The 288,156-nt window shown below is 39.7% G+C and overlaps 8 protein-coding genes and 1 long non-coding RNA gene across 22 annotated transcripts; 3 read left to right on the forward strand and 6 right to left on the reverse strand.

Annotated features, from left to right (window-relative positions):
* Positions 1-7,593: 7,593 nt before the first annotated feature.
* Positions 7,594-167,636, reverse strand: LOC148854085 (phosphatidylinositol 4-kinase alpha 1-like). 4 transcript variants are annotated; one of them, XR_016095034.1, is made up of 27 exons: positions 166,490-167,636; positions 166,056-166,397; positions 165,784-165,945; positions 132,877-133,047; positions 132,571-132,729; positions 132,328-132,455; positions 131,818-132,124; positions 117,719-117,887; positions 117,287-117,504; positions 115,204-115,362; positions 114,927-115,109; positions 97,147-97,680; positions 96,659-97,018; positions 82,341-82,555; positions 54,047-54,236; positions 53,795-53,931; positions 53,498-53,651; positions 17,968-18,234; positions 17,757-17,834; positions 17,569-17,613; positions 15,543-15,715; positions 15,253-15,448; positions 11,457-11,597; positions 9,678-9,886; positions 8,979-9,157; positions 8,312-8,473; positions 7,594-8,118 (listed from the first exon to the last, which is right to left on the reverse strand). XR_016095034.1 is itself a non-coding variant. In XM_088941758.1 (26 exons), the coding sequence occupies exons 1-26, from the start codon at positions 167,414-167,416 to the stop codon at positions 7,860-7,862; spliced, it is 5,967 nt and encodes a 1,988-aa protein (XP_088797884.1). In that variant the 5' UTR covers positions 167,417-167,636; the 3' UTR covers positions 7,594-7,859. The 4 variants fall into 4 exon arrangements, 3 of the variants coding, with proteins under 3 accessions (XP_088797884.1, XP_088797883.1, XP_088797886.1); XM_088941758.1 differs by lacking the exon at positions 8,979-9,157 and having other exon boundaries at positions 7,594-8,040; XM_088941757.1 differs by lacking the exon at positions 8,979-9,157.
* A 22,703-nt stretch (positions 167,637-190,339) lies between these two features.
* Positions 190,340-194,596, forward strand: SHW1 (short hypocotyl in white light1). 2 transcript variants are annotated; one of them, XR_016113077.1, is made up of 5 exons: positions 190,417-190,742; positions 190,832-191,038; positions 192,701-192,766; positions 193,259-193,595; positions 194,251-194,596. XR_016113077.1 is itself a non-coding variant. In XM_088985315.1 (4 exons), the coding sequence occupies exons 1-4, from the start codon at positions 190,467-190,469 to the stop codon at positions 193,400-193,402; spliced, it is 693 nt and encodes a 230-aa protein (XP_088841441.1). In that variant the 5' UTR covers positions 190,340-190,466; the 3' UTR covers positions 193,403-193,786. The 2 variants fall into 2 exon arrangements, 1 of the variants encoding a protein (XP_088841441.1); XM_088985315.1 differs by lacking the exon at positions 194,251-194,596 and having other exon boundaries at positions 190,340-190,742; positions 193,259-193,786.
* Positions 194,597-199,012: 4,416 nt separating this feature from the next.
* LOC148854087 (transcription factor bHLH79-like) lies at positions 199,013-202,595 on the reverse strand. Of its 4 annotated transcripts, none has more exons than XM_088983194.1 (6): positions 201,209-202,595; positions 200,675-200,878; positions 200,358-200,423; positions 200,033-200,101; positions 199,855-199,926; positions 199,013-199,500 (listed from the first exon to the last, which is right to left on the reverse strand). In XM_088983194.1, the coding sequence occupies exons 1-6, from the start codon at positions 201,548-201,550 to the stop codon at positions 199,363-199,365; spliced, it is 891 nt and encodes a 296-aa protein (XP_088839320.1). In that variant the 5' UTR covers positions 201,551-202,595; the 3' UTR covers positions 199,013-199,362. The 4 variants fall into 4 exon arrangements, with proteins under 4 accessions (XP_088839320.1, XP_088839318.1, XP_088839322.1 ...); XM_088983192.1 differs by having other exon boundaries at positions 200,675-200,896; positions 201,209-202,290; XM_088983196.1 differs by having other exon boundaries at positions 199,013-199,488; positions 201,209-202,287.
* Positions 202,596-213,149: 10,554 nt separating this feature from the next.
* Positions 213,150-215,271, reverse strand: LOC148854088 (uncharacterized). The gene is made up of 2 exons (XM_088984815.1): positions 213,554-215,271; positions 213,150-213,446 (listed from the first exon to the last, which is right to left on the reverse strand). Exons 1-2 carry the CDS (start codon positions 214,394-214,396, stop codon positions 213,291-213,293), a joined length of 999 nt encoding a protein of 332 aa, XP_088840941.1. The 5' UTR covers positions 214,397-215,271; the 3' UTR covers positions 213,150-213,290.
* Positions 215,272-219,735: 4,464 nt separating this feature from the next.
* LOC148854089 (uncharacterized) lies at positions 219,736-227,070 on the forward strand. Of its 5 annotated transcripts, none has more exons than XR_016112966.1 (5): positions 219,771-220,047; positions 220,162-220,304; positions 222,078-222,134; positions 222,667-222,767; positions 226,934-227,070. It is a non-coding gene; the product is annotated as an uncharacterized LOC148854089 (long non-coding RNA). The 5 variants fall into 5 exon arrangements; XR_016112967.1 differs by lacking the exon at positions 226,934-227,070 and adding an exon at positions 223,177-223,323; XR_016112964.1 differs by lacking the exon at positions 226,934-227,070 and adding an exon at positions 222,378-222,462 and having other exon boundaries at positions 222,078-222,286; positions 222,667-222,871.
* LOC148854090 (tRNA (Ile)-lysidine synthase) lies at positions 223,704-238,245 on the reverse strand. 2 transcript variants are annotated; one of them, XM_088984816.1, is made up of 4 exons: positions 237,396-238,245; positions 235,810-235,923; positions 235,341-235,631; positions 223,704-224,310 (listed from the first exon to the last, which is right to left on the reverse strand). In XM_088984816.1, exons 1-4 carry the CDS (start codon positions 237,933-237,935, stop codon positions 224,065-224,067), a joined length of 1,191 nt encoding a protein of 396 aa, XP_088840942.1. In that variant the 5' UTR covers positions 237,936-238,245; the 3' UTR covers positions 223,704-224,064. The 2 variants fall into 2 exon arrangements, with proteins under 2 accessions (XP_088840942.1, XP_088840943.1); XM_088984817.1 differs by having other exon boundaries at positions 223,704-224,323; positions 237,396-238,141.
* Positions 238,246-245,762: 7,517 nt separating this feature from the next.
* On the forward strand, positions 245,763-253,385 carry LOC148854091 (uncharacterized). 2 transcript variants are annotated; one of them, XM_088941902.1, is made up of 10 exons: positions 245,890-245,975; positions 246,089-246,384; positions 248,690-248,782; positions 248,876-249,325; positions 250,507-250,642; positions 250,827-250,989; positions 251,348-251,476; positions 251,758-251,952; positions 252,582-252,704; positions 252,800-253,385. In XM_088941902.1, the coding sequence occupies exons 2-10, from the start codon at positions 246,210-246,212 to the stop codon at positions 252,905-252,907; spliced, it is 1,572 nt and encodes a 523-aa protein (XP_088798028.1). In that variant the 5' UTR covers positions 245,890-245,975; positions 246,089-246,209; the 3' UTR covers positions 252,908-253,385. The 2 variants fall into 2 exon arrangements, with proteins under 2 accessions (XP_088798027.1, XP_088798028.1); XM_088941901.1 differs by having other exon boundaries at positions 245,763-246,384.
* An 8,983-nt stretch (positions 253,386-262,368) lies between these two features.
* LOC148854092 (uncharacterized) lies at positions 262,369-264,574 on the reverse strand. The gene has a single exon (XM_088986785.1). The coding sequence runs from the start codon at positions 264,486-264,488 to the stop codon at positions 262,551-262,553; it is 1,938 nt and encodes a 645-aa protein (XP_088842911.1). The 5' UTR covers positions 264,489-264,574; the 3' UTR covers positions 262,369-262,550.
* A 1,975-nt stretch (positions 264,575-266,549) lies between these two features.
* On the reverse strand, positions 266,550-270,970 carry LOC148854093 (putative prolyl 4-hydroxylase 7). The gene is given in 9 exon segments (XM_088982392.1): positions 266,550-266,950; positions 267,609-267,669; positions 267,735-267,776; positions 267,778-267,920; positions 267,992-268,049; positions 270,098-270,202; positions 270,365-270,422; positions 270,536-270,622; positions 270,726-270,970. Coding segments are annotated over 9 exon segments (942 nt in total). The 5' UTR covers positions 270,821-270,970; the 3' UTR covers positions 266,550-266,657.
* Between the last annotated feature and the right edge of the window lie 17,186 nt (positions 270,971-288,156).

Raw genomic sequence — 288,156 nt, forward strand, 5'->3', positions numbered from 1 at the left:
GCCGAGACTTTGACTCTTAAGTTAGTACTAGGAGGGGTGTAAGGTGGACGAGGCCTGAGGTGAGAATACTCAAACGAGGCCACAAAGGAGAATAAGCACTCAAGTGTTTGTTCTTGAATTCAAGTTTCAATCCTTTACCTTGAGGGGGTCACCTCCTATTTATACTTGACACTGCCTAGAGGTAGGTGAGCTTGGACGGTTTGGATGTGGTCTGTACGCAGGGAGCGTGGCCATCCGAGGCCGCAAGGTGACTCAACGCCATTGGTTCTGGAAAGCCTGCCTAGCTCTGCCCTACGCATGCCCTGATAGGGTCCGCTCTGGGTGCTACCGCCTAACATGTGCCAATCCCCTATTGGACAGGGCCACATGCGCCTACATTAGATATATTATTGCGCTAATTAAAATGTAATTAAGAGTAAAGATTAATTATATTAAAATTGAGATCAAGGATATATTATTGCACTAAAAATTAATTAATCATAATAAAAATAATTTAGTAAGTCACTTAAATAAAATGAAAACAATTATTAATTATTGTTATTGATAAAATAATTTTATTAATATAATAAAAATAATTTAATTAATAAAAGGAATAAGATAAATTAAAAATTAATATAAAACTAATAGAAATTATCTAACAATTATTGGTTTTATAATTAAATTTTATTAATTTAAAACCAACTTAAGTTCCACTAAAAAAATAAAAATTTATATAGTTAATTAAATTTCATAAGGAATTTAAATTTAATAAAAAATTAATATAATTAAATAAATTCAATTGTTACTAATTTCAAAAATTAATAAAAATATTAGTTTTATACATAGTTTAATTATTTTAAAATCAATTTAAATCTCATTTAAAAATAAGGAAAATTATAAAAACCTTTTTGGGTTTTTTAACAATCATATGAAACTCCCTAGTGTTTTGACCTTAACAAAAACCTCCCCTGTTGTTCTGAAAAAGATGCAAATACCTTCCATTAGTCAACATTCCAAATAAAAAATATTGATGTAATGCATTAATTTTACTTCACTTCAACCTTCTTACATTTGTCCAAGAAGAGTAAGGAGAATTATTCTTTGAAAGTTGCCTAGCAAAATAGATTAGTGGAAAGTAGAGTAGAAACTTTAAATTATGTATGATAATGCATTAATAGTGGTAAGGGTATTTTGGTAACTTTAATGTCTTTGTTACCGAAGAGCTAAGGAAAAGGAGGTTTTTGCACTTTTTTTCTCAAAACTGTATGGAAGGCCTTTGTTAGGGTCAAAACACAAAGGTGGTTTACAAAATTGTTATAAGAAGATGTTTTTTTTTTATAATTTTACCTAAAAATAATAATAAACCAATAAAAATTAATAAAAATTAGCATTAAGACACAAAAATAATAATACAAATTTATCTAGAGAATAGGAAATTGGCCACTCTCACCAAAGCACAACTTAGATTGCAGTCGGATTAACTAGACATTCAATTGAACTTAGATGGACACCATTTAATTGGAAATGTCATAGAGCTCCATCTTTCAATTTTTCTGATAAATAAAGCCCATGTGTCACACGGGTCCTGACTAATAATTTTTTTACAGGTGATATAACATTACAATAACAAGTAATTTACAAACTATTCAATACAAGCAAAGGGCTGCCCACCCCCCAAATACAAACTATTCAATACAAGCAATCATATTACAATTCCTTAGAATATATTTATACACAACTAGTTGAAGTCATTACCAGGCCAAAATTCAGGGGATGTGAATTGAGAGAATCTAACAATCTCTGCATCACATAAGATTAGAATGTCCATTGATTATCCTTTGCAATAAGAATAGCTCTCCAAATTGCTCTAAATTCAGCCTCCACCAGATCCTTCAATGTACCTCCTATACCACCTAAAGCCATAATAAAATTCTTGTTACAATCAAAATATTATATATTGTTATTAATAAACTGTACTTAAAATGACTTTAATATTGATAACTCCATTGGCATCAATATATACATATACGGACTCAAGAAGTTGAGTACCCGATTTGGCTCCAAATCCAATTATCCCAGATTTGGATGTTAGAATTTGCATTGAATTGAAATTTGAGTTTAATAGGTGAAGGAACAATTTGACTCCAAATCCAACCAGCCAGTTGGCATCTTGCATAGAAACGATTGAGGGGTGAAGGAATCATTCCGATTACAGTATAAAAGTGATTGAGGGGTGGCGGATCTATATATGATCCAACTATGAACTGGTCAAATTCAGATCAACAAATCCCTTTTCCAGTCCTATTTCAATTTTGCATCTCTCTTGTGTCTAGTCCTTTTTTGCCAAAGAAAGGCTATTCATTCATTCAAAGATGCTTAGATTACATTCCCTTTGTAAGGAGGATTTGAGAAAATCAGATACTAAAGATTAAATGTAAACACAAAAAACTTGAAAGAGCTCTTTCTTGGCAATAAATGGGCAAGAAAGTTTGGTGGATGTCTCCACCAGGGAATTAAACACTAAGAGCCATTGTTTTAAAAGCCTACCCGGAAACAAAACTGCTTTGATCATGGGTTTTCAAGTCAAATAGTTTGACCATCCAGTCCGAACCCCGATTAAATGGTTTTGTGGTCTAAAACCGGATAGAGATCCCTGACATGTTCCATATATATATATAATTTTTAAATATGTTTACATTGCATTTTTTGTAATTCTTTTATAAACTGTTGTGCTACTTTTTTTTTCTCTTTTAACAATTTATTAAAATTTTTAGAAATTAATTTGAAACAGATCAAATCCTTGACATCCTTAACGAAACTGTTGTGCATACTTAATTTCTATTACAAGCTGAAAATTGATACATGGTTCCAATCTTGGGCTCTAGTAGGGGTGTTTTATGATCTGGTTTGATTTGGTTTTGATGTAACCATTTTCGGCCACATACCAATGTTTTGTGATGTAAAATTTTTTGGCTAAGTACCTCGTCATTTGACCCGATGGTGGTGTGCCTTAGTGATGAGCTACTTGGTGGTGAGCTGCCTACTGGCGAACTGCTTGGTGGAGAACTGCCTAGGGGCGAACTGCCTGGTGGCGAACTGCTTGGTGGCGAACTGCCTGGTGGCGAACTACCTGGTGGCGAGCTCCCTGGTGGCGAACTGCTTGGTGGCGAACTGCCTGGTGGCGAACTGCCTGGTGGCAAACTACCTGGTGGCGAACTGCCTGGTGGCGAGCTGCTCGGTGGCGAACTGCCTGGCGGAGAGCTACCTGGTGGCGAACTCCCTACTAGGCGACTGGTGACTTAGAGAATGGTGGAGCTCCCTGGTGCAGCACAATCCGACTGCCCTCAGCATGAGGTGGTATTCTTTCCTTTGTAGGCAGTGGGAGCTGAGGGACCTATGAGAACTCCATCTTTTCCTCCTCTTTATAGGTGGCGGGAGCTAAGGGACCTGCGAGAACTCCATCTTTTCCTCCTCTTTGTAGACGGCGGGAGCTGAGGGACCTGCGAGAATTGAATCAGAGATCCCTAGGGTATTTTCCCGGCAGGAGCTTTCCGACACTTAAGTTAGCACTCTGATTGTAGAGAGCTTTGAAGATAATATTGGAGAAACGAAAGAGCTAGAGAGCAAGGATTACTTCCCTTTTTTCATCCCCCTCCCCTTTGGGGGGTGAGGTCTTTATATACCAGAATCCTCGCGGGTTAGGTGGGTGAAAAGCTTCCAAACGGTAAGATTCGTCACATCCTATTAGAACCGGGGTACAGTGGTGAACTCCTTGAGGTCATCAGGCTGGCGCTTGTGCCAGGCGGCCAGGTCGGCGCCTAGGCCGGGTTTGTCAGGGCGGCGCCTGCGTTAGTCGGTGGTCGGTGTTTGGGCCAGGTTGTCAGGTCGGCGCCTGTGTCAGTCGGCGGGTCAGTGTCTAGACCAGGTCATCAGGTCAACGCCTGTATCAGTCGGTGGGTCAGTGTCTAGGTCAGGTCGTCAAGCAGGAGATCTTCCTGCGATACGCCAAACTACTATTGTACCGAACTTCTCTACAAGTGACGAGCTGCCTATAGCGAGCTGTCTGGTGGCGAACTTCCTGGGGGCGAACTCCCCGTGGCGAGCTGCCTATGGCGAGTTGCTTGTGGCGAGCTCTGCCGAGCTGCCTGGCTCTTTGGCGAGCTACCGAGCTCGTGAGGTTGCGTAGGCCGGATCATGTGCTAGGCTGATCCAGGTTGGCCAGGTTGCGTAGGCCGTGCCAGGTCGCGCAGGCCGCGTGCCAGGCCGCGTGTAGGTCGCGCCAGGTCACGCGCAGGTCGCGCTAGGCCCTTCGCAGGTCACGCCAAGCCGGCCAGACCGGTGCCCGGGTGGGTCACCAACTTCGTAAGTTTGTTGGCTGGGTGTTTGCCTAGTTGTCACGAGGTGCCACGTGTCACAATTCCACTAGAGGGCCAAATCTGCCCTCATTAATAGCCCCCTACTCCTGAGTTGATAGTAACTCAGCGGAGGGAGTAGATTTCTTTTGGCCCGTAAGTCGACGAACTAGTAAGTGCTGATCTAATTCCTAGTGTGGCCCGTAGGCTTTGGGAGCGACTCGTAGTCTACTCTTCTTTGACTTTTGCTCGTGCCAGAGAGGCGACTGGGTCTTAAGTAGCAATGTGGCCCGTAGGCCTTGGGAGTGACTCGTAGTCTACTCTTTTCTGACTTTGCCCATGCCAGAGAGGCGACCGGGTCTTAAGTAGTGATGTGGCCCGTAGGCTTGGCCTATGAGGTGTCGAGCTATGATGGTGCTGCATCAGCTTCGTAATGCCTGTCACCCACTCCTACAAGAAGCTACTAGGAGCTCGACCTTCGAGGGCAGCACTACTAACTTTAGGTTGCCAACTCACACGGGAGCCTTGGAAGGCTCGACCGGTAGGGGCGCCTATGTAGTCAATTGGCCGCCAACTCCCGCGGAAGCCACGAAGAGCTCATCTTTGTAGGGGGGACCTTGCGGAGAGGACTGATGTGGCATTATCTGAACCGAAAGTAAGGTTGGTAGAGCTACTTAGTCCGTTAGCTCCCTACATAGTCTTTGAGTTCATAAAAAATGTAAATTATAAAGCGATAGTTTCAATTTCTAAAAAGTGAGGACTTAGCTTTGGTAAGATGAGAACTTAGCTTTTGTAGGATGAGAACTTAGCTTTTTGTAGCGTGTTCCCACAGACGGCGCCAATTGATGTAACCGTTTTCGGCCACGTACCAATGTTTTGTGATGTAAATTTTTTTGGCTAAGTACCTCGTCATTTGACCCGATGGTGGCGTGCCTTAGTGATGAGCTACTTGGTGGTGAGCTGCCTACTAGCGAATTGCTTGGTGGAGAACTACCTAGGGGTGAACTGCCTGGTGGCGAACTACCCGGTGGCGAACTGCCTGGTGGCGAGCTGTCTGGTGGCGAACTGCCTGGTGGCGAACTGCTTGGTGAGGAGCTCCCTGGTGGCGAACTTCCTGGTGGTGAACTGCTTGGTGGCGAGCTGCTCGGTGGCGAACTGCCTGGCGGAGAGCTACCTGGTGGCGAACTCCCTACTAGGCGGCCGGTGACTTAGAGAATGGTGGAGCTCCCTGGTGCGGCGCAATCCGACTGCCCTTAGCATGAGGGGGTCTTCTTTCCTTTGTAGGCAGTGGGAGCTGAGGGACCTGCTAGAACTCCATCTTTTCCTCCTCTTTGTAGGTGGCGGGAGCTGAGGGACCTACGAGAACTCCATCTTTTCCTCCTCTTTGTAGGCAGTGGGAGCTGAGGGACCTTCGAGAACTAAATCAGAGGTCCCAGGGATATTTTCCCAGCGGGGGCTCTCCGTCGCTTAAGTTAGCACTCTGATTGTAGAGAGCTTTGAAGATAATATTGGAGAAACGAGATAGCTATAGAGCAAGGATTACTTCCCTTTTTTCATCCCCCTCCCCTTTGGGAGGTGAGGTCTTTATATACCGGAGTCCTTGCGAGTTAGGTGGGTGAAAAGCCTCCAAATGGTAAGACTCGTCACATTTTGTTAGAACCGGGGTACGGTGGTGAATTCCTCGAGGTCGTTAGGCTGGCGCTTGTGTCAGGCGGCCAGGTTGGCGCCTAGGCCGGGTTGTCAAGGCGGCGCCTGCGTCAGTCGGCGGGTCAGTGTCTGGGCCAGGTTGTCAGGTCGGCGCCTGTGTCAGTTGGTGGGTCAGTGTCTAGGCCAGGTCATCAGGTCGGTGCCTGTGTCAGTCGGTGGGTCAATGTCTAGGCCAGGTCGTCAGGTAGGAGATCTTCCTGCGATACGCCAAACTACTACTATACCGAACTTCTCTACAAGTGGTGAGCTGCCTATAGCGAGCTGTCTGGTGGCGAATTGCCTGGGGGAAAACTCCCCGTGGCGAGCTCTGTCAAACTGTTTGTGGCGAGCTCTACCGAGCTGCTTGGCTCTTTGGCGAGCTCCCTGGTGAGCTATCGAGCTCGTGGGGTATGTATCCGCCGAGTTTATCGGTGGGTGTCTTATGGGCGGCTTGGCCGGATCATGTGCTAGGCTGATCCAGGTCGACCGTGTTGTGCAGGCCGCGCCAGGTCGCGCAGGCCGCGTGCCAGGCAGCGCACAGGTCACGCGTAGGTCGCGCCAGGCCACGTGCAGATCACGCCAGGCCGGCCAAACCGGTGCCCGAGTGGGTCACCAACTTCGTAAGTTTGTTGACTGGGTGTTTGCCTAGTTGTCACGAGGTGCCACGTGTCATAATTCCACTGGAGGGCCAAATCTGCCCTCATCAGGTTTAAAGAAATCTCAAATCGAACGACTAAGTTACAATTTGAGAACTCAGACCAAACCAAAACCATTTCAGTATAGAAATCAAACCATTTTTATTACGGTTTGATTTAGTTTGTAATATGGTTTGAGCCATATTGAGGTGGAACTTAGAAAGTTTAATTTTCTTTTCTTTTTTTTTTTTTGTTGTGAAAGTTGTTTATATACGCACATAGTGGTTTGGTTTCTAAATTTCAAAAAAACCAAACCAAAAGCATAAACCAAATTTAAAACTATTCCAAACTGAACCAAACCATTTCTAAGTTCAAACCAGACCAAACCATCAATTTCAATTTGATTCAATTCAATTAGACAGTATGGACCGTATAATGAATACCCCTAGGCTCCAAATAGCCAAATTTCTCTATAGCAGGTAGGGATTGTATGCACCCAAAGAAAAAGTCCACTTGGTTCACTTTGGAATCGAAATTAAAATTAGAATTATAATTAGAATTGCCTATTCCCATGTCCTGTTTGGTTTAAACGGAAATCAGAATTGAAATTGGAACTAGATGGAATGACTTGGTCGATAGGATAAATATCAAAGTCAAGAGATAGTTCAGTTTAATCAATTTGCAGTTGGCTCTGAGGTAAACCAAAACCCAATCCAGTCTTTCACGTTAAATAATGACCATGTCGATCATTCAATCATATAAAAAACGTGAGCACGTTAAACAACTGCTATTTTAATCATTCAATCTGATAAATAAACTTGAAACGTCAACACGTTAAGACATCCAACGAGCCCGTCTCACGGTACATGCGCATTTTTTGTTTGTATATTTAGAGCAGCTTCTTTTGGAAATTGGAACCAATTAGGAAGTAGGAAGCAAGGTGCAGAACCAAACAAGATATATTTTCAGAGGCTGTTCTGTAGTTACACAAATTACATTGTCTTGGATTCTGTACAGCATCTCTCTCTCTCTCTCTCTCTCATAAGAAGCTTCCTTGAAGGATCCAAACTAGTTCCTTTCCATCAAAGGAATATGTGCCATGATTTTTTTTCCTGCTATATTGGAGCTACAAACTGTGCAATTTTACAGAAACCAGAGAGGGGGAGGGGGTGTTAGTGAGTAGAGTTACAAGGAAACATATGACCTTTTACTTTTCGATGCCCTGTTGCAAGTACTGTATCAAATCATAGCCGGCAGTTGTCCACTTGTTGTAGGCATCAACGCATGTGCGAATCATAAAATTGGCTGCCTCACGTTCGCTCATCTCAGGGTGAAATCTCTTTCGAAGATTACCAATTGGGTCGCCCCTGCTGAAGCAAGGTAGGCCACTGTCGACCATCAACAAAACTGTGTTAATGATACCATCCATATATCGTCGTGCGGCAAGATAACCCTTCACGCACAAGCTGCAAATAGTTGACCATAAGACAGACAATCAAGATAACTATTAAGTTATTTAGATGAAAAACTATCATATGTAGGACAGTGTATACATCATACATGTTGTGTATGCGCATGTGGGTGTGTATGTGTGTGTCAGTTTGTGTGCGCATACACGTGTGAGAGAGAAAGAGAGAGAGAGATGTAGTGCAGACTTGCCTTACAAACTCGGTCCAGGTTTCACTTTTCATCACTCCAGATGGGTCAAGCAATTGAGTCATCTCGTGACTTAGCTTAAAGTGGGCACTTTCAAAACGCATATTTCCACCAGGTGAAATTTCAAAGATAAAACCAAAATCAATATGAACAAGCCTTCCTTTACTGCATATAAATAAGTTGGGATTAATTGGAATTTGCATTACCCTATTATAAATGCCAAAAATAAAGATGCCATATAACATGGACCATTTAAAGATGCAGAAAGGGGAAAAATATAGTTGGAAGCATTAATTGCCCGTTTGTTTTTATTTGACAATTTAAAGATGCAGAAAGGCACTTATCATAATATTGTGTATAGAAAAACCTACATGTAAGTTGATATGGATTTCTTTAAAATAGTTAATCTACTATAAATATTACTTGTTATGTATGAATGCATGATAAGTACATTTTTGTCATTGTGTGTATGTATGAATTGATGGTGGATTTGAGCACAATCCCCAGACTAAAGAAAAAAAAGCACCATGACTATACTGATAAAAAAGTAATTTTTTTTTTACTCTTCATTGGGACTCTGTTTCATTGATGACATGATGTGCCCAAATAACTACCCTACATTATCAGAGTGCAAAAGTAATGCCCATCTACACAGTTTACAGAAGCTAACCTGGTAGAAGTAATAGTTTCTCGTGTATGGATAAAGGTGCAACTTGGGCAGGTTGTGAATTTGGTTAAAATTTGATGGGGCCAACCTGAGGACTCAGGCCCCGTGCAGTATCAATTCTTCAAATCAGATGCCAATTTGCACTCCTATGTATGGCCCCCCTAGTCAGACTTGAAGTAACCCTAAAATCTCGAGAAAAGCAACCATACAATAGTATATCTTAGATATAAATAAGGCAATATGAAGCCACATGGAATGAAATCATTTCAGTTTAGTTTTCATAATATTTTAATACATTATCCCTTCATCTAAATGGACCTCCCAAAAGCATTAGTTCATTACCTAAATGGAACCATCCACGGGATGTTAACAAAAAAAATTAGATGAGTTATATCTCTAGAAAACCAAAAATAACCTCATTTTTGTTCTTATTAAAGTTGCCATCATCAGTTTATCTTTCATGAATTTTGCACCTAAAATGATTTCATTGCATGTGAGATCTAAATGCCCATAAATTTTCCCAATCTTTCCAACTTTAATGTCCGGTAAACAAAATATTTGGGTAAGGATGAAAGCCTTAGTAAAGCCAACTCTGAATCCTTACTCATGGCTTTTGTGTTGATATTGATATGTATGCATATTTTGAGGATTCTGGCGTAGTTTATAGTTACTCCCTATCATGGAAAATATAATGGAGATTACTTGTCAAAAAGAAGATTGCCATTGTGCCGATCCTTTGGTTGAAGTAAAAGGCTTGCAACAGCATAACCAGCACTGCTAACCATGAAGTTGTCACGAGCAGTCTCAAAGCTGGGAGAACCAACAGGCCCAAAGTCCTGTTGAAAAATCTCATATAATCCACCATCAGTGGTTTCACCCATTTGACTTCTGCTCCTTGAATTAGGGACAACCTGTAGATTGAAACCATTATAATAACAGATACGTGTATGAGATGTGATAAACTCCTTTTAAATAATATTCACATATTATAAACTGAAGAAATTAAAAGGATCTGCTTCATTTTTTTCAGCTCTAAACATAAGGATGTGTTTGGTTTGAAAGAAAAGGTAGGGAAACCCATACAAGGTTGTATAGGTTTCCCTAGTTATCTTTCAAACCAAAAACAGGATCTACAACTAACTGGTCTCTGCATTGCTGGACTTCCATTTATATATCATGACTTAATCGTCATGAAAAAACAGCATTTAAGTCTTGGTGTAAAGATAGTTTAGAAGATTTGACGATAAGAATTGATTCTACCTTCATGACTTTCTCGTCAAAAATCAGCAAAAAAATATGGATTATAATCACAATAGGTTGAGGACAACATCGATTTATTGGTAGAACATATTGGGTACAGACCCAGATAGTCACTTCTTTGACACTATTATACAATCTAACCTTCAACATGATCTTGCCCTAAAATGCTATAGCCTATCTCTCAACTAGGATACATAATACATATCAGTTCATACCAACAACACTTTACATGCTAAGAGGAAGGTGACAAACATATATTGCACCCTTTAAGTTTAAGCATTAACTCATCCCCTTTACATACAGAGACGAGTTTTTGGAAATAAAATTGGTTACACCTTTATTGGTGATTGCTGTTTTGAAACATTTATTGAATTTATAAAGCAGAAAGATGAAAAAAATTACCTAAATTGCTAACTAATTGTTTCCTATTAGTTAAATGCACATTTCAACCAAAAAAATATAGAAATCCCAGGGGAAATAAGAGTATATATGTGGTACATAGTATATTGCATCCATGATGTATGCTTTCTGTGATCTTGCACAAATATATTATTTTTAATTTAAGTAAGCACATATCCTAATCAAGTTTTCTGCAAATATAATTCATACAATTCTGACTTCATTGCATTAGTACAACTTAAAATGATGATAATCTTGTGGAAGTTTAACTTCCAAACCTTAAAATGCAGTACAGCTTATTTTATAATTGAACTTGCACTATCTATTCTAGTTGTATGCTTAGGTTATCGCATGATTCTTCATTATGTCTTCATACCTGAATTACCATTCCCAAAACAGCATGCAAGTTTCTTATGCTTCACACAATGTTTCCATGGTTTATAAACCTCTATAAGATTGGTTTCAACTTTATGAAAAATATCCACTTCAGAAATGACCCAAATTTAGACCAACAATCAAGTTTAGAGTCTCAAGCCCAGGAGAAGGTATTCTTATTAACGTATCAAACTAAAGTTCAAAACATACTCCCCTTGAAACCTGTGTAGCACCACTTTAATAGGTCAATTGTTAGAAATGTCAATTTGAAAGCCTGTTGCATGTCAATGTCCAACATCTTAGGTTTCATTTAATTAAGGGCTTAAGTGTTATATCTAGAGATTTACATTCTGCTCAAGGATTTAGTTGAAGCATCAAAAAGCAAAAAGAAAAATGGATGGGTAAGTGGAATATGTATAATAAGAACATAAGAGAAATTAGTTTCACCTCAATTATCCCTCTCTCAGGACCAGTTGGGAGAACACCATATGGAAACAAGTAGAGATTAAGTCCAACTGCTCCAAAAACATCCCTAAGAAGTGATATCACTTGGAGAGCAAGCACATCTTGTCGACAATCATCTCCTACCTATAAAATAAAGAAATATAGTTTATGTTGATATTTCAACACTATAGACACAAATTAATCATCAAAACTAGCAAAATACAAATATACTCATTATAAAGGAAAAAAAGAAATTCTAAAGAAGTGAACACCTAATTCTGCTATATCCAAGCATCCACTAGTTCAAGGTCAACATTTATCAGGACAGGGTTTTTATGGTAAACTAAAAATTTTATGAAGAAAATAAAGAGAAGGATACAGCAAGAAGAATTAAGATGCTCAATCAAAAGGAGTCCCCAAACAAAATACAACACACTCAGCCCTCTCATCCCTAAAGCAAAAATCTACATTATATACAACATGTGAATTGGCTACACCATACCACCCAACTAGTGACCTTCACAGAAAAAGGTCAAACCTCACCAAAATCACCAATAACAGAAGATAACCATTATAAACTTTGAACCTCACGACCAGACCTAAACTTCCTGTCGTCTACCCCTACTTCCCTCCCTCTCCTCTTAACACTCTTGGGTAAATTTGTCCACCAACTTGGACAGCCCAATCACTTCCTTGGAGAGAAATGCATCTTTATTCTTCTTACCCCTCCCTCTAAAAATACCAGGTTCCTCCAACCTCTTGGTCCCTACCTCAGTATCTACCTCACTGTCCATTCCTATTGAGTCCTCTCCCATCTTATCCTTCACCTTAATGGATGAATTCCTTCCCTTCCTTTCCCCTTCCTCAGCCTTCTAAAAGTATTTTCAGCAACTGCTATTTTATCTAATGGGAAGAAACCACTTACCTTGTGCACTTCATCCAACAGAACGCCAGGCCCATCCTCTTCAGACTCCATCTCAGCATTTCCTCACTCCTCCCTCTCCTGGACCTTAGTCATGTCAGCCTCCTTTCCAAAGAAGCATCTACAGGAAGAGGACAAGTTCTATATTTCCGGAGCTTGGTTGGAGTGGAGACACCACCCCCATTGAAACATCCATCTCTTCATTCATTGCCATGGGGCTACACATGAATGTTTGAGCTAACCATATCCTGAACTGACTCACCAGGCACAACACCTTCAGCTGCCAACTCAGAAATTGAGAAGGCAACAAAAGCTTGTTGAGAAAGTCCATTTTTTCTATTTGGTAGTTTTTTGATTTACTTATCAGGGGCAAATATGAAATTTTCGCTTTCCCTATTATGCAGTATCTTAAGAAGTATTAATACGGTCTTCTCCTTTTCTCATTCCTTTTCCTTCAGTCAAAATTTTCTTTCTGATTTCTTGTGCACATCCAATAACTTGGTATTAGAGTAAGCCTTGGTTTCATCTGCAATTGGTTACAGCTCATCAAAGAGCCTATTGATTAGAGATGATCGTTTCTGCCTGGACCCACATTGCCTGACCTATTGATTAGAGATATCCAGGCCTGGGTAAAAGCTTTTTCTTCCAAGGCCCACCTCAAGCACCAATATAACGTGGGCTGGGCCCAGTACCTAAAATCTAAGGCATACTTTTGTTCATTAATTTTTTATTCTTTATTTTGCTGCTGATTGTATTGTATGACCAGGGATATTCTGGGTCACTTTACCCGGTTATATATATATATATATATATATATATATATATATATATATATATAGAGAGAGAGAGAGAGAGAGAGAGAGAGAGAGAGAGAGAGAGAGAGAGAGAGAGAGAGAGAGAGAGAAGTTAGAAATACAACCTTGTACCTTGTATATATATATATATATATTAATATATGCATAATAAGATTTTAGTGGATGACATACTCAGGAGGTTATTGGCTCCTTAATGGCTGAAGCTGAAGTTGGGTTGACTATTATACCTTGGAATATTTTATGACTTAACTATTTTATCTACCAGAAGACAAAGCAGTAAGCCATTCAGTTCAGACACTTCGTCCATTATCAAATGGTCCCTTACTCTTTTTTCCTTTTTCAATCATATCTTTATTTCTCGCTGATTTCTTGTGCACATTGAACAAAGCCATACCACCAATGTGCCACCAGCTTCCACATGACGCCTATAGAAGCATTAACATCCATCACCAACAGCCAAGCAGAAGATATCTTAGAAACCTCCAGCCTCAATGCCAGGAGTTTGAAGGAAACTCTCCTCTTCAATCTGGAGCTCCTTCTAATACACCTTCACCATTGCTCTTCATAGAATTCCTTTAAACTTCTTCAAATTATACTCACATATTTGTTGGGCCTTTAGATGTTGTGGGCCTGTAATACATGTTGAAATAATTTAGTTATTTGTGTTAGGGTCTGTTTGGCTAGTTAAAGCGTTTTTATTTCAATTTTTTTATTTCTGTTGTCTGTTATTGTACTCACTTACAGCAGGGGCACAAGGGTTTTTTCCCTTATTATTTCTGCCGCCCTATATAATATAATAAAGCTGGCGCCGCCAGTACTGTTCCATTGCCAATTTCTTCTCTTCTCTTTTCCTTTCTCTCTTCTTCTTCTCTTCTCTTCTCCTTCTGTTATTTCTGGCCGGCCTCACTGCCAAGATGGTATCAGAGCGGGAATACTGACTGAGAGAACAGATCGAACAAGCTTCCTTCCTTCTCCAACTTGCTGAATCTGGGCGGAACAGAGAGCTGAATCTGGGCTGAAGAAAACAGACCCTAACACAAATAACTAAATTATTTCAACAATACATCTTAGGAATTACCAGACCACTGCAACAGGAACTAATGCCCCTGACTCATTTCCCAACTTAACCATCAAACCGAGTTGACTCTGGCCCTTTTTGAGTCTGCTGCCTTGTTGGCTCAATTACTCAGTCTATCAAAACTCTGAAGCGCTACACCAAACACCATTTTGAAGCTGACTTAATTCAAAGTTCCATTGCTCTCACCGCTTCCCATTACCTTGAAAAAGAGCTATAGAAGTCAGGGGTAAAATGGCCTTGACTCCTACCACAACACCACTCAAAGAAGACATATCCTTCTACCATTCATTACAAGTTACTTTTTTCCTTTTTTCTTCATTGGGGTGATGAGACTCAGGCTACTCCATGAGCCCCATATTCATATTGGTTCCAGGAGACTTCTATGTTTCTTAATATTATTCTCATTAACATAACTTCTGGTTAGCAATCAAAATAAGGCCGCGTTTTGGTTTGGTACAAAATAAGAGAAAAACAGAAAGTTGAGGGAAAGTTCTTAAGGAATTCTGCCTAAATGTTGAAAATTAATGGAAAGTAATAATAAGTCAAAAAAATTTTCAGAGTGCACAAGCACATTAATGGTTGAGAGAAAAACTTCAAAAATATGATTCTTAGATCTGAAAACACTGGGTAAAATTGATTTCTCATTAGCTGTATAGCATTTTGTAGCAAATCCTTTTGAGAAAAGTCATGACCCATAGGAAAGGTCCATGCTTCAGAGTCCAGGATGAACATATCATTCCACTGGATGCTGAGATCACCAAATAGTTTAGCTGACACCTTGTGATAAGACATAAGAAGCCACTATATCATACTTGGTAAGAATTCTCTGTTATAATGTGGTTTTTCTGGCTTTTCATATGTTGCTGGGACTCATCCCAGACTGGATTTAGCCAGGATATCTTTTTGTACCTTGTTTTCCTCTCCTTAATAAAGGTTGCCCTGTTACCAATCCAGAGATAAGCAAGAAAAAAAGGAAAAGATTACCTTGAAGATGCAAGCTTGGGGTTTAATATCATTGAGATCCCCATCCCTATCTACTACATTAAATGTAATCATAATAGGAACTTTAGCTGCCGACTGTAGGGGAATTCCACTATCCACCTGAATGCCTCGAACTAGTTTACCAGGAGCAGTAGGTAGGTAAAGATCTTCCCCATCCACTTCAATTTTTTCCAGCTCCCTGTTATGGCAAGAAAACTATCACTAACCTCAGATGAAAAAGGAAGATTCTTTAAATAAGTCCAACATTAAAATACATCACAAGGAAATTTTACCTTCGGATACCAGCTCTGCGTTCTTCCTTTGGAAGTGGGTAGAGTACACCAGAAATAGATGTGACTTTATCAAAAAAGTTAAATTCTCTTTGAAAAATGTCACAGGCATTTGGAGTGAAACTATCAATAATCCGTTGCCTAACAACAGGTAGTAGTGCTAGAAATGCACTATTCTGCAATGACAAAAGGTATATATGAGAAAGCACTGGATGATATAGATCTCAGAAATTCAGTCATCCAAGTAGAAATCAATCATGCATCTATGAATTAATGGGAACCATTGTGTCAAGGATACCTTCAACAGTTCTAAGCCACCAGCTGTAACACTATGGATGCAACCACATCCTCTACATGATGACTACTGTTTTAGTCATACGTTAACTCTTTTACCAATATCTTTCCTTTTTTTAGATGTTTTAGAATAGGAAGAAAAATATGTTATGAGGAGCCACTGAAATAAATGATCAAATAAAAATAAAGAACATAAAGAAATAGAAAGTACAAAGACAAATTACATGCATCACCTTCTCCCCACAAAGCAGAAAAGAGAGTTAACCTGAATGCTGCTCTCTCCCAATATATTAACCCCCTCTAACAAGAGAATCTTCAGGAGCATTCGCTGGTTTTTGGACTCAACAGAACTAGGAGTTCATGCTAATGCCAAAGATCTTTCTCCCCGAATGTGACAACATAGCTGTGTTGTCTCAAACAGACACTGGATTTTTTCTCCAGATTTTTCTATCCACCAAATCAAGTATGTTGGATGTCTCTAACATTTCAAAGAAAAGAAGCATGTTCTCAGTCTCTATTCCCAAAAGTGCTCCATCAGAGAGGATGGAAACTGAACACAGGAGGCATAGTTGTCGAGGTGACACCTAGGTGATGCCTAGGTGATAAGGCGTTCTTGGAGGGTTGCCTCGCCCAAATGCCTACATATTTATACCTAAGACACCACACAATATTTATATTTTTATTCTATGTTATTAATAATAGTACAATAGATATTATTAGACTAAATTATTCATATTGTGGGTTTATAGTATTAATATTGTGATTCTTATACTAGTTTCTTTTTGTTATTTTCTTATTTGTTTGGGTTCAGTCGAGACACAAGTCAGTGGCATAGTCTTGAACCCTTTAGGACTTTAAAACCTGAATTGACAAGTAAAAAATAACTTGAAGATTTTATCCAATTGAGACAAGAAACCTGTATGTTTCTTTCCTTTCTTATTTTTCTACTCATAAATATGTTGACATTCTATCTATTGATATGGGGTTTGTACTTATTTTAGGAGAAGCATGGTGATTATCAGTTAAAGATCACTACTAATTACTATGAAACCTAGGGATCTAACCTAGGATTTATATATTTTTTATTTTAAAAAACTCATCGCTTAGGCGACAAGGCGCTCCCCTATCACCTAGCTTCGCCTAGGTGCCTTGAAAACTATGACTGGAGGTAGAATTACTTTTAAAAACTTATACTCAAGCAGTAAAGAACTCAAGTGGAGAAGAAGATGTCATCCCTTCTTGAATGGATGGAACATTTTCTCCTTTTAGTCCTGGATCTACATACAAAAATTTGTGAATCAAATTTTTATGGTTTTTCCTGGGTCACCAAAAGTAAATGATTTATTTACTATTTTTCCTCCCTTTTTTCTTTGGGGGGGATGTTTAATTGTTTTCAATTCCCTTCAGCATCTAGACATATAGAACTGTAGTTTGTATCAGAATTGTTTTGAACTAAAACGAATTGGAAGATTAGAAAACCTTCTTATCTAGTTATTCTTGTTTGGGGACAGGTCTTTTGGAGATTTGTGATCTTATGCATCCAGTGTACTAACTAGATGGTAGATTGGCAGTAACTTCTTGAGGAGGTGGGGGGGGGGAGCAATTTTTTTGTGGAGGTCCATTTTGCATTAATAGTTGAAGATGAGAATTGAACAACCAATTGCCCATCTCTGAAGATCAATCTTGCATAATCTCAAAGTGAATTAACAAAAGGAATACACAAACATGAACATACCTTCCCAGCACTTGCTTCTTTCCCTGTTTCTGGAAATGTTTCTCCCTGCCAAAAATATAACATCAAAGCTAATTCAAGCTCAAGCATTCAAATAGCATACACAACAAAGTATTCCAATATATCTTGTCAATAGTTATAACATCAAAGTAGATCCCTGTTAGTTTAAGGGCACACAATAAAAGAAACACCTGTAGATGCCAGATCAAAATGTGGGCAAATATATCACTTCTTTGTGCTGCTCCAAGTAAATATCCTTCTACCAATTTCTGCATGAAAAAATAGAATCTTAGATGAATTAAATCAAATATAAAAAATAAGGAATTCATAGCTGCAACAGTACAATGCCCATAGAAAATGGTCACAGTAATAACACCAATGTGCATCACATGGATAACTCACCCCTTCATCATATCGCAGAGCCTGTACCAATTGTGGCATGAAGAAGGTAACTCGTTCAGGAGGATAGGACTCCAAAACTCTAAGAACATATGCCATGACACGTGGATGACCCTTATATGCAGGAGTAAGAAACTCAAGGGCCTGTGTAATTGAACAAGCAGCCCAATGTGGCAATTGTTGCAAAAGCACTGAATTCTCTTCAACAGCCTTTGGAGTGACAAAAAATGGTAATGCTGCAGGTATGCAGCGAATATCAAATATATGCAACTGCACCAAAAAACAGACCGACATAACTTATAATCAAAAGAATTTGAGAAAAGGGAAAGAAAAGAATGGCCAACAGAAATAATAAATAGTTAAGAAACACCGCCATCTTCAATATGCTGACGAAAGACCTTGAAGCCCACCATGGAACATGGTTTGCAATACATCTCCTCATTACACTGGGGCGATATGAAATATTTCAAGTATATATTTTTCCTTCATATCACTCATATATCAAGGATATTTGGAATGTTATTGATAAATTAAACATCTGAAATTTAAAATTTTAGAATATTTAATTTTTTTATAATTTGTTAAAATCATTGAAAATTGTTGGGAATCTTTTCCTAAAAGAACACATGGACATTCTTTGATTGATAACAGGCTTTCCATTATGAATGTGGTTCACTAAAGAGCCATTTGATAATGGCTGAAATGGCTGAACTGAAAAGCTAATTGTTTTGTCTTTTAATGAATAAGTTTTTTAAGGAAGTTGTGGGCTCCTTAATGGCTGAAGCTGAAGCTGGGTAGAATACTGTAGACCTGAATATTTTATTATTTAATTATTTTATCCATTAAAAGATAAACTGATAAAGCAATAAGTCATTTAGTTCAGCAACTTCATCTGTTATCAAACGGCCCCTAAGTCACTATCATTCAAAAAATGGGGCACACAACTGGAAAAGCGATGAAGTCGGGCACTTGACTAAAAGGGATTTCCGAGAGATGAGTAAGGCTGATCTTGCCATAGCGAAAAAGGTTGGAGAGGTTGCTCTTGAAGGGATTTCTGAGAGGTGCAAATGTAATACACATCCTTAGGAGAAAGTGGAGGAGGATGAACAAGGGTGTTGTAGACAACTCCATATGTCTGAGAGAAACCCTTGGCCACCAACCTTGCCTTATATCTTTCCACTGAGCCATCAACATGATGCTCAACTGCAAACGTTCACTTGCATCCCATAGGTTTTTTACCCTTAGAAAGGTCCACCAAATTGCACGAGCAATTCTTATGAAGAGTATCAAGTTCCTCTAGAATTGCATTTTTCCACTTAGGGGAATTCAAGGCCTCTACAACAGACTTAGGAATAAAAACACTACAAATAGCAGATAAAAAAAAGAACGATAAGAAGGAGATAAGTTGTTATAAGTGGTAAAGTTGTTAATCTGAGAGAAGGAGAAAAGATAGGAAGAAAGCCAAGAGTTCAGATCTGTTAGGGTTGATCAGTATGATAGAACCAACCCAAAAAGAAAGAATTTATATTAAGAATGTGAATGGACCAGATTGTCCTTACAAAAGAAATAAAAGAAAAGAGCTATCAACTAATGTACACGCCTACTAGATTTCAACAAAGATAAAATTACATAACTACCTCCATCTTCTCTACGCTCCCCCTCAAATTGATGTTGGGGAACAAGCAGCAGTTTGTCAATAAGGAAATTATGTCAGGCTTTGCTGAAGAGATCTATCAGCTGTAGGCCTGAGGAAACATGTGGGAGAGAGATGTGACCCATGAGGAGAAGGTCACAAATGAAGTGACAATCCACCTCAATATGTTTAGTATGCTCATGAAATACCAGGTTGGATGCAATCTTGATTGCACTCACGTTGTTAGCAAACAGAGGGATGGTGGATTAGTGATCAATGTCCATATCATGAAGTAGAGCCTTGAGCCAAACTATTTCATCGCATGCTGAGGACATTGCTCTATATCCTGCTTCAGTAGATGACTTGAGAACTATTTGTTGTTTCTTGCATTTCCAAGAAATCAAAGAATCACCAAGAAATATACACCAGCCAGTAGTAAAATGATGAGTGTCAAGGCAACCTGCCCAATCAACATCTACATAAGCTCAGAGCTGAATAGAGGAAGAAGATGAGAAAAATAAGCCATGAGACAGTGTGCCCTTGACATAACGAATGATTTGGAGAACTGCAAAAAAGTGGGGCAGATACAAACTAGCTCACGAGCTGGACAGCATAAGAAATGTCCAGTCTAGTAATAGTCAGGTAGATAAGACTACCTACAAGTTGTAGCACTAGGAAGGAGCTCACCCTCATCCTTACTTAGCTTATAGTTAAGCTCCAAAGGTGTATCCACTTGTTTAGAATCAATCAAGCAAGCAAGTGCAACATCGCTGAATTTCAAGGCCAAGAAAATAGGTGACTGGCCCAAGATCTTTCATTTTGAAAGAGTTGCTGAGAAGGAGCTTCAAGTTGTTATTGTCGTCCACATCATCTCTGATGATAAGGATATCATAAACATATACCAAGAGAAGAGTCAACCCTTGTGCTCGATTAAGAGTAAAAAGAGAGTAATCTGAAGCACTTTGCTGAAAACCAGCCTCCAACACCACTGCACGGAAGTGGTCAAACCAAGCTCGTGGAGCTTGTTTAAGACCATCTAATGTTTTCTTCAGTTTATAGTTTACACACCAAAAGAAGAATATCACAACATCTAGGAGGTGGTTTCATATAAACTGTTTCTTGTAAATGCCCATGGAAAGGCATTCTTGACATTTATCTAGGGATGCAAACGGATTAGATCAAATTCGGATTAGGGTATATTCGAATCCGGTCCGACACTATTCATGTTAGATCCGATTGGATCTGATAGGATTCGATTTGAATTCGAATCCTATCGGTAAGTCAGATCTTCGGATCTGATCCGATCCGACTTGTTTTTCTTAAAAATTAATAAATTATTAAAAGAAAAATAAAATATACTAATTTAAATAAAGAAAAAACAAAAATACAAGTATTTTTAAATTATTTTCACCATATATACTTGTTTTCTATAAAAAAATAAATAACATAACAAACTTATAAAAATATAATATAAGAATATATTTATAAATAAATAAATAACATATATTTATATTTATAATACATATCGAATTAAATCTTCTTGAATCGGATAGGGGTAGGGGGGTTCTGAATCCGACCTGTTTTCTGATTGGGTCCTACTATCCAACCCGTTCTGAAGATCCGAACAAGGTGATCCAAATTTGACCAAATATGATCAAATCTTGGGTCAAACCAGATCATGATCCGATCCAGTTGCACCCCTACATCCATCTGATGAACTATCCATTGTCTAAGAGTAGTAATGGACAAAAGTAAATGGACAATTGTCATTTTAGCCATTGGAGCAAAAGTTTCACCATAGTCAATCTCATACTCTTGCTTCTAGCCTTGAGCAACTAAATAAGCCTTATACCTGTCAAGAGTACCATCTTATTTGAGTTTCACTAAGTAAACCCATAGGCTACCAATGATGGAGGCATTTGGGGGAGGGAGACAAGATCCTAGGTATCATTTTCCCATAAGGCTTGAACCTCTAAATCCATGGCATCTTTCCAATGCTTAACTGGTATAGCTTGGTTATAAGACTTAGGAATGTCCGTAGATGACAAAACAACAGAAAAGGAGCTATGACTGGAAAAGAAGCCATAGCGGTCAGGTAGGTGAGAAATACGAGATGATCAACGCAAAGGAACGTATGAGAGCAAATCAACAAGATGATAAGAACTTACAGTAGTGATGGATGGGGAGGGATGACTAGTCACTGGTGCTAGAGACAAGAAGTGGCTGAGATGTAGGAGAAGGATCACCTATAAAGCCAAAATGATGTAGAATAGAAAATGATGGTACAGACAATTTACTAACAAGTTCAAAGAAGGAAAGGTTCTCAAGCAAAATGACATTACGAGATATGCACAGTCTACGGACTCTGGGATCATAACAGAGAAAGCCCTTGTGTTCCATACTATATCCCATGAATGCACACATAGTTGATTGAGGTGTTAGCTTTGTGCGTTCATGGGGAGGAAGATGACCAAAGCAAACACAACCAAAGACGCGAAGCATGGACAGATTTGGTGGACAATGAAATAAGGATTGATAGGGAGAAGAATTTTCAAGAATGGAAGTGGGAAGAATGTTGATGAGATGAACAACAGTGTGGGTTGCCTCCACCCAGAAGGTAATGGGAACATGGGAATCTTTTAACAAGGATCTCACCATACTAGTAATTTGACAATTCTTGTGCTTAGATACCCCATTTTGTTGAGGTGTACCTGGACAAGATTTCTAGGGCTGAACGCCATGTTGTTTGAGATAGGTTTGAAACTTACCATTCTCACCATCAAAGTATTTTCCCCCTGAATCTGACCTCAAAATACTTATAGTGCTTTTAAACTGGTTCATAACCATACTCCATGTGTATCGAGTACAATCATCAATAAACAACACAAAATATCTATAACCCAAACGTGAAATAACTAGAGACGACCAAACATCACCATGAATAAGGTGAAAAGGTGTAGAAGCATGTTCAGTAGAAGATGGGCAAGGAAAAACATGACTTTTACTATAGCAGAAAGTTAAACAAAATTTATCAACATTCTTAAATGAAGCAACAGTCATAAGCAAATAACTAGAAGAAAATAAATAGTCCAAGTTTTTAGCATGAGTGTGGCCCAAACATCTATGCTATAAGTGCCACACATTATTACAAGATGTAGAAGAAAAACTAGAAGTAGTGGATAGCAAACAAGAGTCTAATGAAGCTCGCTTATTTTCAAATTCCAGGGCAAACAATATCATCAATAAAATGTGTATCATTGCTAGTGAGAACAATATCATCAACATACACGGCTAAAATGATTTTCTCAGATGACGAGTCTCTACTAAACACAGAGTGATCAACATTGCATTGTTTCAAGCCAAAATCTTGCACCACTCTACTAAAACGACCGAACCATGCCCGTGGTGATTGCTTCAGCCCATAGATAGCCTTCTTCAATCGACATACCTTTCTTGACTTCCCCTGAGAAACATACCCAGGGGGTTGCTCCATATATACCTCCTCGTGAAGATCACCATGGAGAAACACACTTTTGACATCAAACTACAATAGGGGCCAATCAAAGTGGGCAGTTAAAGAAATGAGCACTCGTATAAAACCCATTTTAGCCATAGGAGAGAAGGTTTCTGAATAGTCCACACCATAGGTCTGAGTATACCCCTTTGCAACAAGTCAAGCTTTGAACCGCTCAATACTGCCATCTTGATAGTGTTTAACTGTATATACCCATTGACAACCAATGGCCTACTTCCCGGGTGGTAAGGAAGTGAGATCCCAAGTATTATTGGACTGAAGAGAATGAAATTCTTCATCCCTCAGTCACTCGATATGCTCGTACTGATTCTTCTTCATAGTTCCCTTGGACGGCCGAACAGAGCAATCTGGAATAATATGACCATGCTGTTTACAATAGGTGCAAACATTCTTCTTCTTACAATGAAAGGCAACATATCCAAACCCTTTACATTCATAACAGTAGGTTTTAGAGAAGTCCTTGACATTAGATTTTTTACTCCTTTGCGCAATAAAGACTATATCAGCCCTAGAATCAATTGATTTCCCATCTATGTTTGCAGTAGTCATAAGTTTAGTTTCTTCCCTTAGTAAATCACGGAATCCAATTCTGTAAGGGTCCCTCTACTCAAAATATTAGACCTTATTATTTCATACTCAGGCCTAAGTTTCATAAGGAACTGATTCACTTTCCTCTTCTCAAAGTGTTTTTGAAGATACTTGACACACTCTAAGGAGTCTGCGATATCCACATGGACCAACTCATACTCTGCCCATAAGTTAATGAACCCTGAATAGTATTCTTGTATCTTTTTATTCCCCTAACAGTAAGCAAAAAATCTCAAATTCAATTTGATATTGTCTAGATAAATTGGACTGATAACAGTCCCATTGAGATACAATCGAAATCAAGATCCAAGAAACCAGTTTTCCATTGTCTAGTTTCCATTGTGAAAAGGCCTTGACTAACAGTCCCATTGAGATGACCCTCTAGACCTTTTCCTTCGACAAAGAAGTCAAAATGGAACTTCCACATGCTGTAGTTGGTTCCATCAAATTTCACTGGGATGATATCAACCTTTTCGGCCATTCCAAATAAAAAATACAGTCCAGACAAAGGAATAACAGAACTGAAATGGAGTTTTCAGGTGATTAATTACTCAACTTAAATAGGAAACTGTCCAAATACTAAATACAGCAGCACCTAAACAGGAGGGATTCCTCAAGAGAAAATCCTTGACAGTAAAGCCGAAACAATGATATATGGAGAAAACATCAGAGAAACCAGATTTATTGTGATAATAAACTCAATCTGTCTTCAGTTCAGGGAACCACAGAGATGTTCCGCCCTTGTGAAGAATCAAGCACCCTAGAAGAGTATCAAATCAAGCTCTAACAGCTGATACAAGGTGTTGAAAATCCAAAGATAGGTTTCAGGACCGTTGAACTGAGAAAAGGGATAAAAATCCTCTAGAGCTAATCCAAAATCCTTAACACGAGACTGATAAGCAAAAAGACCCTTGGGTGACTCAAGTCAAAAGAATCAGCTGATTCACAATAGGAGTAGATTTACCAACCTGTCATGCGATTTTCTCAGGAAAACTAGGGTATTCTGTACTGATCAAAACAGTCCTCAAATACCTTCCAACCAGGAGCTGAGAATGGGAGTCAAAAGCCTGAGGATTACTCTTCAAACTGGAGCAAGAAACTGAGATTAGAGGTTGCTCTTCACGACCTGCTCTGATACCATGTCACCAGCCCAGTTCGTACAAGAGAAAACAGCAAAATTCTGGGGTGTCCTAACTGAGTGAGTCGACCCACACCCCAAAGAGTCCAAATATATATATAATTACATAAAAGTCCTTAAAGGACTAAAGAAGAAGAAAAGACAAATTGTATACAACATACAATTGGGACTATGATAATCATGGTTTCAATGTCGCTAATGTCGCCCGACATATGTCGATATTGAGGCTCATTGACATGAAAATGGATGGTAATATAAAAATTACATTATTTCGGTCGACATTTCCTATATTTTAGAAATGTCGACCGAATCGGTCCAAATAACAAAAAAAAATGCAGTTTTTCCTATTATGTCAACAGGATGTCAACTAATTTCGACAAGATGTCGACTAATGTACATTAATAATATTTCCATTAATAATTTCTATTTAATATTTCAAACAAAATATTTATAAAAAAGAATTAGCAAAATATAAAACAAAAGAATAAATTAATTACTTTATAATATAAAACATAAATTTTTTTCAAGTAATAAAATATTAACTAGTTAGTATTTTTAAAATATTTATTAAAATCAGAAAATTTTTATTAAATTTTATAATAAATCATATTCTACATTTAATATAAAAAATCAGAATAAATTTAATAAATTTTATACTAAATCATAATTTATTATAAATTTAGTACTAAAAAAATAATAAATTCATTAAGTTTTATAAGAAATCAGAATTTATCATAATCTTAATACTACAAAAAGGAGAATCAGTTTATTAAATTTATAATAAAACATAATGTATTATAACTTTAATATTTAAAAAATCAGAATAAATGTATTTTTATTTACTAGTGTGAAATAAATATATTAGAATTTATAATAAATCAGAATTAAAAATAAGAAAAGAAAATTTCAGATAACCTTGTAAAAACATCAAAATGCATAATAAATCAGTAAATTGTCATTTACTAATTTGCTATTGATCTTAGTTTCTTAGCTTTATATAATGGTTGGGAATAAGATAATAGTCTAGAAATATGTATTCATGCTTCTTTTATCATTTTACAAAATATCTTTGCATATTTCCACCTATTTCATAATATTTCCACAATGTCTCTAATTTTTACAATATTTCCCCTCGACATTTCCGACATTTCCGACATATGTCCTATACTTTGGTAAGCGACATTTCCATCGACATCAGCATTTTAAACCTTGATGATAATACAGTTCAGCATTAGGACTCTTCACAAATAGTGCCTCTTCGCCTTTTGTTCTTTGTAACATGGTGAAAAAACTTGGTGTTTTCTCTCGTCATAGCCACATCCTATATTCCTCCTTTAGAGCTTATTTGTGTTGTTGACATTCTGCATCTGAATCTCTACTGTCCAATTCCAAGAGTTGCCGATCAATCTCTGCCAATTTTATCTCTGAATGAGTTCTTATTCCAAGCTTGAAGTCTCCTTAATCTTCTCAACTTAAGATCCATCCTATCCACTGCAGATCCCTAGCAATTGGATTGCCACATTTGCTGAATAATATCACTACATTCCTCCTTTTCAATCCACATGGGCATAAAATGAAAACGATTTTACTTGATTCCACTTCCATTACATGTATCTAGTAGTATAGGCCAATTGTTAGAGTGAGCCAAATAAGGGTAATTTAGTAATCTTATGTCAGTTAAGTACTTTGCTTATGTGGCTGTTTTATTAGAGTACTCTGCCCCACACTTAAGTGAGGGCAGTTTAGTCTTTGTAAGTGTAATTAGAACCTAATAAACACAAGGGGGTCGACTGAATGGGGGACTAATCAGTTCGACTAAACCCTCCTGTTCTCTCTTTCTCTTGTCTTCTTCCTCATCTTCTTCTTCCTTCTTCACTGGTTCGGACTACTGTAGCTGCTCCAAAACATGGTATCAGAGCAAGGTTTCTGACCTGCTTCCGCTTGCAAAGCATCTCAGCTGTGTTCGTGACACCCTCCTCTTCGTTTCTAGTTGGTTAATGGAGAGAGCTGGTTCGCCCTAGGTCTGAGACATCACAGTTCGTTGCTCTCTGCTGCGCACAGTTTTCTTCATCAAGGAAGGTGATTTCAGCAGTGAATGGTTGGCTGATACTCTCAAAGGAAGGTTGGTTATTTAGTCCTCTTGTGTTGCTGGTATTTCTGGGTAGGAACCCTTCAAGAATCAGTTAGTACTGATTAGAACCTAGAGAACTAGGTTCATTGTTGCCCTAAAAAGGGCTGTGTGTGCAGTAGCCGAATGGTGTAGGGCTGCTGTGAGTTGTTGAGTGGTGTTAGGGCTGCTGTAGGTGGCCGAGTGGTGTAAGGTGGAATGCAGTGACCTTGCCAAGCTCCTTGTGGTCGTGTAATGCCCTCTTAAGTGTGTTAAACAAATCTGAACTGGGTGTAGCAGTTTGACTGTGTTGTGGTGCTTGTGATGCGCAATTTTTTTATTGAGTGGTTGTAAGAGGGCCTACTGTTGTGTTGTGGTGCTTGTGATGCTTATGTGGGTCGTAGGTGTGTGAAGTCAGCAGTAGTGTAAAGAAGAACAAGTGTGTGCTCCCACTGTTGTGTTTAGGGGCTGCAATAGGTGCTGAAGTATCAAACTGTGAACAACATCAATTAGCTTGTAGCTGAGAAGTAAGGTTAGAGGCAACTGTGAAAGAGTACAATGGCAGCAATAGGAGATGGCTACAATGATCAGAAACCTAATGTGGTAATTTCCTCCGACTACCTAGGGGTACAAATGAATGGGGAGAACTATGTTCCATGGGCCAAATCAGTGGAAGTGTTTCTCAAGGCAAAGAAGAAAGTAAAGCATGTAAGAGATGAAAAGCCATCGGAGGACTCTCTAGGGTTTGATGATTGGGAGCAAGAAGATGCTCAAATCATGACTTGGCTATGGAATAGTATGGAACCTAAAATTAGTGCCAACTTCATGTTTCTTGATACGGCTAAGGATATATGGGAGCATGCTAAGAAGCTATATTCTGGACAAGATAACACAACAAGAGTGTATCAGCTTTATCAGGAGTATTTTGATTTACAACAAGGAACCAAAACACTAGAAGAGTACTATGCCAACATGAAGAATATAAGGAATGAACTCAATGTCTATCACCCCCTTACTCCAGATATTAAAGTTCAGCAACAGCAAAGGGAGCAACTAGATGTTACAAGATTTTTAGTGGGGCTGAAGTCGGAATATGAACCAGTTAGAGCCCAAATATTGGGGGGCTCTACTCTTCCTACACTTGAGGAAGTATTCTCAAGGCTTCGTAGAATCTCTTTGGGACAGACAGAGAACTCCACACAGTCTGATAGATCAGCACTTGTGACAGCTCGAGGGGTTGGATATAGTACAAGAGGGGGAGGTCATGCTCCCCGAGGAGGCCGTGGCAGTTCCATGATTAGTCGGGGTGGTCGTGACTCAGGGGGAGGTCGTGGCAGAGGGAAGAATAACTCTACAAGGAAATGCACTCATTGTGGTAGAGAGGGACACAGTGAATTTCTGTTATGATCTACATGGCCCTCCCTCTAAATGGGCTAATCATGCTGTAGCGGGTGAGGTTGATATCAGTGACAGTAAACCGGCAGACCGAACTCATCCCACATCTACATCTACCTTTGGGAGGGAAATGGTGAGCGTACCGCGTGATGAGTATGAACGGTTCCTTCAAACTACTTCACAGCATACCACTGCCACACTTGCCCAATTAGGTATTGCTTGCATGTCATCTAAAACCTCTCCCTGGATTATTGACTCTGGAGCCTCAGATCATATGACCGGGACTCCAGGTGTGTTCTCTTCTCTCTCTGAAACCTCCACATCACAAACTGTTACACTTGCCAATGGGTCCTCATCTCCCATATGTGGTGTTGGTAATATTGACATGGCTCCTGTGCCCTTATCATCTGTTTTATATGTCCCTAAGTTTCCATTCAATCTTATGTCTGTTAGTAAAATAACCAAAGCTCTTAACTGTTCCGTTACCTTCTTTCCTTCCACCTGTGTTTTTCAGGATCTCAAGACGGGGAAGAAGATTGGTGGGGGGCATGAAGCTGGTGGACTGTACTATCTTGACGGTGGTGGATCTTCAATTGCTCTTCAGACTTCGCTTACTCCTCTACAATGGCATTGCCGACTGGGACATCCATCTCTCAAGGCTCTCAAGATTTTGGTCCCGTCATTGAGTCATTTGTCAGTTTTGCAATGTGAGTCATGTCAGTTTGGGAAACATCGTCGTGTGTCCTTCAGTCCAAGAGTTGAGAGTCGTATGTTGAGTCCTTTTTCTTTGGTTCATTCAGATGTTTGGGGTCCAATCAAAATAGAGTCTTATAATGGGTACAAGTATTTTGTCTCCTTTATTGATGATTGTTCAAGAATGACATGGATTTACTTAATGAAAGAAAGAAGTGAATTGTTTTCTATTTTTCAAAAATTCCATGCTGAAATACGCACACAATTTGGTGTTCCAATCAAAATTCTCCGTTCAGATAATGGTCGTGAATACTTTCTTACTTCATTTCAACAGTATTTAGAACAGCATGGCATTATTCATCAGACATCATGTGCATACACCCTTCAACAAAATGGGGTAGCTGAACGGAAGAACCGTCAGCTTCTTGAAACTGCTCGGTCTATTCTTCACCACATGAATGTTCCTAAACGTTTTTGGAGTGATGCTGTACTCACTGCATGTTTTCTCATTAATCGGATGCCCTCCTTCATTCTTCATGGTCGGTCCCCCTTCTCTATCTTGTTTCCCACTTTATCTCCATTCCCATTAATTCCTCGTCTTTGGTTGTGTGTGCTTTGTCCACAATCTGAGCCCTGGAATAGACAAGCTAGATGCACGCTCAATTAAATGTGTCTTCCTTGGCTACTCACGGACTCAGAAAGGGTACAAGTGTTATAATCCCATTACCCGGAAGTGCTATGTCTGTCCTGATGTCACCTTTTTTGAGTCAGTCCCCTTCTTCTCAAGTCCTGAAGCACCCTCGTCTCCACCCGCACTTCCTCTTCCTCTCCCTGTCAGTGATCCAGTTCCAGATGTTGTTGGAGTAGACTCATCACCTCATCCCATGCAGATCACCACCGAACGTCCACCAATCCGGCAAGTGTATACACGTCGAACGGCACCGTCCCCTCCTCCAGCTTCTACCTCATCTGCGGATCCTCTCATGGCTCCTATTGTTGAACCCTCAAACCTTGATCTACCCATTGCCTTACGAAAAGGTAAACACAGTTCTACCCTCCATCCCATTTCCAATTTCGTTTCATTATCTCGTCTTTCTACATCACATCGCCAGTTTGTTTCCCTTTTATCCTCTATTTCCATACCTAACAATGTCCAAGAAGCTCTCAGTTCACCTGATTGGCGGCAGGCAATGGAGGAGGAACTTTCTGCTCTTCAACATACTCAAACGTGGGAACTTACTACTCTCCCACCTGGTAAGCATGCTGTGGGATGTAAATGGGTGTATACTGTGAAATACTTGCCAGATGGTAGTGTAGAGCGTCTGAAGGCCAGACTTGTTGCTAAAGGTTACTCCCAGTTGTATGGAGTAGACTACATGGAGACATTCTCTCCGGTGGCTAAGATTGGTTCTGTTCGTGTACTAATTTCCCTGGCAGTTATGTATGATTGGCCTCTGTTTCAGCTTGATATCAAGAATGCCTTTCTCCATGGTGATCTAGTGGAGGAGGTATATATGGAGCAACCACCTGGGTTTGTTGCTCAGGGGGAGGATGGTAAGGTATGCAGATTGAAAAAGGCAATTTATGGGTTGAAACAATCGCCGCGTGCTTGGTTTGGGAAGTTCAGTGAAGTGGTGAAGAGTTTTGGAATGAAGCAGTGCCAGGTAGATCACTCAGTGTTCAGCTATGACTCAGAAGCTGGGAAGATTCTATTAGTGGTCTATGTGGATGATATTGTCATTACTGGCAATGATAAATTGGGGATTGGCAAATTAAAGGTATTTTTGCAAAACCATTTCCAAACAAAAGATCTTGGAACATTGAAATATTTCTTGGGAATAGAGGTTGCCAGGTCAAAACAAGGTGTAAATCTGTGCCAAAGAAAATATGTTCTTGATCTATTGGAAGAAACAGGACTGTTAGGTGCAAAACCGGCTGAGACCCCTATGGAACCAAATGTTAAGTTGAGCAGTGATACAGGAGAAGTATTTGAAGATCCTGGAAGGTATAGACGACTAGTGGGGAAGCTGAACTATCTAACTATCACGAGGCCCGACATATCCTTTGCAGTCAGTGTGGTGAGCCAATTCATGCAGGACCCTCGTATACCTCACTGGGATGCAATTCTTAGAATTGTGAGGTATCTGAAAGGAGCTCCAGGCCGTGGACTATTGTATAAACCAGGAGGAAAACTTGAAGTAGTGGGGTATACAGATGCAGACTAGGCAGGCTCAGTGAATGATAGAAGATCTACTACGGGCTATTGCACATTTCTTGGAGGAAATCTTGTGACGTGGAAGAGTAAAAAGCAGACGGTTGTGGCCAGAAGTAGTGCTGAAGCTGAGTATAGGGCCATGGCACATACTACCTGTGAGTTAGTGTGGTTGAGGAATCTTCTACAAGAAATTGGGTTTCACATGAATAAACCTATGAGACTGTATTGTGACAACCAAGCTGCACTCCATATCTCATCCAATCCTGTATTTCATGAGAGAACAAAGCACATAGAGGTTGATTGCCACTTTGTGAGGGAGAAGGTCCTTGCTGGAGAGATAAACACAGAACATGTGGGCTCGAATGATCAATGGGCAGATTTGTTTACAAAAGCTCTAAACTCAGGGAAAGTGAATCATCTATGTAACAAGCTGGGATTATATGACATATATTCTCCAGCTTGAGGGGGAGTGTTAGAGTGAGCCGAATAAGGGTAATTTAGTAATCTTATGTCAGTTAAGTACTTTGCTTATGTGGCTGTTTTATTAGAGTACTCTGCCCCACACTAAAGTGAGGGCAGTTTAGTCTTTGTAAGTGTAATTAGAACCTAATAAACATAAGGGGGTCGACTGAATGGGAGACTAATCAGTTCGACTAAACCCTCCTGTTCTCTCTTTCTCTTGTCTTCTTCCTCATCTTCTTCTTCCTTCTTCACTGGTTCGGACTACTGTAGCTGCTCCAAAACACCAATGATCAGAAGTTACAACATTTAGATGAATCACTTGAATGTTAGGAAAGAGATTGTAAAGAAGATGGGCCGAATGGCCCATAGACTGTTTGTCTTATTTTATCTCTTTATGTTGTTTGCTGTAATGGGCCTCAACTTGGGCCTTCTTTATCTCTTTATGTTTTGTTTTTTAATTATCTGCCCAACTAAGGGCCTCTTTGTAAATTACTAAAACTTAAGTTAATGAAATAGGATTAGGGGTGTAAGAGGAGATTATGTTCGAAATCTCTCTCTGAATCCTTGTTGCTGTCACCTTCTTCTTCCTCTTCTCTCTTCTTGAAACCTGATTTCTGCTATTCTCAATCAATTCTCTGCAATATTTTGAATTATCCTTTCATTTCAAAAGGCTGTTTTTCTTCTTTTTATCAGAGCGGGCTCTTCTTCTTCTCCTTCTCTTTTTCTCCTCTTTTTCCCATACATAGTGTGTACCGAGAACTGAATCAGATGAATAGTTAAAGAAAATTTGTCGTCCTCCTGACAGTTTCAAGTGTGTTGCTTGAAACCCTAATTATCTGGAGAAACCTGAATGCAGCCCCCACAGGGAGTTTAACCTGGGCGCTCAGTGACTGAAAGACTTCTTGTTCTTCATCTTGAAGATTGATTCAAGTTGCTTGGTGTTCTGTGAAGTCTACAAGGTGTGGCTGAGTTTTCTCTGTTTCTTCCGGGTTCCGGGTGTGATGCAGTTAGCAAGTACGACTGCATAGAGGCTGATTCACAACACAATATTTCTTCTATCTTCATTGACTGTTATTTGAAGTTATTAGAAGTTATTTTTGAAGTATTTTAAGAAGATGGACCCTTCAGAAGTTGAAAACAAGTTTGTTGCTGAATCCGGACAGGTTCCGGGAGCCTCTGTTAACTCTTTACTGGCTATGACCATAGTCAAGTTAGATGGAACTAATTATCTGGCTTGGTCACAATCAGTAAAAATTCAAATCTGCAGTAGAGGGAAATGGGGTTTTATCTCCGGGAGCAAAAAGGCTCCCTCGGAATATGATCCATCCTATGAAAAATGGATGCAAGAAAACTATTCTGTAATCGGATGGTTAGTGAACTCAATGCAACCTCAAATTAGTCAACACTATTTATGGATGAATTCAACAAAGGAAATATGGGACAGTGTTACTGAGACCTATTCCCAGAAATTAGATGTAGCCAGAGCATACAAGCTGAGGAGTAATGTGAAAAATTTAAGATAGGGGGGCAAACCATTGGCTGTTTAATTCTCAATACTGAAATCTCTGTGGCAAGAGATTGATTTGATGAAAATTGTAGTCTGGGAAAGCACTAATGGTGCTGAGACCTATAGGAAATTTGTTGAGAGAAACAGGGTGTTTGAGTTTTTGACAGGGCTTAATCCAAAACATGACATCACAAAGCAGAATATCTTATCCAAGGATAGTGTTTCATTGTCTCAAGCCTATGCCTTGGTAAGTAGTGAAGAAAGTAGGAGACTAGTCTAGGTTCAAGGGGTAGGTCTAAATGATTACTTTGCTAATATGGGGGTGAAACTTAAGGTAATTATAGGAAATCCAGTTGGCTCAGGGAAGAAATAAATTATTTGTGAGTACTGTAAGAAACCAAAACACACAAAAGACAAGTGTTGGAAATTGCATCCGGAGCTTCTTCCCCTTCGTTTTCAAAAGAAGTCTAATAATATGAAGGCAAGGAGTGCCAATATCGCTGCTGGTCCAGATAGTGACAGATGTCTAACTGAAGAGAAGACTGCTAGTGAGCAGTTAGCAGCTAATAAGGCAGAGTATAAGAAGTTTGGAAGGATGATCAGTCACATAAAGGGTGTGGCCTCTTCTTCCAACCCTCCAGGAAATTCAACCTCTTCTGCATTTGTTCATTCAGGTATACGAGTTTCTGCCAATCATGCAACTATCTTAGGTAATCGTAGGATCCCTTGGATTATTGATTCTGGTGCTTCTAATCATATGACCAGCCTTTCCACCTTGTTTGTTTCTTATGATTTACTCCCTAACCGTGATAAAATCACCCTAGCCGATGGCTCTTTTGCTCCTATCTCAAGCAAGGGAACCATCAAGGCTACAAGCTCTTTGGTACTTCCTTCTGCTCTTCATGTACCCAAACTAAATACAAATTTGTTCTATGTAAGCAGCCTAACTAAGTCTTTGAATTGTTGTATAACCTTTTTTCCTTCCTACTGTGTTTTTCAGGATCTGGAGTCTCAGAAAGTGATTAGGAGTGCCCATGAGGCAAATGGAATATATCTGCTGGACACTCCTGGACAGGGCCATGGACAACCTAGAAAAGCTGCCTTTGGATTTACATCTTCAGAGTTTATCAGTTGTGTCATGTTATGTCATTTTCGTTTGGGTCATTTTCCTTCTACTTCATTGAGTCATTTATTCACATAACTATTTAAGGGAATTAGTTTGTCAAGTCTTCATTGTGAGTCTTGTGAGTTGTCAAAACATTGTAGAAACAGTTACCCTATGAGTAATAAAAGATCTTCTTTTCCATTCCATATTGTGCACTCTGATGTGTGGGGGCCTTACCACTTACCTTCTATGGGTGGCTACAAATATTTTATCTTATTCATTGACGATTTTTGAAGATATACTAGGATATTTTTTATGAAGTCCCGTGATAAAGTTCTTAGACTTGTGAGGCAATTAACCTAGTTTGATACTAGAGTTAAAATTTTCCGATCCGATAATGCAAAAGAATATTTTGAGAAAAACCTAACTTGTTATCTCACTTATTTGGGGGTTATTCACCAAAGCTCCTGTGTTAGGACCCCAGAATAGAATGGAGTTGCTGAAAGAAAAAACCTACATATTGTTGAAGTTGAAAGAAGTATCTTGTTTGCCTCACATGTCCTTACAAGATTTTGGGGTTGTTTTCCGAACTGAACCTGTTGAGAGAGCTGAGAAGAAGAAGAAGAGGAAGAAGAAGAGAGGAGAGTCTATGTGTTCGAATGGGCACTATTCATCAGCGGCACTGTTCACTAATATAAGAGCAATACATAACTTACATGAAAGGACCAGGATGCCCCTGATTAGTGATGGAACACCTAGTCTAATAAAACACAAGATACAATTAGGCCCAGTTATTAAGGCCCATTAACTAGAGACTCTAATACCTCGCCCAGACAAGAGAATAACAACATATCAACCGAACCAACACTCCCCCTCAAGCTAAGCATGGATGTCAATCATGTTTAGCTTGCCTAGTAAGTCCAAAAATTTCATTGTGGTTAGCCCTTTAGTTAAAACATCTGCAATTTGCATCTCTGAGGGAGTGTAAGGAATGTAGAGTTCTCCTATGACTATTCTTTCTCTAACAAAATGGTGGTCTATCTCAACATGTTTTGTTCTATCATGTTGCACTGGGTTATTTGCAATGTTGATAGCAGCCTTGTTGTTGCAGTACAACTTGAGAGGACACTTAGTCTTCACTCCCAGTTCGAGTTCTTTCTTCTGCCCATCCAAATAGCCTGTAAGATCCCGGGATGTGATAAAGAGCATGGCCGAACCCTAAAGTTGTATTCATCAAGTAACACACTTGTTATCTGTAGGCTGTGCAAATTAGGGTTCTCCAGATTAGGAGACCTCCCACTAGTCCTAATATCTCTAGAAGAAACTTCCCCAGATATGGAAGACATCTTCTCCGACTTGCAAGAGTACCAAAACTGTCACACAGGTTATGTGAAACCTCATCAGACTTTCGGACCTTGCAGCACTGTAATCTCAGACCTGAGGGTCTGTTTTAGGGCTGTAATACCCTTCCCACTCTGCTGTACTGCTCCACTCACTGCTGTCGCAAGCTGCCACTTACAGTTGAAGTGTCGAGCCAAAAAAAAAAAAAACTCTGCTGTGTTTGGCCACTGTTGCCACAACCCTGATCTAGCTGTTGTGGCTTCTACCACACAACAATCACTGCTATCGCAGGTTAACCTTCACCCACGAACTGCTCTAGGACTGCTGAAATCAGTCCTCTCTTCTAGATCTGTTTTACACAGATCTCACTTAGCCGAATGGCTACACCTTGCTCTATGTATCTCTTAGGGCATCAGCTACTGGGACTAACTCCCCTTGGGCCCTACAACCAAGGGAAACCCTAGGTATAGGTTCTGCTGTGTTCTACGACCAGACCTAGGGTTTCTTTGCAGTACCAAGATAGAGAGAGAAGTGAGAGACAGCTGCTGTAACCAGGCGAGAGAGGTGTTCTACGACCAGACCTAGAGCTCTGATACCATGTTTGCCGAACTGAACCTGTTGAGAGAGCTGAGAAGAAGAAGAGGAAGAAGAAGAGAGGAGAGTCTGATGTGTTCGAATGGGCACTATTCATCAGCCGGCACTGTTCACTAATATAAGAGCAATACATAATTTACATGAAAGGACCAGGATGCCCCTGATTAGTGATGGAACACCCAGTCTAATAAAACACAAGATACAATTAGTCCCAGTTACTAAGGTCCATTAACTAGAGACTCTAATACGCAGCCCAGACAAAAGAATAACAACATATCAGCCGAACCAACAGGGGTGATGTTGTTCTCACTGCAACCTACCTAATCAACTATATGCCATCCAGGTTGTTGGGGTTTAAGTCTCCTTTCAATCTTCTTCATCCGGGCAAGGACCTTTTTCCTATTCCACTCCGTGTCTTTGGCTGCACTTGTTATGTACATATTCCAAGTGTCCAGAGACAAATTTGAACCAAAAGCCCACAAGTGCATTTTCCTTGGTTATTCCCCCACACAAAAGGGTTATTGTTGTTTTGATCCAAAGACTGGAACTCAGGATGTCACAATGGATGTTACCTTTGATGAGCTTTCTTCTTTTTATGATTCTTCTCAGGAGAGGCATTGTCCGAAGGGGGAGAATTTGTCACAATTGTTTGCTCTCCCCCTTCTTGTCCCAGTTGAGTCTTCTTTTGATCCACTTCCTCCTTCAAATGAGTCAAGGGAGGATCAGTCATCTCATTCTCATTCCAGTGTTCCTATCCCTCCTCCATTACCTCCTCGTCCTCTTTTTAATCCCAGGTTGTAACAATGGCAGAGAACTAGAAGTGAGCAGATTCTTTCCCCTACACCACATGAGCCTCCTGCACTTCCAATCACAGAAGAGACATTAGGTACTGATACAGCCCCTTTGGAGCCATCCTTTCCAGACCTTGATATCCCTGTTGCTATTAGGAAAGGAAAAAGGAAGTGTACTACACATTGCATTTCCAAACAACTTTCTTATAGTTTGATCTCTCCTTCATAATTTTTCTTTCTTTCTTCTATTGCTTCTAACCCAATACCCAGGTCTGTGTTAGAAGCTCTTACTATTCTAGAATGGAGGGATGCTATGAGAATAGAAATTGATGCCCTACATAATAATGACACTTCGGATCTGCAATTAATAGAGGTTAGATTGGATTCGGATATACCCTGATTCAAATTCGACCCGATCCGTTTGCATCCCTGGTTTGAGCGTCACACAGTTACACTGGATCAGCTTGACATCAGACAGGATGCAGGAGTACATGCAGGTCACCAGAGTATAGGCTAGATGCTGGAATATAGGCTAGTTGCCGGAGTATAGGCTGGATGCTGGAAGTTCTAATAATATCAGGCTGGTCGCCAGAAAAGTGAAGAGACAGGTAAGACAAAGTCAAATATTTGGGAGATCCCATCAGTTCAAGGGTGCCAAGATTGTTTTCAATACTATTCCATTTTCACTTTGCTGGGGAACATGATTTAGGATGATTCTAGTGAGATTGTAATGAAAACAAGGGTTTTGAATAAAGACAATTTTTAGAAGCTGTTTTGCAATGGGAAAATCCAAACGCAGATACAAATGTAGTGATACATCTATTGGAAGCACAGAATTCTATTGGCAGCAATAAAATAGCATAGAAAAGACGAAATGAGAGATAGATATAGGGGGGAGAGGGAAAGTGTATGTGTGTAGTACTAAAATGATTAAAAGAGGGTTCCTCTAAAGACACAACAATAGGATAATAGATACAGGGGAGAGAAAGAGAAAGAAGGGAGGGATAAGTACCCATTAAAGCATTTAGCAAAAATATGTACCAATTAAAGCGTGACTACAAAATAACTACTCAACTTTACTTCCATTATCACATGTTGGCCTATACTTAAACTACAAAGGATGTGGTTGGGCAATCGCATTTTACTCCGCTTCCTACTATATATATATATATATATATATATATATATAAGAAGAAAAACAACCTTTTGAGAAGAAAGGACTGTTTAGAAAGTTGCAAAAATTCAAAAGAAAGTAGCAGAAATTGTTAGACAGTTTTGTGTGCCCTTAGCTTCAATCTGATTTGATGTAATTTTGACATTTAGTGTAAATAAATAAAGTGCATGTTTGATTCATGTTGTATGGTATGATTCTGTGTAAGACCCTAAAACTGGACACTTAATGAGACTCGTATTAGTTTTAAATGTTCACATCCATTGGATAAGTTTGGGGAGATTTGTCTTGCCAAGGCAGATACTGGTGTGGCCGCCAAGTGTTGGGATGGTCTGTCTCGGCCACCAGGGTAAGACCCAAGGCACATGCAATATGGGATTACTCGAATCATTAAACCAGACCAGATTTCCAGTATTGCCCTGGACCATAGAGACAGATGGGCAAAACTGGAAAGTTACACCTGATCCCTAGACTCGATTATGATACTTCAGTAGGTGTCGGATTGGGCTGTCTTTGATATGCCAATCAGTGAGATCCTTAGCGGGGGTCAAAACCTGGGTATGTTGGGACAGTCTGAGAATTCATTTGAGTGGGTGATCATAGTGACAGGATCAGCCCCTTTGTCGGACAAAGGTAATGATCGGGAATGCACTCTCTCTGATGGAAACCAAACTGCCGGCAGTTGATTTCAATCGTTAAAATTTTGTTTTGCAAAATTTATATATATGATATATAGGTATTTTCATTTTCAAGTTGTTTGCAAATGGTTTTAATTACAACACTGTTCCTTGCAGCCGAGGGAGAGGTCCTCTCTTGTCGGGCAGTGCTTGATCATTATGGGTTGAGAGATTAAGTGTAAGGCCATTTAGGATAATACCTGATGGGCTAATCTTGCACTTGCCCACAGTCCCTGGGTTTTTATAAGATGGCATGGCCTAGGGACCACTTAGTGTAAGTGTTGGGCCCATAGGGTCCATGTGATGGGCTCAGGGGTTCACTGGGCTTCTTAATGAATTCGGCTAGGCCTTGTAATAAAGGCTGGGCTGAACCCATTAGCTAGTGTGTAGATCAGTTCTTGGGTCCCACGCCATACAAAGAAGCCCAACTGGGCAGAGATTGGAAACCAATTGAGCACTGATTACTTAATGGGCCAAAAGTCCATTTCGAATTGGGCTGATATGATCACCCACTTATGGGGCGGATCTGAGATTAAGGTTAGCAAAAGGATTGGGCCTTTAAACTAATCCACTCCAGGAGACCAAATTCGAATAAGATTTGAATATGGTAATCTCCTGATAAGATCAGGAGTAAGCTAACCTAATCTGCAGATAGGATTAAGATCATCCCCTATCCAGATGCTGATTTGGATTGGGATAACTCCTAATAGGATTAGGAGATTTCTTAATCAAGAAGAAAGAGGAGAAATCCTAAGAGAATTAACAGAATTCGAACCTAAGGATTTGAACAAGAAAATCTTCCTGCAAATTGAGATAGGATCTCGTACACTCCAGAGAGAAGAGAAGCAACATTCGCCATCTTCATCTCAGGAGTTCTCCTCCAGTTGCCGCCATTCTTTGAAAAGATTCGATCTTTGAGAAAAGAAATCAAGAAATCAGTTCTTGACATCAGTTTTGCAGAAGGAATTGAAAAGATTTGGTGCTCAGTGTTTCCCGAGGATTCTTGTGAAGGATTCAGTGTGTAGGACGCACTCTGCTAGTACCGTTCTACAGATTGCTGTGTCATCTTCAGCAGGAGCGGTTCTTGGTGTCTTCTTTGGGCGTGAACACCAACTTTGGGAGATACTGCTTCTTTGGATTAGGTATAATTCCTCCCTTGTCTTTTGGTTCAGATCTGGTTCAGTTATGGTTCAAGTAGGATCTTTGAATATTGTATTCTAAATTTAGGGAATATGATTCCCAGTTGGAAGAAGGTAGGAATTTTTTTTTGAAATTCGCCCACCCATTCCGCAACCTTTTTGGCGTCCATACGATGGATCCTACCATTCTTTTAGTGGTATTAGAGTCAGGTTTGAATCTTGAACCAAGAAAATCAGATATGAACCTACGCAGATGGACAGAAATTGTTCTACCAAGATTTGTGCAGATTATTTTCTTTATTTCAAGTAATTGTTTCTTGTTGAGGGCGATTGAACTTAAATTAATTTTTATTAAATCTAAAATTTATTTCGAACTGTTCTTTATTTATTTTGATTTAATGGACTGTTCGAACCTGGAGATCGAAGTGCAGATTTGGCGCAGATGGTCTGTGCAATTCTTTTTTTTATTCATTTAATTCGGTCTGTAAATTTTTTTTTTATTTTTCTAGACTGAATGTATAGGGTTCATTCAAGGATGTAATTAATTAATAGAAATATGTTTTCTGTTTTTATTTTCTTGATTGAAGAAGAAGGTGGTGCTGGAGATTTGCAGATGAAAAGATCGTATTCTGCGTTTTGCAGTTTATGAAAATGCAACCCTAGTAATTAACCTCTGTTTTACAGGTGGTGCAAACAATCCATATTTGATTTATGATTGTCTAAAATAAAAAATATTAATTTCAGATCTTTCATTAATTAACTCTTGAATTGAAAATCAGTTTCAGACAATTTCGGACTAGATTGGACCAAAACCGTTTGGACCGAACCTAGGGTTCGAAGGGGAATGAAAAACCGTTTGGACCGAATCTAGGGTTCGAAGGGGACTGTTTTCAGACCAATTTTCTCACACTTGCAGTTCCAAATCTGATGTTCAATTGCAGGGATTAATTCAGCCCACTTGTAAAGCCTAGTTTTAAAGGGTTAAAATTGAAAAAGCCCACTCTTGTGAGAAAGGCTATATGGGCCATTCCAAATCTGATGTTCAATTGCAGGGATTAATTTGGCCCACCTGTAAAGCCCAGTTTTAAAGGGTTAAAATTGCAAAATCCCACTCTTGTGAGAAAGGCTATATGGGCCAAACTGCCAACTGCGGTTCAGCCCATATACCTAGACGACATTAATTGTTAATGTTATGGGTTTTAATTGGGCTGATTAATGGGCTTTACAGTAGTTATTTTGATTGGATCAATTCTTCCATTACATGTGATGTGTGGATGTATGATGTGCTGCGACCATGAGCCATAAGCACTTGGCTCATGATGAATCGTTAATGGCTCTTACGCACACCATGGTTGAATGCACATCATTGCCATGGTGTCCCCTAAGGTCATTGGATGACCCCTTCCTTGCATGGTGGGCCCCACAACCTTAAAAAGGGATTCGTGCAAAAACCCTAGCCGATTAAGGCCCACCAGAAACCTGACTTTATGAAAGTTAGTGGGAGCCACTCTGGTTTGACCTAAAATTAACTAGGGCGTAATTTTTGTTCTCTCCAGCAAATATGGTGCATGTGATGGACTCTCTAAAGGCCTTCCGTCATTAGCACAATGATGGGTCCTTTAGTAATGAGGAAACGCACCATAAAATTGGGTTATCCATTTGCTGTTGGATCTGTCAGAGTGTTTCATAAGATGATAGGGGCGTCATAGACCGATGTGGGAGGGGCTTCACTAGAAAATGGGAAATCTCTCACGGTACCTTGGAGTAACCTGAATATGATGGGTGAGCACTCACTGGACAGAAAGGTTTACCTGAAAACGGCTCTGAACCTTGTCTGACAGAGGCCAAAGGGAAACTCATACGATGAGTAGATATGATCCGTCACAGAAAGGTGGTGGGGTTTTGCAGCTGAAACAGTTGGCTTCACGCACCCTATGTGATTTCCCACATTTCCAGAGATATTTCGCCATCTCCGTCACTGAGATAGGAGGGAAATCTCAGAAATGAACAAATGGGAATGGAACATAGATTAAAAGCCATATCTATGTAGGTAACATGAATCAAACTAAGGTTGTGGACTAATGTTTTGCTGTTTTACCAGAAAATGGCAAACGGTCAATTTGCAAAGCTTCTAGACGATAACAAGCTTAAGGGCCCAAACTATGCCGACTGGTACAAAAACCTTATGTTGGTCTTAACTTCTGAAAAGTTAGATAAGGTAGTGAAAAATCCTGCCCCAGAGCGTCCGGGTGATAGGGCTTCTAAGGCCCGAAGGAGGGAGTACCAAGATTGGGAGGATTAGAACTCCCTAGCCCCCTGCTTTGTCATTGCTTCATTGGACAACTCAATACAGAGGCAGTTCGATCAGATCGAACTAGCCAAGGACATATTGGACAGTCTAAAGACAATGTATGAAGAGCAGAATCGTTCTACTCAACAGAAGGTCTTGAAACTGTTCATGACCGCGCAGATGTCCAAAGGGCAGAAAGTTCATGACCATTGTTTTCAGATGATGGGCTACATTAACGAACTCGAAGCCCTTGGATCCAGGCTAGATCTTGGCACACAAGTAGATGCCATCCTAAATTCTTTGCCCTCTTCCTTCAATGCGTTCATAATGAACTATAATATGAACAAGTTGAATGTCAGCGTCCAGGAACTCAACAATATGTTGCAGAGGGCCGAGGACTTACTAAAGAAGGATGAGCCTGTGGTTATGCTTGTTGAAGCTAACAAATCGGGCAAGAAAAAGAGAAAGGCAAAGAAGCCCCAAAAGAAAGCTGCCAAGCCCAAGAAGTAGAAGAAGAACAAGGCATTTGATCCCTGCCACTTCTGCAAGCAGACCGGTCACTGGAAGAGGAACTATCCTGCCTACCTGGAATCTAAGATAGGTAACTTCGAAACTTGTGCCATAGAAACTAATATGTTAGTGACTTCTGTGTCTTGGTGTGTTGACTCCGAGGCTTCAACTCATGCATGTAACTCACTGTAGGGATTCAAAGTTAGCAGAAGACTGAATGAAGGAGAAGTGACACTGTTCTTGGGAACGACTGCAAGTGTTGCAGCTGCGGCAATAGGAACTGTAGAATTAGTTTTTAGAGAAGGAGTACTTGTACTTAAAGATTGTCTTTATGTACAGAACTTGAGAAGAAATTTAATTTCTGTTTCTAAACTGTGTGTTGATGGATATACTGTTTATTTTAGTAATATGATTATTGTTAAATGGAATAATAAATTCATCGCATGAGGGGAACTGGAGAGCGGTCTCTATGTTTTACATCCTTCTCTGGAAACTAACTTAACCGAAACTACGTCGGTCAAAAATCCCAAGAAAAGAACTCATGATACAGTAAGTCCCACGTGCCTGTGGCATTACCGACTTGGCCATATCGGTGTTGACCAAATCACAAGGCTGGTAAAGGATGGTCTTTTGGATTTTCTAACCATAGAAAATCTTCCCACTTGTGAGCCTTGCCTCCAAGGTAAGATGACTAAGCGACCATTTAACGGTAAGCCTGAAAGATGTATAGGCACACTTGACCTAATACATACTGATGTTTGTGGCCCCCTGAGTGTTAGGACTCATAACCAACACGTGTATTTCATTACATTTACCGATGATTATTCTCCGTATGGTTACATGTACCTAATGAGACATAAGTCTGAATCCTTTGAAGGGTTCAAAGAGTTCAGGGACTACCTGAAGGTCAACGGGATAGTGTCACAATTAGCTCCTCCTGCTACACCTCAACTTAACGGTGTTTCAGAGAGGAGGAATAGGACCTTGTTGGATATGGTCTAGTCACTTCTCGTATGCTCGGAATTACCCACATCCTTTTGGGGATATGCATTAGAGATTACTATCAACGTGCTGAATCGGGTTCCAACCAAATCGGTTCCGAAAACTCCATATGAACTCTGGACCGGAAAGAAGCCAAGTGTTAGACACTTGAAGATTTGGGGTTGTCCTACGCACGTTAAAAGAATGAGTGCGGACAAGTTGGAATCCCAAACCAGTCATTGCCTATTTATAGGCTACCCAAAAGATTCGGTGCGTTATCTATTCTATGACCCAAATGAGCATAAAGTGTTCTGCAGTCGAAATGCCCAGTTCTTAGAGACTGATTACATCCTGGACACCCATCGTCAGGAAATAGTTCTTGATGAGGAAAGCTCAGGAGCAGTGGGAGATGTCCCACAAGTTTCAGGTAGTAACCAACCTAGAAGATCCACTCGGGTATCCAGGCCACCGGTCCGATATGGTTATGACCAGGATAATTACCTGGTGGAAGCATTGACTAGTGAGGAGGATCCCGTGACTTATGCGGAAGCTATGTTGGAACAACCGCTAGGCTTCATTGCTGCTGCTCAATGAATGGAGATCTTAGTGAAGATCTCTACATGCAACAACCACAAGGCTTCATTGCTGCCGGTGAGGAACACACGGTATGTAAACTTAATAGATCCATATATGGACTTAAGTAGGCTTCTAGGTGTTGGAACATCCGTTTTGACTCTGCCATCAAATCGTTTGACTTTGAGCAGAACCCGAATGAACCCTGTGTATATAGGAAGACCAGTGGGGATAAGGTCACCTTTTTGGTGTTGTACGTGGACGATATCCTACTTATTGGGAATGATGTAGGAATGTTGACTTCGGTCACAGTATGGCTTTCGCAGCAATTCTCCATGAAAGATCTTGGAGAAGATTCCTATATACTGGGTCTTCAACTCTATAGAGATAGATCGAAGCGGATAATTGGATTATTCCAGGCTGCTTACATCGACAAAATTGTCAAAAGATACAGCATGGAGAACTCCAAGAAAGGAAACGTTCATTTCAGGCACGGAGTCACTCTCTCCAAGAAGATGTCTCCCAAGACGTCCGAGGAGATTGAGGGCATGAAAGACGTTCCCTATGCCTCAGCCGTAGGGAGCATCATGTATGCCATGTTGTGCACTCGCCCTGACATTGCTCAGGCGGTGAGTGTGGTAAGCAGATTCCAGGCCAACCCAGGGTAGGAGCATTGGACTGCTGTGAAGAGCATACTCAAATACCTTCGAAGGACAAAAGAGTTTTGTCTGGTATTCAATGGTAGTTCACTACAAGTTCTAGGGTATACTGATGCCATTTCCAGCCAGATCCAGATGATAGAAAGTCTACATCTGGGTATGTTTTCACAATAGGATCATGTGTTGTTTGTTGGAAAAGCAGCAAACAGGGGTCCACTGCAGATTCCACAACCGAGGCCGAGTACATTGCCGCAAGTGAAGCTGCCAAGGAAGCCGTGTGGATGAAGAAATTCGTTCACAAATTGGGAGTGATTCCGTCCAACACATCGCCCACCCCATTGTTGTGTGACAACAATGGAGCGATCGCCCAGGCTAAAGAGCCTTAGGCACACTCGAAGTCAAAGTACATCGAGAGAAAGTACCACGTACTGTGGGAGATCGTTGGTAGAGGGGACGTCCTGATTCAGAAGGTAGCATCAGCGGATAATGTGGCTGACCCATTAACTAAGCCACTGACACAGAAGGTGTTTGAGAAACACGTGGAAAGTATGGGACTCCGGCTTGTACCAGATTGGACATAAGTGCAAGTAGGAGCTGTTAGACAGTTTTGTATGCCCTTAGCTTCAATCTGATTTGATGTACTTTTGACATTTAGTGTAAATAAATGAAGTGCATGTTTGATTCATGTTGTATGGTATGATTCTGTGTAAGACCCTAAAACTGGACACTTAATGAGACTCGTGTTAGTTTTAAATGTTCACAGCCATTGGATAAGTCTAGGGAGATTTATCCTGCCAAGGCTGATACTAGTGTGGCCGCCAAGTGTTGGGATGGCCTGTCTCGGCCACCAGGGTAAGACCCAAGGCACATGCAGTATGGGATTATTCGAATCCTTGAACCGGACTAGATTTCCAATATTGCCCTGGACCTTAGAGATAGATGGGCAAAACTGGAAAGTTACACCTGACCCCTAGACTAGATTATGATACTTCAGTAGGTGTCGGATTGGGCTGTCTTTGATATGCCAATTAGTGAGATCCTTAGCTGGGGTCAAAACCTGGGTATGTTGGGACAGTCTGAGAATTCATTTGAGTGGGTGATCATAGTGACAGGATTAGCCCCTTTGTCGAACAAAGGTAATGATCGGGAATGCACTCTCTTTGATGGAAACCAAACTGCCGGCAGTTGATTTCAATCATTGAAATTTTGTTTTGCAAAATTTATATATATGGTATATAGGTATTTTCGTTTTCAAGTTGTTTGCAAATGGTTTTAATTCCCGGGATCCATGTGAGAAGAGAGTGCACCACTGTTCCTCGCAGCCGAGGGAGAGGTCCTCTCTTGTCGAGCAATGCTTGATTATTATGGGCTGAGAGATTAAGTGTAAGGCCATTTAGGATAATACTTGATGGGCTAATCTTGCACTTGCCCATAGTCCCTGGGTTTTTATAAGATGGCTTGGTCCTGGGACCACTTAGTGTAAGTGTTGGGCCCATAGGGTCCATGTGATGGGCTCAGGGGTTCACTGGACTTCTCAGTGAATTCGGCTAGGCCTTGTAATAAAGGCTGGGCAGAACCCATGTGGCTGGTGTGTAGATCAGTGCTTGGGTCCCACGCCATACAAAGAAGCCCAACTGGGCAGCAGATTGGAAACCAATTGAGCACTAATTACTTAATGGGCCAAAAGCCCATTTCAAACTGGGCTGATATGATCACCCACTTATGGGGTGGATCTGAGATTAAGGTTAGCAAAAGGATTGGGCCTTTAACCTAATCCACTCCAGGAGACCAAATTTGAATCAGATTTGAATATGGTAATCTCCTGATAAGATCAGGAGTAAGCTAACCTAATCTGTAGATAGGATTAAGATCATCCCCTATCCAGATGCTGATTTGGATTGGGATAACTCGTAATAGGATTAGGAGATTTCTTAATCAAGAAGAAAGAGGAGAAATCCTAAGAGAATTAACAGAATTCGAACCTAAGGATTTGAGCAAGAAAATCTTCCTGCGAATTGAGATAAGATCTCGTACACTCCAGAGAGAAGAGAAGCAACATTCACCATCTTTGAGAAAATAAATCAAGAAATCAGTTCTTGATATCAGTTTTGCAGAAGGAACTGAAAAGATTTGGTGCTCAGTGTTTCCCGAGGATTCTTGTGAAGGATTCAATGTGTAGGACGCACTCTGCTGGTACCGTTCTACAGATTACTGTGTCATCTTCAGCAGGAGCGGTTCTTGGTGTCTTCTTTGGGCGTGAACACCAACTTTGGGAGATACTGCTTCTCTGGATCAGGTACAATTCCTCCCTTGTCTTTTGGTTCAGATCTGGTTCGGTTATGGTTCAAGTAGGATCCTTGAATATTGTATTCTAAATTTAGGGAATATGATTCCCAGTTGGAAGAAGGTAGGAAATTTTTTTTTGAAATTCGCCCACCCATTTTGCAACCTTTTTGGCGTCCATACGATGGATCCTACCTTTCTTTCAAAAATCAGAGTTCAAGAGAAGAGAAGAAGAAGAAGTATGTGGCGGCAACTTGGGTTTAGAGAGAGAGATTTTCGAACATAATCTCTCTTACTCCCTTAATTCTATTTCATTAAGTTAAACTTTAGTAATTTATAGAGAAGCCCCTAGTTGGGCATAAAATTAAAAAAACATAACATAAGAAAGAATAAAGCCCAAATTAAGGCCCATTACAGCAAAGAACATAAAAGATAAAAAAGGGTAAACAGCCTATGGACCATTCGGCCCATCTTCTCTATTGTATTACAGGTTCGAAGAGAAGAGAGAGAGATAGATAAGAGTGAAGAGAGGAGAAAAGAAGGGGTTCGGGGGTTAATGATTTGCCGCCCCATACACTTCTTTATTTATAGCTTTAGGTTCCTTATAAGAATTGGAAATAAACAAAATTAGAAACAACTAGGTGTGGTATGAAACCACACACACTAGAGCTTGAGTGTGGGTATGGAACCCCGCACTCGTGGCTAACCACTATTTCTTCACTCCCCCTCAAGTTGGGAGTAGATATTTGTCATGCCCAACTTGTGTAGATTTGTCTCCAATTTGCTTTTTGTGACTGCTTTGGTGAAGAGATCAGCTAACTGCATGTCTAAGGCAATCTAAGGCAGGCATACTTCTTGACATGCAACTCACTCTCAGATAAAATGCCTGTCAACCTCGATATGTTTACTCCTGTCATGCTGTATTGGGTTGTGGGCAATATTAATTGCAGGTTGATTATCACAATACAGCATTAGAGGCCTCTCATAATCAACATCCAACTCATTAAGCAAGGAACTCAGCCATAACACTTCTGCAGCACCATTGGCCATGGATCTATATTCTGCTTCTGCACTGGAGTGAACAACAACATTTTGTTCCTTGCTTCTCCAAGAAACAATATTTCCCCCCACAAATGCACAATATCCAGAGGTGGACCTCTTATCATCAAAACATCCAGCCCAATCTGCATCTGTATACACCTCTATTTTCATATGACCGTTATTCTTGAAGAGTATACCTCTCCTTTCCTTGGACATCTCTTTAAGTAGGCAATGATCCTTTCTACTGCAAGGAGATGGGTGGTCTTAGGAGAATGCATGTATTGACTAACAATACTGACGACATAAGAAATATCTGGTCGGGTTAGACAGAGATAAAGAAGTTTCCCAACCAGCCTTTGGTACATAGCCCTGTCCTCAAGGAGTTCTCCACTTTCTGCACTTATCTTATGGTTAGGCTCAATGGGAGTATTAGCAAGTTTCACTCCTAACTTGCTAGTTTCTTCCAATAAGTCCAGAACATACTTCCTTTGGGAGATGAAAATGCCATGCTTAGATCGAGCTACCTCAATTCCTAGGAAATAGTGTAATTTTCCTAGATCTTTCACTTCAAATTCCTTGTGAAGGTGCTGTTTAAGGGTTTCAATTTCACTAGTGTCACTTCCTGTTATCACAATGTCATCTACATAGACTGCAAGTAGAGTCAAGGAATGACTTGTCCTCTTAAAGAAGAGAGTGTGATCTGACTGAGCCTGTATGTATCCGAATTTGTCCAAAGCGAGTCTAAACCTATCAAACCAAGCTCTCGGGGATTGTTTCAGTCCGTACAAGGCGTTCTTCAAAAGGCAAACTTTCTTTCATGCTTCTGCACTATAAAAACCTGGGGGTAACTCCATGTATACTTCCTCTTGCAAGTCTCTGTTGAGGAAGGCATTTTTAACATCCAAATGAAATAGTGGCCATGAGAAGTTTGCAGCAATGGATAGAACTTTGGTAGTGTTCATTTTTGCAACAGGTGTAAAGGTTTCAGTATAGTTTATGCCATAAGTTTGTGTGAATCCCTTTGCAACCAATCTGGCCTTATACCTCTTTACAGTACTATCAACATTATATTTCACAGTAAACATCCATCTGCATCCAACAGTTTTCTTCCCTTCAAGTTGGTTAATTAGTTCCCATGTGTTGTTATTGACAAGAGCATCCATCTCTACTTGCATTGCTTCCTTCCATTCAGGTATCAAAAGAGCTTCTTGCACTTTTCTGGGTATAGGAATAGTAGAGATAGATGCCAAGTAAGATTTGTAGGATTCTAAGAGACAATTATAGGAAAGGAACTTGAAGATGCAATGGGCAATGGATGAGGTGCAGCGATGCTTCCCTTTATGAATAGCAATTGGAAGATCAAGGTCATATGTTGGTGAAGGCTGAACATCTATAACAGTGGAATCAACAATGGAAGTAGTAGTAGTGTTTGGATCTGGAGCTGCAGAAGATGTTGGAACTGGCCTGGATTGCTGTTGAGTACAAGAATCAACCTGCCTCCACCACTTTCTGTGATACACTCTCAACTCCCTGCATTTTTGACAACCTTCTTCGCAACTCCCCTCCTCAGTAACCGGGATAGGTAAAGGAACTCTTGGAGCTGAAACTAAAATCCCTTCCTCACTATTCTCCTCTCGAGGAGAAGCCTTATGATAGTAGGGCATATCCTCAAAGAAGGTAACATCCATGGACACAAACTACTTCCCTGAAACTGATTCATAACAGCAATATCCCTTTTGATTTTGTGCATACCCAAGGAAAATACACTTAGTGGCTTTGGGATCAAATTTAGAGCGATGAGGTCCAAGGATTTGAACAAAACAAGTACACCCAAAAGTTTTGAGGGGAATAGTGAAGGAACCCTATTAATGAGGTATATGGCTGTACAGATTGCATCTCCCCAGAAGCATGGGAACATTGGAATTGAGCATGATGCTTCTGGCTACCTCTAAAATATGTCTATTTTTTCTCTCAACAACCCCGTTTTGTTGAGGTGTGTGAGGACAGGTGCTCTGATGAATGATCCCATGATCAAGGAGATAGGATGCCAAGGGTTCTGCAAGGTATTCCTTGGCATTATCAGATCTAAGAATCTTGATCTTGGTTTCAAATTGAGTTAGGATCATCTGATGGAAAGCTTGGGTCAGAGAAGGGACCTCATCTCAAGAGTGCATAAGATAGACTCATGAAAAACGGGTATAGTCATCAACAAATAATAAGAAATATTTGTACCCCCCCATGGTGGGTGTATGGTAGGGCCCCCAAACATCGGTATGCAGAACCTCAAAAGGAAGGTTGCTTCTTTTATTACTTAAAGGATAAGATGATCTACTATGTTTTGCAAGTTCATAACTTTCACATTTTAACCCAGACACTTCTACTGACTCAAACAAGTTTGGAAAAAGACTCTTTAAAGACCCAAAAGATAAATGACCTAAGCAGTTGTGCCAAAGCATAATCTTACTACAAGATTGAGAAACAAACAATTTCCCTGCTTCACTCTGCTCCCCCTGTGAATGTTCTAGCAAGTAGACTCCATTCATCTCATGGCTAACTAACTGAAAGTAAGTTAGCATTGAGCTTGGGAACATGTAAAACTGAGGATAAGGTGATGGTATCTGATAATCTAATGTCTCCCTTGCTAGAAATTGGTACAAGAGAGCCATTGGCAATAGAAACTTTGTCTCTCCCAAAGGATTAACAGTAGATGCTAAATAGAGTAGATATGCTGGTCATATGATCTGAAGCACCTGAATCTATTACCCAGGAAGGTCTAGTATTACCTGGGACAGAAGCATGGCAAGCAGTAGCTCTTGTACCTGTATGAGCAAGGGCTGAAGTAGGATGAGCTGAATTACTAAATTCATTTTCTAGTTGAGTCAGAGCAGCTTAGACTGCAGCTAGGGTATCTAGAGGAGTGCCTCTTGTGCCTGATGAAGTTGTACTATTAGTGTTGACAGTCATATTAGCATTCCCTTTGTTATTTTTGTGCTTTGCTGAAATTAGATGAGGGTGCAACTTCCAACAGGTGTCCTTAGTATGTTTAGGTTTCTTGCAGTGTTCACATACTAAGTCCTTAGTTTCCTTCTTCTCCTTATCCCCCCTCCCCCCCCAGATTTAGGTCTAACTGCTGCCAAGGCTGATTCGAAGGGCTGTTTTTGCAACATAACCTTTCTCCTAGTTTTTTCACTATGCACTAGGGCATAGGCTTGTGATAAAGTCACACTATCTCTTGTCAACAACTGCTGTCTCATAATGTCATATTTAGAGTTCAGACCAGCTAGGAACTCAAAAACTCTGTTAGATTCAACCTGCTTTCTATATGTTTGTGCATCTTTCTGACTCTCCCACTCAATTGTTTCAAGATGGTCAATTTCATGCCACAGGGATTTTAAGGTTGAAAAGTAAATAGAAACTTGCTTCTCTCCTTGCCTCAGATTTTTTACCTCACATTTTAGCTCATAAGCCCTAGCAACATTAAGGGGCTGAGAGTAGGTTTCCTTCATAACATCCCATATTTCCTTAACTGTTTTGGTCCATAATTAGTTTTGGCTGATGTGTGGCTGCATAGAGTTGCACAGCCATGTCATCACCAAAAAATTCTCTTGGACCCACCTAGCATAAGTAGGGTCCTCCTTGGAGGGTTCCTTCACATCCCCTAGCAAGAAGTTCAATTTTCCTCTACCCCCAATAGCCATCATGGCTGATTGGGCCCATTCCAAGTAGTTTGATCCATCAAACTTAACAATTGTAATCTGAAAGGTGTTTTCAGTCATGTTACCTGAACCATCAGTCCCCAAAACACCTTCCCATAGGTTCTTGTACTCCATTCTAAGTTAAGAAGAGGCTTTAAACTACTATGACAAGAAAAAAACTGTATTTCAAGGCTGATAACAGCCGACCTAGGACAATGATTTTGCAGTTAGATAACAATCAACTACTGTCCTGAGATTGATATCAGTCCTGAGATTTTCTATTTGTACCTCTCTGAATGAATAACAAAGTCCTTTTGAGTATCAATCTGAAGAAAAGTTACTTACTTTATGAAAAAAAAAAGCCCAGAAAACTGATTGCTACCTTTAGTCTTTAAACTTGATCAATCGATTACTATCAGCACCTTGAATCTTGATCAAAGAACCAAGAAATAGCTGATCGGCACCTCCAATCTTGATCAAGAATCGATCTTGATCACTCAATTCCTGCCTGATTCTTCCTGATTACAAGAAGCTCTCTCCAATCTTAGGACAGCTTCTAAAGCCTTCTTGCAACCTCCAAGAATCAGCCGAAGTAAGGATCTTTCTGAACTTTCAGCCCTAAACAATTCTCATGTGGTCGGCTGAATTAAATCTGCATGAGAAACCCTAGATCTAAGGCTCTGATACCAACTTGAAAGAAGAAGAAGAAGAACTGTTTACTGTATTACAGGTTCAAAGAGAAGAAAGAGAGAGAGAGAAGAAGAGCAAAGAGAGGAGAAAAGAAAGAAGGGGTTCGGTGGTTAATGATCTGCCGCTCCATACTTTATTTATAGCTTTAGGTTCCTTACAAGAATAGGAAATAAACAAAATTAGAAACAATAAGGCCAGCTGGTCCAACTTAAAAGAAATTATAAACTTCTCATAAAAGAAATTAGAAACTAGGTGTGGGTACGAAACCACACACACTAAAGCCTGAGTGTGGGGATGGAACCCCACACTCGTGGCTATTATATATATATATAACTTGCCATTTCCTTGATTCTTGCAAGTTTTCACAGCTGTAGGGGTACTTGAACCTGCACTAGAGGAGGATGGGTTGTAGGGCCCACTTTTGAAAATTCCTTCTTCCTTTTTTCCCACATCTACATCATCATATTAAAACTGTTGCAACTAATCTCATCATCACTATGTTCATTTGTCTAATCTTTTCTTGTCTTCAAGAATTATTATTCTTCCCCAATTTCCTTCTTTCCTTTTTCTGCATCTACATAATTGTATTAAATTCTGTTGCAATTAATCTCATTATAACCATGGCCATTTGTTTCCTGAGGGCATTACGTGACCAATTTTGTGCTGCCTATAAAAAAGAAGAGTGAGAAAAGGCAGATTATAAATGCATTTCAAGCATACCTGAACCAGTTGGGATATTTCAGCCTTCAATGAGGAAACTGTTGGAAACCTTGAAGATAAGCAAAAAGCAATCTGAGGATCCACAGAAAATGCAGTCCTAGCATATTCAACCCATTTATCTGAGCTAATTTTAGGTCGGGATGACGTGTTTTCCCTGTAAGAAATAAAACTTGAGATTGTAAATAAATAACCAAGGAACATAATTATTAAGGATATATGAAAAATATTTTTATAGTAGTATGGAAAATATTCCCTAACAAACATGAATACTGAAACCAGAAACTTGATCAAAATTACTTTGTATTTGAAGGTTGAGCCCAGACTTCAAGTCGTTCAGCCTCATGCTGGGATAGCATTAATAGTAATTGTTTCCGTTTCTCTCTTCCGACAGCATAGTTGTCTATATGGCCCCAAATGGGGTGGTATTGATCTTTCTGCAAAGGATTATCATACTCTGAGTTAGCTGCAAAAATAGTATATTTCAAATCTAAATTCATGGAAGGTAGCTGCTAAGGATGTACACCATAATTCAAGCTTATTAATTTCTACCATATCACCCAAAGAACTTTCATTCTCACGCCCCCGTTCTTTCAAAGATGAGTCCAACTGAAGAACATCCGCTCGCTCATTCAAAAGATAATGGACAAATACAGACACAGACTGTGCCTCACTCTGAGCAAAATTCTTGCTGCTTGTTTCATACCACTCAGGTTCATAAGCAAACCAACCCAATGCAGCTCTGCAACGTCCAAGGAGACAAAGTTGAGATTCCATATGTGGATAAAAACTGCCCAAATTCTTTTTCAAGGAAAAGGTTCATTTAAATGCCAAATTAGTGAAGAATTATAAGAATTAACTGAGAAAACATCATAGCAATTAGAAGGTATCTCTCCTTCAGTTCAGCAATGAAACATTTATTTTATGTGATGTTCTACAAGAGCATCTACTTAATCTCAGATGCATGGTGCAGTGGTTTGAATACAGCCATGGCAGATGTTCCCCACATGGAAGACCCAGTAACGATTACAGGTGTGAAGGCCTTCTAGCCTTCTATCTACTTATCTGATTCTGCCATTAGGAGAAAAATGCACATCCAAGATGATATAGGATCCAATGGTGGAGCATTTTGAAAGTAAACTGACAGTCAGGAAAATGAGATACTTGTCAAACAGAGCTAAGATGACTATCAGGAAAAGAACTTTAGGAAACCTACCTACCTATTCTCTATCTCTATTTCCTATCCCTGCTTAAGAAGCTAACATAGTTGTCAAAATGATGAGGCCAAAAAAAAAAGCGGAAAGAAAGAAAGAATATAAAAGAAGAAAATAAAAGTGTGAATATATTCTGTTTTGCATGTGTTAGTGTTCGGTCTGCCTGTTAGACTGATAACAGTCAAGGAAGAGAGAGAGAAGAGAGAAGGAGAGAAAGAGAGAAAGGAGAAGAGCAGAGGAGAAACAAGGAGAAAAGATTCTGGTTCAAATGAGAGAAAAAGTTCACTCTCCCATTCGGCCAGATGTATTTTATATTACTAAAATAATGTGGAAAAGTCACATATGCCCCTACTTAAGTTATGGACATTAAATCTAACATAAACTTACACATCAGCACCTAAACACAAGCACAAAGATAAAATTACCCCTACATACTCGACATTAACACCCCCCCTCAAGATGGAGAGTATATATCATATAATCCCAGCTTGTTACATATGTAGTCCACTCTCCCCCAACTCAACCCTTTAGTAAACAAATCTGCACACTGATTCCCTGTGTTGACATATGCAGTGTCTATCACTCCACTCAGCACCTTCTCTCTAACAAAGTGATAGTCAACCTCTATTTGTTTAGTAAACAAATCTGCAACCTGATTGTCACAGTAGAGCTTCATTGGAGTATCAACAGTGTATCCCATCTCCTGTAGAAGGTTCCTTAGACACACTAATTCACAAGTAGTATGTGCCATAGCTCTATATTCTTCCTCTACACTGCTTCTTGCACAACTGTTTGCTTCTTGCTTTTCCATGTCACCAGATTACCCCCAAGAAAAGTGCAATAGCCTGTGGTAGATCTCCTATTAGATACAGAACCTACCCAATCAGCATCAGTATATCCTTCTATTTCAAGTTTTCCACCACTTCTGTATATCAAACCGCAACCAGGAGCCCCCTTTAAATACCTCACAATCCTTATAACCGCATCCCAATGTGGAACCAAAGGTTTCTGCATGAACTGACTTACCACACTAACTGTGAATGAAATGCTTGGTCGAGTGATGGTTAGGCAGTTTAGTTTACCTACCAGCTGCCGGTATCTGCCAGGGTCTTCAAACACTGCACCCATATCACTGCTCAGCTTAGTGTTTGTTTCCATAGGAGTTTCAGCTGGTTTAGCACCTAACAAACCTGTTTCTTCAAGCAAATCAAGAGCATATTTTCTCTGACACAAGTTAATACCATGCTTGGACCTTGCTACTTCTATCCCCAAGAAAAACTTCAATTTACCAAGGTCTTTGTCTGAAAATGATCTTGCAGAAAGATCTTCAACCTGTCAATGCCCATTTTATCATTCCCGGTAATGACAATATCATCTACATACACCACTAATAGGATCTTCCCTGCCTGAGAGTCATGACTGAAGACGGAATGGTCAACTTGGCACTGTTTCATACCAAACTTCTTTACTACCTCACTAAATCTGCTAAACCATGCTCGAGGAGACTGTTTAAGCCCATAAATGGCCTTCAGTAGCCAACACACCTTACCATCCTCCCTCTGAGAGGGGCCAATCATACATCGCAGCAAGAGAAATCACAACACGGACTGAACCAATCTTAGCAACCGGGGAGAAAGTCTCTATGTAATCAATACCATAAGTTTGGGAATACCCTTTGGCAACCAATCTAGCTTTCAGACGCTCTACACTACCATCAGGTAAGTACTTAACCGTATAAACCCACTTACAGCCAACAGCCTGCTTACCAGGAGGAAGAGTGGTGAGTTCCCATGTATGATTATGAGCAAGAGCTGAGAGTTCTTCCATCGCACGACACCATCCTGGAGAGGCAAGGGCTTCTTGGACATCCTTAGGTATAACAACAGAGGATAACAAAGAGATAAACTGGTAATGGGAAGAAAGGTGAGTCAGTGAAACATAATTAGAAATATGATGAAGAGTACAACTGTGCTTACCTTTCCACAAGGCAATGGGAAGATCAAGATCAGATACTGGGGTCAGGGCTGGTGTGGTAACAGCTATCGGATCTGTCGACGATGATGAAGTTGGAGGAGGTGCTGGTACATGTGGGTGATGTGTATACACGTGATGGATCGGTGGTTGTTCAACAAGTGGTGGCACCGGAGGCAAATACTTGGTCACTGCGAGAACAAGAGGTACAAAGTCCACAACTGGAAGAGGAAGGGGAGGAGGTGATGAGGAGGAAGAAACATCACCGGACCCCAAGAAGAACGGAGTAGACTCAAAGAAAGTAACATCAGCACATACAAAGGGACATCGAGAACTAGGGTGATAACACTTATACCCTTTTTGAGTTCGGGAATAGCCAAGGAAGATGCACTTAATAGACCGTGCATCTAACTTGTCCATTCCTGGCCCTAGATTATGAACAAAACAAACACATCCAAAAACTCGAGGAGAGAGAGGAAACGGAAACAAGGTAGGAAACAATGTAGTGAATAGGGAATGACCATCAAGGATAGAAATGGGCATCCGGTTGACCAAGAAGTAGTAAGTAAGCACGCAATCACTCCAAAAGGATTTGGGAACATAGAGGGACCGAGCTGTTTCCAAGAGTTGACAATTCTCTCTCAGCCACCCCGTTTTGTTGTGGGGTGTAGGTACATGAAGTCTGATGGGTAATGCCATGTTGGTCTAGGTAGTCCTGAAATGATGAAGAGAGATATTCACAACAATTATCAGAACGAAAAATTTGAATGTGAACACCAAATTGGTTGCGAAACTCAGCATAAAACTTTTGGAAAATAGTAAACAATTCACTTCTTTCTTTCATTAAATAGAGCTGCGTCATCCTTGAATAATCATAAACAAAAATGACTAAATATTTATATCCATTGTATGACATCACTTTATAAGGACCCCAGACATCTGAATGAACCAAAGAAAAAGGACTCGATACACGATTATCAATTCTAGGACTAAAGGGAACACGATGATGTTTCCCCAACTGACACGACTCACAATCCAAAACAGAAAGATGACTCAATGAAGGAACCAAAGACTTCAAAACTTTCAGTGAAGTGTGAGCTTAGGAGCTGTATTCGAAGTAGTAGAGAAGAGAAGAAGACTTCTGAAATGCTGTGAATGTCGAACTGAGTAGCTCAGTCAACAATACTGTTATTTATATTAGAATGTAGTATAATGATACAAGGAATTACTGGAATGCCCCTAATTAGTGATGGAACACCCAGACAACTTAAAAACATTAAACAGGCTTAGGCCCATTAACACAGACCCAGTACAAGATAACTTAAACTTAAGTATAGGCTAATAAGAACTCTTATCAGCCGAACACTCATACATAGAGAGACTTTAATCCAACACTCCCCCTCAAGCTAAGCATGGATATCAATCATGTTTAGCTTGCTAAGTATTCCCCTAAACTTTGCTGCTGCCAGCCCTTTAGTCAATACATTTGCAATTTGCATCTAAGATGGAGTATAAGGCACACAGAGTTCACCCGAGGCAATTCTCTCTCTAACAAAGTGTCGATCAATCTCAATATGTTTTGTCCTATCATGCTGAACGGGATTGTTGGCAATGTTGATAGCAGCTTTATTGTCACAATATAGCCTGAGAGGACCTTCAGCCTTAATGACAAGCTCATTAAGAAGAGTTTTGAGCCATAAGAGTTCAGCAACCCCGTGGGCCATAGCTCGATATTCTGCTTCTACACTTGATCTAGCCACTACATTCTGCTTCTTACTGCGCCATGTGACCAGGTTTCCTCCCACAAATGTACAATAACCTGAGGTTGATTTTCTGTCTCCAACAAACCCAGCCCAATCTGCATCAGTGTAGGCTTCAATTTCAAGTCTATTGTTTTTTCTGAATAGAATTCCCTTCCCTGGGCAAGTCTTCAAGTACCTGAGAATTCTTTCAACTGCTCTCATGTGAGGGATCTTTGGTGAGTGCATGAATTGACTGACAACATGCACTGCATAGGCAATATCTGGCTGAGTAAGGGATAAGTATATCAGCTTTCCTTTGTATCTTTCTCTATCACAGTAGTCCTCCCCATTGATTCTTGTAGGCCATGGTTCTATCCTATTGGAGTGTCTGCTGGCCTGCATCCCATCATGCCTATTTCCTCTAGGAGATCTAGCACATATTTCCGTTGACATATGTAGATTCCTTCTCTTGATCTAGCAACTTCAATCCCAAGAAAATATCTCAGATTTCCCAAGTCTTTGATCTCAAATTCTGAAGCTAGGAACTCCTTCAGTCTTTTTATCTCTTCCAAGTCATTGCCGGTAATCACCATATCATCCACATAAACAATGAGTGTCGTAAGTTTGCTATCCTGTCTCCTTGTAAACAAGGTATGATCCGCACCACTCTGAGTGTACCCCACTTTCTTCATGGCCATACAAAGTCTCTCAAACCATGCCCGAGGAGACTGCTTCAAGCCTTATAATGCTTTCCTTAGTTTACACACCTTCTTGCCAACATCATAGCCTGATGGAGGTTCCATGAATACCTCTTCATGAAGATCACCATTTAGGAAGGCATTCTTCACATCCAGCTGATGAAGTTCCCATGAGAAATTTGCTGTTAGTGACAATAGAACCCGGATTGTGTTGAGCTTTGCTATTGGGGCAAAGGTTTCTTTGTAGTCAATTCCTTCCTTTTGAGTAAATCCCTTTGCCACAAGTCTGGCCTTGTACTTCTCGATTGACCCATCCTCCCTGTGCTTTACTGTAAATACCCACTTGCACCCAACAGTGCCTTTCCCCTCTGGCAGGTCCACTAATTCCCAAGTTCTTGCTTTCATTAGGGCTTTCATCTCTTCATTCATAGCTTCTTTCCACCTTGGATCAGATGTTGCCTCTGAGTACCTAGAAGGAACACGTACAGAGGAAAGAGCAGACACAAAGGAGTGATAGGCAAGAGATAAATGTGAGTAAGAAACAAAATCAGCTATGGGATGCCGGGTGGTACAAGAACGGATAGGCTTACGAAGAGCAATAGGAAGATCCAAATCCAAAGTCTGTGAGTCAGAATTACCTTGAATTGCAGAGACAGATTGATCTGAGTCCAACTGGTTGCAGTCATGAGGTTAAGAGCCCTTTTTCCTTCTGTTGTATGTAAGTATCTCCTTTTGTTGCCTATTGGAATCTTCAGGAGCATCTACTGCATCAGGAGGAGTAACTGGCACATTTAGAGCCTTACTAGGTTGACCTGGAATGCCACAACTAGGAGTAGTGGAAGGTGATGGAAGACCTGAGTCAGATAGGGGAACAAAAAAGGAGGGAGAATGAGAATCCTCTTCCAATCCACTAGTCTCCCCCTGAAGAGGATTCTGAGAAAACTGGAAATAGGGTTGAGACTCAAAAAAGACTACATCTCTGGTGACATACTTTTTCTTGGAGACAGGATCATAACACTTGTACCCCTTTTGTGTAGGAGAGTACCCCAAAAATATTCCCTTTGTAGCCTTGGGATCCAGCTTGGTTTTCTTTGGATCCTTCACATGTATAAAACATATACAGCCAAAAACCCGTGAGGGAAGAGGAAATTCTGGAAGAGTGGGACACAAAACAGAGAAAGGGGTCTTCATACCCAATTCCTTAGATGGCATCCGATTTATCAGGTATGATGTAGTGAGTACAGCTTGAGACTAGTGTTGCTTGGGCACTTTGTGCTGAAATAGTAGGGCCCGAGCTGTCTCCAATAGATGTTTGTTCTTGCGCTCAACAACTCCATTTTGCTTAGGGGTATTAGCACAGGATGACTGGTGTAACATGCTAGCATCTTCCATGAATGAGTTCAGGGATTTTTCAAAGTGTTCAACAGCATTGTCTGACCGGAATTGCTTAATCATCTTATCAAATTGTGTTTTAATCATCTTGCAAAAAGCCATAGTTATCTGTGGTACTTCGTCTCGTCCTTTTAACAGATAAATCCATGTGCACCGAGAATAATGGTCAATAAAACTGATAAAGTAACGGAAGCCATCAATGGAAACAGTGGGTGAAGGTCCCCAAACATCCGAATGAACCAAATCAAAAGGAGCTCGAATTTCATTACTGGAAGTTGGATACACTGTTCTACAATGTTTTGACATTTGACACACATCACAAATTAAACTCTGACTTGGAATGCCCTTAAACAATTCGGAAAACAACATTGCTAATGAAGAGAAAGACACATGGCCTAGCCTAGCATGCCACAGGTGCAGCCTAGCTATTGACTCAGTAGACGTTCAGGACTACTATCAGTCTTGAACCCTAATGGATTTCAGGTTCGAAAATAGAAGAAAAAAGTATAGAGAAGAGAGGAGAAAGAGAGAAGAGAGAGCAGTAGAACACAAGAGTTGAAAGGAGGAAAGGACAGATCTGCCCTTAGTATTTACATAACAAATAAAACAAAATAAGACTGAAATAACTAACTGACCACCAGCTAACCCTAGATAGACTAGAACACCTTCTACCCTATGAACATAGTGGGACCGTAGCTATGGGGCCCACATCAGTGTTCTCTACACTCCCCCTCAAGTTGGGAATAAATGTTTATCATTCCCAACTTGGATAGATCCACCTCTAGCTTCTTCCTTGGTACAGCTTTGGTGAGGATATCTACTAGCTGCATGTTGGAGGTGATGTACGGGAGACACATTTCTTGTGATGAGACCCTCTTTCGTACAAAATGTCGATCAACTTCAATATGTTTAGTTATGTCATGCTGCATCGGATTGTGTGCTATATTAATAGCCGCTTGATTATCAAAATACAACATCAGGGGCTTCTCATACTCAATACCCAACTCCTCAAGTAGTGATCTCAGCCACTCCGTTAGCCATTGACCTGTATTCAGCTTCAGCACTAGATCGGGAGACAACACTCTGTTTTTTACTCCTCCAAGAGACAAGGTTACCTCCCACAAGGGCACAATATCCAGAGGTAGACCTTCTGTCATCAACACTCCCATCCCAATCGACATCCGTATAGGCCTCCACCTTCATGTGGTCATTATTCTTGAACAGTATACCTCTACTCGGGCATCTCTTCAAGTATTCTAAAATTCTTTCTGCTACAAGAAGGAGCGTAGTTCTAGGAGAATGCATGTGCTGATTGACAGCACTAACCGCATAACTGATATCTGGCCGAGTGAGGCAGAGATATAGGAGCTTTCCCACTATTCGCTGGAACATAACTTTGTCTTCAAGAAGCTCCCCACTCTATGCACTAATCCTATGGTTCTGTTCAATGGGTGTATCCGCAGGCTTGACACCTAACATTCCAGTTTCCGCCAACAGATCTAGAACATATTTCCTCTGAAAGACAAAGATCCCATGTTTAGATCTAGCAACCTCAATACCCAAAAAATACCGTAGTGCACCAAGATCTTTCACCTCAAACTCTTGATGAAGTAGCTGTTTGAGGGACTCAATCTCATGGCTGTCATTTCCTGTCACCACAATATCATCAACATATACTGCAAGTAGTGTCAGAGAGGACTCCACCCTCTTGATGAACAGTGTATGATCTGACTGGGCCTGTACATAACCGAACTTCCCAAGGGCTAGTCTGAATCTATCGAACCAAGCTCTAGGTGACTGCTTCAAACCATACAATGCCTTATTGAGCCGACAGACCTTCTTACCTGTCTCTGTATCATAGAATCCATGAGGCAATTGCATGTAAACCTCTTCCTGCAGGTCTCCATTCAGAAAAGCATTTTTAACGTCCATTTGGTACAAAGGCCAAGTGTGGCTTGCTGCAAGAGATAATAGAACTCGAATGGTGGTCATCTTGGCTACCGGGGCAAATGTCTCCAAGTAATCTATACCATAAGTCTGGGTGAACCCTTTTGCAACTAGCCGAGCTTTGTACCTCTCAATGGAGCCATCCACATTGTGCTTCACAGTAAATACCCATCTGCATCCAACTGGTTTCTTTCCTTTGAGCAGATCAACTAGCTCCCAGGTATTATTTTTCAACAGGGCATCCATTTCAACTTGCATTGCACCTCTCCACTCCGGAACTGATAGGGCTTCTTGCACTGTTCTTGGAATAGGGACATTAACAATGGAAGTAAGATAGGACCTATAGGAGGGAGATAGGCGATCATAGGATAAAAACTAGGAAATGCAGTGGGCTGTAGATGTGGTGCAATGCCGTTTTCCTTTACGGATGGCAATGGGAAGGTCAAGGTCGTCTGCAGGGGGTGAAGTGGCAACAATGGAAGGAGTATCTGTGGGTCCTGGGACTGTAATACCTGGACTTGGAGCCGTAGAAGAGGTTGGAGCTGGCCTGGACTGTTGATGACCGGGATCAACCTGCCTGCATCGCCTGTGATAGATTCTCAACTCCTGATCCCTTTGACCACCCTCACTACTGCAGCCCTCATCACCCAATGGAATAGGTAAAGGAACAGCCCCAAAAGTATTAATCCTACCCTCACTGCGCTCCCCCTGAAGAAAAGGACCCAAATCCCCACTCTCACTGCTCTCCCCCTGAGGAGAAACCCGAGAATAGTAGGGTGTCTCCTCAAAGAAAGTGACATCCATGGAGACAAACTTCTTCCTTGAGACAGGATCATAGCAGCAATAACCCTTTTGAGTTTGTGCATAACCAAGAAAGATGCATTTGGAGGCCTTGGGTTCAAACTTGGAGTGATGGGGTCCGAGAAGCTGAACAAAACAGGTACAACCAAATGTTTTAAGGGGAACACTAAACAACTCATTTGGGTATAGAAGGGAAAAAGGAGGTTTCATATCAAGAACCCGGGAAGGAACCCGATTAATAAGATATACTATCGTGAGGATAGCATCACCCCAAAAGCGAATATGGACATTAGAGGTAAACATAATACTTCTAGCCACCTCCAAGATGGGCCTATTCTTCCTTTCTTCAACCCCATTCTACTGAGGTGTATGAGGGCAAGCGCTCTGGTGGATAACCCCATGATTAAGAAGGTAAGATGCCAATGGCTTAACAAAGTATTCCTTTGCATTATCAGATCTAAGAACTTTGATCTTGGCATCAAACTGGGTTAGGATCATTTGGTGGAAGTTTTGGGTCAGGGCGGGAACCTCATCTCGTGAACACATAAGATAAACCCAAGAAAACCCAGTATGGTCATCAACAAATAACAAAAAATATCTATACCCACCCATAGAAGGGATGTGATATGGCCCCCAAACATCAGTATGCACAATATCAAAAGAACTATTACTCCTTTTATTACTCAATGAATAAGAGTTTCTATAATGTTTAGCAAACTCACAACTTTTACATTTCAATTGGGACAACTCAATAGACTCAAACAAAGTAAGAAACAAACTCTTTAAGGATCAAAAGACAAATGACCCAATCGGTTATGCCAAAGCATAACCGGACTCACAATCTGAGAAACAAGTGACTTCTTATCCACTAACCCTTCCCGACGAGAGCTCTCCTCGAGCAGATAGATCCCATTCGTCTCACGGCTAGTCCCAATCACCTTCTTCGTCTCCAGGTCCTGAAAAACACATCGGTCAGGGAAAAAAGTTACTGAGCAGTTCATATGTTTGGTAATACTACTAATTGAAAGAAGGTTAGTATCAAGCTTAGGAACATGCAAGACAGAAGACAAGGAGATAGTATCCGAGAGCTTGATGTCACCCTTTCCAGAAATAGGGACAAGAGAGCCATCAATAATAGATACTTTATCCCTACCAGAAGAAAAATGATAAGTGGTAAACAATGAAGGCAAGCTAGTCATATGGTCGGATGCACCTGAATCTATTACCTAATAGGGTTCAGTAGTACCTGGAGCTGAGGCTCGAGTACCTGAATGTGCGAAAGCAAATGTGGCAGGGGCTAATGGTGACTGCGGTGACTGAGCTGAGTTGCCAACTTCCTTTTCCAACTGTATTAGAGCAGCCTGAACTGCAGCTAAGGTCTCTAAGGGTGTGCCTCTTGTGCCAGACGAGGATGCTGAGTTAGTAGTCACGGCCACATTAGCATTACCCTTCTTGCTTCTCAACTTTGCCGGGACCAAATGAGGATGCAACTTCCAAAATGTTTCTTTTGTGGGTTTTGGTTTCTTACAATGCTCACATACCACATCCCTTTTATCTTCCTTCTTCCTGTCCCTCTCTGAATCACCCCCTGATTTGGGTTTAATAGCTACAAGGGCCGGTGTAAGAGGTTGGGAGTAAGTTTCTTTCATAACATCCCATATCTCCTTGGTTGTCTTTGCCCACAAGTAATTTCGGTTGATATGAGGCTGCATAGAATTACACAACCATGTCATCACCAAGTAGTTTTCTTGGACCCACTTGGTATACATGGGGTGTCCCTTGGGGGGTTCTTTCACATCTCCCAAGAGATACCCTACTTTACCCCTTCCCCCAATAGCCATCATGGCTGATTGGGCCCTTTCCAAATAGTTTGATCCATCAAATCTTACGGTTGTAATCTGAAAACCTATCTCAGAAACACCACCATAATTGTTGTTCCCAAAACTGCCTTCTACCTGATTCTTAAGCTCCATTTCAGTCAAGAACCAGTAGTCTCAAAATTAAGGTATTACAGTAAAAAACAGCACTTGGACTATCAACCACAATCACAAAATCAGTATAGAACCAATCTGTATTCACGATAGATATGCATGAAACAGGTATAAGTCTGATCTGAAACCAATTAGCAAACACAACAGCAACAGTCCGTACAGTTTTCACCCCTTAGAAGAGTTCGAAGCCCCACCCCCCCCCCCCCCAAAAAAAAAAAAAAAAAATCTGAAAACAGCTTGGAGAATAACCTGATATGCTGAGGCAGAATTAAGGTTTTAATCAGTCCTTAAAAGCAAATTCTCAGCTGCACATTCCAGACAGTACCGTACGGATAAGACTTGTAGTAGGGTTAATATGAAACCCTAAAACTGGTCAATGTTGAGGAGAGAACTTAAGAAAAGTTTCACAGGTAGATCACAAGGTTCAGCCCAGTATTAGGGTTTGCCGTAGGGTAAAGACAAAACCCTAGAGAATAGAAGGAAGAAAACCCTAGAGTGGTTCGGCCGCCCTTTCTAGATAGGTCCAACCTATCTTCTCTGATAGTACTTCTCTTAGAAAATAAAAAACTTACAAGAGAATGCTGTTCGCTGCCTTCCAAGGTTACCCAAACCCTAGCCTTCTCTGATTCTTCCTGATCACCAACACTCTGCAACTGTGGCAAATCTTCAAACAGCTGCTAAACCCTTCGGCGATCTCCAAGAATCAGTCAACGAACTCTACTTTCTCAGCTTCCAGCCTTAGATGGTTCTCATGTGGTCGGCTGGACTAGACTCACATGAGAAAGCCTAGCTCTGATACCAAGTAGACGTTCAAGACTGCTATCAGTCTTGAACCCTAATGGACTTCAGGTTTGAAAATAGAAGGAAAAAGTATAGAGAAGAGAGGAGAAAGAGAGAAGAGAGCAGTAGAACACAAGAGATGAAAGGAGGAACATAAGCTTAATGTTCTGCCGCTGCCACTTTATTTAGTATTTATAGGTTATGCTCATTACATGGAAAGGAAAGATCTACCCTTAGTATTTACATAACAAATAGAACAAAATAAGACTGAAATAAATAACAACTGAAATAACTAACTTACCACCAGCTAACCCTAGAAAGACTAGAACACCTTCTACCCTACGAACATAGTGGGACCATAGCTGTGGGGCCTACATCAGTGTTCTCTACAGACTCCACACTTTCTGGACTAGTAGCAGCAGAAGCTTGTAGGGCTGAGCCGATGTCTGCATCAAAATAGTAGAGGCCTCCATACTCATGACCACTCCCAATCGTTCTCCTCGTCAATTTACAATGAGTAGGGAAAAAAGTTATACTACAGTTCAAATTTTTTGTAAGCTTTGAAACAGACAAAAGATTTGAGGTAAGACTAGGAACATGTAGGACTGGTTTAAGAGAGAAGTCCTTGCTTAGGTCAACCACCCCCTTTCCGGAGATGGTGGAGAAAGATCCATTAGCCACACTCATCTTATCCTGGCCAGACAACAAATGATATGAAGAGAATAAGGAGGACATATGTGTCATATGGTCAATTGCTCCGGAATCAATCACCCAAGAAGTGGATTCAATGGAGCTAGTTACACTAAAGGCAGAGACTGTACCTGATCTGGCAAGAGAGGGGAAGCAAAAGAATTGTTTTTTAGACGGGCTAATGCCTGGCTGAGAACCTTTACCTCACTAGCCGTGAAGCCCAAAGTACCAGTTCCAGAGGAGTCAGCAACCTGCCCTATGGAGGAAGAAGACACTGTTGGAGTACTTTGTGAGTTGTCACCACTATTGTTGTTGGTGGCAAGATTCCCACTTGCCGTATGACCCTTATGTTGTCTCTTGTCCTTTCTTAATGCAGTTGGCTTCAGATGAGGATACAGGACCCAACATTTTTCTTTTGTATGTTTCTCACCACCACAGTGGGTGCACTTGAGGGACTTCTTGTCTGGATATCTGTTTCCCTTAGTGGAGACTAGGGCTGAATGTTCTCCAGATAGTTCAGTTGACAGTGTCTGAGAGTCAACTTGCATCTCCTTTCTCCTGACTTCTTCCTTTCTCACCAGGTAATAGACATGGTGTAGCTCCGGCAATTCATCTCTCCCTAGAATTTGTGACCTTATACCCTCATACACTGGGTCTAGGCCAGCCAGAAACTTGAAGGCTCTGCTCTCTTCAATTTGCTTATCATGTCTCCTTGTCCCTGGCATTTTCCCAATCCAATATCAAGTGATGATCAAGCTCTTCCCAAAGGCCTTCTAGAGTTGCAAAGTATGTTGCAACCGTCATATCTCCTTGCCTTAGAGCTGCAATGTCTTGGTTCAATCTGTGGATTCTAGCATTGTTCTTCTTCTGGCCGTAGGTCTTAGATACCTTTTCCCAAATCTTAGCAGCTGTAGGGAAAATGATGAACAGTTCTGGCAACCCGAGGAGTCATGGAGGCCAGCAACCAAGACATGACTGTGGCATTTTCCTTGCGCCACACGGCATGCTCAAGACTGCCGACTTCAGATTCCTTCTTGTCCCCATCTAAATAGCCTGTGAGATCACAGGAAGTAATGAAAAGCTTTGCTGAGACGGACCACTCTCTGAAGTTATACTCATTCAGTAGCACACTTGTAATTTGCAAGCTGTGCAGATTAGGGTTTTCCAGGTTTGAGGACCTTGGGGCAGGTCTGTTATCTCTAGAGGAAACTTCTCCAGATAGCGAGGAGATCCTGACTTCAGTCCTAGAGTAGATGGCTCTGTTTAGAGCTGGCCTAAGTGTTCACAGTGCTGGACAATCAGGTGCCGGTAGCTCGCTAGGTAGACTTCACTTGGGCTGAAGCAGTTCGGGTACAGCAGCAAGTGAGAGGTTCTGGGTTAATAACCGACCTGAAATTAGGGCTCTTTACCACTGTGTTGTGCAAGTCTTGCTGGAGCTTCGAAGCTGCAACTGTAGAAGAAGCTCTCCCCCTTTCGGCTAGTGCTAGGACTGCTGAAATCAGTCCTCAACTAGGTCTGTCCTATACAGATCTCTCTTAAGAGCCAAATAGCTACTATTTGCTGGAAATAACCTAGTAGGACATCTGCTTCTGGGTCTTACTTCCCTTGAGCCCTACAACCAAGGGAAACCCTAGGTTCAAACTTGCTTTGTTCTCTTACGACCCTAGGTTTTCACTGCAGCAACCCAAAAAAAGAAGAAAGAAGATGAAAAGACAGCAAGAGAAGAGAGAGTGCACCGGCTGAAACCAGGGAGAAGCTAATGCTCTGATACCATGTGAGCTTAGGATCTGTATTTGAAGTAGTAGAGAAGAGAAAAAGACTTCTGAAATGCTGTGAATGTCGAACTGAATAGCTCAGTCGACAATACTGTTATTTATATTAGAATGTAGTACAATGATACAAGGAATTACTGGAATGCCCCTGATTAGTGAAGGGACACCCAGACAACTTAAAAACATTAAACAGGCTTAGGCCCATTAACACAGGCCCAGTACAGGATAACTTAAATTTAAATATAGGCTAATAAGAACTCCTATCAGCCGAACACTCATACATAGAGAGATTTCAATCCAACATGAAGGATGACCAAATCGACAGTGCCACTAGAGAGGAGAGAGGAACGATTGGAGAGTTGTTGACGTACTTCCACCACCATCAAGATAATACAATCCACCAGCTTCATGCCCTCCACCAATCTTCATCCCCGTCTTGAGATCCTGATAAACACACGAAGACAGGTAAAAGGTAATGGAGCAATTAAGAGACTTGGTCAACTTACTAACAAACATAAGATTAAAAGGAAATTTAGGGACATACAAAACTGAGGATAGGGATACGGGGTCCAGGTCAACATTACCAACACCACAAATGGAGGATGTGGAACCATTAGCAAGGGTAACAGATTGTGATGTTGAGCAATGAGAGAGGGAAGAAAACACACTTAGAGTTTCAGTCATGTGATCGGAGGCTCAAGAATCAATAATCCAGGGATGGGGTTGTTGCGGACGCTTTCATTGGGAAGCAGTACCGCCGCCGGCAGCAACAGTGATGAGGTGTCCGACAGTAGCAGTGATGAAGTGTCCACGTGGGATTATGTAGCCAGTCGCAGCTTATCTTATCTTTTGTAGTTTATCTTATCTGCTTCTTACTTTATCTATTCCAATAAGGATTAGTAGAAGAGTAGTAGGAGTTTGATTTATCTTAGGGAGCCTTATCCTTCTCAAGTTAGGAGTCTTATCTGTAAGCAGTCGAATTCAACAAGGAGTCTTCCTACAAGGAGGACTCTTACCTCTTGTAATCTCCTATTTAAGGAGCTGCGATTAAAGAATAAAACATCCAAAAATTTCAGTCAAGGAGAAGAGTAAGGGAGAGTTAGGGTGATCTCTTGGACAAATCACCCCTTAGGTCGCCACGATAGGGTCTGCACGAAAAGGGAGGGGCAAGGGGAAACTAGAGGTTCTCCCCATGGACCGACCCATGACGAGATCCTATGCCCGGGTCCATAACATTTTGGTATCAGAGCCAAATGTCATGGGCGATCTGGAGCAGCTGTCATCCAGGGTCCATGAATTGGAGCACCGGCTCGTGGAAAACCACGTGGAGGTATGAGAAGTTAAGGACGATGTCCGGGAGCTACAACGCTTGCTAGAGTCGTATTTCTCTAATAGGGAGAAGAGCCCCGAAGGGACGACAACCACCAACAGCTGTCGACCAGATTTGGCGAAATCATCTGGCGAACGATAGATCATCGCCCCGGCAGCCGCAATTGTTCCCAAGTACAGTAGGCTGGAGTTCCCTTCGTACAACGACAATGAAGATCCACTGGGATGGCTATACCGTTGTGAACAATTCTTTCGCAATCAGCGTACCGAAGAAAGAGATAAGGTCAGTCTGGCTGCGTTCCATCTAACGGAGGAAGCACAACTCTGGTTCTACCAACTGGAGCAGGAGGAACTCGGGTTCAGCTGGGACCAATTCAAGTCCTACTGCCTCCTCAGGTTCGGGCCCCCATTAACGAGCAACCCGCTAGGATAACTAATCAACCTCAAGCAAACAGGCACCGTGGCTGAATACCAGCGCCATTTTCAAACCCTCCTTGCCAGGGCAGCCTCGATACGACTAGATCAGCAGGTGGACATGTTCACCGCCAGAACATCCTCCCAACCTGGTCACCGCCATGAACCTAGCTCGCGCTTTCGAACGTAAACTACATATCAGCCGAGGGTCCTTTAGCATGGGTCGACCGACGACATTATGGACACCCTCGAAGTCAACCGGGGTGGCCCCTTCTTCGGCAACCAGCAGGGAACAAAAGCTTCACACAAGTATCATTCCTAGATCGGCACCTAGCACAAGAAGTAGCATGGCGACACCCCCCATCAAACGTTTATCCAGAGCCGAGATGGCAGATTGTCGGGCAAGAGGGCAATGCTTCAACTGCGATGAGCTATATTCAGCGGGGCACAGATGCAAGAGGCTATTCTACCTTTTGGTAGACAAACTGGAGGAAGACGAGGACGAACCCACAGCATTAGAACCCGAGATCTCCCTCCACGCCATCACCGGGATTAAGACCTCTCAAACTATGCAACTACGGATGCAGGTGGTGGGGAAACCAGTACGTATCCTCGTAGATTCGGGAAGCACGCACAATTTTGTAAGTGAGCAAGCTGCCCTTCAGCTGAAACTACCAGTGGAAAGCAGACCACAACTACAGGTAGCCGTCACAAATGGAGAGAGGGTTCACAACCATGGAATCTGTAAGAACATCCAAATACAAGTTGAATCCGAACCCTTCTCTGCTGATTTATTTGTGCTACCCTTGGATGAATTTGATATAGTACTTGGAATTAAATGGTTGATTACCCTAGGCCCTATCCTATGGGATTTCAGCGCCCTAACCATGTCATTCCACCTGAATGGAAAACAAGTTACTTGGCAGGGAACCAGAGTAAAGGCAAAAAAACCGCAGGTGCATACACTCCAAGGCGAAACTATGCACACAGCAGATATGGAAAGACTCCTCACCGAATTCTCAGATATATTCCAAGAACCCAAGGAACTTCCACCTGCCCGATCGTGTGACCATCGGATCCCTCTGATAACGGGTTCAGAAACGGTCGTCATCCGGCCATATCGCTACCCACATCTGCAGAAGGACGAGATAGAGAAGCAGTGTACGGACATGATGAAACAGGGGATCATCCGCCCTAGCCGCTCCCCTTTCTCCTCGCCGGTTTTATTGGTGCCAAAGCAAGACGGTACTTGGAGGTTTTGTGTGGATTACAGAGAGCTCAATAACAGAACCGTCAAGGACAAATTCCCTATTCCCGTGGTGGACGAGCTACTGGATGGGCTCCATGGAACCCAGTACTTCTCGAAGCTTGACCTCAAATCGGGATATTTTCAGGTCCGGATGGCCCCCAAGGATGTGGAGAAAACAACTTTCTGAACGCATCATGGTCACTTTGAATTTCTAGTTATGTCGTTCGGTCTCACCAACAACCCATCCACATTCCAGTCGCTGATGAACGAGGTATTTTGGCCCTACCTTCGCAGATTCGTCTTAGTGTTCTTTGATGACATCCTCGTCTACAGTAAATCATGGGTTGAACACGTACATCATTTGCGGACTATTTTTGAACTTTTGCGCCAACACAAGCTCTTCCTGAAGCAGCCCAAATGTTCTTTTGGGGAGTGCCAGGTTCTTTATCTGGGACATATAATCAGTGGGCAAGGTGTCACAGTGGATGGCTCCAAAATCCAAGCAATTCAGGAATGGCCCAAACCTCAATCCGCCAAGGCTCTCCGTGGGTTCCTAGGGCTGACTAGGTACTACCGTAAGTTTGTACAAAATTATGGATTATTGGATGCCCCATTAACCAATATGCTAAAGAAGAACGCATTCCAATGGGATGACGTAGCAGGCGCCGCCTTTGCGAACTTAAGGGATGCCCTCTCCTCCACACCCGTGCTGTAGTTATCGAAATTTGACCTAGATTTACAATCGAATGCGATACATCCGGTGTAGGTATTGGAGCAGTATTGCAACAACAAGGGCACCCAATTGCCTTCTTTAGCCGCAAACTGGCTGACCGACATCTAAAGCTACCTGCCTACGAGTGCGAGTTGATTGGGCTAGCTAAGGCAGTGCAACACTGGAGGCCATACTTGTGGGGAAGGTCCTTCGTCGTCAAGACTGATCACTATAGCCTAAAGTATCTGCTGGAACAACGGCTTACCACTCCGCCTCAACAACATTGGGCTACCAAACTGCTCGGGTTTGATTTCCGGGTAGACTACAAGGCGGGGTCCTTAAACTGGGCCGCAGATGCCCTATCCAGACGTGATGAAGATGCTATGCTCCTTTGTGCGATTTCACGGCCCCGCGTCACCCTGTTAGAAGGCATTAGAAGCATGCTGCCCCAATCACCAGAGTGGAGGGACCTTGATCAGAAAATACAGTCCGGAACGACCAACTCGAATTGGTCCATTCACGACGGGCTGGTGCTATACAAAGAATGGATGTACCTCCCAGCCGACTGTTCCTTAATTCCCTCTGTCATTTCCAGTATACATAACTCCACGCATGAAGGCATTCAGAAGACATTACATCGCGTCCAAGCCGATTTCCATTGGCCTGGCATGAAGACTTCGGTTCGGGACTTCATCTAGAATTGCTCCACGTGCCAACAACAAAAATGGGAAAACCTGCACCTGGCAAGCCTTCTCCAACCCTTTTCACTCCCAACCCAAATCTGGGCTGATATCTCTATGGACTTCATTGAGGGCCTACCCAAGGTTGGCGGGAAATCTGTCTTATTCGTGATGGTGGATCACTTTTATGCTCATTTCATCCCTGTCCCACCCGTATAGTGCGGTTTCAGTTGCCCACATTTTCTTTATGCATATTTTCTGTCAGCATGGGCTACCAGAATCCATCATCAGTGATAGGGACTCGGTTTTTACTAGCACCTTCTGGAAGGAGCTGTTTCGGTTGCAGGGTACCACCCTAGCTTTTTCCTCCACCTACCACCCTCAGACAGACGGTCAAACAGAGGTGGTCAACCATACGATAGAGATGTACCTCCGTTGTTTTGTGGGAGACCAACCGCGTTGATGGGTTGATTGGCTTCCCTGGGCCGAATACTGTTACAACACAACCTATCATTCTTCTCTTGGCATGACACCATTCCGGGTCATCTATGGTCGAGACCCTCCTCGCCTATTGTCCTACGAGCTTGATTTGACACAGTTGGATGAGATTGATCGTTCCCTACAAGAACGCGATGCCTTCCTGGCCGAAGTCTCTCTCCGCTTACAGCAAGCGCAATCACGCATGAAGAATGCCTATGATTAGCACCATCGGGAATTAACTCTCAAACCAGGACAGTTCGTGTGGTTGAAGCTGCAGCCTATCAGCAACACTCCCTAAGACGTAGGGCTCCCCCTACTCCCAAATTTTATGGACCCTTCAAGGTTTTACGACGAATAAGAAAAGTTGCATATTAGCTAGAACTGCCAGAACACAACAAACTCCATGATACTTTCCACATATCTTTACTTAAGCCATTTACGGGTACTCCCCTTGATCAAGTACCCCCCCTACCACCCTTAAAGGACAGCAAACCCATTCTCCAGCCTCGTGCTCTTATTTGATCTCGAGTTAATCGGGGTGTTCTCGAAGTCCTGGTGGAATGGGACAACCTACCATCGGCCGAGGCCACCTGGATCCCCTGGACTAATATCCATGATGCATATCCAGATCTCGAGCTTGAGGACAAGCTCGTTGCCCAGGAGGGGTGTAATGTTGAGACGTTCGTTGGGAAGCAGTACCGCCGCCGGCAGCAACAGTGATGAGGTGTCCGGCAGCAGTAGTGATGAAGTATCCACGTGGGATTATCTAGCCAGTCGCAACTTATCTTATCTTTTGCACTTTATCTCATCTGTTTCTTACTTTATCTATTCCAATAAGGACTAGTAAAAGAGTAGTAGGAGTTTGATTTATCTTAGGGATCCTTATCCTTCTCAAGTTAGGAGTCTTATCTAGAAGTAGTCAAATTCAACAAGGAGTCTTCCTACAAGGAGGAATCTTACCTCTTGTAATCTCCTATTTAAGGAGCTGCGATTAAAGAATAAAACATCCAAAAATTTCAGTCAAGGAGAAGAGTAAGGGAGAGTTAGGGTGATCTCTTGGACAAATCACCCCTTAGGTCGCCACAATAGGGTCTGCACGAAAAGGGAGGGGTAAGGGGAAACTAGAGGTTCTCCCCATGGACCGACCCGTGACGAGATCCTATGCCCGGGCCCATAACAGGGGTGTGGATGCTAGACAAGCCATACCTGAGTGTGCGAGAGTGGCCGTGTTCTGCTGAGATGTGGCCTATACTAACCTCTCATACTCATCACGAGGAATACTCATCATCTCCTTCTTAGCAACATCTTTGGATGTAGGAGGTACCTGATCGGCTAAATAGCTCTCTTGTCTAAAGCTACTGTCACTGGTCATGGCATGATTGGCCCAAGTTGAAGGTGGACCATGAAAGTCATAGCAATAATTGATGGTATGTCCATCCATACCACAGTGTGTACACCTCCTTGGACTTGAACTATGTCCTCTGCCATGGGCTCCCCTGAATCTCAACCTCCAATATGACCACTACCACGGTTATATGTAGGTCCACTACCACCACTCCGGCCATATGCCGATCCACTACTACCACTACGGCCAGACTGAGCTCCCTGAGCTCCACCTCTAACACCATAGCCTCTGGATACCGCTAGGGCTGATCTATTGAAAATATTAGGGTTCTCGGTAGATCAAATGGAAATCCTCCTGAGTTGAGCAAACACCTCTTCTAAGGAAGGGAGAGCTGACCCTCCTAGTATTTGAGCCCGCACTGGTTCATATTCAGATTTCAGCCCCACCAAAAACTGAGTCACATCAAGTTGTTCTCTCTGTTGTTGCTGAATTTTGATACCAGAAGTGAGGGGACGATAAACATTCAATTCATTACGATTGTTTCTCATACTAGCATAGTACTCCTCAAGACTCTGATTACCATGTTGTAGATTAAAGTATTCCTGGTACAAGTGATATACTCTGGTTGTGTTGTTCTCACCCGAATACAACTTCTTAGCATGGTCCCACACTTCTTTGGCAGTATCAAGGAATACAAATTTACACTAATCTTGGGTTCCATACTATTCCATAACCATGTGATGATTTGTGCATCTGCATGCTCCCAATCATCATACTCAAGAGAATCGGTGGAAGGTATTTCATCCCTTATGTGCTTCACCTTCTTCTTTGCCTTAAGAAAGACTTCTACAGATTTGGCCCAAGGTACATAATTTTCTCCATTCAGCTTAATGGAGGTCATTTGAACATTCAGGTAGTCAGTAGGGACCATCACACTAGTCTTGCTATCACTGTTGTCTCCCACTACTGCATTTTGATATTGCTGAATTCGGTAAACTGCACACTAGATCACACTACACCCTGATTTCAGCACTTACTACTGCTGCAAATTGCACTCTTTACACCACAAACCCAACTCCACGACTGCCTGAAACTTCCCAACACTGTTTGAGGAACATCCCCCTTCGAATCACACTGAAGGATGCACAAACCCTAGCACACTACAATCTGAAATCCCACCATACAGTCTGAAATAGATTTCTCATTTGATTCACACTAAAAAAAATGCATAAAACCTCTTAACTGATCACCGAAAATCAGACCACACAAGACACCCACTGCACCACACGAATTAGCCCTCTTCTCTTCATCGATTAGGGGAGGGCTTCTTAGAAACTGCAGCAACCGACCACAAACACCAAAACTGGAGGCATAGAAACCTCCAAGGGAAGAGGGCGATCACTCCTTTTCAGCCCTGTCCCTTATCTCTAGCTGTTGGCGACGAAAATAAGAGAAAACCCTAGGCTGGGTGTGCAGATAACAGAATTCTGGGCAGATCCGATTTTCTCAGTTTAGCTTTGATACCATGTTAGTGTTTGGTCTGCCTGTTAGACTGAAAAGAGTAGTCAAGGAAGAGAGAGAGAAGAGGGAAGGAGAGAAAGAGAGAAAGGAGAAAAGCAGAGGAGAGACAAGGAGAAAAGATTCTGGTTCAAATGAGAGAAAAAGTTCACTCTCCCATTTGGCCAGATGTATTTTATATTACTAAAATAATGTGGAAAAGTCACATATGCCCCTACTTAAGTTAGGGACATTAAATCTAACATAAACTTACACATCAGCACCTAAACACAAGCACAAAGACAAAATTACCCCTACGTACTCGACACTAACAGCATGTTTTTTTTTCTAGTAGGATCCTGAATTGTGTTTATGGGTAGCTTTGTTGACAGTTTGGGTTCAGGGGTATTTTCATGATTTTATAATTCAGATTCTAGTCAGGGGCAGTTGGATACTCATTTATTGGGTTTTGGTCTCTTGGGTCTTTTGTAACAAAATTTATCTTTTGGGGGTTTGTTTGAAGTTAGCTTTGTTCTTAAGGAGTTGTTTGTGAAAGGGAAGCACTCTAGGGGCTCATTTGTAAATATTTTAATTGGCTTCTCCAGCAAGCCATTGGGTCTTATAAAAGAGAATGGGGCTGTTTCTATAGAGGTCTTTTTTGATTCTCTCTCTTGTTTGAGTTGTAGCTCAGCCCCAACTAGGGTTTTCAAGTGTTGGGAACTTGGGTTTTGAAGAGTCAACCCATTTTGGCACCTTCCAATCCCTTTATCGTTGCTTATCCGTGTAGGAGGCCAGCTTGTGCCAATGATACTATAGAAGAACTGTTCCAATAGGAGTTATACTTCAACTTTAAGCCTGAAATCCCTAAAATCCAACTTGTCTTTTTTTTTTTTTGTTTTTTTTTTTCAGATTGGTACTTCTTGTGCTTATTGTTATACACTTGAAGTGCTGCATGTAATTTGTTTTTCTGCCCGCATCAAGTGGTATCAGAGCAAGTTCTTTCCTTGGGTTGCTTTAAAGTTCATCTCCTTGTTGTGTTTTGCTATATTATTATGGCTGCAAGGGGTGGAACATAGTAGGGTGATAGAAGACCACAACATGTCACTGTAGAGGTTTTCCAAGAGGCTATAAGAGGGATGCAAGAACAGATTGATGGTGATTTGGAACCAGAAAAGTTTCTACATTGGTTGGACAACATTGAAAATTATTTTGATTGGAAGGAAATGAATGAAGAAAGAAAAGTGAAGCTTGTAACAACAAAGATGCGTGGGACAGCCTTGGAGTGGTGGAAAAGTTATCAAAGGGACAAAGAAAGGAAGGGGAAAAGAATGGTTAGTTCTTGGGGAAGAACGAAAGAAAAGCTGAAACCATTGGCAACCTCAAACCATATATCTACTAACTTTTTGTTGTTCAATTTCTGTCATATTACTCCAAAGAGTTAATCTATTAAACTCTTTTGCGTACTCCTTTACACCCTTTTCCCATTGCCTTAAATTCAGCACCTTCTAGTAAAGCTGAAATCACAATTCTTACCACTAGATTATGAGCAAACTCTTTACCAAAAGGTGTTGAATTTAAGGCAATAGGAAAAGGGTGTAAAGGAGTACACAAAAGAGTTTAATAGATTAACTCTTTGGAGTAATATGACAGAAACTGAACAGAAGAAATTTAGTAGATATATCAATGGTTTGAGGTTTCCAATACAAGATCAAGTCAGCCTACATTTCTCGTATAAGGTAAAGGATGCATATCAGCTAGCTCTAAAGGTTGAAGCTCAATTGAGTTGGAGCTCAGGATGGTAACTAAGTGTTGTCCAAGGTACATCTTCATCAATAGGTCAAAGTGTTGGGGCTGGTAAGGGTCGTGTGATCAACCAAATGCGGCCTACAGTCCAAGGGACCTCAAATGCAACAAAGATCACTCAAAGGCATCCTACTATTTGATGTTTCAGGTGTATGGAGTTGGGGACATCGTTCGAATGAATATCCTAAGAGAAGGATTGAAGGGAAAACATATCTGGTTGATAAAGTCATTGATAAACAGAAAAACGATATAGGCCATGTTGAGGATGGACAAGTGGCTGAAACCACTGAAACTAATGTTTTAGAGGAAGAAAAATCGGATGGGGACATTGAGGGTGAAGCTCTAGTGATACAACATTCCATGGGTTGCACTTCAAGAACCACTACCAAAGGACTGGTTGAGAAAGAATATCTTCAGAACACATTGTACAGCTGGTGGGAAGTTGTGTAACTTGATTGTTGATAGTGAGAGTAATGAGAATCTAGTTTCTCAGGAGATGGTGGATAAGCTGCAACTCAAGACTGTTCAACACCCAAACCATATCACATTTTGTGGTTCAACAAACGAAATGAGGTAAGAGTTTCTTCTAAATGCTTAGTTAATTTCTCTATGGGTAGAGTTCTTAAAGTACCCCTATGGTTTAGGAAATTAACTAACTCTACCCTTACTGTTTACATATTGTCTTAAAGTACCCCAAGTTTTCTAACAATTGACGTTGTCGTTAAGCACTAATGAAAAAAAGCAAAATGTTGAATTTGCCCTCCACTATTCTTTAAAATTTCAAAATAAAACCCAACTGATGAAAATTTTTAGGAAAATGATGCGGATCGCAGCTCCGACGATCATCATCATCACTGTCATTGTCATCATGTGTAAACAATAAAGAAGCTCCGTTGAACAAACAGGATCTAAACAATAAAGATCATTGTTCTTTAAATTTTCAAAACAAAACCTAAGTTACCACTGATTGCTTTTCATTGCATAGTTTTCAAGGCACCAAGGCGAGGTTAGGTGATTGGGGGGTGCCTAGTCGCCTAGTCGCCTAGGCAATAGAATTTTTATGTTAAAAGCATAGATCCTAGGGTAGTTCCCTAGGTACCATAACCATATTTCTTTAATAATTATTCATGATTTTCATAAGAAAAGTATAAATTTCATATTAAAGTATAGAAAATCAACATATTCATGAGAAGAAAAGGAAGAAAGAAAATAAAATTCAAAAAATATAGGGGCTGAACCCTTATTTTTGTTATAGGAAAAGAAAAAAGTAAAAAGTATTGGTAGTAGTAGTAGTAGAAGAGGAAGAAGAAGAAGAAATAGAAGAAAATGATAAAAAGAAAATAATAATGTTTGTGTTGATTAAACCCTAATAAATAAGAAAATAATAAAAAAAAATAGTATATAAACACACAAAATGATTATTTTAGTTTAATAATGTCTATTTTATAATTATAATCTCAAAAAAGAATGAATAAAAAAGTATTTTATGGTAGGAAGTAGAAAACTGTTAGGCAATTAGGTGAGGCGAGCCTCAAAGGGTGCCTTGTTGCCTAGGCGTTGCCTTGACAACTATGTTCCATCGATGAATGTGCATCTACAAAGAAACTTCCTTGCTTTTCATCTGTTGCTGGATTGCTCCTATCGTTGTTAGTTTCTTTGGCTTCATAGCCAGGCAGAAAAACTTGTCTGCTTGACTTACGAAGAACGCATTTTCTGGTATCACTTCAAAATCAGCTCCTTGGAAGTGGAATATGAAATTGGGAAAACCAGAAATTTTTTTTGGAAATGCGTAATAGAGATCCAAAGTGTATGGACTTTGATAAATTCTCTTTAGTTTCAGTTGAGCAAAGTAATCCACCAATACATTCTTCACACTTTTGTATGGCTTCTGACCAATGTAAGTGAAGGCGGAGCCCGAGTCAATGACACAGCAATCGGTGCCATCAGGTTTCGACGCAAACATTCCTGGCGGGAAGTTCATGCAGCGGGTCCCTACAGCGATATCTATCAGATTCAATGCAAACAGTTTCAGGTTTTGGCTGTACTGCACAAATGGGGTTGTCTGGACGTTTCCTCCTTTGATGACTATGTCATTGCCAAACCTTAGAAAGCTGGAAATCTTCATGGAGAGAGCAGATTCTACTAAACAGTAAGAGAAGTGTTGGCTAATTTGGTCACCCAACTGGGTTACTAAAGAAAGAGTGCCTCTATTCATTCCCAATATCCCATCAATCCCACCGCTAAACTGGAAGTTGCGGTTCAGATTGCTACAGCCAAAGACATTCTTGGCCTCAAGGGACTGATTATTTGATGGAAAAGTGAAGGTTTTAGAAGAAAACCTTTGGTTTCAGAATCCATTCTCCTAGAGGCTACCTGACGTCTTATGGCGGAAGTGAGCCCGAACATTGCGGAAGCAATCGAGGTCAGACTGAGACATCTGACAGATCTGTGAGCTTTGAGGAGAAGAACCCAAGTTAGCTGTTTGGCATTCTTCCTTGTTTGTGTTTTCCAAAGAGAAGAACAGAACAGATAAGAAAGTAATAGAAAGGGTATTACTGTCATTTTCTCAAAATATAAAAGTCATGTGGTGTGGCATGTCAGCGGATTGTGACGGAACCCTAACAGCAGGGGAGGAATTAGTCAATTGTTAGAGAACTTAGGGGTACTTTAAGACAATATGTAAACAGTAAGGGTAGACTTAGTCAATTTCCTAAACCATAGGGGTACTTTAAGAAATTTTCCCTTTCTCTGTTGGTAATACATTTGAAGAATCGGTATGGTGTAATGTTGTCCCAATGGATGGATGTCATTTTCTTTTGGGACGCCCATGTCTGCAATCTTCCTCCAATCCATAATCGGATTTTTTGCTTCAATCACTTCCGATGGGTTTTGCTTAAATGTGCATTTAGTAATGGATTACTATTAGTGTTTTCCATGGCTAGGAAATCCTGGTTGGGGAGTCTCTTCCTCCATCGCTGATGAGTTTCCTCCAGAAAGACCCTTATCTACTTCTGCAGCTTCCACCATCTCCTTAATCTCAGGATTCCTTCGATAAAGCCAGTCAAAATCTCAGTCACTCCTCGCCATCCTTGACTATTTTTCCCTGCAGGGAAACAAACCATTTGTTTCTTTCCTTTGTCTAAGAACTCTGAAAGAGATATGAATAAACCTTTATCATTCCCTTTACTTTCCACCACATATTTCTGCCTGATTTTGTGTTATTTTCCTTCCAGCATATCTGTTTTCCTTGTTTCTGCTTCGTGCAAAAAATCCTTCAACCATTCTATTATCTCTAAGCCTTCCACCAGAACTGTTGCCTTCTTCACCTCCCTTATCTTCAAGCTGTAGCACCCTCTGATTCTTAATTCTTCGAAGATAAAGTCTTTAGCCTCCACTTTCAGGGATTTCCTCCACCTTGTCGCCTCCACAAAACCTTGTGAGCTTTCCATCTTCAACCTCCACCAAGGGGAAGGAAGAGAAGTTATAGAGGGATTGCGAAGGGTTCATGGATGCCTTCCTGCAGAACTTTCTTGAAGAAGAGACTCATCAGTTCTCCGAAAACCATCAAGGATAGTCTTTTTTGCAGATTTTACATCTATCTCTACATTCAGATAATCAGATGCTTAGAAGATGGAAGCTGGAGGAGGGGAAGCTTCGGTTTTATTGTCATTTCCTTTGTTATCCATTTGATCTTTTTAAAAGCATCTATATGAGTCCAAGCAGTCATTTTCTCATCCTTCAGACAACCAACCAGCACTGACCACCTTCCCAACTCCAAAAAGTACAGAAAACAATTCAGCTCTCCTTGAATCCCCAACTCATCCATATAAGCAATTCAGCTTGTATGACCATTTTTAACCCTGTCCTTTCTAGTTTTACCACTCATCCATCTAAGCATTCACATTTCTGCGACAGTCATTTTTAGGAAATGTTTAACTTCCCAACACTGTGTTTCATAGGTTAAGGAAGTTGTTTGACAAACTAGGTGCCTTGCTTCAGATTGGATTCTGATTTTTCTAAATTCAAGAACATGGAGGAAGCTTCACTCCATAAAGACTTTTCGCTTGTTCTGGAGTGAAGGCATCTTCATCATTTGTATGGTCTCTTACTTTGAGATACTTTATCAGGATATTCTTTGAATGCTCTTCTTCTCTTATAAATCCCCGTTTTGCTTTTCAAAATAATTTATACTTTACTACCAAAAAACAGATAAAACTTGTAATCTCATGGTACAATAATAAAACAACTTGCTAGACATTTATATTGGTATAAATCAACTAAGAATTAAAAGTATACAAAAGCAGTAAATTGTTGATAATGAAACAGCTGGTGTAATTACCGATAAATCCGATCCTCAAGCAACTGAAGCCCCATTTTAAAATTCTGGAGATTACCCTGAGACTGGCATGAGCAGAACTTGAGCCCAAGAAGCATGAGAGTGAAAAAGGTACCAGTAGCTGCAGGATGGCTTGAAAAGTGCCAAGGGAATTTCATAGTTCCTTGTAACATACGACTAAGAAGCAATAGCTGCTCAACATTTTCATGCCGAACAACCTATAAAACCAGAAAAGAAAATATGAAAAGCAAGGAACAGAATAAAATTTTATATAATTTCAAAGATGACATTTTCCTTGAAAATGAAAATTAATAAATTTGTACATGCATGTAATTTTTATGCATAGTTAAAATAAAGGAAAAGAAAGATATAGTTTACAATTTCTGTAGCATTTAGCGTGGAAACCAAAGTTATCTATTTTTCACTGTTGTGTGCTTTTTCTCTTTTTTACCATTCAAAATAGTGCAACTAAAAGATCTAAAGCTGAAGCATATGAGCATCAAAGGAAAATTTCTTTTTTTCCCTTCTATGTGGGGAGAACCAGGGAGGGGGCTGGAGAGGAGGAGAGATTCATGAACTATGCGGAAGGTTTGGTAAGAGGTTAGAAACGTGAGGAAGGAACTATGCGAAAGGTTTGGGTGGACACACCAAGTGAGGCATATGGTAATCTCAGGATTTTGGAAAGGAGTCTAGTTGTTTGATTTGTGAACTCTGAACCTGATGTGGAAGCTGTTAAGGTTTGGTCTTTGGAGGCTTGGTGCCCAAAAAAAACTTTGTAGGTTAGAAAGCTCAGCACTGGTTTTCTCCCATTTACTTTTGATAGTGTGGATGCGGCAAATCTTGTACTGGAATGAGAACAAAGTGAACTGCAACCTCCAAAGCTTAGAATAAGAAGGTAGTCTCCTTTGGTTGGTGCTATCAGAAACGTGGGTCTGACGAGCTTGGTGTGGTTTGATTTTTGGCATTCTATTACATGCTTGGAGTTTTCATACATTTAAGGCAGTGAGGGAGGCCTGTGGCAGGTTCATATATGCCGGCAATAGAAAAAATTCTTGGAAGATGTTGAGCACAGTGAGAATCTTAGTGGAAGTTGCATAGGTTCACAAGGTACCAACTCCATTAACTCTCTGCTTCAGGGGGAAACCTATGAGTTGAGACTTGTGGTGGAAGGTTCTTACCCTCAAAGTTGGTTGAACCACCTTGAAGTAAGGATGGGGATTCAAGACTGAAAGGAACCCAGATGCAAAGATCTTCATTATGTTGATTTGGGCGAGAAGGCGAAAAGACATTGAAAGACAGAGGCAGACGACGAGGGCATTTCTGGAAATTTTAAGGGTTTGTTTCAAGGAGCTTAAATGATGGTGGAGACTGGCAGAAATCAAAAAGTGGAAAAGTGGGTGGGGTCCAGGTGAAGGCGGTTGAAATGGATCGAAGCTTGGTTAATGTAGAAGAGGGTGGAGACCGAGAGGAGTCAGGGGAAGTGGACGATTTAAATTTGGAGGAATCTCAAAAGCTGAACAAGAAGATTAGGCCCTTCAAAGATCCAGGTGGGGTCCACGTCTTGACTGGTAATTGCGTTATTAGAAGGAAGATCAAACGACTTAGTAAGGCAAGTTTGCATTAAAAGGATTTTCTTGGGTCTTAAGAGGCAGGATTTTAAAAGGCCTGGGATGTTGGAAAGGAAAGGGGAAAGGTGCGCTTGAGCAATCTCCGAATGTGATAAAAATGGATTTAAAAGGAGAGGTCAATGAATGGAGGTGGCACATGTGGGGAGTCAGACGTCTTCTGTGGATGGAAGTGAGAGTCCGTGCTTTCAGATTGAAAGAAATAGTGTGGTGGTATGTCTCACGTAGGAAACTAAGTTTGCAGAGGTAGTACTCCAAGAAACCAGGAAAGATTTGATTCATGTGGGGAGTCAATTATCCCCTGTGGAGGGAAGTGAGGGTTTATGCTCTCAGTTTGAAAGAAATACTGTGGAGGTCTCCAACTTTCCATCACATAGGAAATTGAGTTTAATGAGGCAGTACTCCAAGAAACCGGGAAAGACTTGCACCTAGGAGTCCCGCTAGTCACTGAGGACATTAATCTTACAGAGAGTGGGGGATCGGAAGAGGGGGTTGAGGCAGTTGGGGAAGGAGATACTGATGTGTAACTGCAGAATCTGAAAACAAGGAAGAGCCGGGAGGGAAAGGGGCAAGAGAAGATGGCGGCAACGATGATGGTCATGAAGATAACTGTGTTGGAGACATATGTTGCTTTGAGGAGGTGACAGTAGGAAGGTTGGTGTAGACTTGGGCCGGAGAAGCAAAAGTGAAGAGAGGACTGATCAACAGATGTAAACCAGTCCTCAAAAATAGGTGTAAACTTGAAAAATTAGAGAGAAAAATGAGGAAGAAAAGTAAGAGCAGCGGTACAAGAGAAGAAGATGGAGAAAAGAGGAGGAAGAAGAAGAAAGGTTCAAATAATCCTTCCCTTTCTTCTCTAATCCTTTTTACTAAAAATTAATGTTAAAATATTTACAAGTATGCCTTTAAGTGGGCGGCCAGCTAGGCAGTAACATAAAGAGATCAAACAAAAAGAAATAACAGGCCCATTAGATAACAGGAAAATAGAAAAAATATTACAAGAGAAGATACTAGGACCCATTCGGACCAGTCTCTTTACACTCCCCCTCAAGCTGAGCATAGATGTTAATCATGCCCAGCTTGCTTATATAGTGTGTCATTTTCCCTCTCGGAACTCCCTTGGTCAAGATATCAGCCAATTGTTCGTTTGATGTGATGAATGGCAAACAAACTTCTCTTGAGGAAACTCTTTCCCTTATAAAGTGTCTATCAACCTCAATGTGCTTAGTTCTGTCACGTTGAACAGAATTATGTGCAATACTAATAGCTGCTTGGTTGTCACAGTAGAGCATCATTGGCTTCTCGTAGTCAACCCCAATTCTTCTAAAAGGGATCGTAGCCAAAGTAATTCTGACACACCATGTGCCATTGCCCTGTATTCTGCTTCAGCTGAGGTTCTAGCAACTACAGTCTGTTTCTTACTCCTCCATGACACAATGTTCCTAGCGACCAGAGCACAATAACCTGAGGTGGATCTCCTATCATCAATACATCCTGCCCAATCAGCATAAGTGAAAGCTTCCAACTTCATGTGTCCATGTTTGGCAAATAGAATGCCTTTTCCCTGGAGTACCTTTCAAGTAACACAAAACCCTTTCTGCAGCAGCTAAATGAGTATCTCTGGGAGAATGCATAAATTGACTAATAACACTTACTGGATAGGAAATGTCCAGCCGAGTCATGTAAAGATATAACAACTTCCCAAGCAGTCTTTGAAACACCCCCTTATCAGATAAAAGGTCACCATTTGTAGCAGAAAGCTTATGATTGGGATCAATAGGAGTGGAGATTGGTTTAGCTCCAGGTTTACTAGTCTCAGCAAGGGAGGTCAAGGACATATTTAAGCTGAGAAATGAAGATACCATCCTTAGACCTAGCAACTTCAATGCCCAAAAAATACCGAAGATCTCCCAAATCCTTGATCTCAAATTCAGAGTTAAGAAATCTTTTGAGTTTACTGACCTCTTGAGTGTCATTACCCGTGACCACAATATCATCAACATAAACTATCAAAAAGGTCACCAGAGATCCATTTCTCTTCAAGAACAAGGTATGATCAGATTGAGTTTGTGTGTAACCAAAGGAGACAAGAGCAGCCCTGAACCTCTCAGCCCAATCCCGAGGAGACCGTTTGAGACCATAAATAGATTTCTGCAGTTTACACACCTTCCCTTGCATTTCCTTCCCATACACCCCTAGAGGCAAAGACATATAGACCTCTTCATGTAGGTCTCCATTCAAGAAGGAATTTTTAACATCAAACTGGTTTAGGGGCCAATCAAAAGTAGCGGCTAGAGATAACAATACCCGGACTGAGGTCATCTTAGCTACAGGAGCAAATGTCTCAAGATAGTCAATACCATACATCTGAGTGTAGCCTTTAGCAACCAGCCTAGCCTTAAACCTCTCAATAGATCCATCAGAGTGATATTTAATGGTAAACACCCATTTACAACCCACTGGTTTCGTCCCTTCAGACAAGTCAACAATATCCCAGGTATGGTTCTTATGCAAAGCATCCAGTTCAACCATCATAGCATCCCTCCATTCAGGTTTAGATAATGCTTCCAGTACAAACCTGGGTATCACATGGGAAGAAACAGAAGCAAGAAAAGAGTAGTAGAAAGGAGAGAGAAGGCTGTAAGACAGGTGTTTGGAGATACAATGTGATGTACACTTCCGCTTGCCCTTGCGGAGAGCAATAGGAAGGTCAAGGTCTGGGAAAGAAGTAGATGGGTCAGAGGAAGGCTGACTTGTTACCTCAGTAATGATGGGAGGAGCAACAGGCTCTTCTGTAGGAGTGGAAACAACTTGCCCATCTCTGAATCTGTGCCTTTGGTACCACCTTTGGAGAACAGGATGAGAAGGAATTATAGGGGAATGAGGTGGAGGAGGAGGAATAGGAATATTGGAGGTAGGTCCAGTGGGAGAAGTGGACACTATTGAGCAAAAGAAGAAGAAGAAGAAGAAGAAAGGAAGGAAGAAGAAGAAGAAGAAGAAGAAGAAGAAGAAAGGAAGGAAGAAGAAGAAGAAGAAGAAGAAGAAGAAGAAGAGAGAAGAGGTTGCAGACTTAAGGCCTCAAAAGAACAACTTCATGCGAGTGAAGCATTAGTATTTATACTATACTGGCCATACAACACAAGAGGCCAACAAAATTACAAAAATACCCCTTCGGGCACTAAACCTGCATACAGTACATATAATACACCTGTCAACACTCCCCCTCAAGTTGGGGCATAGATATCAATCATGCCCAACTTGTCACAAATACCTTGGTGTCTGGAATGGTTTAGCCCTTTTGTAAAGATGTCTGCTAGTTGGTCTTCAGAGCTGATGTATGGAGTGCATACTTTGCCTGTGATGATTTTCTCTCTAATAAAGTGCTTGTCAACTTCAATGTGCTTTGTTCTATCATGTAGTACCGGGTTGGAAGCGATACTTATAGTTGCCTTGTTGTCACAGAGTAGAGTCATGGGTTTGTCAACTGGAAAACCCAACTCTTTCAATAGATTCTTTATCCACATACCTTCGGCTACTCCATGTGCCATTGCACGGTACTCAGCTTCAGCACTGGATCTAGCTACCATGGTTTGCTTCTTACTCCTCCAAGTAACAAGGTTCCCTCCTACAAAGGTGCAGTAACCACTAGTAGACCTTCTGTCACTTTGAGATCCAGCCCAATCCGCATCTATGTAAATTTCAACTCTCAAATGTCCATGTTTTTGGAATAAAAAGCCAGCACCTGGGAACTTCTTAAGATACCACAGTATTCTCTCCGTTGCTTCAAGATGAGTGGACCTAGGTGCATGCATGAACTGGCTGAGGAAACCAGCATCATATGCTATGTCTAGACGAGTCATAGAGAGGTACAACAATCTTCCTACAAGCCTCTGAAATTGCTTCACATCCTTAAGAGGTTCACCTTGGCTGTCACTTAACTTATGGTTGGGGTCAATGGGAGAGTCAGCTGGTTTAACCCCAATCTCTCCAGTGTCCTTAAGCAAGTCTAGGACATATTTCCTTTGGGAGATGAAGATACCCTTTTTTGATTGGGCAACCTCAATTCCAAGGAAGTATTTGGCGGGTCCTAGATCATTCACTTCGAACTGAGTGGCAAGGAAGCCCTTCAAACTTTGAATTCCAGTCACTAGTAACAATTATGTCATCCACATATACTATTAGGGCAGCCATTTTACCTTCTACCCTTTTTACAAACAGTATGTGATCTGACTGACATTGCTTGTATCCCCTCTGCTGAACTGCAGTATGAAATCTGCTAAACCAAGCTCTTGGTGATTGCTTCAGCTCATATAAAGACTTCTTTAACTTGCACACTTTCTGTTCACTTCCTTGAGCCAAAAAAACGGGGGGTTGAACCATATAAACTTCCTCTTCCAGGTCACCATTCAAGAAGGCATTCTTGATGTCGAGCTGATGTAGATCCCAATTCAGATTTGCAATAAGAGAGAAAAGTACTCTAATAGAGTTTATTTTGGCACCAAGGGCAAAGGTTTCTGCATAATCAACTCCATATACTTGAGTAAAACCCTTTGCCACTAAACGAGCTTTATACCTCTCCACAGTTCCATCAGCCCCATGCTTAACAGTAAACACCCATTTACATCCAACTGGATCCTTTCCCTTAGGGAGATCAACAAGTTCCCACGTGCCATTCTTATGAAGAGTATCAATTTCTTCCTTCATGGCATTTGCCCATTCTGGTACTGAGAGAGCTTCTGCCACATTCTTGGGAATAGGGGTACTGTCAATGGAGGTAAAATCCATGGAGACATAGAGAGCTCCTCATGCCTACACTCCCCCTGAGGATAAACAGGAAAGAAGGGCTCATCTTCAAAGAAGGTAACATCCATGGAGACATAGAATCTCCGAGAAACAGGATCAAAGCAACGATACCCTTTCTGAGAGAATGAGTAGCCAAGAAATATGCACGGGATAGCACGAGAGTCCAATTTCCCCCGGGTGGGAGATAGGTTTTGGACAAAGCACCGACAACAAAAAACATAAGGAGGGATAGAAAGAAGAGGGGCCTTAGGAAAGAGAAGCTGATGTGGGTCTTTGTACTCTAACCAACGAGAGGACATTCGGTTAATGAGGTATGTAGAACAAAGGACAACCTCAAGCCAAAATCGTTTGGGAACATTCATATGGAGTAGTAAACCCTGTGCCACTTCAAGGAGGTGTCGGTTCTTCCGTTCAGCCACACCATTTTGTTGTGGCGTACAGGCACAAGAGCTTCGATGAAGAGAGCCATGTGAAGCAAAGAACTCCACAAGGTCACTATGAAAAAACTCTTTTGCATTGTCTGACTAAAATATTTGAATCTCAGTCTGAAATTGGGTGAAGACCATCCACTGAAAATCTTGGATAATTTTTGGTACTTCCTCATGGGTTCGCATTGGATATACCCAAGTGTTTCTGGAATAATCGTCAATGAAGGTATTGAAGTACTTCTAGCCACTCTCAGAAGGTAAAGCAACAGGGCCCCACACATCAAAATGCACAATGTGAAAAGGAAACTCAGATTTTACTATTTCTTTGAGGAAATTGAGTTCTACAATGCTTGCTTAACTGACACGTTTGACAAGAAAAATTAGAAGCAGAAACTGACTTACACAGTTCTGGGAAAACAACTTTCAAGGTCTGAAAAGACAAATGACCCAGACGATAGTGCCACAAATACATTTTACTCTTTTTGAACTGACTCATAGACCCTGTAACATGAAGGCCAGCCGTATTCTCCAGCATGTAGAGTCCATCAACCATACGTCCCTTACCAATCGTCCTCCCCGAGGCCAAATCCTGAATCACACAATAGGTAGGGAAAAAGGTCACAGAACAGTTTAAGGAATTTGTAACACTACTGACTGAGAACAAACTCACAGGGAATTTTGGAACATGAAGAACATCAGAAAGAGTAAGGCCGAGGGGAAGAGAGAGAGTTCCTTGACCAACTATGGAAGTGTATGATCCATCAGCTAGTCGCACTTTATCTCTTCCGGAAAGAGGGTGATAAGTTTGAAAGTAAGAGGACATACCAGTCATGTGTTTTGACGCTCCATAATCAATGATCCATGGAGAGTCAAGGTTATTAGAAGCAACATGGAAAGCTGTGGCAGGATTACCTGATGTGGATGCAAAAGAGGTGGTGGGAGGAGCATCCATCTGGCGAATTGCTCTACCATAAAGCTCCAAATGATCAAGGAAGGAGTTTACAATATCCTCCCTTGGGTCAAATCCAGAGTAGCTATGTTGGCCATGTGGTGTTTGAGTCACAGTAGAAGTGGAGGGCTGATTCTCCCGAGTAACCATGTTGGCCATGTGGTGTTTCTTGGTACCTTGTTGCCCAGGCCCTCTAATTACATCTGAGCCTTACTTCTTAGGAAGATCGTGAGCCCACTTTGGTTTCCCATGGAGATCCCAACAAGTATCTTTGGTGTGCCGGGGCTTCTGACAATTAGTGCACCACAATTTTTCCTTATTCATGATTCTAGGTTTAGAAGTACTCAAAACCAAAGGCATACTGCCTTACAGAGCTGCTACAGTCCACAACTAGGCACTTGCTGATTTTTGGTTTCACAGAGAACCAAACACAAACACTGCAGCTGCAGTACTAGATTGTATGACCTACCCTTTGTAGGAGTCCACAGAACAATATACGAACACTGCACTTGCAGTGTAACCAGGTCTAAATGACCTACAATTTTACAACTTTCATGCAGCTTCTCAGTAGGAACAGCAATACAAGTGGTGGTTCACCACACCTAATCGGCTGATATCCACTTTCCAGGGCAGCCGAACAGTCACTTAGGGTTTAGGGTTCAACAACAGTCCCTTAGAGAGCTGAATAGAGCAACACACAATCGGAGGGGAAAAAAATAGCAAAACAGTCCCTACTCAGATTTTTAGGACATTAATAGTCCATCGAGAGAGTGCAAGAAGAGAACCATAAACAGAGAAACTTCAGTTCGGTACCCAGGTCACCCGAACTGTGAATAGGCAGTACACTCATGGACCCAATCTTCTCCTGCAGACCAGAACCCTTCTTTGTACATCTGGGATGGTTTTCTACAGTCTTCTTAGCCGAGCAACCCCAGAAAACATGTAGCAGAACCCTTTTCTGCGCTAGGAAGTTGAACAGTCAGCTTTCTTGTAGCAGAACCCAACTCGGCAGTGGAGATTAACAATCAGCTTTCTTCCTTGTCTTCGAGCATCAGGACTGTAGCTTCTACGCAGCAGTGGAGAGAGACGTCAGCTGGTTGTTTTCCAAGTCTAGTCGGTCCTGCTCTGATACCATATTAAGCAAAAGAAGAAGAAGAAGAAGAAGAAGAAGAAGAAGAAGAAGAAGAAAGGAAGGAAGAAGAAGAAGAAGAAGAAGAAGAAGAAGAAGAGAGAAGAGGTTGTAGACTTAAGGCCTCAAAAGAACAACTTCATGCGAGTGAAGCATTAGTATTTATACTATACTGGCCGTAGAACACAAGAGGCCTACAAAATTATAAAAATACCCATGCGAGCACTAAACCTGCGTACAGTACATATAATACAACTGTCAACAGACACCTCATGAGAGGACTCAAGAGGAATGGGAAGAGGAACACCTGGGGACATAGCAAAGGGTTCCTCAGATTTCTCTGCCTCAGGAGAAATACTAAAGAAAGGAGTCAACTCAGCAAATGTGACATCCCGAGATACAAAGCGGGTGCCATTAACTGGATCAAAACAGCAATATCCCTTCTGTGTGGAGGCATATCCTAGAAAAACAAATTTACGAAACTTAGGTTCAAATTTGTGCCTTTTATGACTGTGAACATGCACATAGCAAGTGCACCCAAAAACACAGAGAGGAAGAGAAAAAAGATCATCATCTGAGAAGAGAAGGCTAAAGGGGGTTTTGAAGTTAAGAACCTGGGAGGGCATTGGGTTGATAAAAAAGGTAGCAGTAAGAACAGCATCTCCCCAAAATTTTATAGGAACATGGGATGCAAACAGGAGGGATTTGGCAACTTCAACCACATGTCAATTCTTCCTTTTTGCCACTCTGTTCTGTTGTGGAGTTTAGGAACAAGAACTTTGATGAATAACCCCAAAAGTTTCAAGATAGGCGGAGAGGGTTTTCTCAAAATACTCCTTAGCATTATTAGAACGGAATATTTTGATCCAAGTGTTAAACTGGGTGAGGATGAGTTCATGAAATTTTTGCACAATAGTTGGTACTCCATCCCTGGATTTCATGAGATAAATCCAAGTCTAACAAGAGTAGTCATCAATAAAAAGGATAAAGTACCAGTTCACACGACTCACAATGAAGACTCGATAAATACACTCCCTTAAACATAACTGGAAACAAATGACTCAAAACAGAAAAAGACAAATGACCAAACCGAAAGTGACATAACAAGGCTTTGCCAATAGACTCTGACAAGACTGACTCTAAGGCAACTCCATGAGGTGGTCCAAAAGCTCTATCCGGTGTGTCCAACAAGTATATTCCGTTCGCTTCATGGCCACTCCCAATCATCCTCTGAGATTGCAGGTCCTAAAAAACACAATGAGTGGGAAAAAGGTTATGCTACAATTCATGGATTTAGTTAAGATGCTAACAGATAAAAGGTTTGTATTAAGTTTAGGGACATGAAGGACAGAGGATAAATAAAGGGTGTCAAAGGTCTTTATATCCCCTTTACCAGAAATGGGAGCAAGAGACCCATCAGCAAGGGATATTTTCTCTTTACCAGAGAGAAGGTGGTATGAGCAGAAGAGATTAGACAAGCTGGTCATATGGTCTGATGCACTGGAATCAATAATCCAAGGGATTTTATGATTACCTGAAACTGAAGCATGATTTGCATAAGCATGAATACCTGAGTGAGCAAATGCAGATGATGATGATGTGTTGCTGGAAGAGTAAGATGAAGAAACAATAGCTTCCAAGTGATTTAGCAGCCTCCCATACTTTTCAAAATCCGCCTTTATTGCTGCCAACTACTCAATGGTTGATTTTTCTTCACTCTCCTTATTTCCTCCTTCAGGTATTGTAGCAACATTAGCTGTCTTAGGCTTTCCTACCTGACAGCCCTTCTTAGAACTGTTATTATTCTTAAACCTATCAGGAAGAAGCTCAGGATGAAGCTTCCAACAAGTGTCCTTTGTATGCCTCAGTTTCTTGCAATATTCACATATCTGCTCCTTTTTCTCAGTAGGATCCTTTGGCTTTATTCCAGCATGTGCAAAGTATTCTGTAGGTGGACTCTGTAACTGAACCTGCCACCTACTCTCCTCACTGCTTATCATAGCGTATGCCTGGGAAAGAGTAACCTCATATTTGGCCAGGATATTTTGCCTAATGATGTCAAACTCAGGGTTGAGTCCAGTAAGAAATTCAAACACCCTATTTCTCTCCACCAACTTCCCATACATTTCAGCATCATTCTTACTCTCCCATACAACTGTCTCCATAACATCAATTTCTTGCCATAGGGGTTTCAGTATAGAATAGTAGATTGCTACACTCTTCTCCCCCTGTCTTAGGTTCTTCACGTCACTTTTCAACTTGTAGACTCTGGCTACATTCAACTTCTGTGAATAGGTCTCAGTAACACTATACCATATATCCTTAGCCGAAGACATCCAGAGATAATGCTGACTTATATAAGGTTGCATAGAGTTGACCAACCATCCAATGACTGTATAGTTCTCCTGCATCCATTTCTCAAATTCAGGGTCTGTCTCTTCGGGTTTCACTTTACTACCTATGAGATACCCGAGTTTTCCTCTACTATAGACATAAATTCTTATAGATTGTGCCCAAGCAAGATAATTTGTCCCATCTAGCTTGATTGTGGTCACACCAGTCAAAACGGAATCTACCGAGCCAAGGTCGGAAGCCGGCACTTGCTTGAACTCACTTCTGTATGGCTCCATTAATCAAACGAAAACCAAAGAACCAGAAATTTGGTCTATATAAACTTACTTGAAGTCAAAGCAGAACCCAAATGCTTGAAAACTAGGATTTTACTCCGTCCAACTGTTGGGGAGGAAGAGAGAAGATGCAGCCGCTCCTACCAAAGCTTCCCAGTCTTTTCCAAACCTAAACTGCCCTCCTTTAGGCGTCAAAAGACACCTCCCAAGCATAGAGCGCCACACCCAAAGCTTCACCTTTACTTGTACCATCGAAAATCTCTAGTCGGCTAGGGTTTTGGGCAGCAACAAAACAGCACCACTTCTTGGCAATATCCAGCCAGATTTAAACTCTCCAAACCCTCTACCAACTAGGCCAAAGATCCTCTGAGCTATAGAGAACCTATCTCTCCATACACTCTCTTAATCTAAGGGTGTATGGGAAAAGAGGAAGAAGAAAAGAAGGAAGAAAGAAACCTGCTCTGATACCAAGATGTAAACCAGTCCTCAAAAATAGGTGTAAACTTGGAAAAATTAGAGAGAAAAAGGAGGAAGAAAAGTAAGAGCAGCAGTACAAGAGAAGAAGATGGAGAAAAGAGGAGGAAGAAGAAGAAAGTTCGAATAATCCTTCCCTTTCTTCTCTAATCCTTTTTACTAAAAATTAATGTTAATATAATTACAAATATGCCCTTAAGTGGGCAGCCAGCTAGGCAGTAACATAAAGAGATCAAACAAAAAGAAATAACAGGCCCATTAGCTAACAGGAAAATAGAAAAAATATTACAAGAGAAGATACTAGGACCCATTCGGCCCAGTCTCTTTACATCAACTTAACGGAGTAACTTGTAAGAAACCGCTAAAGCTCAAGGAATTATAATGTAGTGCATGTGATGAAAATTTTCTCTCAGCTAAAGCTTGGTTTGGAGAGGACAGCACCCACAAAAAACTATAAATGGGTATTCAGGAGAAAAAGGAAGAGAGGCTTGTCAACACCTAGAGCTGATTCTAGGGAGACGACAATGAAGGAGAATTCACCAGTTTCTCAGGGGATGGAGGTTCAAGCTAACAAGGACAGTGATGGTCCTGATTCTGGTGCGATTATGAAGGTGAAAATGAATGAGTTTAAGGACAATACTTTGGGAGGTGTGTCTATTCAGAAGCTAGTAGACAAAGAGGTTTCAATCGGAAAAAGCTTGGGTCTGTTTTTTGGGGGTTGTGAAGAGTTTGCTAGGAGGGCCTTTGAGGAGTTTGAAAGGGGAAAAAGGGAAGAGAAGTTAAAGAAAAAAGTTCTGGAGAAGAAAGATGAGGCTTGGAACGAGGAAGTTTCAGATCAGGAGGATGTGTTCGTGGACAAAGACTGAGCCTCTCTGCCAGGCTTACCAAGGTTTCTAGATCAAGTCCAATTATGTTTGAGTCTTTGGTATGTAAGTTGGGTGTTTGTTAAGGGGTACAGAAGTTTTGTTTTGTAGGGTCTTAAGTGCATTGGGTCTTGAGTTGCGTTCTCCTTTTGGATGATATCTTATCTTCTGTTGTATCTCCTTTTCCTTTTTAATGAAATTTGCTCTTTATTATTCAAAAAAAGAAAAAAAAAACACAGTATGTAGTTCTGGATGGGTGGTAGTACTGAATGTGTTAACCTGGATACAGCAATGATAAATGTGTGTGTGGGGGGTGGACCAATCTTCAAGAGTCAATCAGTCAACAAGAGTTTTAAATAAAGATTTCATATAACACATATACCAGAGAAAAGCTTGTTCCTGGAAAACTAGAATAAGTTTTAGTTGAACAGAAGCTACTGTAAAAACATAAAGAATAAACAGAGCAACCAGTCTCAAATATAGATAACTAGAAGTTTATACATGGTCTTCTAATATGTCTAAGTTCCAAGCCAACAGTTTAGACGCTGATTTATTGACCAGCACATCAGAAACTGCAAACTGTTAATCATGGTTTGTGATTTCGACGTCGATGGATATTCCGCCATGTCGAGATAGAGAAATTTCAGAGATATTTTGCTAAGATTGGAAAATGTACAAAATCAGGAAAGATTTCTAGAAACATGGAATTAATTATTAATCCTTCAAGGAATCATTAGAGTAAATATAACTGTGCATTTAAGGTTCAAAAAAACCATAACAAAGAACTGTATAAATCAAATAGGAGTAAATTAAGAGACTTTATTGGTATCTTTGCCTTTATCTCCATTTTAGTCCTTTATCCATCTTCTCTTCATTAAATATGTCAATTACTTGCCATTTTGACCTTTTTTTTTCTTTTATGGTTTCTATATATTTTGATTAATTTGAGAATATTCTTTTGTAGTTATATGCATTTTACTTCTTCTTTTAAATTATAGTGACTTAGTAAGTGAATAATATCAAAATAGTAAGCGAATAGTTCAATCATCAATTCCCCATGGTCCTTTTAAAAAATTATAATGATTTTAACGAAATATGAAAAGTTAATAATCATTTTGCAATATTGCCAACATATCAGAAAAATATTGGAGGTATTTGAAAAAAAAAAAGAAGATTCCCAGAAAATTTCATATCACCACCTCGCAAAATAGGGATATTTTGGGGATATATCGCCAAGATCGTCAATATTACGAACTATGCTGTTAATAGATTACCATATTAAATATTGATTTATGCATTTTTAACAAGATTAGTGAATAAAAAACATGCTTCATAACAAATGCAACGGTTAAAGAAGACTTGGTTAAATTTTAAAATACAAAAGCAGAGACAGAAGAAGATAAACAATTGAACCATTTCTGACCTCAAAGCGATCAATAAAAAAACCAAGCCATAATCTATGAGCAATTATTCCTTGAATAGGATCCTTATCAGGCTGAACTACTGGCTCTCCTGGAAATAGGTGAGGCCTCAATTTTGCAGCAGGTCCAGAATACCTCACATCAGATGCAAATAAGCCACGTTTTGTATCTATTGTCCACAACCAAGCATCAACAAGCTCCGCAAGGACAAGTGAACCCAATTGTGGAGCAGCAGAGACTAACCATGTCCAAACAAATATGCCAATCTCCATTGCATCGGGTGTTGAAATGTAAGCAGGGCACCAGCAAAGGAGTCGTAAAAGCTGTGAGAAGCCCTCCATATTTGGCTTTGAATCAGAAGCCTGAAAAAAAAAAGTTACCACACAGCATTTAGTAGAAAAACAGAGATGAGGAACGAAATTGTCCATGCTGAGAAAAAAAAAGCAAGTACAAGCTGGTATGAGACATTAATATGATAATAAAAGTTTACCAGATCCGAGAGAAGTAATGCAGTAGCCTGGGAACATGTTTCACGAAATGATGTCTTATCCAGCTCTTCGCCTTTCTCAGCAACATTGACAAATTGTTGAAGTTGCCGCACAAACTTCATAAGAAGTAGCTCATTGAATGATTCACTTTCAGGTTGTAATTGTTGAGGAGACACTCCTGATTTTAGCCTTTGAAGCCCAATGCCAAGACCTATGACCGTTGGTGGAGTTCCAGGTTGAAAACCACCAATGCTGTTATACAACCTTCTCATGCCAGCAATTTCCCCAGCATGGTTGCACTTAGCTGTTGCACTGACTATACCCGTGGAGAGAACCTCCAAGTTGAAAGCTTCAGTCAATTTTAAGTTTCCTCCCGAAGCTGCAGCTGCAGCAGCCATAACTGCAGGGATGTTAGCTGTTCTTATGCCTACCCAGCAATCATTTTTTCCCGTACCAATCCGCATCTCAGATAAAAGGGAAACAACATCAGTTGCAGGTTGTCCTCTCTGCCATGTATTTGCTTTACAAAGTTTTTCCTGGAGGAAACAATTGGAATCAAACCAAACTCAAAATAATACCCAAAAGAAAAAGAAAAACACTGTCAAAACTGAAATATGTGTAGAGAAGATGGGCCAAATGGCCCATAGGATGTTTGTCATTTTTATCCTTTTATGTTCTTTGCTGTAATGGGCCTTAATTTGGGCCTTTATTTCTCTTATGTTGAGTTTTTTAATTTTCTGCCCAACCAAGGGCCTCTCTGTAAATTACCAAAGTTTAAGATAATGAAATAGGATTAGGGGTGTAAGAGGAGATTATGTTTGAAATCTCTCTCTGAACCCTTATTGCCGCCACCTTCCTCTTCCTATTCTCTCTTCTTGAAACCTGATTTCTGCTACTTTCAATCGATTCTCTGCAATATTTTAAACAGTCATTTCATTTCAAAAGGCTGTTTTTCTTCTTGGTATCGGAGCAGGCTCTTCTTCTTCTCTTTTTCACCTCTTTTTTCCCATACACAGTGTGTATGGAGAACCGAATCAGATGAATAGTTAAAGAAGCTTGTTTCAGCCCAGTTGTTAGTGGTTTCTGGAGAGACGGGGACTGGTTTTGTCGTCCTCCTAACAGTTTCAAGTGTGTTGCCCGAAGCCCTAATTTTCTGGAGAAATCTGATTGCGGGCCCCACAGAGAGTTTGACCTGGGCGCTCAGTGACTAAAAGACTTCTTATTCTTCATCTTGAAGATCAATTCAAGTTGCTTGGTCTTCTGTGGAGTCTACAAGGTGCGGCTGAGTTTTCTCTATTTCTCCCGGGTTCCGGGTGTGACGTAGTTAGTAGGTACGATTGCATAGAGGTTGACTCACAACACAATTTTTCTCCTGTCTTCATTGATTGTTATTCGAAGTTATTATAAGTTATTTTTGAAGTATTTTAAGAAGATGGACCCTTCAGAAGTTGAAAACAAGTATGTTGCTGAATCTGGACAGGTTCCGGGAGCCTCTGTTGACTCTTTGCTGATTGTGACCACAGTCAAGCTAGATGGAACTAATTATCTGGCTTGGTCACAATCAATAAAAATTCATATATGCAGTAGAGGCAAATGGGGTTTAATCTTCAGGAGCAAAAAGGCTCCCCTGGAAGATGACCCATCCTATAAAAATGGATGCAAGAAAATTATACTGTAATTGGATGGCTTGTGAATTCAATGCAACCTCAGATTAGTCAACACTATTTGTGGATGAATTCAGCAAAGAAATTTGGGATAGTGTTGCTGAAACCTATTCCTAGAAATTAAATGTAGCCAGAGCATACAAGTTGAGGAGTGATGTGAAGAATTTGTGACTGGGGGAGAAACCTTTAGTTGTTTATTTCTCAATACTGAAGTTTCCATGGCAAGAAATTGATTTGATAGAAGTTGTAGCCTAGGAAGCCACTAATGATGCTGAATCCAGAATATGATCACAAAGCAGAATATCTTATCCAAGGATAGCGTTTCACTGTCTCAAGCCTATGCCTTGGTAAGCAATGAAGAAAGCAGGAGACTAGTCCAAGTTCAAGGGGCTAGTCTAAATAATCACTTTGCTAATATGGGAGTGAACCTAAGGGTGTTATAGGAAATCCAATTGGCTCAGGGAAGAAAGAAATTGTTTGTGAGTACTGTAAGAAACCAAAACACACCAAAGACAAGTGTTGGAAATTGCATCTGGAGCTTCTTCCTCTTCATTTTCAAAAGAAATCTGCAAATATGAAGGCAAGGAGTGCCAATATTTCTACTAGTCCAGATAGTGACGGATGTTTAACTAAAGAGAAGACTGTTAGTGAGCAGTTAGCAACTATGAAGGCAGAGTATAAGAAGTTTGGAAGGATGATTAGGACCTAGAGGGTGTGGCCTCTTCTTCCAACCCTCCAAGAAATTCAACCTCTTCTGCATTTGCTCATTCAGGCATATGGGCTTCTGCCAAACATGCAACTATCTCAGGTAATCGTAGGATCCCTTAGATTATTGATTCTAGTGCTTCTGATCATATGACTAGCCTTTCCACTTTGTTTGTTTCTTATGATTTACTTCTTGGCTATGACAAAAGCACCCTATCCGATGGCTCTCTTGCTCCTATCTCCGGCAAGGGAACCATCAAGGCTATAGATTCCTCAGTACTTCCTTCTACTCTTCATGTACCCAAACTAAATACAAATTTGTTATCTGTAAGCAGCCTAACTAAGTCTTTGAATTGTTGTGTAACCTTTTTTCCTTCCTACTATATTTTTTAGGATCTAGAGTCTTAGAAAAGTGATTGGGAGTGGCCATGAGGCAAATGGAATATATCTGTTGGACACTCCTGGATAGAGCCATGGACAACCTGAAAAAGCTGCTTTTGGATCTACATCTTCAGAGTTTGTCACTCGAGTCATGTTATGTCATTTTCGTTTGGGTCATCTTTCTTTTACTACAATAAGTCATTTATTCCCATAACTATTTAAGGGCATTAATTTGTCCAAACTTCATTGTGAGTCTTGTGAGTTGTCAAAACATTGTAGAAGCAGTTATCCTTTGAGTAATAAAAGATCTTCTTCTCCATTCCATATTGTGCACTCTGATGTGTGGGGGCCTTACCATTTAACTTCTATGGGTGGCTACAAATATTTTATCTTGTTCATTGATGATTTTTCACGATTCACTTGGATATTTTTTATGAAGTTCCCAGACTTGTGAGGCAATTCCATGGATTTGTTCTAACCCAGTTTGATACCAGAATTAAAATTTTCAGATCCAACAATGCAAAATAATATTTTGAGAAAAACCTAACCTGTTATCTCACTGATTTGGGGGTTATTCACCAAAGCTCCTGTGTTATGACCCCAGAATAGAATGGAGTTGCTGAAAGAAAAAATCAGCATATTGTTGAAGTTGCAAGAATTATCCTATTTGCCTCACATGTCCCTACAAAATTTTGGAGTGATCTTGTTCTCACTGCAACCTACTTAATCAGTCGTATGCCATCTAGGGTTTTGGGATTTAAGTCTCCCTTTAGTCTTCTTCATCCGGGCAAGGATCTTTTTCCTATTCCACTCCGTGTCTTTGGCTGCACTTGTTATATACATATCCCAAGTGTCCAGAGACATAAATTTGAACCAAAAGCCCACAAGTGTATTTTCCTTGGTTATTCCCCCACACAAAAGGGTTATTGTTGTTTTGATCCAAAGACTAGAAAACGGTATGTCTCAATGGATGTCACCTTTGATGAGCTTTCTTCTTTTTATGATTCTTCTCAGAAGAGGCATTGTCCAAAGGGGGAGAATTTGTCTCAGCTATTTGCCTCGTCAGCCGATTCTCATTCCAGTGTTCCTATCCCTCCTCCATTAACTCCTCGTCCTCTTTAATCCCAGGTTGTACCAATGGCAGAGAACTAAAAGTGAGCAGATTCTTTCCCTTACACCACATGAGCCTCCTGCACTTCTAGCCACATAAGAGACAACAAGTACTGATACAGCCCCTTTGGAGCCATCCTTTCCAAACCTTGATATCCCTATTGCTATCAGGAAAGGAAAAAGGAAGTGTACTGCACATTGCATTTCCAAACACCTTTCTTATAGTTTGCTCTATCCTTCATATTTTGGCTATCTTTCTTCTGTTGCTTCTAACCCAATACCCAGGTCTGTGTCAGAAGCTCTTACTATTCCAGAATGAAGGGATGCTATGAGAACAAAAATTGATGCCCTGCACAAGAATGACATTTGGGAAGTGGTTGATTTACCTGAAGGGAAGGAACCAGTAGGCTGTAAGTGGGTTTTTACCATCAAATATCATGCTGATGGCACAATTGAAAGGTACGAGGCTAGGCTGGTTGCAAAAGGTTATACACAGACATATGGGATTGACTATTTGGAGACCTTTGCACCTGTTGCCAAGATGACTTCTGGGAGAGTTCTGCTATCTCTGGCTACACACTCGGACTGGCCACTTTACCAGCTAGATGTAAAGAATGCATTTCTGAACGGAGAGTTACGTGAGGAGGTTTATGTCTCTTCCTCCAGGGATGTATGAAATAGATATGAAAGGGAAAGTCTGCAGGCTGAAGAAATCTCTTTATGGACTTAAACACTTCGTTCGAGAAACACTTCGTTCGAGAAAAAGTGCCTTCTGGAGAAGTGTGTCTACCTTTTCGATTTCCTCACCAAGGGCATTCCCAAGGCTAAACCTCAGCATGATACTGGCAAGCTTGGCATGATTGACATCTATGCTTAGCTTGAGGGGGAGTGTAGAGAAGATGGGCCGAATGGCCCATAGGATGTTTGTCCTTTTTATCCTTTTATGTTCTTTGCTGTAATGGGCCTTAATTTGGGCCTTTATTTCTCTTATGTTTTTTAATTTTCTGCCCAACCAGGGGCCTCTCTGTAAATTACTAAAGTTTAAGTTAATGAAATGGGATTAGGAGTGTAAAAGGAGATTATGTTCAAAATCTCTCTCTGAACCCTTATTGCCGCCACCCTCTTCTTCCTCTTCTTTTTTCTTGAAACCTGACTTATGCTACTTTCAATCGATTCTCTACAATATTTTAAACAGTCCTTTCATTTCAAAAGGCTGTTTTTCTTCTATATGAATAGTAAAGTATGAACTTGTGTCCAGAGGCTAGATCTCAGTTTTATGATCATGGGATCTGATTTAGCTTCTTCTTGCTTAGAAAGTCCAATTTGGCTTAACCGTAGGCTATGTTTGAAGGAAAAGGTAGGGAAAGGAAGGGAAAGGAAGGGAAAGGTAGGGAAACCTTCTATCTCAGGTTCTTTAAGCTTCAAGCTTCTGACCTTTCTTCAAACTCTCATCGTCTCTCTTCTGCCTCATTTCTTTCAGGTTCGAACAGAGAGCCTTCCCACCTAGAGCGAATGGACGATCATCAGATAGCTGTGCCAAATAGCATTGGAAGGAAGGATTCAGAGGAACTAGGAACAACAAAAGTACTAGTTCTTCGGGGATCAAAATAAAATGGGAAAGTGGAGAAAAAAAGGGGCTAGCTGAGGAAGATCATGCCAGAAATAAGGGTACACAGGAAATAAGAGGGAAAAAGGGATCCAAAAGGGAATTAAAAAGGCTGCAATGGGGACTTATGGATCGGAGCTCAGGGTAGAATAGATTGAACAAGGGAAATTCCACAAGAAAATCTCAATGAAAATCCTAAGCTGGAACATCAGGGGTTTGGGAGGTTAGCTCAAAAGGACTCTAGTGAAAGAAACTCTGAAAAGAAAAAACCCAGACAAAATCATTTTGCACGAATCAAAGAAAGAGGTAATAGACAAGAAACTTATAAAAGCCATTTGGGGGATAAGGGGAAAGAAATGGACATCTTTCATGCAGTGGGAACTTCAGGTGGCATTATTTTAGCTTGAAAGGAAGATGATGTTTTGGAATGGTAGAATACTGATGTATTTCATTCTATTGCCAATCGACATATTTATACAATAAGCTGCTGCAATAAATAGAAAGAGAAAAAAAATAGAAAGAAAAGAAAATAAAAAGAAGAGAAAATAGAAAGTACAAAAATATAAAGAAGGAAAGAAATAGAAAGAAAAAACTTTCTAAATCAATCCTTCCACAATCCTAGGAATATATACAATTCTATTTTTACACAACTACCAAATATAGATTTGCACCAGTAACCCCACGTTTTCCAACATTCCCCCCCAAGCTGGTGAATAGAGATCCCCCATTCCCAGCTTGGCAATAATTCTTTGAAAGTCTGTACTATTGAGCCCTTTAGTAAGTACATCGGCCAATTGCCCTTTTGTAGACACATAGGGAGTGCAAATCAACTTGCTATCCAGTTTCTCTTTTATAAAGTGTCGGTCAATTTCGAACAGCATCCCAAATAGCCTTTGTAGAGGGAAGAAACATACAAGTATCATTGATCTCGGGTGTCATTGAACTCCACAACCATGACTTAATTATGGAGTCCTCTTCGTCCCAAGCATCAAAATTTGGCTCGCCCAACTTTGGCCCTGTTCCAAGAAGGTGACTAATTTTTCCTTTTCCCTTCAAATAGGTACGCACTAGTTGTGACCACTTCAAGTAGTTCTGGTCATTCAGTCTATATGTTGCCTGAATATTCTGCAAATCACCAGTGTGAGGATGAGAATTTGTTGCTCCTTCATTGGTTTGGACGGGAGCACTTGTTGCAGTCATGTCGGACATTGTTAATGGAGGAAAAATAAGGCCAGCAGGAGAATAGAGGGAAGAACTGGCCGGAATAAAGGAGAATAAACTTCTGGTTACAGATCAACACTAACGGCCAGAAGAGAAAAACACAAAAAACTGGCAATGAAGGCCGAAAAAAAAATCTCAAGGTTGACAAACCTAGAGCTCTGATACAATGTTTTGAAATGGTAGAATACTGATGTATTCCATTCTATTGCCAATCGGCATATTTATACAGTAAGCTACTGCAATAAATAGAAAGAGAAAAAAATAGAAAAGAAAATAGAAAGAAGAGTGTTAGAATGCTTGGTCAGGGGTATTTTGGTCTTTCTAGTGTATCTTATTGAAAGTGAAATGTCTATTGTATCTGAGTTTAAGTTATGTGTCCCATCTTCTATGAGGGACAAAATTGTCTTTCTTGTAACTTAAGTTTTATGAATAAAAGTCAAGTGAGTCGGCTAGGAGAGTGACTTTTGAACATCCTCTCTTTTAGTCTGGCCGAACACTCTTCTCTCCTTCTTCTTTCTCTTTTCTTTCTTCTTCTTTCTTCTTCTCAACCTAGAAACAACTAGGGTTTATTCACATGGTATCAGAGCATTAAGGTCTCGTGTTCTTTTTCTTAATGTTGTCTTCTTCCTGGGTTCGCCACCAGCTTCACAATAGGTTTCATCATCCTACAACTGATCTGATTGAAGACTCGATAAAGGGATGAAAAGGAGTTGTCGTTTTGAGGGCCTGGAGGTGAGAATGCCTCTGGCTGGTGCTGTGGTGGTCGTTGAAGTTGTATACTAGACCCTCTATTCAGTGTACGAAGAGGGCTGGATGTATACAGGTATGGACACTGCTGTCGTGTGTTCAGAAATGGACTGTGAATGCTAATTTTTTTTTGTGTGCTTCAAAAGTTAGTTGTTGTGGTGCTGGGTGAAACTAATACACATATTAGTCATGTTTTTTTTGTGTTTTCTTGCTCGCATGTGTGCTGAAAGAAGAGTAGTAGACTACTGATGTCCACGACAGCAGTGGTGTGGTGCTGATTGTGTTGTGGTGGCTGACATATCTATGATTCTAAATGCTTAAAAGTGAACCCCTAGACCTTGTGTGTAATCAGTTCTGCAGTATGAATAACAAGTGTTCGATGAAATGACTGAGTAATTTCAGTAGTGGTGTGTTGGTGATAAATGGTCCTGCAGTGTGTAGTCCAAGTGTTTGGTGTGTTGACTAAATGATTTCAACTTTAAAGTGTAGTGTGTAATGTGCAGTTGAAGAAAGTGGGTTGGTGGTATCATAAGTGAGATAAGTCTTGTGACAAGTGTGAGATTGTGGTGTATATTCAAAGGAGAAATAATTGAGATGGCTTCAACTGTAGTTGGGAATGAAAACAAAACAGGCATCATGCTTTCTTCAAATTATCTAAGTGTTCGAATGACATCTATCAAGTTGAATGGTGAGAATTATGTATCATGGGCAAAATCTGTGGAGGTGTTCTTGAAGGCCAAGAGGAAAGTAAAACATGTGAGGGAGGAGAAACCTTCCTCTGATTCTCCTGGGTTCAGTGATTGGAACAAGATGATGCACAGATAATGACATGGCTTTGGAACAGCATGGAACCAAAGATTAGTGTGAACTTCATGTTCCTAGATACAACCAAAGAGATTAGGGATCATGCTAAAAAGTTGTACTTTGGACAAGACAACACAACTAGGGTATATCAGTTATATCAAGAGTACTTCAATTTGAAGCAAGGAAGTCAAAGCTTAGAAGAGTATTATGCAAGTTTGAGGAACATCCGCAATGAGCTAAATGTGTATCACCCTCTAACATCAGATGTCCAGATCCAACAACGGCAACGTGAACAACTTGATGTGACTAGGTTTCTTGTGGGCTTGAAGGCTGAGTATGAGCCTTTCAAAGCACAGATATTGGGGGGATCAGCTCTCCCCCTCACTTGAAGAAGTTTTTGCCCGTCTTAAGAGAACATCCTTTGAGCCAGTGGAACATTCTTCCTTCTCTGATAGATCTGGTTTGGTAGTGACTAAAGGGAGTGGTCGTGGAAGTAGAAGTGGTGGTGGCAGCAGTGGCCCTCCAAGCAACTGTGGTGGACACATGTTTAACCGGGCTAATGGCCGGACTGGAGGCCGTGAGTCAGGGGGAGGCCATGGAAAAGGAAGGGGTAATGCTCAGAGAAAATGTACACATTGTGGCTTAGAGGGGCACACAGTTAATTTCTGCTATGATTCGCGTGGTTCACCCAACACTTGGGCTAACCATGTTACATCTAAGAGTAGTAGCACAAGTACTGAAAGCCAGCAAACTGCCCCAACCCCCTCCACACCCACTTGTGCTTCCGGGCAGGAAATGGTGAGTGTACCACAGGCAATATATGAGCAGTTCCTTCAAACATCTCAGCAGAACACAGCTACACTTGCCCATTTAGGTATGACTTGTTTAGCTTCCAAAACCTCACCCTAGATCATTGATTCTAGAGCCTCAGACCATATGTCTAGGACTCCTGATGTATTTTCTTCCCTTTCTCGCACCTCCACATCTCAGACAGTTATACTTGCTAATGGTTCTACATCTTCTATTTGTGGTGTTGGTGATGTTGATCTCTCCTTATTGTCTTTAGCATCTGTTTTATATGTTCCTAAGTTCCCTTTTAACCTTATGTCTGTTAGCAGATTAACCAAGTCCCTTAATTGTTTTGTAACCTTCTATCCTTCTTCTTGTGTGTTTTAGGATCTCAAGATGGGGATGAAGATTGGTGGAGGGCATGAAGCCGATGGTTTGTATTACCTTGATGGTGGTGGCCCTCCAGTGGCTTTTCAGTCGTCTCTTACTCCTCTCCAATGGCACTGCAGACTGAGTCATCCCTCTCTCAAGGCTTTGAAGCTGCTAGTTCCTTCCTTGAGTCATCTTTCATCATTAGATTGTGAATCATGCCAGTTGGGAAAACATCATCGAGTCTCATTTAGTCCAAGAATTGATAGTCGTGTCTCAAGTCCTTTTGCTTTAGTTCATTCTGATGTATGGGGTCCAGTTAAAGTGGTGTCATACAATGGGTTTAAGTATTTTGTAATCTTTGTTGATGACTTTTCAAGGATGACATGGATCTATCTTATGAAAGACCGTAGTGAATTGTTCTCTATTTTTTAGAAATTTCATGCTGAAATACGCACTCAATTTGGTGTTCATATGAAAATACTTCGCTCCGATAATGCCAAAGAATACATCTCCTCATCATTTCAGCAATACCTAGACCATCATGGAATAATTCATCAAACTTCCTGTGCCTACACCCCACAACAAAACGGTGTAGCTGAATGGAAAAATAGACATCTTCTTGAAACTACTCGGTCCTTGATGATCAATATGCATGTCCCAAAGCATTTTTGGAGTGATGTTGTTCTTACATCCTGTTTTTTGATAAATCGGATACCCATGTCAATCCTTGGAAGTCAATCCCCTTTCTCGTGTTGTTCCCCACCTTGTCTCCCTTTCCTCTCACCCCAAGAGTCTTTGGCTGTGTTTGTTTTGTTCAACACTTGGGGCCTGGAGTAGACAAGCTTGATGCTTGAGCTACGAAGTGTATTTTTCTTGGCTACTCAAGGACTCAGAAAGGGTACAAATGTTATAACCCTAAGTTTCATAAATCGTTTGTGTGCCCTAATGTCACCTTCTTTGAATCAGTTCCTTTTTTCTCCGATGTCGGGGTCTCTTCTTCTCCCTCTGTGGTTCCTCTTCCTGTTCCGGTTGTGGACCCCCTTCCTGTAGCTCCCACTCCTACTGCAGATGCACATCATATGCCTATTACTACAGAGAGGCCACCAATTACTCAAGTGTATACCCGCAGAAGTGCTTCGGCTCCTCCTCCACTTCAGCACCCGTCGACAGATCCTGCTACTGCTCCTTCTCCTTCAAATCTTCATCTCCCTATTGCTTTGCGGAAAGGTAAACGTACTTGTACTTCTCATCCCATTTTAGACTATGTTTCCACTGCTCACCTTTCTGCTTCTCATTGCAAGTTTATATCATTACTCTCATTGGTTCCCATTCCCAAGACAGTACAGGAAGCCCTTACCTCTCCAGGGTAGCGGCAAGCCATGGAAGAACTCTCTGCCCTACAACATAATCATACGTGGGAACTCACCACCCTTCCTCCTGGTAAGCACACTGTTGGGTGTAAATGGGTCTATACAGTGAAGCATCTTCCTGATGGCAGTGTGGAATGATTAAAGGCACGATTAGTGGCCAAGGGCTATTCTCAGCTATATGGTGTGGACTATATGGAGACATTCTCTCCTGTGGCTAAAATTGGTTCAGTTCAGGTGTTGATCTCATTGGCGACTATGTATGATTGGCCTCTCCTACAACTTGACATCAAAAATGCCTTCCTACATGGGGATCTTGTTGAGGAGGTGTATATGGAGCAACCACCAGGGTTTGTTGCTCAGGGGGAGGCTGGTAAGGTGTGTAGGCTCAAAAAGGCAATCTATGGACTGAAACAATCTCCTCGTGCATGGTTCGGCAGGTTCAGTGAAGTGGTGAAGGCCTTTGGGATGAAACAGTGTCAGGCTGATCATTCTGTGTTTAGCTATAACTCAAAAGATGGAAAAATCTTGCTAGTCGTGTATGTGGATGATATTTTCATAACTGGAAGTGACAACAATGGAATTGACGGGCTGAAAAAATTCTTACAGGACCACTTCAATACGAAAGATTTGGGGAAGCTAAAGTATTTCTTAGGAATAGAAGTTGCGAGGTCAAAACAGGGGATCAACCTATGTCAGAGGAAATATGTTCTTGATCTACTTGAAGAAACTGGGTTGTTAGGTGCTAAACCAGCAGAGACTCCTATGGAACTCAATGCCAAGTTAAGTGTGGATGCAGGTGAAAAGTTTGATGATCCTGGAAGATATAGAAGGTTGGTGGGAAAGTTGAACTACCTGACCACTACCCGACCAGATATATCATTTGCTGTGTGTGGTGAGTCAGTTTATGCAACATCCCCGGGTTCCTCACTGGGAAGTTGTTCTGAGAATTGTTAGGTACCTAAAGGGTGCTCCAGGTCGTGGTTTGTTATACCAAAAGGGAGGAACTCTTGAGATAGTAGAGTACACAGATGCTAATTGGGCTGGCTCTATATTAGACAGGAGGTCAACCACAGGGTATTGTACCTTCCTGGGTGGCAATCTTGTAACTTGGAAGAGCAAGAAGCAAATAGTGGTGGCAAGAAGTAGTGCGGAAGCAGAGTATAGGGCTATGTCCCATACCACATGTGAACTAGTATGGCTGAAGAACCTACTACAGGAGATGAGTTTCTCAATTGACAAACCCATGAAACTATACTGTGATAACCAAGCTGCTATTCGCATCTCATCCAATCTTGTCTTCCATGGAAGAACTAAACATATTGAAGTGTATTGTCACTTTGTGAGAGAGAAAGTGTAAGTGGAGTAATAACTACATCTCATGTGGGCTCAGGAAATCAGTGGGCAGATCTCTTCACAAAAGGATTGTCTCGGGGAAGAATAGATTACAATTGTAACAAGCTGGGACTATATGATATATACTCTCCAGTTTGAGGGGGAGTGTTAGAATGCTCGGTTAGGGGTATTTTGGTCATTCTGGTGTATCTTATTGAAAGTGAAATGTCTATTGTATCTGAGTTTAAGTTATGTGTCCCATCTTCTATGAGGGACAAAATTGTCTTTCTTGTAACTTAAGTTTTATGAATAAAAGTCAAGTGGGTCGGCTAGGAGAGTGACTTTTGAACATCCTCTTTTCTAGTCTGGCCGAACACTCTTCTCCTCTCCTTCTTCTTTCTCTTTTCTTTCTTCTTCTTTCTTCTTCTCTACTTTAACCTAGAAACAACTAGGGTTTATTCACAAAGAGAAAATAGAAAGTACAAAAATAGAAAGAAAGAAATAGAAAGAAATAACTTCCTAAACCAATCCTTCCACAATCTTAGGAATGTATACAATTCTATTGTTACACAACTACCAAATATAGATCTGCCCCAGTAACCCCACGTTTTTCAACAGATGAGCTATCAGGTTTGGAGATCAATAAAGGAGGTTTCTCAGTCTCAGTCTTATTCACCAACTCTAAAGATGGGTTCAGTTGGATTCTAACAGGGGTATATGGTCCTAATTCCCCCTTAGAGAGAGAGATTCTGGGAGGAATTGGATTCTTTGCATGAGGACGAAGGCATTTCATGGTGTGTAGCAGGAGACTTCAATGTCATAAGGTTTAGTCAAGAGCACTCCAATGGTAAAGCCCTAACTAGAACTATGAGAAATTTTTCCAGCTTCATTTCCAGACACAATTTATGCGATATCCCTCTCAACAATGATCTTTTCACCTGGTCGATTATGCAAGAAAACATAGTAAGTTGCAGACTTGATAAATTTCTTTTCTCCCAGGACTGGGTGGAAAGATTTCCCAATCTGACCTAGGAATTATGCCCTCGTTGCATTTCAGACCACTGGCCTATCATGCTGAAGACTGATTTAATCATTAAAGGAAAGCCCCCTTTTAGACTAGAAAAATGGTGGACCTCTCACAAGGACTGTAAATGATTGTAGGTGGTTGGTGGGAGGAATATAAAGTAGAGGGATAGGCTGGTTTCAGGCTCTTACAGAAATTAAAATTCCTGAAAAGGAAGCTGAAATCTTGGGGAAAAGAGTAGTACAAAGCCTTTGAAGATGAGAAAAGGAAAATGCTAAAGGAGCTGGATGAGTAAGATGTAAAGGAGAAAATGACACTTTAGATGATTAGGGAAGAAGAAGAAGAGCTGAGTTGAGGAAATTATGGGAAAAGGTAGTCAGGAAAGAGGAAATTTATTGGAGGCAGAGATCAAAAGTGAGATGGTTGAATGGAGACAACAACTCTAGATTCTTCCATGTTTATGCCTCAGGAAGATGCAGGAAAAACTTCATCTCTAAAGTGAAAGTGAATCAAAGGGAAGTGGAAATTCTGAGGAGATCATAGAAGTCTTCCTCTCCTACTTTAAAAGCCTCTACTCTAAGGAAAGCCCCTGTAGGTACAACTTGAGCAGTTGGGAAGGATCGACCCTGCCATTAGACAAGAAAGCTTGGTTGGAAAGAAGTTTTGAAGAGATAGAAATCAAAGAGGCAGTCCCAGAATGGATGGAGATAGGGCTCCCGGTCCAGATGGATTCCCCTTGTTCTTCATTCGAAAGTGTTGGGACATTGTTAAAGAAGACCTGCTAGAGTTTTTTAGGGGCTTTCAATCCTCCACCATTGTAAATAAAGGTTTAAACTCAACTTTTCGGTGTCTAATTCCAAAGAAAGGGGGAATTTTGGAGGTTAAGGACTTTAAACCAATAAGCTTGGTAGGGAGCATCTACAAAATATTGGCTAAAGTTCTAGCAAGAAGACTTAAAGAAGTCTTAGGAGATCTGATTTTCAACAAATCAGTTTGCTTTTGTTAAAGGAAGATAGATTGTGGACAGTATTTTAATTGCAAATGAATGTGTGGAAAAAGCTCTCAGCATGTCAGGGTTCCTAGTCAAATTAGACCTTGAAAAGGCCTATGATAAAGTGGACTGGGAATGCATCTTAGATTGCTTGAGATTAAGAGGTTTTGGCAGTAGATGGATCAAGTGGATCAGAGGTTGTATTTGCTCATCTTGGTTTTCAGTGCTCCTAAATGGAGAGCCTAAGGGTTATTTCAAGGCTAGCCGAGGGCTTAGACAGGGATGCCCACTCTCTCCTTTCCTATTTACCCTGGTGATAGATATCTGCAATCATTTGTTTCACAAAGCCTAGCTACTAAGTCTGGTTAAGGGATTTGAAGTGAGGAGAGATTCAGTTCAGATCTCTCATATGCAATTTGCTGATGGCATCATCTTATTCTTGGATGCTTCCTTGGAGACCATCTCTAATGCAAAAAGGGTAATCGATTGCTTTGAATTAATCACTGGGTTGAGGGTCAACTTTAGTAAAAGCAGTGTTGTACCCATAAATTCAATATAAGAGGATCTATTAAAGCACTTCAAATCTATTTTGGATTGTAAAGTGGAGAACCTCCCTATTTCCTATTTGGGGATGCCACTTGGAGGAAACCCAAGAACTCTAAGCTTTTGGGGGATGGTAGTGGAGAAGTGCGAAAAGAAACTAGCTTCCTGTCAAAAGGGGGAAGACTCTCTCTTAAAAGCCTCCCTAGCAAATCTGCCAATCTACTACCTTTCGGTCTTCCAAATTCTGACTAAAGTGAGAAACCTCTTAGAGAAAATCCAACGAATTTCTGTGGAATGGAGGAGGGGAGAAAAGAAACCACTTGGTAAGTTGGGACCAAGTTAGTAAGCCAAAGGAGGAAGAAGGATTGGGAGTTGGACATCTAAAAGAGAAAAATACCTCTCTTCTAAGCAAATGGCTTTGGAGATTCCCTATCGAGTTCAATGCTCTTGGGGCAGCTGTCATCTCCAGCAAATATGGAACAAGTGCAAATGGGTGAGATAGCAATCTTCATTTGAACCGGGCAAAGACTTCAAATCCTTGGAAAGGTATAGTCTCTTCATATTCGTTTTCCTTCCTTTTATTAGATTTAAAGTGGGAAATAGCACTAAAATAAAATTATAGAAAGACCTCTGGTGGGAGAACTCCACCCTAGCAGCCTCTTTCCCTAGACTCTTCAATCTCTCATTAGATCAAGATTCAACTGTCTCCTCTTTCCACTGACACCCGAATGTGGACCCTCCACCCAAATGGTGATTTTTCTTCCAAGTCTATGTTCAAGGCTCTAACTGCAGGTGAACAAAACTCTTCTTTCCCTTTTAAGAAGATTTGGTGTAGTCACATTCCATCAAGAGTTTGTTTCATTGTTTGGGAAGCATACCTACAGAGAATAAATACCTGTGACCTTCTTCTGAAAAAAAAGTTTGGGAAGATCTCATATTTCTCCTCATGCCTGTTTGTTGCCTTAGAGAAGGTGAATCAGCTGATCATCTACTTATCCACAGAAAATTCACTCAAAAGATTTGGTGTCACTTCTTAAACCTGGCTGGTTATAATTGGGTTTTTCCGGAGCATATTCAGGAATTTATTCATCAGTGGAAAGGCTCATGCCTGAGTAAAAGAGGTGCTACATGCAGTTCTGTAGGGAGTTTGGGAGGAAAGAAACAAGCATGTATTTGACAACAAAATCAGATCTCTTGAAAATCTCAGATATCTCCTTTCATTGTAATCTCTGGGCTGCTAATTTAGAGTTGTTCCAAGGACTCTCTCTCTCTCTCTCTCTCAATGAACTTAGCAGAAATATCCAAGCAATTATGTTCCTTCCTATCTACCCTTAATCAATCCAGAGACAGCCTGTACCACTTAACAGAGGAGGGATGACTTTAAACTTTGACAGAAGTGCTGCAGGCAATCCTAGTATAGCTGGAATTGGGGGCATTTTGAGGGATGAACTGGGTAATATCTACTGGGTCTTCAGTGGCCCAATCGGCTATGCTGACTCAACTAAGGCTGAAGCGATGGCTGCTCTCACTGGAATCAGAATAATAAAAAGATTGGGCATTCAGAATTTATCTATCGTAGGAAATTCAGCTAATACCATTAAGTGGCTAAGGACAAGGAGGGGAGTCCTTGGAGGTTGAGTCATTATCTGGCAGAGGCAAGAGATTCCTTGTAAGACCTAAATGCAAACTTGTTGTGGAACCCAAGGGAGCTGAATCGCATTGCAGATGGATTAGCTAAAATTGGGGCAAGATTAGAAAATCTGTATATCAATAGGCTCCCCAGTAATCTTTTTCTTAGCTGTTTGGGATTGTTTCCCTTTGTAGTACATCTGCTCATGTACTCTTTGCTTCTTTTAATGAAATTTGGTTAAACTTTTCTCAAAAAAAAAAAAAGGTAGGAAAACCTATACAAAACACACCATTATTGAACCAGAGCTCATAGTGAGATTCTGGTGACAATCCAAATAGAAGGCAAGCAGTTTGGTCATATTGCCCAGGGTGAAGGGAGAGCAAAAGGCTATGTTGAAAGACAAAGCTCGTTAGAAAATAGACAAGGGAGAGAGGAAGTTGCTCTTAAAATTGATCGACATGTCACCAACATGAGCCATACATTAGCCCCCAAGTCCTGGTTACTTTGAAAGATGATCTGATTCTATTAGTTTGATAACCAGGAGGCCACTCTCACCCCAACCTTCATAAGTGACTAATACGGGATTTCTAGGAAAAGGATGCTGCCCTTGCATGAAGTCCATGAATTGGATACTGCCCAGCATGTGGTGCCAGATGGCTGCCCAGAAATCTCTACTCCAAACACTGTCAAAATTATGCCCCTTCAGCCACAACCAAAGATCATCAGCATGAATTTAACAGTCCACCACAAGGCCTTGACAAGCCACAATAGGCCCTGTTCACTGTCATTACTACATCTTGACAACTGACAAGGAACAGAAATTTTTGCACCTCAGTGGCACATTTACCAAGAATGTTTGCTTCATGCACAAGTAGCATATAGTGTGAAGAGAATCCTCAACTACAAATTGTTATATTAGCTTGAGAATTTCCACATAAAGAAACCATCAGTGGGGCTATTACAAGAAATAAAATGTTAGAGACAATAAAAAAGAAATGGAACAAAACATATGCATGGAAGTTGGATCGGCATTCCAATGAAGGTTCATTTGTTAATGGTGGCATTGAGCATCCATTGAGACATTCCCCCTAAAGAATAAAGACGCTATGTTATATGTATGGACAAAAATGTGATTTGAGATAGACATCAGACAAACTGACATTTTAGTGTGAAACTGATGCTAAAAGAGAATTTTCAATATTTGCATCTTTATTGTCCACAAACTTCTGAAAACACACCAGATAAAGACCTAGCAAATAGAGGTACACCTATGACTATTACAACAAATAAAATAGTAACCTATGACGATAGAAAAAGAAATTAAGTAAAAGTGTTTTAGACTGTAGGAAAATGATATGAAATATGCTCGAAAAGTTGGCAAATAATGTTAGCTTTAAAAGAGTTAAATAACAATCATAATAGAGATAAGCTGAGCAACTTCATAATTCTATAACGATTTCCCTCATGAAGTATATATAAGCTTGTAAGAAAACCTGTAGAAGACCCTGACTAGTGCATGGTGCATATGACAGTGAATTTGTAATCCACTCCCGAACAATCCTTTGATACAAAGAACGAACTGTAGCTACCCAGGCCGGATCATTCACAAGGGAAGAAGACAAATCAGTATTAACCGAGAATAGCAGAGAATCCAGACATGAAGAGTTCCACAAAATCTGCATGTAGATAAATCCATTTGTTCAGACATACAACTAACTTTTTCCTGGAAGTAATATGCACAAGAGTAAAGCATTAGAAGCATAGTTTTACCTGTGGAAACTTATCTCTAAGTTGAACCAACAAACTAACAGAGATGTCCCGCACGTTTTCCTCCCTCTGTGACATGCTTTTTATGAGAAAGCAGGCATGAGCAGAAAGAGTAGAGTCCCTTAATTCAGCTTCATTGCCAGTATCTGAAATTCTATCCTCCTGGAGACCCAATTACAAGGATCAGACAACCAATATGTAGAAAGCCCCCAACATTTAAAGTAACCTATCAATCATCATATTGACAAATAGGGATTATAAAGTCAATATATTTCTAGAAGTACACTACTCAGTTCAATTAAATAATAAACCAAAAAAAAATACCAGACTCAGAAATTACTCATTGAACCAGTAATGACCTGCAAATGCTTGGTAAAATCTATTTCTGCACATTATTTCCTGAATATATGCATAAATGGGGGTATTAGTGCATGTGTGCAGACGATACCCAACCTCCAACTGTTTTGTTCTGATTTTTGAATAAGGAATTTCAAGGATTAAGTTGGAATAAATGTGCACAGCTTGGTAAGTTTCCAGAGGCAAGGAAAGATCATGTGGAGTATTGATAAAAAACACTAACCTACACCGTTAGAGGTTCATAGTAACAGGGATAGTTTCTTGCTCAAGAACAAAGGAAGAGGTCCTATCAAAACCTACAAATTAAAACGTTTAAGTAAAGAGATAAACATAATTAAGTGCACATAATCAAAGTTTTCTGATTCTTATAGCAAGAATACACAGTATGAACCAATGATACACAAAGGTAGTGACAAGATTCGATCTTCAATATGCTTTTACCAAGAGTACATGAGTACCAAAAGAAGTCATTTCAGGTGAAGTCTATTTGACTTGGACCTATTCCATAAAAAATTAGGTTTTTTTCCTTGGGAGGCATACCACCTGAAAAATCAATACTTGTGTGGCACTACACAAGAGGAGACCTAATTCTTGTCTATCACCAGATGTGTTTTTTTTTGTCATGCAAGCAGGGAATCTACTTACTATCTATTAATCTCCTGCGCTTTTCCTTCCTTTGTTTGGGAAAGGTTCCTTCTTTTTTTCGGTTTCTAGTGTGCACCTCCAAGAGAATTGGAAATACTCAGGCCATCTTTCCCCCCCTTACCCAAGAGAAGGGGAAAGATAATGTGGAGATGTACAAGAGAATCAATTATTTAGTCACCATGAAAGGAACAAAATGCAAGAATATTCAAGGAAAAGGCAAGAGAAGTGGAGATGACAATAGCAAATATCTCCATTAAGGTGGTGCATTTGGATGTGTTTAGACCTTATCCACAGATGATGTCTTGAGAGAGTGCAAGCAGGTTGATAATTCTTCTAATACTAGTCAGAATATGATACTGGAATGGCAACTGCCATCTAATAACCATGTCAACTTAAACTTTAATGGATGCAGAATGGGCAACCCAGGCAATTCTGATATTGGTGGGGTCTTCAGGAACAGCAGTAGGGAGGTTGTTGCAATCTATGTGAGACCTGCAGGAATTGGGAACTCCACCAGAGCATAGGTGCTGGCAGTATTACAGGGTTTGAGACTGTCAAAAACACTCAATTTCAAAAATCTGATACTGAAAGGAGATTCCAAAGTGATAGTAGGTTGGTTGAGGAAACAAGCAGGCTTCTTGGATCTACAGACATGTCACTAGAGATATAAGGCAACTACCTACAGAACTTATGGCAAATTTCAATTAGGTACAAAGAATAACAAACAACACGGCCGACTCAATGGCAAAATTAGGGTTGAATAGTGCACAACTGTTTTAGAGAAATATTCCACAGTGATGTACCTTGGAGTTGGATAGTTTATTTCTGGTTCAACAAAATCTCTGTACAATAGCATTCTTTTTCTATAATCAATGAAGTTACAACGGTTAACAATCCAAAAGAAAAGTTGTAAGTCAAGGACAGGAACTAATAAAATCATTAATCATTTGAAGTTTATTCTTTGCACAGGAGTATATTCTATCTACAATAAGAACTTCAGGAAACAGATAAAATATGACAACAAATCAGCAAACTAGACGGGCACACTTAAAGTAGTCTGCCTCAGTCAAGGGAAAAAAAGTACCAGCCATGACACAGCTGTTTCAAAAGCCCTGTGAACAATTGCAGTCAAGCACTGAGAAACTGCTTGTGTTAGATTTGGAGTTTTGAGGTATTCAAACACACAGCCAAATGCACTTCTAGAAGCACTCAAACTAGTCTGGCCATTTAAGACTCCACCATTGCTGCTGAAACGAATTATCTCCAGAAAGGCAACAGCAAGTAGATAGGTTGCCTTAACACCTGTAAAAAAATTACACAAAACAGGGAGCAGATATCAAAACCAAAATAAGTGCAGTGAGAAACCTCATCAGGCAACCTTGTTTCAGAAATCTTGGGGTTTCAGAAAGGCAGTCAAAAGCTAAGATAATTTATTAGATTACTTTTAAAGAATTACTAGAATAACATAAGACATCAATTGTTTGTTTCTTTTGTAAATCGTTAGAGATTTTCACACCTGAAATAGTGCTCATTGACGCAATGTCAACTCGCCCGCCTAAAGCAGCAGAAAGAGCAGTTCTTTGGACTATAGCAGCTTTTTCGTTACCACTACCTCGACGACTGCCAGGATTGTGAAGAGCATTGAGTTCCAACTCGTCTTCAAGCCATTTAACGGAGCTAACAACCTGCACAAAAATACATATTCTCACAGTAAGGTTCTAAAGTATATGTTCAATAAGGAAAAAGAAACAATGCAAAGAAAAATTACAGTTGTGAAATCCCAAATGTTGGCTAAACTTTCAATGACAATGTGCAAAGCATGTTGCATGTGTTCCACAGGAACAATGTTTTGAATATTGTAATCATAACATAAATCATAGAGAAAGTTGAGTTGAATCGAATTGTGAATCGTATTATAAACCGTATGATTATTTCTATTTTTCACAAAATTGTCAAAAATTAAACATAGATATACTAAAAGAAACAATATATATAGGAAATTGATTTTACCACATTTTAATCCATATCTACCATATATGTACCTAAAACAATAGAATTTACCACTTGTGCAATAAAAGCCTAAGATGATAAAATCAAGTTTGAAATTGATTTTACCACATTTTAATCCATATCTACCATATATGTACCTAAAACAATAGAATTTACCACTTGTGCAATAAAAGCCTAAGATGATAAAATCAAGTTTGACTTGAAACTCATAATCCACATACAATGGCTCTTTAACCTACATATGATAGAAACTAAATTTATGTCTTTTCTTCAATAACATAAATCATATTTTAGTAAGGGCTTTAAAACAAGTCTCCTATGACAAAACTAACTATAAACAAAAAAAATGACAAAGTAGAGAACTAATTCTTAATTGAATTTATTTGAACTGTAGTGAATAAGGGTGATCATGGGCCAGGATAGGCTTTTAACCCATGATATAGCTTGAGCCCAGGTTGGGCTGAGCCTAAAACTTTTATCTAAAATACATTAAATATATAATATTTTATATTATATGCATATGATATATGTATAAAATTTATTTTATATTATATAATACAAAATATTATATGAAATATGTATTGTAGGTGTCATATTATAACATCTATATAATTATATAATAAAACATAACATAAAACAACATATACATAAACATATAACTTATGTATATATGACATACATATAAACATATGCAGGCTGGGGCTGAAGTATTGGGCACAGGCCCAGCCCTAAAAATTTGTGGGCCCAGGCTTGGGCCAGGCCTGAACACAAAACCTAGGCCCAAGTCTAGAATTTCCGGACCAGCCGGGGCTGAAATAATCACCCCTAGTAGTGAATCACAAGAGTCATGTAAATTGTAAGATTTATGAATCAAATAGTAAGATTTTGCAGAAAAGGATTCAAATCAAGACCCTTGGAATCATGAATCGTATCGTAAATCATAAGATTTTGTAACATTGTACAGGAAGGTCTTATGAGATGGAGGAGAAAAGAGAAACTACTCAGTCAATTGGAAAGAGATTTGTAAGCCAAAGAAGGAAGATGTACTGGGATTTTCTAGTGTTGCTCAACTCTCAAAGAAATACTGCTCTTTTGACCAAGTTAGTATGGAGATTCCCACCAAAGCAATGAGTCTTTGGCCTATCTGTTCTCAGAAGCAAATATGGAATAAAGATAAACAGGTGAGAACTTCAATTTGAACTAGTTTTCTCTACAATACCCTTAGAAAGGTATTCTCAAATCCCATCTTTTTTTGAGAAGTAATGTATTGTATTACCAGCCAAAATTTACATCAGCCCATTCACATTGAGACTCTCTCTCTCTCTCTCTCTCTCTCTCTAAAGGTTGAGCTTCCTTCCAAAAAAGAATAATCCGACACCCCGAAAGTGCCTCTATAAACTTAACACTCTTTCCCATGGTTATTTCAGCATCTAGCCAATATGGAAGCCATTATTTTTTAATTTGCATCTATTAACAAAATAGCCTTTTTGGAACTTACTCCTTAAAAATATACTTAGGAAAGTTGAGATAGAAGAAGTAGCATTCTTTGTCAACACTCTTGATAAGGCATATGTACATCTCTTTCTCGACCCGACATAAGACTCTTGTTGCCTTCACAATGAATCGTTTTTTTTTTTTTCAATCATTGCATCTTGTTAGTAAACCCTAGCAGATTCTAGGTTGAAGTAGAGAAGAAGAAAGAAAAGAGAAAGAAGAAGAAGAAGAAAGAAAGGTTCGGCCAGACTAGAAGAGAGTCAAAAATCACCCTTCCCTAGCTGACCCACTTGTATTTATTCAAAAACATAGAGTTATAGGAAAGACCATTTTGTCCCTCATAGAAGATGGGACACATAACTTAAACTCAGATACAATAGACCTTTCACTCTCAAGAAGATAATCCAGAATGACCAAAATACCCCTGACTCAAGCATTCTAACACTCCCCCTCAAACTGGAGAGTATATTTCATATAGTCCCAGCTTGTTACAAATGTAATCTATTCTTCCCCGAGACAATCCCTTTGTGAGAAGATCTGCCCACTGATTTCCTGAGCTCACATGAGATGTGGTTATCACCCCACTTATCACTTTATCTCTTACAAAGTGACAATCAACCTCAATATGCTTAGTTCTCTCATGAAAGACGGGATTGGAAGAGATGTGAACAGCAACTTGGTTATCACAGTATAGTTTCATGGGTTTGTCAATTGAGAATCCCATCTCTTGAAGCAAGTTCTTCAGCCATACTAGCTCACATGTGGTATGGGCCATAGCCCTGTACTCTGCTTCTGCACCACTTCTTGCCACCACTGTTTGTTTCTTGCTCTTCCAAGTTACAAGATTGCCACCGAGGAAGGTACAATACCCTGTAGTTGATCTCCTATCTAATATAGAACCAGCCCAGTTAGCATCTGTGTACCCTACTATCTCAAGAGTTCCTCCTCTTTGGTATAACAAACCACGACCTGGAGCACCTTTTAGGTACCTAACAATTCTCAGAACAGCTTCCCAATGAGGAACCCAAGGATGTTGCATAAACTGGCTCACCACACTCACATCAAATGATATATCTGGTCGGGTAATGGTCGGGTAGTTCAATTTGCCCACCAACCTTCTGTATCTTCCAGGATCATCAAACTCTTCACCCGCATCAACACTCAAATTGGCATTGAGTTCCATAGGAGTCTCTGCTGGTTTAGCACCTAACAACCATGTTTTGACCTATGTTGATCCCATGTTTTGACCTCGCAACCTCTATTCCCAGGAAATATCTTAGCTTCCCCAGATCTTTCGTATTGAAGTGATCCTGTAAGAATTTCTTCAACCTGTTGATTCCATTGCTATCACTCCCAGTTATGACAATATCATCCACGTAAACGACTAGCAAGATTTTCCCATCCTTTGAGTTATAGCTAAACATAGAATGATCAACCTGACATTGTTTCATCCCAAAGGATTTCATCACTTCACTGAACCTGCCAAACCAAGCATGTGGAGATTGTTTCAGTCCATAAATTGCCTTTTTGAGCCTACACACTTTGCCAGACTCCCCCTGAGCAACAAACCCTGGTAGTTTCTCCATACACACCTCCTCAACTAGATCACCATGCAGGACGGCATTTTTTATGTCAAGTTGTACAAGAGGCCAATCAAACATAGCAGCTAATGAAATCAACACCCGAACTGAACCAATCTTAGCCACAGGAGAAAATGTCTCCATATAGTCCACACCATACATCTGAGAATAACCCTTGGCCACCAACCTCGCTTTCAATCGCTCCACACTGCCATTAGGAAGAAACTTCACTGTGTAGACCCATTTACACCCAACTGTGTGCTTACCGGAAGGAAGAGCGGTAAGTTCCCATGTGTGATTATGTTGTAGAGCAGAGAGTTCTTCTTCCATGGCTTGCCGCCACCCTAGGGAGGCAAGTGCTTCCTGGATAGTCTTGGGAATGGGAACAGATGAGAGTAATGATATAAATTTGCAATGAGAAGCAGAAAGGTGAGCAATAGAAACATAGTGTGAAATGGGGTGAGAAATACAAGTACGTTTACCTTTTCCCAGAGCAATAGGAAGATCAAGATCTGAAGAAGGAGCAGTAGCAGGATCTGTCGACAGGGGCTGAAGTGGAGGAGGGCCCAATGCACTTCTGCGGGTATACACTTGAGTGATTGGCAGCTTCTCAGTAGTAACAGGCATAGGATGTGCATCTGCAGTAGAAACAGGAGTTACTGGAAGGATGTCCACAACAGGTACAGGAAGGGGAACCACAGAGGGAGAGGAAGAGACCCCAACATCTGAGAAGAACGGAACTGACTCAAAGAAAGATACACTTAGTAGCTCGAGCATCTAGCTTGTCGAACCCAGGCCCCATGTGTTGAACAAAACAAACACAACCAAAGATTCTTGGGGTAAGAGGAAATGGAGATAAAGTGGGAAACAACACGGAGAAAGGGGATTGACTTCCAAGGATTGACATGGGCATCCGATTGATCAGAAAGCAGGATGTGAGAACAGCATCACTCCAAAAATGTTTTGGGACATTCATATTAATCATCAAGGATCGAGCAGTTTCAAGAAGATGTCGATTTTTTCGTTCAGCTACACCGTTCTGTTGTGGGGTGTAGGCACAAGAAGTTTGATGAATGATCCCATGATGTTCTAGGTATTGCTGAAATGGTGAGGAGTTGTATTCTTTGGCATTATCGGAGCGAAGAATTTTAATATGAACACCAAATTGAGTGCGTATTTCAGCATAAAATTTTTGAAAAATAGGGAACAACTCACTACGATCTTTCATAAGATAAATCCATGTCATCCTTGAAAAGTCATCAACAAAGATTACAAAATACTTATACCCATTGTATGACACCACTTTAATTGGACCCCATACATCGGAATGAACTAAAGAGAAAGGACTTGAGACACGACTATCAACTCTTGGACTAAATGAGACTCTATGATGTTTACCCAATTGACATGACTCACAATCTAATGATGAAAGATGACTCAAGGAAGGAACCAGTAACTTCAAGGCCTTGAGAGAAGGATGACCAAGTCTGCAGTGCCATTGAAGAGGAGTAAGAGATGACTGAAAAGCTACTGGAGGACCACCACCATCAAGGTAATATAATCCACCTGCTTCATGCCCTCCACCAATCTTCCTCCCCGTCTTGAGATCCTGAAACACACAAGAAGGGTAGAAGGTTACAGAACAATTAAGAGACTTGGTTAATCTGCTGACAGACATAAGGTTAAAAGGAAACTAAGGAACATATAAAACAGATGATAAAGGCAAGGAAGAGAGATTAACATCACCAACACCACAGATAGGAGATGTAGAACCATTAGCAAGTGTAACTGTTTGAGGTGTGGAGGAGTGGGAAAGGGAAGAAAATACATCATGAGTCCCAAACATATGGTCCGAGGCCCCGGAGTCAATGATCCAGTGTGAGTCTTTGGAAGCTAAGCAAGCCATACCTGAATGAGCAAGTGTAGCGGTGTTCTGCTGAGATGTTTGAATGAACTGCTCATATACTTCACGTGGTACACTCACTATTTCCTTCTCAGAAGCACAAGTAGATGTGGAGAGGATTGGGTCAGTTTGCTGACTTTCAGTAATTGTGTCATTACCCTTAGTCCTAGCATGGTTAGCCCAAGTGTTGGGTGCACCACGCAAATCATATCAAAAATTAACTATGTGCCCCTCTAAACCACAATGTGTACACTTTCTCTGAGTATTACTCCTTCCTCTTCCCGGACCTCCCCCTGAGTCTCGGCCTCCAGTCCGGCCACTAGCCCTGCTAAACATGTGACCACCACGGTTGCTTGGGAGTCCACTCCTGACACCACCACTTCTATTTCCACGACCACCCCCTTTAGTCACTACCAAACCAGATCTGTCAGAGAGAGAAGAATGTTCTCCCGACTCAATAGATGTCCTCTTAAGATGAGCAAAGACTTCTTCAAATGGAGGAAGAGCAGATTCTCCCAATATTTGTGCTCTAACAGGCTCATACTCAGCCTTCAACCCCACAAGAAACCTTGTCACATCAAGCTGTTCACGTTACTGTTGTTGGATCTGAACATCTGATGTTAGAGGATGATACACATTAAGCTCATTACGAATGTTCCTCAAACTTGCATAGTACTCTTCTAAGCTTTGACTCCCTTGCTTCAAATTGAAATACTCTTGGTACAACTGATACACCCTAGTTGTATTGTCTTGTCCAGAGTATAACTTCTTAGCATTATCCCAGATTTCCTTAGCTGTATCTAGGAACATGAAGTTCACACTAATCTTTGGTTCCATGCTGTTCTAGAGCCATGTCATTATCTGTGCATCTACTTGTTCCCAGTCACTGAACCCAGGGGAATCAGTGGGAGATTTCTCCTCTCTTACATGTTTTACCTTCCTCTTGGCCTTCAAGAACACCTCCATAGATTTTGCCCATGGTACATAATTCTCACCATTCAACTTGATGGATGTCATTTGAACACTTAAATAGTCTGGAGAAAGCATGACACCTGTTTTGTTATCATCCCCATTTTCAAATGAAGTTAATTATTTCACCTTCAAATATACAACACAACCTCACACTCTTTCACAAGACTTATCTCACTTATAACACCACCAATTCCAGCTTCTTTAAATACACATTACACACCACACACTAAGGCTGAAATCACTCAGTCTTCACATCAAACACCTGGGCTGCACACTGCAGGACCATTCACCATCAACACACTAAGACTGAAATCACTCAGTCCTCACATCAAACACTTGGGCTGCACACTGCAGAACTGATTACACACAAGGTATAGGAGATCACTTTTAAATATTTTAAAACATAGATACACCAATCACCACGACACAACCACCACCAATCTACTGCTGTTGTGAACTTCAGCAGTCGACAACTCTTCTTTCAACATACATACGAAGAGAAATGCAGAGGATCACGACTGAGATGCATATCAGTCACACTGAGCACCACCACAACCAACTTTTGAAACAAAAGGAAACATTCGCAGTTTCTTACTTGGACAAACAACAGTAGTGTTCATACCTGTCCACATTCAGCCCTCTTCAATACTGAATAGAGGGTTTAGTATACCACTCCAACGACCGAAGGCATCCTCACCTCCAGGCCCACAAAACGACAGCTCCTTTTCAGCCCCTTATCGAACCTCCACTCAGGTCAGTCGAAAAGGAAGAAGATGACTGTGAAAGTTGGCGGCGAACCCAGAAAGAGAACAGCAGCAAGAAAGAAATGAGGATACGACCTTACAGCTCTGATACCATGTTAGTAAACCCTAGCAGATTCTAGGTTGAAGTAGAGAAGAAGAAAGAAAAGAGAAAGAAGAAGAAGAAGAAGAAGAAGAAGAAGAAGAAAAAGAAAGAAAGGTTCGGCCAGAATAGAAGAGAGTCAAAAATCACCCTTCCCTAGCTGACCCACTTGTATTTATTCAAAAACATAGAGTTACAGGAAAGACCATTTTGTCCCTCATAGAAGATGGGACACATAACTTAAACTCAGATACAATAGACCTTTCACTCTCAAGAAGATAATCCAGAATGACCAAAATACCCCTGACTCGAGCATTCTAACACATCTAATGGTAATATTGATGAGTCTCCTGGAAAGAAAAAAAAACATTGGCTTCATTTTCATTTTTTACCTCCTAGAGTGTGCTTTCTCATGTACAAAGCAGCAAAAGAGAAAGAAAATGAGGGGGAGAGCAATTAATGTGTTTTTTATTGGTAACTGTAAAGCTTTATCGGATATGAATAAAAAATGATTTACAATGAAAAAGCACCTAACACACCAGATTCTAGGCTAGCATTTCCACCTAACCCTTCTTTTACAAACTATGTACAGTCATTTGGAGAAAACTCCCCAAAGTTGCTGATTTATAGTAATTCCTTGTTTTGCTACTGCATCTGCCAACCCATTAGCAAACATATGACCTGCCCCCATGTCCATTGCCAGAAAAATTGCTCCCTATTAGTCCCTTGCTTGGCTAACGTATCTGCCAAACCGTTTGTTGTTCCTTTTCCCCATCTGAAAGAGACTCCCACCACCCTTGCTAAGAACCTCACCATTGCAGAAAACTAACTTTTTTTATGGGTAAAAAAAATTATTAATTCAGAACTTGAAACTTATACACCAGCCCTTCAAGAGGCGCAATCTGCAGCCTCTCCCAACAGATTACAAAGACACTAAAAACACATTACAGCTGAGGCCAAAATACAACTTCCCTATTTGCCCCTTGCTTGGCTAAGCCATCAACAAAGCATTCGCTGATCACCCCACCCACTGTATTGTTACAGACATATTCCTTGTCAACCACTTAAATTTCTTGATTTCATTCTTATAGCACCACACAACATCCTCAGGGTTCTTCAACCACCTCACCACCACCTTGGAATCTCCTTCAATAAATAGTTGCTCCACACCTGACTGATTTGCAAATTGCACTCCTAATGCAGCTAGTAGTTCTGCCTTAACAGAATCCCCAAATCCCAAATGATCTGAGTAAAGAAATAACGACCTCTCCAAACTCATTTCTCAAAACCCCTCCTATTCCATAAAACTAACTTCATGAAAAACATTCTTCAATAACTCCAAAAAGAATGGGAATACAACTATTTATAAAGAAATAAGAAACTCTAGCCATACTTTCTACCTAAAATGGCAATAAAAAAGAACAAAATATCTTATAGCACATTCTTAGAAAATTCACTCCTTACATCTTTCATTCTGATTCAAAGACCAGGCCCAAAATGGACAGGGCTACGAGGAATACTGGCCTCAAGTGAGGGGATTGATCCTAAAAGTGAAGGCACAAAGCCTAAAATAGATAGCCAGACTTTTCCATCCAGATTGGGTCTTGGGGAATTGGACAAGGCCTACATCAGACAGCTCCGCATCTTATGCATTTTTGGAAACAAGGAAATGTTGGTCCTTTTTTTTGGGTCTAGTTGTCAGTTCCAGTCGAAGAGAAGAAGAAAACAAGAGAGTCAGACGAATTTGTTGGTGTGTTCTATGTCTGACACGCCCAGAAAGAATTATATTTATATTAATATGTGGATGGACAGTTCTGTCCTTACAAGAATAGATAAGTACAGAAGTGTACAAAGAAGTATACAAAAGAGCCAAATAAAGGTAAAATTACAATATTAGCCCTCATCCTCTCTACACTCCTCCCCTCAAACTGATGCTTAGGCAAGAGCATCAGTTTGTCCACAAGGAAATTGTGTCTAGTGCGAGCCATAGCCTTGGTGAAGAGATCGACCAACTGAAGATTGGATGACACATGAGGAAGTGTGATGTGGCCAATAGTGAGAAGATCTCGAATGAAATGACAATCCACCTCTATGTGCTTAATCCATTCATGAAAGACTGGATTTGAGGCGATCTTGATTGCACTCATGTTGTCAACAAATAAAGGAATGGGAGCGGAGTGATCAATGGTCAAATCATGGAGAAGGGCTTTAAGCCAGACAAGCTCACTACAAATAGAAGACATGGCACGATATTCGGCTTCAGTAGATGATTTGGAGATTGTTTTTTGCTTCTTGCACTTCCAAGAGATGAGGGAATCACCTAAGAAAACACACCATCCAGTGGTTGACCATCTGGTGTCAAGGCAACCACCCCAATCAGCATAAGCAATCAACTAAGGAGATGAAGAAGATGAGAGGAAAAGTCCATGAGACAAGGTTCCTCTAACACATCTGATAATCCGAAGGACAGCAGAGAAATAAGGTTGTCGATGAGCTGATACAAACTAGCTGACTACCTGCACAGCATAGGATATGTCTGGCCGAATCATGCTGAGGTAAATAAGGATTCCAACAAGCAAACAATATAACGTAGAATCATGAAGAAGTTGTCCATCATCCTTACTAAGCTTTAGGTTGAGTTCCAATGGGGTATCAGCTTGCTTCAAGTCAGAGAGATTGGCCATCTTAACCAAGTCAATAGCATACTTGTGCTGATTACCAAAATATCCTCAATCACTTCGGGTGATCTTAAGACCAAGAAAGTAGGTTACTGGACCAAGATCCTTCATTTTGAAGAATTGACTAAGAATCTGCTTCAATTGAGTGATCCCTTCCAAGTCATCACAGTAATAAGTATATCGTCAGCATACACTAATAGAGGAGTCACTCCCTGGGGATGTTTGAGAATAAAGAAGGAATCATCTGAGGAGCTTTTCTGAAATCCTACTTCAATAATAACCCCTGTAGAGGAGGTTTCATATACATCGTCTCACGGAGATGCCCATGAAGAAAGGCATTCTTTACATCCATTTGATGAACAATCCATTGCTTAATAGCAGTGATGGCAAGAATAAGTCGAACATTAGTCATCTTAGCCACCGGTGCAAACATTTCCTCATTGTCAATGCCATGTTCTTGTTTGTACCCTTGAGCAACAAGGCGAGCTTTATATCTATCCAAATTGCCATCAGGATTCAGCTTGACTGAGTACACCCAACGACTACCAATAATGAAGGCATCTGCTGGAGGAGAAACAAGCTCCCAAGTATCATTTTCCAATAGGGCATGAATTTCCAAGTCCATTATAGCTTTCTAATGCCCAATTGCTACAACCTACCAGTAAGACTTTGGGATATCTATGGAAGACAAAGTAGCAGAAAGGGAGCTATGGATAGCAGAAAATCTATAGCGGTTAAGAAGACGAGAAACTCTGGAAGAACATTGTAAAAGGAGTGGGAGTAGGAGGTGAAGGATCATTTACATGAGAAGTAGATGTGGATGGAATAGGGTCTGAGCATGACAGAGGAGCAGGCACAGGAGTCGATTAAGTGGAGGCATAGGCGTTTGTGTAGCTGGATATTTCTTGAGATAGACTTGAATAGGCAAGACTGGAGACTCAGAATCACCTACAATAGCAAAGTTCTGCAAAATAAAAAAAGATGGTGCAGGTAATTTAACATGTTCAAAGAAGGACAGAATCTCAAGAAAGATAACATTTCGAGATATATGAAGACGACGAACTTTAGGATTATAACATAGAAAGCCTTCATGTTCTAAATTGTACCCATAAAGGCACACATAGCTGATTGGGTAGTGAGCTTATTGTGCTCACGGGAAGGGAGATGCACAAAGCAAATGCAACCAAAAACGTGGAGTTTAGAGTAGTTTGGGGAACATAAAAGTGACAATGAATGGTGATCGATTACCAAAGACTGAAGATGGAATGATGTTAATGGGATACACAGCACTCAATAGTGCTGGCCACCTCCGCCCAAAAGGTAATAGGAACATGGGAGTCAAGTAAAAGGGATCTCACCATACTCAAGATGTGTTGGTTCTTGTGTTCAACAACTCCATTTTATTGAAGAGTTCCTAGGAAAGACCTTTGGGATAAAATACTATGTTTCTTTAAAGAGGTTTGGAACTCTCCATTTTCGCCATCAAAATATTCTCCCCCTAAGTTAAAATGTAGAATACGAATGGTGGTATTATATTGGTCATTACCATGGTATGAAAATACTGAAAGGTGGAAAGAACTTCTGGTTTCTTCCGGAGAAAGTAAACCCAAGTATATCTAGCGCAATCATCAATAAATAAAACAAAATATCTGTATCCAAGTCTAGAAGAGATGACCAAACATTATGTATTACTTGAAAAGGAACACTATCATGCACAGAAGAAGATGGAAAAGGTAAAAAATGACTTTTACTAAGACCATAAATTATGCAAGACTTATCAATATTCTTAGAAACAGAAATAACAATAGCTAAGCAACGAGAAGAAAATAAATTATCCAAGTTCTTGGCATGTGTGTAGCCTTAACGCCTATACCATAAATGCCACACATTATTACAATGAGAATGTAAAACATCACTAGTAGTAGAAAGAAGACAAGAAGTCGGGGATGAAAATTTCTTCTCAAACTCAAGAGCAAACAGCCTCCCAAGCCTATGCCCCTTCCCCTTCACTTCCCAGTGTGCTGGTCCTGTATAATACAACCATCACAAGAAAACAAAACCAAGTTACTGTTTTGATGGTTCAGACAAGTTCTGTTCAAAGATAGAGAAGAAGAAGAGGAAGAAGAAGAAGAAGAAGAAGAAGAAGGAGGAGAGGAGGAGGAGAAAGGAGAAACTTGTCGAACTAGAGAGTGCAAACCCTCCTAGTCGACCATAACCTTTTATTATATTAATTAAGCATACAAAGTCAAATATGCCCCTACTTAAGTATGGGACAAGAAATTTAAAATAAAATAGTATTGCCAAGTCACCACTTAAAGTAAACTAAAAAAGACTAAGTTACCCCTACTCGGCCAACTCTAACACTCCCCCTCAAGCTGGAGAATATATGTCATACAATCCCATCTTGTTACACATATAGTTCACTTTCCCTAAACTCAAACCTTTTGTGGACAAGTCTGCCCATTGATCACCCGAACTAACATGCTCTATGCTTATCTCTCCAGTAAGGACTTTCTCCCTTACAAAATGGCAATCAACCTCTATATGTTTCATCCTCTCATGAAAAACTGGGTTAGAGGAGTTGTGGATTGCAACTTGGTTATCATAGTACAATCTCACAGGTTTGCTCATTGAGAATCCAACTTCTTGCAGAAGATTTTTCAACCATACTAGTTCACATGTGGTATGTGCCATGGCCCTGCATTCAGCTTCAGCACTAATCCTCGCCATAAAAGTTTGCTTCTTACTTTTCCATGTCACCAAATTTCCTCCAAGAAACATGCAAACCTGTTGTTGAGAGAACAATTTCTTATATGCCTTAGCATCATCATCATGCTTCCAATCAATGGCTTGATAATGGTCTAATTCCTCCCACACCAATGTAAAGGATGAATAATAGGTTGACAAGCTACGATCCCCTTGCTTACAGATCAAAGACTACCTGTAATTGATAAATCTTGGCAATAGTGCTTCTACTTATAGTAAGTGGATTTTGCTTATTCCCATATCTCACTAACAGTGTTGGCCCACATAAAATTTTTCCTCGCTTCAAGTTCCATAGCTACAAGGAGCCAGGACATCACCATACTATTCTCCTGGTCCCACCAATCATGTTCAGCAATTCCACTTTTGGGTTCTTTCAGCTTCCCAATAATATATTCAATCTTTTCCCCTTGTTGTAACACTGATTTTTATGCCCTTCGACCACTCCAAATAGTTCAGACCATTCAAGGAGATGATTGGCATATGAAAGATCATACTATCAGCCCCTACACCACTGTCCCTTGGGATGATTTAACCCCAAAAGTGGCAGAATTGTCAGGCGCCATCAAGACATGTTCTACAAACACCATGTAAAGGAGTTGCCACACCAAAAACACACTTCACCCCCTACTTCTAACACTTCTGGTCAAGGTAGGAGTGTAAAACTATCAAGCACACTAAGGAACACCAAGGAATCTATTGGAACACCACCAGAACTGCACGTCCCAAAAACTTAAACTCTAACCACTAGCAGCCCACACACCATATTCAGCAATAGAAGGCTGCACATACCAACTAGGAAGGAGTCACACACCCCTTTACAGCACCTGTATGAGGCACACACCTCCAAAAAAATGGCTTTTCACAGCATCTAACTGTCACCAAACTAGTCTCCTTGGTACTATGACCAAGAAAGGAAACAAAATAGAGGAAACCCGTCGGTCAGACCAGGCCAATTAGGTGTACTCTTCTTCACAGTCCAAAAATAGGAAATTCTAAGTTATATAGACAGATCTGGAAGCTGCTATCGCCCAGAACCTGGCTCTGATACCACGTTTTTGCTAAGAAATACCAGCAGAAAACGAAGGGAGGAGGAGAAGAGAGGAAGAAGAGGAGAGAATGATTGGAGAGAAAAAAGTTGGGCTGGTGACACCCCTTCTGTTATTTATACTAAATAGATCAAAATAAAAGAGGTAAATTACAAGAGTGCCCTGGCTGCCCAAACTAAAAATAAACAATATGAAAAGAACAAGCTGACAGTATAGTAACAACACAACCAATAAGCAAAAAGTAAACATACAAAATCCACTTTGTGCAAAAATATAAACCAAACATATAATAATGTCATCCAAAATGCTTAATATCGACTTACAAGGGGTGGGGTTCCTTGAGCAACACGCTGGACAGCTGAAGACCATAGACTATTCCACATGTATGGTCCAGACACAGCTTGAAGAGCCATGGCACTCATGCTTCCCACACCATTCAACGAAGTGGTATTTGATTTTGTTGGAAGTGGGTTTTTCTGAATAGGAGGGGCCAAGCCAAAAAGAGCAACATAGAACCACAAGTTACGAAACAACTTCAAAAGAGAAGGTTCTATATCTATGGTAGGATCAAAGTCAGAACAAATTTCAGCAACAGCAGGAAGTAGAGGCCCCAAAAAGTCTGCTCCACTCCTGCAAAGATTAAAGTATAAGGTCTGCGAGCTTTGGATAGAATATATATAAAATCAAGAAAAAATACCAACTAGAAATAGCATTACAACCACAAAAAGCTCCTAAGTGATGCATGACCCCAAAAAGATAAATTCCATGTGAAGTATTAACAGTCTCAGCTCCTATCTTTCATTTATTTCTTTGTTTATTAAATAGAAATTTACCTTCCACTTTGTGATTCTGCAGCTAGCCCTACATCTGAACACAAAGACAGCAATCGGTGACGATAGTCTGACCGCAATTTAGGACTAGTAAGACCACTAGCAATCAGAAGGAATCCTGCAGGAAGAGTCTAGAACATGATTGAACCAGTGAGAATCCATTTTAAATTGAGACTCAATACTAGCAAGTCAATAGTGATATCCAAGTTTGCTCTTTAGACCTAGAATATCCAGATTAGTACAAACCTCTACACGCTCTGTGGTGGCCTCAGGAGCCAACGTTTTGCTTTCTTCAGATCCTATATTTGAAATTTTATTCAGATAGCTTCTTGTCATCAGAACTACTGTCTCGCGATAGGATTTCTCAAAACCCAAACTTGCCATGTGAGATACAGCATCAAGAAGCTGCAATTATTCAACAAGAACAGGTTGAAAACCCACATATATCACAAGTGACCAAAGCACCAGCTGCCTGATGATGTCAAAAAAAAGGCAAAAAATGAAATGGGTGGAAGAACACAATAAATATGATCAAAAAACAGAATCTCATACTCGAATACGCAATAAACCAGGAGTTGAAGCATCGCCCTCTTCTAAGCTTTCAATAAATAGAGGCAATATCATGTCTACCATTTCAGCCTTATTAACAGAAACATTAAGATCTGCTAGCAAGCGTATAACATTAAGCTGCACAACAGGAATTGTTTGTTTCTCCTTTCCATCCTGAGATTGATAAAAGAATAAATAAGCATATAACAATAGAAACCACTAGAATAAGAAATAAATAAAAGGCATGAATATCTTATAAGTTTAAATCAAAGCACTTAAGGCACAAAATAACATTAACACAAAGATCAAGATTACAAGAAAAAATATATAAAACCATTCAGTAACATGAAGTGAAGCAAAAGCAAATATATTAAATACTCATTTGCAGGCAAAAACGTAGAAGGTGGCACAGTTCTCTGCACAGGATGGAAAAGTACCATTTAGGTCTTGATAGAAGATGATGATAAAAGACACTTTAGGAGAAAAGCAAATCAGTCACTCCTTTCAAAGATCTAAAAAAAGGAAGAAATAAGCAACTTATTTCCTTAGATAACCATAGGCTTGATATTTTTTCTTTTTCTTTTATCACCAGAAACATTAAATTTTATTGATCAAAACGAAAGTATAAAACAGTACATATACTGACATAACCTGCCTCTAAATCTTTAAGATGGGATAAGAGTGCACCAACAGATTTTACCAACAAATTATCCATCCATTTGAAAAATTGCATTGCATTCATCCCCACCACAACTACAATAGAAGTCTTTCCTGGTCCCTCCTTGACAAACTAGACAATTTAGATGAGTTATTCAGATTAGTGCCAAAGATCTAGCTCTCTATAGTGTCTGTTTCAACTGCCAAGGTTCTTCTGCTTCAAAATCCATCCAGCTCACCTATGTAAATCCCTTTCAACTAAAATTCTCTCCCATGCCTACTCCATCCCATGGACAAAAGCAAGAATCTATGCCCTAAGAAAGTGCTAGCAGGGTACATTCCACGGTTTCCACCTAGGATGCCTGATTCCTTCTACAGGCTTGATTTGCCACTTGCCATGAAGGGAAACAAGTTACTGGTACCACCTTGGGTTCAACCATTCTGTTGGGAGATTTTTCATTTAAAAAAAAAACACGTAAGACCTTACAACAGAAAGACCTTTGGTGCATATCACCTCATGTGTGCTTCTTGTACAAAGCCAATTGTGAAAATTCTTTCCATCTGCTAATCTCCTGCAACTATTTGTCTGCTATTTTGGAGTATTTTTTTCTTGTTGTTTGGGTGCAGGAGGTCTCCTCCTAGTGACCTAAAAAAATTGTTTGAAGATTTGATCACTCATCCAAGAAAGAGGGGTAGGGTTATATGGAGATGTGTAAGAGTGGCTATATTATGGGGTGTGTGTGTGTGTGAAAAGAGAGTAATGCCCAGTTATTCAATGATAATGAAAAAATAAGTAAAATTATTGATAGTATCTCTTTTCAAAACCGTGGAGCTCTTTGAACATTATATGACAGAAAACATCATTAAAAATTGGAAAAGTGGCTAGTTCTGCACCGACAAGGCCAAGAATACATGCTGTATGGTGCCCCCACATTTCCCTTTCTTAAAGCTGAATTTTGATGATTGCAGCCTAGGCAACCTTAGAAATCACTTGGGAGACATTCTGGTTATCTACTTGGACCTATTGGTGTGGGTGATTTGATGAGGGAAGAATTTATGGTTATTGTAACGGTATTGGAAAAGGATAAGCTTATAGGCTACATAATCTGATCATTGGAGGAAACTAAGGTAATAACAAGTTGGCTGTGAAGTAATGAAGAGGATCCATGGTGGCACAGATATCAAATTAGAGAAGCTAAAGAATTAGTGAAGGACCTGGGACCAGTCAAAAGATGGATACCTAGATCTGCTAAGAATCTAGCAAATGGTCTGGCTAAACAGAGTCCGGAAGATGGATATGCCCCATCCGGCGTATCGGCCTATATTGATATTTAGAACCATGCCTATTGCTAGTTGGCCATTGAAATATCTAGGTATGCCCATAGGAGCTAACCCACAGGAAGGAAGCTTTTGGAATCCAATTGTTGAAAATTGTACTAAGAAACTGTCAGCTTAGAAGAGGAATTATTTGTCTCTTGGGGGTTGAATTACTTTGATAAAGTCTACCTTAGCTAACCTTCTAGTGTACTTCCTCTCAGTCTTTAAGTTGACACAAAGGGAGGTGTTAAAATTAGAGAAGATTATGAGGGATTTCTTATGACTTATCAAAATAAAAATGAGGGATTTCTTATGAGAACCTGGTGAAGAAAGAAAGGATCTCTTGGTGAGATAAGAGTTAGTGTGCAGAAGTAAGGAGCAAGGGGGCTTGGGATGAGGCAATTTAGAAAAGAAGAATGTAACTTTGTTGCATAAATGACTATGGAGATGGCCTTTAGAGAGGGAGAGACTCTGGCTTAAGGTAATAGGTAGTATTCATGGGCATGCAGGTAACGGTTGGGATGTCGGTGTTTCTCGGCAGGGCACTTTGAACTCTCCATGGAAGGCTATTCATGGCATTCTTCCCCATTTCCTAAGCCTTATCAAGTATGATGTGTGTACAGGAGATAGAGTTCTTTTCTGGGAGGATGACTAGCTTGGTAATTTAACTCTCAAGGACCTTTTCCCTCCCTGTATTTCTATATCCCATTTTAGAAATAAACCCATTCAGAGGTTTGTCTCCTCTCAGCCAAGATTCAAAGTATCGATACAATATGCCCTGTATCGAGCATATCATATTGTTTGGTCCCCGATACACCTGTTTACAGGTGTTTTCAGGAGTATAAAGATATATTTGAGAGATTCAGAGCTTGACCAGGTTGCTTTACTTTTCAAAACTCTTGACTCTCTTTCTTTGGATCATTCTAAACCTGATTCTCATATCTGGACTCCTAACCCGTTGGGCCCGTTTTCTTGTGCTTCTTTTTTTTCTCTTAGTTGTGCCCTATTCCTAACCCTTAGCCTTTCTTTTGCAAGGAATTTGGTCCAAACCCATATCCCCGCTAAACTGGGAGCACTTTTCTGGGAAGTCTCTCTTAGGAAATTAAACACTACAGATAACCTACAAAAGATAACGGAGAAAGCTGTTACCATCTACTAGTGTCCTACCCTTTTGTTGTACGACTCTGGGAAAAGATTTTGGTCTCTTTGGATGCAGGTGGACAATACCACTGCAGATTGGTGGACTCTTCGACCCAACTATTTTCAGGTGGCCTAAGAGAAAAGGGAGAATGTTGTGGAGATGTGCAAGGGATGTGATGGTATGGACAGTTTGGAAGGAAAGAAATGCTAGGATTTTTAACGAGAAAGAAAGGGATGAGGCTACTGTTTGGGAGTGAATTTTGAACAAGGCTATATTTTGGGCTAAAGCTTTTGATCCCTTCTCACAATTCTCCTTTGATGACCTTTGGAGAAACTAGGAATTGGTTGCAGAATCTTACTTGGTCAAGAACAAGCCTATAAAATTGGAAACCCCTTGAAGAAGACCTTATCAAGCTAAACTTTGATGGTAGCAGCCTAGGTAATCTTAGGCCTTCTGGTATTGGAGGAATCTTTAGAAATGTAGAGGGTCAAACTGTCGCCTTGTTTTCTGCTCCAATTGGAGTGGGAGATGTACTTAGACTGTTAGAGCAGAGGTTCAAGCAGTTCTACAGGGAGCACAGATTGCTAGAGAGCTAAACATTGGGAGGTTGCTAATCGAAGGTGATTTTGGACTGGTAGTTGGATGGTTGAAGGAGCTGGAGACTGTAGCTTGGTCCTTTAGGGGTGATGAGAAGATTTAAATGGCGAACCTCCAACATATTAGTGGGAGAGATCAGCTAATGGGCTGGCAGACTTTCTAGCACTTGAAAGAAGAAGAAGAACTGCTTACTATATTACAGGTTTGAAAAGAAGAAAAGAGAGAAAGAGAGTGAAGAGAGGAGAAAAGAAAGAAGGGGTTCGGTGGTGAATGATCTACTGCCCCATACACTCCTTTATTTATAGCTTTTAGGATCCTTACAAGAATAGGAAATAAACAAAAAATAGAAACAATAAGGCCAGCCAGCCCAACTTAATAGAAATTAGAAACTTCTAATAATAGAAATTAGAAACTACTAAAAAGAAATTAGAAACTAATAATAAAAGAAATTAGAAACAACTAGGTGTGGGTATGAAACCACACACACTAGAGCCTGAGTGTGGGTATGAAACCCCACACTCGTGGCTAACCAACTATTTCTTCACTCCCCATCAAGTTGGGAGTAGATATTTGTCATGCCCAACTTGTGTAGATCTGTCTCCAATTTGCCTTTTGTGACTGCTTTGGTGAAGAGATCAGCTAACCGCATGTCCGAGGAAATGTAAGGAAGCCATAATTCTTGATATGCGACTTGCTCTTGGATAAAATGTCTATCAACCTCGATATGCTTAGCAGTCCTATCATGCTGCATTGGATTGTGGACAATATTAATTGCAACTTGATTATCACAATACAGCACCAAAGGCTTCTCATAATCAACCTCCAACTCATTAAGCAAGGAACTCAGCCATGACACTTGAGCAACACCATTGGCCATGGATCTGCATTCCGCTTATACACCGGAGCGAGCAACAACATTTTGTTTCTTGTTTCTCCAGGAAACAAGATTTGCCCCCACAAATAAACAATATACAAAGGTGGACCTCCTATCATCAACACTTCCAACCCAATCTGCATTTGTATACACTTCTATTTTCATATGACCATTATTCTTGAAGAATATACCTCTCCCTAGACATCTCTTTAAGTAGGCAAGGATCCTTTCTACTGTAAGGAGATGAGTGGTCTTAGGAGAATGCATGTAATGACTGACAACATTGACGACATAAGAAATATCTAGTCGGGTTAGACAGAGATAAAGAAGTTTCCCAACTAGCCTTTGGTACATAGCCCTGTCCTCAAGGAGTTCTCCACTTTCTGCACTTATCGTATGGTTAGGCTCAATGGGAGTATTAGCAGGTTTCACTCCTAACTTGCCAGTTTCTTCCAATAAGTCCATAACATACTTCCTTTTGGGAGATGAAAATGCCATGCTTAGATCGAGCTACCTCAATTCCTAGGAAAAAGTGTAACTTTCCTAGGTCTTTCACTTCAAATTCCTTGCAAAGGTGTTGTTTAAGGGTTTCAATTTCACTAGTGTCACTTCCTGTTATCACAATGTCATCTACATAGACTGCAAGTAGAGTCAGGGAATGACCTGTCTTCTTAAAGAAGAGGGTGTGATCTGGCTGAGCCTGTATGTATCCGAATTTGTCCAAAGCTAGTCTAAACCTATCAAACCAAGCTCTTGGGGATTGTTTCAGCCCGTACAAGGCCTTCTTCAAAAGGCAAACTTTCTTTCCTACTTCTGTACTATAAAAACCAGGGGGAAACTCCACGTATACTTCCTCTTGCAAGTCTCCGTTGAGGAAGGCATTCTTAACATCCAGTTGAAATAGTGGCCATGAGAAGTTTGCAACAATGGATAGAAGAACTTTGATAGTGTTCATTTTTGCAACAGGTGCAAAGGTTTCTGTATAGTCCATGCCATAAGTTTGTGTGAATCCCTTTGCAACCAATCTGGCCTTATACCTCTCTACAGTACCATCAACATTATATTTCACAATAAACACCTGTCTGCATCCAATAGGTTTCTTCCTTTCAAGCTGGTTAACTAGTTCCCATGTGTTGTTCTTGACAAGAGCATCCATCTCTATTTGCATTGCTTCCTTCCATTTAGGTATCAAAAGAGCTTCTTGAACTTTTCTAGGTATAGGATAGAAGAAATAGATGCCAAGTAAGATACGTAGGATTCTGAGGGATAATTATAGGAAAGGAACTTGGAGATGCAATGGGCAGTGGATGAGGTGCAACGGCGCTTCCCTTTACGAATAGCAAATGGAAGATCAAGGTCATCTGTCGGTGAAGGCTGAACCTCTGTAACAGTGGGATCAACAGCGGAAGCAGTAGTAGTGTATAGATTTGGAGCTGTAGAAGATGTTGGAACTGACTTGGATTGCTGTTGAGTACGAGAATCAACCTGCCTCCACCACTTTCTATGATACACTCTCAACTCCCTGCATTTTTGACAACCTTCTTCGCAACTCTCCCCCCCCCCCCTAAGTAACCGGGACAGGTAAAGGAACTCTTGGAGCTGGAACTGAAATCCCTTCCTCACTATTCTCCCCTTGAGGAGAAGCCATATGATGGTAGGGCATATCCTCAAAGAATGTGACATCCATGGACACAAAGTGCTTCCCTAAAACTGGCTCATAACAGCAATATCCCTTTTGATTTTGTGCATACCCAAGGAAAATACACTCAGTGCCTTTGGGATCAAACTTAGAGCGATGAGGTCCAAGGATTTGAACAAAACAAGTACAACCAAAAGTTTTGAGGGGAATAGTGAAGGAACCCTATTAATGAGGTATATGGCTGTACAGATTGCATCTCCCCAGAAGCATGGGACAATTGGAATTGAGCATGATGCTTCTGGCTACCTCTAAAATATGTCTATTTTTTCTCTCAACAACCCCGTTTTGTTGAGGTGTGTGAGGACAGGTGCTCTGATGAATGATCCCAAGATCAAGGAGATAGGATGCCAAGGGTTCTGCAAGGTATTCCTTGGCATTATCAGATCTAAGAATCTTGATCTTGGTTTCAAATTGAGTTAGGATCATCTGATGGAAAGCTTGGGTCAGAGAGGGGACCTCATCTTGAGAGTGCATAAGATAGATCCATGAAAAACAGGTATAGTCATCAACAAATAATAAGAAATATCTATACCCCCCCCATGGTGGGAGTATGGTACGGCCCCCAAACATCGGTATGCACAATTTCAAAAGGAAAGTTGATTCTTTTATTACTTAAAGGATAAGATGATCTACTATGTTTTGCAAGTTCACAACTTTCACGTTTTAACCCAGACACTTCTACTGACTCAAACAAGTTTGGAAAAAGACTCTTTAAAGACCCAAAAGATAAATGACCTAAGCAGTTGTGCCAAAGCATAATCTTACTACAAGACTGAGAAACATATAATTTCCCCGCTTCACTCTACTCCCCTTGTGAATGTTCGAGCAGGTAGACTCCATTCATCTCACAGTCAATCCCAATCACCTTCTTCATTTCCAGATCCTGAAAAATACACTGATTAGGGAAAAAAGTTACCGAACAGTTTTGAGTTTTACTAATACTACTAACTGAAAGTAAGTTAGCACTAAGCTTGGGAACATGCAAAGCTGAGGATAGGGTGATGGTATCTGATAATCTGATGTCTCCCTTGCCAGAAATTGGTACAAGAGAGCCATCAGCAATAGAAACTTTCTCTCTGAGAGGACAAACAATAGGTGCTAAATAGTGTAAATATGCTGGTCATATGATCTAAAGCACTTGAATCTATTACCCAGGAAGGTCTAGTATTACCTGGGACAGAAACATGACAAGCAGTAGCTCTTGTACCTGTATGAGCAAGGGCTGAAGTAGGCTGTTGAGCTGATGTAGGTTGAGCTGAATTAATAAATTCATTTTCTAGCTGAGTCAAAGAAGCACGGAATGCAGGTAGGGTATCTAGAGGAGTGCCTCTTGTGCTTGATGAAGTTGTACTATCAATGTTGACAGCCATATTAGCATTCCCTTTCTTATTTCTGAGCTTTGCTGGAACTAGATGAGGGTGCAACTTCCAACAAGTGTCCTTAGTATGTTTAGGTTTCTTGTAGGGTTCACATACTAAGTCCTTCTTAGCTTCCTTCTTCTCCTTATCCCCCCCAGATTTTGGTCTAACTGCTACTTAGGCTAATTCGAAGGGTCGTTACTACGACATAACCTTTCTCCTAGTTTCTTCACTATGCACTAGGGAATAGGCTTGTGATAAAGTCACACTATCTCTTGTCAACAACTATTGTTTGTGCATCTTTCTGACTCTCCCACTCAATTGTTTCAAGATGGTCAATTTCATGCCACAAGGATTTTAAGGTTGAAAAGAAAACAGAGACATGCTTCTCTCCTTGCCACAGATTTTTAACCTCACTTATAGCTCATAAGCCCTAGTAACATTAAGAGGCTGAGAGTAAGTTTCCTTCATAACATCCCATATTTCCTTAGATGTTTTGGTCCACAAGTAGTTTCGGCTGATGTGTGGCTGCATAGAGTTGCACAGCCATGTCATCACCAAAAAATTTTCTTGGACCCACCTAGCATAAGGGTCCTTCTTGGAGGGCTCCTTCACATCCCCTAGCAAGAAGTTCAATTTTCCTCTACCCCCAATAGCCATCATGGCTGATTGGGCCCATTCCAAGTAGTTCGATCCATCAAACTTAACAGTTGTAATCTGAAAGGTGTTTTCAGTCATGTTACCTGAACCACCAGTCCCAAAAGCACCTTCCCCTTGGTTCTTGTACTCCATTCTAAGTTAAGAAGAGGCTTGAAACTACTGTGACAAGAAAAATCTGTATTTCAAGGCTGATAACAGCCGACCTAGGACAATGATTTTGCAGTTAGATAACAGTCAACTATTGTCCTAGGATTGATATCAGTCCTGAACTGATTGATATCAGTCCTGAGATTTTCTACCCGTACCTCTCTGAATGAATAACAAAGTTCTTTTGAGTATCAATCTCAAGAAAAGTTACTTTATGAAGAAAAAAAGCCCAGAAAACTGATCGCTACCTTCAGTCTTCAAACTTGATCAATCGATTATTGTCAGCACCTTGAATCCTGATCAAAGAACCAAGAAAAAAAAAACTGATCGGCACCCCAATCTTGATCAAGAATCAATCTTGATCACTTAATTCCTGCCTGATTCTTCCTGATTACAAGAAGCTCTCTCCAATCTTAGGACAGCTGCTAAAGCCTTCTTGCAACCTCCAAGAATCAGTCGAAATAAGGATCTTTCTAAACTTTCATCCCTAAAAAATTCTCATGTGGTCGACAGAATTAAATCCACATGAGAAACCCTAGATCTAAGGCTCTGATACCAACTTGAAAGAAGAAGAAGAAGAAGAAGAAGAAGAAGAAGAAGAATTGTTTACTGTATTACAGATTTGAAGAGAAGAAAAGAGACAGAGAGAGACAGAGAGAGAGAAAGAGAGTGAAGAGAGGAGAAAAGAAAGAAGGGGTTCAGTGGTAAATGATTTGCTGCCCCATACACTCCTTTATTTATAGCTTTTATCCTTACAAGAATAGGAAATTGTGAATAAACCCTAGTTGTTTCTAGGTCAAAGTAGAGAAGAAGAAAAAAGAAAGAAAAGAGAAAGAAGAAGAAGGAGAGGAGAAAAGTGTTCGGCCAGACTAGAAGAGAGGATGTACAAAAGTACCTCTCCTAACCGACCCACTTAACTTTTATTCATGAAAAACTTGAGTTACAAGAAAGACAATTTTGTCCCTCATAGAAGATGGGACACATAACTTAAACTCAGATACAATAGACATTTCACTTTCAATAAGATACACCAGAATGACCAAAATACCCCTGACTCGAGCATTCTAACAGAAATAAACAAAAAATAGAAACAATAAGGCCAGCCAGCCCAACTTAACAGAAATTAGAAACTTCTAATAACAGAAATTAGAAACTACTAAAAAGAAATTAGAAACTACTAATAAAAGAAATTAGAAACAACTAGGTGTGGGTATGGAACCCCACACTCGTGGCTAACCAACTATTTCTTCACTAGCTAAGCAAGAGGTACATGGGGACCATTTATTTTGGGTTCATTTGTAATCTTGTTTTGTTTTTTAGATCGCAGCTCATGCCTCTTTATGGACATTTTATGTTGTATCCTGTAATAGTTCATATTTAATCTTTAACAAAATGCTTTTCATTGTTCATAAAAAAAAATATTTTTGGATGATATAAGTGGAGGATGATAAGTGTGTCACACTCATCATCCACAAGAATAGTAACCATAATGGAGTGGACAGCACCTGACACTAATATCATTAGACAAAATTTTGATGGCTGCAGTCTTTGAAACTCTGGTATAGGTGGGATTTTCAGGAATTGTAAAGGGGTTACACTAGCAATATTCTCAGGACCAATAGATATTAGGAACTCAACAAGAGCTGAGCTGATGACAGTTTTGCAAGAGCTAAAGCTAAGCAAACTCTTAAACTCAAAAATATAGCAATGTAAGAGGACTCTAGTGCAGTGGTGTACCGGTTCAAGAATAAAAGTCGTGGTTTATAGAAATACTAGCATGTTTTAAGGGAGGCAAGATGGTTGGCAAGGGATTTGGGACAACCTTCACATGGGTCCAATCTAACTAATTGTATGTAATACATAAAGATGGATTAGATAGCTCCAGCTAGCCTAAAATTAGGGTGCACAGGCACTAATTTGATTGTAAAACGTTCTTTTACTTAATTTAATAAAAGTTACAATTAGCAATTAAAAAAAATTAGAGTGCTTCTACAGAAGTGTGGATTAGCTATGAGCAAGAGGCATAGAGATTCTTAGTCACTCCTTATTCTCTGAGGACGAGGTGAGGGAGGTGCAAAGAGCAACAACTACAAATGTATCAAGCCAAGTATGTAGGTAATTTCCAAAAAGTTGGATGTTTGGGGGAGAGAGAATGGAGAAGACATGGAAAGTGAGGAAGTAGAGGAGAATGAGGATGGAGAGTGTATTCTTTCCTGGAGAGAGAGAGAGACGAGAGAGAAGAGAACAGAGAGGAGAAGAGAAAGGAGAGAGAGATCCAATTGAGAGTCAAAAGTCACTAGCTGGTGGCGCCCAGCTTGTTATTTATATTAACTTAATATAAGATAAGAAATTACAAGTATGCCCCTGTGGCACTCCATAATAACAAGCAAATAAGAAAGAAAGAAAGAAATTGGCTAACAGCATCTTAGGCTGACAGCATACTAACAAAAACTGTAAAGGAACAAATAAATAACCCTCATAACACTCCCCCTCAAGTTGGGCTGAATATGTCTATCATGCACAGCTTGTCACATAACTCATTGTGCCGTGAGTATGGAAGTCCCTTTGTGAGGACATCAGCAAGTTGTACCTTGGAGTTGACATAAGGGATGCAAATTTCCCTTTTTTCCAATTTTTCCCTTATTAAGTGTTTGTCCGCTTCAATGTGCTTGGTCCTCTCATGTAGGACAGGATTGCTGGCGATGTTTATGGCTGTCTCGTTGTTACAGTGAAAAGACATAGGATCATGAACAACAACTCCAAGCTCCCCTATAAGGTTTTTTAGCCAAAGAACTTCAGCCACCCCATGTGCCATAGCTCTATATTCCACTTCAGCACTTGACCTAGCTACCACACTTTGTTTCTTGCTTTTCCATGTCACTAGGTTTCCTATCCACAAATGTGCAATACCCACTTGTGGGCTTTCTGTCATCCACAGCACCTGCCTAATCAGCATCTATAAAGATTTCCACCTTTAGATGATTATGTTTACTGAATAGTAGACCTGTTCCTAGATACTTAAAATTATGTTTACTGAATAGTTGATTTGTTCCTGGATACTTTTTTAAGTATCTAAGAACTCTTCTGCTGCCTCCATGTGTGGCTTCTTAGGAGAGTGCATGAATTGGCTCAGGACCCCAACTGAATAGGCAATGTCTGGACGGGTCATGGACAAATAAATCAACTTTCCCACTAACCTTTGGAACTGTTTCACACCTTTCAGAGGTTCACTATCACAGTCACCCAATTTATGATCAACATCCATGGGAGTATCTGCTGGCCTTGCGCCTAACTTGCCTATGTCTTGTAACAAATCGAGGGTGTACTTCCTTTGAGAAATGAAGATGCCCTTTGAGCGGGAAACTTCAATTCCAAGAAAATACTTTAGAGCACCTAGATCTTTCACTTCAAATTTAGATGCAAGGAATTGTTTCAACTTTTGTATTTTTGAACTCCAATTTCCTGTAATGATGATATCATCCGCATACACTATCAATACAGCAACATGTTCCTAACATCTCTTCACAAAGAGTGTGTGATCAGACTGACATTGCTTGAACCCTACTTGCTGAACTGCCATATGAAACTTACTAAACCAAGCCCCAGGAGATTGTTTTAAACCATAAAGAGACTTTCTCAGCTTGCACACCTATCAATACAGCAACCTGTTCCTAACATCTCTTCACAAAGAGTGTGTGACCAGACTAGCATTGCTTGAACCCTACTTGTTGAACTGCCATATGAAACTTACTAAACCAAGCTCTAGGAGATTGTTTTAAACCATAAAGAGACTTTCTCAGCTTGCACACCTATCAATACAACAACCTGTTCCTAACATCTCTTCACAAAGAGTGTGTGATCAGACTGACATTGCTTGAACCCTACTTGCTGAACTGCCATATGAAACTTACTAAACCAAGCCCTAGGAGATTGTTTTAAACCATAAAGAGACTTTCTCAGCTTGCACACCTTATTTTCACTTCCCTTGGCACAGAATCCAGGGAGGTTGAACCATGTACACCTCCTCCTCTAAGTCACCATTTAAAAAGGCATTCTTTATGTCCGGTTGGTGCAATTCCTAGTCAAGGTTAGCAGCTAATGACAAAAGAACTCGAATTGAGTTCATCTTAGCTACTAGAGCAAATGTCTCATCGTAGTCAACCCCATACACTTGAGTGTACCCCTTGGCTACTAATCTTGCTTTGTACCTTTCAACTATCCCATCCGCCTTGTGTTTAACTGTAAACACCCACTTACACCCCACTTGGTCTTTCCCCCTTGGAAGATTCACCAATTCCCAAGTTTGATTTTTATGGAGGGCATGAATCTCCTCCTTCATAGCATCTGCCCGTTCAGGGTATTTTAAGGCTTCTGCAACATTTTTGGGTATAGGGATGCAATCAACTACAGATAGAAAGGCTCGGTATGAGGGGAAAACGTGATCATAGGAGACATACTGGGTAATGGGGTGTTTGGTAATTCATGACTTGACTCCCTTTCTTTAAGCAATAGGAATGTCAAGGTCATCCACAGTAGGAGCAGGGGTATCAATAGGTGCAACAGGGTTTGGACTTACCTCCTGGGAGCCTGATGGTGTCGGTTGCTCAATGTTTGGTAGCTTCACATCTCTGTCACGTTGCTGATCTCTATGACATGTACGTTGGAAGACACAAAAGGGGGCAAGGTCTAGAATAGAAGGAAGAGAGACTTGGCGGACCTGAACCTATTTCTTCTCTTCCACACTACTCTCCCCCTAAGGAGAAGCAGGGAAGAACGGTTTAGACTCAAAGAAGGGCACATCCACAGAGACAAAAAACTTATGACTAACGAGATCAAAGCACCGGTACCCTTTTTGAGAGGAAGGATACCCTTAAAAGATACAAGGAATGGACCGAAGGTCTAACTTACCCCGAGATGGAGACAAATCATGGACAAAGGCACAACAACCAAATACTCTCATGGGAATGGAAAATAAAGGAGACTGAGGGAACAACAACTAATGAGGGGCCATGTAGTTCAGCACTCTGGAGGGCATGCGATTGATGACATAAGCAACTATAAGTATAGCATCCATCCAAAACATTTTTGGAACATTCATGTGTAACATCATCCCTCGAGCTACCTCAAGGAGGTGTCTGTTTTTTCTTTCTACAACACCATTTTGTTGTGGTGTTCTTGCGTATGAGCTCCTATTAATACATCCATGGGAGGCAAAGAACTCATTGAGCTCACCATGGAAATATTCCTTTGCATTATTTGATTGAAAGATATGTATTTCAAACTGCATAAACACCATCCTTTGGAAGTCTTTCACAATCTTAGGAACTTCATCTCTACCATGCATGGGGAATATCCATGTATAGTGGGGAAATCATCGATCAATGTGATAAAGCACTTTTACCCACCCTTAGAGATTATAGTAGTAGGCCCTCATACATCAGAATACACAATATGAAAAGGAAAACTTGATCTTTTATTATTTGAATGAAAAGTTGTTCTACATTGTTTGTTCAACTGACATGTTTGACACTGGAAATCTGACACTAAACATGACTTGAATAAAACCATAAACAAAGACTTTACTATTTCAAATGAAACATGACCTAACCGACCATGCCACAGAAAAAATTGACTCTTATTTGACTGAATATATGACTCCAAGGATGGCATCGAGAGACCAGCTTTGTTGTTAAAAATGTAGAGACCAATCACTGGGCTTCCTCTACCAATCGTCCTTCCAGAAGTTAGATCTTGAAAAACACAAGAACCAGGAAAAAAGGTTACACTACAGTTTAAAGAGTTTGTGATACTACTGATTGAAAGAAAATTTATAGGAAGTTGAGGGACATGCAACACACTGTTCAGGTTAAGGCCATGAGGAAGAGATATTGATCCTTCGCTTGCAATGGAGGAGAATGATCCATCTGCAAGCCTCACTTTATCCCTTCCTAACAAAAGGCTATAAGTCTAAAACAATCTCCTAGAGCATGGTTTGAGAGATCTCGGGTTGCTTTTGTTGCTTTGGGTTATCCACAGACTCAGTCTTATCATACTTTATTTGTTAAGAGGAGAAACTCCTTGGTGACCTATCTGATTATTTATGTTGATGACATTGAGGTTGTTGACAGGTATATTATATGCACTGTACACAGGTTTAGTGCCCGTACGGGTATTTTTGTAATTTTGTAGACCTATTGTGTTGTACGGCCAGTATAGTATAAATGCAATGCTTCACTCAACTGAAGCAATTCTTCTTCTTCTTCTTCTTCTTCTTCTTCTTCTTCTTCTTCTTCTTCTTCTTCCTTACTCCTTTCTTCTTCTCCTGCTCAACATGGTACCAGAGCAGGACCGTCCAGGCCTGGAAAACCACCAGCTGAGGTCTCTCTCCACTACTGCGTAGAAATCCTGATGCTCGAAGACAAGGAAGAAGAAGCATTCTCTAGTTCTGCAGTTAGTCTCCACTGCCGAGTAGGGTTCTGCTACAAGAAAGTTGACTGTTCAACTTCCTAGTGCAGAAAACGGTTCTGCTACAAGTTTTTTTTCTTCTTCCTTCATGCTTCAGCCTTAGGTGCTGGTAACTGGAGTTGCCCGGCTAAGAAGACTATAGAAAACCATCCCAGATGTACAAAGGAAGGTTCTGATCTGAAGAGAAGTTTGAGTCCATGACTGTACTGCCTATTCACAGTTCGGGTGACCTAGGTACTGAACTGATTTTTTTTTCTGTTTATGGTTCTCTTCTTGCACGACTGTTAATGTCCCAAAATCTGAGTAGGGATTGTCCCCCTTCCTCCGATTGTGTGTTGCTCTATTCAGCTCTCAAAGGGACTGTTGATGAACCCTAGACCCTAAGTAACTGTTCGGCTGCCCTGGAAAGTGGATATCAGCCAATTAGATGTGGTGAACCACCACTCTTATTGCTGTTCCTACTGAGTTTTTTTTCAGCTGAGAAGCTGTATTAAAGTTGTAAAACTGTAGGTCATTCAGACCTGGTTACACTGCAAGTGCAGTTCGTATATTGTTCTGTGGACTCCTACACAGTGTAGGTCATACAACCTAGTACTGCAGCTGCAGTGTTTGTGCTTGGTTCTCTGTGAAACTGAAAATCAGCAAGTGCCTGGTTGTGGACTGTAGCAGCTCTGTAAGGCAGTGTGCCTTTGGTTTTGTGTACTTCTAAACCTAGAATCATGAATAGTGAAGATTCGGCTACATCCGGAATCTCCACAATGCTGAATGGAATGAGTGGGAACAGTGACCTATCATTCCCTATGGCTGCTGTTCCTCTTGATGGGTTAAACTACCTAGAGTGGTCAAGGGGGATCAAGCTATACATAACTACAAGGGGAAAAATAGGCTACATAAATGGAAAAATCAAAGAACCACCTTCTGGAAATGCAAAACATGATAGATGGGATCAGGAGAACAGTATGGTTATGTCATGGCTTTTGATCTCCATGCAACCGCAAATAAGGAAGAACTTCATGTGAACTGAAACTACAAATGAGATCTGGGAACAGGCAAAATCCACATATTCTGAAATTCGACACTATGCCAAGATTTATCAACTGCAAGCCGCTTCATCTACTTGTAAACAGGGGGAGAGGAGTTTATCAATTTATTACTCTGACTTGACAACTATTTGGAAGGAGTTGGACCATTACCAGAATATTGATTGGAAGTGTGATGAAGATGCAAAATTGTACAAGAAACTTGTCTCACAGCAAAGGGTGTTTGCCTTTTTACATGGTCTCAATCCTATCTATGAATCCATCAGAGTACAAATTCTAAGTTCTAAGGATCTTCCTTCAATTCAGGAGGTCTATGCTCTTGTCCAGACTGAAGAGAGTAGAAGAAACTTGATGAACAAAACCGGAGGGGATGCAATTGTGTTGGTGGCAAAGGGAGGTTCCTCTACTAGTGGTGGACCTTCTTCCAAGAGAGGGGATCTCCAGAAGAAAGCAGAAGATAAGGAAAAATTATGGTGCACTAATTGTCAGAAGCCCCGGCACACCAAAGATACTTGTTGGGATCTCCATGGGAAACCAAAGTGGGCTCAGGATTTACCTAAGAAGCAAGGCTCAGATGTAATTAGAAGACCCGGGCAACAAGGTACCAAAAACACCACATGACCAATATGGTTACTTGGGAGAATCAGCCCTCCACTTCTACTGTGACTCAAACACCACATGGCCAACATAGCTACTCTGGATCTGACCCAAGGGAGGATATTGTAAACTCCTTCTGTGATCATTTGGAGCTTTATGGTAGAGCAATTCGCCAGATGGATGTTCCTCCCACCACCTCTTTCGCATCCACATCAGGTAATCCTACCACAGCCTTCCATGTCCTCTTACTTTCAAACTTATCACCCTCTTTCCGGAAGAAATAAAGTGAGACTAGCTGATGGATCATACACTTCCATAGCTGGTCAAGGAACTCTCTCTCTTCCCCTCGGCCTTACTCTTTCTAATGTTCTTCATGTTCCAAAATTCCCTATGAATTTGTTTTCAGTCAATAGTGTTACAAATTCCTTAAACTGTTCTGTGACTTTTTTCCCTTCCTATTGTGTGATTCAGGATCTGGCCTCGAGGAGGACGATTGGTAGGGGACGTATGGTTGATGAACTCTATATGCTGGAGAATACGGTTGGCCTTCATGTTACAGAGTCTATGAGTCAGTTCAGAAAGAGTAAAATGTATTTGTGGCATTGTCGTTCGGGTCATTTGTCTTTTGAGTCCTTGAAAGTTGTTTTCCTAGAACTGTATAAGTCCGTGGCTATTTCTAATTTTTCTTGTCAAACGTGTCAGTTAAGCAAGCATTGTAGAACTCAATTTCCTCAAAGAAATAGTAAATTTGAGTTTCCTTTTCACATTGTGCATTCTGATGTGTGGGGCCCTGTTACTTTACCTTCTGAGAGTGGCTACAAGTACTTCATTATCTTCATTGACGATTATTCCAGATACACTTGGGTATATCCAATGCGAACCCGTGAGGAAGTACCAAAAATTATCCAAGATTTTCAGCGGATGGTCTTCACCCAATTTCAAACTGAAATTCAAATATTTCAATCAGACAATGCAAAAGAATTTTTTCATAGTGACCTCATGGAGTTCTTTGCTTCACATGGCTCACTTCACCGGAGCTCTTGTGCCCGCATGCCACAACAAAATGGTGTGGCTGAACGGAAGAACCGACACCTTCTTGAAGTGGCACGGGGTTTACTACTCCACATGAATGTTCCCAGACGATTTTGGCTTGAGGCCGTTCTTTGTTTTACATACCTCATTAACCGAATGCCCTTTTGTCGGTTAGAGTACAAAGCCCCACATCAGCTTCTCTTTCCTAAGGCCCCTCTTCTTTCTATTACTCCTCGTGTTTTTTGTTGTCGGTGCTTTGTCCAAAACCTATCTCCCACCGGGGAGAAATTGGACTCTCGTGCTATCCCGTGCATATTTCTTGGCTACTCATTCTCTCAGAAAGGGTAACGTTGCTTTGATCCTGTTTCTCGGAAATTCTATGTCTCCATGGATGTTACCTTCTTTGAGGATGAGCCCTTTGTTCCTGTTTCTCCTCAGGGGGAGTGTAGGCATAAGGAGAAACTGGTTCAACTTCCTCCTCTTCCTACTCCTTCTCCTTCTCCTTCTCCTTCTCCCCCTTCTCCTTCTGATCCTCCACCTTTCCGTGTTTTTTCTCATCGTCGTAAAGGCCAACCAGGTTCAAGAGCTGTGGAGAATCCAGAAGCCGTACCTCAAATGCCATCAAATTCCTTGGGGGAAGATCAAACTCACTCAGGTAACTTGACTCTCAACCTCCCTGTTGCTAATGATCTTGACCTTCCCATTGCCCACAGGAAAGGTGTTAGGTCGTGCACCATTAAACACCCCATTTCCAACTTTGTCTCCTATGAGAACATCTCACCTTCATTTCGTGCTTTTCTTACCTCCATTGACAGTATCCCTATTCCCAAGAATGTGGCAGAAGCTCTCTCAGTACCAGAATGGACGAAAGCCATGAAGGAAGAAATCGATGCTCTTCATAAGAATGGCACATGGGAACTTGTTGATCTCCCTAAGGGAAAGGATCCAGTTGGATGTAAATGGGTGTTCACTGTTAAGCATGGGGCTAATGGAACCGTGGAGAGGTATAAAGCTCGTTTAGTGGCAAAGGGTTTTACTCAAGTATATGGGGTTGATTATGCAGAAACCTTTGCCCCTGTTGCCAAAATGAACTCCATTAGAGTCCTTTTTTCTCTTGTTGCCAATCTGAATTCGGATCTACATCAGCTCAACATCAAGAATGCCTTCTTGAATGGTGACCTTGAAGAGGAAGTTTATATGGTTCAACCCCCCGGTTTTTTGGCTCAAGGAAGAGAACAAAAGGTGTGCAAGTTGAAGAAGTCTTTATATGGGCTGAAGCAATCACCAAGAGCTTGGTTTAGCAGATTTCATAGTGTAGTTCAGCAGAGGGGATACAAGTAATGTCAGTCAGATCACACACTGTTTGTAAAAAGAGTAGAAGGTAAAATGGCCGCCCTAATAGTATATGTGGATGACAATTGTTACTGGTGACTGGAAGGATGAAATTCAAAGTTTGAAGGACTTCCTTGCCACTCAGTTCGAAGTGAAAGATCTAGGACCTGCCAAATACTTCCTTGGAATTGAGGTTGCCCGATCAAAAAAGGGTATCTTCATCTCCCAAAGGAAATATGTCCTAGATTTGCTTAAGGACGTTGGAAAGATTGGGGCTAAACCAGCTGACTCTCCCATTGACCCCAACCATAAGTTAAGTGACAACCAAGGTGAACCTCTTAAGGATGTGAACCAATTTCAGAGGCTTGTAAAGAGATTGTTGTACCTCTCTATGACTCGTCCAGACATAGCATATGCTATTGGTGTCCTCAGCCAGTTCATGCATGCACTTAGGTCCACTCATCTTGAAGCAACGGAGAGAATACTGTGGTATCTTAAGAAGTTCCCGGGTGCTGGCTTATTATTCCAGAAACATGGACATTCGAGAGTTGAAATTTACACAGATGCGGATTGGGCTAGATCTCCAAGTGATAGAAGGTCTACTAGTGGTTACTGCACCTTTGTAGGAGGGAACCTTGTTACTTAGAGGAGTAAGAAGCAAACCGTGGTAGCTAGATCCAGTGCTAAAGCTGAGTACCGTGCAATGGCACACGGAGTAGCCGAAGGTAAGTGGATAAAGAATTTATTGGGAGAGTTGGCTAGGAATTTTTTTAGTCTCCATATTTCAGCCTCCCAATCTCTTGTGATCACTATGTCATCCACATACACAATAAGAGTTGCAATTTTACCTTCACCTCTTTTCACAAATAGAGTATGATCTGACTGGCATTGTTTGAACCCCATCTATTGAACTGCTAAATGGAACTTACTAAACCAAGCCCGAGGTGATTGTTTCAACCCATATAGAGATTTTTTTAACCTACACACATTTTGTTCACTGCCTTTGGCACAGAACCCTGGGGGTTGGGTCATGTACACTTCCTCTTCCAAATCACCATTCAAGAAAGCATTTTTGATGTCCAATTGGTGAAGTTCCCAGTCAAGATTTGCTGTCAATGAAAGAAGAATCCTGATAGAGTTCATCTTGGCTACTGGAGCAGAAGTCTCTACATAGTCCACTCCATATACCTGTGTAAAGCCTCTTTCTACCAGTCTAGCCTTGTACCTTTCAACAGTTCCATCAGCCTTGTGTTTCACTGTGAACACCCACTTGCAACCCACTGGTTCCTTCCCTTCAGGAAGGTCTACCAACTCCTAAGTGCCATTTTTGTGTAAAGCATCAATTTTTTCCTGCATTGCATCTATCCATTGAGGTTTAGACAAATCTTCTACCACAGTCTTAGGAATGGGGACACTGTCCACAGAAGAGAGGAAGGCACGGTATGAAGGTGAAACATGTTCATAGGACACAAAATTAGAGATAGGATGATTAGTGGTACAAGACCTAACACCCTTTCTCTTAGCAATAGGAATATTAAGATCATTGATGACAGGTGAATCAACATTTAGGGGAACAGACATATCAATAGGAGCAAGTGTACCTAGCTAATGAGACGAATCTGCCTCGGGTGAATCCGAAGATGTTGGTTGCATAGTGTCAAGTTCCACGCTCTTGAACTCTGTTGGCTCTTATAGCGACGATGAAAAACCCGAAATTGAGGAGGATCGGGTAAAGGAGGTAGTTGAGTTTGAGTCATCGCCTGTTTCTCCTCAACCCTACTCTCCCCCTGAGGAGAAACCGAGAAAAAATGTTGATTCTCAAAGAATGAGACATCAATGGAAACATAGTACTTGCGAGAAATGGGATCATAGCAGCGATACCCCTTTTGAGATAAGGGGTAACCAAGAAAAACACAAGGAATAGCCCGAGGATCAAGCTTACCACGAGTAGGGGACAGGTTATGGACAAAACAACGACACCCAAAAACACGCATCGGAATGGTGGACAACGGGGCTGTAGGGAACAAAAGCTAATGTGGGGCCTTATACTCTAGTAGCCGAGAGGGCATGCGATTGATGATATACATCGCACACAAGACTGCATCCATCCAAAACCGTTTTCGCACATTCATATGAATTAATAAGCCACGAGCGACTTCGAGAAGGTGGCGGTTCTTCCGTTCAGCCACCCCATTTTGTTGGGGTGTCCTGGCACAAGAGCTTCGCTGAAGTGACCCACTCGAAGCAAAAAACACCATGAGATCACTATGGAAATATTCCTTCGCATTGTCCGACTGGAAGATATGGATTTCCATTTGGAACTGAGTGAACACCATGCGTTGAAAATCTTTCACAATTTGTGGCACTTCATCTCGAGATCGCATAGGGTAGACCCAAATGTGTCTAGAATAATCATCAATCAAGGTAATGAAGTACTTATAGCTAGCCTCAGTAGGTAGAGTAACAAGGCCCCAAACATCAGAATAAACAATTGACAAGTTTGACACTGTAACTGACTCACTGACAATGACTCAAACAACTTTGGAAACATAACTTTAATGACTCAAAAGAAAGATGACCTAGACGACTATGCTATAAATAGGCTTGACACTCACTTGACGAACTCATGGACTCTGTCGCCACAAGACCAGCATTATTCTCCAACACGTAGAGACCATCCACCATGCTTCCTCTACCAATTGTCTTCCCCGAGGCCAAATCCTGAAACACACATGAAGACGGAAAAAAAGTGACTAAGTAGTTCAAGGAGTGAGTTAGACTACTAATGGGCAGCAAATTAATAGGTAATTTCGGAACATGCAGTACATTAGGAAGGGTAAAGCCAAGTGTGAGAGATATGGTACCTCGGCCAGCTATGGTAGAAAAAGAACCATCAACTAGTCTTACCTTATTTCTCCTAAAGAGAAGGTTATATGTCTGAAACAAATTTGACTTACCGATCATGTGGTTTGAGGCTCCAAAGTCAATAATCCAAGGAGAATCAGTAGTATGAGATGACACATGGAAGGTTGTGGCAACATTACCTGATGTAGACGCAAACAAGGTAGAGGGAGTAGGACCTGAATCCATCTGGCGGATAGTCCTACCATACAATTCCAAATGTTCACGAAAGGAGTTGATAATATCTTCCTTAGGATCAGAACTGGGATGCCTCTCCTGAGTTACCAAAGGACTAGTCTCTGCCGATGCCATACTAGTTGCGTTATACCTTTTTTGATTCTGCTGGCCTGGTTTCTTGCCCTGATCAGGTGTTGACTTCTTACCCAAATCCTGTGCCCATGTAGGTTTTCCATGGAGATCCCAACATGTATCTCTCGTGTGTCGTGTCTACTAGCAATGAGTGCACCAAAGTTTGCTCTTATCATCTGTTTTTTTCTGAGTGTCACCCTTTTTAAAACCACCTCCGACATTTGTATCTGAATTTCCCTGGACAGCTAGGGCAACTGACTCCCCTTCTACACCATTCATCACACTTCTTCTACTTTCTTCTGACTGCACCAAGGCATACACCTCCTGAACTGATGGCAAGTCTTTACTACCCAAGATCTATACCCTGATGGACTCATACGAAGGATTCAGCCCTAGGGAGAAGGCAAAAACTCGTTGCTGAGATACAAGTGACTTATATGCCTTTGCACCTTCATCATACTTCCAATTCACATTCTGATAGTGATCAAGTTCTTTCCATATCGATGCCAAATCATAATAGTACATCGAGAGACTCCTCTCCCTCTGCTTGCAAGTAGAGGGTTCAGCTTGCAGTTGATATATCTTGGCATAGTATCTCTGCTCTGAATAGGTGGACTTCGCCTGTTCCCATATCTCACACGTAGTTTCAGCCCACATAAAAGTCTTCCTTACTTGTGGCAGCATTGAAACTGTTTCGACTGCTGCTACAGTAGTCCGAACAGGAAGAGGAGAAGAAGAAGAAGAAGAAGAAGAAGGGTCAATCAAAAATCTGATGGTTAACCCATTCAGTCGACCCCCTTAATCTATATTAGATTCTAATAATGTTTACAAAAACAGAAATGCCCTTACTTAAGTGTGGGGCAGAGTAACTCTAATAACACTGCCACATAAGCAAGTTACTTAATAAACAGAAGAAGACTAAACTACCCCTATTCGGCACATCTTAACACTCCCCCTCAAGCTAGAGAATATATGTCATATAATCCCAACTTGTTACATAGATAGTTCACTTTCCCTAAGCTTAGAGCTTTTGTAAACAAATCTGCCCACTGGTCATTGGAGCCCACATGTTCTGTATTTATCTCTCCAACAAGAACCTTCTCTCTCACAAAGTGGCAATTAATCAACCTCTATGTGCTTTGTTCTCTCATGAAAGACAGGATTGGATGAGATATGGAGTGCAGCTTGGTTGTCACAGTACAACCTCATAGGTTTATCCATGTGAAACCCAATTTCTTGTAGGAGATTCCTCAGCCACACTAATTCACAGGTAGTGTAAGTCATGGCCCTATATTCGGCTTCAGCACTACTTCTAGCCACAACCATCTGCTTTTTACTCTTCCATGTCACAAGATTTCCTCCCAGAAATGTGCAATAGCCTGTAGTAGATCTTCTGTCACTCACTGAGCCTGCCCAGTCTGCATCTGTATACCCAACTACTTCAAGTTTTCCTCCTGGTTTATACAATAGCCCATGGCCTGGAGCTCCTTTCAGATACCTCACAAATCTAAGGACTGCATCCCAGTGAGGTATACGGGGGTTCTGCATGAATTGGCTCACCACACTAACTGCAAAGGAAATGTCGGGTCTCGTGATAATCAGATAGTTCAGCTTTCCCACTAGTCGTCTATACCTTCCAGGATCTTCAAATACTTCTCCTGTATCACTGCTCAACTTAACATTTGGTTCCATTGGGGTCTCAGCCGGTTTTACACCTAACAGTCCTGTTTCTTCCAATAGATCAAGGACATATTTCCTTTGGCACAGATTCACACCTTGTTTTGACCTAGCAACCTCTATTCCCAATAAATACTTTAATGTTCCAAGGTCCTTTGTTTGAAAATGATTTTGTAGAATAACCTTTAGTTTGCCAATCCCCAATTTATCACTACCAGTGATGACAATATCATCCACATAGACCACTAATAAAATCTTTCCAGCTTCTGAGTCATAGCTGAACACTGAGTGATCAACCTGGCATTGCTTCATTCCAAAACTCTTCACCACTTCGCTGAACTTCCCAAACCAAGCACGTGGAGATTGCTTCAACCCATAAATTGCTTTCTTCAGCTTGCACGCATTACCACCCTCCCCGTGAGCAACAAACCCAAGTGGTTGGTCAATATATATCTCCTCCACTAGATCACCATGGAGGAAGGCATTCTTTACGTCAAGTTGAAGGAGAGGCCAATCGTACATAACTGCCAAGGAAATTAGGACACGAACAGAACCAATTTTAGCCACCGGAGAGAATGTCTCCATGTAGTCCACACCATACAACTGTGAGTAACCTTTAGCAACAAGTCTGGCCTTCAGATGCTCCACACTACCATCTGGCAAGTATTTCACAGTATACACCCATTTACAGCCCATAGCATGCTTGCCAGGTGGGAGAGTAGTAAGTTCCCACGTTTGAGTATGTTGAAGAGCAGAAAGTTCCTCCTCCATTGCCCACCGCCATCTAGGTGAACTAAGAGCTTCTTGAACATTGTTAGGTATGGAAATAGAAGACAAAAGTGAAACAAACTGGCGATGTGAGGTAGAAAGACGAGATAATGAAACAAAATTGGAAATGGGATGGAGTGTAGAACTACGTTTACCTTTCCGTAAGGCAATGGGTAGGTCAATAAGGTTCAGCAATAGGAGCCATGAGAGGATCCGCAGATGATGTAGAAGCAGGAGGAGGGGCCAGTGTCGTTCGACGTGTATACACTTGTCAGATCGGTGGTCGTTCAGTGGTGACCTGCACTGGATGAGATGATGAGTTTACTCCAACAATAGCCTCTGGAATTGAATCACTGACAGGAAGAGGAAGAGGAAGAGGAGGTAAGGGTGAGGACAAGGGTGCTTCATGACTGGAGAAGAAGGGGACAGACTCAAAAAAGGTGACATCAGGGCAGACATAGCACTTTCAGGCAATGGGATTATAACACTTGTACCATTTGTGTGCGTATTTCAGCATGGAATTTTTGAAAACTGGAAAAAAATTCACTTCTTTCTTTCATTAAGTAAATCCATGTCATTCTTGAACAATCATCAATAAAGGAGACAAAATACTTGTACCCATTATAAGACTCTATTTTGATTGGACCCCAAACATCTGAATGAACCAAAGAAAAATGACTCAACATACGACTCTCAACTCTTGGATTGAAGGGCACACGACGGTGTTTACCAAACTGACATGACTCACATTGTAAAACTGACAACTGACTCAATGATGGAACCAACATCCTGAGAACCTTGAGAGATGGATGTCCCAGTCGGCAATGCCATTGTAGAGGAGTAAGAGAAGTTTGAAGTGCAATTGAAGATCCACCACCGTCAAGGTAATACAATCCACCAGCTTCATGCCCTCCACCAATCTTCTTCCCCGTCTTGAGATCCTAAAAAACACAAGTGGAAGGAAAGAAGGTAACAGAACAGTTAAGAGCTTTGGTTATTTTACTAACAGACATAAGATTGAATGGAAACTTAGGTACATATAAAACAGATGATAAGGGGACAGAAGCCATGTCAACTTTACCAACAGCACAGATGGGAGATGAGGACCCATTGGCAAGTGTAACGATTTGTGATGTGGAGGTTTCAAAAAAAGAAGATAACACACCTAGAGTCCCGGTCATATGATCTGAGGCTCCAGAGTCAATAATCCAGGAAGGAGTTTTAGATGACATGCAAGCAATACCTGATTGGGCATATGTGGCAGTGGTATGATGTGAAGTAGTTTGAAGGAACCATTCATACTCATCACGCGAAACACTCACCATCTCCCTCCCAAAAGTAGATGTAGATGAGGGAAGTGTTTGGTCTGCCAATTTACTGTCATTAATAACAACCTCGCCTGCTATAGCATGATTAGCCCATTTAGAGGGAGGGCCATGTAGACCATAACAGAAATTCACTAGGTGTCCTTCCCTACCACAATGAGTACACTTCCTTGTAGAGTTATTTTTTCCTCTGCCACGGCCTCCCCCTGAGTCACGGCCACCCCGACCAATCATGGAATTGCTACGGCCCCCTCTGGGAGCATGACCTCCCCCTCTTGTACTATGTCCACCACCTCTAGCTGTCACAAGTGATGATCTATCAGACTGTGTGGGGTTCTCTGTCTGTCCCAAAGAAATTCTACGAAGTCCTGAGAATACTTCCTCAAGTGTAGGAAGAGTAGAGCCCCCCAATATTTGAGCTCTAACTGGTTCATATTCTGACTTCAGCCCCACTAAAAATCTTGTAACATCTAGCTGCTCCCTTTGTTGTTGCTGAACTTGAATATCTGGAGTAAGGGGATGATAGACATTGAGTTCATTCCTTATATTCTTCATGCAGGCATAGTACTCTTCTAGTGTTTTGATTCCTTGTTGTAAATCAAAGTACTCCTGATATAGCTGATATACTCTTGTTGTGTTATCTTGTCCAGAATATAGCTTCTTAGCATGCTCCCATATATCCTTAGTCGTATCAAGGAACACGAAGTTGGCACTGATTTTGGGTTCCATACTATTCCACAGCCAAGTCATGATTTGAGCATCTTCTTGTTCCCAATCATCAAACCCTGGAGAGTCAATTAGTGGTTTCTCATCTCTTACATGCTTTACTTTCTTCTTTGCCTTGAGAGAAACTTCCACTGATTTAGCCCATGGAACATAGTTCTCCCCATTTAGCTTAACTGAGGTCATTTGTACCCCTAGGTAGTCGGAGGAAATTACTACACTAGGTTTATGATCATTGTAGCCATCTCCTATTGCTGCCATTGTACTCTTTCACAGTTGCCTCTAACTTTATTTCTCAGCTACAAGCTGATTGATGTTGTTCACAGTTTGATATTTCAGCACCTATTGGAGCCTCTAAACACAACAGTGGAAGCACACACTTGTTCTTATTCACACTACTGTTGACTTCACACACTTAGGTCACACATAAGCATCAGTTTACCATTCACTAATCACAAGTAGGCCCTCTTACAACCATTCAAAACAAATTGTGCATCACAAGCACCACAACACAGTCAAATCTGCTTCACCCAGTTCAGACTTGTTTAACACACTTAAGAGGGCATTACACAACCACAAGGAGTTCGGCAAGGTCACTGCATTCCACCTTACACCACTCGGCCACTTACAGCAGCCCTAACACCACTTAACAACTTACAGCAGCCTTACACCATTCAACAGCTTACAGCAGCTCTACACCATTCAGCTACTACACACACAGCCCTTCCTAGGGCAACAATGAACCTAGTTCTCTAGGTTCTAATCAATACTAACAGCTTCTTGTAGGGTTTCTATCCAGAAATATAAGCAACACTAGAAGAAGAGAGAAGCGACCTTCCTTTGAGAATATCAATCAACCATTCACTGCTGAAGTCACTTTCCTTGTTGAAGAAGGTTATGCGCAGCAGAGAGACAAGCTGTAATGTTTCTGACCTAGGGCGAACCAGTTCTCTCCATTGACTGACCAGAAACGAAGGTGAAGAGTCACGAACAATGCTGAGGTACTTTACCAACTAACGTAGGTCAGGAGCATGGCTCTGATACCATGTTTCGACTGCTGCTATAGTAGTCCGAACAGGAAGAGGAGAAGAAGAAGAAGGGTCTGTCGAAAATCTGATGGTTAACCCATTCAGTTAACCCTCTAATAATGTTTATAAAGACAGAAATGCCCTTACTTAAGTGTGGGGCAGAGTAACTCTAATAACACTGCCACATAAGCAAGTTACTTAATAAACAGAAGAAGACTAAACTACCCCTATTCGGCACATCTTAACAGAAACCAAAAGCCAAGACATCACCATACTATTCTCTTGGTTCCACCTATCATATTCAGCACTTCCATACTTCGGTTCCTTCACTCTCCCATTGATGTATCCTATTTTCCCCCTAGCAGTGATGTAGAGTTTTATTCCCCTAGACCACTCAAGGTAATTCAGACCATCAAAGGGAATAACAGCCATGGGAAAGCTCATATCCATTCCCCCGCTCACTCCATTGTGGCTCCCTGAAATCTCTGAAGTAGCAGAGTTCTCAGACGACATGGTCAAACAGATAATCAGTCCCAAACACCGGACTTAGGACCCCTCCTTACTCCACAAAACAATGCTCCATTCAGTCCACACCCACACACTTGGGTTGAGCACAAACAGTACCAAATTCAGGACAAAACAGAGGTAATATTCGGCAGATTTCAGATCTGTACAGTTTTAACAGTCCCAACCTACCAGAATTCCAGAATGTCTAAAAGCCATTAATCAGCAGGAGAGATCCTTATCACTTATAATCAAATCAAATTATTGAGATGACAGATCATCCTTGACCTACAGTTGTCTTAACACATGAACAGGATCACACGATCCAAAAAAAAATAGGGATATACAGATCCGACAGCATTCAGCAGCCCAAATTCATTTGGTTTTCACTTGGTACACTACCAAGGAGGGTAAAGAAGGGAAAACGGGAGAACTGTACCAGTTGTAGAGTTGTTTTTCTCAGTTCAGGTTCAGCAAGTCTGTTAGATCTGTTCTCTTAGTAAAGGTTGTTCGATCTGCTCTCTTTAATCAGTACTCCCGCTCTGATACCATCTTGACAGTATGGCCGACCAGAAATAAGAGGAAGAGAAGAGAAGAGAAGAGAGAAGAGAGAAGGGGTTTGCAATGTAACAGTGCTGGCGGCACCAGCCTTTATTATAATATATATAGGGCGGCAGAAATAACAAGGGAAAAGACCCTTGTGCCCCCGAGTACAATAACAGACATAACAGAAAGAAAAAAAACAAAATAAAAGAAACACTTTAACTATCCAAACAGACCCTAACATCAACAACTAAATTATTTTAACAACTGACATAGCTATAAATGCCCCAAGACTCTGCTTATTCCCTTCTGACTTCCTCTATAAATGCCCAGCTGGAAAGCCCCATGTGTTTAATCATTTCCCCCCTTAACCGATTGTTGACCTAGCTTACGCTGCCCTTTCTTTCTCCTAGCATAAGTAAGGTCAATTGGGGGCCTATCAGAGTTTCAAAACTATTGCATCTTAGGTCACTTTTGGGAGAACTGGGTATTGATTGTGAGAAGCCAATGATGATATATTGTGCTAACTAGGCAGCTATTAATATTGCACATAATCCAGTCCAGCATGACAGAACTAAGCACATAAAGGTTGACAGACATTTTATACGGGAGAGAGTTGCTTCAGGGGAGGTCTGTTTGCCATTTGTTGCTTCCAAAGAACAGCTAGCTGATGTTTTGACAAAAGGTGTTCCAAAAAGGGAGTCAATACATTATATAAACAAGCTAGGCATGATTGCTATCTATGCTCAGCTTGAGGGGGAGTGTAGAGGGATAGTGCTTGTTTTCTTGTTAAGTAGCGTTCTCTTTATTACTTATGTGTTAACGGGCCTTTCTTTATGGGCCTGCTAGCTTTTTTTTATTTTTCTTTTAAGTTATTTATGAGCTGGCCGCCCACTTAAGGGCAGACTTGTAATTAACCTTGATTAAGTCTGATTAATAAAAGATTAGTGAGAGGAGAGAGAGAACGATCAAACTCTCTTCTTCTTCCTCTTCTTCTTATCAACCTCCTTCTTCCTCCTACTGTTTTTCCCTTTTTTTTTTCTTTTCTTTTTGTTGCTGTAATCAGAAACTAATCTCAGATTTGGAGGACTGAATCACATCTAATCTCTTTATATATAGGATACAGGGAACAATTTAGGACCTTTGCATGGACTTGTTTGGGCTTGCCTCGAGGGGCCTTTATGAAGGCGAAGGGACCAATCTTTTAAAATTAGGAAAGCAAGACATTGAACATCACATCAGCTACCTGAAGTAATGCAATTGGAGAGAAATAAACAGATATGAAAGTTTCACATGCTTGAATTGTTGCATGATTGAATATGTTCTATATGTTATGTTTGATTTGATTATATTTCCATATTTTCATGTTGTGTATGTTTATGTATTTTAATTTGAGCCAATAGGATTTTATAAAAAAGTGCAAGTGATTTTTTAAAACATGTAGTTCCTTTCAAAATTCTAGTTGGTATTTTTCTGAATATTTTTTTTGCTTTAATTGTTTTAAATATTTCAAAATTTTTGCACCTTGCTTCAAAAAGGTGAACACCTTGTGTTGTGCCTTACACCTCAGGCAGAAAAAGATCCTTGCACTTTTAAAACAATGGTTAAGGAGGTGGGGTTGAAGATTTTGAGAAGTTTGAAGGGATAGGTGAGGAGTTAAGGGAGCAAGTGAGAAGATATGGGTGGAGAGGTGTTGTTTATTAGGAGGGGTAGGTGGAAGTCATGTCAGTATGGAAAGTAAGTTGGTCCAAAGAGAAATGAACGGGATGTTGTAACATTATACATAGAAAAGGATTGGATCCAGGTCAACAATTTCTCTCTTATTTCCTTTGTGCATTAAGACCCTCACAAAATTTTGTCAATTTTTTAAGCTTTTGAAAAACAAAATTAGAGAATTACATGCATGGAACCGAGCAAACATGTTATGTCAGGTAACTAACACTCAACTCTTAATCAATTTCCAAGTTGAATAAGGAAACCAAAACATTTGCCCTCCTCTAAAAAGGCATGTATTCTCTCTATAACATCCTGTAGGTCTCCCCATCTTCCCACAAATCTGTTATTTAATCCTCTTTCTCATGTGGCAAGTCCCAAGTGTAATCATCAAATGGTGGGATGTTATACAGCAAAAAAAAAAAAAAAAAAGATAACAAAAATTTATAAATTTAGGAATTAATCCCAACTTCTTGCTTTAATTGCGACCCAAAAACCTAGCTCCAAAGGCAAACATTTTCAGATAAATAGATAATGTCAATTTAGAGGAGTTTCCATTACCATAAATGAGTTTTATGGATTTGAGATCAAGGATAATTCTACTTGTGCTGATATTGGGGTCACTTGGGTTAAGAAAGTGCTGTATGAAGATAAGACAGCGTTGCCTTTAATAAGGCTAAGGAACAGATTATCTTTAAGAAGAAAGAAAGGGTGAGCCAAGGATTTTACATGTAGGACTAATAGTCCTCTCATTGTCAAGGTCATATACATGTTTTGTTTTTCCACTTCTATTTTGGGTCCCATACACTTGAACCATTTCTGCGGAGGAATTCATTTATTATGATAAGTTGTTATGTATTTCAAAAAGTAGACATTCTCTACGAATTCCATTTTTTCACATTTTTCCATGCTTAGATCCATGTTTGAAGTCAGATAGGATTGCAGTGTAATGGAGGCTTGATGAGATGAAGCTTATATGCTTTCCTGTACATTGGTAAAGTGCCTTCTACATTTTTTTTATCTTCTTTTCAGGTTCTGATTTTATTTTTCAGCACCAATTTGTATTTTGTGACAGAGAAACTGATGCATTTTTAAAAAGCTAGACAGGCTAGCCCCTACCAAATACAATGCATTTTTAATACCAGTCCATGCATCACAAAAGTCCCTTTCTAGCTTTATATGATTTTGATGTTTGGATCTAGTGTATGAAGGTGAAGTATCAAGGAGGGGGGAGGTTTAGAGTGGGTTGGCTGCTGATGTAAACATTATGTTCCACTAGGTTCACAGATCAACCAACATTAGCTGCCAATTTGGCTAGGGGAGGCATGGATAGGATTGAGTTATGTTGGAGGTCCTTTTCCCAGGACATTTTTTTGACTTACTTGTTTTTTGGGTGTACCACTTTTTGATTGTGTGCTGTTTTTTGGTCCTGTATAGTCATATTTGTGGGTCCAGCTCTTTTGGACAAGGAGATCCAGTTGCATTCTTGTCTCTCTTCTTCCTTCTTTTTGCCATTCTTTGTGGGAGGGATATAACTGTTAAGGATACCAACCTGCTATACTAAAAAATGAAAAAAATATATATATTTACAGCTAGAAACAGGGCATGATGATACACGTTACACACTATCTCCCTCAACATATCAGGGACATATCTCAAAATAGTAACCAAAGGGGGATTTAGTAAGAAGCTAAAAGTTCACAGCCCCATTGATCTCCTTCAAAACATGTATAACAGAAAATAATGAAAAATAGATCCCCTGTCATCAATATTTCAGAGGATAGCTCAAAGCTCCCATGGTCTTACCTCCAAATGTTGGAAATATTGCACTTCCAGTTCAATTTTCCATTATACATCAAAAAAAAAAAAATTGATTAAGAATATGAAGTACCATACTCAACTAAGTCTTAATCCCAACTATATGGGATCAGCTACACAAATATTGTCCTGCCGCTGTGCTCTATCAAGAGCAATTTATGCCCTAGCATTGTACAAAATATTTCAGGATTCATATTCATATTGGATTGGAAAATGGTTTTTATAATGGCTGCAAGCCTGACACAACCCTCTTTTTCCGAGGCTTGGAACCAGCACTGTAAGTTAAGCTAATACTTACTAAATCCTAAATGGAAGGCATCTTGCGATTTTAGGATTGAAGGACCTGAAATAATGGTCCACTGGTACACAGGTAAAATAAGGTTCTTAATCTCAAAAACATAGCATAGTCGAATCGAAAATTTTAGCCCCGTTCTGTTTAACTGTTGGTACCTACACTTGAATACTGAAAATATAATAGTAGCCATGATTGCAATAAGTGGAAAACTCAAATTCTATGATGCTTGAAGTTGATACAAGTTAATAAGGTATAACTCCAAGATTAATTGAAAAGGCATAGAAATGGATACAGCTATATAGCCAACATTAAGCAATAGACAACGGAAGTAACGCAAAACTATCCATGCACTTTATCCAGAAAATGAAGACTAGATACCATCATACCAACCTGCTCCTCATAATCATTTCGCTCACGAATACTTGCAGCCAATCCCATTATGAAAGTGTCTACAGGAGCGCGGTCCTTGCTCCAACCAAATTCAATAATCTCGCAACTTGTCTTTGTGACACTTTCAAACATGGCTCCCTGACTGTTTCCCCACGTATCAGCCTGTTTCAGCCAGCACGGTATAACAAATAAAATGTCCAGTACTGCTTCTACTGCAGGGCCTTGCATTCTGGGCTAAGGAGCTAAGGCTCGGATCATAAAAAGAGGCGTACCTGTGCACATGTAGTCAGAACAAGTGGTTTCAGGCGAATAAGTAGAACTCGTAACAGCTGACCTCCACGCGTAACAGCTACATGTGAGATTCCCGAAAGCAAACAAGTGAAGAGATCTTCGCAAATTCTGAGCTTCCGCCAGATAGAAAGTAAGCAAGCTTCTGCAGCATCAATGAGCAATGCAAGTGTCTCAAGCAATAATCTCTTTGATGATTTCCCATCGGAATCCATGGATGCAAGACTTTTAATTTGCAACTGTGCCGCAGCTCGGAAGACAGATAATTTTGTATTAATTCTGGCTTTCAACGAGGCCCCCTGTTCTGACCGGTCACGCTTCCTTATCTGCAAGAAAATCAACAGTTCAATTGGTAAGAGACAGGAGATAATGTGTTCTTAAAAAAGACGACGATCAGGCTCAAACAATTTTATTTTACCTTTAGAAAAGCTGTTAAAGATTGGAGCTGCCTCTTCGAAACCATCCTCACCAGCTCCAAAAGCCCGGTTTTTATGGGGACTTTATCCACAATATGCCCAAGTAATCTTAAGGCAATCTCTTGCTTTTCCAGGCTCTCGACAGTTTCCTCTTCAAAAGCGGCAATTTGTTGGTTCACCAGGGCAGCGCCTCCTACCCCATCATTGAACCCGAAATTTATCCCCATTTGGTCTATACTGCTCTTCCAGCCAATGCTGCTACCATTGATTACAGTATTCCTTGAGGATAGAGTGGTGGCACCATCCGCACCTTTAGAATGATTCCCTGCAGGTGGCGAATCTTGAGCTGAAGACGTCTCTGAAGCAGCAGGTACCGCCTCCCTAGGTGAGCTCGGGGAACCAACCCCAAACTGATCCAAAAGACAAGAAACCAACCTCTCGGCTTCTGAAGTAACGATTGGCATGCAATTCTGCGAGACAGCGATCAAGAAAGCCCTATAGATGCCCGTGTCGTTAGCGTTAGTAGTAGAAGCCGATATGACGATGTCTCCCATGAAACTAGCGATTTCCCCGGCTAAATCTCCAGATAAATCGGTTGCCTTGACAATATAGCCTAGGAAATCAGAATAGAACGTAGAGATGGCTTCAATTGGAAATGACTGCGGCCAGAAAGAGTGTTTAAACGACGCCGGAATCGACCGAATAAACTCGATGGCAACCAATTTGGGTCGGCTGTCCGCCTGGTAGTTGCATTTGGAAAGAAATCTAGCGACAGCAAGTATCGCATTGAGCTGAGGCCTTGTAACCCTATAAGACCCAACCTGGAGAGAACCCGGAGGAGGACACCTGCTGCAAATCCATGAAAGTTTTTCGGTAAATAGTGCCGGATTCTGGGCAATTATGTCGCAGAGCTCGATCAGAGCCTCCATGGCGAGAGAGAACAATAGGTCAAGAAAGAGAGACGACTCGTTTCAAGATTTGAGGAGACAATCGATGTTCATTTGTTTTCCTCTTTCAGTGTTCCCTCCCGTTTGGTCTCGTCGTTGTCACGTTCAGTGGCTTCTTTTCTTCTTTCGTTTCTGAAATTCTGTTTTGGGCACATCGCGCGCCTCTCTCATATCCTTTTTTTATTTCTTTCCCTTTCCTCTCTCTATTTTTCCGTTGAAGTGAGTGAATAAACGGTTACGCGAGTCCGAATTTCCCGCACTTTTTCTTCTTGCGCTTTCTACACTAAGCAATCACTGTAGTTGGACATTATTAGACTCGTAGTCCGGATCACGCGGAAAGTATGTCCGAGTCGACTCGATCGTCAACGGCCTCTTCTGGCTCAACATTATAAGACTCGTGCGTATTAACCAGGTAGTTGGAGCAAGTTTGATATGCTTTGACCAGCCAAAATTCATTCTAATAACCGAAATAAATGGAAGGTTGATGGTGCTTGCTAGTCGGGACGTTTACTGAACAGGCTTAAAAGTCTCAAGAATTTTCCACGTGGCAAATTAACGATAGCCTAAATAAGTCCCACGACATTCCCCTAGCCTCAATTGCCGAAATAAATTGGCGTAAATTTTAGGAGCTGGGTGTGCAGCCTGTGCGGTTTCAACTTAAACCACGACAGACCCAACCCAGCCCAAGTATTTACACCAGATGGGCATGGATTTTCGATCCTCAAGCTAGGCCTAGGCCCAAAACATTGTGATGACGATGCACATTCAAATAATCCAATTCAATTCAACATCCCTATTCCCTATCAAGTTGGTAACTTGGATTGCAATAATAAAAAGCATATGACGGAATTTGAGGACAAAATCCAAGTTGAAAACGAATTGTAAACCCCAACTGGTTTTGATTATTTGACCATTTTGTAAGAATCTCATATTAGAACTAGGCTATGACCAAGTTTGAGAAAATTTTCAAGATAAATTTATACGCGCATGTCTAAAACATGGTTTAAATTTATCCAAAGGCTTTTGTGCTGTCTGTGCTATGTGTGCACGCATGTACGTGAGTCTCAGTGGTCTAATAGAATATAGAGAAAAGTACAGAGACATACGATGCAGAATTCTGAATTCCAACCCCCCCCCCCTACATCTAGCCCTGTCCCCCTATAAACTACATCCTGCCCATGAATTTGGCATCAGTTCATGGTCAGGATGCATTCCCCCTGTACTTTGGGCCTAGTAAATTCTGAACTGGGCTGATTTGTACTTCTCCCTAGAATATAAATTTTTATTGGTATTTTCAGAATTTCAATGTATCTTCAAAATGTTCAGGACTTCAGGTTGTTACATACAAATATTCCAAAATGATGCAATGCATTATGAGAATCTTATCCATTCGTTAAATTTACTTGGTTTCCAATGTAATGTGTTATGTGTATAAACAAACCCATTTAGATTTGTCCTTTGGATATTGGGTGAATAAATTGTATAAAGTTATTTTGAAATGTTGTTTTTTTAACGCCTTAAGACAATGGCTAGTTTTATTAGGCTCATTTTGGAAAGAGTACAAATACAAATATGTAATGTAAAATCTTGTATTTTGTATTATTTTGTACTCTTTTCAAACTGAGCCTTAAGAATACTCAAAATTTCAAATACAAGAGTACAATTAGTAATAAAAGTCAAAAATTTTGAAAAAGAGGGCACTCAACAACATGAATATTTTTATTTTCATTTGTTTTTGAAATCACAACATCAATCCAGAAAGAAGGGTTTTTTTTTTTATTGGGTCAGCTCTGGCAGATTAATTTATGCCCTAAAGCAATGTACAACATTAGTGATAGCACTATAAAACAAATTTGAAAAAGTATTTATTTTTTGCCCATTGGTCACTACCAGTAATTCCACATCAACCCCTTTACCTTTTTAACATAATACCAAAAATACACATTCCTCATTTTCCCACCCAACCCCACATCACCCATCAAAACACAACAATGGCCTTCTGTTGTGGAAAAAACTAAGAAATCATATTCGAATGGCACCCAAACTGAAAGTAAAAGTAGAGATAAAGAGAAATAAGTACAGAGAATACATACAGATTTACATGATTCGGCTTATAGTCTACATCCACGGGCGAAGGAGGAACAAAAATCCACTACGAATTTGGCAATGGAGAAGAAATACAAAGTTGTACCTTCACAAAAAAAAAAAAACCCTAAGCCCCAAATACACCCAATGTCTCCCTCGTCTTTTACAAGACTAAGACTGTATACAAGAGAGAAACCCCCCTCCCCCCGAAAATACATAATTCTTCATATTCGGTTTGGATCTATAAAATGAATATGGATTGGGTTCATACCACTGTGGAGGCTACGCCCAAACCCTACACTTCCACCACAAACCACTATGAAAATTTGCCTTCGAACACCTTCAGCGTTCACCTAACCTCTTATTTTTCTAATAAAAGTCCTTTGAACTGTTGAAACAGGTACCAGTCAACCCAGATTGAATTTGTAGCCTCCTAGACAAAACAATCTAAAGTATAAAAGGGTGGAGAAGAGATTCAAGTTCCACTACAGAGGTTAGAGATTATTCCTTTTCAAAATCCTTCCGAATTCTGTGACCCTCCTTGTGATATTTGTTCAAGCATTGCAAATTACACGATCAACAAGTATCTTTTAGTATAATCTCAGTCTCCTTTTCTAGAATTTATCCTCTGCAACTTGCCTCTCACACTTCAATAAAGTCACCATTGGCAACAACTCAAATAGAGTGTATGGCCTCTTCGTGTGTGTAAGTTACAAAACCCTTAACACTTGTAAGGAGTACATAGCAATTGCAATTCAGAATATCAAGCGGCGACTGTGTCCAAATAGAACATAAGCAACTGAATGGGAGGAATACAATCAATTGATCTACTCGAACCAAAATTTCTTTGGCAAAGTCTGCTGGAAATGTTCATATATGGAACAAAAAAGATATTGGACGAAGATAAGGCTCGCGAGAGTCTTAGGAGATCCGGAGATTCCAGATTTGTACACTTAGGATTTAAAAGTTTTAGAAGTTTTGTATTTCCTTTGAGATTAGGAGTTGGTTTTAGAAGTTTTTCCTTTTTGGATTAGGAGTTGGTTTTGAGGAGCAAGACCTCCAATCAGATTTGTATATATATCATAAGATATCAATGGAAAAGTAGGATCTTGGGCTTCCGAAATTTTTCATGGTATTAGAACGGTTGATTTGGAAAGACAAAGAGGAGGGTCTGTCGTTGTTCCTCTGTTGTGTCGGCAAACTTGATCGAGCAGTACAGAACTCTCAGAATCCAGCCTGGGGCTTCTGAGTCGGAGGTCAAGAAAGCTTTCAGAAAGCTTGCTTTGCAGAGAGTTGCATTACTTAAACTTCTCGCTTAAAACCTGAGCTTGGTGAAGAACAACATGTTCTTTCCGATCTTGAACCGGTCCTCGAGTCGAGCTTTGACCTCCTTGGCGGCAGTAACCTTCTTGTCCCGAGATTGGAGCATGTCGAGGGTAACGACGTCCTTGAGATTGACATCAAGGGTGTACCGAGTGGGCATTATGTGACTGTAATTCACAAGCTTCACAAAGGCTTTCACTCGGGACTTCTTCGCCGACTTCTTCGCAGAGTCCTTGCAAATGACCTTCTTCGTGTACTTAGCGGAAGCGGAGCAGTAGCCAACGTAACATTGCAACAGCCTACTGCACCCGGAGCTGTCGTTGCACTGCACGGTCGGTTCGAGATACTATCCCTTACCAGAGCCTTCCTACCTAGACCTGCTCCTCCGAAGTCGATTGAGCTAATGGTGTACCTAGCTGGCGGTCAAGGGCAAGTGGTGGGTGGCAGCATGGTTGGCACACTTATGGCAGCGGGGCCGGTCATGGTGATTGCGGCAACATTTGCCACCGCAACATTCGAGTGGCTGCCACTTGACGAAGAGGAAGAAGCAGGTAGCGGAGGCCAGGGGCAGCTCCCCTAAAATGGTTGTGTGGAGAGAAAGCATCGTCACATTTTGAATGTAGCCAGAGCACTCAGGTTTCAAGCACATATTCCGATCAATTTTTGGGGCAAGTGTGTTTTGACCGCATGATACTTGATTAATCGAACACCTTCGACCCTTCTTGGTAGTAAAGCACCTTACGAGATGCTATTTGGACAAAGTCCTTATAAACATCTCAGAGTTTTTGGTTGCTTATGTTTCTCGCATACTAAGGACTGTGACAAGTTTGCCGCTAGGAGTAGGAAATGTGTCTTTGTTAGGTACCATTTTGGGAAAAAGGGGTGGAAATTGTACGACCTTGAGTCTGGTGATTACTTCGTCTCACAAGACGTGGTGTTTAGTGAGGCCGAATTTCCCTTTGCCACTCTGGAACATCAACCCTCTGTAACTAGTCCTCCCGTAGCCAAAGAAAATATTGGGTTGCCTTGGGCCACTCCTCCTAACATGGTATCTGAGTCACCTCATATAGAAGTCAGGGGGAGAGACACGATCAATGAATAAGGACATCCGAACACGGGTAATGATGAGGAGGCAAGTCCCCTTGATGAGACAATGAGCCATACAAATTACAGAGATAATGAAACTCCAGCTACTCCTCAGCCCACCATGAAGGTATTAGGCCGCAGACATCGAGAAAAGCAGGCCCCCAGCTATTTATAGGACTTTGTCACACACTCAGCTCCTCGCTTAGGCCCCTCCGCTGTTTCTCCTACATCATCTCAGTCCTCAGGTACTCCTTATCCCATAACTCATTATATGACGTATGATAATTTTTCTATGAAACACAAACATTTCTTGGTAGTTGTTACTGTAGGTCGAGAACTTACTTATTTCTCTAAGGCAATGACTGATGCTCGGTGGCGCGAGGCTATGCGCCAAGAGATACAGGCTTTGGAAGATAATGGGACATGGACCTTGGAAGACATCCCACTTGGAAAAAAGGCAATCGGGTGTAAATGGGTCTTCAAAATCAAGTACAACTCTGATGGATCCATTGAAAGATTTAAAGCACGGTTGGTAGTCTTGGGAAACACTCAATTTGAAGGTCTTGCTTACAACGAGAACTTTGCCCCTGTGGCTAAAATGGCTACAATTCGAACCTTCTTAGCAATTGCTATGGCCCAACATTGGGAATTGCATCATATGGATGTCCATAATGCTTTTTTGCACGGTGATCTCCATGAGGAGGTCTATATGAAACCTCCTCCAGGTTTTTCGGCCTCCGGGACTGGAAAGGTATGCAAACTCCGTAAATCTTTGTATGGTCTGCTGCAATTCCCCTGGAACTAGTTCTCTAAGTTAGGTGTTGCCTTGAAAACTTTTGGCTTTGAATAGTCCTATTTCAATTATTCCTTAATTACATATCGCAATAATGGGGTTGTCTTGCACGTCCTAGTTTATGTTGATGACTTAATCGTTGGTGGGAATAACCCGAAGTTCATATGCAAATTTAAACAGTATATGAACCAGTGTTTTCGCATGAATCACTTGGATGTTCTTAAATATTTTTTGGGCATCAAAGCGACTCGCGGATCATCAGGGATATTTCTTTGCCAAAGAAAATATGCTCTTGATATTATTATAGAAACTGCCTTATTGGGATCCAAACCTTCTCACCTTCCTATTACTCAGAATCATAAACTTGCCATTGTTGACGGAGCACTCTTGGATGACCTTGAACGATATCGACATCTTGTGGGCCGTTTGATTTATTTAACCATTACATGACCGGAGCTCAATTATTGCATCCATGTCCTGGCTCAATTTATGCAATGTTCTCGTGTTGATCATTGGGATGTGGCATTACGTGTGGTTCGTTATCTGAAAGGACGTCCTAGTCAAGGAATATTTTTGCGCTCTGATAGTGATCTGCAATTGTATGCCTATTGTGATTCCAACTGGGCGAGTGACTGGGCGAATTGTCCTCTAATCCGTTGCTCTCTTACTGGGTATTTTGTCATGTTAGGACATTCCCCCATCTCCTGGAAGACTAAGAAACAACATACTGTCTCCCGTTCCTCTACTGAGGCTGAATACCGGTCAATGGCTACTACTAGTTGTGTTCTGAAGTGGCTAAAAAGTATGTTGTTGTCTTTGGGTATGTCTCATTCTCAACCTATATGCTTGTTTTGTGACAATCAAGTTGATCTGCACATTGCTGCAAACCCTATCTTCCATGAGTGAACCAAATATATTGAAATTGATTGTCATTTCATTCACAATGAGCTCCAGGCCGGCACCATTGTGCTTTCCTATGTATGCACCAGTGAACAAGTTGTCGATATTTTCACATTGGCTCTCGGACAAAAACAATTTGATTTTTTCCTTTCCAAGTTGGGCATTCGCAATTCTCATGCACCACCTTGAGGGGGAGTATTAGACGAAGGTAAATCTCGCGAGAGTCCTAGGAAATCCGGAGATCCCGGATTTATACAGTTAGGATTTAAAAGTTTTAAAAATTTTGTATTTTCTTTTAAATTAGGAATTGGTTTTGAGGAGCAAGACCTCCGGTTGGATTTGTATATATATAATAAGATATCAATGGAAAAGCAGGATTTGAGCTTCCGAAATTTTTCAAAAGAACATAACAAACCTAGATCAGTTCGCTCTGGTTGTGAGAAGCCTACTAGCTAACCTTTCTAAGGAGACTACATTTAATACATCGAGCAACATGTATAAGATTGGAGATGCTAATTTTACCGATTGACCACGGTACAATATATGGTCTTGTGTGTAGTGCACCAACGACTTATCTACAAAACATTGCTTTAAATGTCTCCAAAATTCCACAAATGAAACTCTAAGTTCCGCTAACTCTACCTACCAATCTCGGTGAGTAGATCAAGCTTTCAACTTATTGTATTCTTTTGGTTAATTATTTCATTAGAGCTTTGTGAGTGGTATGAAGTATACATTTCATAATTGTAGTTTAAATGGAGTATAAATTCCAGTTTAGGGTAAATTTGCACTCTGGTTCACTTTTCCTGTATTTAGCAACATTACATTTATGCATTAACAAATGACATATCAATGCATATTTATATTGATAATAAAATCTAAAAGTACATTAATAGAAAGAAGTAAATTTGTATTCAAGTGGATTTAAAAAAAAAAAGCACATGTTTTATCGGAATTTGTGTTTGTATCCATTACAGATAAAAGTCTACATATTTGCATTTGCACTTATTTGCATTATTTCCAAACACAACCTTATGGTCCAACTAGAACAGATTCTTCATACCAAAATGTTGAAGGAATGGATATGATAAAATAGTAATAGTATCTCTTGAATTGCAATCTGATGGAGCGCAATCCGGTCAGTCTTAGCTGTTAACGAACTCGCCTCTGAGCTGGAGCGTCGGGGAGCCTAAAACGGGAAAAATGAGAGAACTCCGGGGGGAACCCGGTGTGATAACTCCGAAGCTCAAGTCAGTAATCTCTCAAAGGCAAAGTGTAGACTAGATGGCGCAAAGTTCACATACCTTGTTCGCTGGGGGCAAGGGGCTCTTATAATCACTTCACACACTCGCTCCGAGGCCTTTGTCAGGTCGGGTATGATTACCCTTACGTCTGCCAATTCGGTCGTCATCCTTTCTGTTGGGACAGAACCATCACTGCCTAACCGTCCCTCTAATTGGAGATGGCGGTATCAGGTGGCGGTGGCAGGTGGCCGTTTAGAGTGCGGCCGTCAAGCTTCAAATCCCAAGCCAGTCAGGTGCGGCGCCCTTGGGAATGGACTTCCTCAGTGTCAGGCATAGTACGGTTTGTTTGGTTTTGGTGCCCTGAAGGTGTGGAGTGGTGAGCGAGGCGAAGTCTTGAGTTTGGAGGTATGTATAGGGCAGGTCAGTTCGGCGAGGTGTATCCCGAGCTGTTACCAGGTAGGTCGGTTCGGTTCGGTATGTCCCGAACTGTTGCAAGGCAGGTCAGTTCGGCGAGGTGTATCCCGAGCTGTTACCAGGTAGGTCAGTTCGGCGAGGTATGTCCCGAACTGTGGCAAGGCAGGTCAGTTCGGCAAGGTATGTCCCGAACTGTTGCAAGGCAGGCCAATGGATTTCTTTCCGGTTTGGGGCCAAGGGTGAGTTCGGGCCCCTAATAGGGAGCTCGGTCCGCTGGTTTCTCCTCTTGGTGAAAACGCCTTAGGCTTGCTTTTGTGCCGAGCTATTGCTTTTGCCACGTGTCGCATAACTATGAGGTCGGGCCAAATCATCCTTCATCAATTGCCCCCCACTCCTTGCGCCAAGGGTCTTGCCCTGGTGCGGGGAGTTTTGCAAGGTGGTAAGTGGATTTGTCCCGTCCTTTGAATCTTGACTGCGCGAGTTGCATTTGCCAGGGTTCTTCGGTTCCGAGAAGGCGGGAAACGTGCCTACTACTCATGAATGTTGATAGTCGTGACAGCGCGCGTTTTAAATTTCAATAATTCGCGCCGCTGGGACGTGACAGTGGGTCATTTAAATTTGAAGAAAGCGCGCGTCTGTCGTTCTGAAGGGACGTGCGCTGGCGGTTTTTGTCAGTTGTAGAGAGATGTGCGGCGCGATTAGTTTCGGAAAGACGTGCGCCGACGCGACGTCGGTTTCAAAAGACGTGCGCTGACGTTTCGCTCTTTTCAAAAAGACGTGCGCCAATCACGCCTCGACCTCAGGGGACGTGCTGTCAGCGCAAATGTGGGTCGCCAGATCGTCTTTGATCTGCACGGTTGATTCTTGGTTACTGTAGCTATAAATAGTGGGGGACCCCAGTCGATTTGTCACTTCTGTGGTTTGCCTATTGAGCTCGCGTCCAACTTTTCAGCTCGCGTCTAGGCTGGTTACTTAGCCTCCAAGGTTTTTTGGCTTGTTCCTGTCTCCGAAGCTTTCAAAACTTTCTTCCGGTGAGTACCTTCCTGAATCCACCTATTTTCCTTGATGTCTAGCTTTGATAGATCAGACGACTCTTCAAGTAGGACTGATGTAGGTTCTACAAACCGAGCCGTATCCCCCGACTGCCTTAGTGATCCCGAGGTGGAACTTGAGGATGACTATGAACTCGTAGGCCGAGCAGCTTCGGGCAGTTTGGCGTCTACCTCTCGCCGAGGTCGGATGCTAGATAGGTTTGGTCCCTCAAACATAACGCCCGAGGGGCTCCAATCTATACTCATGTCTTACAATATGCTTGGGGGGTATACATATTTCATTCCCTCGGGTAGTTTTCCTTGGGAACACGGTCCTAACGAGATCGTGATTTTTCGAGAGCAGCTCGCCGCGGGGCTGTGACTGCCTTTTAGTCGAAGTCATAAACCACTTTGGCGTTACCATTGGCCAGCTTCACCCAAACTCTATTCGGAACCTAGTGGGGACAGTCTCCCTTTTCTGCGAGCAGAATTTCCCTTTAGACTTGGAGATATTCTCCTCCATCTTGATGCTTAAGAGACAATCGGGTTCGCTTCCTGGGGGAAGACGGGCGTATTACCTTTCTCCTCGACCGAGCTTTAAGCTTTTGCACGATCTTCCTAATAAGGTCCCAGCATGGAAGCGGGACTACTTCGGCGTGCGAAGTACGCAAGGATGGCCCTTTCAGACCGGGTGGGGTGAGGCCGCTCCTGATTCTGATGTCACTCTTGACAAAGAGACGGTGAAGGGCCTCCGGCAATGGGCACGGCAAGGTTTAAAGTGTCATGAGTACTTGACGGAGGCCAAGCTTATTGCGGCCGGTTTGAGTTCGGGTAGGTTTCTAGTTCTGCGATTTCTTGCTTGCTTTTTTCCTTCATTTTTTCTGATGTCGAACTCGTTTCTACAGTTGTGATGGATGCGGAGAGAACTCATAGGGGGCGCCTGTTCCAGGGCATGAAGAGGAGGAAGCGGGTCGCCAAGCGAACTCGTACCGAGCTGCCCCCGGATGAGGAGCCTCAAGTTCCAGGCCACACGCCGGAGGATCTGCCGAGGGAGCCCGAGGTGACTCCACCGATGTATGAAACTATCGGGGGGCCTTACGCTGAGACTACTCATACGGGTGCTCCTGCATACTCCAGTGCTCCTTCTCACTCTAGGTCCGCTCATACGCGAGCTGGGCCTCGGGCTTGGGAGCTCAAGGGGAGTTCAGGAGCGTGTTGACGCCGAACTATGCTCTTCAGAAGAGTAGGGAGGCTACTTTCCCCGAGGAGATCGCGGCGTGGACCGATCTTCCTTTGAACCAGGTCACCTGTCGCGCCGTAACACATGCTATGGTGGTAAGTCAGATTTCGTCTGCCTTTTTCATTTCTATTGCTTTTGCTGTCATTGCTCATTTGTTTCTTTTGGTAGGTGAATTCTTCAATTCATGCCTTAGCAGCCCAAGTGGAGAGGAGCTCGCGACAGGCGCGAGCTGCTGAGGCTCCGCCCATGCTGCTGAAGAGGCTTTCCATGCTGCAAAGGCGAATACCCGAGCTGCTGAGGTGGCCGCTTATGCTGTCGAAGAGGCTGCTCGCGTCTCAATGGCCAGGCAGGCAAGGTCTCAGCGTGATGCCGAGGCCATGGGGGTCGTTGTCAAGCACATGGTGGACTTGAAGTTGGATTTGCAGCATCAAGTCAAATATCTTCAGGAGGACATCAGGGAGAAAACGCAGATTTTTTCCCAAGGCATTGAAGATGCCAAGAAGAAGGTCGTTGAAGACTACATTGTTTCTCTGTGTTTTGACGATCTGATGGTGGATTCTTACAGAAGGGGGTTCAAGCTGAGCCGGTGGATGATCCGAAACACGTACCCCGACCTCGATGTTAGTGCCATATCCACTTCGCGTATAACTCAGGAGATGGCCAATGCTGCCGATGGTGAGCCAGACTTTGAAGGAGAGGCAGGGCCTTCGGGTGTTGTTGAAGTGCCTTCTGATGGCGAAGAAGTAGCTCCGGGCATGTAAAGATAATCTCTCTTTTTTTTTTGAAGTGCCTTCTGATGGCCAATGTACTCCTTTTCTTGCAACGGAATAGATAAATCTTTTTGCCCATGTTCCTTTTTCCCGAACTGATTCTTTGTCGAACTGATAATATGCCACTTGTCCGGGTTATTGTACTTCCGCGACTTGTTTTGCCGCAAAGGCTTTTGCAGCGAACTGATAATATGCCTGACTTTTCTTAGCTTGTTTATGCCGAGGTTCCTCTTGGCTCCACATCGTGGCCCATAGGACCTTATAGCGGTTCCGTCCACTTCGCTTGGCGGTTTATAGGTAGTATCGCCTTAAGTTCACGATGTTTCACGCTCGAGGTACTAGTTTGCCTTCCAAGGTTTCGAGCTCGTATCCCCCCCCCCCGAGCGCTCTCTTTACTTTATAGGGCCCTCCTCAGTTTGGTCCAAGTTTGCCCACGCCGGGTTCGAGCACCATAATCTTACGAAGGACCAGGTCGCCGACTCGGAAGCTTCGTCGCGTTACTCTAGCATTGTAGTAGCGAGCTACCTGCTGCTGGTAGGCCGCTGTCTGGATGTGCGTGAGGTCCCTTACCTCGTCCAGTAGGTCAAGGTTGGTACGTAACTCATCTCCGTTTGTCCGATCGCCGCATGTTTCTAGTCGCAATGTTGGTACTTCGATTTCTACCGGGATAACTGCTTCAGTGCCGTAAGTGAGGTTGAAGGGGGTTTCTCCCGTGGCGGTTTTTTCTGTAGTTTGATGAGCCCACAAGACACTTGGTAGCTCTTTGGCCCACAGTCCCTTAGCACGATCCAGAAATGCTTTCAGTCCGCGCAGGATGGCTCTGTTCATTACTTCCGTCTGACCATTTGCCTGCGGGTGCGCGACTGATGTGAAATTTTGCCGAATCCCCATGTTCTGGCACCACTCTTGGAACTTGATATCCTTGAACTACTTGCCGTTGTCGAAAATTAGTATCCAAGGTAACCCGAAACGACATATTATGTTCTTCCAAAAGAAGTTCTGTATGTTTCGGGCCGTAACAGTTGCCAGAGGTTCGGCTTCTATCCACTTCGTGAAGTAATCTACTACAACAACTAAGAATTTTCTTCCGCCTGTTGCTGGCGGGAATGGCCCCAGGAGGTCGATGCCCCATTATGCAAAGGGCCACGGGCTGGTGAGGTATTTGAGGTCGGAAGTAGGTTGATGGTGGATATTGGCGTGTTTCTGACACTTGTCGCATTTTCTGACGAGCTCAACAGCTTCTGCCTTCATCGTTGGCCAGTAGTATCCTTGTCGAAGTGCTTTTTGGGCGAGTGCTCTGCCCCCTAAGTGTCCGTCGCACAGGCCTTTGTGAGTGTCGCGGAGTACGAACTCGGCTTCGACAGGTCACAGGAAACGCAAGTAGGGGAGCGTGTAGGACCGTCGGTATAACCATTCGTCTATTATGACGTATTTGGCTGCCTGGCGCTGCACCCTCTTGGCTGCATTGCGTTCTGCAGGGAGGGTTCCGTCTATCAAGAAACTCGCGAGTGGGTTGATCCAACTTGGCTCTGCTTCGAGGACGGGAGCGACCTCCTCTGCCCCCCCGAGAATACTAGGCCGAGGTAAATCCTCTATGTACACGGTTCTCATGTTGTTGTGACTTGTGTTGGCTAACCGGGACAAAGCGTCGGCCTCAGTGTTCTCTGACCTCAGGATTTGCCTGATGAAGTGTGACTGGAAGTTGAGCAGGGCCTCTTTTACTTTCGCCAAATATGCGATCATGGAGAGCTCGCGTGCTTTATACTCGCTCGTAACTTGGTTGACCACGAGCAGGGAATCGCTGCAGATGACCAAGTGCTTTGCCTTTACCTTTCGCGCTAGGTTCAGCCCGCCTATCAGTGCTTCGTACTCTGCCTCGTTGTTGGATGCCGTGAACTCAAAGCGTAGTGCGTATTCTAATTTTGTGCCGCCCGGGCCGCATAAGACTATTCCAGCCCCGCTGCCTTGCTAGTTCGAGGAACCATCCATGTGAAGGATCCAAGGCTCCTCATCCTAGTTTGCGTTTCGCCTAACCAGGAGAGATGCCACATTGGCTGCTACTTCACGGGGTTCAAACCTTATTGGCTCGGGAGCTCCGGGTTTGCTCGAACTAGGGACCTCGGGCTCAACCTGTAGGGCTTTGTGGCTGAAAGTGCGCTCGGCAATAAAATCTGCCAAAGCTTGGGCCTTAATTGCGGTCTGGGGTTTGTACTGGAGATCGTACTCGCTGAGTTTGATGGCCCATTTCGTCAGCCTACCGGAGACCTTGGGCTTCAGCAAAACTTGTCGGTTAAGACAACGACGGTGTGAGCTTGGAAGTACGGGCGGAGTTTCCGAGCTGATACCACTAGTGCGAAGGCAAATTTTTCTATCCTGCGGGTACCTTGTTTCTGCTCCCTGCAGAATTTTACTAACATAATAGATGGGTCGCTGGACCCAATCTACTTGTTTTACTAATATCGAACTGACCACTTCGTCGCTCGCCGAGAGGTACAGTTCTAAGACCTCGCCCTCCTCGGGTCTGGCTAAGGTTGGTATGGTGGTGAGGTAAGTCTTTAGCTCGTCGAACGCGAGCTGGCAATCTCGGGTCCATTCAAACCCTTTGCCTTTGATTGCCTTGAAGAAAGGCAGGCAGCGGTCTGTCGACTTGGACATGAAGCGGCTATGCGACCGTTTAGCCTTTGAACTTCTTTTACTTTCCGAGGTGGTCTCATATCAAGGATGGCCTTTATTTTGTCCGGGTTGGCCTCAATGTCACGCCGGTTGACAATGTACCCTAGGAACTTACCCGAGGTGACACCGAAGACACTTGTTTGGGTTTAGTCTCATGTTATACTGACGCAGAATTTGGAAGACAGAATCCAAGTCTTTTATTAATTCTCGCGAAAACTGTGTTTTGACGACCATGTCGTCTACATAACATTCGATTTTCGTGCCAATTAAAGGCCGAAAAAAGTTTATTTACAAGTCTTTGAAAGGTCGCACCAGCATTCTTTAGCCCGAAGGGCATGACCTTGTAACAGTACAGGCCAAACTCGGTAATAAAGCTGGTTTTTCTTGGTCGGACTTGTCCATCTTAATCTGGTTGTAGCCTGAGTAGGCGTCCAGGAAGCTTTGCAGCTCGTGTCCCAAGGTCGCGTCCACCAGGCGGTCAATTCGGGGCAGGGAGAAGCAGTCTTTTGGGCAATCTCGGTTCAGGTCGGTGAAGTTGACGCACATGCGCCACTTGTCGTTGGCTTTTTTCACCAACACTGGGTTGGCTACCCAGCTCGGGTAATGAACTTCCCTTATGAAGTCCGCTGCGAGGAGCTTTTCGACTTCTTCGTCGACTGCCCTCCAACGCTCCGGGGCTAAGTTGTGTTTCTTCTGTCTAATGGGTCTGACTACAAGGTCAGTGTTAAGCTTGTGAGTTATAAGGCCGGGGTCAATACCGGGCATATTTTCCGCGAACAATGCAAAAATATCTAAATTTTGGAGTAAGAAACTCACCAGTTCAGTTCGCAAAGGTTCGTTGACGGAGGCACCGATCTGTAGTGTTCACGCCGGATCTGTAGCCGAGGCCAGGACGACGACTGTTTCCTCAGTGGGTGAAGCTCGTTCCTCGCCCTGCTCCGCAGGTCGCTCTAGTTCGAGTTCGTCGGCTGCCTTGGTTTTTCCCTTCAGGGTGGCAACATAGCATTTGCGAGACTCAAGTTGGTCGCCCCGCACTACCCCCACACCGAAGTCCGTGGGGAACTTCATTGCCAGATAATAGGTGGAGACCACTGCACGCAGAATATGCGTAATTGGTTGCCCTATTATGGCATTGTACGAGGAGGGGGTCGCGAGCACCAGGAAATCGTGTCGAGTCTTACCGCGCACGGCCATGTGCCGACTTCCACAGGTACTGTTATTTTTCCCAAGGGCCTGACTTCCTCTCCGCTGAAGCCTACTAGAGGAGTGTGAGCGGGTTTCAAATCGCTTTTCTGCAACTGCAACTGGTCGAATGCCGATTTGAATAGTATGTCCGCCGAACTGCCTGAGTCTACCAGTACGTGCCGGACTTCGAAGTCGCTGATCCTTAGGTTTATGATGAGCGCGTCGTCGTGGGGGTAATGAACACCTCGCGCGTCGTCTTCTGTAAAAAAGATCGATTCTTCCTTCTTTGGCCTCTTGGGAGGGTTCTGCTCCTCTCGGGCTGCTTCGTGAACTGACATCCTTGTTGCCGCTGAAGTGCATCCTGCCACCACCGAACCGTCCACTATCACGTGGATGGTTCCCCAGACTGGCCTTTCTTCTGGGGGAGGTCGCTGCAAGGTTTCGACCGGTCTATTGCTCGGCTCGGGGACATCCTTCCCGTGTTCCCCTTGCCGACCTGCTTTATTACTATTGTCATAATGTACAAAATTTCTTAAGTACCCGCGACGGATGAGTCCTTCTATCTCGTCGCGGAGATTATTACATTGTTCGGTGCCATGACCGTGGTCTTTATGAAAACTACAATATAAATTTTTGTTCCTCTCATTGGGGTTGCTCTTCAGGCGAGGTGGCCACTTTACGTAAGGGGCATCCTTGATCGTCATCAGGATCTCGGTCCGCCTTGTGTTCAATGGCGTGTAATCCGTCCGAACTGCTAAGGGAGCTCGGGACGGCTGGCTTGGCTTCGCCTCTCGGTTATGGCTTCTTCTGTCGTCGGGGTTGGAGGGCTCGCCTTCTCTTTTTCTTTTTTCAACCCCGTCTTTGTTTCTCTGGTTAGTCTCTTCCTCTGTTCTCATAAACTTGTCCACGAGCTTGAGGAAGTCGGCCATGTTTGCTGGCTGGCTGGCTACCATGTGCCATTTGAACTCTTTGTGAGTCACTCCTCTTTTGGCCGTGGCGAGCTGTACCGCGGGGTCTAACCGAGGGATCTGCAAACATGCTTCATTGAACCGTTTGATGTAGCTCCGGATGGGTTCTCCCTCTCTTTGGATCACCCCGAAGATACTTTCCTCGGTTTTCGAACACCTTTTGCTGGTAATAAAGTGCACAGTGAAGATCTGCACGAACTGGGGCCACCTTTTTATTGACCCGAAAGCTAGGTTCCGGTACCAAGTGCGGACCACCCTCTAAAGGTGGTGGTGAAGGCCACGCACATGCACGACTCGCTTGCCCTAGCAAGGTGCATTTGCGACTGAAACGCGTCGACGTGGTCGTTGGGGTCAAAGGATCCATCGTACTTGTCCAGAGAAGGGAGTTTGAAATCTCTAGGCAAGGGGACTGCCAAAAGTTCTGCTGAAAGGGGGGAGGAACTGAGAGAATGGGGACGGTTTTTGCCTCGCCCGAGCTCGTTTCTTCCTTGCCTCTGAGCTCGGGTAGCACGCGGGTAGCAATTCGGCGACTTCGCCAGCGCCTTCTTTGATTGGGCCTGGTGCTGGCGCTGCTTGCCTCTGTGTTGCCGAGCTCGATGGCCCCGGATTGCTAGCCTGCTGCTAAGGCGCTAAAGCGGTTCTCTGTGAGTGGGAACTCGGGCTTGGAGCGCCGAGGTGACTTTGTTGGCGAGGTTCTTGACCCACCTGCGGGCTACGAGGCTGGTGTGGTCTTTCTTGGCTTTCGGCCCGGGGAAGAGGCCTGACTGTTAGGGGGGTTCTGCGGTCGGGAAGCCTCTCCTTGGTGAGGTCATCCACCTTGGGGGGAGGCCTTGACTGGCTTTGAAACAGGGTGTCGGGGGGGGGGGAGCAGCTGGTTCAAGGGTAGCTGAGGGAATTGTTGTTGATAATGGTGTTGGGAGAGGTGGTGCAACATCTGGTGTTGCTGGAGTTGCTGCATTTGGGCCTACATTGCCCGCATGCATTGCATCAGATCATCTATCTGGTTTTGGCGGGCTGCCAGTGGGACAACAATTGGTTTCGCGAAGTTCGTTTCGATGGGGAGTGGGAGAGGTGCCACCGCGTGTGGCACATTCAAGCTTGGGATCTCATCCACTGAAAGGGGGATGGTGAACTGCCTAATGCACACCGCCGGAGCATGAAGTTGCTCTCCGGTAGTGGCTGTTTCGGTTCCACGTCCGGCACTACTGGAGGAGGCCATTTCAGTGTTGGAGTGGGTGTTGGAGTTTTTGAAAGAAGGGTAGGTAGAAGAGATTTAGAGGGAGGCTTTTAGAAGCTTTCCCACAGACGGCGCCAATTGATGGAGCGCAATCCGGTTGGTCTTAGCTGTCAACGAACTCGCCTCTGAGCTGGAGCGTCGGGGAGCCTGAAACGGGAAAAATGAGAGAACTCCGGGGGGAACCCGGTGTAATAACTCCGAAGCTCAAGTCAGTCTCTCAAAGGCAAAGTGTAGACCAGATGGCGCAAAGTTCACATACCTTGTTCGCTGGGGGCAAGGGGCTCTTATAATCACTTCATGCACTCACTCCGAGGCCCTTGTCAGGTCGGGTATGATTACCCTTACGTCTGTCAATTCGACCATCGTCCTTTCTGCTGGGACAGAACCGTCACTGCCTAACCGTCTCTCTAACTGGAGATGGCAGTGTCAGGTGGCGGTGGCAGGTGGCCGTTTAGAGTGCGGCCGTCAAGCGTCAGATCCCAAGCCAGTCAGGTGCGGCACCCTTGGGAACGGACTTCCTCAGTGTTAGGCATAGTACGGTTTGTTTGGTTTTGGTGCCCTGAAGGTGTGGAGTGGTGAGCGAGGCGAAGTCTTGAGTTCGGAGGTATGTATAGGGCAGGTCAATTCGGCGAGGTGTATCCCGAGCTGTTACCAGGTAGGTCGGTTAGGCGAGGTATGTCCCGAACTGTTGCAAGGCAGGTCAGTTCGGCGAGGTGTATCCCGAGCTGTTACCAGGTAGGTCAGTTCGGCGAGATATGTCCCGAACTGTGGCAAGGCAGGTCAGTTCGGCGAGGTATGTCCCGAACTGTTGCAAGGCAGGCCAGTGGATTTCTTTCCGGTTGGGGCCAAGGGTGAGTTCGGGCCCCTAGTAGGGAGCTCGGTCCGCTGGTTTCTCCTCTTGGTGAAAACGCCTTAGGCTTGCTTTTGTGCCGAACTGTTGCTTTTGCCACGTGTCGCATAACTGTGAGGTCAGGCCAAATCATCCTTCATCACAATCGGTTCCGAAATGAATGTTTTCTTGACTTCAATTAACATCCATGACTGATTCTAGGCTGTACTGTTTTGCTTGACAAAACAAATTGAGGGAAAATTCTTCAGGAATTTCACAAATTTTGTGAACTTTCCCTCAACTTTATGTTTTTCTCTTGTTACATTTTCTATCAAACCAAACACACCTTTAGTGCCACCATCTGTTATTGGTGCTTCTCCTCAACTTTTCAATGCACAACATGAGAGGAAGCTAATTAAGGCCAAACTTATACAAAATTAGAAGAGGCTAGCAAGCTCTATTCAAGGAACTCTACTTGGCGAAACTAAGTAAAAGATAAGAGGCTAGCAAGCTCTAAGCAAGGTTCATATGAAACTTCAACATAAAAATCTTGTAAGACTCTTGGGAGGTTGTGTGGAAGGAGAAGAAAAGTTACTCGTCAACGAATATATGCCCAATGGAAGCCTTGATGTTGTTCTTTTTGGTTAACATTCTTTTCTTGATATTTTTGAATTTAATTAGATGTTGAAAGAATACAACATAAATTAGAATTGGGTACCAAAATCCATTTAACCTTCCATATCTCAATTGAGATCTAATGCATAGTATTTCATATTTTGTTTAGCCAAATGAAAGAAGACGAGCACTACTCGATTGGATAAAAATGATTTAACATTATTGTTGGAATTGTTCGTGGAAATCTTTATTCTCACCATTCATGATCGTCATTCAAACAACTGGGTAGTGCCTTACTCAATAAGATCAATAATATCATTGTAGATGCACTGGTGCAATTTGAAGTCATTTTAATCCTCTTATCAGCCATTATGATAAATAATAGAGAATCTTGTGAAACCACGGGTATTCACTATCCAATATCGTCTTAAGCACAATTGGATTGTGCCTTACAACATGAGGTTAATACCACCCTTGTAGATGCATTAGTACAATTCAACATCATTCTGGTGCCCATATGCCTCATAATGGCAAATTATAGAAAATCATATGATACCTCGAATGTTCACCATCCTTAGGACACCATTGTTGCGCATTCTGCCATAAGGTCAAAACAATCCTTCCAGATGCACTTGTGTAATTTATAGTGTTTTAGGCCTCTAGTGTTCCTCTATGGAAATAATGTAAAATCCTACGAAACTAAAGATTTTCACCATCTGGGACCGTTGTTCAAACTACATGGTGCCTTAAACTCAATAAGGTCAATAGTATCATTACAGACGCGTTAGTGCATTTTAAAGGTGTTCCTATCCCCCTATGATCTATTATGGTGAATAACAGAGAATCTTGTGAAACCATAAATTATCACGGTTCAAGATCGCCCTAACCACAACTGGATTGTGCCTTATAATAGGAGGTTAATACCACCCTTGTAGATGCATTGACACAATTTGGCAACATTCTAGTGTTATATGCCAAGTAGTGGTGAATAATAGAGATCATATGATACCTCGAATTTTCATTGTCACATACCATCCAGGATCATCCTTTAAACAACTAGGTGGTGTCTTACTAGATAGGCTCAATAATATCCAAGGATCAAAGTATCGTTATCGAGTATTGTATCAAATAACTTGAATATGGATACACTTTGGAAAATATGGATACGAACGAAAGATATTAAAACACATGGATACGCTAGGAAAATAAATACAAATTATGTAAATACACCAATTACACTAGCTTTAAGGTCAAATTAGCCACAAATAAGATATAAATACATAAAAATGTATATTTTAATGACATATATAAATGAATATATTACAATTAATATAATGAGATGCATAAATATCATACAATTTTGTTGATAATCCATCAATCAAGAGTTAAAGACTCATATTATATAGACACAAAAAATGTAATTATTATCTTTTAATTACTATATCTATTATTTTGTATTTTACTATTTTTACTTTTTAACATTAACAAAAAAAGTCAATTAAATATTAAATTTCCAAATGTTTCGTAAACAATATATTTATTTTTTAAATAATAAATATGTTATTGTAAAATGTGAATCAAAATATATAATCTTAACTTAAAATATTTTACATCCATATATTAAAATTTTTAAAATGCATATCATATAGAAATGCATAATTTTTAATTACTAAAACAATTATTCCATCATCATTTTATTTCAATAAATTTTCTAAAACAATAAATCATTTTCTATATAAATTTAAATTAGTGTATTTGATAGATTTAATATAATATTATATGCTTGAATATTTTGTAAACAAAATTTTATTTTTATAAATAATGAATATGTTATTATCTATTTTAAATTAAAAAATCAATTAATAATTTATAAAAATATATTAAAATTTTATATATATATTCTAAAGTAATGTATGGATTTTTAGTATTAAAATAACTATTTTATTATTAATACTTTTATTTGTATATATTTATTAAGAGTAAAAAATTAATTGTGTAATTTGGTGACATTTCTAGTCATCCTATGATCCATTATGGTGAACAACACGCAACTTTCCAAAATCACGCATATTCATTGTCCAAGAACTAAGCACAACTAGATCATGTGAAACCACGCATATTAACCTTCTGTTAAAAAGCGTCATCTAATTACATATAGGATGATTTTGGACGATGAACGTCACTGTTTTCATAGGATTCTTCACTATTGGCCACAATGGACAATTGGAGGCATGAAGGACTACAAAATAGCAATAGTATATTCATAAAGATTATTTAGACCTTACGGTTGATGGCACGACAACATTGCCCCATGAACGGTATCAAATAATGAATATTTGTAATATCACAAGTGATGTAACCGTTTTCGGCCACGTACCAATGTTTTGTCATGTAAAATTTTTTGGCTAAGTACCTCGTTATTTGACCAGGTGGTGGCGTGCCTTAGTGATGAGCTACTTGGTAGTGAACTACCTACTGGCGAACTGCTCGGTGGAGAACTGCCTGGTGGCGAACTGCTCGGTGGCAAACTGTCTGGTGGCGAACTGCCTGGTGGCGAGCTGCCTGGTGGCGAATTGCTTGGTGGCGAACTGCCTGGTGGCGAACTGCCTGGTGGTGAGCTGCTCGGTGGTGAACTGCCTGGTGGCGAGCTGCCCGGTGGCGAGCTGCTCGGTGGCGAACTGCCTGGTGGCGGACTGCCTACTAGGCGGCCGATGACTTAGAGAATGCTGGAGCTCCCTGGTGCGGTGCAATCCGGCTGCCCTCAACATGAGGTGGTCTTCTTTCCATTGTAGGCTGCGGGAGCTGAGGGACCTACGAGAACTTTATCTTTTCCTCCTCTTTGTAGGTGGCAGGAGCTGAGAGACCTGCGAGAACTCCATCTTTTCCTCCTCTTTGTAGGCGGTGGGAGCTGAAGGACCTGCGAGAACTATATCAGAGGTCCCGGGGGTATTTTCCCGGTGGGGGCTCTCCGACGCTTAAGTTAGCACTCTTATTGTAGAGAGCTTTGAAGATAATACGAGAGAGCTAGAGAGCAGGGGTTACTTTCCTTTTTTCATCCCCCTCCCCTTTGGGGGGTGAGGTCCTTATATACCGGAGTCCTCGCGGGTTAGGTGGGTGAAAAGCCTCCAAACGGTAAGACTTGTCGCATCCTGTCAGAACCGGGGTACGATGGTGAACTCCTCGAGGTCGTCGGGCTGGCGCTTGTGTCAGGCGGCCAGGTCGGCGCCTGGGCCGGGTTGTCAGAGGGACGCCTGCGTCAGTCGGCGAGTCAGTGTCTAGACTAGGTCGTCAAGCTGGCACCTGTGTCAGTCGGCGGGTCAGTGTCTAGCCAAGTTTATGGGCGGCTTGGCCGGATCATGCTCTAGGCTGGTCCAGGTCGACCAGGTCGCGCAGGCCGCACGCCGCACGCAGCTCGCGCAGTTCGCGCGTGCGCCGCGCAGGTCACGCGTGCCGCGCGCAATTCGCGCAGGCCGCGCGCGCGCCGCACAGGTCGTCTGTGCCGCTCGCAGATCGTGCAGGCGCGCGTCAGGCCGCATGCAGGTCGTGCTAGGCCGTGCGCAGGTCGCGCCAGGCCGGCCAGACTGGTGCCCGGGTGGGTCACCAACTTCATAAGTTTGTTGGTTGAGTGTTTTCCTAGTTATCACGAGGTGCCACGTGTCACAATTTCACTGGAGGGCCAAATCTACCTCATCAACAAGATTTTTGTTATTTGGCACAACATAACATATTGAAGAATAAAATCGCTAAATCACATATATATATATATATATATATATATATATATATATATATATATACCTTATTTTAAAAAGCATCATCCAATTGTACATAGGACGACTCTAGATGGTGAACGTCCTTGCTTTCACAGGATTCTTCGTTATTTGGAGGCCTAAAACGCTGAAAAAGTAGTAGTGCATCTGCAAGGGTTATTTTAACATTTTGGCGAAGGGCACGACAACATTACCCCAAGGAATGCATCAAATGATAAACATCTTTGTCTCACAAGATTCTTTGTTATTCGTCAAAATGAAGGTAGATTTGGACGTCAAAATGATAAACGTCCAAATAACGTCGCTAAATCGTACCAGTGCATCTGCAGGGGCTATGTTGGTCTTTTGTTAGAAAGCGTCATCCAATTGTACATAGGACGATCCCATATGGTGAACGTCTTTGCTTTCACATGATTTTTCGTTATTTGCTATAATGGGCAATTGAAGGCCTAAAACGCTGAAAAAATAGCGGTAGTGCATCTGTAAAGGTTATTTTAACCTTTTGGTTAAGGGCGTGACAATATTTCCCCGAGGATGGTGTCAAATGATAAACATCTTTAGTATCACAAAATTTTTTGCTATTTGCTGCAATGAAGCATATAAGGAGCACCAGTAAATCTGCAAGGACTAATGTTGATCTTTTGTTAGAAAGAGTCATCGAATTATACATAGGACGATCCTGAACATTGAGCGCCATTGGTTTTAGAGGTTATATAATGGACAATTGGAGACCTAAAACACTACAAAATATTTTATATAAGGTCAAATTAATTTATACAGATGCATTATTGTGATTTAGCGACACTTCATGCCTTTAATTATCCATTACGACAAATAGTGAAGAATCCTGTGGAAATAAATTTTCATTAATGAAGAGTAAAAGTCCGGTCCGAGTTCTACCCAGGCGCCAATATCCTTTCCATGCGACTCACGCTCCATCTAGACATCCGACCTTATTCGAGAATTCAGACCAGATGGCCGCAGCCGTGATATCTTCTCCGGTTTTCTTTTCGTTTGCCAACCTCCACTGCTCCAACATCACTCGAGCAAACCCCAAACCCTATTTTCACGCCTTTCGCCTCTTCTCTCACTCTCTCAATGGCTGGCGCACCATAAGCCCTAGAACCAGTATTTGCCACGGAAAGGTTTCTCTCTTTATGTCTCTCTTGAATTCTGATATCTATAGAAAGATCAAACTTCCAAACAAGGAGACGATTAAGATGTATGTTTTCAGCTTAATGATTGCTCGGGAGAAGAACCGGGGGAGATAGAGGAGACTTTCTTTGACGATGAAGATGCTGACGACGACAGTGAGGAAGATGAGATGGAAAGCAGCGTTGATTTGCTATTCAGGTTCCTTCGGAGCATGTTCAGAAATGTCTCCAAGAGAGCCAAGAAAGCTACACGTTCAATTTTGCCTCCAGCGATATCGCCCCAGCTGGTACTATTGGAATCCTGGCTTCTACTTTACTGTTCTACAGTTTGCATTATACTGTTGTCTCCTTAGATCGAACTAAATTCGTTAAGATGATGTTGCTAATTTCATCATAAAATTAGCACAGAACCGTACCGGTTCTAACTACTTAATTCTCATGTTTTCTGCCCCATCTCTTGTTGTTTAAGGCAACCCCGTTTAGTTTCTCCTCCATTGCCAACACCATCTTAACGAATTAAGTATGTTCCCTTCTACCCGTTGGCTAAGTGAAATTGAGTTGATGGCACCGGTTTGGACTTCAGAGACGTGGGAGTTTAAGAATTAGGGTTGGCGTATCTTAGGTTGCAGACGTGCTTCTGGGACGTTACCTGAATAGAACAGAAGAAACAAAACTGAAGGAAGATCTGAAATTCTAGCAGTCAGTTATGCTTTGCAGAGGAATATGTTCTGATGTAAGAGATAGCATTATGTTGACACGGACATAACCTTGGTGAAATGTTACACTGGTGGCAGGTCGGGTAAGAGTAAGTCAAACTTTAATCCATTCTAGATAATCAAGTAGCCGCAACATGTGAAGAAGAAGAAGAAAGGAAAGAGGGGGGAATGTACTTGTTTGTGACAATTTGGCCAAGTGAGAACTAATAAGTTGGTGTAGGCTGAAGGTTCTAAGAGGCCAAGAGATGGGGTTGAAACGAACATGGGTTGCTGCGGGAATAAGGAAAAGCTAGTCAAAGTGGAAATGTAGAATGCAATTCATTTAGTAAAAATAAAAATCCCCCTCTCCCGACAGATGTACAACCTCAATTCCCTTGTGCATTATTTCTGCTTTGCATCAGCTTGTTTCTTCTTCAGTCATGATGGGTGTGGGAGCTCTGGAAATCAATTGGGAACAACTTTCAGTGTATGATTTTGTTTTTTGAAAACAAAAGCAACTGCTGACGTGGCAGTTGTTTTTTGTTTTGAAAAAAAAAGCATATCAACAAACACCCCCTTTCATTTTATAGTGGAATTTGTTTTTATATGGAACTCTAGTTACTAGGATGGAGTGGATGGGGATGTCATTGTGATATTCTGATTAAAAAGGATGGCTGCCTGGGAAACTTTTAAACATGGTTGTATTAAATGTCAAATTAACTGCAGCAGAAAAAACCTTCCTGGCTTGCGGCTTGCCTTACTATCTTTAGAATTGTTTAATACAGCATCGACAATGCCATTATTCCCTATGTTGTGATCTCTAGAATTGCTTAAGAAATTGCTGTGATCTCTAGATTTGCAAGTGAAAACTTTGCTTATTTTGACGAAGGAAACTATTCTATTTACTCTAGTTCAAATTGCACTAATGATTATTTTAATAAATAAATTACACTAATAATTTTGATCCAAGATTGCTGGAAATACCAGTTCAGTTCTATCATGAGAACCGTTAGTCATAATGATGCAAAAGGCTTTAACCTCACACCTTTGCAATGGGCATGCATTTTTTATTCATGATATGTTTGGTTCAAGATTCTACTATTATCTATTTAAGCTGTTACTTTATTGTCAATACAAGTCATCCTTTCAATTAATCATTAGACATTTTACATTGTTCATAATGAATGAAAGCAGCTTGTATCTAAATTGACGCTAAACCTTTTCTCTTTCTTTGGGGGTGTTGGGCACATACAGGTTTATTTTGCAGTGGATGGAGTTCTTCTTTTGACTTCACTTTCTATTGTCAAAGCATTTCTTGAGGTATGCTAGTTAGTAGCTTATGAAGCAGGGTAACTCTGGAATGCTGAGTAATATAGATGCTGGCTGTGTATTAGTTTCAATATCAATCTGGTATGGGGCAAACACTTATTCTGTCACCATAACTATCATCGTCATCAATCTTATATGAGGATGTAGGAGTGGGTTTGGTTCACAAATCCTGTTGCTCCATGCTGTTCTAAATAGGGATTTATCAATGACACACTGAATGTTTTTTATTAGTGTACAGAAATACACATGGGTCTTTTGCCACGAGCAGCAGTGTATTTTCAAAGTGCCTTATCAGGATCTATACTAGTGATACCAAGGGTTTTCAGTTCTGTTGAATCATCCATAAAATATTAACCGAGTATCTGATCATATTCATTTGTAATTGGGTTAAATTTATCTTTTCAATACTCTGTTGCGAGGAACAGCACCTGGTTAAATAGAAAAATATGCATTAACTGACCTGGTTGTGGATGCTACTTACAGGTGGTTTGCACTCTTGGAGGTACTGTCTTTGCTGTTATTCTGCTGCTACGTGTGATCTGGGCAATGGTTTTTCATTTCCAGTCAAGTGGAAGTAGTTTCAACCAGGGTGGAACCTCCTATGGCACAACACAGCCTGCAACTTGATTTTATCACCGTTTCTAGCGGTTACTGGATGCTTGTAAATATGATTAGGATGTTGTTAGAGAGAGCACGTAGTTGTGCATATAGGAGAGGCCACATTATTTCATTCATCATTTTCATTAGGAGGGGTTCAAGAATCAATTCTAATGCCAAAGCAACATGGTTGTGCTCCAATTAGCGTTGCTTTGTCAGAGAGGTAACTTACAAATATTAGAACAGGGTATGTACTGCAGTTGAACTTCAGATCCTTAGAGAAATGGCAAACTCTGCCTTCATGTGAAAATGCTTGAAACTAAGTATTTGTTTGGTTCCGTGGGTGTTTATGGATAGGCCATTTATTTGTAATTTTTCACTTTAGACATTTATTTATACATTTTTCACTTTAAACGTTTCCTGTTTTTGTTGTTTGGTTGGGTTTCACTTTAAACGTTTTTTACACTCCACTTCAGACTAATACCTAAAGTGTACCACATCAGCATTTGGTTTCAAGAAATGTTGGGGCGTTGGGGGAAACAAGAATTTGACGTTTCCCCAAATGCCCTATGGTTATGCACAAAAATTGAAGTATTTAAGTTTTCTACCATTTATTTGATAAATGGTGAAATCAAACAGTGTTTCATTTTGTTTCATATGCAATAAATGCCAACACCTATGTGGCGCTGATGTGGTGGCATTTTTTCAATAAACGCCCATGGACCCAAACACAGAATATTTAGTTCTGTTTGGAGTTCCATCATGATTTGTTCCAAGAATGTGTACAAACGGCCTCTGGGTGCTGGAAACCTAAAACTCTTGAGTCTTGACGAAACGTAAGTAAATCACTTCTGACATCGTCTGTATCTGTTTTGCAGTAATTCACAGGAGCAAAGAAACAAAGAAAAGCAATCCAAGAAACTCCTCATGTAGTAATGTCTCATCGATCAAAGCTCAAAACTTGGTTACATTAAGCTGGATTGGTAGACATTACTCTGATGAACCACTGAGAAGGCGAGAACGCTGCCAATAGTGTTGCCATGCTATCCATGTGTATTACAATTTTCATCATGTTTGCTGTTTTTGATCGCTATCCATCATGTATGCGTTGCCTTCCTGCCTCTGTAAATGCCTTGTGAAATGGAATAATTTCGTTGTAGTTTTACATGTAAATAACTGAGTCACTATTGTCATATGAAATTCATTCCTTTTTGTTAAGTGAAATTTGAAAGCATCGGTTTACTGGAATGCTGAAACGACATCATATCCCCAAGTTTTATCAGCAAACGGAAATGGCTACCTTTTTTCAGATTTTGAACTTTCTAAAATGCAAAAGGGAAACCACATCAAGATGAAACACTCTATACATAGCACCAAAATCAGATGGCCAGAAATCATCCAATAACCGTGATTGTTCATTGGAAATATTTTAACTGGGACCGATCTAATATGGTGGGTCCTGATCTTTGAAACGTGGGACAAGAGGTATAAGCAATTGCGTTGTTATTGGAGTTGGAGGCCCAGACTTTTCTTTTCTATGGGTCCCAACTAAAATGTAGCATGTCCCTGAGACCTGAGAGCCCGACGTCTCCATGTTTAATGCTCTTGTCTTTATCTTTCCTGTCAATCATCATGACCTGCTTTGCCTACCTCCGCTGCATTCACGGGTTAGGCTCAGACGCTCAGTATTAAAGTCCACTTGGTTCCAAGTTTGGGTGCACCGTGACCCATTGCCATCATGGCCTGCTGCAAGCATACAAAAAATCACCAAACCTAACTGCACGATGGAGAGATGGAGCCCTCTCTGTTGACTGTTGGTCAAAGGTTTTCATTGAACAGAATAAAGCACTACAATAAGCACATTGACATAGTCTACGATCACGCCGCGACCCAAAATAGACCAGGTCCAATCCAATCCAATAAATATTTTGGACATTTTGGATTGGTCCAATTCAATGTTTGGAGCATCTAATATGTTCAAATTCCTTTTAATTTAGATTGGTTTCAACCCTGGTCCATTGACACATATATTCTTACTAGTAAACATGTATGTGCATTTATACGTGATACTATCTCTAAGACAAAACTATTTATAATTCATAGACAATTTTTGAACAGTTATAAGTGGACAGTTTCTTAACTGTTATAAATAAGCAGATTTTGAGGTGAGAATAAAGGACACATATGCCCGTTTTTATACCCATTGTATGTTGTTTAGATAAAGAGTAAAAATGTCTAATGAGAAATCCAAAAAATGAGGTTATTTGCTCTTTTATTAATAGTATAAATATTCTATCAATGAGCCAGATATCGATTCAATCCAACCCAATCTAATATAAATTCATTACAAATAATTCAATGTCTTTGTTGGTCTGTCCATCTGTCTAAATTTATTTTGGTTTGGATGAGGTTCAATCCAAAACCGGTCCATTGACACCCCTAGCTGCCAGTCTACTCGTTTCTGTGACGATGAGATTGTTTGCCTCCAACCCGACCTCGTTTAATCACCTTCACTCTGTGAAACTTCCAGGCTATAATAAAATCCAAACCTTAAATCAGGATTTATAAGTAAGAGGATTGAATGGCTACACAAGGCACGCTAATATATGACAAATATCTAGATTTTTAGAATCCTATAAGCCACGCTAATATATGACTAATATGTGACAAATATCTTACGTTTTATTGGTTTATTAAACAATGTTTAGGTTGTCTATTAGCAGTATACCACTGCCTTGCTTTTGATTTTTTTTTGGATACGTAAGCTTTTGAAAGTTTATTCCGGGAATTCAGCAAGGTAAAATGTGAAAACGACACCGTTGTACACGAGCTGGATGCCCCACAAGTTTTTAACGTGAAAGTCTGGGAAATTTGAGGTAGGGTCTGTTAAGGCAGCAGTGTCATCATGTTTTGCACATGAACATTACCCGGTCTCCATGGTCCACACTACCATCTTTCCGTAGATGGACATGGAGTACCCTGATAAACAGGCTCTCCCCTCCTGAGTCCTGCCTGTACGACAAGGTAGAAATCGACATAATGATGTTCAATGCACCAATTAAGGTGATCAGAATGGGCACCATCCAAGGTTGCGTTTGGCATTCCTTAAATTTTAAGGATTTGTCTCCTTTTTACGAGTTAAAATAAGGGCTCTTCTCATGGAGACTTCATTTTACAGCTCCTACTACTTCAATTGTTTCCTCCCCTCCTATTTCTGGTCAGAATCAAATTCTATTTCTAGCAAGAAATGGCAGGGTATGGTAGAACTTGGTAACGGACCAAACGAGGCCCAAGTGCCTGTGCAACATACAAGATCTCTTTTCTATATATATTTTTGGTGATTTTAACTTAAAAAATGTATAAAAGGATATTTGCCTTTGCAATATTAAATGAGATTCTATGTTCCAAGAAAATCCTAGTTATACCTTTCTCTCATCAAAACAAACATTGATGCTAATGAAACTTCATAGTTCATACCATCCATGGTGAAGGCATTTAATCAACGTGAAAGTGCTTCAAGAAGGGAAAAATAATCAAGAGGACAGATCTAGCGGAAAATCTGAACTAATCCAACCTTGATCCCAACTATTCATGTAGTGAAAATAGTGTTATTATATACAAAACTGCAACTATTTTGCTTCCAAAAGATCGTAGAACATTGGAAAAGGAGCTCCAACACGCATTTAGACCAACTAATCATCAACATGGTCTTGAAACCAAATTCTCACTAACACAGACCATGTAAGTCACTTTGCAATCACCCAAATCAAAAAATGCCCCTTGATGATCTCCACCATCATCATTCACAAGCCTCTCTAACTCTTCACATGCACCCAAACGTTGCACCGAGGAAAAAGAAAAATAAGGCTCAGTTTGGAAGTAGTGCATATTCAAATATGTAGAATGCACCTAAACGATACACTGGTAGGGCATATCAGCCTGTATCAGTATGTTTTAGTTTTTTATTTTTTTATTTTTTCAAATCTGGTTCAGAGGGGCCGGTTTACCCCCTGAACCACTCACCAACCCAAAACACCCCTTGTAGGGGCGTATCGGAAAGGCTCCAATATGATATGTATTGACTGGTACAGGCCAATATGTGACGATATTTTGAACCTTGTTTTGAACTATTTTGTGTGTATTTGAAATGTACATATATTTGTATTTGTACCCTTTCCAAACTAAGCCAAAGGAAAAATCAATCCTTTGAACTTCATGCTATGAGAGAGTTATCTTACAAGAACTTGTGTGGGGCGGATTAAGTTAGGAGGTGCATCTGAAGTTTTGTGTATCATTGAAATCCAATCAATCCCAAGGAAATTTTATAGGACAGCTATAAAGCCAGCAATAAAGAAACGTTCATAAAGTGAGTGTAGAGATAAGGGTTTTTTTTGCCCCATTGTTGCAGAGACAAGGATGTTGAGATGGAAAAGTGGAAAGAGTAGAAAATATAGGATTAGATTGAGAGCAATGGTGATAATTTCGGAATAGCCCTAACAAGTGGTAAAATAAGGCAAAATTGAGACTTAAGATGGTTTAGGCATGTTGTAATACTGTCTACCACACTAGCAGGGGAGTTGGCTGATGCAAACTGATGGTTCCAAAGGAGCTCGGGAATGCATAAAAGGATGTAGATTAAGGTAGTAAGAAATGATATGGAGACTAGACTTTGTTTGACAACTTGTCAGTGGAATAACAAAAACAGGATTCTTCATTCCTATGGTTGATCCCATATGGTTGGAACAAGGCTTTGTTTAGTTGATTTGTACTGATATGCACAACCACCTGTGTTGTTATCCAAATTAGACAGGCCCCATGTAATGCCATCAGAAATAATCCAATACAACATTTCCTTGCAATCTGACATTGCATGTATCAAAGTCAGTCCCTAGCTTAATGTGAGTTTAGAAGAATATGCAGTGAAGCCTAAATAATTACAATGATGTTTGTCTAAGTAGAACAACATATCAAACTAAACGGATCAATGATCCCTAAACCCAAACACAGCTTTATCTTTCAGGTGATCTAACTTCTTAATGAGGGTCTCTCAAACAAAATAGTTAGCCAAATACATCTGATCTGATATTTGAAAACATATCTATTTAACATGTGGGTTTTCTTTGTCACTTAAATGCGAAAAGTCGCCATTATATAACCACAGAAAGTCAGAAACATCTTGACATCAGATATTATAAGGCAAAACTGCGACAGAATAATCTAGATATTTTTGGGCTATGACATTCTTCATGTTTACTTCTTTTTTAATCACTTCCAATTTACTACCAACTGATGGTGGCTCAGTTGGCTGGATCTCTGACTCGTAGCAGAGACCTGTGATTAAATTCCGCTGGGGGGGGTTAAGGGGATTGGGGATGAGCTACCCCCGTGTGTAGCCCATGAAGCAAAAGGAAAAACAGTTCTTATTTACTCCACTTTATTTTTTGTAGATGCATCATTCCCAAGTTAAGGAACTTGCAATATCCTGACCATACAGAATTTTCAAGCTCAGCAAGAGTCAATGGCCAGGAAAAGATCAAACGTGTTAAATTTAACAATGCCAACAGTAATTTTGAAACAAGTCAGTTTCTTGATGTAACTAAATTCCAAAAGTTCAGACAAGAATAGCATGGATGATTCAGATATTACAAATTCTGAAAAAGCATTGATTCATTAGTTATGTCTAACAGAGTTCCAGAACATTCATAGCAGGAGGTTCAATTCAGGTTTAGTGATACAATAAAGGACAGAACTTCCCGTTAGATGATATATAAAGATAAAAGAATGGATTTTTCTAACGCACAAGGAAATGGAGACTGTAAAGATTTTTGATTGAAGCTCACTCATATAAACAGAAACCACAGCTCCACACCAGATGTAGAAAATAATAATAATAAGATTCTTCTCTGGACTAAGATGACTGGGGCATAATTGTTGACAATCATCAAAGGAGGAAGCAAGCTACTTGTGACCTTATTGCCAATTGATGAGGATTAACTAAAGTCATGTTGATCCTTAAAGCCGCCACCGACCTGCATATGCAGCCATTCTGGTTGTGACCCTTGGCCATATTCCCTTGTTGCTTGTGAACTGAATGCCATTCCAGTAGTATCAAATGCCTGTGCACCGTACTGAACCATAAAATCTAAATTGTTACATGGAAAAAACATAATAACAATTGAATACTCAAGCTGAAAAAGAAGACTGTAACTTGTAGCACTTAATGTTATGGTTATAGCCTGCCCAGAAGACGGACAGCAACTTAATTAACTGGGTTGATTTCCCAATTGGCCACATGTTGTAGCAAGGGGAATTGGGTTGCTTGAGGATCTAAGGTCTAGAATATACGTTGTCAACCAAAAGAATGCAACTTTCATGATTACCGTCGAGCAAGTTGATTGGAAAGCTTATTATGACATTTCAAATGGTTGAAAATGCTGAGCTAGGTAGGATAATGTGTTTCAGTCAGTGTACTTAGGACTTACATCTTTTGAAGGAAATCCTTCAATGGTAGGGTTCATTCTTGAGTTAACTGCTTCAAGCTTCATTGACAGGAACTACAACATCCAACAATTTTATAAAATCAGGTTGTGAATTGACCAGCTGAGAGGAACAAAGATAATATAGAGCTGCCAGACATAGAATAGAGAAATGGATGGATACCTCAACTTGACGCTGGAGTGATTGGATGTAGTTAATTATTTCATCAAGGACCAGAGCTTTGCCAATGACCTGCTCAGAGGAATTTTTTTCTAAGCAAAACTCTTCAGAAAATGGCATCTTAATTGAAAAAGGAATATGAGCGTGAAAGCTTAGCAATCTGAGGGTTTTTCTTTTTTTTTTTTTTTTTTTTTTTTGGGGGGGGGGGGGGGGTTGTAAATAGCACCGGCTTCATGAAGATTGCAATTATATACTACACAATGGAGAAGTTACAACATATGCCCAGGTAACCAGAATTATGTAAAAGCGCTGAAACAACATACTGCACCTTGTTGCATCCAGGGACTAGATCTTGAAGAATCTTCATCCTCTCACTGATCTTTTCTCTCCTAGCCTGTCCAACAAATAGTTTCAGTAAGCAACATTTGTTTGATTTATGGAAATGTGGTCTATGGTGTGCACTATATCCCACAGAGTTTCCAGGTCACTAGCAATAATAGAACTTTAATGTTTCATGCATCTGAATGTAAAGATATTCTGACTTCATGGGATACTGAGAGACTCCATCACTAATACTGGATATTTACAGCAGGGAATAATTCTAGTTTGCAAACCAAAGAGGAAATAAATCAATAAATGGTTTACTCTCTCTGCTAGGCTGTGGCTGTCAGTAGCTTGCCCCCTCCTTGCCCGCACATGAATGTAATCTTGCTTAGGCCGTTCAGGAGGTTGAGTGTTTTGTTCAGCTGCTTTATTACCAGCATCAGAACTCGCTTCCACCTCAGCTTTCGAATCACCATTTTCATCTTTTGATCCCGAAACCTTTAGGCGTTTACCATCACAATCGTTCTGCTTAAAAGAGAAATACTATAAAAACAACTACGGTAAGAGCCCCAAACTAATTGAATTTTCAATAAATGGCAGATCACTCCTCAATCAACCAACTGTACATTCATCCTCTCACATCTTCACTCTCAAGTTTTTTACAGATAAAAAAAAAAAAAAACGTTTCCATTACAACACCTAAAATCAGTACCAAATTAACACATAAGGCAGTTCCAGTAATTTCAAGGCTAAGCCTAAATTAAGTGAAATCGAAGTGAAGTGAAGAAATAGGAGGTGGACATCAACAAGAGAAATAGCTAAGAATGGATAAGTTTTGAATGAGAAAGAGAGTACCACATCATTGCCACTGCTCGTAGAAACAAGCTTAGATGATTCATCCTCTGAACCCGCATCTCTACGCTTCCTTCCACTCCCACCGCGACTCCCGCTCTGCTCCGTAACCGTTGACTCATCGATGGACAAATCCCGATTCACCGCCACCGTCCCATTCCCATTAGTCTCCACAAAACCACTCAAGTTCTGCCCAAAATGATTCCTCCTCAATCCCAAAACACCAGCGGAATCCCCAACACCCCCGCGGCCGTTGAGCGGGAAAGGCCAAATCTCAGCCAAGCTATACGAGGACGGGTTTGCCGAGGGAAAGGAACCTTCATTAATCAAAGGAGGAGGATCCATCTCCAGACACAAAATTCATCAAAGTGCACAAACCGATTCGAATTTCTCATCCAATCTCACTTCACATTTCATTAGACAAAAATAAAAATGAGGGAAAAATGGGAACTTGAACCCGGTGAATTAGCTCGCAGAACTCCAGGGAGAGAAAAAGAGGTAACCCAGCTTTGATCCACAACTCATCCCACAAACTTGGATTTGAGGTTGGACCCTGTTTGTTACTCTAAAGCTGTATCCTTAAAAGGGAAATGTGAGAAAGAGAGAGAGAGAACCGTTGTAAAGAAAGCAAGGAAAGGGACCCCTAATGAAAATGAAAAGCGAGAGAGAGAGAGAGAGAGAGAGAGAGAGAGAGGGGCTAAAGAGCTACCAGTATCTGAACCAGAGCCGTGATGAGATCTCCTCTCTTCGATGGACGAGGGTGCGCACTGCGCTAAGAGAGAGAGAGAGACCTGACCTAGGGAGTTGGGAAGAAATGACCGATTGAGGTATTATCGGAGGGTCCAGCTCCAGAGTCACACGCACACACTCTCACACACGCACCACCTCAAGTACACTGCACCACCGCAACCAAATTCAGTAGTCAGTACTCAGTTGTGTCTATCGTGTGGCTCGTCAGTCGTCACTCGTTAGTCGTGACTCTTGACCGTGAAGGAGAGAGAGAGGGAGGGAGGGATAGACCGTAGACTTCCATTTAGCCACGAAATTACGGGTAGAAAATCACGTCTGCTGACCGACAATTTACCGAAATCTTCGTCGTTAATTTAATTATACTAATAATAATTGTCATGGCTAGGAGTTTGGATCGTGCGTAGTAACCATGTACTATTCAAGGAGCACACTGCGTCAGCTGTCAGAATGTGACAGCTCGTTAATCAGAATACATCATATTTACTAAAATACCCTTTGAAATCTCAACCCATATTAATTGTCTTGTCTCGTCTCGTCTCGCGCCAAGCCTCTCCCAAAAGAAAGCATTTTACGAAAAAGGTTTTCTGCCCTCGTTCTTCGAATGTGTGTAGAATAGAATAGAAAGCTTCTTTCTTCTTTCTTCTTTCTTCTTCTTGCTGCCTGCTCTATATGGCGCGCGGAATTGATGTGCCTAACCAGATGCGCGCGGAAGACCATTTTGTTAAGACAAAGAGAGTCGCCGGAAAGATCCATGGTGGCCATGCCAGATGTGGCATTTGCACGTGTACCTTATTCAACCACCTGGTTTTATCTAAAGAATTTAGCTAGCAACAGTGGCGATGATTGGCACTGCTTCTATGGTGTGATGGGGGGAGAAATTAAGCTCTGTGGGGAAAAGAGACCAACTCCTTTTGCTCGGTTGCAGATTGGAGTTCGACTTCTGGGAACGTGGCGAAATATGAGATTCGGCAGCCGACAGCGACAACGCCTCGCTCGCGCGCGGATGACTTCTTCTGGAATGCACATGCACTACACTCCATTCATGGCGATTTATTGTGCTGATACATCAGATCAGGGAATTGCGATGTGAAACGACTTAATTTCAACTATGTCATGCAATCTTAGAATTCCACACGCATGTGAATGTAATAGAGTCGATTACCGTCGACAGGGCCTGACATTGACACAAACACATGGCAACTAATTCGCCGGGAGTGGTTGATGTGCATGAGCTTTGAATGTTTTTATGAGAAATCTGGATCAAATCAAACGTACCACCATGCCATTCTTGGCTATTCAGATTTCAGATTAATACCTGAGTTCCAGTAGATCTGTACCTTCTTCTCATTTCAGACTACAGCAACTACTCCACCGGATCCTTAATTACACACTAATCCTCAGTACTGAAGTAGTTGTCATGGTTAAAACCACCGCTGATTGAACTTATTCAATCCTTTACTGTTCACAATTCCCCATGTATTTCATCATTCCTATCAGTTTCAGTAGACTGGTTTTAATGGGGTTTGTGAGCTAGTGTCAGAGCTGAATCATGCAATACAGGGTAGGTGTGGGTGTTAATAGCGGAATTCAATTCCGTTGGTTAGTCCAGTCAATGAGTCCTATATATTGAATTGTGTCAGATTTACTGACTGGATAGAACTAAAACTAAAAGTTTATATCACTAGCTAATGTAGATTAAGGGACCCATCCAAATCAAAATCAATTTGAACAGATTGGACATACCAATAAAACATATTGAATTGGATCAGTCCAGATTTAATGGTCCAAATTGGATTGGATATTAGACCTGGTCCATTGATAGAAGATAAGAATACATGTATCAATGAATCAGGTTTGGGTTGAGGCTTTAGGTATAAAGGAGACGATAAGATCTCAAATCACCCTTCAACCTAAAAACTGATGTTAGGTGAGACCCTGTTTATTCTCTAAAGTCCCCATAGAGTGATTAGAATAGAGAGCATACTTTTAAGCTTAGGAGAGAGCAAGTTGTAAAGCATCAACTCCGATTTCTCTAAGCAACGATTGATGACCTCAATATTTGGCCGACAGGCTGCATTAGTTTGATTTGAATCTGACAGATATTCACAGCTCTTGTTTTCTCAAAATGATTTATTATTTGAAAATTAAAAAATATATGTAGCTTCGTACACCAAGAAAAACACTATGGGCTCTTGTCAGAGCAAGTCCCGCCTTGGAGAAATATGTGAAATTTGCAGAATTTACAGATCCGATTCTATTTATTATTCTTCAAAAGAACAAAAGCCGCACTTGCTGAGCCTGAGCTTATTCATGGACTGAACTCGCAGACCAAGCTCAGCCGCATGTTCAAATTTAATGGGCCCAACTTAGAAAACCTCATCAGAAATGCACCCTTGTATTAACGGAGACAAACTGAGCCAGATGGCCCAGTGCTTGATTAACTGGGAGACACGTCATTGATCGCACACCCAGGACTAAAACCATCCAACCAGACTTTGGACCAGATGGTTGGACCATTTGACCCAGGAACCAGTGGTCAAAACAGTTCCGTTTCTGGTCTGCTTTTTAAAACCATGGTTTATACATTGAAGTTCTCCGAGACAAGTTTTTATTAGTTGTTGGTTTTATTGAACCAAAAGACTGGATAATTCTCCAATAATGTGCAGATGATAAAGGCCTTTGTCTATAATTCTCTCTAACCAATTAGCTAGTTGGGATCCATATGATGGAATTCTATGAGATTGGATAATGACGATGATGCACACTTTTAGTCTAGCAAAGTGGCTACAGTTTCTTGGGTTGAACTTTTCATTTCTTTTGAGTAATTTTTGAAAAAATAAAAATAAAAATGGGTGTGGATATGATGGAAAATAAAAAGTAGGAAAACAACTGCTTCAGTGTTGTCCAGACTTCATCCACCCAAAAAGTTTTCAGGATGAGCAACAGTAACTGGAAGGACTTTCAATGGGGTGAGAACTGAGAACCTCCTTTTTGCTTTTGTGGGTAAAGCTGGATTCAAATACCTAGAGGGCGTGAGAAACCACCTGGAAGGAAATTATTTCGTGTCATGCTTCTGCCTTTCTTTCCTTTTCTTTTAGATTTTAAAAAAATTGATCATAATTAATCATGTAATCTAGAAGTTTTAATGCAGGTTTTAATGATAAGGAGAATGGACTGATTTTATATCAGAAGAATTAATTGATCTACAGCTTTTATCAATATAATTAGCTCAAATAATTATGTAAGGTTTGTAGATTATGAAAGAATAGAGGAAAATTGAAATGAAGCAATAAACTTGATGAATTCCTCACAAAATAAGAAGTTCAGGTATTGTTGAATTACTTGCGTTGTGTTTGGTATGATGTGTTGTGTAGATCTTATATTATTTGATAAGCGTAGAGATGCGGGTTAGGCTCTACATATGATGTCACACCCTCAAGATCATCATTGGTGCAGTTTAATCACCTATGAGGCATTGATGTGGTAGAGTAACAGGCATGCGATTACGTGTGAATTGTTATGGGCGTTATTCAATGCGAATTGTTTTTCTTGTTTCAAACACAAAATAAGAGCATCTAGCAGGTTGAAAACAAAGTGTTTTTTAAACCTAAAACATGGACTACATGTTCTTGGTTGTAAATGTGTGTGTTTTCTAAAACTAAAACCAAAAGCGTAATCTTGAATTTTTGAAACATATTTTTTTGTTTTTTGCTTATTAAAATATATAGAAACACAATTAAGAATATGTTTTTTGTGGTTTCCAGTTTGCTGATGTGATAATTTAAACATAAAAAAAAAATCAAAAACATTTATTTTGTAGAACATCCCCTTGTGAAACACAAAAAAGGAATACTTATTTCCCTCTCTCTTTTTTTTTTTTTTGGCGATTCCTCTTCTTAATACAACTAAGAAGACGGCTAATTCTAAACATTGATGGACATTTGATAACTAGTTTCTCTGATCAATTCCATGTGATGATGTGAATAGGATGAAATTTTCAAATGATCCAGAATGGCTTTAAGGAGAGTAAATATTAGCATTAACAATGAAAAGCATACATTATCCCTTTACTTAGAAGTTCCAGATAATTATCATGTCATGTCATATTACTTGTAGATTGGACATTACCATTTTTCTCCCGACGTGCTGACTGCTGTGCTGATAGAATATCATGTTCTACGCCCAAGATGATGCATGTACTTCTCTTCTATTTTTTATAATTAGATCATATCATGGTTTTTAAAACCGGACGGTCGGCCAAAAAATCAGAAATCGGTCAGGTGATTGATTCTATTTTTCTTAAAAATCAGATTTTCCCTCAAAACCGTTAATTTTGGTTAGTGAACCATTGAATCAGATGGTTAATCGTTCGAATGATTTTGACTTTTTTTTTTATCAAAACGGGCTGAGTGTTCAATTCGAACAGTCGGACCGCTCGACCTAATAACCGAACCCCTGACCGATTCAATCACCGAATTGATTTTAAGAACCATGGATCATACCATTAATTAGGAAATCATTATTGAGTTTCTCGTTTTTTTTTTTATTATTTAGCTCATCTCCTAAACCTTCCCCAGCCGTGGTGGCAACAGATTTGACCCCAGGTCTTTGCTACAACGAAGCCGAGATCCTAAGAACTAGACCACCAATCAGTTATCGCATGCAACTTTCCAACTAATTAATATAATTGAAAAAGCGGAAGGTTCTATTTGTTTGAAGTGCAAATTTGAAGTGGATATAGTTTTGCACCCAGTTTAATTTTGTATTTATTTGTTTGTAATTATAATTTGTTTAGACCTCCTCCAAAGTTTGATAATCGCAGTTATTTTCCTTAAACTTTTAGACACAATCATAAGTAGACCCTCATTGTTAGAATCTTTTGATAAAAGGCATAAAAATGCCTAAAATATGTATATTGTTATTTTTTACCAAAATATTTATTTTTCAAAGTTTCTCTTCATATTATCATTAATCACTACCCAAGTTCTTAATGCATGGGTATTTTAGACATTCCCGTGCCTCTTGTTAAAGGATTTTGACGAATGGGTCTATTTGCAATTGTCAAAAAGTTCAGGAGAAGTTTCAATAATAATGAAAAACTTCAGAAAGGTTTGGGCAATTTACTCTAAAAAATAAATATATTTGTCTTGTTTACATTTATTGGCAGTGCAAAATTTGCATCCCAAAAACTGATGCAAAATTTATACACGCTGCCTTCTCCTACCTCAATTCTGTCTCAGTAAGGATCACATCATCTTACTGTTGGTCTGTTGCCTCCAAAGAAGATAAGGTTGAAATTAAAAAAATAAATAAATAAAACAAAATTTGTATTCAGCATATCTATATTCTCGTACATTTATACTAATGCAAATAAAATTCGGAGAAGTATGGATTTGTCCAATTTTATGCTGCAGAACTATAAACATTCAAAAGGACCACAATTCATACCGTAAGCACCAACGCCCATCTATAAATTGACATTAATTCCGAGCTGATACCTACCCCGACAGTATTTTGATCCTATAAATTTTGACCCTGAGCATACAAACAAACTGAGCGAAAGGAGTGAAGCTTCCAACATAAGTACATAACCAGAGATTTTGGAGTGTGCAGGAGGGTTGTGGATTTTTCTGGGGTAATCGACGGGTGAGACCAGAATTTTCATGTTATCATTTTGTAGTCTGACAAAGCTACTCGATGGCTTGATGGGTTGCTTTATACATGAGTATTGATTGCATTGTTTGTGCACTGCATTTTTTGTTGGGTCATGATAGATGATTGGATCATATAGAAGAGTGAAACACTTTTTTTCTGGAAAACTGTATCCCTCTAAATCCCTAAAGCAAGTATAGAGAAGATTGAATTTATAGCAGGATGGAGACTGACATGAAATTAATATTTTAGGTTGGGGTGAGACCAGGAAATTCATTTACAGATTATCTAAGATATCAGATGATTTCTTTATGGGATTCTTTGATTTTATTATTTATCAAGCACATAACTCTATTAATTTCCAACCAAACTGTTACTATCACAGTGGCTCAGTTTTTTAGGTTGAGAAAGCTAGTTTGGGTTTACAAAAATAACTCTAGAACTAGGTTCCATGTTCTGAATTCATTTTGGTCTAATGGGTAGCTCCCTATCCCCTGTTTTGAAATTTTATGTTGTTTCTGAAACTTGCAAGCAAAAATAGGCCTTAGAACATTCCACGTTCAAGCCTGCTCGCTCGGGCTCAGAGTCCTAGCTGAGAGAACTTTATATTGGCTAGGTTTAGACCTAGAAAATAGTAAATCGGACCAACCTTATCTATGCCCTATGCTTATTAGGTAATCCTAATTTCCCTTCAAATCAACTATGTGATTATTAAAACATTAATCAATTTGCCTAGTGAATTCAGGCCAAGCCCCAATGCAATGAAATGAATTTGTATGTCAGTATGTGTTTGGTATTATTTTCGTTTTTTCAGAGTGTTTATTCTTTGATTAGCATCACTATGCAGGTGTTTTATCAGATTCACATCACCATGCATGTAGGTGTTTTATCTTCTCTTCTGCTTTTTTTTTTTTTTTTTTTTCAGTTGGACCCCTATCAACTCAGGTGCAAATGCGATTCAATCTCAAGTCTCCGTTACAATCATCAGGGTACTTTACCAACCAACCGATTGGCATCTTGCATTTATCAAATATTTTTTTCAAACAATTTTAAATATCATTTATACTTGGGTACTGTGCAAACAGCTTCTTGAATGAAGAAAATGTTTTTTTCCTTTTTACCTATATGGCTTAAATGGCACCAAATAATATTAAGTGTATATAAAACTTAAGGCCCAGCTTGCAAGGAATACAATACAAATATGTACGGTACAAATACATATAAAATAATATAAAATATAAGATTTACATTCTACATATTTATATTTATACTCCTTCCAAACCGAGTCTAAATAATTTTAACGAATTTCAAGACATCGTTGTTGTCTTAAAAAACTGCATTAATACCAAATAAAGCTTTGATAATTCATAGCGTTAATTCAATCCCTTGTTTAAATTTTAAAATGAATTCAGTAACTGGAATTTTAATATTCAACTCAACCGAGTGAAGCCATCTTCCAACTATGAAAGGATGCTAATTGCTCAATGACCAACTGAAATATTGGGCACTGTTTTCAAAACCAGACCGAACTGGATGGTCGGACCGGAAAAACTGGGAAACGGTCACTTGACCGATTCCATTTTTCTTCAAAACCGCTTTTTCCCTTAAAACCTTTGATTTTGGTCAGTAAATTGCTGAACCGGCCGGTTAACTGTTTGAACGGTTTTGATCATTTTCTAAATTTTTTATTTTTTTGTCAGAACGGGCCGGTCGTTCAGGTTGAACGGTCGGACCGTTCAAACCAGTAACAGGCCCCTGACTGATTTGGTCACCGGTTCGTTTTTAAAAACCATGTTATTGGGTCATCAGTAAGTTCTTCTTGGTCTTTTACCTGCATGAGTGTTTCCTACTACCTACCAATGAGAAGAACCCACATGAAAAGGCAGTCCATGACAGTAGGGGTGTCAATTGGACTGGATTTGGTCCAACCAAATCCAATTCAGTTCAATGTAAGTCCATTATAAATGGATCAGGTTCAATCAAATCCAATGAATATTTTGGATCATTTTGGACTAAATTAATATCTGCCCGATCTAATTTGTTTTAATTTAGATTAATTCTAACTCAAACCTGGTACATTGACACCTATATTATTATCTTCTATCGATGGACCAGATATTGGTTCAATCCAACCCAATCCAATATAAATTCAATATGGATGGGCCAGGTCCAATCCAATCCAATAAATACTTCAGATCATTAAGTCTGAATTGGTCCAAATCAATGTCTTGTTGGTCCATTCAATCCGTCCAAATTGATTTTGATTTGAACAGGGTCCAATCCAAAACCAGTCCATTGACACCCTTACATGACAGATTCAGAGGAAGACTTCACCACAAACTCCAATGATAGAATAGACTACAGCTTTAATTAGACTATTAACCTCTTGTTCACTGTGAAATTTCCTTCTTACTCTGATGTGGACCACCCTTTGATTTGGGGTAATCTCATCGCTGGTTATAAACAAGGTTCAAAGTATTTATATGATACACCCTGTATCATATCTTTTGGGTCCCGAAACACTTAAAATCCCACCATTTTTTAATAAAAAGAACCCTATTTTTACTCTTAAAAACCAAAATTTAGAAAAAAAAAAAACTCTATTTCCGTATTAATCTAAGTACCGATACGCCTCTGCGCTTTGAACCTTGGTTATGAAACACTCATGCAGATAAACGATCAAAGGTGAATGAACTCAGCTGGATTGGAGCTTCTTGGATCCAACAGTATCCTACAATATATAGCCTGGGTCCACCTAAGAAAAAGATGTCATCAAATGATCAATGATAGACTTATCTCAAGGTTATTTTTGGAGTTGAGTGATATATATGCCTTTCCATTTTCAGTGGATACAACCTAATATCTATGCTTATATATTATAGGAAGGAGATGATTATGTGGCTCCCCTTATTATTTGATTTGTCTTTTTCAAAAAATAAAATAAAATTCAGTTCACACATGAGATTAGGCCTGTCATTCCTCTCAACTTTTTTCATGTTTTGATTCCTTTTATGTTTTTTCTACCATATGTCCAATTGCTATTTGGCTTGTAAATGATACCTGAAAATCCAAAGTCTGACTCTACATCCAATTTGATTATTTTGGTTTCAGATAATGTATTTATATAATCAGATTGGATCCAGATGTTACAATTTACATCTGATTAATAATTAAATTGGATTCGGATTTAACCCCATCTGACCTTATTAAAATCCAAATATGATTATATTATAATATTTATTAATTTTAATATATAATTTTTATATAATTATATTTAAAATTATAAAAATATATTCTATATATTATATTATATATGAATTTATATATATATATAATAAATTTAATATATTATATTATATTAATTTATTACATATAAAAATTAAATAATTTTTTTTATTTTTTCTAATTCTTGTTCTCTACTCGTCCCTGTGCATCAGTGTAGATGCATGGGAATTCCTATTTAGTTTATATAAGAAAACAAAGCCCTCAAAAAGTTTTTCCCTCAAATATGTAAGACCAGATTTTCTAGCCATAAAGATGTTATCGATATAACTTCCAACATAATTTATAGCTGCATATCACAACATGATTGTTGTCTCCACGGTTTTGGCCCCAGGAACACACAAGTACAGAGCATGTTTGCATTGCAAATCTGGACTCCAACTATGTGTCATTGTGTGCTAGCCTCTCAGGAGTTGGAATTATGTCTTCATTCAAGTTAAAAAACCATCTAAGGGGCCATTAATTGGAGTATTGGTAAATTCTTAGGTGAACAAGTGTGAAAATACAGATTTGAGTATGAGAGCGACCATTTTGTACAAAATAAAAATACCAAAGATTAGGACCATATCCAATCTATCCCTCCCAAGACCCCAAATGGCTGGGACCAGAACATATTCAATCTATCCCTCGTAAGAACCCAAATGACTGGGACCAATAACATTGGGTATGGCCTCAAAATAATTTATTGCCTAACTCGAGAAAAAGAGAATACTACAAACACTATCAAGATGCTGCATTGCAGTGGTCCATTCTTCTGGATAAAGTGGGTTGTTATCAAACCTTATTTTATCTCTTTTCAATAGCCCTAAGGCTCAGTTCATTGAAAAATTACTCGGTTACAAGCAGTCCTTGGTTCCAGGACAAAAAAAGAAAAACCCACATGATTAAGCCCATAGGCGACCAATTTGTGATCCACCATATTACATTTTCTAGTATGATTTCAACAGGGTAACTTGGGTACCTCTGGAGAATAGCTCTGCATTAAAAAAACAGTCGGCAATTGCCCGTCGTGGTGGAACAAAAGTAGCCGAATTTTAACACTTTTTTTTGATAGATCCAAAAGGGAGATCACAATTACAAATTACAAATAAAATCCAAAGGAAAAGGGAGATCTTGCAAATTAAAATTTAAGAAACATGGAGGAAAAGGTTGGGCTAAGATTGGGCTTAATGGGCTATCCAGTCAGCTGCCTGATTCGGCAGTCTTCAACGATGCTCTTTATGCTCCAAAGGCGATTGAGATTCGTTAGCAAGCAAGAGATGACAAGTTTGGAGTCCCCTCTATAGATACGGGAGAAGGCTAAATTATGAGCTTCCTAAGCTGCCCAGGCTTCGGCCATATTAATAGTGGCCTCGCCGAGTTTTAACACTTGAACCATTAAGCATCATTTTCAAATACAATACTCCCAATGTCCATCTCGGTGGCCATTATCAGCCCTTCAAGGGTACTCAACCTTCAGCCGCCTATATGTATAGCTTTCCTTTATTGTGACGAGTACAAAGTCATTAACCATATGTCTCCCAAAGACCCATAACATCATCATCTATGCCCCCGAGCTGGTTTAGGGAGGTTTTAGAGATTGATCTTAAAGAGGTGGGTGATCTAGGCCTAGGATTTTAATCTTGGAACCTGATGATGTGGTGTTCAGACTTCAGATTCCGCTGTCATCTCTTCCATGTTCTGTGTGTTGTTTTCTTGTTGCTTTTCCATGAAGTTTCGTTTGAAATATTTATCCTAGGATATTTGTAGTTGAGTGTCAGTAAGTTACTCGTCGAGCTCTCACAGCAAGAATATAGAAAATCGGTCTGCTTGACACTTGACAGAAACAGAGTACTAATTCATACATTTACATAACCAAGGAAAAAGAAAGAAAAAGGATCAAGTACGCAGTCGGCAGTCACCACTCTCACCTGGAGAAGTTGCAAAAAGTAGATTTATTGCAGAAATTTTGGAAAGATAGAAGAGTCAAAGCTAATACTAATTTGTGAAAACACTCTTACTCTGTTCTCTCATTGAATTGGGATCAATTGGAGGTGTCTAGTTTCTCCTAAAATCTCCACCAAGTATTAAAAGGAAATCTAGCGAATTGAAGCAATCTTAATTCCCAATTAACCTGTCTCTCTTAATCCCATTGCACACACTTCTAGATCAATTTGAATCACATAATATCACAATAAAACATGTACAATAAAATGGGGTTGGTCCAAAATAAGGAATTTGACAATATGAGATTGGGATTAGAATTTAGAAGAATGAGCAATGGAACAAAGAAAACCCCCTCCAATTTATAGAGCAGAAATAAATATGCATATACAAATATCAAAAGAGACAATACTTTATAGCTTTTGCTTTTTCTATGATTTTAGGCCTACTCTCCAATTCTCTCACATATCAATCACATTCAATCAGCTCTCTGTACAGTGGTCTTAAACAAGAGGATATACAACTTATGATCCATGGAGAAGTACAAAAACCCACCCACTGAATGGGTCACAAAGGACCCAAAACTGGTCCCCACGATGCAGTGCCACGCAGGTCCATACACCCCATCAAATTCCTGCAACATCAAAATACATACACCACACGATTGCCGTCAAGATCAACCAATCCCCACCAACAATACACACTCAATCTAGATCGAATCCAGTACTGTTTATCACTTACCTTCTTGAGAGTACAAGCCAAGGCCTTGGAAGTGAACTTCTCTAAGCTATCATACACCTTCCGCGCATAGCTCACGGCATGGATCTGCATAAATGGTGGCATGTCCATGGCGACGACCTTGGCCCCAACACCAGATAAGAAGTCGCTCATCTCAATCTTTGAATCACAGAAGGACCTCCTCCTGCCGGTCGTGAGAGAAATCGATGGCCTCCTGGGCTCATCTTTTTCTTTGGATGTTACCTTGTTTTTCTCTTTCGCCTCTTTAATCTGTTTCTTTTCCATCTCCGTCGACAGATTACCGTTCTGTTGCCGTTGCCGTTGTTGTTGTTGTTGGTGGTGGTGATGGTGGTGGTGGTGGCGGGGCTTTTGGTCATGTTGGTGGAGGGGGTGGTTATTTTTAAGGAGAGACCCGTCGAAGGAGTCGGCATTGGCGGAGAGTGTCAAGGCTTTAGCCTGCAAATGGGTGTCGACACGAGGAGGTGGATCTGCGGGTTTTGAGGGTGGATGGGATTTGTGGTTTGCATTCCATCTGGAGTAGTAGAGGGCGGTGATTTTGTTGAGTGTGGAGGAAGGAATGGGACCTTGGGTTGTGGGCAGGGGCTTGTTGTGGCTGTGGGTGGTGGTGGTGCTGCTGCTGCTGGATTTTGGTTTTGGGTGCTTTTTCCGTGTGGGATCCATGGCTGTCTTGGGGTTGGGGTCTGAAGCTGCTAAACTACGCCCTTCTGTGTCATGTGGTGGTGGTGGGTAGATGGAGACAGAAGATAAGAGTTTGGGTGTCTCACTGTCTTTGGAGGGAGGGATAGAGAGTGGAGATGAGCGAGAGAGGGAGATGAGATCTAACATGCGCCGAGGGGAGAGTAGGAGTGGAGATCCGAGAAGAAGAGTCAAGAGTGTCTCAGAGACGACTCATTGACTTGATCCATGTAAAGGGAAAAGTATCGATGTTTCGATACTATTCTACTTGTCATAATACTTGTCTTTATCATACCAAGTGGTCGTAGATTTAATCAATCGGAACAATCACAGTTCGCATCAGTCGGGCCCAACTACCAACTTGCAAATATGGTTTCTTGTTTTGGGCCGTAGGCTACGGTCGAGATGTACATCCTACATACCCACCTATAACTAGATCTCAACTCCCATGTAGGATCCAATCTCACCGAGTTCACTCAGAAGAGAAACGAGTTCTGTGGTCCCAAGTGACCACGTGACACGTCAGCTTCGTCATGTAACTGAATAAACCTGTAAAATTTGGGTCCAGTGGTGTTGCCACATCATCCAAAACTCGGTAAATCTGTTTTGGTGAAACAGATATTCAGGCCAGGCACGAAAGAATGGTTTTTAATATGCCACGTGGCTACTTATTCTGAAGAGAGGGGAAAGAGAGAGAGGGAGAGATGGATCTGGGTTTTATTCTTGACCGTGGCCCTCATAACTACCGAAGTTTGTTGTTAATTGGAGAGGAGCAGAGTCCAGAGGCTTTTTGATGGGTCGTCGGTCGTCCTATAACTTTTACAATAGGGTAAACCGGTAAATTACTGCTGAAATCTCCCGCGTAGTTTGGTAATTGTAAATTTGTAACAACCTCGCAGTAAGTTGATCCCTTTGTTATAATTCTCCAAAGAGAGGCATGGAAATGTTCTAAATATCTATATAGTTATTTTTTATTATATAGATTTTTTTTAAAATTTGATTTGTTTTTCAAAATGGCCTTTTATATCAACGCTCAAAAACAAAAGCTGTGATTTCTCCTTTTTTTTTTTTAATTGTATATATGTTTTCGACATTTGTTTGTTACTTATGAAAGAATTGTAACATAAAGAAATTGTATCAAAAAGTTGGGGAGGTGATTGTAATTAATAAAAGAAGTTTTAGCAACGGCAAACAAATTAGAGGAAGTTTCAGCAATTTACCTTTAAAATAGCGCATGAAACAAAAAGAAATAGCCGAGCGCCGACTGGCATGGGCGGGAGGAGCCGTGCGTAAAATCACAAAAGGACAAAACAAATAAAAACCTTACGATCTCATCATTACAATGTATTTGCAAAAAACTCCGTGCTTACGGTGTGTTCGTCAAAAAGACAAAATTAATAAATACCTTTTTGTCTCATTGTGACTTGGGCGGTGTTATATGAATGGTTTTGTTGACGTGGCAGTTATTTTTTAGACCTTTTTGTATTATTGGGGTCATTGACAAAGATCCTCCTGTATTTTAATTTGCCACAAAGACTCTTCTGTATTTTAGCTGTTAGACAAATACCCCTTTCAGTGGCATTCCATCCATTAACTTCAAAAAAAAAAAAAAAATCATTCGATTGTCTAAATTTTAAATCCCCAAATTAATCTTTCTTATTTATTTGAACGAATGACATCGATTGATTTGTTCAATATTAGTGATTTCTGTTAGTCGTGTCATTCAGCCATTTCTCCGTAAAAGGTATCATTTTGGTCTCTGTTATCTTAAAAAAAGACTATCATTGCAACTCTTTTGATTGTCCCATTCGACCAGTTGTGTGGGGGTAACCGGTGAAGAATGTTGAGGCTAAGTGGTGATCAGCACCAAAGGAGTAGAGGTAAAAACTAGGGGAGGAGAGAAAAATAGTGATCGGTGAGCAACGAAGATAAGGAAGGAAATATGAAGATTAGATTAGGTTAAGGATAATGAAAAGAAAAAAAAAAGGTTTAAGTGGATATTTTGATAATTTAATATATTCTGACTTAACAGATTAGGGGGTTATTGTCGCACGGCAAAAATTAAGAGGGGTTGTCACTGCCCATATTTTATTTATAAAATATTAAAATAGAAGAAAATAAATAGTAATTATTGTAGGAAAACTAAAATCTTTCCATCCTTGGTTTGGGTAGCTCTTAGCAATGTTTGTGTCTTGAATGTTTGTGGTGACCCGCTTCATGAATCCACCCATGGGTGTAGGGTTTTTATGTGAGAGATCTGTGAGACATGAATCCGCTATTGTGTTATGTTTGTGCCATGAATCCACTTTTATAGAAATGTGTAAGATATTGGATGTATTTGAGGCTTAGGGTTTTTTCCTAAAAGCACAATTTTGTATTTTTTTTTTTCATTGCCAATTTTATAGGATTTTTGTTCCTCATTTGCCTGTAAACTTAGTTTATAAGTCGAATCACATAAATCTGTGTTTTACTTATGCTTATTTCTCTTTATCTCTACTTTTATTTTCAAATTGGATGACATTTGAATCTTTTTTCTTGGGTTTTTTCACAACAATTTAGTTTGATAGAGCAAGAAAATTCTTAAAACTGCATTTGGTTGCAATTCAAAAGTTTGGATTGATGCAAATTCTGGTTTACCTTTGCATGCATTTGTTTACGGTGTAAAAATATACCGATAATTGAAATGCACTCTGGTTTAGCTTTGCATTCATTCTTGTTTATTTGTTTATGATGTGAAAATATACCAAGAATCGAAGTAAAAATGTATCTTGTCAAACTTTACCGAAGTAAAACTTTGCCCTTTTCTCCCATCCTCTCATCTTTCACGAAACTCCATTGGAGGCGAATGTAACGACTAATTCGGATCTATCATAATGTCATTGGAAAGTAGCAACAACTGAGAATTGAGTTTTAATCCCAGAAAATCGAAGCTTTACAAAGATCAACCAAGATTTAAGTGAATGGTACCTTTCACTCCGATCTTGTTCTTTTCTCTTCGATCAAATGATACAAACTCAGATTTGATGAGATTTTCTTCTTTTATCTCTGATCTAGCAGTACAAATCAAATTTAGATCTTCTTCTTTGTGCAGAAGAGACACTAGGTCGGTCTTAGAAGAAGATACATTGCCGCCATCACTACTTTGAAGGTGATGCTTTCTGTTAGAATGGGGGTGTCGCGGGCTTGTCAAGGAAAGGGAGAGTATGCTGGCCAGCAGTCCCTTTAGGTGTCTTGTGGGCCATTTGGTCAGAGAGAACTCGAGACTTGAGGATTTTTGAGCAAACAGCTTTACCAGATTCTGTGCTGATCTATAGGGCTGTTGAGTTGTTGAGTAGCTGGTTGTCTATACATCATGTATTTAGAAAAGATACTTTCTTCTTTTTTGAATAAAGACTTTATTTATTTATTTATTATTATTATTTTTTATTTATATTTTTTTTGGGGGTGGGGTGGGGTGGGGGGGCAGTAAGCTTTGTATGTACTCTCATATACGACGTCTTTTATCAACGAAAACACCATTCCCCATGATTAAAGCAAATGGATCATATAGGATTCAAATCGTGGTATGTATCCCATCTGATCCGATCCGATCGGATTTTACAAACATATATTCAAATTCAAATCTGTTAAAGCTGTTGGATATTTGAATTTGATCTAATCATATTTAATTTTGAAAATTTTAATAAATTATTAAAAGAATATATATATCAATTTATATAAATAAAAACAAAATATACAAGTATTTTCTTCACCAATTTTCATCATATATACATGTTTTTTATAAAAAAGTAAATAATATAAAAAACTTATAAAATATAATATATATATATATATTGATATATTTAGAAATAAATAAATAACACACACATATATATTAATTGGAGCCTATTGTCCAATCTGACCCAAAAATCCAACAAGGGGATATTCAAATTCAACATAGTAGGATAGAATCAGAAGTGATCTGATTCATTTGCACTCCTACCTATGATTGAAAACAAATGAGGAGTGCAAAGTGGGCATGGAAAATTGGACCTACTTTGCATTCGCCCAATTGGGGTAGGTGCATAAATCTACGTACAAATTTGCATTTTAATTGTTGCCAACCAAATATTTGCACTCTTCCTATTAGTTATAATGTGATTTTCTTTTGCCTTGATGCAAATGTATAAAGTGCAAATGAATTGAGCATAAACCTTGGTTTACTTTTGTTTCAAATATGACCTTGTTGTGTTTGTTTATAATAAGTAAAATAGGAAGTAAAAATGTAGTCTCCAATTCGTCGAAAGAGTAATGAAGTTAGATTTTGGAGGAGGCCTATTTATTTGGGGGCGAGTAAGGTAGGAAGCAAATGGGCGTGGTTCCAATTTTGTATGTGAGCAACTTAAGGTAGGAGGAAGTAGTGCAAATTTTGCATTAGTTCAGATGCTAAATTTGAACTACTAATCAATGCAAATGAGACAAAAAGTGCAAATTTTACATCAAAAGTAATACAAACCATAATCACAAATAAACGGATGAGATCAGGTGCAAAATTTGTATCCAAGTCAGGTTTGCTTTGCAAACAAATGATGCCTAAGTAATTTCACAAAATTCTTTGAAAACTTTCGTTGAATTGTTTGTTTCTCTCTTATTTGCCAACAAACCAAAAACACCATTATAGTATAAGTGTAACAATTAACAACTAACAAGTGATTTTTAAGAGTCCAGATCACCTGCCAACAGAGTACGTTCCAACGGCCTACCAACATGATTTGATTCCACACATCTCATACATAGTGAATCCCACTTTTATGGTAGATCCCTGTCTCATGATGAGATGTGCTGTATTAGATTAAGCTGGTAGGGGTTGAAAGATGTTTTGTTGGCAGGATATCCCAACTGGATTTTTAACTCTTTAGGATCTAATACCATTTAAAAAAAAAAGAAAAGAACTTTGTGAGTCTGGTAGATCCCACTTTTATGGTACATCCCTGTCTCATGATGAGATGTGCTGTATTAGATTAAGTTGGTAGGGGTTGAAAGATGTTTTGTTGGCAGGATATCCCAACTGGATTTTTAACCCTTTTGGATCTAATACCATTTAAAAAAAAAAAAAAAAGAACTTTGTGAGTCTGGGATGTCTCCATATTCACCATTATGAAAATCAGTGTCATTTTCATTCATTTTCTATAATTTTATAGTAATTAGGATGGGCTTCCCACAGAGCGCGCCACAGCCCATCCCCATGTGCATTGGGAACATATCCCCTGTTTTTAGCATTTGGAGTGTGACCAAAGTCAATTCCACTTTGAGTTGCTTCATGGATGAATTAGGCAGCTTCCCAATTTGTCTCGGATGAGTAACTCCCTCCTATTAAGGTCATCCGGGTTTAATTTAGGCTGTACAAATACAAATATGGACAGTGCAAAACCTTGCATTTTGAACTACTTTGCGTGTATTTGTACAGTATATATTTGTATTTGTACTCTTTCCAAACTAATAGCGTAAAAGACTTAAACGTCGCCTCTCTCACCCTCTTTCCGCTCCCTCCCTTCACTCTACTCGATTCTTCTTTCTAATCTTTTTCTTTCTCCCGCAAATTACAGGAAATTTGGTCCAGGTTCTCATTCCATTCCTTCACGGCTTCACCTTCCCGCCAATTTCTTTTGAACGGTACTTGTATCCTTCTTAATAATCTTGTCTTTGTCGATAATTAAATCCAGAAGCAAAATCAAAACAAGAAGAATTCGCTGGAAAAGTTACAGGAATTACAGCCTGAGTTAACTTCGTCTGTTGAATTGCAGAAAAAGCTTGAATGGAGGGTCAGTAAAATACCGTCCATCATAAGCTTTCAGTTTCTTTTTGGTTTTTACTTTCCAGACTAGTACTTCCGTCCCTTGTTAATAATTAATGCTCACGACTCTGCATCTTTTTAGGTGAATTACCTTCGAGATGGCAATGACTTGTTGGAAAACAAGCACAATGAGCAGCAGGGAACAATTGACAGCTTGTTTCAATCAAGGAAGAGTTTCATAAATCTTATCAGGGTAGAGCCACGGTTTTTACGAGAAAATCTCAGGTTCGTGCCTGATTGATGGAAACGGTATGATTAGAGTCTATAAAATGGCTAGCACACTCATCAAAAGCATGGGTGACAGGGTTATAGAGAACCTCCTATGTCCAAAATTAGTTCCACCTAGGAATTTAAATGTTCAGACCATTTGCTAGAGCCTAGATAATAAGTAAAGCTTTGCCGTGCTATTGTTATGTGTTTCTGATTAAGCCGTTTCTTTTTCTGGTATGGGTGAAGTCAAAGTGCTAGTTCGAAATTTTCAGCAGTCCTCTGTAACAGGGAAGATAATTAATACCTGCATATGGTACAAGAAAAGCCTGGATGGTTGTGGAAAATAGTGTGTAAATAATGATCTTTTACCCATAGAATTACAGTCTTGTAGAGAGAAAAGAAAAGGTTGAACTAGACCTTCGTTTTCAGTTGTTTTTCTACATTTTTTCATTGTTTCAACTAGATGTTGAAGTCAATGGTGTCTTAAGTATGGCTTAAATTGTTAAGAAGTTTCTTGAATTTCGGCAACTCATTGTACCAGTACTTCCTATACATCCAGCCAAGGGATATTCCTTGGTTACTCATCATCTCTATGAGAGTTTGGATTTACTGCAGCTTACTGAATCCTGTTTACCAAGGATTGCATGTCTATCGGTTTTTTTTTATTTTTTTGTCCTTAAACTAAGAGCAAATTTGCTCCAGATTTACAAGTTCTGTTGTGTTAAAGCTATTGTCTAAAATACCTTGCAGTTTGCATTGTTATGTCCTGGTTTCCAAGGCTTGGTTTATCAGGAAATGTACTCCAGGCTCCCAAATAAAATGATATGCCATTCACATATTTTATATTATTTTCCAGGACTCATGAGATGAGATATTCTGTTGAATTGAGAGATAGAAAACTCACAATTCTTTAAGGAAGCTACTTGTTCACTTATTATTTGAATTGGTAGAAAAGTAATCTATTTCCATCAGGTAGGCAATGGACAATATAAAGCAGCTTGTGAGTGAAAAAGAGGAAGTAGGCATTTATCCATGTTCTTTTATTTCTCATGCAAATAACACAATGACTATTTTAGCCATAAAAATTCATTCTTACAAGGGGCATTTTTGTCCCATTCAAGTGTTGGCAACTTTCCCCCAAGGTGGGAAGGTTATTTACCCCCAGGAAAATAAACTTTCCCTGGTCCTCACATAAATATGAAAAAAGAACCTGGGATTGGTTCCCATTGACCAACTTTCTCCCTTCTCAAAATCCAGAAAAAGAAAGCCCCTTATTGTTAATAAGAATTCAGATTTTGTCCTCACAACCCTTTCAGCCGTGCATTGGGAACTTCCCATGAATAAAAATATAAGTATGGAGATGTTCCCAATACACAGATGCAAGTGTTGTGAGGACAAAATCCGATCTGTTTACACATGTATGCTTTAGCCAAACTTCAGTGGAATTGACCTTTCTGACTGTTGCATCTCTTTTTCGTATTTCTTTTCTGGTACAATAATTTCATACCCAACTTTCCCCACTTTTCTAGTGGTTGAATTGAATAATAACTTTGACAAGGTTTCATCCGTAGAGAAAGGATTTATTGGTTTGCTTGGATCCTCATTAAATTGCTTGCAGAGAAGTTAGCTCAGACTGTAAATACAGGATGTGATTATAGAGAATTTGCTTGCAGAGAAAAGACTTGGTTTTAAGATTGGAGCTTTAGCCTTTATTTTCGATTTTAATTTAATCATATAATAAAGTTCTGTTGAAAATTATGTATTTCAGGCATGCATTTTTAAATGCAGGACATGAAGATAATTTTACGGAAGATTCGGGATGCTCTGATGAATATGAATGCAGAGGTCAGAGCCTGAGAGGGATGATATTAGTTATTTGATTGACTGTTGAAACATTCAAGATCATATTGGGTTATTCATCCTTGAACAAAATTTCAATTAGAAGCTAAAATTTGATGATGTGTCACAACACTATGCAGAAGTCGGTTCAAATAACTGTAACCACTGCTATCCTTTGCTCTGCTATCTTCCCTAAAGTATTCAGTGGTGCCGATGGTTATAATCATTTGAGCATGTAAACTTTTGCAGGGGAGATCTCTTTGGCAGCAAGTATCTGAATACGTCCCATCTCCTTGGATGAGCACTTTTCTGGACCATATGTCACTAATTTGTGGTCTTTATGCACACCCATAAACAAACCATATAAAATCTTATTCGTTTTTTATATTTCTACTACCCATCGTGGGGATTCCTGTCAAGAAGATTATTTCAAGCACCTTATTTCTTCAACTTTTCTGTCTTTGTAAAGAGCTTTAATATCTCTGTACGTATACTTATCTAATCACTTTGTTCATGATTTGAACTGAACTAATGCCAGGACAGAAAAGCTTCTGGCGTGGTGCATTGTGCTGGAACTGGAAGGACAAGAAGAAATTACAACATTTAGCAAAAAGGAGGTGGAAAGATACGTATCAATGGGTATGATGTTGGAGATCTTCCTCTCTGAGAGTCAAGTTGCTTAGATGATCCTAACCGCCCTATGTATTACGTAGTATTGAATGGTTAAGATCGTTAAATTAAACTTCATGGTTCATACTAACTAATTTAAGGACCCATTTGGTTTAAGGGAATAGAGATCTAGAATCAAAATTAGAATGGGCCATTTCTATTCCTACTGTTTGGTTAGACGGAATCGGAATCCCATTTTCATTCCTGGCGGAACGGCCCCCATTTAGGGGAATGGTCATTCCCTCCCTTCCCTGGGCAATGAAATCCTATACCAACCTGTATGAACCAAACAGACTGGGAATAGACCATTCTGACTGTGATTCCAAAAGATTTCGATTCCAATTCAATTCACTGACACCCCAAGTGAGGATCTGTATAGGTGCTTATGAGCTGCCTTGCTGCTGTGCTGAATCAGATGCGCCAGGGCTATAGTGTGTAATATTCCACAAGAGAGTGAAACAGATTTCGTATGTAAGGCTCCTGGATTGTAGAAAATACAGTGTACTTTTCACTCCTGCTTCAGTTTCATAGTAGTTTCATGTTCGATCAAGGCAGACAAAATTCAAAATTTCAAATTACTCTGACAGAATTTCACGCTGGATAATTTGCACGATGAATTCCATCTTCCCCGAATTCAATTGCTATAAAAATAGTCTAATCCTTATCTGTATGAGACCGATTGTGTGTAATAACTAGCTCAAGTGCTTGCAATTATACCAACATGTCTATAAAATTTGGCCATATAATGATTGTCAAAAGATCTTATTTTTACATAAAAGAAAGCATTGAACTCTGACTTCAAATTTAAAGTAGCCTACTTAATACATCCTTTGAAAATGCCACAATACCACCAAGGGGATCTTATTTTTGTAAGTGCATGTCTATTCATTAAAATTATGCCAAAAGTGTGAAAGTTAGTGGAAAATTCCATAAAATTAAATCAACACCAGGTAATTAGTCATTTACAGACATCGACATAGGGAGGTTTCTGTACAAAAATGCAAAAAGCTAAGAAGAGGTAAAAGATCAAAGGAAGACAAAGAAGTGTATGTTACAAAGATCTTAGAACTGTAAAAAAGATGATTACAATGAAAAAGAACATTATGTCCCACTAAACATCTAAAAGACTACCTTTTTTTATCGAAGACTACCATTTCTCCATCTGGATTCTGCTGAGCTCTTTCTCCACAACACCCTTATCACTGATCCCATGGTGTTTGAAGTCAGTAATGTCACCATGGAGTGTGGCTGATGGGCAGAGTCATCTCTAACTCCATGAAGGACTTGTCAAACGAGAATCTCTAAAGACTGATGTGCCCCCTGATGCTGCAGGGGAAGGAGAAGAGGCACTATAGTGGGTTCCATACACAGATACTGGGGGTAGATTTGCAGGATGACCTGGGTGTCCAGTAGGAGCAAAACGTGATGGACTGGCTGTAACAGCCATCGGTGTGGCAGTTGTGGTCTGAGCATGCCCAGCAGTTCCAAAACTTCCTCGACTTGTATGTGGAATCTGCAGCATGTAACTTAACCAGAAGTTAATACATACCTCCTAGATCAAAGCTGCAAATACCTTGTTTTTCAACTGTGACAAGGATAAATGTCACAAGGTAAAGAATGCTTGGTACTTTGTGGGATTGGTATGCTTTGGGGTTGGTATGTTTACCATCAGGTAAGGTCAAATCATATATTACAAACACAATAAAATATAGTTGCGTAAGAAGTTATAGTATTGATACTACTAAACACGAAATATCATGAAATGCTAGCTAATGCAACCATGCAACTAATTTATAATTAAAATAAAGCATCAGCCAGAAAACACCGGAAAACAATGTCCGAGTTTGGAACAATAATGTTAGAAGATTTGGTTAAAAGTTATACATTATATGCTTTAGTGATATTAAAGATAAATATTGAAAATTTGAAATAACAAGTATAATGAAAATGATTGCGAAGAACTTAATTGAACAGGCTACAAGAGTTAATAGGATCTCTGGGGCATTGTATTATGGATTTACTAATTAGTTATTTTCAAATAGAGGCAATTAACAGTGGCTGGTTTTAATTATATTCCTTAATCTAGGAATAGTTTAGCCCATGAGATGGCGTCTTGGGCATAAACTTCTTTTAAGAGAAGTTAGGTTGGTTATCCTCCTTTTCTGTGAACTCTCTTGTCCTATTTTTCCTTTGAATGGTAATTTTATGGTTATCCAAAGAAATGCCACTTCTCTTAAGGTTTATGTGATTTCTAGGTGATCTCCATAGTTTTCAAGGCACCAAGGTGAACCAATGCAACGGGGGAAGGGGTGCCTTGCCACTTAGTTGCCTAGGCAATGGGTTTTTTCTTATAATAAAAAATTATAACCCTAAGGTAATTCCCGATGTTCTATAGTAGCAGCAGTAGTCTTTGACTAGTAATTACCATAATCCTCATGAAATAAGTATAAACCTCATCATATTCAAAGTGCCAACGTGAAGATAGGCAATAGCCAATAGGGGGGCACCTTGTTGCCTAGTTGCCTAGTGATGGAATTTTTTTACATAGAAACCATGAATCCAAGAGTAACTCCCTAGGTTCCAAGCAACCAGCAACCGTCTTTCATTGATAGCTATCTATAACCTTCATAAAAAGGTATAAGCCAATAGTGGGGCACCTTGTTGCCTAGTTGCCTAGTGATGGAATTTTTTTACATAGAAACCATGAATCCAAGAGTAACTCCCTAGGTTCCAAGCAGCCAGCAACCATCTTTCATTGATAGCTATCTATAACCTTCATAAAAAGGTATAAGCTTAATATTAAAACATAGAAAATCAACATATTTATGAGAAAAAAAAAAAAGAAAGAAAAGAAAATTTAGAAAATAAAGGGGCTGGCAAATGGGTGGAAAGAAAAGAATATGATGATGATGATTAAGAGTTGATTGGACAGGATTTTACGTTTTTTTATCAGTAACTCAGAAATGATTTTATTAAAATTATAAGAAAGCAGAACAAGAAGTTGTGAAAGATACAAGTAGACACTAGGTGTCTAAATACAACTGAGCCCAAAAGCCAAAACATAGTTTGTCTCTGTACCCCTTGCTTAGCTAGACCATCTGCCAAATTATTGGTGGATGTTCTAACCCAGTTAACTTGAATAAACATGTCCCTAGAGAGCCATTTGAACTGCCTAAGATCATTCCTTAGGTGCCAAGATACTCCTTCCCCCTTCTTTAGCCAGTCCACAACTATTTTGGAGTCACCTTAAATAACTAACCTTTCAAAGCCCAACTCTTTGGCTTTCTGAACTCCAAAAACAGCTGCCAAAAATTCTGTTATTGCCACATCTCCTTGTTTAATTAGACAGAATTTCAAATTCTTCCTTGCTTATTGGTTAAGGTATTGAAATCTTTGAGGGTTCAAGACAGCACACACCAACATGTGTGCTGATTGAACCCTAACAGAAAAGAAAATAAAAAGAAATAAGCATGAACATCTGTTGCTCCATTGTGATCTCGTCTACTGGATTTGGGTAAGACTGATTTAAAAAGGCACACCTCGCACAAGCGAGGCACATTTTAGGGTAGGCACCTTACCCAGGTCCTAGGTGCACGCCTGGTGTGCCTTGCGCCTCATCTCAGGCATGCGCCTTTTGAGAACCCCCTATTTGGTAGTGTTGTTCATTCATTCATCCTAATATATCTTCTTAAAAATCAATTAAAACTATAAAACCATTATTTTTGTGTGAGAACTAAGAATTTAAGACCTAACATGGACTTGTTTGGGCTTGCCTCGAGGGGCATGGCGCAAAGGCAGCTCATAGAATCAGGAATGTAATATGTTTTACATCACATTAGCTACTTCAAGTAATGCAATTTAGAAAAAAAGAGATTATGGGTTTTATATGCTTGAAAATGTTTTATATATTTGATTTTATTTTTAAATTCTCATTTGAATATGCTTAAAATGTTACATTTATGTATTTTAATTTTAGATAATAGGTTTTCTAAAACATTTATTTTAAAATTTAAGTTTATACTTTTTTGAATTTTTTGCCTTTTTTATTTTTTGACATTTTTTATTTTTTAGCTTTTTTTTATTTTTTGCACCTTGCTTAATAAGGCGCATGCCTCGCCTTCCGCCTTGCACCTCAGGCACAAATTGACTCCTGCGCCTTGCACTTTTAAAACATTGAGACTACTGCAGCATTTTGGAGTGAAATTGTGTTTCCCGGCTAGTGTGAAAGAATTCTTAGAAACTTGGCATGTAAGGGGGCTAAGCAAAGCTGGAAAAGTAGCTTGAAGCAATGCCTCAGCAGTTTTCTGGGCAACATGGTGTGAAAGAAATAGCAGAAATGTTGAAGGGTGCAGAGAACAAAAGAAGTGTTCAATAAGATTTTGGGAATGTTGTCTTCATGGTTGGCAAATCACTCTCTATTTAGAGATAAACACACAAGTTCATTTTTTTATCAATATTCTCTTTTTGTAAGAAATATATAGTTGTTTTGTGTTTCAGGTGGGGTGTATTGGGTCTGCTTCCTCCCTGGTACAGAATTTCATTGTACAGGGTTTTCCTTTGTATTTGATTTCCTTATTGTTATTGTTATTGTTGTTATTATTATTATTGATATCATCATCATCATCATCATCTAAGCCTTTTTTTATTGGAAACAGTATCTTTCATTAAAAATATCAGTTAAACATCGTACACTGTCAACCACTAAAAATCTGAGTGTTGACACCAATCAGCTTCAAGAATTACAATACAGCCCAAAAGATAATTTCCCTGAAGGTCCCCTACTTACTATCTGCCAGAGTTGGTTGACCTCCTTACCCATTTGAATAATACCCCGGCATCCCTTGCCAAGCAAATCATTTCCCTTATTTGTTGTCTAAAAGTCCATACACCCAAACTTTTTGTCTGCAGCCACCCTATTAACAATTTTGAATCCCCTTCCGCTTCAAAGTTCTGAAATCCCCATTGCTTGGCAAATCTCAGGCCTTGTAGGAGAGCCAAAATTTCAGCTCTCAGAGAGTCTCCCACTCCTATGGGACCAGAATATAGTGCCACCATTCTGCCCTCCCCATCCCTGAAAACTCCCCCAGCTCCAGAGGGTCCTGGATTACCCAAAGAGCTTCCATCAAAGTTTAATTTTACCCTTTGTTGTGCTCCAGGTGTCCAACAAGGCTGAAATACAAGCTGTCTGGTTGAGGAATTTGCTACAGCTGACCACCCCCTGAGTATATCATCCACTGAAAAGTCCTTGAATAAGTCACTAACTTTCAACCAGTGTATAACTTTGATGGCTACACAGTCAATGATTTGTTCTGTTGATTTTTGTACCCCTTGGAAAATTCTGTTATTTCTTTCCTCCCATAAAGACCAAAGAGTGATTGCTTTTGTTGCCCTCCATCATAGTTGTCAAGGCGACGCCTAGGTGACAAGGCACCCTTTGAGGCTCGCTTCGCCTAATCGCCTAACAGTTCTCTACTTCCTACTATAAAAAACTTCTTTACTCATTCTTTTTTTAGATTATAATTAAAAAATAGACATTATTAAACTAAAATAATCATTTTGTGTGTTTATATACTAACTTCTTTTTATTATTTTCTTATTTATTAGAGTTTAATCAACACAAACATTGCTAAATGCTGTATTGAACCCTCAAAGACTTAAAAACCTGAACCAATAAGGGAGACTAAAAATTTTATCTAATCAACATATTTTCATCTTCCATATATTCTTCTTATTCTTCTTCTTCTTCTTCTTCTTCTTCTTCTTCTACTACTACTACAATACTTTTTATTTTCTTCTTTTCCTATAACAAAAATAAGGGTTCAGCCCCTATATTTTTTGAATTTTATTTTCCTTCTTCCTTTTCTTCTCATGAATATGTCGATTTTCTATACTTTAATATAAAATATATACTTTTCTTATGAAAATCATGAATAATTATAAAAAAAAAAAAGGTTATGGTACCTAGGGAACTACCCTAGGATCTAGTCGCCTAGCCTTGCCTTGGTGCCTTGAAAACTATGCCCTCCACATCATTTTACCCCTTTTCTTTGATAGTAAGAAGAAGCTTGGGTTAAAAAGGCTTGCCACATCCAAGGGAGGGGTCCACCTACAACCAAATAAGGAAGAAAACCAATTCCACAAAAAAGAAGCAAAGGGAAAAGATAGTAAAAGGTGTAATTGTCTCACCATTTCCCAAGCAAAGGCAACAAGCATGAGGAGAGAGGCAATGATTCGGCCTCCTTTTTTGTAAATTGTCCAAAGTAATGATTTTTTGGAGCACCACCTCTCAGCAAAAGGCTCTTATTTTGGGGGGTACAGGATTACACAAAACTTCCTATGTAGGAAAAGAACCTACTGGGTCCGAGCAATGAAGGAGGGCGAAGAAAAAAGATGCAAAAGTAAAGGAGCCAAAAGGGGGAACCGGCCAAATTCTACTATCCTAACAAGAAGGATCCAAGAAAACAGTACCAAGAAGGGAGATAAGATCATCTACTATGCCCATTTTAGATTCCCTTAACCCTAGGTCCCAGGAGTGTCCCCAAGCCAGACATCCTCCCAGAAACATACTTTGTTACCAGCACAAGCATCAAACCTAACCAGCGAAAGGAAAGAATCAAAGAAGGTAGCAAACTGTGAATTTCTTTCCAAGGAGAAGCTTGTGTTACCCTAGGAATGCTTGCAATTACAGTGTGCCATAAGTTCTCTTGTTCCAAAGGATACCTCCACAACCATTTACCCAACAGTGCCAAATTCCTTAGCTTGATGTTTCCTATCCCTAAGCCTCCACTACCCTTACTCTTTGACACCACCTCCTACTTTACCAAATGATCCATTTTTTTGAACCTTTCCACTACCAGACCCCAAAAGTTATTAGAACTCGAGTTCCCCCCCCCCCAAGGGGAGTCCAAGGTACTGTAAAGGCCAATCTCCTATCTCACAACCGAGCAATCTAGCTAGGCTTTCTACCTCCCCTCTCTCTTTATTTAACCTTACTACACAACTTTTGCTCCAGTTTACTCTGAGATTGGGGACCTTTTCAAAAAGTGTGTTACCAACCTTTGTAGATTAATCATTTCCTCCCTTTCACCTTCACAAAAGATAACAATATCATCTACAAACTGCATATGGGTAACCACCACATCCTTCCCCCCAACTCTCTAACCTCGTAACATGTTGTTCGCATCAGCCCTTGATATCAGATCACTAAACACATCTGCTACTAGAGTGAAGAGGAATGAAGATAGGGGGTCACCTTGTTGAAGGCCCCTTTTAGCTGGAAAGAAGTCTTTGGCAACTCCAATGAGCAATATGGAATAATGATAGGAGGATATACAATCCTATATCCATTTACACCACCTCTCTCCAAAGCCTCTCAATCTTAAGATTTCTAGAAGAAAATCCCAGCCCACCAAATCATAGGCTTTCTCCAAGTCCAACTTACACACTAGCCCAGTGTTTTAAAAGCACAAGGGCCAATTTGTGCCTTAGGTGCAAGGCGCAAGGCGCAAGGCAAGGTGCGCGCCTTTTTAAGAAAGGCGCAAAATTACAAAAAAAAAGGTAAAAAATAAAAAAAAAGAGTCAAAAAATTCTAATTTTTTTTAAATATTAAACATAATGTTAATAAAAATGTAAACTTAAAATTTAAAATAAATGATTTAAAAAACCTATTATCTAAAATTAAAATACATAAGCATAGCGTGTAAAGTGTATTTAAATGAAAATTTAAAAATAAAAGCAAACATATAAAGCATTTTCAAGCATGTAAAACCCACAATCTCTTTTTATCCTTAATTGCATTGCTTCAAGTAGTTAATGTGATGTAAAACATATTGCGTTCTTGATTCTATGAGTCGCCTTTGTAGCACGCCCGAACAAGTCTATGTTAGGGTTTGAAATTCTTATTTCTCACATAAAAAATAATGATTTTACAACTTTCATTGCCTTTTAAGAAGATATTTTATTGCAATGGATGAATGAGCAACATAAGCAAATAGGGGGTTCTCAGAGCTTCGAAAACCCTAACATAGACTTGTTTGGGCTTGCCTCGAGGGGCATGGGCTGAGGCGCAAGGCGCACCAGGCGTGCGCAGGTGCACCTTTTAAAACACTACACTAGCCCTTTTTCCTTTCTCCTCTTTTTAAACTCCACACACTCACTTGCAATGAGGATTTGGTCTATTATCTATCTTAAAAAAAAAAGGCGTCCCAACCAAGGTTTAAAATTTCAATATGATACAACCTGTATTTGGCATATCATGTCGTATATTTTACCTGTCAATACACTTATTTAAAGGTGTTTTGAAGAAACCTTTTTTTTAATAATTAAAATACATAGAAAAAGGCCCAGCCTGAAATTTTGAAAAATAAACTAAAAAAAAAGCACAAGGTTTAAAGTATTGATACACCCCTTCTGGCATATCGGAGTGTATTGATATTTTGAACCTTGGTTCCAACTATATGATGTTGGCTACATGAATCCTGTTTTGTCATTTTGTTCTGTTCTGTGCCAGTATTGGTTGAAATCTTAAAGGGTTAAAGACTACATAACTAACTTGTGTGTTGATTCCAAAACAAATAAGAAAATTATAAAAGTAACCAGTATACGAATTATAAAAATATTATAAACCCTCCTCAAAATCTTGGGGTTTGGGGAGGGACAGATGCATGCAGCCTTACCCCTAAATATACACAGAGAGGCTGTATCCAAGATTTGAACCTTGGTCACCTAGGTTGCAATGGAGCAACTCAACCATTGCATCAAGGTCCACCCTCCAAAACATAAAAATATCTTTTGTAATATTATAAATATCGTAAATAAAAATATAAAAATACTATTTAGTGACTTATACAAAAATATGTAGGCACTTGGGCAAGGCGACCTTCCAAGGGTACCTTGTTGCTTAGGTGTCACTATGACAACCATGGTGATATCTTGTGACCTTGGGGATCCCCATCCCATCCTCAAGGTAAATACTCTTTTCATTTCTTATTCAATCAAGGCAAGAAAAATGAAACCCATACAATATATAAAGGGAACCCCTCCAATCAAAAGAGGTTTTCTCATGCACAAAATTATAATTTAAAATATATTGGCCTATGATTTTTAAGTGTTGATATAATCTCTTTTGGATGTGAGCAAGCTTGCGCGTTGCCTTCTAGTCCTCAAGCAAAAACTATACTATTATTAATAATTCAGAGAGGGAAACCAAAAAATATAGCAATGGTTGAACCGTTGAAGTCACTAAGCCAATTTTCTAGTCCCCCAAGATCCGTTGAATTCTGTTAAATTGCTTTTTGACATTCAGAAGCAATTTAGTTATTAGCTGCCTTCCAGGTCTAGATGCCAAATTATGATATTATGGAGGTTGAATATAATTTCTTAAAACTATTATCTCAGGCTATACCTACACAATAAATTAAAACTATGACAAGTATATAATATATCAAGGGTAGATGTATTAAGTAGATGAATCTCAAGGGAAGAAAGAATGCAGTTGTTCAAAGGGTGGAGTGTTGGAAGGGATAGAATCGTAGTGACACACATGCAATTTGCAGATGATATCATTATCTTTTGTGATGGGGAGAATAGAATTTGGTTGGAGAACTTAAAACTAATGGTGAAGTTGCTTGAAGAATCTCCAATTTGAAGGTCAATTGGACTAAAGCCTAAAAGCATGATAGCAAGAATAAATATAGGGGAAGATGAACTAAGGCATTGGGCAGAAGCCTTGGGGTGTGCTTGTGGTGAGTAGCCAATGAATTATTTAGGTCTCCCCTTTGTGCAAACCGTATATCTAATAGTCGGAACCCAGTAATGTAGAAAGTGGAAAAGAGATTACTAGATTAGCCATCTAGAGTAGGAATTAGAAGGAAAGTGATATGTTCGGTGTTTGTTGATAACTCCTGGGATTTGGGCTTGAGAAGAGGTCTAAGGGATTCTGAAATGGGGATGGTTGAAGATTTGATCACTCAGTTAGGGGAAGTCTTTCTTGATCGGTCCTGTAGAGATAGCAGAATTTGGAAACCTACACCTTCTGGTTTTTTCAATTGCTCTTCTTTCTATAACATTTTGCTTCAGATCTCTAACCTTGTAGGGAACTTTCCTTCAAAGGAGGTGTGGGGTAGCCCTGTACTCCCCTAAAATTCAGGCCTTTTGTTGGGAAGTGGCACTCCAAAAAATCAACACCTTGGATTTATTGCAGAAAAAGAGGCCATACATGTGCTTCTCCCCCCATGTTTGTTGCCTCTGCTTGGGTTCTGGTGAGACAATTTCACATTTACTAATCTCATGTCCCTTTGTGTTCTTTTGGTCTTGGTTCTCTTCTCTCTTTGGCTGTAGGTGGACTCCCTCCTCAAGCATGGTGAACCTCTTTGATCTGACTTTTTACAGGCAACCAACGGTTCGTGGAAGGATTATGTGGGGAGCCACTAGAACTGCTGTATTGTAGTCAGTGTGGGAGGAAAGAAACAATAGGATCTTTAAAGGCAGATGTAGATCCAAGGAAGAGGTTGTGGAAGGAATAACTACTAAGCTTATCCATTGGTTGAAATCCTGTGATCTTTTTAAAGATTTCTCAGTTGAAGACATTTATAGAAGTTGGGGTATTGTGGCATCTACTACTACTTCCAAAGCTATGATACAGGAAGTTTGGTCCCCACCAGCACAACAAAGGGTGAAACTGAACTTTGATGGAAGCTCTATAGGTAATCCAAGCCCATCTGGTATAGGAGGTGTTTTCAGAGATAATGAAGGCAAGATAATGGCTTTGTTTTCAGGTCCAATAGGAGTTGGAGATTCCTTAAGAGCGGAAATCTTGGCACTACATCAAGGTGTAAAACTGGCCAAACAGTTGGGGCTACAGCAGATTGAGATAGAGGGAGACTCCAAGTTGGTAATTGGGTGGATGCAATCAGGGCAGCTGGGAATTTGGCAATATAGACAGCTGATAAGGGAAATTCTTAGCATAACAAGGGAGGTGGGTGTTTGGTTCAAGTGGGTAAGGAGATCAGAAAATGGTTTTGTTGACGCCCTAGCAAAACAAGGGACTGTAAGGGAGAGTCTTTTTTGGGCAGTTCTGTAATGTTTGATGTTTATTGATCAACCTTTTCTAATAAGGGTTGAATTCTGTATTTCAGGTTAATTTATCTCTAATGAAAGTTATCGTTTCTGATCAAAAAAAATATCTAGAGTAGGAATTATATCTATCTTGAGGGTAGGTTAACTTTGATTAAGTCCACTTTGGCCAATCTTCTCGTGTATTACCTCCTTGTGTTCAAGATGCCTTACATGATTGTTAAAAGTATAAAGAAATTGATGAGAGAATTCCTTTGGGAACCTGGGGAGGGAAAGAATGATCATTTGGTTAGGTAGGAAGTAGAAACAAGAAGAAAAGAGGACAGGGGATAGGGAATAGGTAGTATTACTAAAACAGAATATAGCCTCCTTTAGAAATGGTTGTGGAGATTCCCAATTGAGATTGATAACTTGCATTCATGGGCTCTCAGACAAGGATGGGATGCTGGATTACGGCATGGAGTTACCCTTCACTTTGGAAAGTCATATCTGGTGCTCTTCTTTTGTTTCTTATGCACACTAGGTATGACCTTTCCTTTGGTAACAAAATTAAGTTTGGGAAGATACTTGGTTTGGGTGAAAGATTTGTTTCCCTCTCTCCATACTATCCCTAACCTTGAAGGGTAAGCCCATCTTTGACTTTGTTATCCCTTCTAGGCTTCTACCTCACTTTTTGGGCTAGATTGCAATTTGGGTTTTAGGAGAAATCTAAGAGAAACTGAATTTCCTCTTGTTACTAATCTTCTGAAATGGTTGGAAGGCTGGTTTTGATGGGTCTAATGGGGACAAACGTCTGTGGGCTCCAAACCTTGATGGAAGTTTCTCTTGTGCTTCCCCGGGTGAGGACAATGAAATTGCTTTCAGACTTTACGCTTGGTGACATACTCAGAAATTGGGGGCCAGTTGCACTTTCTTCTTCCAAAAAAACAAAAAACTATTAAAGAGTGGACAGCCCCTGGTAGAGGATGGTGGAAATGAAATTTTGATGGTAGCAGAATGGGCAACCCGGGGCCATCTGGTGTTGAGGGAGTAATAAAAGGTGAAAAATGGAAGTATTAGTGCAATGTATTAAGGCCGATACAAGGAAGTTCAGTGAGGGTAGAGAGGAGGGCAGCAACTATTGGGGTGCAAAAAGCTAAGGAGATGTGTATTAGAAAGGATGAAGACAACTTTTTTTTGGTAGAGATGATGAAGACAACTTGGTGCTTCAGAAATGAAATCAGATGATTTAAAAGGTTTTCGAGGGATATGTAAATTGAGGTTCAAGGGTTGGGTGGGATAGCAGAATCTATTTTGTTCTCTAATTGATTGTATTCACAACCTGTTGTTTTACTTTCTATATTTTCTAATAGGCATATAATAGCTTTGTTCATATTCCATGATACATGTGCTTCATATGTAATGGGATTATGAGAAGCATCAGGATCAGTGGAAACATTTCATTTTGCAAGAACTAAATAGTATACACACCGCATTATGTTGAGAAGAGCTATATGTGGGCCTTCTAAGTGGAGAAGCTGAAGATGGAGAAGTGCTACGCATGCGTTGCAGATGGCGGCCATGTGTATTAGGATTAGAGATGTCTTCTGCTTCCCCTTCTAGATCACCACTGAAATTACCCTCAGAGCTTATCCTAGGAACAGCATTTCTAGTGATGGATCCCAAGTCAATTGTACCATCAACTTGAAGAGGAGCAGAAGGGCGAAGCATTGATGCTTGTATACTGTTCCTTTTCTTCATTTCCTCCTCTACATTTAAAATCTGCAGGAAATTGAGAAATCTAGTGCTTAGTAGTTAACATTCTACAAATTAATATTACTTTGAATAGATATCATATTGCAAAGTACAGGAAGTCAAAAACTATCTTTAGAAAAGCAGCACTATTTTACAAAAGTCTCTTCCTATAGATGGTCAAGAAGAAAAATGAAATAAAGCTTACCTGCTTTAGCATTTGTACTAGATTATGCTTCTTTTCGTTTAAAACTTGCAATTTCTCCTCAAGCTCAGCTTTTCTTTTCTCTTTGTCACTCATTACATCCACATTCTTGCTTACCTGGCATGTAAGATATGATGAACAATTAGTACAGAGGCAAAATGAATACAGGAAAAATAAACAAAAAAGGAAATATTGTGCATGCCCATTTAATTCCTCACAAAATCAACATCCATGTAATGTTAGTTTAGCAACTTCTAAAGTAGAAATGTAGCATATCACAGACAAATATAGCATAGTACTCTGGCTTGATCATATCACATGTGGTCATGACCTAGACTGAATCCATAATAGAAACAATGTAATGCTTCATGCTCAACACAAGGATCTTTCTATAGCTTGCATGCTGAAAGAAAGTGGTTTATGAAGGAGAATATACGCAAGTTCATGGATTTGATCCATGACAGCTATGCAATGGAGAATTGCCTGTGTAAATGCATGCAAAAGGACAGATGATAATTGGAGTAGAGAACAGTATATGAGTCAGTTGGTGATTGATGATTGTTCTTACTAGGCCACCATCATTTATCCTCCCTAGGCATTCTCATGTGCCTCCCCCCCCCCTCCCTCCCAAAAAATAAATAATAAATAATAAATAAAAGGTAATTTATTGGAAAAACGGGAAACTTCAACTATATCCAAAATTCTTTAAAGCAAGAAATAGTAGCTACTAGGATGCTTCAATTTGCTACTAAAGTCAGGGAAAGTCCACTTTGAAGATTGACAAATAGAGAGAACGAATTAGGAGGAAAACATGTTTTTGAGAAGAAAAAGGAAGCAGAGCCATGATGAATAAGCAAGGATCATGAATATCACTTTGATTTGATGTTGCAAAGACAATTCTAAGTAGGAAAAGCACTTGTAACTTGCAGATTACTTTTTCTTTTACTTTTTTTTTATTGTTTAATATAAATTAACATCCATATTCATTATTTACTTATTTATTTATTTTTGCCTACAGAAGTCTTAAAATTCATATCTTTTCAGCTTACAAATTTGAACTCTGACTCCTGCAATCATGTCCATGCAAAATTACCCTAAGGGTGATTGAGCTCAACTTTCTAGATGCAATGAAAATGGATTGTTTTGGCGACAGGTTTAAATTCTTTCCTTAATAGTTTTCGGTTTTTCTTTATTCTATAATACTTATTTTGATTTATTCTTTGCGATCACTCACAACCACTCAATTCCAGAAGAGTTTATCACTTCATTGAATGAAAGCATGCTGCACCAAACTGCATTTTCTTTTTCATCAAACTTGAGTGCAATATAACTCTCTCTAACACAGATGCTAATGAATCGACTCTCAAACTGCCACTGGGATATCCTATAAACAACTAATTTTCTAGTTCCTTAGGATTGATTACGTTCATCGAACCAGCAAATTATGTAGCAAAAAACAGAAGATATCGGTGAGACCAATAAACCTCCAACCCCGAAACAAATTAATGTATGTGGTGGTCTAAATTGGCCTGACAATTATATGTATTTGTGTTCGAAACCATAGATATTCTTGTATACGTACTCCTTACCTCCATGAAGGGTTGGACCGAGTCCACCGGCTTCTCTTCTTGTAAATCCTTGGGGATACGGCCGCTTACGCTACCGCCGCCACCATCTTTTGGAGCACAGGCGCTCTCTGGGACGACAGTGTTTGTGGCATAAGACGAAATAGAGCCACCGAGTTCTCTGGATTGCTCAGCACGAGGATCGCAGTCTGCTTCATTATGATCTTTGGCGTGTTCAACTGTTCCATGCTGGGATGGCGCATCTTCAGAATTCCTGGCGATGGTTGGCTGGGATTGGGGCTCAGAAGCGAGACAGAGCTTCCTCCCGTTTTGTTTGGAACAGCCACTGTCTCCAACGCCTTCCTCTTGTTTGAAATCAGGGTTAGGGTTGGGATTTGAGCTAGTGGGGGCGGTGGTGCTGGAGATGCGAGACAGAGCTTTCTCCCGTTTGCGGAGGAGAATCCTGAAATCTTTGAGGGAAATGCGAGGGATTGGCATGAGCCATCGCCGAGGGACGTCGGGCACCCTGTGCAGGTTCCCTCTGTACAGTGAGATCGCCACCATCTCGTAATTCGAATATCGATTGATCAAAAACGACGACGACCGCCCTTTCTGTTCCGTTTCCTGTCGCTTCCTTCTATTCGGAATTTGGACTCTCGAGTTCCGATCTCGGATTTCGCCCCTTTTCCTCCTCTTTTGATGTTTCTCGGCCGCCTGAAGGTGAAGGGCGCCACCTTCGTGAGGGAATGCCTTTTTTCTTCGTCCGATTGGAATCTATTTTACACCGCATCCCACCTTGTATTATATTATACGTTTAGGAATGAGCGTTATTCGGTTAAAATGGAAACACCAATCGAAAATTTGAGTTTCGTTTGTTTGGTTTTTAGTTAATTTGATTTTTAAATATTTCGGTTTCGGTTTTTAAAATTATAAATTCGATTAATTGAACAAATATAATTTTAATATATAATATATAATATATAATATCTAACATATAATATATAATATATTATATATTTATATATTAATATATTAATATCAGAATATATATTTCATAATATATAATATATTATATGTTATAATATATATATAATATAGAATGTATTATTAAAATTTGATTTTAACTGAAATAACCGAAAACAACAAAAATTTTGGTTTCAATTATTTTATTTTTCATTGGTATTTTTTTAATTCGATTTCTAAAATTTCAATTTAATCAATTCAATTTTTAACCAAATAAACCAAATACTCACCTCTATACCCCACACGCCACAAAACCATTGGTTGAATCCGACACTGAGGTCTGTGGTCTGTGGACCTGTGGTGGGTAATTTTCCTTTCCATGATATTGAGTTCGTGATTAATAGGCCCATGCCATCCCAACTAGGGTTGGCCCATGGGCCAAACTATACCCTGCAAGTTAACTGACCCAGCCCAAGCTTTAGGCCAAATTAGGCTGGGCTGACTTCCAAAGTACTTCTCTTGGGCTTAGATTGGGCTGTCATCCATATTTTCTCTACTTATCATGCCTAGGGCTGTAATCTATTAGATTTGGGCCGTATTAGATTTGGTCCATGGGCCGTATCATATCTATTGATATTTGAACTCAAATTGGATTTTGATAATAAATCTGATTAAAAATGACAAAATATTATATTTTATTAATCAAATGAATCAAAATGGTCTGGATATTATATATTACTGATAAAATGGAAAATAATTTCGATGAGAATTGAACTTGTGGCTTAGTTTGGAAGGAAAATAAATACAAAATTGTAGAGTACAAAATCTTGTATTTTATTTTATTTTATATCATTTGTACTGTACATATTTGTTTTTGTATTATTTCCAAACTGAGTTTATGAGTCTTTAATTAAAATATGGTTTTTCTTTTTGAAACCTTGAGGCAAATTTCATTCAAAGTATAGGGTGATCGATCAGGGTAAGGGTACCAATAGATTGGTTTTGGATTGGACTCGTCCAAATCAAAATTAATTTATTTAAACGGATTGGACGGCCCAATAAGACATATTGAAATGGATAAATTCAATAAAAGATAATAATACAGGTGTCAGTGGACCAAATTTGCATTGGATCCAATCTAAATTAAAACCAATTTGAATAGATTGGACTGGTCCAAAATGGTTCATAATATTCATTAGATTGGATTGAATTGGACCTGGTCCATCTATAATGAATTCATATTGGACTGCATGGGATTAAACCAAATCCGTTCAAATTGACACCCCTATATGGGCCAGTCTATTACAAGATCGACATGTAAAATGAGGCACAGAAGAAATAAATTCGGCAAGGAGCTTTGGACAATCCTGAATGATAAGACGAATATTCCACAGTAGCTCTATAAGTCTGAAGTACGCAACACAATGGCATCACTCCCAATGTAAATGAACCCATAGTCACGGATTTAGCAAGCAAAAGCCCCTCAAGAACTGCTTGAGCTTCAGTCTAAGCGGGAGATGAGCTATAAACGCCAAGACAGCCATCCAAGATCCAACTAAGAAATTTCCATCGTGGTGTCGAATTGCAATACCCATCATCGGCTGAGAATGATTCCAAGCTCCATTAGACACAGGCATGAGCCATGCTATATATAATTGTAGGTGTTATTTTAAATATCTGCATAGTCCTTGACTCCGTGTATTAGGTTGTAGACAGATCAGACTTTCAATTGCATATTTGGCATACTCAAAATTGATGTGATGGAACTGAGGGTTTGTTTGGTTTGCAGTTGGAATTGGAATTGAAATTTAAATAAAAATCTTTTAGAATCAGAATTGAAATGGTCTATTCCCATGCTTTATTGGTTCAGAAGGAATCAAAATAAGAATTAGAATAAGTTGGAATAGGAATTTATTCCTAAGAGAGGTGGAGGGAATGGTCATTCTTTCAAATGCAGGAAAGCCATTTCACCAGTAATGAGAATAGGATTCTGATTCTCCTTAATCAAATAGTTTGAATCAGAATAGAGCATTCTAATTCCAATTTCAAACCTCTATTCCCACAAACCAAGCAGGCCCTGAAGTTCAATCAATCCACTCTAATTTCCACTCATTCATCTTTGTGTTTTCTAATTGGGTAAAGCGTTAATGTTTAGTTTATTCCTAGTTTAATTCTCAGTTCTTTGTGGAATCAGGTGCCTAGCCTTTTCTAGCATCAAGCTTGACAGGGCCTCCTCTCTTTTTGGTTTGGTGCTTTTCCTGTTTTAATTATTTTGTATCCCAAAAATTGGATGAATTAAAAGGAAATATAAAGTTTATATCATTTTTGTTAAGAAAAAATAATAATAATATCATAAATTAAAAAATAAATAAATAAATAAATATATTGATATAGACTACTTTACTTTATATATAAAATGCATATCCCTATGAAATCCAAATCCACTACAAACAAGATGCTACCAATATAACTTCTAACACGATGATAACCGCACATCTCAATACGATTGCCGTCTCATAAGTACAACCCACAATGACACGAAAAATGTTTGAGATGTACAAGCTGAATAGGTAACAGATTCGGACTCTATTTGGATGGCCTACTTATATTATTCTCTAACTGGTATTTGATTCCTTAAAGTTGTGTTTGGTTTGAGGGAACCTACCTTTGCCCATATTTTCTTTCAAACCAAACACAGCATAAAAGTTCCATTAACATTTAGGGACCTTTCGGTGGATTCCTCGATCCTTATCCCTTCTAATCTCATTATATCTTCTCATGAAATTGTGATTTGTCCTTGTACCTTGTTTGGTTCAAATATTGAACTGATAGATGAGTGTTTCATAAGTCATAAGGGTACAAAATTGTGTCGAGACTTTATTCCATTGCGTTTTGTACCATATATTGACTAGATCGAATCAAGACAAATCGAACACATGATTGGCAATTTGATCTGGGACAAGTATATGGTGCAATATCAACTCGAAGTTAATTTCCTTCCACCAAAAATATTTGTCATTTTTTTTTTCATTTGAAAAATTGGACATGTGCTAATCATTTAATCATTTATGTGTATGTGAGCAATATATATATATATAACATAATCAATATTCTCAAAATACATGGGAAACACTCCAAATCACCTATTATTTGTTCCCACATCTATACCCACCAAACACCATTGCCATATATTCGGAACATATCCCTATGAATAAAAAGGGAGATATTTCCAACATGTAACTATTACTTCTCGTAGGTTGAGATGTGGGAACAAGTAGTGGGTAGTAGATCCAAGCCCCATGGGAAAGACTAGAAAAGTTACTATGGCTTAGTTTGGAAGGAGTACAAATATAAAAATGTAGAATGTTTAACATTGTATTTTGTATTATTTTGTATGTATTTGTATTTGTACTCATTCCAAACTGAATCATAAGAATTCATCAATATTGGTTAAACGTTAAATCTGGATCTCAACCAATCACATTAAATTTGATTTATTTTTCATTGGTCTATGTTTCACACAATGTAATTTCACGTTTAACAAAATATATTTATTATTATATCCAACCATCTTCATCTTTTGTTACATGATGCAACAGATGCATGTACACCATAGATTTTGCCTAAAGTGTTGACGTCTTGATTAGACTTTCTATTCTCTTGTGGAAAACTACTAACTACCATTTGAATTGAATGTATGTTTATTCCCTTGGTCTATGGCAGCCTTGTATTTGGAGCTTTCTCATACCTATATTAGTTGTCTAGAATTCCAGTTCTTCAATTCAAAATTGTCTTTCTTATCCAAGAACAAATCAAATTTGTCCTAAAAATATGCTTCATTTAGAATTGTTCGATTACAAAAAAATAAAAATAAAAGCAAAATTTTCTTTGGAAAGTATTAGAAAAAATACTTGAGGTGCTTTAGAGGTGCACTTTGCTCGCACTTCGTGTGCACCCGCGTGGCTCGCGAAGGGTGGCTTTGGTTTTGGTGCGATGCTGACCATTGATCACCGTTGATGAGATCAACGGTTACAATTCGATCGGGCGCGATCAAGACTTTTTAAACAGTCGCAATGTTTGAAATTGTGACTGTTCAAGGTGCATTCTCTAAACCAACACTTACTTTTTCTTCATACATCTTCATAAAATATTTAAAGAGCATGAATCAGACTTCAAAAACACACATTTTCGATTGCTGGTTATAGATTCTCGCCAAAGGCTCTATTGTATCCTGGGAATGGATTTGTCTATAACCCAACAACAAATTCAGTGAAACTAGGGGGAGTAAATAACATTCTAAAGACAATGTCTTCAGACACATTTCAAAACTTCTCCTCCAAAGTTACAGTGACCCCATTTTCCAACACAAACTAAATCATAAGAGTTCATCTATAGTACATTCATCAATATTGGTTAAACGTTAAATCTAAATCTCAACCAATCACATTAAAATTGACTTATTTTTCATTGGCTTATGTTTCACACAATGTAATTTCACGTTTAACAAAATATACTTATTATTACATCCAACCATCTTGATCTTTTGTTACATGATGCAACAGATGCATGTACACCATAGATTTTGCCTAAAGCGTTGATTTCTTGATTAGACTTTCTATTCTCTTGTGAAAACTACTAACTACCATTTGAATTGAATGTATGTTTATTCCCTTGGTCTATGGAAGCTTTGTATTTGGAGCTTTCTCATACCTATATTAGCTGTCTAGAATTCCAGTTATTCATTTCAAAATTGTCTTTCTTATCCAAAAACAAATCAAAATTGTCCTAAAAATATGCTTCATTTAGAGTTGTTCGATTACAAAAGAAAATAAAAGCAAAACTGTCTTTGGAAAGTATTAGAAAAAAAAACTTGATTTAACAAACACAACTTTAAAACGCATTTTACCAAACATTGAATTAAACCAGTTGGTTTGTTAGGTAAGTTTTCAAAGGGAAATATTTAAATATTGAATGATCATATAAATTGAGAGTCCAGTAGCAAGGTTTGGTACAGGGTTTAGGTGGAATATGGGAATGATTACATGGTTGATCCAGAGCATCCATATTCCCTATTATTAGAGGCTCTTAAGACTTTTGTTATTTAATTGTTATGATACAAATATTTCCCATGTGAAAAATCTAATGTCTAGCCGTGTTTCAACTAAGGATTTAAATCATTTAATTTTGTAGCAGTAGGCATCACATTTTGACTAATTTTGTTTAGTCATTCATCACAATTTGACTTGTGTGCCAACCTTTAGTTCGGCCCAAAATAAAGGATGAGCTAACACAATCGGTCTTGATTTGCCATGAAATCTTTTAACTTGCCCATGTCAAAAATTAGGTGACTCTAAGTAAGGCGCTGTTAATTAATGGACAAGGGTTGGGGCAGGTTAGACCCAGTAGTCTTGATTGAATAAATAAATGTATAGAACCAAGAACTAGTCCAAAAACCCTTTACAGGTCTAATTCAGAGCAATTATTAATCTAGACTATCAGGTCTAACTCAACAACACTATTTTTATTAGGACATGCTATCAAAGCCTAGAATAGATTTAAGGACACATGATAAGAATCCATGCCCTATATGATTGGGTTAGTTAAGTTCCAATGGATCTACTCGATTCATTAACAGCCCTACCAGCATAAATGTTTGAAATGACTGAGTGGGTGTTTGGTTTTATGATAATACACCATGTTGTGTTGAGGCATTCGATTGACTTGTGATGTGAATTGATTCACACAATCTCATGAATTGGTCTACATCATAGGTCAATTTTTCGTTTACAGGCCCATATATGTAAGCACAGGCCCACTGAACGCCTCAACCAATCACACCATAGACCAATTTTTTATAGAAAAAATTCAAACATTTGAAACCCCACAAACATGTTGCACATTCCATATTTTTCCAATTTGATCAAAATTTCAAGACAGAACCTTTGGGCAATAAATGTTTAGGTTATATTCGGTTTGAAGGAAAAGGTAGGAAAAGGATAAGAAAGTGGAGGTTTTAATATTTGTGGAAACCAATGGAAATTTAAGTCGAATGATTATTAAAACAAATAAATCATCTGACTTATTAAAGAGGTCATTATTGATACCTACCGGCCACTCATCTCATCCATTCAACTAATTAATTGATTAATTAAATAACCTTCACAAATCATAAATGTCCGTTCTACCGTTCTGCGTATATTTGACCCAACCAAAGATTATATATATAAGTAGAAAATCCTTGGTCAATCCCCATCTTCGTGGTCGTAAATTTCAAGCGAAACATGGATCTTACTCTAAAGAGGAATCGCGTGGTTGGAACTTGAGAGGGACCCACTAGTTAGAAATTGGAACAGACTTTGATGAACTGAATGCATCATCTGTACTCCATTTTTCTTAAATCGATTGAAGAGGCTTTACCAAACATTTGAAGGGGGAAGTTCACATCCCACCGACCTTGTATTCTGTGCTGTGGGGATTGGGGCATTGTGGGGCGCTGATGTGAACTCTTTGAAGGGGGCCTCCTACCGCCTCAGGCCCGTAATAAATGCAGGCCAACCAAGAAAATTTTGACTTCTTATTTGTTAACTTGGAACCATCTCCATGATCCATGGACTTCTGGTTATGGGCCGGGCCTTACATCGAACCCGTTTTCGCTAAATGTGGGTCCGGTCCATCCCGATTGATGGATGTAAATACACCCGCAGAACTATTCCAATTCCATGGACCAGATCGATTACCCATGTACCAACTTACATCTCTATCATTGTTGCTATTATTATACGTTACTCTTTTTCTACAGTGCTTCTTTACGAAGGAAACGACGTGACAGGGGATGACACAACACAACGTTCCTCAGTCATTGCTCTCATGTGGCCCACCTGTTAATCAATCAAGTCCACTATTCAATAGACACGTGTCCCTGAAGTCTTAATTAAAAAGTATTAATCGGCCACGTGTCAAAAGGCTGCAGTTCGAAAAAAGCCTCCTATTAATTTACGTAAATATAACTTTTTATTTATTTTTATTAAATAAGTTTTTTTTTTAAATGATTTGTTCTCATTTCTCAGTTCGCAGTTCTCACCCACTAACTGAAGATTAGTAAAGGGAAGTGGGTCACAAACAATGATGGGAGCGAAGAAGGCGAGCACAATGTACTGTACCGGTCGTGAGGACTGGAGAGAGAGAGAGAGATCGGGGCATCTCGGGAGTCGGAACACGTACGTAAGTCTTACACGCCAAAATCGATATCGTGGACGCAGCTCTGCCGCTGGCCCGCTTCTGCCACTGGCGTCTCTCTGCTTTTACCGATCCAAACCTCCATCATCCCACTTACGCCACACGTGTGAACAAATCCGATCCAATCAGTGAACGTGCGGGCCCCACGCTTCCAGGAGGAAGATGTCGTACGCGGGCAACTGCCGTTAATGTGCGTTTTTAAGTGAGACTTTCTGGGGACTTGCTCAGCAGCTCCATATCCGAGACGGGAGAGGGAAACCGTAAGGAAGACTACTGGACTGGTAGAGTAGTTATTAAAAAGAGAGAAAGAAAGAAAGAGAGAGAAAGAGAGAGAGAGAGAGAGAAAGAAAGAAAGAAAAGAAAGGAGCAGAAGAGAATACAGGGGAAGAAGAGAACTGTTTTTAGGTGGGAATTGGACCCCATCTTCTCTTGCATTCCACGGTTGCATTAGTTTGTCTCTGTCTTTCTGTCTGACTCTCTCTCTCTCTCTCTCACTATCTTTTGTTCTTATTTGGTAGTCAAAGAGGTGGGAGATCAAGGAGAGTTGCAGACTGAGGAGAGGATATCTCAGTGCTAATTTTGTTTCAAGGATCGATTGTTTGTTTTGATCTTAGTTTATTCAGTGCTTGAGTGAGACAGATGGGAAGCTGCATTTCGAGGCAGGGAGGGTGTATGGGTAGGCGATCCAGTTCTTCGAAGAGGTCTCGTAAGCGGAGAAGAATAATCAAGGGAGTTTCTTCTCTGAAGTCAAGGAAATTGGTCGACAAGGTGACCAACCAACCCGATCGTTCTTACAGTAATCCGGCTTTCCAAGGTTGTAGCTTTTCTTCCCTCTTTCTTACAGTAATCCGGATTTCCAGGAGGTCACCGTTTTTTCCGTTAGTTGGTTTTTTGTCCCGAGACTTCTGTGTTTTGTGTTTGGTTTCACGATTTCTGTGTGGTGTATCATGCTGTTTGAGAGGCTATTACTTGTATCTCGGGTTGAATTGTTGGGAGAGGAAACTTTTTAGTATATTTATTGCGGAAGACCTCCTGCATTACTCCTGAAGTGAATTATTCCTCATTTGGGAGGGTTTAAGTATAATTCTGGAAAGAAAAAACGTGTACTCTGACAATGCGCCTCCTGATGATTTTATCTTATAATAGGGATAATTCTGAGTCCTTTATTTTAGATCCTACTAGATTCAATCTTACTATGTAAGGGGAGTTTTTCCCCAGCAAGCAGAAAAAAACTGGTAATTTCATTAGTCTATGCGTTTGGAATTACGATCTTCTTCTAGAGGGATCTTTCACTTTTAGATGAGAGAGACGAAAGGGGTCAGAAACATATCGTCACTCGCCAGCATCATCATTTGTCTGTTATATAATCTTGATCTTCGTTGTCTTCGAAGTTACTGGAACATTTTGCAGAACCACATTGATCATGGCCATGGTCTGAAGCTTCGTTTTCATTTGGCATTTTGCCAGGATCAATGGGAAAATTTCAGGGAGTTTTGTAAATTTCACTCAGAAATCTGGAAAATATGGGGAAATTGGAAGTTATTAAAAAATTATAATACATGAAATTTATTATAAAACTTAAGGCTGTGTTTGGTTGCAATGCAAATTTATTTGCACTAGTACAAATATATGGGAGTGCAAATGTAAAAAAAATGCAAATTCTTGTTTAACTTTGTCGTGGATTTTACTTTATTCTGCTTCATGTTTTAATTTACTTCATTTGTATTGCAATCAAAATAAGCTAAAATTTGAAACAAAAATAGGTCAGAATTTACGCTCAAATCATTTGCATTGCCATGGTTTTGCATCAGTGCAATTTTATATACATTGCAGCCAAACACAGCCTAACGAAATGTCAATAGATATATACCTATACACTCAAATCCCTGAAAAACAAATAACAATCCACTATATACAACAAACTATAAAAGATTAAAGATCCTAAGCCAGATGTTGGCAGTCTGATATCATGTCTTTATGCTGAATCTGAAAGTGGATTCTTTGTTTATTATGTTATCCTTATACACTTTTCCTTCTTCTTTTATACCTAGCATAAGCAACGTAGCAAGGATACTCCTCTGAAATTTTGTCTGTGGTAGACACTATATCGTGTAGGACCAATTTCTGATACCCAAACATGTATTCTAAAGCAAATGAAGTATCCTGAAACCTGAAGGGACCATGCCAACCATCTCTTATTTGTGTTTGACATGAGGCATGGGGAAACCTTCTTTCTTAGTGGTTCAGTGGTCAGTATTCTAAGAGAACTGGTATGAATTTGGTTCATTTAGTATGCAGGCAGATAAAGTAATTTTTGAAACAAACCTTAGTAACTGCTTGAGTTTTTTAGTGTGAAGAAGTTTAGACACTAGCACACCTTTCCCACCATGCATTTCCTTGGGATGTCATATATAAATGTTACATGAACCTGAAATGACTGTTTTTGCAGAATCCAGGCCTGGATAATTACGCCTTTGACTCTAGAGAATCATGCTGAAAAAGCATATTATGACATCATGAACTACCTATATATTTTTGTTTTAAACCACCTAAATAGTTTTGTTACTGGAATGGGATGTGAGATGAACTCGTATATGTGAAGGTAGATGTCTGGTACACAATTTAGATAGTTCAACCATATGGATATGTGCTCTTTTGTTTCTTGGACAAATGAACTATTTGGAATTCTTACAGAAGGCAGAATCTAGTCAGTGATGCAACATTGGTTAAGTAATCAAAAGAATAACTCATTAGAAAAGTATAGATGAACAGAGAGAGAGGGGGGCATTTTAGTGCAAATAACATCCACAATTTACACCAAAATAGAAAACTAGATACACACACACACACACACACACACAAAGGAATAGATATCCTTCTGTCCCGACTCTAGAGACAGTTTAGAGTACTGATAGCTGATGATTTAAGGAGAAGCTTTCTTTTCAATCCTTTTATTAATATTGTTTTGTAACTCATGTTCTCCCTGCATCTTGTTTCGTCGTTGAACGTTTGAACTCCAAAGTCTTCCCTCACTGGTAAATTTTAATCTGTTGCTGTTGTTAACCTTTTGCATGTTTTTTCTTATTTATGGTCTTGACCTGATTTTTGTTACAATATAGTGGTGTCAGCTGGAAGTACTGAGGAGACATGGTTTGATTCTTTCATGATACTTGAGTCTGACTGTGATGAGGATTTCCATAGTGTTCAGGATGGTATGGATGTGAAGCTAGTTAAGCTTTTATTTGACTTTCTAAATTATTAAAGATTCTGCTTTATTGAGCTATGAACATTTTCCAATCCTACAGATGCTTTGTCTCTAAATGGCTCTGAGTGTGCATCAGCATCAAGTATTTCATCATTAAGAGATGCTAATCATGAAGACTGTAATGGGAATTTTCCTTGTATTCCTCCACGAAGTTCTCTTAGTGAGGCCACTAAAAATGAAAATTCTCGAACATTGCATTCAAATAGTGCTGATTCTCAATTGAAATCTGATGGCCCCATAAATGAAGGAAAGCGTCCTGTGTCTATTGATGAAGTTTCTAGGATCTCTGTGGATGAAATCACTGGGAGGGGGGAAGGAGGAATATTAGACCATTGTGGAATTCTTCCAAATACATGCTTGCCTTGTCTTGCTTCTACCGTCTCAGATGAAAAGAGAAGATCTCTTAGTCCTGGACCACCAAGTACAAGGAGAAAGGCTTCTTTGAAACTTTCCTTCAAATGGAGGGAAGGACATGGCAATCCCACATTATGTGAGTTTCAGAAGATCTGTAACTAATTTTTTACTTATAATTTTATTGCTTGTCAAACATTTACATTTACTTTTATGATCCATTCACATTTTGTAACTATTAATGTTATCATTACACTTGTTTGTAATTTGCAGATCACGATATGATCCATTCACATTTTGCATCAATACTGTCTGTTTTAATGTATAGTCTGCTATGGCAACCTTATAAGATCAAATAGGGGGCATTTCATATCATGCTTTGAAACTTCCATCCATATTCAATAATTTGAAATCAAGCTTAAATCAACTGCTATGACTTTAGTAGCTTGACAATAGAAGCCACCTTTCTTCTTTTTATGTTACAGGGTAACTAATTTCCACCAAGTTTCAGATTAAGATCTGATATGTATAAATATTAATTACATTAATGTTTGGATAAGTGTAAAATAGAAGCTACAAAATGCTAAATACCCAATTTGGCTCTATGGTACAACTTACATGGACTTGAAAGAGAAGATATAAGGATGCATCATGAGTTTCTCTAGGATTGCTTTGACATAATAGCGTTATCTTCATGCTCATATAAAATCAAATTATGGTTTGGAGGGTGGAGTGACGATTGAAACGAGGAATTCTAGGAAGTAACACCAAAATTATAGGCATTAATTACTGCTACAGAAATGGGGGTCCCATTTTAACTAGGTTGACATGCTTTTGCACTGATTGTACCTTATCTGCATTGTAGGCAAAGGTGTTTTGCACCTTCCTTTTCATTCTAGCATCACTTTTACTATATCAGTGTTTCAGACATGATATTTTTTTTTTATTTTTTATTTTTGAGAAAGAGATTGTGTGGATAAGGGATTTCCTGGTGGAAAGAACTTCATAGGCTGCCATTACATAAGCATAGTGTACCATTTTGACTCGTTGTACTTGACTTGCTTTTTAGTAGTCCTTTTACTCTATCGGTGTCCAGGAGTTTATTTAACCCTCTTAACAAATTCTTGAGACTTGGCATACTGTTTCCTCAAGGGATATTGACACACTACTTTTGTTCCATGTTTTCTATGAGTTTCTGCATGAATCATCTTTGTAGTTTCTGGGTCCTAATAAGTAATATATATAAATTGTTGACATCTTGCTTGGAGCTGTATTAGGTTGAAAAAATAAAAACTTATACTGTTCACATTTCTGCCTCAGTATCTTCAAAGATGCTTCTGCAAAGACCAAGAGCTGGTTCCCAAGTTCCATTTTGCCCAATAGATAAGAAAATGTCTGATTGCTGGTCAAATGTTGACCCTAGTACTTTCAAAGTGCGGGGAGAGAACTATTTTAGGTAAGATGTGCCCTTTGTTTTATATTTCTTTGTAACTCTATTTATAATTTCTTGATGGCTTGCAGTCGTGTGAAGACTGCAAGTCTGCACTGTGTTCGAAGAACTTGTTATTTTTTATTTCTATCGTAGTGTCTGAAGCCTGAACACCCCACTATAATATTATTTTGTCTAACTTTTGTGGCAGGGATAAGAAGAAAGAGTTTGCTCCAAATCATGCTGCATATTATCCACTTGGGGTTGATGTCTTCTTATCTCCACGAAAAATTGATCACATTGCTCGGTTTGTGGACCTACCTTCTATAACTGCATCTGGAAAATTGCCTCCTATTCTTGTTGTAAATATTCAGGTATTCTTACTTTTCACTCTTGGTAACTTTACTCATGACCATTATTTCATTTTGGTCTTGTTCAAACTCATTAGAGACATTTAATGAAAAGGCATCTTCCTGAAAAGTAGTAATGCTTCCAACCCTATGACAGTTTTTTTCCCCTCATTTTCCTTGAATTTCTTTCTAATAAAATTTATGTCCAAGTTTAGTTTGAAAAAAATCTTGAAGTGATCATCTTCTAGGAGAATTGGAAATTTTTCATATTTTCCTTTCCTAAGCTGGCAGGTTTATGATAATGACATTATTAAACAAAAGGTATATAATATACAAGAAGAGAAGTTAATGTGATATTAACTTGTTTATATGGTTTCTGCAGGTTCCGTTGTATCCTGCCACTCTCTTTCAAAATGAAACCGATGGAGAAGGGATGAGCTTTGTTTTGTACTTTAGGCTTTCAGAGAATTATTCTAGAGAACTTACACCTCATTTTCAAGAAAATATCAGAGTATGTTAGGCCTATTGCAATTTTATGCTTCCACTCTTTATATCTTTAGAGCTGCTTTAACAATTTGTTGCATATGGTAACAAATTTCAAAATTTGTCATGTTTGTATTAGTGAAGAAAATCCTATGTGCTTCTGCCACTAAGTTTTGAGTGTCAGTTTAGAATTTTAATGTAATATATAGAAATCCTTTGGTTTTATAAGTTGATTCATTTATTTGTGATTTGCTAGTTTTACCCAGTTTTTTTTCTAGTTTATCATCATTTTTTTCTTTCTGTAAACAGAGGTTAATCGATGATGAAGTGGAAAAGATAAAAGGTTTTCCTGTGGATACAATTGTACCTTTCAGGGAAAGGTTAAAGATCTTGGGTCGCATGGTAAATGTAGAGGATCTGCATCTAGGTGCAACTGAGAGAAAGCTTATGCATGCTTACAACGAAAAACCTGTTCTTTCTCGTCCTCAACATGAATTTTACTCGGTAAGTTTATGTTCAATTGATCATATTAGGTTGCTGTCTTTCACACTTTCTTCTAATCATATTGGTAGGAATACTTAAGTTACTATTAAATCTTGGGGTCTGCTAAATTTTCTCCTGGGGGAAGACAATGACAAAGATGACCTGAAATGAGGACAGTTGTTAAACATGTTGATCTAAATATTGATATTATCCTCTGCCTCTTAATGTCTTTATAATGTATTCCCATAATTCAGTCTGTATTATCATTAATGTTTTGTTATCAGCATGTTCATTGCCATCATAGGTTTTCCAAACCTATGATCACTTATTATTGAAGAATTTTAGTCATTTAAAGAGGAAATTTCAGATATGGTCATTCAAAGTGTGTTTATTGTCTAAGATACAATATGTTTTTTCCCCTTTTCTTTTTTCATTGTGTATTTCTATTTGAATGATTTTCATTCATCTGCAAACAACCAAGAAATTTCACTACACTGCACTTAGGTTGGTTTTTACTTCTTATAATTTGGAATCCTAATGCATAGCATAGTTGCCAAGAACTATAACTTATTGTACAGAAGCATACTAGGAAAATACTGGGTATTATCATCATATATTCCTTCTCAGGCATTGGTTATCTGTAATCGCAGGGAGAAAATTATTTTGAGATTGATTTGGATATGCACAGATTCAGTTACATCTCTAGGAAAGGCTTTGAACAATTCCAAGACAGACTGAAGCTCTGCATCTTGGATTTTGGCCTAACAATTCAAGTAAGTTAATTAAGACTGGTGCAACTTTAAAACTCTTCTACAATTAGATTCATCATTTAAGTCTAAATTTTATTGCAAAATTGTGTTGGGGACAGGGAAACAAAGCAGAAGACTTGCCAGAGCAGATCTTATGTTGTGTACGGTTGAATGAGATTAACTACACAAGTTACAACCAACTGGGGTTGGGTCAAGAGCCCCTTTGAGCAGAATAACTACTAAAAGCTTCTTTAATACAGACCGTTCAAGCTGGTTTTTACAGCCTCTTAAGTATACCGATTGCAGTTTTATGATATGCTGAATCTTCTTCAATTTCAACTTACACTTGGGTGGTTGCCGAGCTGTCACTAAACTGGCAGTTCAGTTTTTCGCTGCTGGGAATTTTGGAAGGAGAATGGATTATGGTAACTATTGGGGCCGATGGGATTGCGGCCTTTGTTTATCCATAGAGAAGCTTATGATGCATGAATTCCATGTACAGGTTCTAGAAGGGTGATCTTTACTTGTCATTTTCTATTTTACACGCCATGATAAAAAAAAAAAAAAAATGCGGCGATTAATGTTATGAATCGCCCTTTAACTTCTTTTCTATGTTTTCATACCAGTCTGAATTCACTGGATGAGGCCCCCTTTTAGTGGATAAATCCAGTTATTAAGGAATGAATTTACAATATAGTTCTCATACAAGGATAATTCTGAATCCTGACCCGTGACAGTATAGCCTATAGGAAGTGCCTCAAAATCCTAGCTTTAATTGTTACTAGCGGGTCTGTGCGATGCACGCAATGGGGCATTCCTCTCTGCCCTCGTAGTCTACATCATCCCTGCACTGTCCTTGGTGGTGGGGTGGGTTCGAGGTGAGGCACCCATTCCCTATTGGGGATGAAGAATCTCCAAAATTTTCCAATCCAAGGCAATCACCTAAAAACAATCTAATTCGAGGATATTTTACAAATAGGATTATGGGAATTTGTGGGTATTTTAGGAATTGGATTATGACAATTTATTGGGTATTTTATAAATGGAATTGTAGGATCTTAGAATTATAAGAATATGATGAAAACTTAGAGATATTTTATAAATCAATATTAAATCTATAGATATTTTACTAATTTACCATTGGGTTTGAGGAATTATATGCAAAATTCGTCATTTTCCTATCCTTGATTTGGAGCAAAAATATTTTTCCCGTCCCATCCCGCCTCTGATTTGGGGCAAAAATATTTTCTTCATCCCTTCCTTGTCCCTGAGTTAGAGCAAAAATATTTTCCTCGTCCCCACTCTACTCTTAACCATCCCTATCTAAAATTCAAGAAAACTTGCCCCACTTAGGGTGGGGTAGGAGGGTAGGGCCCTAGTTTTTTAGGGAAAATTTCCATCCTTATAGTTCTAACAATTTTTTATAACTAATTATATAACAATAAAATGCAATAATATTTTATGATAATTTTCAAAAATTATTGAAATTGTTGTTGATTAGCAAAAATTTATAGTAAATTAGTTATTTACAATAACAATAAATGAATGTGAATTAATGTAAATTATTTACTTTTTAAGCCTAAATTATTTACTATTAATCAATGTAATGTAATTATGGTAAATTACATTAGTTTTAATTAAAAGTAAATAATTTGTTGTTAATTAATGTAAAGCTAGGAGTGGTTGAAGTCAACCAAGTGGTCTAGGTCGGTTGGATAGATTTAATAATTTTCCTATATTATTTCATAATTATTTATTAAAATAATAATAATGCACTGTTATTGAAATAAACATGAAACAATTTCTAATAGATTAATTTCCTAATTTTTTAATAATTATTTAGTTGAATAATAATAATGGACTATTTAAATAGTTTTGAAGAATTTTTTCCTAAATTAATTTCCTAATATTTTAATTATTACTTATTTAAAAAGTATGGATTGTTAGTTAAAGAGTTTACCTGAATTATTTGATAATTGTTACCTATAATTATTGATTTGTAGTAAATTACACCAATTAATAATATCTTTTATGAATAAATAATTGTTGTAAATATTTATTAAATTAAAATGATCAATGTAAACTACAGTAAACATTAAAAATGTAAACATTTATTAATTAACCAATGGTTAGTTTTCACTAATGGTTGGTCAATCAAGTTTGAGTGACCAATTCCCTAACTCGACTAAATCAATTTGGCTAGCCAAACAATCTCCAACCAACTGAATTGCCTAGTGGATACTCCTAATTTCAACTAAATTAATAGTCTAATCTCTAATAAATAGCAATAGTTTAATCTCCAATAATTATTGAAAATTTATAGCAAAAATACACATATTGTTGAAAATATATTTATATAAAAAATATAATAAATAACTAATAAAATTGAAAAGCTTTATCACCTCTAAGTTATTTAATCTATTTCCACTATTTCAATAATATTTATTTTGTCATTTATTTATATTTTATATTCTTCTTAAAGTTGCTATAGAATTTTGTTACTTAATCTTTTTTTTTTGTTTTTTAAATAATGTTTAAAATATGATTTAGTATTCAATTTTTTATATTAAAAACATTTAAAATTTATTTAAAATAGTATATAAAACATAAATAAATTTTAATAAATAATATATAAAACATAAATAATACCTTGTCCCACCCCAAACAGGGCAAGTTTTCTTGAATCTTAAATAGGGACAGGGAAGAGATAGTGTGGGGATGGGGAACATATTTTTGCTTCAAATCAAGGACAAGAAATGGACAAGGTTTGCATATAATTCTCCAAGCCCGATGGTAAATTAGTAAAATATCAATAGATTTTAATATTGACTTTTAAAATATCTCTAAATTTTTCTTCATATTCTTTAATCCTAGGATCCCACAATTCCATTTATAAAATACCCCCAAATTGTCATAATCCAATTCCTAAAATACCCAAAATTTCTATAATCCTATTTGTAAAATATCTAAAAATTAGATTATTTTTAGGTGATTGCCTTGGGGTGGGGAAAATTTGGGGAATCCCCATCCCGGACGGGGAATGGGTGCCTCACCTCCAACCCGCCTTGCCACCAAGGATGGGGTAGAATGTCTTGACTATGGGAGCGAGGGATAGGGAAGGGTGCCACATCCCGTGCACTACATGGAGCCCCACTAGTTATAATTACTTTTGTGCTTTTGATAATTTTCTTAAAGTTATAACATAATCTTGTTATTTAATCTATTTTTTGTTTTTCAAATAAAATATAAGATATGATTTAGTTATTAATATTATTTAATTATTTAAATAATACCATTATTTAAAATTTAAAATTTTTAATTTTTTAAATTTAATAATCCATGAAATTATAATTTATACTATTATTACATAATTTCATTATGTTAAATATTTGAAATTTAGTTATGTTAAAATTTTAATTATTTAAATAGTTAATAATATGTAAAATATTTAATGTTTTTTGTTATTTAAATTTTATTTCTTTAAAGTTATTATGTAATTTTAAATATTTTGTTACATAATTATTTAGATATTTTTTAATATATTTTTATATTAATAATAAATTAATTATTTAGCTATTTTTAGTAATAAGTTATTATGTAATAATAAATTACATAATTATTCAGCTACTTTTAATATTTTGTTATTTAAATGATTATTTATTTATTTTTAAATATTATTTAGTTATTAAATTGAATAATTCATAAAATTATAATTTATATTGTTATTACATAATTTCATTATGAATTTCATAAAATATAAAATTATTAATGATATGAATATTATTAAACCTATTACAATTATATATTATTTTGTGTTTTTAATAAATATTTTAAAGTTATTAAAATAATTTCATTATAATATTTAAATAATTGTTAATTGTTTTAATTGAAACTTGCTTTAGATAGATATAGATGAAAAGTGGGGGAGAGGATAAATAGGAATTAAAGATAACTTAGGAGATAAATATGAATTAGGGAGAGATAAAGATAATTTAGGAGAAAGTGGGGGATAGTTAGTTTACTAATAAAAAGGAGATAAGCCAAGCCATGTTAGGTGGCAACTCCTAGTGCTTTTAGATGGAATCTTGCACCCCTCTAGAATTGTTTGGTTTGGGTAAGGGAGGAAGGAGAGTACTTCTGACATGGCAAGCTCTACTTTATTATATATATAGATTGATGAAAGGCTGTCAATTTTTTGTTGTCATATGGAATGTTTTATATACCAAATAATCCGCTTTTAGTTTTTTTTTTTACATCAGAAAAACAGATACAACCGTTCTTTTTTTCTTTTTAATTTATATTACTTTTTATTCATTCTCTTTTTGCTTTCTTTTTCTTTTTAAAAGGACTATAATAGGAGCTAGTCTAATTGTTGAAACATCCAATCGGGCTCCTCTTTTTTAAAATGTTAAAAGAATATTTTAAGCATTACTGGTGACTAATGGTGGACAAGCATCTTTGGTGTGATTTGGTAGGAAAGCCCACAAAGATGTTCATCCCACAAGTCGTTAAGCTGCTACAAGTGAGACCATTGACTTTGTCAAAGACCCAAATAACCTAATCAGTTGGACTAAATATTAATTTTCTGATTTTTTTTTTGTATTTTTATCCATTTCTACTATTAAGAAAGATTTTATTAGATGCATTTATTATTTAATAATTGATAGCATGAATAATTTAACAATGGATATAACATTAGATAGGACGGAGTGGTGAATGGGATTCATGTAACCGACCCCATACCACAAGGGTTAATGCTTGGGTGAGGATGAATACCTAATAGTGGAAATATAAATCTTTTTAAAAGTTTTGTATTTTATCTATTTTTATATTTTACTATTTAATTATTATGATGTTGAGGTTAGCCTATTTTTAGGTTGGTTTTACAATAGTACTGATCTTGAATGGAACAGCCAAAATTTCATAATTTAAAACAGAAACTTTTACGAGGTATGATGCTTTATAATATTCCAAATAGTTTATTAATTTTCTTAAAAGTGATGTAAGAAAATAATTAATTTCATGACCTACCCTAAATCCTTTAACGGAAGACTCTTTGAGTGTGGTCAAGATATTTGGTACTATTGATGTTTCTACTTCAATGATGAGGACAAATTGGTGAGAGATATGTATTGAACATCAAAGATAAGCATCATTTAGAATGATTATTAACATTACTATTGTTGTTTCTACTTGAGATTGTCAATTTGATATTACTAGAAAGTACAAAGTATAAACAGTCTCCCACATACACATTTTATTTTATTTTTTTAAGGTATGCATGTTTTAATCATAAATGTTAAAAGATTCATTGAAGGAAATTAAGGAAACATTTGAGTCCCTTTCTTATAAGATTCCAAAAAAAAGGCGAATTAAGTTTACCAAGCTGGCATTACTATTTATAAAAGAGTTTCTATGCCTAGCTTGTTTTTCCAAGTCATGGGCTGGCATTACTAAGTTCTTGTTTACATGCAAATTTGTAATATTTAAAAAAAAAAAGAAAGAAGTTCATATATATGATCATATAAGGTTTACAGATTCCATTAGTATGCTTGTCTGTTCCTTTCATCTTCATTAAAATCTTCTTGGCGTCCGAAAGTGAAAAACCTATTTTAATACCCATACAAAAAAACTTTCGTAAACCTTTAATCACTGCCTATAACTCAACTGCTACCGGTGATCTTGTCAAGCATGATTGTTCTTCTGCAATGATAAGAGAAGACTTGTGAGAGAACATATGTATACCGGTGGATGCAGTTTGTGTGGTGGCACTCCAAGAACCATCCACTAAGATGATTGGGAGGTCTGTGAGGAGAGCTTCTTGCAAATTCCAATCTGATTGCAAATGTGGTGGATTCGAGATTTTGAGCTCATGTTCTTTATAGCTGCAGTAACTTTCAGCCTTTATCAGAATTTGGAGAGGGTCCGGATTCATTTTATTAAAAATTTAATCATTTATTGCGTCCCATAAACTTCTGAAAGCGATACATATCTTTACAATATAGTTACACTTTAAAACTTTATTCTGCAAATAAGAAATATGCTACCACCACCATTGGATCAGATTTTAACCATAAATGCTTAAAAACAACAATGGTACCCAAATAATTGGTATGGGTATTTCTCCAATTAGTTGCTAAACAGTTGAGGAAGTTAATTCAATTTAATATTGATAACAAGAGTCCATCAGGTACAATAAATATTGATTTCAGCTCGCTCTGCTTTGTTGTCATTGCCAAGTACTTTAGGCTGACTGCCAACGGGTTGGGTTTGGTTCTATATAGGGTGTAACGGTCCCAAACTAATTATTAATTGGGATAAAATCATAGACTCAGAACTAACTTTCTTATTAATCGAGATAATTGGGTCTAATCCAATTAAACTTGATTATACTGACATCTATAATTGTCTATATTATTAATAATTAAAAAATTCATAATAAAATAGTAAGTTGTTAATATATTAATAAATCAGGTGTTTTTAATTAAAATTATTTCATATATTATCTGTCAAATCTATCCTTTTAAACAAAATATATTAAAAATTGCACAAAAAAAAAAAACTAGGAAACGTTCAATTATTAATCAGAACAAAATCATAGAATCAAAACCGATATAATCAATTCGGTAGAACCGACCCATTGACAGCCATATTACACAAGTAGGAATTTTTAAATACAATACCATACAAACAATTAAATTAAAATGGTTCTTAAAACAAATATGTATGAGAGATGATATGTTTTCTGTTCTTTATTTGCCCTTTTCTTATTCCAGCTTCCCTTTAATCTATTTTTTGTTACTTCATTAGAAATTTTTACCTGTTTCCCATTTCATTTCCTCTAGTTTGGAAATGTCATGGACTCGGAGAGGTTGCTTTCCAACAAATTAAAAGCTTGGGAACGTCAGTGGAGAATTTCCTTTTTCTTCTTTTAAATTTTAATTCAACTCATTTTTACTACGGTGCCAAGAGTTAGTCCATCATAATTAGCAAATTGAATTCTGCTCAGTGCTCACCCAAAATCCCCCCATTTTTAAATAGAAATCATGTATTTTTCTCATTATGCCCAAGTATAGTGTAGAATGCAGATACGTTGGGACAATGTGTATCTAAATTCAAATTTATATGCTTATAAATAAAATTAAATATAACAAAAACCTATGCATTAATAGTTATAAAAATGTGTAAGAAATAAACATCTTGCATGTTGACTTGGTTTGTGGGTTTTAATGTACAAATATATCAAATTTAGAATGTATTATTTAAAATTTATTTGTATTAATTTCTACCTAGCGGAGGGGACCTGCTTCATAGGGGTTGGAATGGAATTGTCGATCCATCGATCCGGTCTTTGGCCAAAACCGTTGAATCAGTTAATGATCCATTGATTCAAGTGGTCGAATTATCAACATGTTGACAAATAAAATGGTTTTTGGCTATTTTTTTTATTTTTTTAATCGGAAACCATCTAGGCAACTAGTTCCGTTTTATCCTAATCTTGGTCTCTGGCCAAAAATCGTTGAATTGGTCAACGACCCATTGACCCGGGTGGTCGAACAATTGACCCGTTCAATGATTTTTGGTCGTATTTTTATTTTTTTTTAATTTTTGCTATTAGAATGGGCCATACGTTCGAACCGAACATTCGGACCATCGACTTGAAAACCAATGGCCAGAATGATTCCATTTTTAGGCTGTATGAGTCACCCGCTCGATTGACATAACACATATGGTATTGCTTAATGGACCTCACACATTCAATTTTTTGCTTGTAATTTTTCTTGTCAGAACGGGTCATCCATTTTTTTTTAATTAGGAACCGTCCAAGCAGCTAGTTCCATTTTACCCCAATCCTGGTCCCTAACCAAAAACCGTTGAATCGGTCAACGACCCATTGACCCAAGTGGTTGAATCGTCAACCAGTTGACTTGTTAAATGGTTTTTGGATTTTTTTAATTTTTTTTTTAATTTTTGTTGTTAGAACAGGTCATCCGTTTGAACCAAACGGTCAAACGTCGACCCGAAAACTGATGGCCAGAACGGTTCCATTTTTGGGTCGTATGAGTCACACGCTCGAATGACATAACATCATGGTTTTTAAAACCGATCAAGGGTCCGGTTACCGGGTCGAACGATTGGCCCAATCTGACAAAAAAATTAAGAAAAAAAATCTAAAATCGGACAAAACCGTTTGAACGGTTTGATATCTAATTATTAATAATATTTATAATAAATATTATATATTTATATAATTAGATAATTATATATATCTAATTATCTAACAATATTTATATAATTAATAGGAAATGTGACTCAAGCGGTCAAACCATCGACCCGTTGTCCCGTAAAATGGTTTTTGGCTGTTTTTTATTTTTTTAATTAGGAACCATCTAGGCAACCGGTTCCGTTTTATCCTAATCTTGGTCCCTGGCAAAAAATCGTTGAATTGGTCAACGACCCATTGACACGGGTGGTTGAACCATTGACTTGTTCAATGGTTTTTGGTCTTTTTTTAATTTTTCCTGTTAGAACGGGCCATCCATTCAAACCGAACAGTCAAAAGGTTGACCCAAAAAACAGTGGCCTGATTTGGTTTTCAAGTCGTATGAGTCACACGCTCGAATGGCATAACACGTATGGTACCACTTAATGGACCTCACACACTCAATTTTGTGCCCGTAATTTTTGTTGTCAGAACGGGTTGTCCGTTTTTTTATTTTTTTAATTGGGAACCGTCTAGGCAACCAGTTCTATTTTACCCCAATCCCGGTCCCTAGCCAAAAATCGTTGAATCGGTCAATGACCCATTGACCCGAGTGGTCAAACCGTCAACCCGTTTACCCGTTCAATGGTTTTGGCCATTTTCCATTTTTTAATTTTTGTTGTCAGAACTGGTTGTCCGTTCAAACCGGATGGTCAAACCGTCGACCCGAAAACATGTGGCCAAAACGGTTCCATTTTCAGGTCGTATGAGTCACACACTCGAATAAAATAACATCATGGTTTTTAAAACTGACCCGATCAAGATCCGATTACCAGGTCAAATAGTTCGACCATTCAAACCGAACGATTGACCCGTTCTGACAAAAAAATGGTCAAAACTGTTTTCAATATCTAATTATTAACAATATTTATAATAACTATTATATATTTATATAATTAGATAGCTATTATATAATTAATAGAAAATGGATTACTGCATAGAGAACACCCCAATCATATATAAACTTCAATTGGTTCACCTCTTGTATGTTGATTAACATAAACTGTTAAATCATGTATTTGTAATGTGTTCATATCTTGTTGATAGCGAATTGAACTGTACAATTAGTGTTATTGATGTTTTTGTAAGATCTATGTATTTTTCTTACGGTATCGATCCAAACATATGTTAATTATTATTCCACCATTTTTAATTTCCTGATGCTATCAAATGTATTTCAATTGAGTGAGCTTAGTGGACTAGTGTGAGTCGGGTCATAAAAATGTTGGGCTCAGTGGTCGCCCTTAATTATGAGTGTTGAGATCATTACAAGACCACAAAACCAATGCTTTTGATGATGAAGCTAGTGGTAAGGCTTGCGCTGAAATAATGTAACAAAATAATAAGTGCTGCAGTCAACACCTGTCATCCACTGGGGCTTCATCTGTGAAATATTTTTTAGCAAAACTTTTCAGCCCAAGAGAGTTGTTAAACAATAGAATTTTGATCGATAAAATCAGTTCTTGCATAGGTTTCAAATAGCCCAGAAATCTCCTCCTCTGTTAGTTAATTAACAATTTCTTTTTCCAGAAAAATGTGAGATTTCCAAACAAACCAATCTTACACTACTTTAATGTAAATAAGCTTGAAGAATAAATATTCAAAGTTCAAGATTTGCATGGAGAAAGAGGCTTCCCACACAGTCCTCTGTTTCCAGAATAAGAACTCCAAGGAAAATCACTCAAAGGCTTGCCGGTTGGTATTTTTCCCACTAGAAGATTATCTGACAAATCCAACTCTTTCAGCTCTTTCAGCTTCAATAACCCATTTGGTATCTGACCTGAAAATCTGTTTCTCTGAAGCTTCAGCTTCTCTAATGGGGTTACATTGGCCAGAGAATCTGGCAATGTGAAACTCAGCTCATTGTAGCTTAAATCCAAACTCCGCATTGAACTCAATTTCCCTACAGACATTGGCAATCTTCCTGTCAAATAGTTACGTGACAAGTTGAGATATTTTATGCTACATTGTGCTCCAACTCCAACTTGCTCGATTGTTCCGGAGAAGTTGTTGTGAGAAAGATCGACGTAAGTCAGTGATCCTTCAGGGAACCTGCTGCCAATCTTGAAAACCTCAACGATGGATCCTGTTAACTTATTTGAGTGAAGATCGAGCACACCCAGGTCTTGTAAGCTTGTGATGGTGTCGGGGATCTTTGAAACTAATGAATTCCTTGAGAGATTCAACGAGTAGAGCCTGGTTAGGCCACCCAACCACTCTGGAATACTTCCGGTCAGATGGTTGGATGATAAGTCTAACTCAAGTATTGGACTCGGAGTTGTTCGGAAGAAATCGGGAACTTCTCCTTGGATTCCTAACCCTGCCAACGATATCCGGCAAAGGGAGGGTATTTCCCCCAGCCATTTAGGAATGGGCGAGAGATTTAAACGGTTGAAGGAAAGATCAAAGGCTTGAAGGTTTTGGAGGGAAGACAATTCATGGGGCAGTTGTCCTTCAATCAAATTGTTAGACAGGCTCAAGAACATTAACCGAGAGAGTCGACCAATCGACTGGGGTATCTGGCCTGATAACTTGTTTACATTGAGATTGATCTCTGTCAAATCTAACAGGTTTCCCAGAGTTGCAGGAATAGACCCCTCAAGCCTGTTATTGGCTAATGAAATTCTTTGGAGTGAAACCAGATTCCCTATGGTGGGTTGTATTCTACCACTTAGACGATTATCATGGAGTCTGAGGAAGCATAGTGAAGGCATTTGTGCAGAGCTTGAAGGGAATGGGATTTCTCCCTCAAGCAAGTTTGTATCCAAATACAGAACTGAAACTGCAGTTAAGTTGGTTAAAGACAGAGGCAGCTTCCCATTCAACAGATTGTCTGAAAGGTCTAGTTCTTGTAAGACCTGTAATGCCCCTATTTTCTCAGGTACTTTCCCTGATAGAGAATTGCCATGAAGATCCAAAGTCAATAAATTCTTTAGGTTGGTAATAGACTCAGGAATGGGACCTGAAAACCTGTTTGAATATAAAAGAAGTCTGTTGAGATTTTGGAGCCTCCCAACGCTTGCGGGGATAGACCCAGATAACTGATTCTCGTGCAAGTGAAGTTCTTCGAGTCTGGAGAGCTTACCGATGCTTTCTGGGACAGGGCCGCCGAGGTTGTTGCTGTAGAGATAGAGTTTCCGGAGCTTCCTCAGGTGGTTACCGATCAACGGTGGGATGGTTCCGGCGAGACCAATGAGCCCACCAAGGTCGATGACTTGAAGAGAAGTGAGAAGAGTTATGGAAGGAGATAACCGGCCATCCATGCTGGTTTGAACGATGAAGTCGTTCGTGGAGATGAAACCTGGAAGCCGGATTTCAGTCACCCTCCCAGTCTTGTTGTTGCAGTAGACACCTTCCCACTTGCAGCAGTTGTGACCCACCCACTTCTGCAGTCGGCCGGAGACGTCGACATGGATTCCCGCCCTGAAACTGGTCAGGCCCATCAAATCTTGTGGGTCACACGCTTCGCCCACCATGCTCTTGCACTCTCCAACGTTTAGGACAATGAAGATAAGAAGAATCCATGACAGCTGCTTACTACCCATCTCTGTCTGCAATGGAAGGAGGGTTCCTTCTTGGCGATACCTCACTGTTAGTGTTGTGTATTTAGACAGCAAGATAGTAAGAGAGAATTCAGTTGGGCCTATTGATGAAAATGGTGCAGAAGATTATTAAATTATATTAAACAAAAGAAACAGAGAGGTAGAGAGAGAAAATGTGATGGTCAAAGATTTTCATTTTGCTTTCTCTTTTTTTCATTGTTCTTTTCCTTTTTACAGTGTCAAAAGCACAAAACTGTCTGACTAATGCCGTTGGGTAGGAAGGGAATAACGTGATGCAGGTCTGTCTGTTTATTTTTCTGAGGAATCACAAAAAGAAATGAAATTTGACCAATATTTAAAACCATAGAGATCTATGATTCTATGGTGATCCAGCTTGTAGATTGACCACAGCCTAGACTGAAGACTCCAGAAGAATATCTGCCTCTATCAGGTTGGACTTGGAGTACTGAACGACAATGGTATACGGATGGTGATCCCCGGCCTTTGGCTTGAAGTCGTCGAGTAAACTGTTCGTGGGTTGTCTCGGTAGAGTGGTCAGTGGTCCTTGAATCAGTGTCCCAGACCTGACTGACTCCCTTCGTTTTTAATTCCTTTTTCCTTTTCTTTTATAGGTTGCCTATTTACCAGAGCCATTAGAAGATTCATTGAAAGTTGAAAAGTTCAGAGCTGAAGAGTTGAAACTTCCATGTTGATAGGTTGAAGGAGTTCTAGTGTTAGTTTAAAACTTCCCCTTGTTGTAGAGCTTCGGTCTGTCATTGGCTTCTTGGGCACTTCGAGGACTGACATTTGTTTGATTGTTTTTTCGGATTGCATGAAGGATCTCACAGTCGTCAGGATTGTTTAAAGAAAGCCATCTGTTGGCTACTGGCTTCTCTCCAACGTTTTCTTAACATAAGCACCACGAATCTTTACTACAGTTACATTCAAATTCAATATCTTGGGCTAAGGGCCATGTTTGGATTCACCATTTGAGTTGCCCATATAAAGCATGCATGGCCCAGCATAACCTGCAGGATGCTAGTAGGGGCGATCATTTTCAGCCCAGTCTGAAAAGCTAAAAAATTCTGGGTTTGGGCGTAGGTTTTGTGTTCAGGACTGACCTTGGCTCAACCCGGTCTGCAATTTATTTATATAACACATATTTTATGCATACATAAATTTTGTCTAGAATCCGTTTGGTTCACAGTTGAAATCATAACCGAAATCTCTTAAAATTAAAAATAACTGGAATGGGAGAGAATGACTATTCTACCAGAAATGGGAATGAAATTCTGATTCCGCCCAACCAAACAGTTGGAATTAGAATTCTGATTCCACCGTTCCCACGAATCAAGCAGGCCCATATCATATAATATTTCAAAATTCATAGGGGGGTTGGTTGGTCAAAACCTTTCTGTAATCATTTGGCAGCATAGATTTTCCTTAATATAAATTGTAGCATATATTTTATGAATATATTATATAATGCCCGGACAGGCCCATGCAATGCTAGCCCTAGATTTTAGTGAAAGAATTAGTTATGGTTTACCGGTGGTGCCAGCAAATAAGATGAAGGAAAATGAATAATTTCCTTGGAAAAAGATACTCAATAGGAAAATAAATAATGTTCATTAATTTTTTTTTTCTAGTGTTTCACTTGGCTTGGAAAACAAATAATTAATATATATGTTTCAAGTTATGAATCCAGAGGATCAATCTCAACTCGATTATTCTTTTGGAAAATGTTCATTTCTCACAACTATTTTACGTACAAGTAAAATAGCAATTTTCAAACAAGTCACTCGCTTTTAACATTCAAATAGCATTTATTAATTTATAACAATTGATAAAAGGATCAACCATACGTAGTATTGATGATGGGTAGACTTCCATGCGCCTTTATCTTAAGCTTTTGAGCAATAAACCATGTCTTCTGTTCCAACTCCCATCCAATTAAAAAAACATACATCCAGCTATTTCACTCAAAGGTTCAATTGTATAGTTACATTGCACAATCATGTACAACCAGGCTGTGATGTGTCTATATTTGGCAGGTAACAACTGTTTTAAGTTCAACCCATGTAACTTAGACAGATTCAAATGTTATATACAACCAAGGAAAAATCCCTACTCTAGATACAAAACTTGAGAAAACAAACCAAAACCTTGATGTTAACATACATTGCAACTCTGCCTACAATATCCGTAAGAGTCCTCAGAACCCACCATATAAATGGGGTTCTTTTCACACTCACCAATAGCAGCCCATCTTGGGCAATTGGCATTCTTGTCAACACATTCTTCGGTTGCCAATGGTTTATCAAAGGATCTCACATGAATCCACTTGGTCGCAGACCACTTCTCACCCTCGATGACAGGGCAACTACCATGCAAGCTCCTTGTATCAGTGGTTGCATTTGGATGGAGACTGAAAAACAGCAAAGCATCGCCCTTGATTGGTTTTACTGTCATTTGAATCAAACACGGATATATTAGGCAGATGGTATTATATATGTTCAAATAATGCATTAAAATACTCAGTTAAACTAAATGAAACCCCATCCAACTATGTGAGATTGAATATAGGAATTCTATTTCCATGCATCCAATGCATCAGATTGTTGGTTCAGACATGATAGAGGCTGTGTTAAACAGACTGCATTTGCCATATAAAAATGCAAGACAGGACAGTAGTGGAACATTTTTTCAATTCTACTCACTTGAAAATTGTAGTATGCCTTTCAGTTTCCCAAACTTCGGGCATCTGTCAAGTAGAACTTTGACATTTTTCTTCCCTTCTCCCTCTACTCCCTAAAGCATTTTCAGATCTCTAAATTATTAGATGTGTCGAAGGTTTTTTTCTCTTCTATCCCCCTCATTATGTATGTCATAAACTATGGTTTACAGATAAGATAAGGATATGGGTGGACATTGTGTTGGACATAGAAGTGGGACAAAAAATTGAAGTGTCTGACATGACATAAAAACCCATACACAGGCATCTCAGTATCCTGTGTCATAAAATGTCAGAAGATTTTTTTTTTTTCAGAAAAGCTCCTAAAAAAGTAGGTAAAGGTATAAGCAGTAACATGAAAGCTCATTTTTTAGTTCAAGATTGCATACCTGCATATCCATTCTTGGCACAATCAGACCAGCTGTCATCCTTTTCTTGCAACATTTTGTTCTGCAAATGATAAATACAGTGTTAATGGCACAATGTAAATCAAAATAAGTCATGGGGTTAAGAACTGCCGTACCTCTGGCATCAGGAAATACTGTTTCTCCACCTTTACTGGACATTTGATAAGTACATTAGTACTGTAGCAACTCGGTGGCCTCCCATCTCTTGATTGACCTTGTCATGAAAAAAATCGAAATGGGGCTCGTACTTCTGGCCAAGCTCGTAATGCAGTATTTGCATCGACTCCCCATTTTCTGATCACCAAACGTTCAAAATAAGGTCGGAGAATTTCTGAAGCTACAAGAAGAATTTGCAATAATGCTACCTTCTGGAAGGAAGGTCCAAGCAGCAATCCTGGCCTCGATACTTGCAACAATTTCATCCTTCAAAGGAAAAGTGAAAAAATATATAAGCTTCCTAAGATTTATAAAATCTAAGCCACATTATTCTTCATGAATGTCAGAACTATACTAGATGGCCTGACAATGCAATGGAATGTTTCCTATCTTTTTGTTGTTAGATTAAGAAAGGAATAATAATAAAAATGGTATACATCATGTCAATGGATCAATGCGTCCATCCTGAAAATACAAAAGAAAGATTATCTGCACTCAGAGAGAGATGGTGTTCAGTCTTAAATCATTTGACAATGCTAAGTTTACAGTTTACTTCATTTTGAGAAGTTGATTGGAACTGGGGAAGATCTGTATCAATCTCAGCACTTTTATTGCAAAAGCTACTGATAGTTTGAGGGTAGAGATTGCCTAGTTGGTGATTCCCCTCATAAAGCAAGTGGAATTTTGCTTATGGAGCTCCTTTATCCATGATCATCAGTAGGAAACTTATCTGTAGCAAGATAAAGCCAAGTACAAAAAGCAAGAAATTGCGGCCTTAAGATTTAATGGCTGAAAGGTCTATGCACATGTATTAGTCACCACTAACATCAGAATAAGATGTCATCCCCCCAGTAGCCCTGTTTAGTTCTAGCTGCCCCTCAAAGAAGCAGGTGCTCTCATACACCCAACGGTATAAACTGAAGCCCCATATCAATAAATTTGTGCTGCAAATTTTTATAAATGACATAGCCACAACTTCTCCATAAGGTGGAAGGAAATCTATGTTAAGAAATTTGCACACAAAGTCATCTTAGTAGAAGCCCAATTTGGAGTCCTAATCATCACTGCAACAAGAATTAACCATTCAGTTACCAACCTAAAATGAATAATAGGCAATCATAATATTGATATTACCTATTACCACAAAAAATAACTGTTGATCAGTTGTATTGTTGCTTCTTTAGTGGAAATTCTGATATTTTAGATCCTATCCACAATGACCAGGACTTTATATATTCCAAAGGCCTTTGTTTTTGTTTCTTTTAAAAGTTGATAGGCCATCACTAGTGAACAAGCATCAATAAAAGGTAATTAGAAGTTAATAACCATAACATAGGTGTAAAACGTTAAGAATGCATAAAAAATAACCCGAACAGAAAAAACCTATAGAAGGAAAGATCTTGGATCGACTCGCACACCTCATCCCAGGCAAGTGCCTTTAGGGTTCAAGCAAGGCACATCCACACATGCCTTAAAAATTAAAATGCACTAGCCTATTTGCCTAGACATGCCTAAGGTGTGCCTGTTTTTTTTTTTTTTTTGAGGGAAGTTTAACCAAATTTCATTAAAAGAAAAAGGAGTACATGAGAGGATGTGCAAAATAGGGGGAAACCCCAAAGAGCTTACAAAGGAGGAAGTCTATCACTTACAAAGGTGTGACATTTAAAACACTATTTGAATGCTAATGTCATGTAAAATAGAGACGCATTTTTACAATCTTATAGATTATGGAATTATGCTATCTAAGGATAAAAACATGTTCAAATCAGAGGATTCCATTTCATTTGATTTCTGAGAATCCTTTATGGAAATGAAGTTTGACTTGGAAGTGCCCGTATCAATGGAGTCAGGGGAGCAAAATCACGTTAGCTTCAAAAGAGATACTCCTCAAAGGCCCAATCTTTGGTGTTCTTTTACGAGTTCAAGGATCTGTACAGGAGTGGATATGAAAGTTATGGATCCATTTCATTTCATCATTCATCAGGCATTCAATGCATATCATGCTTCCTCAATTCCTCCATTGGCAAGTAAAGAAATTATTAAATGGGTAAATTAATGTCTTCATTTTTTGTTAACAAAATTGTTGGGTAAATTTGGCGCACATACGAAGGGTCTCTCTCGTACACAGGCAGAATTGTGCCTGTTATTCTCTCTGAGAGAACAAAGTGTCACTGCATAAGGCTTATTGCAAATATGACATCGGTTTAAGCAATTTATTTGCAGAAAGATAAGATTAACCTTACAAAATCAAGCAACATAGAACAGGAATTGCAATAGAAAGAATTCCACAGTTTGAACACAGGAAAGCCACTGACCTGCTTTTTCTCAAGAAACATGCCAGAGCTCGTCCGAACTTCACTCGCTATGCTCTCTCCAGAGCCATCATCCGCCACCATTGACTTTTCTAGCTTGCCTCTCGCCTATTTCTCCACGGAAGAAATGAAAAGATAAAAAAAAAAAGGAAAGAAAGAAACAGAGGACCGGTGATGACAGTTTTGGAATTAACCGGGGGTCCAAATGATATAGAAAATAAGAGAAAGAGTAGAGAAATAGAGAAAATATAAGAGATGATTTCCACTCACCAGAGAAACGAGGTGATCACACTCCTCTTCCGATAAAAATTTCTTATATATGAATGCCCTGCAGAGATGCAGGTACCACAAAATCAAGATCAATCGCCAGAATAAATTCATGCTTAAAGAATAACAACAAACGAAATAAATAAAATACAAACAGAGGCAAAAGATCAAGACCTGGGACGCCAAGAGAGTTGGATAACGCGTTTTTTATCAAAACCATAGGAAGGAGAGTCGCTCTTCAATCGGAGCACCAATCCATTACTGCAAAGAAAAACAAAACCAAATGTGACTACCAAATTTGTTTGCAATTTTCAGGGAGAGAGAGAGAGAGAGAGAGAGAGAGAAGGAGGGAGGTGTTAACAACCCTGAGACGTCGAGGGATGAATGAGCAATGTTGGGAACTGAGATGAGAACAAACAGAGAAAACGAGAGGAAAACGCGAAACGCCATTAGAACCATTAGAAGATGTTTGTTCAGGTCCTCTCTAAGGGCAGAGAGAGAAAGAGAGGGAGATGTTGTCGTTGTGCGCTTGGAGCTTGACGAGCGATGCAAGGGCGGAAGAAGTCGAGAACGAGAAGGAGACGGAATTTCCTGAAAGCAACACACCAGTCAAGCGAAAAAGAGAGCGGGGACGATCTGCTGAGAATACTGGCGTGGCGAACCTGGCTACACAATCAATCACGGGTGTACACGTGGCAATGTTCGTATTTTAGGTAATAAGTCCACGTGGCAAGACTCGGCTATGATAGCGAAAAAACTCTTAAGTTAGATCAACTAGTATCATAAAACTGATAATCAATCGTGTGATTATTTATCAAATTACGGATTTTGATCTCGGTCAAAAGCCCTTCCCCTATGGCCCTATCACGTCTTTCCGATAGCGTAGATTTAAGATTTTAACTTTCGTCTTACATCTGGGTTCGGACGCCCATCGGATTTCTTGTGTTTTTACTTTTTTACTTCTCAAAGAATCTTTATTTTCTTGACTTTATTTACCCCGCTTTTCCTCAGACAATTGTGTCTCTTTAAACGTTCGATTCGTGTCAGAAATCGGAATGGACTCCAGGCTCGCTGGCTGCCGCGGTCCTGCCTTGCTGGCTGTCGGGCAGTTCAGCGGATTTAAAAGCCTGCCTGAATACCGAATACGGCTACCAGATTAGTTACTACTTATTAGTACGCTTTACATGCCGTGTCCCCCGGGATTTAGCTTCGGATCTTGTGGTATCGGGTGATCCGCAATCCATTTGATGGGCTGGTGTTAAGGGATGTCACTCTTCCGTAAGAAGTTATTACACTTTTTAATTAGTCGTGTTACTCACTAGCATATTAGTCATAACTTTGTTTTACAATCATATGGAAAATTTTATGCTGCTGGGTAGACATGATACCGGAAGAGCTTTGATAAATAAAATGTCTTCGTGAATTTTGATAAATGCAAGCATGATTTTTAAAATTGAATCGGTATGGTATCTGGTTATCGGTCAAACGGACTGAATGGTCGGTCCATTCTAACAAAAAATAAAATAAAAATTTTGAAAAAAGGTTAAAATTATTCGAACAATTAACCAGCCAGTTCAGTGGTTTGTTGATCAAAATTAATAGTTTTGGGGGAAACGAAACCAGTCAAGTGACCAGTTCTCAGTTTTTTCGGTCAGACCATCCGGTCCGGTCTGATTTTGAAAACCATGAATGCAAGTGATTGGTTGTCACTTGTCACATCTATGATATTAGTTTCTGGGTTGAACGGTTCCATCATCTGATTCGAACAGATGACCCACTCTCACAAAAATAAAAAGAAAATTTAAAAAATACCCAAAATGGCTAAAAACCATTCCCAGATCAAAGTTTTCGATGGTTTGACTGCTTGGGTCAGTGTTTGTTAATCAAATCAATGATTTTTGGCTAAATAGCAGTTTTGGGGTAAAACGAAACTGGTCATATGACAAGTTCCCGGTTTTTCTAGTCTGCCCGTTTAATTTGGTCCGGTTTTGAAAACATTGATTCTAATTTTAACAAATGCTCAAATGGAATCCATTCAAATTACATCCCCTAATGCAATATGGCCCAATCCAACTTGAACATAACATGCATGTATGTATGTATATATGTATATATGTATATGTACCCATTTGTGTAGTTATGTATTTATTAATAGATCTGTTCACGGGCCAGACTTATACTGTGCTGAGCCCCATTCAAATTTTTGCAAAAACCAAACCCAAGCCCAGCCCATAAATATGTCTATTTATTAATATATCTATACATTAACAGTTTTAAGTTTAAAGCCAGGCAATAATTTTCAAGTATAGGATGAGTATAATATGACTGAAGTGATGGATTTCACTCACATCTTCCCGTTAATAAAACATAGCATGGAGATATTACTAATGCACGGCTGCAAATGTTGTGAATACATGTTGGAACCATTGATTATATAATAATGCTGAAGTGAATTAAACTTAGAACCATTGATTTATGGTCTGTGGCCTTGTTGGCGTTCTTTGTTGCTTTTTCTTTGGCCTTTAATTAATGCCGTTGTTCTTTACAAAAAGAGAAGGAAAAGAACAAAGACTATTGATCCTAAGTTAGAAATGAGAAGATTAATTTTAGCAAAAGGAAGTGAAAACAAATTGGCCAACTCCCAACCCCAAACCAGGGATTAGGTTAAGATAAGAGTAAGGATCGGGGGGTCTTGGGGGTTCAACAACTCAAAGAGGAGATTTGTTTTCTTATTTTTGAGAAATCTATGATGTCAGAAAGACATGACATGATATTAGAAAGGCTTTAACAAATCAAAACCCCCATGATCTTTGATGAAAATTGATCACTTGATTGATTACCACTTTTATGATTCCAGCTGATTAGTTATAAGTTCCCCATGAGCTTTAACAAATGAACCCCCCCCCCCCCCCCCTTTTTATACAAATGGCCAAAATTACTTCAAATTATCAAAACAATTATACAAGGACTCCTCCAACCAGTTTGAGGAGCGGTAAACCATATAGAGGATGTTTGAGTTTTAACAAATTGAACTAATTTATGAGCATGAGAAATAAAGGACCTATTAACATAAAAGAAATGCTAACCGCCGATATAAACAAATTAAGGTGGTGTTTGGAACAGTGGTAATTTCGTGGATGGCCCGTTTTAGTCCACACAAATGAGATGGTTATGGCATTCGGTTGGCTGTAGATGGAACTAGTCCACAGTATATCGTGGACCATTCCCGTTTACAGTCCAAAATCTTGGCCACACATATATCTCGTGGATGTGGCTGATCTACAACATTTTTACACTACTTTGATACAATACATCTCTTTTACATACTTTTTCTTTATTTTTAATTTTTAAAATTTAAAATAACAAATTTTAATTTTAATTTATTTAATATTTTATCAATAAAATAAGATTTTTTTTTTATTTTTAAATTATTTTACTATCTTTTTTATTAAAATTAATATTTATTTGTTAATATTAATTTATGGATGCATTTTTAATTTATTTATCATATAAAATGAAAAAATTAGACATTTATGGTCAACTCTTTAGATCATTCATAAAGTGTATATGAAATACATGGAATAAAAAAGTGTGGCGCCTACAGAACTCTACTGTGGGTGTGGATTAGTCTAATCCACACAATCTGTCCATAGTTTAGAACAATTGTGAACTTTGGTATAGTATGGATTGGTTCTTGCTATAGAGTGTGGTGTGGACCAATCTACACCCACCAATTTCTCATCTCATACTACAAAATACATTCTAAAATTCAATTTGAAAAGAGTACAAATAAATACAAAATATAAGATATTGCACTTGTACTCCTTCCATTAATCCAAACTGAGCCTAAATATTTAACTTTGTCCGAAGGAAAAAAAAAATGAAAAAGGCTGTCAAGAGAGATAATTGTTGCCCACCTTCAAGGCTGAAAATGACAGTCAAAGCATTAGAGTAGATAATAAACATTAAGCCATCGTTCCTGCTTAGCCTTTAGTAGTGCTTTTAGAACAGCCATAAGTTCAGCTTTCTTAGCTAAACCATGAGATTCAAAACAATCTGCTGCTTCATCAACAAAGCGACAATCAAGAGAGAAACATACAAAAGCTTATTGCTCGGTTAATAGTACCCCAATTAGGGAAGACACCGTACTGAGGCAAATTAGGGGTTTAGGGTATGGTTTTCAAAATCGGATCAGACTGGATGGTCGGACTGGTCCAATTTTACTAAAAACTGGAAATTTCTAAAAATCATTGAAAAAGTCAGAAAACCGCTGATTCGGACAGTTAGACCGCTAAATTGTTCAACCCGGGCAGCATTTCGCGGGTTATCCTTTTATTTTCAATGTTCTAAATAAAATAAAACAAAAAAAAAAATACCTTCTTCCCAACCTAGTCGAATGTTTAGTCCATTTAGTCTTAGGTTTCTCGAGTTCCCTCCTCTCAACCCTCACACCCAACCGACCACATGCTACAGCCAATACCTCCAGCATCTAACGGTGACCGACGACGGTGAACTTGCAGGCAGTGGGCAGCACTTGTAGCCAGTAGTAAGAGTTGGTGGACCTTGTGGCGGCTAGCGCTTGCAGCGGCGGACGGCTAGCTTGTCTGCGACCAAATTTGCAGTGGTGGCCGGCGAATTTGCAGTAGCGGGTGAGGGTTTTTAGCGGTAGTAACAGTTGCAGCCACTTGCAGCGGCAATCACTTGCGTTAATCAACAGGGATCTTGGGTCCTCTAAGTAGCATTCTAGAAATGTATATGGAAGAGTTCGACAACACCATGCTCACTAATGTGCGAGGGGTGGCATCGACGATTAAGCACGCAGATCGAGCTATGGTGGAGAGAAAGATATGTGGCTCGATCGTCTGCACTGAAACTATGGCAACGGCCTTGAGTGGCTCTGCTCCTCGTTCATACACTACTTCTAAGCATGCATTGGTGGGGCTGGTCCGATCAGCCTATAGTGAGGCGGGGCTCATGGCATCAGGGTCAACTACATCTCCCCTTTCGGAGTTGCTACCACATTGGCCTGCAACTTGAAGGGCACATGCCCATATAGCAGAGGCTGCTCTGTTTCTTGCTTCGGACAAAATAGATGGAGTACTCCACCATCCAACGAGAGAGAGAGAGAGAGAGAGAGAGAGAGAGAGAGAGAGAGAGAGAGAGAGAGAGAGATTTACTATTGAAGTTTTGTGGTTTTATTTTTATGTATTTTTTTAATTTTTTTTTGTGTTTTTTATATTTTTTTAATTTTTTTGTAATTTATTTTTATTTTTTATGTATTTTGCACTGTATTACTTTTTATTTAGATAGTTTTATTTTTTGTATTTTACTATATTTTTTTCTGTGTTTTTATTTAATTTTATACTATTTTTTATTATTTATAAATATATTTTTATTTTTAATTTATTTATGATGTCACGGGTCAAACCGTTCGACCTAGACGGTTGAACCGATTAACCAGAAAAAGGTCCCCTAACCGATTCTGTTTCTAGTTCGTTTTTAAAAACCTTGGTTTAGGGTGCTCTAAAGTCTTAAAGATAGTATGAAGAGGAACAACAAATGAAACAATCCGGTCTAAATGCTTGTTTTCCCATTGTATAATAGCTCAAAAAAATTTTAGAAATAAGCCAATGAATAGAAGAAGTGGATTTATCGTTTAAAAGCTTTTGGTTGCAAGCACACCAGACCATTTCAAAAGAAAAAAAAGGGAAATTGTCAAAAACTCACAATGAGTTTTCAACATTTCTCTTAAATTCACCACAATTTTTCAAAACGTCTAAAACTCACCACATCAGTAAATTTTTATTTTCCAAAACTCACCTTCCATTTGTGCACTGTTAATGTTTCTTAACAGAGTTGTCCACATCAGCATAAATAACAACTTTTATAACCAAATCACCCCTGAATGACGAGTTAGAGGAAAAGGGTCTTTTTCATTTTTCAATTTTTTTTTACATTTTTAGTGTTTTGTTATAATTTCTAATGTTTTTTATAATTTCTGTTTTCTTTACATTTTTCTATTTTCTACCATCTATAAAATTTATTGTTTTTTTGGTATTTCTGTGTTTTTCTATAATTATTTTTGTTTTTTTACAACTTTTATTTTCTGATTTTGTTTTTCAATTTCTATATTTCTATAACTTGAAAATAATTTTTTATTTTGTGTGCAATTTTTATTATTTTTTATATTTTTTTGTAATTTCTGTGCTTTTATATATTTTATATTTGAAAATATTTTTTTGATCTTTTTCCTTTTTTCATGTCTAAATATTAAAATATATGTATATATTTTATATTTTTCTATGAAGGTCAAAATGATAATATATTAACAGCCTTAGTCTCTTTAACGTCAAGTTAATGACATGATAAATTTTAAATTTTTAAAAAATTATAATGAATTTAAGAGAAATGCTGAAAACTTATAGTGAATTTTTGACAATTTTTCAAAAAAAAAGTGCAGCAAACTTAGTATTAAATTCATTTCCACAACACAGATATCATCTAACTACTAATTTAATACTAAGTGCAGCAAACTTAGTGTTAAATTCATTTCCACAACACAGATATCATTTCCACAACACAGTATTAAGTAGTGTTCGGGCGGAGTCCGGCTTCAGTCCAGGCAACTTCAGTCATGGCACCATTCTCGCACCCGTCCTCTAATTCGTCTAAACGTTTGAAGCATGCGAGTGAGGTTGTTTGAAACCCACGCAAACTGAGATTCCACGTGGCCTTTTAAAAGCACCCCCATCCCATCCCTGTCTACTTGTTATTCCTTAGAAAGACCAAGTGTTAAATGACGATGAAGTTTGCATGTTTCTATAGTTTTGCCCATTCTCTTTTGCTCCTACTTTGCCTGAAACTTCCATTCGTCGCCGGAGAAATGAAAACTCCGGCGATTGATCTTTCTATACATCGCCTGAATGTCCGTATCTCCGTTCCTCGCCGTCACATCTTTCACGAACCTTGCTTTAACCGTTCCTGTAAACACTAATAAAAAAGGGGGAAAAAGTGACTTTCTTTAGTAGTGTTTTCAAGTTATTCCATGCTTGTTTTGCAAACTCGAAGCAAGCCTATATAATAATCGGAGAGAAAGGTATCAGTTTTGTTTAGAGTGTCGAATTTTGGTAGATTTTGACGATTTTCATTTAACTACGTTGGATTTCTATTTGTCCCCCTTTTCCGTTGTGATCGGATTGCTCTGTAAAAGTTTCTGGTCCGATGAGGTGTTCCGGAGAGGATGATCGGAGAGATGAATGAGGGTTTTGTCGATGTGGTGATGTATCTAATGTGTTAACGGTTTCGTCTTTGCGTCCTGCTTTAATCCAATTGCTTCATAGCTGAAAAAAGAGGAGGTAGATGTATAGAAATATAATCCCTGATTTCACGTTCCTCTGTGCAACCGTGATTATTTTGTTCTTTCACTAAGTAGTTCAGAACGCAGCCCAAAGTCCTAAGCCTTCTAAGATGGAGTTCTAGGATTGTGAAGCACTTGAACTAACACGATTTCACAGTTACTCAAAATGGAGAGCAGCAGTTGAAGGTAAAAGAGAGTAGATTTCTCTGGTTCTAGTCTCGTTAAAGAACATGCCTCCTTTGGAGAGCCAGCCGTTATATGGCCATTTGCTTGAAGAGTCTATACGGAACATGCCTCCTTTTTTGTCCGAATTCCATCCATATGCATTAAAGATTGTGTTTCTATAGGAGTTCTTAAAGCGAAAAAACAGAAAGAAAAAAAAAAATTCTTTTGTTCTTCTGCTCTACATTTTCGGTGAAACTCAATTACTATTTTCCCTTTGTGGTGCAGGAAAATACGAATACATAGACGTTATTGTGGAAGGTGAACGATTGATAGTCGACGTAGAATTCCATCCATATGGTTGTTTGTCGCCGGCAGTAATGGTTGTTAAGTTGCCGTCGGATGGATGGAGGGAGAGAGGGAAAAGAGAACCTGCGACACTCGAGCGAGATTGGAGGGCATACGAACGGTGCCCTGACTGAAGCTGCATGGACTGAAGCCAGACTCGCTCGGGCGGTGCTCTAGCTGGCCGAAGCTGCTATGTGGGCATTTTCATGGCCGATGCTCTTGAACTACATCAGCACGTTGTTCACTTGTATAACTATGTCACCAAAGACTTCGGATAGAAGTATAGTCCCGCACGAACAAGGATAAGTGCCCTTGTCGAGTTCCTTGAAAACTCGGTGGGCGCCTCATCCCAATAGCCCTGCAAGAGTGTGTCCCGGTACAACTTGCACATTCAATTATTTAAAAGCATCCACGTAACATCAATAATTTCTTTAAATCTCTCGTGCTCATTTACTATCTTTCTTGGCTCAACCCAGTTCGGTTTGACCGATTCCATCACCTCCTTACTGATTTGAGCGTCGGGTGCCTTCCTCCAAGGCCTTGACTCTTTCTTGTTTGTAGATTTCCTTGATGCATGACCTTGGGTTCGTCTAATTGGTAAAATTATTTATTAGATTTGACACACCTTGAAACGGACAACATTTCATGAAATTGAAATCCCATAACTGCCATCTAGGGATGCAAACGGGGATTGGATCGGATTCAAAATGGGGTTATCCAAATCGGTCCAATAATATAAATATTATATCTGATTCAATTAAATCTCACAAAAATCAATACAAATTTGAATCGGTTAAGAATGTTAGATATTTGAATCTAATACAATCCAATTTAATTTTTATAAAATTTAACAAAAAATATTAAAAATAATAATAAATTATATAAAAAAACAAAAGTATAACCATTTTCAAAAATATAATATAAATATATTTATAAATAATTATTTTTATCTTATATATACATATTTTTTATAAAAAATAATAATAATAATTTTACAAAAATATAATATAAATATATTTATAAATAAGTAAATAATAAATATATATATATAAGTAAATAATATATATATATATATATATAATTGGATTCTTTCGATTGGATACGAGATGATCTAAATTCAATCCAATCCGATCAAAAATCCAGGAAAGGGGATTTGAATATGAGAAGGGAAAAACCATGACTGAGTCTTGACAAGGGAAAAACCATCACTGAGTCTTGACAAGGGAAAAACCAATTTATTCTCATATCCCAGCGATAACCATCAATCATCAGATCTTTCAACTGGCAGTTTAATGAGGAGCCAAGTGGAGGCCTCCATGGCAAAGGAAGAGTCATTTTACTGAATACAGAGAACATTCCAATTTACTTGGGAGTCATTTTCTTTGACCATATATATATACCCCATAATAGGAAGCAGAGATATTAACATTTTAGCCACAGCTTTTCAAATAAATTAAGATGGTGTTTGGAAGCGTGGATGCTTTTTGGGATCGATTTTCAAAAAAATGTCTATGCTTTTAAGACCTGTTTTTCATAAAAAAAAATGCTTCTGCCACATAGGCAGTAGTTATGTTATTTGGTGAGGTGATTTTTATCATAGTTTTTCATGTATGTACTAACAGGTAAGTACCATATAGGATATACATCAGTCAACTGTTGGGGGCAACAGTTCACCGATGCATGAAACACCAAATTTATGAGGCATGCATTGGTGGGTCCTGATTTACGAGGCATGCCTGATTTTTCAATAAACGCCTGAACCAATGTTTGTTAAAATGCCTATAAGGATCCGATGTGACATCATTTTTTTGAAAAATGGCCACGATTCCAAACATCCCCTAAAGAAGCATTATTCACAACTTCCCCCAAAGTACCGGTGGTTGCGGTGCCATGCACCATTAATAACTTCTCTCTTACTCTATTTGTTTTTCTATGTGGAATTTGATTCCATGGGAATCCTGGAACAAACCAATTAATACACCAACGAGCCAACGAGCCAGTCCTCGGTTGGTAGTATTCCACTTCTAGGTATATATGAACCCACAAACTATTTTCATTAGTTAAGAGTCTTCATATTTTCAAAGAAGAGTCTTCTTGTTAGGCCAGACAAATTCGGTTTATGTCTTCACAAGATTGTATTCGCACCATCTTCACAGCAGCTGTGCATTAAGAATATCTTCCCATGAATATAAATATATAAATACAGAAATATTTCTAATACAAGGTTACGAACAGTTATAAGTACAGTGTGAATATAGTCTTGTAAGTATTGAATCCAATCTCCCGGCAAATCACCAAAACCTTTTGTTGAATTATGGCAGGAAATTGTAACAGGGAGGGATATACAGTAAATGGGTGTTTGAATGTAAAACTGCTTCAATTAACACCTGCTTTCCTGCCTGTGAAATGAATTAGCCTTCCATCAACAAAGAGGACTTAACCCGCTCAACTTGAACTCCGGCCCAAAAGGAAGAAAATCTAAAATGGACCTGGGCCTCCACAATTTCAGTGACCCGTGATAATTACAACATGATCCGGTTGTTTGGTTTTCAACCATTTGATGCTGTGAATTACAGAAACACCTTCCAATTATATCGTACATTCAAATTGCGTGTTGTTCATGGGTCCCGATCATCTCAAAGCCTAGCCACGTGGACAATTACAGGGTCCCAGGCTTGTGAATGCATTTTAAAGGTGAAGGGCAAGAGCGAGATTTGAACAACAATCCTTATGGGCTATGGTCAAAAATCATTTCTGTTGAATAAAAACAGAGAATGGGAAAGGAAATTCCATGATGACACGCTTCTCTGTTTTTAAAAAAAAAAGCTTTTCTCGATGATATAGAAAAGAACATTCCATGATGACATTGACTTTGAATTTTCAAACGAAGGTTCCCGGACGTGAAGCCTTGCCAATGCCTTACGCGGCATGGCTCATGACTCATGAGCTCATCCACGACCACGAGATTCATCAAAGTTGAAGTCAATTACTTTTTGTTCCGAAAATCGTAAGAAAGACCGATCTAATAGGAATGATTGATATCCGAATATAATGTACAGAATAGTTGAACTCTTATAATTTGATTTGATAAATTTTCTTTCTCCCTTCTTAAAGTTCAAACAATTATTTTGTTGATATGATAATTATTTTTATTTAGTAAACAATTATAAGCGAGCAGCAAGTCATACTATCAGTTAAAATTAGGTTGGTCCGATCTAAGTTATATTAGTTTTTTGATGCACGGGTCTCTTATTTGTCTCAATCAGCTGGTTGGTAAGATCTCTTGTTAGTCATAACGGAGATTTGGGATCTAATCTTATTTATACTTGAGTTAGTTTGCACATGGAGAGCATATTTTCTTCTTCTCATCTTTGTATAGAATGTGAAACTCAAATAAAAGGTATAATATGCATATAGGGAACTAAACAAATGGCAAATTTAGAGTATTTCCTGACTTCAAAAAAACATTTACAGTACATATTGCATATCCGATGGGCGATTCAGACTGATCATACGGTACTGGAAAACAGGATTGACAAGACAAAAGTTCATGTATTCTTTTTTATAAATTCATTTCATGAACTGAAATTTGATGCAGAAATACTAGTCTTTCTCTTCCTCAACGAAACCCACAATTACATTTGTCCCGGTGACTATAGATTGTCGATGTGAGGGATCTTCGATCTGTTGAGAAGAGAACACACAAAAAGAAGAAGAAGAAGAAGAAGGGCGAGTGCCTGCTGGAATGCCAGATTACTTGATGTAGTTCCATAGTCACGGACATTGGTGTATGGAGAGTAACCGGCGGGATGCTTGGATTAGGGCTCGGAGGAGATGAGGAGGGGAGAGTTAGAGTGACCTTAGACTTTGTGTCTGTTTGGCATCATTGTCATTGCTCTAGAAAACAGCACTACATCGGAAAAAAACGGTGCTCCAGGAAATGAATATTTGTTTGGAACTATTTTTTCATAAAAAACAGTGCTCCAAGCCACGACTCAAAAAACAGCACCATGTTTGGAACCATTTGCTTGGAACCATATTTATTTGGAACCATTTTTTCATAAAAACTTTGTGTCTATTTGGCATCGTTGCCAAATTTGGTGTTTTTTGGAGCTGCAGCTTATTGCTGCCAACATGGCAGTGATGTGGCACTAGATAATGGGTACTAGTGCTGAAAATGTTTTCTGGAGCATTGGTACCAAACAGAAAAAGTTGTTGCTCCAAAAAACGACCTACCTGGCAGCAATGATTTCAAATAAAAAGAAGACATCGTTTATATACTTTGAAAGAAGCCCTATCTGTTAGTTTGAGTTTTGTCTTTCTGCAACTAGTTGAACCAGGTTGTTCAGCTAACGGCTGAACACCCGTTAACGTTAATGTTTTTTTGAAATGCTGACGTGGTTGCCTCTGGTTGGTGGGTTTACTTGTCTTGTGCACCCAAATGCAAACTCCCCATGGATTTAAGCCAGCGTTCAACCCATGCAAAAGCTCAGATTGAGTTGGGAAGGTTTTAAATGGTCCAATAAAACTAGAACTCTTTGCCCATATTAGTTTTGCTATCTTCACCCCTGTTGTGAAACTGTCCAATATGTGCATATATGACACGTAGGTCAAGATAAATGGGTGACTAATGAGATCAGATTTCATCCTCACAAAAATGGTTTTCACACCATTTTAGTAGTTGTGTTCAAATTAGATCAAATCTGCCATAAACAGTGTCAGTGTCAGATGGGATTTAGGTATACCCTGATTTAAATATGACCCAATCCATTTGCATTTGTAGGTTTAGGAGTTGGAGAGGTGGAAAGGTACAACAGCTTGTTGTGAGCGCCTCATTGATAGCAGATCTTGATATACTCCCAAAATGAATTAAAAATAGGATTAATATGAAAATACTAGAAATCCATGATCCCAGCTCATTCTTTCTCCTCCTTCTGTATGTTTCATATATTCCACCAGTAATCCTTTCCTCTACAATGTCTACATAGAATAAAGGCAACACTAGTACATACAAACTGGCTTACTAATAAACTAGTGGAGGGGCCCCTGCATTGTAGGGGCTCGCTCATAAACTATTAGGCTTGAGCTCGTTTCGAATTAGAGACTTGAGCATGAGCTCGAGCTTGGCTCGAGTCAAAAGTTCAGAAGTTTGAGTTCGGCTACCTTTGATTGCAGGTTTCTCAAGTAGCCGAGGTGCCGAGTCGAGGTTTCGAGCCGAGGTCTCCCTTAATTGCCGAGGTGCCAAACCGATGTCTCCCTGAGCTACTGAAGTGTCGAGCTGAGGTTTCCCTATCAGGTGAGGTGTTGAGCTGAGGCCTCCCTCAATTGTCGAGGTGTTGAATCGAGATATTCCTTAGTGATCGAGGTGACACCCTATGTACACACTCGATTAGGCTCGTGAGAACTTTGATTGCAAATCTCCCTAGCAACCAAGGTGATGAGTCAAGGTCTCCCGCAATAGTCGAGGCCTCCCTCAATTGCTAAAGTGTTGAGTTGAGACTTCCCTAGCAAGCGAGGTATCGAGTTAAGGTCTCCCTTAGTTGATGAGGTGTCGAACCAAGGTCTCCCTCAATTGTCGAGATGCTGAGCAGAGGTCTCCCTTAGTGGTTGAGGTGTCATCTAGCTCGAGCTCGATTCGAATTAGAGACTTGAGCTCGAGCTCAAAAGTTCAAGCTCGGTTTGACTACTTTCGATTGCAGGTCTCATAGCAGCCGAGATGCCGAGCTAAAGTCTCCCTCAGTTGGAGAGAGTGTGGCATTCTTGTAATTTATAAGGAGAGAGAGATGGCGGGAGAGAGAGAGAGATGGCAAGAGGGAGAGTGGCATTCTTGTAATTTATAAAGAGAGTTGATAGGAAAGAATGGCATTCTTGTAATTTGTAAGGAAAAAGATAAAGAGAGAGAGAGAGAGAGAGAGAGAGAGAGAGAGAGAGAGAGTTGGCAAGAGAGAGTGGCATTCTTATAATTTATAAGAAAGGGAGAGAGAGTTGGTAGGAGAGAGAGTGGCATTCTTGTAATTTGAAAGAAAAAAAGCAAGAGAGTGAGAGTTGGTAAGAGAGAGTGGCATCATATATATGTATGTATGTATGTATGTATGTATACTTAATGCACAAGGGGGCATAAGGAGAGAAGATGCCGCTTGTGGAGATGGTAACAAGCATCTACACGTGTGGAACTCACACATGTGTAGATGACCCGATTGGTGAAAGGCATTGGAGGTGAAACATGTGTATGGGTGAGTAATCAAGCAAAGAAAAGCGGTTTTTAACATCTTTTCAAGCAAAGAAAAGAGATCTTTAATGTACCTTATGAGCACATTTAATGGCATCTTCTGAATGGAGGATATGAAGAGAGGATTGCCTTCTGAGCACATTTAATGACATATTCTCAATGACTGATATGAAGACAGGATATTTGGATGTTTCTGTGTGGGCAGGAGAAGTGACATCATATATAGGACATCTTTTGATATCCTGTTAACGACTGATATGAAGACATGATGTATGCAAAGAAATCTCATTTGTTTGGATGGAAAAGAAAAGTTTCTGTGTGGAGAAGAGTGGCAATTTAAGGACAAGGGATAAGTTTCTGTGTGGGCTGGAGAAGAGTGATAACTTAACTTCAGATTTCATTTAGGTATTTAAAGTTGATGTACTTTCTTTTTCTTCAATGTCTTGAGTGGTTGTATTTTGCACTCATGACATGGAGGCCCCACCCCACCCCATGCTATATATCTTTGGGTGTTGATGTAGCGCAATCCGGTTACTCCTAGCTGGCAATCACGTGGCTCCTAGAAGATATTTGAGATGGAGAAGAAGAAGAATCCCCAGGGGGTTACCCGGTGGGAACACTCTGATGCTTAAGTTAGAGCTCTGTAGGAGAAGCAAGGAGAAGACGAAGGCTAAGAGTGCAGATAGCGCAAGTGTAGAAGATGATACCTCGTTCTTTGAGAATAGGCTCCTTAAAACAGAATTCCGTTGCATCAAGCCCATTGGCCTCTGACAGGGCAGGTATAACCACCATTGTCAGCCTGCCGCAGCTGTTACAGGTAGGGCTGAGGTGACACGCGAGGGGCCGTCATTGCAGGGTACGTGTCTGTCAGGTGTAAGGCACCCTCTAAGGTGGCAGGCACGACGTTGTTTGATGAGAGATATGGCTGCTGTCTCCAGATTTGTCGAGTACGGTGGTCGGGTAGGAGATCTTACTACGGTATGTCGAACTACCCTTCCGCGAGTTACCCTATGTTGAGCCATCTCGTAAGCGGTGAGCTGCTTGTGGCAGCTAAACCGAGCTATTTGACCCGAGGTGTCTTCACCTCGGGGTATCTATAGGTGAATCAGTGTGTTCCTGTCTGGAAATTGCCCGAGGTCCACTGGGAGGAGCTCGGGTATTAGAAAAGGTCAGGGAACCCTGAGCTCGGGGGCAGCTTGGGGTGCCTTAGCCCCGGGGGGGAGGTGCAGGCCAGGCGGCTCCCAGCGAGCAATCTATCCCGTCGAGTTACCAGGCCAAACTCGATGGGACCTTCCCTCCGAGTTGAGGCTTCGCCTGCTGTGCTGTCATGCTGAGTCATCGTTTGAGCAAGGTCACACCCACGTGTACCCGGGCTATGAGGTCGAGCCAAATCACCCTCCATCAGATGTGTTCTCAGATTTTGCCTACTTTGCATCCTCCTTTGTTTGTTTTACTTAACCTACTTTGATTCATTGCATCCACCAAGTAATTGATAAATTCGGCATTTGTTTATTAGATTGATTCTTTATCTTCTTCTAATTGTTTTTGTTTTTGTTTTCAACTTTTAACCATAACTTCAAGGTCTTCTTTCCATCCCCAAAGATTCCAAGGCTAAGCATTAATTTCAAGGTTTTTTCATCTTTTTCTCATCCCCAAAGATTCTAAGTATTTCAAGGTTTCTCAGACCTTGAAGCATTGTAACTATTTCTGTTAATGACTTTGGTAATTTTGTTTGATGTTACTCATGTCGTATATGTTTAGTGCCATTTTTTTTAATGTAATGTATTTTTTATGGATATTTTGTGTATTATTGGTCTAGCTTTTCTTTTAATTTGTTACTCTCTATTCCTTGTTTTAGCTTTTTTTTTTTTTCATTGGGCAATCATGTTGCTTTTAGATTATTTCACTAGGAAGAATCAAGACATTGAAGATTCATAGAGCAAATGTGTGTTTGGGGTTGATATCGAAATGAATGAACATGTGACTTCAATGCTATAAGCCTCCTTCTATGATGTAATCTTACTACACATTTCTTGCAGGATTACTAAAAAGGTACAAGATCTTGTTTACTACAAAGATATGGACTGCTAGGATGACATTATTTTCCCTATTTGTTTTAAAAGTGGCATCAGAGGTTTGCTTTGATTCCTCGGGGTTCTTGAGCCTGTGCACTTGGTGGAAAATGATGAACATGGCTATAACACCAGCCTTGTGCATACTGTTCACGATGAGAAATGGACCATAACTAGGGGGCCCAACCCTACTATTGTAGAGGCCAAAGTATATGCCTGCCAGAATGCCATAAGGAGGCTCAAACAATATTATACTATACATATAGAGGATGTGAACTATTAGGACTATATGTATTGCTGATACAAATGTGAGCGCCTTGAGGGTCATGTCTGTGAGTTGCTTGCCGAAGTTAGGCATCTAAGGCAAAGGTTGCAAATCTTGATGGCAAAGCCAAACTTGCTATTATTCCTATTGGGTTGCAAATTGTTGATAGTTCCCAAGTCTTTAGCCATGGGATCTGATGGCCTCTATTGGTTCACTATGTGTGTATGTATATGTGTGTGTGCGTTTTTTTTCCTCCTTGGGCCTTTCATCTATTCGCTCCATATTACATGATGGCCTTCTTTCTAGCTAGGTTTTTTTGGCACTTTTGCTTTATATGTTACATAAACTTAAACTTTGATCTTTGTTAGTTTGTTTACTTGGGAACTACTGTTAAATTTATACGAAATTCATGTACAAAGCAAATAATAATAATAATAATAATAATAGATAAACTGAGAATGAACATGTGCTATCACATTATAGACTTGCAATTTCTCTATTAATTTCTTCATTTCCAATTTTTTCTTTCGAATTTATCATCATGTTTTACCCCTACATTGTAGGGGCCCCTTGCTAGTTCTTGTAATTTGAAAGAAAAAAGGCAAGAGAGAGAGAGAGAGAGAGAGAGTTGGTAGAGAGTGGCATTCTTGTAATTTGAAAGGAAAAAAAGCAAAATTTACTATTAGATTCTATTTCTTGCCTTCTTAGGCCTTCTTTCGTACACATTCCAACTTAATGTTTTTATATTGATAATTCGTCTATGGAAACTATACTATCTTGTGTGCTCATATTACAAACAAAATAAGACAATCAACAAAGAAACGAAAGAAAAGAAAAAAAAAGCATGGAACCCGGGTTTGAATATAAATCAAGAAATAAACCCAACATTAGGTAACATATAAAAAAAAAGTAATATTTAGAATAAATTATAGAGACCCTACTTGAAATTTTGGGGCAGTGACAATTATTTCCTTGAGTTTTCATTTGCGACAAATACCCTTGAACTTTTGTGACAAAAACTCCCTCCATTAGAGTTTAACAGTTAATTTAAAAAAAGATTCTCATTTAGCTGTTTAAATTTTTTTAAATCTCTAAATTATCTTTTTCTTATTTATTTAAATGATTTATAATTTTATTAATTTTCTAAATATAATATTGAATTCCTCTCAGTTGCTCTAATAGATCCTTGTAGATTTATAAATAAATGATTTATTTAAGGTTTCATTTTATTTTTCTTACTTTATTGGAGAAATGAATGGATAATTTCTATATTTTCAGATTAAGAGAAACATTCATGTCAGTGAAATTAAAAAAGAACTTTAAAGAAACTTATTTTTTATATCAGTAAAATGATTTTTGTTA

This window comes from Nelumbo lutea, chromosome 4 (assembly GCF_056320005.1).
Source record: "Nelumbo lutea isolate HS-2025 chromosome 4, American lotus-T2T, whole genome shotgun sequence".
Classification (NCBI taxonomy): domain Eukaryota; kingdom Viridiplantae; phylum Streptophyta; class Magnoliopsida; order Proteales; family Nelumbonaceae; genus Nelumbo; species Nelumbo lutea.

Excerpts from the sequence above, each read along its gene's own strand:
- LOC148854085 (XM_088941757.1), bottom strand. The coding sequence starts at position 167,416 with ATGGAGGCTCTGATCGAGCTCTGCGACATAATTGCCCAGAATCCGGCA. Across the intron at positions 165,946-166,055 it reads TTCTGACTACATGTGCACAG|GCTGATACGTGGGGAAACAG; the intron begins GTACGCCTCTTT and ends TGGCTGAAACAG. Across the intron at positions 15,449-15,542 it reads CGCAGAGCTGGTATCCGAAG|GGAGCTGGAAAAAATTGAAG; the intron begins GTAAAATTTCCT and ends TTGCCATAACAG.
- SHW1 (XM_088985315.1), top strand. The coding sequence starts at position 190,467 with ATGAAGAGTAAAAGTCCGGTCCGAGTTCTACCCAGGCGCCAATATCCT. Across the intron at positions 190,743-190,831 it reads CCAGTATTTGCCACGGAAAG|CTTAATGATTGCTCGGGAGA; the intron begins GTTTCTCTCTTT and ends GTATGTTTTCAG. Across the intron at positions 192,767-193,258 it reads TTGTCAAAGCATTTCTTGAG|GTGGTTTGCACTCTTGGAGG; the intron begins GTATGCTAGTTA and ends TGCTACTTACAG.
- LOC148854087 (XM_088983192.1), bottom strand. The coding sequence starts at position 201,550 with ATGGATCCTCCTCCTTTGATTAATGAAGGTTCCTTTCCCTCGGCAAAC. Across the intron at positions 200,424-200,674 it reads GCCACAGCCTAGCAGAGAGA|GCTAGGAGAGAAAAGATCAG; the intron begins GTAAACCATTTA and ends TTTGTTGGACAG. Across the intron at positions 200,102-200,357 it reads TAGTCCCTGGATGCAACAAG|GTCATTGGCAAAGCTCTGGT; the intron begins GTGCAGTATGTT and ends TCCTCTGAGCAG.
- LOC148854088 (XM_088984815.1), bottom strand. The coding sequence starts at position 214,396 with ATGTTAGATCTCATCTCCCTCTCTCGCTCATCTCCACTCTCTATCCCT. Across the intron at positions 213,447-213,553 it reads TGGCTTGTACTCTCAAGAAG|GAATTTGATGGGGTGTATGG; the intron begins GTAAGTGATAAA and ends TTGATGTTGCAG.
- LOC148854090 (XM_088984816.1), bottom strand. The coding sequence starts at position 237,935 with ATGGTGGCGATCTCACTGTACAGAGGGAACCTGCACAGGGTGCCCGAC. Across the intron at positions 235,632-235,809 it reads TAGTACAAATGCTAAAGCAG|ATTTTAAATGTAGAGGAGGA; the intron begins GTAAGCTTTATT and ends AATTTCCTGCAG. Across the intron at positions 224,311-235,340 it reads GCTCTTCTCAACATAATGCG|ATTCCACATACAAGTCGAGG; the intron begins GTGTGTATACTA and ends TACATGCTGCAG.
- LOC148854091 (XM_088941901.1), top strand. The coding sequence starts at position 246,210 with ATGGGAAGCTGCATTTCGAGGCAGGGAGGGTGTATGGGTAGGCGATCC. Across the intron at positions 249,326-250,506 it reads ACATGGCAATCCCACATTAT|TATCTTCAAAGATGCTTCTG; the intron begins GTGAGTTTCAGA and ends TTTCTGCCTCAG. Across the intron at positions 250,990-251,347 it reads TTCTTGTTGTAAATATTCAG|GTTCCGTTGTATCCTGCCAC; the intron begins GTATTCTTACTT and ends TGGTTTCTGCAG.
- LOC148854092 (XM_088986785.1), bottom strand. The coding sequence starts at position 264,488 with ATGGGTAGTAAGCAGCTGTCATGGATTCTTCTTATCTTCATTGTCCTA.